The sequence below is a fragment of the Halichoeres trimaculatus genome, unplaced genomic scaffold (genome assembly GCF_033239565.1).
Source record: "Halichoeres trimaculatus isolate MK-OKI-2021-1 unplaced genomic scaffold, fHalTri1.1 fHalTri1_scaffold_8, whole genome shotgun sequence".
Lineage (NCBI taxonomy): Eukaryota > Metazoa > Chordata > Actinopteri > Labriformes > Labridae > Halichoeres > Halichoeres trimaculatus.
This window is the reverse complement of record NW_027437186.1, coordinates 20,058,655-20,347,012: the sequence shown is the minus strand read 5'-3', so window position 1 is coordinate 20,347,012 and position 288,358 is coordinate 20,058,655. Positions and strand designations below refer to the sequence as shown.

At 39.1% G+C, this 288,358-nt stretch overlaps 6 protein-coding genes across 13 annotated transcripts; 2 read left to right on the top strand and 4 right to left on the bottom strand.

The window, feature by feature from the left end:
• Positions 1 to 24,079: 24,079 nt before the first annotated feature.
• On the bottom strand, positions 24,080 to 48,519 carry bcl2l11 (BCL2 like 11). Its single transcript, XM_074675924.1, has 4 exons — positions 48,207 to 48,519; positions 45,738 to 46,159; positions 37,845 to 37,963; positions 24,080 to 25,408 (listed from the first exon to the last, which is right to left on the bottom strand). The coding sequence occupies exons 1-4, from the start codon at positions 48,221 to 48,223 to the stop codon at positions 25,244 to 25,246; spliced, it is 723 nt and encodes a 240-aa protein (XP_074532025.1). The 5' UTR covers positions 48,224 to 48,519; the 3' UTR covers positions 24,080 to 25,243.
• A 23,281-nt stretch (positions 48,520 to 71,800) lies between these two features.
• Positions 71,801 to 93,274, bottom strand: wipf1b (WAS/WASL interacting protein family, member 1b). 2 transcript variants are annotated; one of them, XM_074675067.1, is made up of 10 exons: positions 93,118 to 93,274; positions 86,191 to 86,298; positions 78,995 to 79,097; positions 78,476 to 78,605; positions 77,926 to 78,108; positions 76,926 to 77,655; positions 75,741 to 75,841; positions 75,327 to 75,551; positions 74,169 to 74,282; positions 71,801 to 73,338 (listed from the first exon to the last, which is right to left on the bottom strand). In XM_074675067.1, exons 3-10 carry the CDS (start codon positions 79,052 to 79,054, stop codon positions 73,286 to 73,288), a joined length of 1,596 nt encoding a protein of 531 aa, XP_074531168.1. In that variant the 5' UTR covers positions 79,055 to 79,097; positions 86,191 to 86,298; positions 93,118 to 93,274; the 3' UTR covers positions 71,801 to 73,285. The 2 variants fall into 2 exon arrangements, with proteins under 2 accessions (XP_074531168.1, XP_074531169.1); XM_074675068.1 differs by lacking the exon at positions 86,191 to 86,298.
• A 1,892-nt stretch (positions 93,275 to 95,166) lies between these two features.
• Positions 95,167 to 97,333, bottom strand: ciao2b (cytosolic iron-sulfur assembly component 2B). Its single transcript, XM_074676047.1, has 5 exons — positions 97,070 to 97,333; positions 96,290 to 96,359; positions 95,967 to 96,092; positions 95,791 to 95,836; positions 95,167 to 95,681 (listed from the first exon to the last, which is right to left on the bottom strand). The coding sequence occupies exons 1-5, from the start codon at positions 97,204 to 97,206 to the stop codon at positions 95,581 to 95,583; spliced, it is 480 nt and encodes a 159-aa protein (XP_074532148.1). The 5' UTR covers positions 97,207 to 97,333; the 3' UTR covers positions 95,167 to 95,580.
• Positions 97,334 to 97,410: 77 nt separating this feature from the next.
• On the top strand, positions 97,411 to 199,609 carry LOC141794999 (contactin-associated protein-like 4). Of its 3 annotated transcripts, none has more exons than XM_074675712.1 (24): positions 97,411 to 97,565; positions 157,473 to 157,583; positions 164,743 to 164,936; positions 166,304 to 166,451; positions 168,988 to 169,191; positions 174,513 to 174,688; positions 174,800 to 174,946; positions 176,650 to 176,917; positions 177,143 to 177,292; positions 177,380 to 177,551; positions 181,645 to 181,751; positions 182,520 to 182,639; positions 182,786 to 182,983; positions 184,077 to 184,239; positions 184,493 to 184,620; positions 184,734 to 184,904; positions 185,758 to 185,976; positions 188,254 to 188,493; positions 191,417 to 191,650; positions 193,391 to 193,524; positions 194,887 to 194,974; positions 196,006 to 196,221; positions 197,132 to 197,203; positions 199,051 to 199,609. In XM_074675712.1, the coding sequence occupies exons 1-24, from the start codon at positions 97,541 to 97,543 to the stop codon at positions 199,245 to 199,247; spliced, it is 3,882 nt and encodes a 1,293-aa protein (XP_074531813.1). In that variant the 5' UTR covers positions 97,411 to 97,540; the 3' UTR covers positions 199,248 to 199,609. The 3 variants fall into 3 exon arrangements, with proteins under 3 accessions (XP_074531813.1, XP_074531812.1, XP_074531814.1); XM_074675711.1 differs by lacking the exon at positions 97,411 to 97,565 and adding an exon at positions 138,945 to 139,275; XM_074675713.1 differs by lacking the exons at positions 97,411 to 97,565; positions 157,473 to 157,583 and adding an exon at positions 158,292 to 158,479.
• A 29,740-nt stretch (positions 199,610 to 229,349) lies between these two features.
• Positions 229,350 to 262,749, bottom strand: LOC141795172 (protein FAM161A). 5 transcript variants are annotated; one of them, XM_074675961.1, is made up of 8 exons: positions 262,666 to 262,742; positions 261,009 to 261,089; positions 233,429 to 233,507; positions 232,621 to 232,697; positions 232,352 to 232,538; positions 231,746 to 232,011; positions 230,893 to 231,057; positions 229,350 to 230,527 (listed from the first exon to the last, which is right to left on the bottom strand). In XM_074675961.1, the coding sequence occupies exons 5-8, from the start codon at positions 232,448 to 232,450 to the stop codon at positions 229,738 to 229,740; spliced, it is 1,320 nt and encodes a 439-aa protein (XP_074532062.1). In that variant the 5' UTR covers positions 232,451 to 232,538; positions 232,621 to 232,697; positions 233,429 to 233,507; positions 261,009 to 261,089; positions 262,666 to 262,742; the 3' UTR covers positions 229,350 to 229,737. The 5 variants fall into 5 exon arrangements, with proteins under 5 accessions (XP_074532062.1, XP_074532064.1, XP_074532065.1 ...); XM_074675963.1 differs by having other exon boundaries at positions 233,429 to 233,497; XM_074675964.1 differs by lacking the exon at positions 261,009 to 261,089 and having other exon boundaries at positions 262,666 to 262,749.
• A 40-nt stretch (positions 262,750 to 262,789) lies between these two features.
• b3gnt2b (UDP-GlcNAc:betaGal beta-1,3-N-acetylglucosaminyltransferase 2b) lies at positions 262,790 to 286,943 on the top strand. The gene is made up of 3 exons (XM_074675967.1): positions 262,790 to 263,034; positions 277,331 to 277,489; positions 283,663 to 286,943. The coding sequence occupies exon 3, from the start codon at positions 283,688 to 283,690 to the stop codon at positions 284,879 to 284,881; it is 1,194 nt and encodes a 397-aa protein (XP_074532068.1). The 5' UTR covers positions 262,790 to 263,034; positions 277,331 to 277,489; positions 283,663 to 283,687; the 3' UTR covers positions 284,882 to 286,943.
• The last annotated feature ends 1,415 nt before the right edge of the window (positions 286,944 to 288,358 follow it).

Below are 288,358 nucleotides of genomic sequence, written 5' to 3'. Positions count from 1 at the left end.
AATTGATCCAAATTGACAGTATTTGATATCGTCATTACAAAATAAAGCAAATTTAATGAGTGAAACTGATGCACTTCATGTGTAAGTGTAAAGCCATTACTAACATTGGAAAAGCATCCATGATTGGGCAGTCATATCCACCCATCCATTTTCAACCACTCATCCTGATCAGGCCACAGCTGGATGGTGCCTATCCCAGCTGTCTTTGGGCGAGAGGCAGGGTACACCCTGGACTGGTTGCCGATCAATCACAGGGCTGACACATGTACAGCCTTTCACACTCACACCTACTGCCAGTTTAGAATCACCGATTAATCCAGCAAGATTTGGACTGTGCTCCGCTTTGCCAGAACCAAGATTCAAACTGGCAAACTTTTTGCTGTGAGGTAGAAGCTCTAGTCACTGCACCACCGTGCAGCCCCAGCAGTTATATGTGCATTGTAAATACAACAATAGAAATATAACATTAAAATTCAGTATAAAATATCATCAATGTAAAAACATGCTATGATCCAAGTTCTTGTAAGTGTGCCAGAAATACCAACAACAACCAACTAGCTTTCTCTGTTTCAGAATTTTATTTTGGTGTTTTCATCATTTCTTAAAGTTAAGATTCACTTCTGCTGAAGTTAACGCAACAGACCTGAAATTAAGGATGAGACGCTGGCTGAGAGGCAGAGCTTTATAGGGAGACAAATATATCTCCACCCCTTTCCCTTTTCACAGACCACAACAGCTGATCAGCAGGTGAAAGAGCACTTTGCGGTAGCTGACAGAGCAAAATCAAACAGGCTTACTAGTGCAGAGTAAAATACAAGAAAATATTGGTTGCTTGAGCCTTTGATTATGTGACAGGCTCAGTCCTTTCTGCAGTAATCTACAGCACAGCTTGCACGATTTCTCTTCTAGGAAGTTTACCATTGACGTGTAACTATTATGACCAGGGGTCACACTACTCCAATATGAACCGAACTTAAGCAGGTATCACGTATAGAATGTAAAATTAATGGATGCCATCTTGCTCGGCTCGAATTTAGGGCACCTCAAAAACTGCTCCCCCTGGTGACAGGCTGCAGAATAGGTAAAAAAAAAAAAAAAGTGTCAGCACCCATTCTAGATGAACTGTCGTCAAACTTTAAAAAATAATACACCTTGTAGAAATGTTTCTCCCATCAGATAGCTGTGGTGATGCGAAGATATTAGGCTGGGTTGTGTTCGAAGTCCCCTTTTCTCTAAAAAAAGTTTTGTTTTCATTAGTTATTAGACTTTAAGAACAGGGTTTTGCATCACGTTTACAGCTGCCATTCGTGTGTAGTTCGTCGGAGGGCAAGAACAGATTAGACTTTTGAAAGGAAAACAAATATATATTTTTCTTACCTGGCTCTACTCATATTTTCTCTGAGTCCCTCACACTCTTAACTGCGCATACTCACTGACTTACAAAGACACACTGTCTACTCTGTATATAGTCTGTGGTACATGCACGCATGGCCTGCCTACGTCATCATAAAGCGTCTGTTGACACTAGGTGCGATCTCATCAGAGTCAGCACAATGAGACAATGAGAACACTGCTACAACTTTAGAAACATTTTGGCTCATGTTAAGTCGTTTTGGTCTGACACAGCCCTTTAACACCCCTGCTATTGTTTAAAATGATAGTTGAGTGGAGCAGTGGCAGTGATCAGACATTATGGCTCATACCTCATATCTGCACGCTTGTGCTTGTGCATAAAGTTTACCACTTCTCTGAAGCGTGCCAAAGCAGAGACGTGAATCGTGCTCAAGCATGGCACACTTGCGGTCATACTGGCCAAACTGACTAACTAACTTTAGGGTTGAAGCATGCTTAAATACTGTATGGTTTGCCAGTGTGACCGTGCCCTAAGTGCCAGCACAAGGGAGCCACAAACCTTATGTAACAATTAAAGATATGTTATCCAATTCTACTTAATCGCTGAAAGTTTATCATCTCTATAGTGTGTTATCTGTTACAAAGGAATCCATGAGGGCACTACTGCAACAACTGTTCAGACACCAGGGCAGTGAGAGATGATCGGCCCCATTTGCCCCCTTCAGAGTACACCAAGGCTGTTGGCAGTCCAACATATTCCCTTACCAAGAATGTTTGTGACAGAGCAATATGAAATAGGTTACTGCTTCACAATGTCTGACACAGTCTGGGGCACCAATTCCAAGCATTGAAAGTCACAGTATTGAAAGTGTTGGTCTTGTTGTTGTCTTGTTCCCCTTTGTAGCTCACACAAAGACATTCGCATAAACTTTAATCATTTCCTGACCACCCAAACTATCCTGAGAAGAGCCTTAAACTGTAGGTCTCTAAAATTTAAGCTAAGCATTAGACACTACTTACCTGCTTAGGGAATAAAGGCAATTCAAAATTATATGTTTTCTGTCTTCTGGACAATTTAGAAGTAAGCTAAACTAATATAGCTATGTGAAGTGAATGCAGCAGTGAATTATTGTGTAGAAATCTTTTCATTCTTACGTAAAAAGTCTGACCGAGTATATATCAAACTTATTTTATAAAGCGGATTATAGTAGAGCTTTGAGGTAACATCAGATGTGCCCACCAACATCAACAAGATGTGTTTACGGCCTTTCAGCAATTACTAATGTGTAAATACTCTCTGCTCTTTCTCTCTGTTAGTCTGTTTGTCCATCTTACTATCTAATGAGCTTAACAAAATATCCACTGACTTTATATACCTGGGTAAGAATAGCCCAGCCAATAAAATGACACTATGATGACAGGTATGCTGAATCATCTACAGTGGTGAATCGAGGAAGGGAGCTGATTGGTTGGAAGAGTTCTGAGTCACCAGGCAACAGTCCCTCATTGGTGGCAACATGTACCAATGATGAAAGAAAACCCTCCAAGATCAAAGTGGAAAGCAGAGTTAGGGAGAACAAATGAGTGATTGACTCATACTTCATGAGAGGAGAACATTTAGGGACTTATCTATTATTAGCTTGTATCCAGCAGCTGATTCCCCAGTGTATAGAGCGAGCTGCTGGTTAAACAGATTGTTTTAAAAGTTATTGTTTCACAAACTTTCATTTATATTAAAAAGTTTGGAGCTGCCACTGTATTTTACAGATGTTGATGAAAAACTGAGAACAACAATAATTTCATTTATTTATTTATTTATTTATTTACCTGGAGTAAGGCGTAAATATGCATGATTACATGAACGTGTGCTATTTGTCGTGTTCAGCAAAAAAAAAAATCCTTGTTATATTAAAGACACTTTGCATCATATGTTTGCCTTTGTTTTTAAAATAATGCATTGCAATACTTTAGTTTGGTGGGTATTAAGCAAGTCAGGTTGAAGAAAAGCTCATGCAGTGGCTTGGTTACAACAACAAGCCTGATTGACTTTTAATTAATCACAATATAAAATAAACACTTCAGTTAAACTTATCAGTACCCCTCTAATAGTGAGCTTGTGTGGTGTCCTGTGTGGAAATGGCGGTACAGATTATTTACTGGATGTGCCCAAACGGCAAGTGATATTAATGTTTTCCACGTGTTATAAGTATTAAAGGATGTTTGTGCTTGAGGGCAGAAGAACAGAAATTACTAAACCATAAAAAGAACGAAATAGAAAGGCAACATGCATGGCCATCATGCACCATTGGTGGTGAAGCGACTCCTCTAACTAACCCACAACAGCTCAACCAGTAACCCTCACATCTGTTCTCAACTTTCACTGCCCAGATTTTACCCATTAAGACCTGGATTTACAGTCATCCCATGGTCTGCCAATCACAACCCCACCTCTTTCACCACCAGGCTACCCGCCATCCCAAAAACACACATTAAGAATTCATTGGGCACTGAAGACACTGTGGGCACCTGCAGATCAAAAAGCATAGTCTTTCTTTTTGCTGCCCAGATTCCCCCCACACCAGATGAGATTATTTTTTGCATCTTTTATTTTTCTACAATAGAGGTCTTCAGTTACACGCTTAAGTTTCCATGAAACACTTTGTGGTTTTGAATAAACACTGAGCTCTCATCTCAAGAGGCAGCTAATGAGAGCCACATCCTGGCTTTCTACCCCTCTGTTTGGTTTGGGTTTTGGTGGTAAAAATGAAAGTATGCTGGGGTGCTCAATAAATATAATACAAGAAAGAATAAAGTGTTTAAATCTGACATTTTCAAGCCCAGAAAAAAGTTGTTAGTTCACAGGACTTGACAAAGTATGACAAAGCATAAAGACAAATCAATTCTGACTTCTGATTTTTTTTTTGTTGTGGAGTACAACAAGGGAACTACATGGCTGGTAGAAATACTTTAACTGTTCCTGAAGTGGCCACATGGGGCTGGCTCCAAACTCCACTAGGCCTCATGATTTAGTTACCAACTTGACAGCAGATTAAAACATGTTTGCAGCCTGGTACATAAACCTTTTTCGGTCATGCAGTTTATTTTGTGATCTAGTTACAACTTGTTGCCTGTATATAAGTTGATTTTGCCTTTGGTAGTTTTATACTATGTGGTGAAGTTAATGCTCTTACAAATGTGCACCACAAACAAGCGTGCTAACAAGCTGGGAGCTTTGTTGTCACAAGGTGTACTAGCTTAATTTAAGATAAAATATAGCAACAAATGTTTTCAGCAGAAATCATAAAGTTTGAAGAGCTAGCCTTAGACAGAGAGTGATAGGTGTGATAAAGTGTGTGTCCATCTGCAGTCATGCTTCAGCTACTCCCTCCTGTCTAAATATAATTATTACTTTTTTTTTTTTTTTTTTTACATCACTTTTTGACTGCAGAATGACAGCAGAGGAAATTGACCTGCCAGTCTGATCTTGTTTTGAACAATGTTGGCTAAGCTTATGAATGAGTGCTGTGAATTTGTAAGCCAGGAAGTGATTTGCCATTTAATGACAACCTGACTGACCAACCTGTCAATCCTGGGTTCAAAAACTTAGATGATGATGATGATGAAATCTAGATTCAAAGTTTCAGGATGTTGGCTTTATGAGTGAGCCTTTTGTGTCCACGATTATGGATTATTTAATTAACTTCACTTTCAGTCATATCCATAGACTGTATAAAACATGGACATAGCCTCCACGACGTCACCTATCTGTTTCTGATACCGTGAAACGAAGCCAATCTGCAGATGCAGCCACATTGGCTACGACGTGGTCTTTTAGCCCCTTTTTATCAGCTATAGGACACCTGTCAGTCAGGCGAGCTGAGCTATAAATACTTTTTTTTTTTTAATGCCGTAAAAGTCATGGCTTCTTTTGGCTGGGTATGAATGTGACTTCCTCTCTCTCTGCATTCAGTCTCAAGCAGATCCTGATGAACAACAACTTTAAGCACTTCCGCATAGGCTTCATTTTTTTCTGATGTTGCCCCATTGGTATATTGACTGTAAAAATGATGGATGTCCGCTTGCTCGGCTCAAAGTGAGGTCTCCACAAAAGCTGCTCCCCCTGGTGGCTGGCTGCAGTATAGGTTAAAAAATCTGACTTTCCAGTCATTCCAGATGGGCTGTGGTCAAACTTTAAAAAATTAATACTCCTTATAGAAATGTTACTCATGTCCGATTATTGTGGTGATTTGAAGGTATCATTTGGCTGCCTTGTATTCAAGTCCTCTTTTTCTGAAAAGTTTCGTTTTCATTAGTTATACGAGGTTAAAAACTAGGCTTTACGTAACGTTTCACGATGATTGACAGCTGCCGTTCTAGTGTATTTTTGGGGGGATAGTAAAATGGGAGGTAGAGTCAAGAAGTGATTAGACTCTTGAAAAGTAATTATTATTTTTGTAAGATATTCTTAGTTAAAAGTACGTGTTTAAAGTTTCCCCAACAGCAGAAGTCATATGGATCATTGCAACAAAAGCTGAAACAAAACTACAATGACTGTGCGTCTGTGGTCTATCAGTGGGGTGATATCATCAATCTGCTCTTACCAGGAAAATCCAATCCAGCTGAAAGTACTGGGCAGAACTCAGGCAGAGCCATTGCCCATAAAAGCTGCTTGATGTCTGACTGTCTACAAACTTAACAATAATAATGATCAGGCAGAGAGCTGGCTCTTCTTTTAAAGGTTGTTCACCTCAAAAATAACAATGTTTAATGCCCTTTACTGTTTGATTGAAAAAAAAAGTAAACTGTATATTTAAAACTTTATGTTACACTTTATTATTTATGATGTATACTCCGTACATTGTATGATTTACACTTTGTATAAGTTATGTATAAAATTACAGCTGAAATTTTTAGTGCAAATAGAGACAGCAAGAAAACAGCATGTTTATGCATGTTTGGAGCAGAAAGTTCATTCCAGGTATTTGAAGGAGAATCCCAGAGAGCTTTGCTGCCAGGTACTTTCAGAGGACTCAGGAAATCACCTTACGAATCACATTATGTATCATATTGAGTGTGTCATAGAGTAATTTTCGATATCCTATATTAATTTTGGGGTAGATCTTTACACTGATTTAAGAATGGATTAAAGGCTCCTTTCAAATAGAGCTGCTTGCCCATGAATTTGACTTTTTTCTGCATTCACATTGCTTTATTTCAAATGCCACCAAATGTAATAACAATACTGTTTTCCAGACACACAGCAGTGATGACAAGTTTGACCAGACTGAAAAATACCAACCTCCACAGTTTGAGAAACTGACAGGCAGACTGAATACCTCAGCGTCAATTCTTCCCTCTTGTGCTTCCTCATTCTGAGTCAGAACTGATTCATGGAGTAGTCAGGGCAGTGGTGTCTGATCGATTCGAAAACTATCATTTAGATATTTGATTCATCATTTATCTCCAAGCTGTCTGTGTGACGATTCATAGGTTTGTCAGTTAAAGCATTTTGTTTTCAACAAACTTTGTGTCTCATATGATGGACCATAACTTTCAGCTCTTTCCTGTGTATGTGTCAAATACTCACTGTAGCCATTACCTCTATAAATACACATCATATTATCTTACAAAAATTGTGCATTTTTTTTTTATCTTCTCTAGTTCTACGTCTGTTAAAAGCTACTCCTCACTCACTTCCATACTACATTTACAGAACAGCAATGGTCATTGCCCTCAGTGAATGAAAGTGAAACTGAGAAAATTACCAGAAAAGAAGAAATTCTGAGGAAAATTGGTGACACAGCTCCACGTACACCATGTGACGTCATTTATAGAAAACTTGCAGGACCCAGATGGCCCAACCCAGCCCATAAAATGCAGAATTGCTGTGTGTCAGCTTTTCTGACTCCAGTACAATTGGAGGTTTGGGGTCAGGTGTGTCTTTAGGACATTATTGGCTTCCCAGCCCTTGAATGTTAAAGATCAAAGTTGGATACTTCAAATTTAGTTTTTTCCTGGTCTGTTCTATTACAAATTGTTGGATGAGGATCACATATCTTAAAAAAAATAAATACATTGCACTCCCATCAGAGGTCATAGATTAGCTTCAGCCTGACAGATAAACTGCCTGCTGATTGGTACAAATAAAAATAAGGGGCGGGACTTATAGTATGGTGTGATTACCAGTAAATGGAGAAGGGTTCTTCTGGAAAGTACCTGAAGATTCAAGCTGGGCCAGGAATTCAAGGCAGGGTCACATGTCTGTGACTTTGTGTGTGTGTGTGTGTGTGTGTGTGTGTGTGTGTGTGTGTGTGTGTGTGTGTGTGTGTGTGTGTGTGTGTGTTCATGATTATCTGCATGTGTGTTTGCTCATGAATTCAAAAATGAGCAGGAAGACATAGGTTGTGTTTTTTTTTACCCATAATAAAATTTGCATTTTCAACATTAATGTTTTGTCTTTCTGCAGAAAATAAGTATGTCTTGTATTATCTTGTCTAGACGTCTTACTGTGAGTGTCAAATGACTCAAAAAACAGCTCAGTGACACCTATGCTGTAAACTGGCACAAGCTCATTCAGAGAGGAACAAATTTAACTGTTAAATAGAGAAAAAAGAAAAAGCTTTTTACACTTTTTAAAAAAAATATTTGTTATATTTACAGTTTTAAAATTATTAATTTATGTTAAGTTTGAGGGAGAAAATTAGTGATATTTATCAGTTTGAGATAGCAGTTTGTATTACTATGATTAAAAAAAATAATAATAAAAGTTTTTTTTGTTACAATTTTGGAAATTGCAATTTCAGTAATGTTTATTTTCTTTGTCATAGCCCTAACAAAAGCAAGCCTGAGGAGTTCACTCGTACTTGATTACTTTGCAATTCCTTGATTACAATCAACTGTGACATGACAGTTCAAGTTTAGTGCTGATATTTATGAATAAACAGCTCTTGTTCTTCTTGTTTCAAGGTCTGAGGACTACACAGACAAATTTTTTTGGCCCGACAGAAAGTTTGACCACTAAACAAAATTGTTGAAAAACAAGATCTTAACACGAGCTGAAAGTGTATGTACAGTGCAGCCAGACAAATATGCCAGTCAGATACAATCTTTATCCATCGTGCCATGAGCTAATGTAACTATCTGATTCCATGCTGCACAAAGACAAAGTGGTTTTCCTCACTGCAGAACAGAGTAGCAGAGCAGACAGTAGGTGCTTTCACTTCTAATTTACTTAGAATTGGACGTTTTCAGCATATTGTGATGCTGGTTCTTTTAACACAACAGTGGTCTTGTACTTTTTACCTTTTAACAGTAGGTACAATACTGAAAACCAACTATTGCCAAAAGACATTTTGGTATCGCTTTATAATAAGGTCCTGTAATAAGCTTTAATAAGACCTTTGTAAGTACTTATAAGATGCTTATTGGCATTATTATTTGTTTATAAGACTATATAACTGCTTAATAAGTGTTTAATAAGGTCATTGTAATAGTTACTAATAAGTGTTAGGGTTCGGCCCCACAGGTTAGGTTTAGGCATGGGGCCCTGGATGGTTAGGTTTAGAGGAAGGGCTGGAGTACGGTTCATGAGAGACAAAAGCAGAAGACAAAAAACAAAGAGGGTTAGGGTTAGGTTCCATATAGCTTTTAGATTAAGTTGTCTTGTAGTAACTACTACAAAGACCTTATTAAACACTTATTACACACTTATATAGTCTTATAAACAAATAATGCCAATAAGCATCTTATAAGTACTTACAAAGGTCTTATTAATGCTTATTACAGGACCTTAACATAAAGCGATACCAAAATGTCTTTTGGCAATAGTTGGTGTTCAATATTGTACCTACTGTTAAAAGGTAAAAAGTACAAGACCACTGTTGTGTTAAAAAAAAACAGCATCACAATATGCTGAAAACGTAATAAGCATCTCATAGGTACTTACAAAGGTCTTATTAATGCTTATTACAAGACCTTAATATAAAGCGTTACTGACATTTTTTGTTTCATTTTCACGGAATAATTTGGGTCACAGTTCAACTCTGTAAAGAATACACTGTGTCTGGCAGTAAAGATCACCTCAAGTACCTTATATAAGTTGAAGCAGTAACAGGAAATGTTTCTTTTGGAAAAGCGCGTTGTATGGTACCTTTTTCTACGCAAAGGTCTAAATGGAACCAGTATAGTTTGTCCTGAATAGCTTCCTGCATTGGGAGGATATATGACTCATACAGCAATGGCAGACTCTGCCACAGGAAAGTTTGTAGACTTATAGATGGAGTGACAACTCATTTTTAAATGCAGTAATAAGTTTCTCTATAGAGGTTTGATATAATAGAATCACAGCATGATGAAAATATTTGACATATTAAGTAGATGTTTGAAAGGCCTTTTGGTGCTACAGGGTTGTCTCAGCTGTTTCTCATGCCGGTTCATGTTTGTTTCCGGTGTGGAATCATGGTTACAGTAACTTCTTTATTTACTGTTAACAATAGGTTAGAGAAATAAACCTTGTTGACTATAAAACTGGAAACAAACTTGTCTCCTGAGCTGTGTTCAACTCTTTGTTGACCCATCTGACCACATGAACTTTCCTGCTGTGCTTTTTCTGCTTCTGTCACAGCACTGCTGGCTGTTACATATTAAGATCAGCTCTATTATGCGACAGTCAATGTATAAAGGAGCTGGTGGATGAATGAAAATGGCTGGGGTTGATCGAGACAGAATGAGACGCTCCTGTTACTCTGATTTTGATGTGAACATGACAATCATATATAAAAAATCCAAGGAGTGTTCCTTCAAGGATGTCCCCGATCATTGTCCTATGTTTTGTAATTATTGTCCCTGAGCGAATTTACCACTCAGTTTCACACATTTCTGTCACACTCCTGCACAACATAGTGCAACACAATGCAACACAAAGCAAGTGATGCGATTCAGAAACACAAAAACCAGACAACAGCACAACAAAACGCAACTCTATGCAACACGGACCCTCAAAGCATCACAGTGTGTTTTGTGTCTGAAATAAACAAAAGCTGTAAATAAAATCTAAACACAGATGTTGCACAAGCCTTTCAACTTTTCACGTAAGTCAGGTGTATTTCACATCATTTCCCCTGAGTTCAGCGAGAAAAATCCATTACATGAGCGTGAGGTTGTGTAGTTGCCCGAGGTGATGGTGCAGCTTTGATTTCTTTGTTTTTGAAGATGTGAAACCTTTTGATTCTGAAACCTGTGGTGGAGTTTCTGCAACAGCACCTGATTTTTAACTTAAGTGGGGTTTAACAGGTCTTTCACCGGCTTCACAGAGATTAGATCTATTTGTCTGTGACAGCTTTGCTATCATGCAGTGAGTCAAACGGCTGATGAAATACTGAAGAGTGGCGTGAGGAGGAACATGGCAGGAAGTCTTGTGATGGGAAACCTCAGCGATACAGCTGAAACCAGAGCATCACATGCAGAGTGAGGATGTTAATCCAACCTGTGTTTTTAGTTTTGGAAATGCTTCTGTGTTTGAACACTGTCAGAGAAATAACAGCATTGTTTTGTGCCAGTAGTCAAATTGAAAGTATCTGATTGTTGCCTGATTACAATTATTAATGAATATTTCTAGATCTAGACATTTAGTTTCTATGATATTCTGGGATTGCAATTGTGTAGCCCACAGATTTGTTGTTTCTGTGTCTTGAAATTTTTTCAATGAAATTCCATAAAGTTTAAATGTTTGTATATTACAAATGGACTGAATTCATGTTTTGCCTTCCAACCCCTCAAATCTTATCACTACATATCAAATTCAACTATTTACACCAAATTCATAATCTCATGGCAGAATCAGTGATGAAAAGTGATCATCACTGCTGGCAAGTCTCCAATCACACACAGCACAGCCACTGGAAGCAGTTTGAGGTCTCACCTAAGGATATTATGCCATGCGGACAGCAGGACCTGCGATTTGACCCCCAACCTTCTGACTGAGAGACAGACAACTCCAAGTCCTTCAGGTGACAATGCATTTACATTTTAAGGCCCAAGTGTCAGAAGTTTATTGATAAACCAATAAGTTTATCGGTCCAGCAATAGGTCCAGGGCTTGACATTAACACTGGCCAACCGGTCAAATGCCAGTGGGAGCGGCAGTGGCTGGTAACACCACCGCTCCCACTGGCCACTTTGGCGGGTTGAATTTTATCTCAAACATGGAGCAGAGAGACAAGCAAAAAGATGACTCTGATGATGAAAGCTCTGAGGAAATTTAATTTACCTCTCTTCATTGTCATTCTCATGAAAAAAGAAATGATTTTCTGATTACAATCGTTAATGAATATTTAAGCAGAGAGTGTCTCTTGCTGAGTTTTTATCAGTTCAATTAATACCCTTTACCATTTTATTAAAAGCAATAACAAACTGCTATTTTAATTACTATGTCTTAATAGACTGCATATTTTCATATGAAAGGAGCACAATGTTACTCACAACTTTATCAGAGCTGAATACCTGATTAAGAACCTGTGAATTTTAACATTGATGTAGTCTTGTTTTGAGTGTGCATAGGGGTCATTTACATTTATAGAGGCTGTAAATCTTTTTTAAGTAAACTTTAGCGTGTCATCACCTGCTTTAATCACATTGAACATAGTTATCCAACAACAAATTGTGGCCAGTGAAAATACTGAGTGGCTAATAACTAAGGGATACCACTAGCCACAGTGACTGGTGAGCAAAAAAGTTAATGTCAAACCCTGAATAGGTCGGTCAGAAAACAACAAACAGCCTGAGTTCTGTCATACTACAGGTGTAGTCCGCCCAAGTGCAACCTCATTCAATTAAACGTGGCAGTGGCTCAGAAGTCTTTTATCACAAATTTTCATTTCTTTGTCTTTTATTCACATGTTTAAAAATAAAGTTTGGCACCTTTTCTTAGAAGAATCCCGAGTCCAAACTAATCTTATTTCAACAGAAAGGGTCCATTCAGTTTGAAGCAACACTGCAGTAGTTTGTAGTGTTGGCATGTGTCCTTCACTGAATTTGTCAGATCTGACAGGTGTAACCAGATATATTCAACAGTACGCAAAAAAAAAAACAAAAAAAAAAACATCAGATGCAAAACCATCAACACAGAGCAAGAGTGTTTTCAACTAGAATATTTATTATGTTTAATATTTGAAAATATAACAGAACAATATATTCCTAACTTTGCAGCCAGTGTTGGTAAAAGTGAAATAATGCAGATCCCTCAGTTCATTGTTCATTTAAGGTATCTCCTACAAACATCACACATTCACATCAAAACACCTTAACCCACTAACTTCTGACAGTGTCTAAGAAGTCATTTAACTTTTCTTAGAAGCAAAAGAGGAATAACAGCTTCTGAATATCATGGGACAGAGTAATGCTGAATCTTGCTGTGAGTCACTGAATGACGTGTTTGCTCTGCTAACTGTCAGCGATTATATGCTGTGTGAGACAAACCTGTCATTAACCCTGAGGGTGCAGCAGCAGCAGCAGCAGAATGGGATAAGCACCAAACTTCTCCCAGTAAAGTTAAAACTCCTAATTTACAATATTTTAGCACCCTTGAGTATTTTTCTTGCGCGTGTTGTTTTCTTCGTGTACGGAAACAAAATTGCAAACTTAAAGCATTTTGTGGCAACACTTGCGGTTTCTTCATATGTGAACTGGCTAACTTCCTAAAATGTATGTGAGTTCTTTTGCCCTTTTGACTTCAGAATTGCACATTTGCCACATTTGCATGTTACGTTCAGTGAAAAAGAGGCACAGGATATGCAGAAAGAAAATGAAGATAAGATGTACTTGTGACAAGATAGAGCAAATGAAACTCGCCGTTTAAAAGTGCTGAGAAACTTCTTTTTCAAAAAATTCTTGCCTGCAAAACATGTTACTGATTAAATATCTATGCAGACTTTTCTGATGTATGGAAAAGGACAAAATTAACAAAAATTAGCCCAGGTTAGTATGAACTGAACAAACACTGTTTGCAGGGCCTCTGTTTCTCAGAGTAGCTTTTTGTCACTACACCCTGTCAGCTGGAGGTGTCAAGTGATATAAAACTTTTGCAGCACTTTTCTTTGATTTAGACTCTTTGTTTTGAAAGTTAATTCCTACGTTGCAAATTCTCCCACTAATTTTTTTTTCTGTTGCAGACAAAGAATTTTGTGTTTCAGGATCATACATCATCTACCTCCTGTGAGACAGAAGACAACAAATGTTTACACCTTCAGATTCACATGCATCTACTTTTTTTTTTTTTTTTGTCTCAGATGTGTCTTCAGATTACCAAAGATTCTGGGATCTTGGCAAACTTCACATAGAAGTCTGCCTTTCCTGAAATAGGATTCATCCTGGTGACCTTCTTACTGTGAGGCAACAGTACAAACCACTGCACCACCATGCAGTCCCCTCCCCTTTCCCTTTATAAGTACATTAAACACATTTAATTAGGCTTTTTGGGCCTTTATGTGGCAATCATGTACTCTAAGCAGTGGTATTTCATGGGTTGAAAAGATAATGTGTTCTTCAGGTGTCCACTCATGGTTACTCTCATCATCCCAAGCTTAAGTGAGCTCCTGTATAAATGTTCACTCTTCTCTCTGAGTGACATTGTGCAACTTACTAAATTTCAGGTGGCTGCAGGCTTTGGATCTTTGTGTAGCATTTCCTATTAGAGGAGCATGGGTTTGTGGGATGTAAGAGTTGTAAACAGGAAGTGAAGTTAAGCATGAGAGTCAGTGCAGGAAGTGTATCAGTCAAACACAACTTATCATTTCCAATAACTCACTACAGCGATGCCTTTTACAGTAAGATGACAAAGAGCAACACTTTTAGACTCTATGGAAATCACTATTTCTAAATGAAAAGAGACAATATCTCATACTTTGAATTTACATTTAATGTTTAATATTCTCTTTTACACTTGAATCAAAACCCAGTTGTAACTTGCCTGTTGGCCATTAAAAAACCCTGATGACTCACCAGTGCTGTCTGTCTTCCAGATGGTCTGTCCAGCCCTGCTCAGACGGATGTGGCCTCCTCCACCCAGGAAGGAAGGATCTAGTCCTGCATCCTTTTAAGAGAAGCTCTTTTCCAAATTCAGTCCAGACGTGATCATTCTTGGCTCCTTGTTCAAAAATATTTACTTCAAGAAATCCAAGCTTTCACTGTTGGTCAGTAAAGCCTTTTTGGTTTTCTGAGACTGATTTATTTGGTTGATGTGAAAGCTAATTAACTCTTTAATGGGTTTGGTTTGGATATGTTCATTTTAACAGGCGCCCAATTATATTTTTAGGTGCAAGCCTCAGTAAGTTTTGGCTGTATTAAACGTAGACCCTGTTGGACTCTTTGGTGGCTAGTTTTTGTCACCTTGTGTTTGGAGTGCTTCGGCATATTTAATCCCCAAACCATGTTGTTAGCTTGTGAGTCACATCAGTTTAGTTTAGTTTTAGTCAAATTAATTTTGTCAATCTGTTCTCCTAAATTTCACCCATCCTCTTCTTTGTGGTTTGTTTCAGTGGGTTCCATTGGCTTTACTTAGTTTCCCATGTGGTTTGTCCCCTCTTTGGTTGGGATTTGTGGGGTAAGCTACTGAGCGTCTGGCCTGATTCACCTCAATGACTGGTGGTATAAGTTGGTCTGAGCTGCCTCAGAGATGCATTATATGCTTCACTAAGGCTGATGTAACACTGAGCCAAAGAGCTGCAACCCTACTCCAGACACTGCAGTGCTGCTCACATATAGACATGCTTTGATATAAGACAAAAACAGGCTGGTATGCTGTTTGTGCATGTAGACACACACACACACACACACACATATAAATTTAATCAGAAAGCCTAGGCCTTCAGAAGAGGAACTGTCGAATTTTCCTTTTTGCAGCACTCATCAAAGGGACATCACATATCATAGGAAGTTTTCTGAATTTAATGAGAGGATGTGAAGAGAAGCATAATGAGAAGAAGATATTTTAAAGAGGAACAATAGGGTCAAATGATGTAAGCTCTCCTGTAAGGAAACATTTCATAAAGAAATTGTTGCAGAGGAAATAAAATGTCCAGCTGGGTGGGTCTGAAACAAAGAGGAATAACCCATTTCATTTAAGTGTTATCCTTATTTTTATGCTGTTCTACACTCCATTTCTTTTTAAGCAGACGCCACATACACAGATGGCCCGCATAAAATGTGACAATTCTTTTTAGCAGCATGCCTCAGATAGATTTTTAATGCATGAATGAAATAGAAAAAATACTTGAGCTTATGTGTTAGATTTCTGTTTATGAGTAATATCTCAGATGTAATATTAAACTCAGTTATAGCAGAATAATACATATTAAACAATAGTGAGTAATGGAAAAGATGTTGCTTTAGATTGTGAAATGGACAAAAAGGGAAGCGCAAACATTGTATGACAGCAGCCACTCTGATGATGCAGGGATGCAAAACCAGACACCTACATAAACATTAGCACTTCCGAGGAAGTCTTCTATAGATAACTAATGATTGTGAAAATGTTTCTTCTTTCCTGTTGTATCTGTGGTTCTTGAGCTGAAATGTCAAGTATTGAGTGACTAAAAACTGATGTTAATCTAATCAAATACATTAAAATGACCCAATCTCTACCCAGATTTCCACTTTTTGTTTCTGTTTGACAAATTGTAATAAGTTCTAACTTGTTGAGCTCCCCAATGACTAATTTAAAACTTGAGTTAGAATTTTAATGAGTTATTCTTTGAGTAAGAGTCTTGAAACTAAAACAGATTTCAGAACTCTGCTTTACGAAATATCATCCTAAAACTTAATGACAAAGAATAGCTTTAAACAGTCTTAGAGAATCAGACCATCAGTGACCATAAAAGTTTTTATTATGGATTTAGTTTACTGATCATAGAATATAACACTGTAACTTAAAAATTATCAATATCCAAAAGTATTTTTTTAACGTGAAATACATCTCAGTTACATTGAAAAAAGTATTTAAAAGTGTATTAAAGTAGGGGAGACTGGGGACAGTTGCAACACTTTTTGCATTACTCTCAGTTACTCAGAGAATATTTGGACTAGTCTCACCAAATCTTTACATATTAAACCTACATCTGTCTGCTAAATGCCCATACCATTTAAAGATGGCTACATATAACATATTAATCACAATATTCATTTGAATAGAGGAATTCAGACGTTGCAACTGACCCCAAACCTGGGGACAGTTGCAACACAGATCAGGGACGGTTGCAACATATAAAAAAAACATTAATTTTTGACTAATTATCCTCAGTGTTTTGTCTAAATAGGACAAATACTAATGTTATGACCCAGAGTGGGCTCAAATTCAATTTTTTTTCTGTCCAACTTTAAGGTATTTAAATTGTTTTGTTTTGTTTAAAACATGGGCCTACCTTGAGTCAACGTGCAGATGTTACTGAAGCTATAAGAACTCAGTATGGCATTTTGGGACAAAAAGAATGGAATAATTTTTTTTTTTTTTTTTTTTTTTTTTACAATTTCTCTATTTAGATGATTCATTCACTATATGACAAGTTTATATGACACATACAACATACAACAATAACTAATTGCTCATTTTTGCTTTACAAGTTATTTGGGAAATTGTTCTGTTTATCATTAGCGTTAGTTTCTCCATATGATTGCCTGTTCTGTTTATCATGGGCAATAAAATATATTAATTTTGCCTATTTAGAACTAAAAATCTTAAAAAATATGTTTGTGTGGTCTCTTCTAATATGACTAACCTAATAGCATGGGAACAGTTGAAACAGTTGCAACTGTCCCCATGGTACCAGTCATGACAAATCGCCATGTGCTAGCTAGCCACATTGACATTGACACATGCTCACCATGTCATTTAATAGTCAACAAACAGTGATTTTAAACTAGATAGGTTTGGATTCACTCATACATAAGGTCAGGACAGTATGACAAAAAAACAGCTCATAAAAAAAGCTACTTTCATACCTCCAAAACAACTTAACTTGATAGAAGCAGGACCAGATGCTCAATAAGGCCTCTCTCTTCTTAGTGGGTAGAGGGTCTAACTGAGCATGTGCAGTGTGAGTGTCATCACTCTAGCATGTTTCCGATTGGAGAAATAAGGCTTGTTGCAACCGTCCCTTGTTGCAACTGTCCCCAGTCTCCCCTATATAAAGTATATACAAGTATAATTTGACAATTACCACCCATGTAAGCTGATATCAAACTTTCATTAGCTGCATAGTTTCAGACTCCATTTGAAAGGTTGAGTTTTAAATGGTGTTTAAGTTTGACTAATGAAAACCAGACATCTTTTCGGCTTATGACCCCGAATCTTTTTTGCATTTCCCAACCCTTTCCCAACGTCTGCTCTGTTATTCATTTTACTGCCCCCTGATATGAAGCAGGTGTGATCTGATACCTTTGTGTTAGTTGTACCTGCTGGACCGTTTGCAGATATCATGCTAATCCCCGTCTGAGCTCACAGGGTTTGTGTACAGACACCATGTCATGCACAATCAGACGAGGATAAGATCTATTGTGTCAGGGTGGCTGTGCTGCTTGTCACAAGTCAGGCCGTATATAATGAGGCATCAGGAAGTGAGAGACAGTGTAAGTGTATCAGTTTGACAGGTCTTATTGGATGGTCTATTGTGTTTTTTAGCCTTGATTGTGTGAAATCTGTGAAGCTTCACCTCAATCAAATCCTGCTTCAAATTCAGGTGACTGTTCATCGACTGATTGTTTCTACTTGTGCTCCTTCTATATCACTGGTGACACACACACACCCTACTCACATACAGAAAGCAGTCAATAGAGGAAGAGAGTCGACTGGAGGTCTTTGACCACAGCATCCTGAATGTGTCTCCTCTTGGCCCCGGCACTGAAAACACACCAGACAGAGCTGCTGCACCCACTCACACGTATGAATGTGTGTGCAGGAGAGACAGAGAGAGTGAAGCAGAAAGCAGAGTGTGTGAACAACCGTGCTGTGTCTCAGATACTTAGTTCACATTCTTCTGCTGTTCAGTGCAAACATCATCGATAGTTTGATCCATTCCCACCCTTTCTTCTAAGTAACCAAGATAAAGACCATTTAGGGTGAGATGTGTCCAGCATTCCCAAAGTGCACTAAATTTCTCCATACTGTCAGTGTGAACACACTCAAAATAGTAAGTAATGGTATACGCAACTTAAGACAGCCCAGGTTCCTGCTGTTAACACTATGTGAATCAATATTTTGGAGGTAGCAGGTTTAAATAAGTGCCCGAGTGCTTCTTGTGTCACCATAACAAGTTTGTATGTTAGCAGCATTGATATGTGGGACAGACACAGGACTAAGACAATCAGGGCTGCTTCCACACTCAGCTTCAAGCGGTAAAGAGTCAAGTGACTGACCTTCACAACTTTAAAACTATGAAATAGATCTGCATTGATGACAGAAAGTACATGGAGAAAACATGGGGGCTTGAAGCAAAAACTAATTGGTGGTTTGAATTAAGTGGGAGGTGGCGCAACGGTTAGTGCTGCAGCCTCACAGCAAAAGGTGTCAGCTTCAGAGAGACACTTATACAAGATATCCCTCATAGACGGGGAGAAAGAACATCCTGATGGTTAAAGCTGATCAATGTTCAGGCCAGGCATCATGGTTCAGCATACTGTAACCCTCTTTGCCTTTGTGAACCCAACCTTACACTCTTAAAGCCTCCTGCACACTTGTCTATAAACACTTCTTGTTCTTGTAAAGCTTTCAACACAGAGTGCATAATGTGAAACCTGGGTCGTTAGGGTCAAAAACTGCTTCATTTATTGTTTGCAAAATTAGAAGAACTGGATATAAATGTTTAACAGATTTTTAGGAATGAAAAACATACATTACAGAATATAACTTAAAAAAACAACAAATAAACACCATAACCTGCGAACCTCAGCTTAAGGACTATGCCCCAGAAAAGGCCCACATGCAGGAAAAATAAGAAAGAGAAAGAAAAAGGAATGAATCTGTGTTAGATTTCAAGCAATAGTTGTGTTTTATAGTAAAACAAGAAGTACTTGAGTCCTCTCACCTTGTAACCACAAAGGGTTAAAACAGTTACTTCTCTTTCTCTGCAGATGGAAGAATCCACCCTGCAGGACTGCTGCTCTGACTCATACACACGTGTTTGAATGTGAATGTGTATATTCAGTGTGTGTGTGTGTGTGTGTGTGTGTGTGTGTGTGTGTGTGTGTGTGTGTGTACGTGCTTGTGTATGCGTTTGTGTATGCACCAGCAATTTAAGTGTGTAACCTTGTGAATGTGTGTTAATGAGTTGTGTGTGTATGTGTGTGTGAGGTATAATTATCTGAGCATGTGTTTGTGCCAAGCAGTGGAAGACACCGTACTTTCCGTGTCCTGCAGATGAGCATGGGTAAGTATGTGCACGTGCGCGCGCACACACACACACACACACACACACACACACACACACACACACACACACACACACACACACACACACACACACACACACACACACACACACACACTCACACATTATCTCTCTGTCTCTCAAAGAAGACAGGGGAGAGAAAAAAAGCGAGTTGGCCTCAGACAGATTTGCACCAATAAAACAAAACCTGTCTTGGTTTCATTGGAATTCATTTTAATGCTGAAGCAGTGCGATGACCTGAACTAAACCAGGTGAAGTGACAATCACATGACAGTTTCATAAAGACAAACTTTTTTTTTTGTGCTTAGAATTGAAATGATCATGTGACATTTTGGAAGACTCATCTTAAAGGCCTTTAATTCAAAGTGACTACAGATCCTCTTTTTTTATGATATTTCACATTTCGTTTTATTTTGGCTGTTGACTAGATTTATTCACATGGTGAAGTTTTAGTGAAATTAATATGCATGCGAATGCTCTGTCTTTTATTGGGATTGTATCCAGCGTTATTGTCTCCATTACTTGTTCTGCACTTTGATCAGAGCAGAACTAGGTTCAGACCTAACACTAAAAGTGAGGTCATAATAGTGGATCATCAATGTTTTTCTTGTTTTAAACATATTTATTTCCCATTAAACAGATGAGAGATTTAGCCGTTAATTGACACTGCAGATTTTACCTTTTTTCTATTTATTGTAGGGTCCTCTTCTGCTATTTATTGTCTTTTACTGTTTTTACTGTTTTTTATTCTCTTTTAACACATTTTTTATTATTATTTCTAATTTTTTTTTTTTTTTTATTTTATTTTTTAAAACTTGCTTTTATTTGATTGTGTTCTAAGACTGTGCAGCACTTTGGTCAACCTTGGTTGTTTTTAAATGTGCTATATAAATAAACATGATTGATTGATTGACTACAGGAACACTACATAACATCATAAAGACGTGATGTGGAATCAGCACATATTTCAGTCTCCTCTTCTCTTCTCTTTAATAAGGTCACTGAGGCTACCCTGCATGCTGCTGTGTTTGAGGTGCAAAGCAGATGTTCCTGAGGAGCAGTGGAAAATAAGTAGTGCTAACATGGCTTCCTTACCATGGTACAAAACAAAAACTGCACATGACACTTTCTGCAGCTGAGTACAGTATCCAAATAACATTTCAGTGTATAAAAGCTTTTATTTACAAAAAAATTTAAGCATTTCAAGAAATCAAGACAGAATAATTACAATATTTCAGTGTATAATGAAAGTATACACATAAAAGTCAAAACAATGCTACAGATGTACTGGGTCATTCAAAATCATTCAGATCAGATTGTTACTGACTCTCAACAGATGCATTTCTGTACAGCATTAAAGCATGACACCGCAGTGCCTGGGTCCCCTACACCTTATAAGTTGTATTATTTGACACTTCATTGAAAACGTAAGCTCACCAATGTTTATTTTCCTGTCTATACTGTAGATCCTGGATTTGATTATCTGAAGAAAAACAAAGAAAAGAAAAAACTGCATTATGATTGGCTAAAGCATCCTTAGCAGTACTCAGTAAAGCCCTGAATGTGATACAACCCTTTCTGTACTGTAACATCTCCATACATCCACAGGCTTTGAATCAACACAGGTTTCCATTTCAGTTTCAGGAGACAGTAATTCATCTTTCAGTTTCCACCCAGCCATACTTTCCAGCTGTAACACAGTACTTCTTAAATGAGGTTTTAGGTTTCACATGGCACAATATCAGAAATCAGCACGTTGTCACAGAGCTCTCAACATTGCAACGGAAGGAGAAAAAAAAAAAACAGAACTCAGTGAAGAGGCAGACAAGTCACTGGCTGACACATTTTCAGGAGGACTTAACGCAGCTCAAAACATTCACACAGATTGTTTTTTTTGCATAAGAGATTTTCACACTTTCAACACTCAGAAGTTTATTGATGATTTTTGTTATTAATAGTATTGATACTGATAATTAATGAAACCGCCTACTCGTCTAGTTTCTTATCTGATGACACAACTGATATTTCAGTGAGCAATGTGTAGTTTAAGTTAAGCGATTTTAACAAATGCGATGCATCTGAATCATTCATCTCCAAAGTTTGACTCAGAACTGTTGGCAAACTAGTCAGTGACAAACCCTCTTTGACTCTGCATGATTCAGTGTTTGGTTGTTTTCCAGAAATCTCTCTGAGAGAGTGTAATGACCTGGCAGGCATGACAAGCCTTGGCTGAGTTTCACACTTTATGCTAATAAATGGATAACGTGACCTTGTCAACAAACCAGAGCTTGCCAACTACATTCAGTCTGGCTGCTCAAAGTTGATCCAGTTTGAAACAAAGCACAGAGGAAGACAGTGTTTGTCAATCAGGGTTTTGAAGAGTAACAGTATTCAAGATGTGTTCGTAAGAGTAAACATTAAAGATGGATTAAAAAGAAGCAAAGGGAAATGACACAGTTTAATGAAGTTTACTGAATCTGTCATCAGATGTTTTTAACTTATTTTATTAAATTATGATTGTTTTAAACTATCCTCGTTTCTATTGCATTTTGCATTCTGGTATGGCTGATTGTTTATACATTTCTGAAAGTTTATAAAGTAAAAAAGTCAAAACAAAAAACAATGGGAATGAAAACCTACCATGTCATTTTCAAACAATCACCTTTAAGGGATCCCAGTGCAGAGTCTGTATTTGGAAAATCAAAGAGTTTAGATACAAGTTAGTAGTCAGGGGAGATGACACAAACTCTCACTGCTTAGTGAGGCTCCAGTGGAAAAACAGTACAGGGAAAGGTTAGTATCAATTACTTAACAGTCTTTGAAGTATCAATGATGAATACAATATATCTGGAAGGGTTTAGACCTTACAAGGCCAAATTGTTTGCTTTAAACAAATTGTAAAGCAGACATGAAATGAGCTGTTTTGATCTTAATTTACTGCTTTTTAAAGACCATATCCCTAAAAACAGATGTTTAAAAGACTAGCAAAACAAAATGTTTTCTGGTGTTTTCGCTGTGAAACTTGTGCATCAATTTCAAGTACCTTGGAAAGGATAATGATCCAGATTACCTAATTTTTCAGAAAACATAATGGGCTCTAATTTCGTAGACCAGGCGCAGGCGCAGGCGCAGGCGCACCTGCCCTGCGCCGGCCTTCGCTGTGCGGACAGGGCGTGACCAGCGGACTTTGCAAGTTTCCTGCAGTGCCAAGAGAGGCGCAGTCAAGGTGCAGAGTAGCACAGAGCTGCGCGTCCACGCCTCCCTCCGCGCAAATGGCAAAGAGGGAGGAGAAAAGCCGTGAGTGGGTTTAACACAGCCGAGCGCTGTTTTCACCAATCAAATGAGTGCCTCTCCTCGCCTTTAAATGCCCTGTGGCCGAGGCGCAGCGTCTGATTGGTCTGACTAATCCACAGCACCGCGGAGAGAGTGCTGGTAGTGGAGACGGTCAGAGCCGCTGTGCCTGCAGCAGGAAAATGGACAGCACATCGGGGCACATCGGAGGACACGGAGCGCGTCACCGTGTGGCCAGCTCCCGGGACAGATTTAATCTGTTCCTTTGTCATTAAAAGGAGTACAAATTTAAGAGGCAGTTACACAGCTGGATTATCCATTCAGAATACTTTTGATCCACCTGCAGTCCTGGTTTGTCATCGCCAGGCAGAGCCTTTGGTGATATACTGTATACTCTCCCAGTGTCTCCACCTCATCCTCCTTACAATAATGTACTCCATCTTTTTAGATCACGTTAAAAATAAAGACTAAAACAGAGAAATATGGGAAATCACGGGTAAATCCTGAGTGACATACATTTATTTTGTCTCTTTTTTCTTCGTCTTTTCTCTCCCTCTTTTCTTTGAATTAAATGAAATGAGAGAACCAGATATATACTCAGTATCAGATGTTAAGGCTGTTTATTGTTTAATTGTAAAATGTGCATCAAACTTCCAGCTACCGTCAGGTTAACTTTCCATTATGACAAACGGCTTTAATCTGACATCAGATGTGACGGGACAGTTAATTTAGATATAAATGTATATGCTGGTTCAGACAGTTACATTAAATAGTGATTGCTGTGATTGTTTATTGCATTAAAATGTGCCTGACACTCTGGAAACCTGCCTCTGAGGCTTTGATGACATGCGCGCACATGTGCGCCTGTCACCAAATTACAGCTGCGGAGGGTGCGCTCTGCTTTGCTCCGAGGATAGACCAGGTTGGAGCTGGCGAGCTTTCAGCGCACTTTTTTGGCACGAAATTGTCATTGCGCCAACAGGAATCTGCTGACACCTCCCCCTGGTGCGCCGTCAACTCCCCCTGGCGCGCAGTCACACCCATCTCTGCGCAGACGGTCTACCAAATTGTCAAATAGGCAGCTCACGGTGGTGCGCCGCACGTAATTAGCACTGCCCAGGCTGCGCCATGCTTGTGCCTCCTGCGCTGCGTCACAAAATTAGAGCCCAATGTGTTAGCAGGAGAGTGTTAATGGAAGCTTCAAGGTGCTCAGTGTATTATATTATGACACACGAACAAAAAAGAAAGATGATTACTGACTTAGACTAATGCTAAACTTAGACGCTTCACCGAGTTCAAGTTTAGTAAAATGACCTCTGAAAAGACTGGTCAGTCCTGACTCAGTCCTGGTGTTTATATAGATGATGTTAATGTTTGCTCCCGTTAATGACCATAGCTAATATTTTGTTGACCATCTCACCTCTCCCTAGAATATCAGTCTTGTCCCAATAAGGATTAGTTGAATTTATTAAGCGGATTAAAAAACTGGATGTTATGGCCATCTGTGTGAAGAAGATACCGATCAATACAGAATGGATCTGTGTGGTTGAAAACACAGTGCTCCCATCGTTACATTTGAACCTACATCAAAAAGTAAGCAGACACAAAATTTAACATTTGAAACAAAACATCAAATGGAATAAAATATTAGGACCATCATTGGATAAAATGGATGAAACAAAAAGGAAATGCGATGCTTTGATCCAGTTTGCAGGCTGGATCCTGATGCTGCTAAAGATTGGTGATTTGTTGGATTGGACCCTTGCATTTTTACAACCCTGGGCAGAGTTGATCACTCAAACAAACTCATCTCTGTACAACGCTTAAAAAATAGAATAAAAAAGTAAACAAGAAACTGTACAAGGCACTTTTTAGTTCCACAGGGTTAACTGACAAGTCCTGGAAGGGAGTGCAAAATCCTGGCTCTTTGGTTGAGTTGCCATGGCTCAGAGATGGTGACGGAAAAGAACACAGGTGAGTTTAGAGTTCTTCAATCAGTCATCTCCATCAGAAAATTAATCATCCTCGGAAGTCTTCATCCTCAATGGTAAAGGGTAGGAAACTAGGGAAAAACTCTTCCCCACAGGCAAAGATGAGTCTCAAGATTTAATATAGTACAAATACATTAAAGAAGAAATATGCTACGTCTGCTGGGTTTCCCAAAGGCTACACCTGAGAATGGTCCGGGCTGCTTGTATGGCCCTGTAGGTAGATAATCCGCCCAATCAGGAGGATCAGGAGGCTCACACAGAGCAGCATGGTGGGCTCCTGATGGATGTGCGGCAGGGGGTTCGGATGGATCTCAACTCGTCCATGATGGCCGACCATTCCCTGGAAAAGAAAAGATAGTTGAAGATGTATGGCTCCAATGTGTTATAAATATACAGAACGATGGCCCAAAAGTGAAGGAAACAAATCAGGAGGTTGACTTTTAAGAGTTCAGCCCTGAGGATGCTGGTGTAAACAAAGACAGATGGTTAAAGATGTATCTTTTAACTTTTGTGATGAAGATTTGATGGACCATTTGCTGATGTGCACATCAAGCTTTCCATCCCAGCTTGGCACACTGGTGGTTATAGATCCCCATTCCAAATTCTGAGAAAGGCAATACTTGATCAAAAACGAAAAAAAACATTGAAAAATTGAACTTTCGTTTTTCTATCTTCTATTGAATGACTGGTAAGACATGAAGGAAATTTGATTTTTTGTGATTCAGGCTACAAAAGCAAACAAGAGAACATATTAAAGATGTATTTTTACTTTCCACAAAGTTCTTCTGTAAATGAAAGTAAAAAATTAAGCTAAACATTTCAGTCTAAGTGTTTATAAATATCCCAGAGCTATTCAAGCCCAAATGAGTTAATTCTGTTAGATGTTATGCTTCCTTTCTCTGCTACACAAAATGTTCTGAGTTGCGTGTTACATACATCAAATGTTCCCTTAACAACCTGAGGTCTCTTGATGAATAAAATCAAAGATGGTCATGCACTCACACACACACTACCACACACACCATCATGTTTACATCCACAGGAAGCAGGTAAGTACAGTTCTCTACATCCTGCCATAACTCTCCTTCCCCTCCCTGTCTCCAGGTGTGATTTCTTCACGTCAATGTGTAAATGAATGCATATGTGGAACATGTTGTTATGTCTGATTTTTTTAATGATGGGTGTTGGATAACGTATAAAACCTATGTCAAGACTGCTACCGGTAATAAGATTGAATTAAAGGGATTCTTTCATTTAGTAATGCACAACCGTTAAACTGAGGGGATTTGAGTGAAAGATTTCAAAAAAATAAATTGGGGAGCAGAAGGTGACCTCAAATTCACTTGGATCCCCCATCACCCATAATGCCACTTTAAAATATATGGGGTCTCAATGACAAAATTATGCTGACAAGTAAAATCTCAGGCTCTACTTGTGGTGAGGCCTTGTACACAACAAGTCTTCCTTTCCGTTGCTATTTTAACACCTTTTAGCAGACATATTTGGCACACTGTTGACAGAAACAGGTGTTTCCTTTTTTGCTCTCTATCCCTGCAGTAGAAGCCCTGTGCCTTGGCATCAGTCCATCACTCCAGCAGCTGCAGCCTCTTGCTGATAAGAGACCTGCTGCGGATAAGAAGAGAAAGGACAAATCTTCTGGGAGGAAACTCACTAGGTAGCCTGGTCACAGAGGAAACACTACCAGAAACAACATGGGTCCTGAAGCTGTGTAAAGATTGAGCGGTTGGTTTGTCTCCTAACATTTATAAGAGTCCAGAAACTTTGTTTACACAAACAAACCTATAACTCAACTACCACCAGGCACTTTTGCAAAGAAAGCTTGGAAAGGATACATGCATGCACACAGAGCATTTACAAGAATAGGTAAGTGTTTACAAGAGTAGGAAGCAGTTTTTCCACTGAAAGGTGGCATAAAGCCCATAGACACGGCTGAATAGGGGGGTGAAACCAACCAGTCATTGACTTGCACAGAATAAACCTCTTTTCCTGGGGCAAGACTGTTTGCTGAAAAAAAAACCCAGATCTTTACAGGCAACAGCGGAGGAATCAAGCTGTGTGGTTTGATTTGAAAAGTGAGCCAAAACCACAGAAACCCCAAATGCCAGAGGAGGAAACAGGTGAGGGGAAGACTAGTTAACCCTTTTAGAGGAATCAGGCTGCGCCTGATTCTGCATCTGGCCCTGATCGACTCAGGCTAACTGTGTGGAAAAAGAACACAAGATACAAGAACACTGAATTGATCCTAGTTTTCTGTGAAGAACTGATTTGACAAGCCAAGTTTAATTCAGCTGTCTTACAAATGTCAATAAAAAACAAAGATGAAATCCATGAATGAAGAAATGGAAAAAAAGATTACAAACTGGAAAAGATCCCAATATAAAACAAGTGCATACTGTTTACTAGGGGGCCAATCACAGCTATTGAAGACTGGAAAGATACAAACCCAACATGGGGGAGGCGAAGCATCAACCAAAAACAAAGAACTCATTTTACATCAGTTTTCCATGTTTTTTTATTCCTCCTGAGATAAAAGCACATTAATTGTTTGCTCTGACTAATTGTCAAATCCTGCAAGAGTCAATGTCTACGTTTACATGCAGTCAATATTCGAGTTAAGGTCAACATACCGTTTTTCTGAAAACTTGTTTACATGGGTGAGCAAACAGGGATATTCCTTTTCACATGGTATCCTGATCAAAACAGCAATGTGTGGACATCTTGATGCACAGAGAATGTAATTTCTGCTTCATCTTCCTGTATCCATAGCAACAGCAGCAACAACAACAGCAGCAGCAGTATGGCGGACTTACTGTTCTCAAAAGACAAAGAGTCCTTGTGAATAGAACATACGTAGATCACGAATTAATGTTACTTTGGGTGGAGATATCCTGATAGGAGTATAAATGAGCAAATATCCAGGTTAAAAAATTAGCAACCCAGGGGGGAATCTTCAGGTTTTTAAAAACCAAAATATTCTGCTTTTTAAATAGGGTCACTGGTGTTTTCATGGCTGTGCACAACTAGGTTATTGTTAATATTCTGAATATGAAAGAGTTAATGACTGCATGTAAAAATAGCTGGACTGTTTGAAAAACAGAGTTCTTCACTGGCTGGCCAGTTCTGATGGTGAGAGTATCAGTGGCAGTAAGAGGCGCGTTGCAGGGATAAGATGGTATCACTCTGAAACATAGACAGTAAAAAAAAAAAATGGATGTCCGTTTTCTCGGCTCCAAGTGAGGTCCCCATAAAAACTGCTCCCCCTGGTGGCTGGCTGCAGTGTAGGTTAAAAAATCAGGCTTTCCAGCCATTCCAGATGGGCTGTGGTCAAACTTTAAAAAATTAATACACCTCGTAGAAATGTTTCTCACGTCCTATTGATGTGGTTATTTGAAGACATCATTTGGCTGTCTTGTATTCAGGTCCTCTTTTTTCTGAAAAGTTTTGTTCTCATTCATTATAGGCGGTTAAAAACGAGGCTCTACGTAAGGTTTAACGATGATTGACAGCTGCCGTTCTCGTGTATTTTTTCCGGGATTGTAAAATATGTCGGGAGGTAGAGTAGGGTAGGTAGGGAGGTAGGGTATTTTGGCTTCAAAACTGTACAATGATAAATGGTGGAGCCATGCTGTCCACTCTATATACAGTCTATGCTCTGAAATGAGTGAAGCCGGCAGTGCAGTGTGTTTATGTTGAAGGGGCTGTGAGGACTAAATGGAAAAGTGTGTTTTTCCTTAATAAAGACTCTGTTTCCCGTGAGCATGAGCATCCACTGTTATGAGGACACGACTCTTTCCAAAGTGTGTGTTTGTTTTCAAGCAAACAATCTTTTGAATTGGCCATGTGACATGAAGGTTGCAGTGTTTTTTTTCTCATTAACATGTTTTTTTAAGTAGTAAAATCACAGAATCATACTCAGAGATTTACTTCCTGAACTTGTGCCACTTCTTTTTTTTGGAGAAGGAAATATGTTCTCTTCTGCCAAAACTTTACAATTACTGCAACTTATGTTGTTCTGCTCACAGTAGTGATAATCGTGTTGCAAATCAGGGAATTTTCTCTTCACAAGCAGCTTTGAGAAACAGACATAGTCCTTGTGGTTTTAAAGTTGGCAGAGTTTCTCTGCTCTTTCTTCACCTCATGAACCGCTCTAATGATTTGCCACTGTCAGTACAGTCTGTAGAGTGCAGAGTGAAAAAGGGGGCAATGCCGTCATGACTTAAAGCACTGAAAGCTTGCATCAGTGCAACCGTTGATGTATTGATGACAGCCGAGTATATAACCAGGAAAGGGATCAGTCAGAAGGTTTAGTCCTTTGTAATGATTGTGCACACTGGAGGGTATTCAGAGCTCATTAACATCTACAATAAAGACAATCTGAGAAGCCCTTATGGGTATACAAGGATCACTGCTATTGATTAACTTCTAAATCATCACATATATCATTGGCCTGCACACACTGAAAATGATAATGGGAGAGAGTGAGAGCTGCTTCGATGAGTTCATTACACTGCTGTGTCTCATGTTAACTACAAACATCACATGTTTAAATAATGGAAATGAGTCAATCTGTTGCATTTCTCCTGTTTCCAGTCATAGGTTGATTAAATAGTCAACACATTGAATTAATCTGCACTTAACATTGCCTATGTTCACTTGCCAACTTGGGAAAAAAAAATGTCTGCAGACACAGCAGGCAGTCTTGCCTCATGTTGCTGCTGTCAAGATGTGTGCACTTCCTCTTGTGTCCATTTAGCATCCCACATTCTGCTATAAAGAGCCTCAGTCAGTAGTGTAACAATTGATAATGTTTCTCCCATCCTAAGTGACAGCTTAATACTGGCTGGTGTTTCATATAAAATCTGTACAAAACAACGTGGTTAAAAACAACAGTGTATCTGCGGACATGCACTTTATTTATCAGAATTAACAGTCAAAGAATATGATACCAGTCAATTACTCAACTGAGCTGTGAGATCATCTTAAACACGATGAATTGGGTTTTTTTTAGGATTTCATTAACTAACAACCATTCAGTGTTGGAGAATGATTATTCCATCTCACTGTCTGATTGCCATTGTTTACCCTGATTTGAATTTTCTGAAGTCCTCTTGACTACTTTTAACAGTTTTCTGACCTCAAGAGTTTTTTCATGGGCCTTATCTTTCCCCGATTCTGGTCTTAGCTTCAAATAAGAGATTCTTAGAAAACGACAGGGCTCTGAGAATCGAGTCAGAAAAAGCGCCACTTTGTACTCGGAGGCTTTATGAATAAATCCACAGGTCTTTCATTGGAGTGATTTGCAATACTCCACAGTCTCTACAGAGTTTAGATCTCCTGTGCAAACAGAAGCACGTGTATTTTAAGTGCAGACTCTGACACAATGCAGAACTAGAATCACTGAGCAGTTTTGATTTTCAACCTCTGATCTCAGGGCTTTGGAAAAGAAAAGAAAAAAACGCACAAGTCCACAGACAAAAACACAATCATACAATACCTTACACTCAGAACTCTTACCTCAAATAACTTATTTCGTCATCAAAGATTTGAAATTCTGCGGCTATAAATAGCTTCCTGCTATTCCTCTGAAGGCTCAAAACAAGCAGTTCAACTTGCAAACACACACACACGCAGAGTCATCACTGTGCGCTCCAAATGCATTTTTACAAACACCTGCACACAATAATGCTAGTGTGATGCAATATGAGAGCGGGCAGTCAGCCAATCAACTGACTGGATAACCAGCGGACCAGAAAATCAACCAGCGAGTATGTGAATCACTGCATGGCTTAACCAACTACTTGCACAGTCATTCAGCCAACCAGTCTAACAAGATGTTACAACTTGGGCACAATATCTGGAGATAATATTGCTGTTAGTGATCACATAACTTAGTACTTGAATGTTTATAACATATGCAATATTTTACTGCTATTCTACTAAATTGGAATGAGGCGACAAGAAAGGAACATCTGTGAATCAGAGGTGTCTTTTTGAAATATTTTGTTGTAACGCTTAATTCTTAAACTTGAACTGTTCCTTTTTGAAATTTCAGTCAGGAATAAAAGTGGCTTCTCACTAATTTTTCTTTAATCACTCAACTAAAAATGAAACAATCTGTAAAAAATCTGCAGAATCAGACAAATAAAGGACTACGCAAGAAGATGTCACTTGGATTCAATTTTTCAAATTTCTTATTAAACTAACTTATTAACAATTTAGCCATTTAACGCCATGTCATTTTTTTTTGTCTTTCCTTTTTGGATGTAAAGCTCTTCAGATTTTTAATATTGCTGTTTTTCTTTTCTCCTTTATTCTTTACAGTGGAAAACTTTAGTCAGTCCATTCCAAGAAGCTCATGTGATTTTGTTTGGTCACCACAACTTACTATGCTAGTTCTCAAAATAGCTCTTAAAACAAGGCTACACTTACAAGTACACACCAAAGTAGAACACACACACACACACACACACACACACACACACACACACACACGCACACATGCAAACTGACTCAGGCTTTGTTTTGTTCACTCTTCACCTCTCTCACTCTCTTCTTTGAAGCATGACTATGTCTCCTCGTTTCAAACGCTCTGAAAGTTGTTCAAACATGCAAACACATGCAACACATCAACACTTTCTCACAGAGGCTGCACTGGTAAAGCTGCTGTGTCATCTCTGTTCCTGTCTCGACACTCATATGTCATTCTCCATAAAAGTTACAAAAGTGTTCAAGCAAGCTCTTCTCTCCAAAATGTGGGATTCAAATGCTTTCTTGGTAAAACAAAGGTTAAAAGTGCTTTAGTGCTTCTGTTCTACCTCATTCACACATACGGCAACACACACAAACAAAAACACAAGCAGCCAGCCTGTGACACCAGACTGCTCCGCAGAGTTTCTTAAAGTTATTTCAGTCAGCAGGACAAAGGGCTTCACCTCCTACTGAAAGATGGCAGTCTGTGTGTGTTTAAAAATGTGTGTTTGACTGTCTCTAAGTGTGTGTGTGTCTTTGTGTGTTTGTGTGCGTGTGTGTGTTTTGGCAGGATAATTAGACCTTGTGCTTTGCTGCCTGAGAGTACTTTAACCACAGGGCTGAGCCGTAATGAATCCACACTGTCACGGACACTGGACTGTCACTGAACACACACACTAACACTATCATACGCACAAAATTTCTCTCACACACACCCAGCATGCTTTGTATGTTACAAACTTTTGAAAACAAACACACACATAATCACGCACACATTGTGTAAATGTTTAACTGAGAGGAAAGGAGGGGTGATAGAGGCTGGATGAAATGAGAACAAAGAAGAGAGAGCCAGCAAGAGGGAAGAATACAACTGAAAAAACAAGCAGGTACTCATTTTATTGGTTATTATACACTTGTGTGCACATTTTCCAGACAAATACCAAACCACATCAGTATCATTTGCATAAACTAAGTACTACTAAGTACAAATTGCTCCCTCAGTTTCTCTGGCAATAAAATAAACTGAACATAGAGGAGGCACCTGTGTATGATTTCTTGGATTGTGAGCCATGCATTGCCTCTGCAGCCTGGAGTGATGCAGCTCTGCCTCTTGGCTGATGCTTTTGGGAAATGAAACTAACTACAGCTCTTTTGACTGGCAGCATGCTTGATGAGTTGTGTTCAACAGTAATGGATTGATGCAGCGGTAAGACTGTGGGAACATGTCAGAGCGTTCATCCTTTCTGAACTACAGTAAAGGGCTTTGTTTCTGATACAGCGACAGTTCCCACAGCTGTTGGGTCGTGAAACGTTGCATGGCACCGTCAATCCTGTCCTGAAATAAACTACACGTGGCATGAAAGTTCTATCTATTATCTATCTATCTATTTATTAGCCATTACAGTTTATGCTCAGTGCTGAAAGGTCATGATCATCAATATTTTGTAAGTTTTGCGATAATCAGTCCAATACCAATTCAGAAATGTTTTGCTGAATCACAAATGTCAACCTGAAGGTAGCAACAAAGTAAAAGTCAGGGCATCACTCAGATCATCAGGGTTAATCCCCTGGTAACAATGAATATGCAGACTATCAAAACATAGAAGATAGCTTGCTGCCATGCTTCAAAATAAAAACTGTGTCAAGTGACAACAAAAGAAACATCAGATGATCATCACAGCCAGCCCAGGATACATCCCATAGGGACTGTTGGTTGTTTTTTCCTTTTAAATTTTCATTAATTCTTGACGTGTCTTTCCAAGAGTGAGGTTCACTCCTGGTCTTCTTGATCTGACTACGCAATAAATTTGTGAGCCACTTTCCTAATACTGGCATGAAGAAGAGACGGAGTTCAATGAAGAAGAGGAGATCCAATGGCAGCTTCAGTCCAACATTTTTATTTGAAGTTGACACAATGATTGCACACAGACAAAACCCTCCTCTCCTTCCTCTAAACCTGATGTCCTAGCCTCCTTTATACTACTGGGGCGTCCCTGAATGCACGCAAGCTACCCATGTATGGCAAACAGACTTTGTGTCTGTAGGTTGTTTTTCTGTAACATGACGTCACTGAGAAGACCTTGGTCAAGACAGCTGTGGGCACTAAATCTTTCAATCCTGGCAAAATGAAGAGTCATCTCAAGTACACGGCTAGGCTAAACTTGTCCAAGGGTCAAAGGTTAGCTCCTGCAGGCCCCTGGACCTCTGCAGGCTGCTCTGAAATTCACTCTAAATGAATCCACTTTGAATGAATCCTCAACATTCTCACCCAGTTGTTGCTAAAATATGAACTGTATGCTTGGGGAAATATTACTCTTTGATCAAATAGGTCACAACTAGACGTTTGGAGTTTATGGATTGAATTGGTTCTTCCTGGTTCAACCAAACTTGACTGGAGTACATGATAAGATTCAGGGTTTTGTTATACCATTGTGTTCAGTTTATTGGATTGTTGGTTTGAAGACTTATTGAAATGTTCTTCTGCTTAGAAGCTACCTTAGGTTTCAGTTTGATCCCTTTGTTTCCAGACTGATTTATCTCATTCACTTTAATTCCTGCACATCTTGGTAGCTTAAGGCATCTACACAGATTAGCTATCTTTTTCTTTCATCCTGGTAGTGCAACAGACTAATAATGCTGGACTTTCACCACCAGTGACACAGGCCAATAGACTGAAAAAAAAAAAAAATGAGACCCACTGATTTCCCACCAGTCAACACAGGTGTGTTCAACCACTGTGGGGATTTCCAGCCCTGATCTCTGGGGCACTGTGCCTTTTTTGTCTTTTCATGGTTAATTGAGACGACATCTATTAAAACCACCATGAGTGCATTTTACAGGACAAACTGGTGTTAAAAATCTGTGGTTTTGTTTAAGAAGCAAATCTTTTATGTTGATGAAATTTGGAAATCCTGAAGAATAAACTTTCAAAGTTATGAAACAATGTGAAATCATGCATGTGCATTAACCAGCGTAGCCAGAGAATGAGGACATACCTCCAGGACATATAAAGACATACTTTTCTTCTCTTTCTCTTTCTGTCTTTCTGCTACCCTGACTATGTGTTGAGTCACAACCTTGACTCATCACTTCTCACATATTTCCCCAATCTTCTTCTGTTTCTCTTCCTCTGCAGCTTTAGTCACAGCTGTGAATACTAACCCAGCTTTGTCTCACATGAATCCGGACATGTAACTCATGACGGCCCCTAGGAGTTTTCATACATGGAAGTACACAGAAACAGAACTTAAACTTGAGAGATGGATGAGTAAGCCAGCTGAGTTAATGATGGGTCTGAGAAGGATGTGATGACTGCTGGAGCCACAAGTGAACTCAAATCATATCCCTTTAGGCTTTTCGGGGCTTCTTGGTTAAGTATGTGTGCATGTTAGGGGTGGAAAATCCAGATTGAAGAGGGCAGAGTGGGTTAACTCTCCTGCTGTTTGGAGCTCATTTTCACCAAGAAGGTTAAACATAGAGAGAAAAGACTAATCTGCCGGCTCGGCTCGGCTGCAGCTTCATTGCTGTTGAGCTTTTGACACCATGGGAGCATTTTAAGCTCCTTGTCAGGATAAAACCATCCTGTCAAGCTCATTCTCGGCTGTATTCAAAATTCTATTCCTGTGATGAGATTAAAGCGAGCGCTGATGTTTTTCCCTCGTCTTCTTTTGCTTCCCAAAGCTGCAGTCAGCTCTTTGATAGGGGAGTTAATGAAACTCTGATGATGCAACATGCAGAAATGTTGCCAGGGAAAAAGAAGCCAAGAGGAAATGAACTCTTATTCCAGATACGCAACTTTACTACGAACTAAGCTGATCCATTTTAGTCCCTGCAATGATGTGATTATCAGTGTAGTAAGGGCAACAGTAAGATTACTCTAACTGTCATTTTGTATTCCACATCTAATTAATAATAGAATTAACTCAAAGTCATGCTCTTAGCAGATAAAAAACTCCAAAGAAAGCTGTCACTGAAAGTTAACTGACTTCTATTTCCTTAATTCCTGAAAAACAGGACTCATAATCCAATGAGTACAATTTTCTCTCTCACACACACACTCACAATAATGTGCAAAGTGGGTGGGTCATCTTATAATTAGGGTCTAACCATTGACACATGCAGATAGTTGTCTAGTGTCACCACATGACTGCAAGCCAATGACCTCACAGTGGCTATGGTGATCTGCCAATCACAGCAGAGATGCAGTGACAGGAGATGAGGAATGGAGAGGCGCGGTGATTGTCCGGTGCAAAGTACCAACAGTTGGGGGAGGTAACAGACAACTGAGGTAGATTTATGATTAGAGATGCAACAATCCAACTTTTCTGGTCCTGATACTGATAACAACACCTGAGCTTTGGGTATCAACCAATACCGATTCTGATCTGATACCAGGGTTAAACAATATTCCACATGCTCTACTGTGGGATAGGACAAGTAATGTTTTGTGTAAAAGACAAAAACCAGTACATATTGAATTAGAGAGATTAAAGAAATGACTATTTGATTGTAAATATAAAACTTTTTAGACTTAATCAAAGTTTAGCCTTAGTGTCAAGTTTGGACCGATCCTTTCCAACCGATACCTGATCCCAGTATCGATACCTAGGTGCATCCCTAGTTATAATGCTGATTTTAAGATAATGATTGTCAATACAGCATTCAAGAGTGTCTGAAAAATGCAAACGTAAGAAGGCATTCCCATTACCAGAGCTGTCATTGGAATTACATTTAAAAAATAGATCTTACTTATTGCATTTAGAGCCAAAAATGAAAAAAAGTTTCTAACTATGATTGTCTCAGAATTTAAATTGAAAATGGTTACAAAGTAAATTCTGCTCATCAGTCTTTTTCTGAAGACTGGTCTTGAAAAGAGGGGGGTCGTCTTAAGCCACGTTTCCACCAAGCAGACCGGTTTGGTTCGTCTCGGTACGGCGTGCATTTTGTGGCGTTTCCACTGACTTATCCCAGGATAGATCCCCAAATAACAGAGACTAGCCGTTCCACTTTTTGGGACCCTTTCGTATGGACACCAGACTGAACCGATCCGCTCTCGGAAGGTGGAGTTACAACACTGCAGACTGATGATTGGTCAAAAGAATCATCACATACCCCGCAACAGCAGCTGCATTTCTCATGGCAGCACACAGACTTCTCTAAAACAAAGCTTGATGCTTTGTATCAAAGAGCTACATGCCAATCACAGAGAGGACGAAATGCTGGATGTCTTTGTGTGTACTGTCTTCTTTGTATACTGTGTCGCGTTTTTCTTCTTCATTGGTTTTATTAGCGGGGTACACTGTGTCGTGCTGCTACGGCGTCATGCTATTGTTTAACAGCTGCGGCTTTCGGCACCCGGCTTACACGCCGCCTACCACGAGAGGGCACAGTTTGCTGTGGAAATGCAAACGGGATCAGACGTAACTGAACTGAACTGAACCAGACTGCTTAGTGGAAACATGGCTTCATATTCAGGGTCTTCCTATATTAGGGTCAATGCAGTACTTACAGAATAGAAACATTTCAGAAACACATCCATATGTGACATGACCCATGTCTTCATTTTCTTCAAAGCTGCTAGTTTCACCTTTAAACTGTGAACAATCAGTGAACTCTGTTTGCTCTCAGCACATAGACTCATGAGCTGTACCACTTAAGTTTTGTTTTTGGTTTCCCCCACTCCTGGAAACCAGCACACAGCCATGCAGAGAGGAACACGTCTGTTCTATTAATTTGCTGTCATATGGCTTTTTTTTTTTTTTTCCTTTTTTTCTTTTTTTTAAACGCTGTGGTGACTGTGGCATCTGGATTTTATGCCCCCCGACCCGCCAGGCTTTGTGCTGGGTTATTTTCTGATCTAAAGTCACTACGGGTTTTGTCACCCACAGTGCAGTGCAAATAACCAGCTGGTCTCAGGCTGCTTCCTCCCCCTGTTTTCCCCCTGTTTTTGTTTATAGTTGGGTTATTGGCCAACACTGACTTATTAATTGTGCAAACACTTAATTAGATCAACAACATTAGATTTTAACACAGACAAAAATTTGAATCTAGACATGACTTGACTTTTGAAACCCTTGTGGAGACGGGTTGAGAGTTTGGCTGACAGACAATCAGCTAATTCCAATCAAGTGAGAGGGCTGGGAGTTGTACTTGTGGTTGTGGGTAGTGACTCTTTTTACCCAAATCAAACCTCCCTCCCTCCCTCTCTCTCTCTCTCTCTCTCTCTCTCTCTCACACACACACACACACACACACACACAACTAAATGAGTGTCTGTGATCACTGACCCTTAACAGCAGTGTATTAAAGTCGTCTCCAATCCGTCGGAGTTCTCGTCCAATTGCCTCTGTCTGCATGTCCCCTGCTGCGTTTTGTTGCCGCGGGCTAGACAGGCTGCGAGAGCGTCCTGGAAGAGGGAAGAAAAACAGACGTTACTAACATGGTACAGTTTTGTGATGATTAAAGGTTTAAAGCCCCTCCACTGAGACGAGTGTATCACAAAATGTGGTCGACTTGAGTCTGCAGGTCCATGTGGGGTTGGGGGTTAAAAGCTAACAAGGCCATCTATCGTGGGGAATTTAAACCTTATCTTGATTTAAAATTGGTTAAACTTAAGTGATTGAGCTGACAGACAACAGAGAGATCATTGTAGACAGAGGTAGTTTCCTGTCTTCTTTGTCTCTCTTTGTCGTTACTTGATGTTTTTCAAGGCCTAAGAAACAAAAAAGAAGGCAAATGCAGCAATCAGCGTCAAGACACAGCTGCAGTTCAAACTGTTGTCACATCCCAATAATCTGTCACACAGCTTCAATAAGTCAATATGGACTTAACAGATAAACTATTTTACTTGTGATCTAAGGATGTCTCAAAAACAGCACATTAGAGACTGCTAACCCTATTAGCAGTATCATTTTGAGGAAATGAAACAATAAAACAGAAAAAACAAAATCAACTACATGAACACAGCTTAGTTTTAGGTTTGAGGTTGAGAAAATCTGACATTTCAATGATGCTTTGTTACCAGGCATTGTTCACAAATACACAGGAGATGCATTCATCCAAACAATCACTTCTCACCGATATGTGATTACCATCAATCATTTTTAGGATCTCAAAGCCAATCAGTCTCAACGACGAATGTGTAAACAGCGTGTATCGCGGAAAGTCGCAGAGGCAAAGACAAATATTGCTCTACCAGCTGTGTGGATGAGTAAGTGTGGGAGTGTATCTTTTTTTTTTCGTGGTTCATCTGTTATATTTTCAATCTGAACTACATTATGACTATGAAACACTCTGACCCTTTCACCCGTCTCCATATGACTCATGCATGTTCTGAAACCTAGACAGATTATTTCTCACATCCTCCGATATTCAAGCGACATAGTGACGAGGCTGCTTTCCAATCGCTCCGTTAGATTTCACCAACAGCATCCACATGAGCTTGTACACCATATGCTATGCTATGCTATGCTATGCTATGCTATGCTATGTTATGTTATGTTATGTTATGTTATGTTATGTTATGTTATGTTATGTTATGTTATGTTATGTTATGTACAGCTAATAATGTAGCACCATCATGCCTCCTTTGCTTTTGCTTTTGTTTGCTGTCTCAGATTACACCTCTCCTCTGGGCAGTAAAATGTTGATGCTGTTTGTTACAGAGAAAAAAGCAAGCACAACAACAGTTATTCATGTGTTTATATCTGAATAAATAAAGCTATTTTGGGATAGTCATGCTGCTTTGAAGTTACTTTGTATTATTACAGTATCAGCTGCTGTCTGGAGGCAAACTTACCCTGAGGATTTATTACATAGTCCATGAAATAGAAAATAACTTTTTTTTAGAGGACTGAAGAGCAACAGAAGAAAGCCTCTTTAAAACACTACGCTGACTTTCACAAACCAGTCCCTTTGTAAAATGTGAATGTTAAGTTTGGGGTTGACAACGTGGAATAGTGACTGGGGTACTGATGTAATTCAGATGGGAAACTTAAGCTATTTTTAAAGACTATACAGCTCAAGTTGCCACAATATCTTTTTCAACTTTTGTTTGTCTTGCAAAAAAAATTGCCTACTTGCATGTTTATAGTAGTTATTCACAACTCTGCTAAAACTGACTTGTCTTGGAAAGTTTACAAGGAAGGTTGCTGGAAAAAAAAAAAGTCCAGATAAAGTCAGGGGGGATATTTGCATTCACAGCTAACAGCTCACAGCTTGGAAATTTGGGGAAATTTTCTGATTTTTTAAGCATGTTTGAATACAACAGAGTATTAGGGTCACATTAAGAGAAAATACTTTTTGTTAAAGGTCCCATATTATGCAAAAATCACTTTATTAAGTCTTTAATGGAAATTTGTGGGTGTTGGGCTTTCCTCCCAGCCCACAAAACGTGATAATTAATAACAAAACCTGTACTTAGTAGTGCTTGTGAATGTAAAATCCTGACCAAAAATGAGATGTTTGGAATTTGCGGGATTTGCCGACGTCAGTGATTCCCTTTTATGACCAATCAGGAGCAAGTCTGACCTGATTGGTCCACTGAAGCAGATACCCCCGAACCCCCTCCAGGGGGAGGAGTGTGGCTGTTTTTGGCTGTAAACAGCCACATAGTTTGATGCACAAGCTTCCCATCTCGGAAGAAGACAAGACTAAGTGGCTGGAGTTCATTTATCAAGGTAATGTGCCAGCTGCACTCAGTAAAACTGTGCATGTGTGTGCTAGTCACTTCACGGCTGACTGCTTTTCTATCTTTGGACAGTACAACAGGGGGCTAGCAAATAGACTGGTCCTGAATCCAGGCGCATTACCAACCATCCCCAACAAACCTCAGACCCTGGAAATGTGAGTATTTTAAATGCTGTGTGCTGAGGAGCAGATGTAAGAGCTTTTCCTCAGTGTCCCCCCTGTCTCTGTGTTAGCTTCAGGATGCTAACTTTAGCTGCAGTTAGCCTGTTGTTTTAGCCTGTAATGTTACTGTAAACGAGCTTCACTGTTTTCCAAACATTATGCACTCAGAGCTTGTGGCACCGCTCTCAGTGACTAGAAAGAGCGGGGCGGTATCAGCGGTGGCTCATTTACATACAAAGGTCACGCCCACTAAATCAGAGCGTTCTGAACAGAGGGGCTATGAGAGCCTGGAAACAATGCTGCTGTGCTTGATTTATTGGCTTTTTGGACCAAAACATGTTACTACCACTTCATGAATACATCAATGATCCATATTAAACTGCAGAAAAGGAGCATAATATGGGACCTTTAAGGATTTCTGAATTAAGTTGTAAAGTTACAAGAATAAAGATGTAATAAAATTGTAGTTTTGATAGTGGCTGACCAATGTATGTAAACAGATGGTGAGGCTAAACAAAGAATGATAAGTGCTGATTATGATAAGTATCTGGATGCTCAGATTTTATAAAAAGCTTATAACATAACTTTCTTTTCATAAGGTACAGAATTTAATCTGATCTAATAGCTTTTTCTCATAAAATGAAAGCCATCTATTGACATAATGATTTTATGTAACAATATGACTTTATTCCTGCAACACATTAACTTGATTTTTATACATCAAAAAACTGCATCAAAGTCTGAAGCTTCACTCAGAAGCAACCTGAGTGAAGGTGTGATCTCCCTGCTGTAGGAGGAGGAAGTGATTTGATAGAATAGCTGTAATCAGGCTGTCAGAGAAGGACAACAACAAGATGATAAACGGATCCTCCTTAAGCTATGGCACTTTATCTCCCTCCATAACACACCATCATGCCAGGAGTCTTGATAACTGAGATGTTTCTTGTGCAGGGGATAATGAGTGATGTTTTGTAAGTCTCTGTGTGTTTATCTCCAATCTGCTCAATCTGATGGATGTAGTACACTGAATGGGAGGCAAAGGATTTCTGTCTGCAAATTACAAAAGACCTACAGGCCTATTTTGACTGCTAGACACACACACGCACACACATATACACACAGACACACACACACACACACACACACACACACACACACACAGGCCATTTTGATTGGCGTGCTTAATGAATGACACGCACACACGCACTCACTCACTGTGTTTTGACTGGCATCTTGTCTGTCTGGCTACGATGAAAAACAATTAAAGAGACAGGCAATCTGTGAAGCAAATCACTGCTATTATAAAATGAAGAGTCAAATACACAGAGGAAGTTGAGATTACTTGTTTACAACAAACCACCCTTCTCCAAAAAAAGAGAGGAATACAGGAAGATAAAGAAAATGTTTGTTCAGTTTGGGGTTTCTGCTGAGTAGACTTTGTTGGTTGTTTGTTCAAAAACAACTCATGTTTCAGTTTGTCTGTTGCTGTGCAACACGATAGACAACTTCAGGCAACAACATCACACAGTGGCACTGCAGGCGAACAGAAATAAGGACAGAAACGTTTATTTATAGACTCGAATATCGACTTCATTTAATAGAGGTTTTTTTTAATCAGCATTAAAGAACTTCTGCCCTGTCAATGCAATCTATCTTCAATGTAGGCATCTTGTTTTTCTTTTCAACCAGCAAAAACACAAGGGCAGTAAAATCATGGCCTGGCTGTGAGAAGTGATCGGTTGATGAAACACTTTGTAGATGGTATAAGATAACTATATAACTGAGCCTACTACTAGCCTCGGTAAGTGGTCCTTGTGACATGCCCTATACCATACTCTGTATATAGAGTTGACAGTGTGGCTCCGCCATTTATTATTGTACGGTTTTGACGCCAAAATGTCGCCATCTCAGGCACCACCATGGCAGCAGTTTGGAGCCAGAGTCTGCGCAGTAGAGACGATGAGGGATTCTGGGAGAATCTGAGTGGAGCTGGGTGACAAAAATATATATATTTTTTTTCTTTCAAGAGTCCAATCACTTCCTGACTCTACCTCTCGACATATTATACAATCCCCGAAAAAAATACACGAGAATGGCAGCTGTCAATCATCGTTAAACGTTACATACAGCCTCATTTTTAACCTCGTACAACTAATGAAAACTAAATTTTTCAGAAAAAAAGATGACTTGGATACAAGACAGACAAATGTTATCTTCAAATCACCACAACAATCGGACGTGAGAAACATTTCTACGAGGTGTATTAATTTTTTAAAGTTTGACCACAGCCCATCTGGAATGACTGGAAAGCCAGATTTTTTCACCTATACTGCAGCCAGCCACCAGGGGGAGCAATTTTTGTGGAGACCTCACTTCGAGCAGAGTAAGCCGACATCCATTTTTTGTTACAGTCTTTACCCTATACAGGCAGCTCAAGGCTACATTAGCTGCTAGCATAACCAACCTTGACCCCTACAAAACTTGTATGTTGCCAATTTGGTTTGTTGTCCTGTTTTGAAAATGACAAGGGCAGCACAGAACAGAGTGAATGACAACAGAGCAGGACGGTCGTCTGACTTTACCTGGACTTTGATAGCTTCAGTGTCATACAATCAAGACCTTAGTCTCATAACATAATAACTCCAACGTCCTACCATAATGACTTTAATCTCATAACGGAACAACTTCAGTCTCACAACATATCGACTTTGGTGTAGTAACATTATAATTGTCATCTCAGAACATAAATCAAATTATTGCATTTCTTTGCAACTGGTAAAAACAGAGAAGAGTGATGTGTCCCAGAATGAATAAATAATCTGTGGTTGAAGTCTCTACATACAGTTAATAGAATCATGGTTTAATCATATCATCATTAACATAAATGGAAAACTGTTGTTCTTTGCTGCGACTCAGTCCACATACCTGTGTAGAATGCTAAAGTCTGAGGTGGGGAGAGCACATCTCCCCTCTTTTCTATGTGCATGCATGAAAAGCAAAGGCAGGGAGAGCAGCGATGAAGTGTAACATTAATAGACTGTGTTGACATCTCTGATACAGCATGTTAGCATAACACAGAGTAAAGCACTGATGAAGAATTGTAATATCAATATCAGATATAAACGGGCTTAAACTCCAACTGTAAAACGTATTCAACATCACCAATTCAGTACAAATTTCCACGCATCCATTCATCTTCTTAACCCCTTATCCTGTTCAGGGTCGCGAGTGGCTGGAGCCTATCCCAGCTGTCATTGGGCAAAAGTCGGGGTACACCCTGGACTGGTAGCCAGCCAATCGCAAGGCTGACACAGAGACAGCCAACCATTCAGGCACACACTCACACCAAGGGACAATTTAGGGTGCTCAATTAACCTGGTGAGCATGTTTTTGGACTGTGGGAGGAAGCTGGAGTACCCGGAGGGAACCCACGCATGCATTGGGAGAACATGCAAACTCCACACAGAAAGACCCACCGGCCAAGCTGAGAAACGAATTGGTGATCTTCTTGCTGTGCGGCTGCAGCACCACTGTGCAGCCTAGTGTTAAACTTCTCAGTGTTTATTATATTTATTAGAATATTTCAAAATAGGCTTTATTTGTAGACATTGAAAATGTTCTTGATAAAATAATAATTCAAGCTTCATATATCTGACAAACCTAAAGCCTGATGGTATGGTTTATTTCCTGTTTGTGTTTTCAGCAAAAATTTGCATGAAGGTTCACATTAAGACCACAAAGTGCCCCAGGCAGGCCACCCCTGGCTGCGCCCTTGCCAGTGTTAAAATATAAAAAGAGTACAGTACTTCCTCTCTCCACAGATTGGCTACGGAATCATTTCTTTTACTATGATCCACACACACTCACACACACACACACACACACACACACACACACACACACAAACACACACACACACACACACACACACACTGGGGCGTGTTTGGTTCAGTAAGAAATCAAGACCCTTCTTCCTTCCTGTAAATCTGACTCAGCAGGATTCTATGAAAACTGTGAGTTTGAGGCGACAAACCAACATCAGTAGCTCTGCCAAAGGCCATAGATATGCCCCATCAAACGTAATCACAGAGAGGGAAACAGAGAAAAAAGAAGCTTTAACTACACATCATATCACATAAAGGAGTAGAGACAAGACATCAAATATATTTAACCACAAAGATGAATCATTAGAGCATAAGTGTTAAGACAACTGAATTTGATATTTGATTATGTAAATGTTGCTGTTAAGATTGTATGTTTTTTGCAAGTTTTATGCAAAGCAACACAACACAGCTAAGTCCAACCTGTTCAAATTGTTGTATTCTTATGAAAGAGATTCACTTTGGCAGTTGTTGGATCAGTGGGTTATAGATTTCCTGTGAGATTAGATGTGAGTTTGGTTTAAATGCTTTCATAGGATATGGGAGTGTTTTTCTTTGAGTCGATATTACTCACCAGGAAGAAGAGTTACACCACATAAGGTAAAATAAGTGAAGCAGCTACTGTGAGTCGCACAAATAGGATTTTGGATCTGTGTGTGTCGGCCTGAATTGGGAGGTGGAGTCATTAGCCAATAGTAGTTACTACAGTGTGAAAACAGATACGAGACTACAGCAGAGTGGGGTAAAAAGGCTTGCTCTTCCCTTATGAGTAAGATCTAGTGCGAGAGGCAGTGAACAAAAACATCCTGAGTATGTTTGCACACTTTTTTGATATCATTGTTAACTTTCAACACCACCACCCGCCCAAACCAAATCTGTGATAAAAGTAGCTTAAGAGCTGTGCAGAGCTGATATCTGGTTTCATATTTTGCTGAACACCCACACAGAAGAAGCAAGAGCTGCTAGATTTCTGGGCAAAAACAGTCAGAGCAGATTATAGAGGATGATTCAGGCCAAGAACTTTCACACACACACACACACACACACAACTTGTAAACTATCAGGATGAAGCATGTAGACTCAGATTGGGACTTATCTGCAAATGATTGTGCAAGACAAAAATTACTCGGGGAAGACTGACTCCTGAGGGGTGATTACAGCGAAGTGTAAGTCACAGGTTTCTGAAACATCATTGATTTTTAAGATGTTAAGTGCACCAAAAAAAAAAAAAAAAATACAGACACATTTCGAGTTGCAGAAGTCATTCTTTTAAAAAAAAATGTTATTTCCAAGTCAAAACGACTTACCAAATAGAATCATTGCATGCTTATCAACTCGTGTGCAATGTCACACATTACCTTTTGTGTAAGGAGTTTCAGCATGTACCGCCTGCTGTGCACAGTGAAGGCGGTTAGTCATCGGTTACGCATGCAAGGTGCCAGTGCTCACCGTACTGCTGGTGCGATCCGGGTCCTCCGCCGTGCGCCTCAGCCATGCACTGCAGGGCGTGTTGCATCACCTGACCGGTTGGACTCGGGGTCTGTGTGGCTTTGTCAGCAGTCTGTGGCCTTGGGGAGAGCGGAGAGCTCGGCAGAGAGTCACCGTCAGAAGAAAAATATCCACTGGAGGCGCGGCGAAAGGGGTGGAAGATAGACCTCTTCTGAAACACGCCGAGGCTGTCACGAGGAGAGACAGGTCTGGGTCTGCACCAGGATGGTGAGTCCGGCTCTCCTCCTCCTCCTCCTCCCGTGGATTCGGCGCGACCAAAACTTCGCAAGCCGCCGTGGTCTGAACGGGAGGTTTGAGGTGGGTCTCCCTCTGTGCCCTGTGTAGCTGTTAACGTGGGCGAGACATCGGACCGGTTCGGTGGTCTGTTGGATGAACAGAGCGGCACCGTCAACCTTGGGTTTCATCCCTCTCCCTTACAGCTTCACGTCTCTGCAGAGAGTGGAGCTACAGCTGATGTGCACCAGCGCACAGACGCGCAAGACTCGTATTCACCTATTTTCACCTCAAACAGCGGGGTTCCTGTGGCTTCAACTAGTTTATTCTGCAGAAAATGGCTACGACTGACGCACAAAAGAGCAGTTTTTCGAGGAACATGGACATGCAAAGACCAAACTGCCAAACAGGAGTGGTTTTTCAATAACTAACTGCCCTTTACAGCCGATACCCCAAGACGCCTTTGGAGTAATGAATCTACTTTTGATAGTGTGTTGTGGATATGTCCCTGGCTCTGGTTTCCTGGTCAAAATGACACCGGAGCGTCTCAGTTGTTTGGCAGAAGTTAGTCATTGCAGCAGATCTTTGTTTGACTAGTGGAGGACAAATAATCACACTCAGGAGGAAACGTCTGGAGTAACTTCAGCTGCGTCACATGAAAACAACTTGAAAGAAATGCGTCTCAAGGGACCGGGGTTGGTCTGGATAACTCGCCTTTAGACAAATTTACCGTGACGGTCATTTATTTTCTGTGACTTTTCTGCTCATTCACGACTGATGAAGAATTTCTTAATCCGTAGTAAAAACTATCTCGATTGAAAATGTCGTTTTACTAGAAAAACGAGAATAGACAGGACCCGTTCTTAAAATATGTCACATTATTAGTTTTAATAAACAACGCTCAAACTAAACTTCCTGTTTGTCCAGTGTCCTTATTAAACGACAGCTTCCTAATCCAGTGGCCCACTGTCCTACTTTCCTACTTTTACTCCTCCAATAAGAACAGACGGGTCATATGCACAATTTTCCACAGGTTCTGCTACATTTTACGCACTTTTTTAATATCCACGCTCCATTTTACGCACAAGCGAACAGAGACAGAAACCGCACCGAAACTGGACGTGACGTCTGTCCTCCAGCCACATAAATACATGAACTTGTCTTTTTGGGTTTGCTGCTCATCCAAGCGCTGTGAGCAGACTTGAAGCGTGTCTGTCTGCATGTAGAAAGAAACGTTACCAAAACGCACAGGTGGCCACAATACCGAAAGGGAAAAGTACGCGTAGAGGAGAGAAAACCACATTAAAAAGGTGATTAAGACATCTGAGAAGGTTGCACGGAGCTGAATATTTAACGGTGTGTGCCTCCTATAATTGTAAGTTTAATTCGTTTTAAAGCCAAGTAGTACGCGCGCGCCTCCCTCAGGTCAGCGAGCAAACTCTCAGATACACCGATTCCTACAGGTGTAATACTGTCAGTGTGAGCTTCTACATTCTCACATCAGCCTGTCATCACAACTGGTAATATTAGGATAACACAATTTGGCGTGTCCCTAATACGCTTTGAAACACTCGTGGAACTATTACCTAACAGAGTGGTAAACTGTACGGTTGCTGAACTCAATGACCTCGATCAAAACAAAGCAGACAGTATCTTAATCCAGAGCAAAATTTTCTCCTTGTTAGAGAAGATTTGTAATGCACACACAAGCTTGTGTTTCTGTTATTTTATAAGTGTGCAGAGAGATCTGCACGCGCTCTACACATGCACACTACCGTGTCATGAATCTGAAACACGTTAAACCAGAGCGCGCGGCGCTGCTGCCAAACTTACCGGCACGGCAAAGGATTTCAGCAAAACACACGGATGTGCTCCAAAACCTTCTCAGTGTACCAGAGGAATCCTCATTAGACAAGGAACAGTTCCTTCTATTCAACGTCTGCAGTGTCTTACTTTGATCATGTCTAAATGCAGCGTATTAAGTGCCAATAAATGCTTGAAATGTAACTTTTACGCACAATAACCATCCGTCATAACCATTAAGATATAATTTACAATACGAGAAAAACAATGTCAGTGCACATTTAAAATATTTCTGTAACACTTAATATGATGTAACTGTAGAGAGCGGCGTGACAGCCAATGTGCCGGTGGGCAACTCAGTTTCAAATTGGTTTAAAGCACAAAGCTACTCACCTGGACGGATGGTGCATGTCAATGAAGGCACATCATCGCTTCCTCCGAGAAAAACCACGGTGACAAGCTGGCTGTTATGTGGAAATTTCTAAATATTATCAACGGAATTCCTAATAGAATCCACAGGTCCAAAATTAAAACACCACAAAGTTCTTAGAGTGACGAGTAAAATAAAATAATTCCCAGCTTTTTCGCTGAAATCCTCTCGGCAGAAAAGGTTGAATAGTCCGTCTCGTCGGAGTGGAAACGGCACCAGAGGAGGTAAACAAAGTCCAGCAAGAAACTACGCTTTGTCTGCACTGAGTGGATTTCCTTCCTCTCTCCCTCTGTCTCTCTGCTACAATGCACGACCTTTATAAACTTTGAGCCCCACCCCTGAGTGGGTGGAGTTTTACTCCTGGCTCTGTTCTCTTTCCTCTGTCTCCCCCTGTCTGCTGCCCTGTCTGTTACCCGCCTTCACTGGCACAAAGTCCATAAAGTCAAAAGGAAAAGTCACAGAACAGGAGCAGTGATCCCACACTTAAGTAAATATTTATTTAGAATTTTTAAACCAGTTTCTGCAGCCCAATGTGCTTTCTTTCTAAATATTTTAGAGAATTATAGCTATGATAAATCATTTCAGCTCTAACTAAGGCTCAGATGTGAATGGACAAATGTCAGGGATGCAGGTTATCTGTACTGCAAGGACCTATTGTCCTATATCTATTCTTTTGCGACATTTTTTTTTAGCATCCTGTTGATAAGAAAGCCCCCGTACCCACAATGAAGACTTACTATGCATGCTATATTCTGTGGTCACATGAGCACCAATGCACACACTCATAGTTTAAACCCCTGCACAAAGAAATGTACATTTTTCACACCTGCAAGCCACTCTTTAAAATAACATCAGAACATAAAGTATATTTAATACAACTCTGTCTACTTTAGAAAAAAAATGTCAGAAAAAAGAGTCATCAACAGGGTTTGGTAAAGTACTTTGCCTACTTTTTATAACAAAAGTTGCATGTAGATATATTAAAGATGTTATGAGGAGGATCTGTTTTAATTGCACTCCCTCGCCATCTTGTGGCCCGGAGTCTCTGCACACTGGGGTAAATTACTTTAGCAAGGCATCTGTTTGTTTTGGAATTAAATGGAGATCAGATCAAAACAAATTTTCTTTGTTCAAGACAACATTTTGCTGGATACAACACATCAAGGTAAGGTATTTATCAATACAGTAACATAGTGATATGGTTTGAAACATGACATCAAGCAGATGTAGTAGCTGGCTATATGTAGTGCAGTCAGCAACCCAGTGCTCCAACGTATCTGTAAGCTAACATGACAACAAGTAAACACTGTCACTTTGCAAGTAGTTAAGTAATCGCTTATATTTAGCGCAGCTGGCAGCCCGGTGTTCCAAGACATGTCTGTAATGTGTAACGTTATGAATCCTGGTTAGCTATGTCCTGCCAGTCATCTACCAAGCAGAGCTAACTTAACACCACTTTTTATTTTATTGATAGACTATCAGGTTCAAACAGACTACTGCAAAATAACTGCTGACTGTGGGTTGGAATGGACGTAATCACCAACAGCTTAGCTCCTGTGTTATAGAGTGACACAGCCCAAGCTAAAGGCTAATTAGCTTTTAGCTCCGGCTGTATCAGTCTCCCATTTAGCTTTCTCCTGCTCTCCTGTCCTTTTTTTGTCTGACAGTTTGGCTCCTGTGTCCACCATCACTACAAAATTAGTCACAGAAATAGTTTTCAGCCAAGAAAAACATAGATCTCTCTTCTCACTACTCAACTTCGACAGCCAGCGTGGTGTTGTCATAGAGGCCTAAACGTGCCATAAAACGATCCAGTTCTGGTCAACCTGATCAGGAAGCTAAGAAGTAGCAATTTGAAACAAGCTGTAACCAGTAATATTGGCGCTGATAATCTCATTTAAACATGTGGATTACAATCAGGCATGTATCTAGAAGAAACTCTTTTTCTAAATCACTTTCAAACTCCTCACAGCCCCTTTAATGATGGACGTGTACACCAAATTAACTTGACATGATCAAACAAGAGTCCGCCTCTGAATAAAGCATTTTACTCATATTCAACTTCTCTCTATCTAGTGTTTCCTTTTGCAGAGAATCAGAGTGCTGAAAGTGCATTTGATGTTCAGATATGTAAAGAGAGGATGAAACTGACGCCTACACAACAGGAACGAAAGTAGAGCCCAGTACGAGGAGTCATATTCAACTTCTATCTAAAAAGAAGTTGTATTTCTGCTTTGTTTGGGGTTAATATTGTAAAACTTGATCTGATTTGAATTATGTTTTCAGAGTAATCAAACAAGTCGTATCTCGCCTGCAGCTCTGACTGTGTGATTTTGAGGAAAAGCAGGGCAGTGTGGCATCAGGTGGAGAGAATATTGATGTGAGCCTGGGAGCGCCAGAAACCTGATCAAAATGCGCGCGCACACACACACACACACACACACACACACACACACACACACACACACACACACACACACACACACACACACACACACACACACACACACTAAGGAAGAGAGACAGATGGAGAATTTTACTCTTTAGGACACAATGCATAAGTCAATACGGACTTGTGGACAAATGAATGAGACATCCATTTGAATTTACATGTGCTCAATACCAGTCAATACTTCGAGTGTGGGAAAAAGCTGTACGTTCCTGACATGCCTCTTGCTCTTTTTTTTTTTTTCTTTTTTTTTTTTTTATCGGCTGTCTAAAGCCTGTTCAGTGTGATAATGAGGATGGCTATAATACTTATGGCAGTGATGATGAAATGTCAAGAGGAATCTCTCCAAAGCAGTTTTTTTTGCTAATGGAGAGGGTTAGCTGTCACACTTTTTACTCAAGTGTGAATTGCTCATTACCATAACATCTTTTAACAGTCATTCCTACATAAATGTTAAGCTTTAGGTGTTGGCTTGAAATGTGTATCCCTCTCATTTTCCAATTAATTGTAACAAAGAGGTTATTAACTATCAAAGACACAACATTAAGACAACCAACCTAATCATGGGGATTGCTGTCAAACACTATGCAGTTGTTATACATTTGTTATTTTAATGCAGAAATCTTTGTAGAAATACAAGAAGACAGAACTACATTTGAAAGTTCAATTGCACTGACAAGTTGACAAACACATGATTAAATGCATCTTAACGTAAGATAAGCAAGGAACATGAACAGGAAACACATCTTTAGATCAGCTTTCTGTATGTAACATATACAAATATACACATATATTGTGTATAAAACCTGCACATTGTGTCTGCCACGTCACCCATCTGTTCCTGAAACAGTGAAATGAAACCCACAGACACAGCCACATTGGATACAGCATGGGCTTTGAGCTTCTTTTCTAACAGCTGTAGGGCGCCTGTCAGTCATGTGAGCTGAGCTGTGTCTCTGACTGGACAATCAGATGATCCTTATGTCTTCTAGACTGCCAAGTTAGAAAGAAATTCACCCCCTGTACAGTGTGTGCTGATTGTGAAATTAGGGTTTCAGACCCAAGTTGATTTTTGAACCAGGCTGTAAGTATGTTTTTTAATGCAATAGAAGTTGTTTTTTATGGGTGTGTACATGGTTTCAGGTTTTTCTACAGTATCAGTGTATCATTCATTCATTCCATATACGTTTTAGAATCCAAAATCAGAAAATGGATAACGACTTGTCGTTTCATTTCTCGTTTTCAAATAAAAATTTGGAAAACAAATAATGGCCTTTTTTTTTCACTGTTTTGATTTTGTTTTGAAATTAAAAATAGAGTATGAGTAAATGGAATCATCATGGAATCATCATGGGAATTTCGTTCTATTTGTTTTTGGTTTGTATCATTTCCTACGTGTTGTGACCTGGAAGTTGTTGACTTTTTTCTCAGGGAGGCCAGTCTTTAACCGCACGGATCTTGAAATCTGTTCACAGAGATAGAGGAGGCGATATACAGTGAGTGACATATAAATAGACCACTATGGCTGCAGTAGAACAATATGCTGATGTTATTAAGCAGTTGTTCGAAGCTGGTAAGACCCACTCAGACATTTTCGGAGACGTTGTAGGACATGGGTGTCCGGAGATGCTCTGCAATGAGTGTCAGACATTTCTGCATCCAACACAACCTCAGGCAAAAAGGTCATGTTACTGATGCCTCCTGAGAGTGACACGCCTCCCCTCTTTAAAAAGCACGTACACGTCCACCATCCTTGACAAAAACGTTAACTAATAATTGTAAAACGTTAGCTATCATGCTGCTCGATTCACCCATGAGTGGAATCACACGGTAGAGACTGACTGACCTTCCTGAGAAAAAAAAGTCAACAACTCCGGGGTCCAATTTTTGATTTGAAAACGAGAAATAAAATAACAAGTCGTTATCCGTTTATCCGATTTTTGGATTGCAAAACGGATATGTAATGAACAAATGATACACTGATACGACAGCCAGCCTCAAGCTGATTCTCGATGAAGACAACTTTTTGCACTCCCATATAGGCTTCATTTTTCAAAACTCGATGTTACCCTTTGCTGACAACACCGTCTGGAATTTTTTGTAAGCATCCAGGCTAACAATTGTATAGCAACTAGTTAGCTAGCTAATACCAAGCTGAACTATAGCTTTCCCTTCGCACTATTTAAAGGTAAGAATTGTTTTGTAATACACCTATAAACCCAATGTGTAAAAGCCTAGAAGAAAAATACTAAGGACCTGAATATTTATCATTTAAAGTAGAGGTGTCCCAGTCCGATATTGATATTGGATATCAGCAAAAAAAAAACAAGTATCTGTGTCGTATCGGAATGCATCTAAAATCTCCGATATAAGCAGTTTCTGTTACCCATTGGTTAATAATTAATGGGTCAGTTTTTCCTCATACCTACTGTTGCTGACTACTGTTCTTTGTTTGAATAATATCACTTAATCAAGCCTTTTCTAACATGACAGACAAACTACAAAATAAGTAATAAAAGTATGCATGTTAAATGCTGATATCGTATCGGATTAATATCGGTATCGGCCAATACTCAATGCTGCAGTATCGGTATCGTATTGGAAGTGAAAATGTAATATCGGGACATCCCTAATTTAAAGTACTCTCACCTCAAATTCAGCTGTCTTACTACTACTACTAATTCCTTGAGTTTCTACACCACAATTTATAGAGACAGCAGCCTCTGGTGGCGAGATATAATGAGTGTGACAACTAACCCTGTTCTCCCCCATTTGTTAAAAGTGTAAGTACAGTATTCAAGTAAATTCTTAGTTATCACTCCTATGACGCTTTACTGAAGAATAATTCAAAGTGAAATAAATATAATCTATAATATTTTCACTTTCTTTCTTTCTTTCTTTCTTTCTTTCTTTCTTTCTTTCTTTCTTTCTTTCTTTCTTTATTGACAGCATTATAAACAGTAGGGTTTAAAATTTTGTCGGAGGAAGTGTCACTTTTTTGAGCCCTGGTGGTCAAGTCATCACTGTGATTGTTGACCACACTCACAGAGATGACAGGACAGGCTTGAGAGGAGGATGATTTCATGAACGTGGAGTTCTCACTTCATAACAGTGTTTGCTTTCCTCTGCATAACTGCTTGAACAGTTAAGTCATTGTTGTAGCTCAACACCAGTACAACAGAAAAACCTTACAGAGTTTTATGGCACATCATTCAGCAGCCCTCAGGGAGAATTTAGGGTAATTACACATTACTCACTACAGTTGATGCTATTACACATAAAGGAACACAAAGAGCTGTAAAGTAGGCTGTATAGATACAGCCATAAAATTTGTGCGAGTGAACAAACTGATGGCTATCATGATGACTATGGATAGTCAGGCATGACTTGATGAATACTTCCTACTGTTTTCATAGTGTTTTAAAATCTATGGCCATAGAACTTTCTGATGATTATTGGTGTTATGAAAAATAAGCTTGTGTTGCAGCTGTAGTTTAAATAAACATTTACATCTGTCCCCCTGAGGAGAGGCTTCGTACGACATATGGACCCAGCTGTGAAAGTCAATGAAGCACTGAAAATGGATGAGTCAGGCTGCTCAATGCGGGGTTTATTCAGAGACTGAGGGTGAAATAACTCGTTCAGCATAGCGCACACTCTCTGTATAGGGAATAAGACTGCTGTGGAGTTAATGTAAATGCAACTATTGTGTCCTCTCTCAGATTATGCCAATTTCGTGTGGCTGATCTATTCATCACCAGAAAATTCAAAGTGAAGCTGGATCATGTCATGCTAGAAATCAAAAAACAGAAAAAAAGTGAAGAGGAAAGAACAAACTTGTTCAGTTCTGTAGACATCGTTAAGATCAGAGATTAGTGCTAACTATTGCTCAGTTAGTTCAATTTTAATTTATTCAATGAGGAGAAGTTAAACCATGTATGACCCTATAAACTAAACACATGTTTTTAATAGGGCTGGGCAACGATTAAAACTTTTAATTGTAATTAATCACATGATTTCCCTGATTAATCATAATTAATTGCATTGTGAAAGTGCCATAACATCTGTCATGCAAACACTAAATCAGTACTTGTTATACAGTAATAGTTAAATCACATATGTAGTGCAAATCAAATTTACAAAATGTAAATACAAAATTAAAGCTTATTGCCACTGTCAGGGCATTAAAGTGATACTCCAGGATGGAACAAGTTGGGTCCTATCACAAGGTTTAGGGCAGAAATTACCCCTACAGCAGTGTTTTTGTGCAGCAGAAGCCCAGGGCGCTCACACCAAACACCCCCTCCCTGCTCGTCAGACGTGTCTCTTTGTCCTGGCAGACTACCTGCATTTGTTTATATCTGGCACGCCGTGCGCGTGGACTGATACACTAAGCGGCGAGCGCCTCTAAGTTCCGTGGTTTAAGTACTGTAGGTTAGCAGGTAGACCAGCTTATCAGGCAGTTGTTGATGTGAGATAGAATCAAAGAGTATAACTAGACCTTTTTGCGGCAGCTGATAGAGAGTTTCTGATGAACCTGAAATTTGCAAGGCTGAACTTGACTTTGTCACAGACCTTTTTTATATGGTTTTTGAAGCAAAGAGTTGAGTCAATATGAAGTCCTTGATATTAATATTCTGGCACAACCTGTACATTTTGCCCAGAAGTTACAATGTTTTGGCCAGAATCCAGACAGTGACCTTTAGTAAAAACAAACAAATAAAAAAAAACAAAAAAACATGCAGACTGTTTTTGATACATTTAACTGTAACTTTAGACATTTCCTTTTGTTAATTTTAGGAAGACCTCTTTTGCAATCAGACCATCATCAGCATACATTACAATTTCACATTATTGACAGACAAGTGGTAGGTCATTGATGTACATGCTGAACATACCTAGGCCCAGCACAGAACCCTGTGGGACACCATTTAATACATCTACACTGTAAAAAGGGAATCTTCGATAAGTTGAAGTGATATAATTTTTTTAATCAATCCAACTCAATATTTAAGTTAAGGTTTCCAATGTTTTTTTGTGGATCATATCAACTTGAAATTCTATGTTGCTACAGCTAATAAAAGAAGTGGTTGGACCAACTTAAATTATTTAACATGATTTAGTTGTGATCTCTTAGGAAATTTGAGTAAAATCTACTATGTGTATTTGTGTTACAACAACTAATGTTATTAATTTGAAATAGCTTGAAGATAACATGTACATTAAGATTAAATAAATTATCTAAATCTCGACAAAGATATTGCGTGCAACTGCTAAAATTAATAAAATTGGGTTAATTCAACAAAACTTTTTTTTTCAGTGTAAGATGTGTGACTTATGGTTACCATTTTTTTTTACAAATCTTAATCTAGAGTAGAGATAGCACTTAATAAGATTTACAGACTCTTTGGAAAAATTAATACCATTAACTGTAACACTGAAATGCCAACCAAGTCTGCTGCTTCAAAAAAGAAAAAAGAGAGAAAGGATGGACTTTGACCAAACACTAGAGTCAAAAGTTGTTAATTATCCAATAAGTCAACAGAAGAGGACACAGCAAATCTCTTCAGGTTTCAGGTCCCAACTGAGGAGATCATTTTGTTGTACAAATGTAAAATATTTTTTCTTATTTGAGTAATTATGACCGTTTTTTTAATGTTTGATCACTAACTATAGTGTTACATTTTTGGTCAAATGCAGCTCAAATAAAAACGACTGATCCACGCCAAATGTTAAGCTCTCTTTCAGTTTTTTTAATCCAAACAGTAGTGTTTGTGTGTCTTTGCAGATTTGTGTGTGCGTGTGTGTGTGTGTGTGTGTGTGTGTGTGTAAATGAGTGACCTAAACTGGTACTATCAACTGGTCATCAGGTGTTAATGGAGGCAATTGGTTCCCATGCAGTGAGCCGTGATCTATGTCCCTTCGTGGTGAGTCAATACTGACCACCTGGACCGGTGTGTGTGTGTGTGTGTGTGTGTGTGTGTGTGTGTGTGTGTGTGTGTGTGTGTGTGTGTGTGTGTGTGTGTGTGTGTGTGTTTGTGTGTGTGTGTGTGTGTGTGTGTGTGTGTGTGTGTGTGTGTGTGTGTGTGTGTGTGTGTGTGTTTGTGTGTGTGTGTGTGTGTGTGTGTGTGTGCCCATAATAATATTGACTAGTTAACGTGAGAGGTCAGGACACAATAGCACTCCTCCTCTGAAGACCTTACACCATGCTGTGAAAGGTCACAGCTATGTGTCACGCTGGAATGCACCCATCTATCCACCTACACCCACATGCAAGCGTTTTTTTCTCTAAAGTCTCATTCTGATGTTTGTCTGTCATAGGATATTCAGGGTCAACAATGATTCCATTAATTTGTTATGTTTTGTGTTTGCTGGCAGGTTTTTATCACACATAAATGTTGAAGGACATCATTTGCATCTTATGAAAGTGACAGTTGTAATGATAGCTGATACCAAATAATAGGCTTGCAGTTTGACTATGCTGCAAACATTGAAGCCACATTTATTTGTTTATTGACTAGCAATAAGCCCTCTGTATAAATAAAGGATTTTTATTTGAATGAATGGTATTGTCACTGTTACTAATCCCTCTTTCTGCCTGTCTTTCATTTGCTTTGTCAATTTTTTTCCCTTGATCTTTATCATACATCTCTCTCGGTGAAACTGTTTAGTCATTTCCATATGACAGTGTTCTGTGAAACATGAGATGCTGTGTCAACTGAAACACAGCGCTGCATGCCTGTGTGTGTGTGTGTGTGTGTGTGCATGTGTGCACGTGTTTCTTTGCTTCTTTGCTCTGTGTTTGCTTGTTGACCAGTTCCTGCAGTCTGGTAGGACAGTTGTTCTCACTTTGCTGTGATCAAACAGTGGTGATGGACACACTTCTGTTCACACAAACACTAATACTCTCTTTGGCATGCAGTGTACTAATTAAACACAGTACTCTCATGCTGTCTTGTTCAGGCTTTTAGGTCATTAAAGGGACAGTTCAGTTTTTTTGAAGTAGGTTGTATGAGCTCTATGTGACCACTAAGGACATTAGATACAGTAGAAAGTTGTCTCCTCTCCCTCAGTAAGACACAGACTGTAATCGATGGTGACAAGGAAATAGGTGCTAACAGGGAAATACCGTACCAAATTCAAAGGCTATTTTCTCTGCCTACAAGAACTAAAATCAAACAGTAATACCACAGTTTGATGTCCAGTGTCCGTGGATGTTTCCTCTGTATTCCTTTCAGTCTCCATCTGTAGCAGCTCCTCTTCTGTGTACTCCGGTTCATACAGGTATCCTTTTGTTTCAAAAGTGAATGAAACTTCATTGTCGCTGTCATAGTCACTAATTTTTAATTTCCTACGCTGCCTCACAATCCTTAGAGTACAAACAAAAGAATTACGATACTTGATCAAACTTACACGAGGCTACAACCGGCGCCCGAAGCATAGCTTGTTTATATTCCCTACAGCTGAAAGGAGGAGGGGGGACGGAGCGCACTAGCGCTGCGCGGAAGGATACATGACCAGTTAGTTAGGTCCGGATAAATGTTTATATTTCCGAAGACTGAATACACTTTAAAAATATTTTATGTAGTGTACTCTTAAACTGTGGTATTACTTTTTGATTTTAGTTCTTGTAGGCAGAGAAAATAGCCTTTGAATTTGGTACGGTCTTTCCCTGTTAGCACCTATTTCCTTGTCACCATTGATTACAGTCTGTGTCTTACTGAGGGACAGGAGACAACTTTCTACTGTATCTAATGTCCTCAGTGGTCACGTAGAGCTCATAAAACCCTGCTTCAAAAAAACTGAACTATCCCTTTAAGTCCTGTTTTTCCTTCAGGTCCTGACTATAGACTGCATTTGACAACAAGGTCAGTATTTCTGGATTTGCTGCACATTTCTCTTAGTTTCAGTCATTCTGCTCTTTTAAGCCACATCTGAGGCCAAAATATTTAGAGCTCCCCCTCCTGGCTGGCTGTAGTATAGGTCATAAAACAGCGTAGCCTGTGTTTGAGTCTGTGCTCTATCACTCACTCAATAGCTTTCTTTTGCTCTTCTTTATTATTTTTTTTTCAGCTCCAGTGTCCACTATTTCTCTAAATAAATCCTAGGATTTGTTTCAGTAAAAAAAACAAACAAAAAAAAAACTCCAGATCCTGCTCCTCATTGGGTCAACTCATTTTAACTGCTTTCAGGCTGGTGAACTGTCTTTATAGAAACTTTCAGTCTACAATGCGACAAATAGATTTGGTTCCCCCTGAAAAATCCCAATTACAGATATTCAAAACTAGCTTTTAGAAATAATCAGTTTGGGCACTGATCTCATTTTAAACAGTGGATTATGTAAGACTTATTTTAAAAACACTTGTGAATTCCTCACAGGGCCTTTAAAAGGTGCATTTGATAGTTGAATGATGCTTAAGATTGGTTGACAGCTCTGCTGACAGATGTGGCTCCTGCAGCACTGTTCATGTGTTGAAAAACCTGGAAGGGGGACAGTGAGAGAACCGTGACAAACGCTAACACAAGAGGCATCGAATTTACCACAGTCACATGCTGCTCATGCCTTGGCTCTACCAGCACATTGTGTCAATACACACTGGTATTTTGACTTAACAATGGAGACAGCATGTTGTCCACTTATTATATAGTCAGAGGTCCTGGTTCATTGCAGAGACTGTCGTAACTGGCCGAAATGTAGCCCAAAAACATTTGTAAAGCTCTGCACTTGAACACACCACAGGAACCACAACTGATGGCCAGCTGGGCCATGACTTGTATGCACATTCTCCATCTGCATTAGGGGAGATCTCTTACATGTCCTACTGTTTCATGACTAAAAAACTGCATCACATCTCTTCAACTTTACTTTTCTTACAACTTATTTGGGGGGTTTTAAGCGCTCTATAAACAACTATCTTTTACTGTAAGACAAGTTTTGAAGTACATTCCTGTGCAATAAACCCTCATAACTGCAAATGCTCTAAGTTGTTTTGTTGCCGGAAAGAGCGTGAGCAAATCTTTAGAGTGACAATGGTGCAGTGAAGACATGCACTGAGAAGTGTTTTGAGTAGAAAGTAAATTTGGTGACTGGAAAATAAAGCATGTGGTTTGAAAGTTACCTCAGTGTCACAGAGTGAGCAGAGGAAATGGAAAAAATATACCTGGTTTCTCTAATAGATGGCCTCTAAGATACTTATGTGTCTGTGTGCGCCCGTGTGTGTGTAAGAGAGAGAAAGTTACAACTGCCACATGAGGTCAAAGCGCTGAGTGGAAAAACACATAGTGACATGTGCACACACCTTTGCTTTGACGTTTCCACCATAATCGATTGAAGAAAAAAATATCATGAGTCTTCATGTCTAAATGATTTTTTAAAAACATTTCTGAACTGTTTGACATTTTTTGTGTACTCTCATTTCAAAACCTGTTAGATTAAATCCGTCTTTTGCACAACTATTAAAGGTTCTCTCACAAGACTGATAATTTTGGAAAGTTTGGGTTACATAGTCATTTTATTTATGGCTTCATTCCCATGTAACTTGACAGTAAATCCTTCATTTAAATGTGTATATATGTATATAACAACTATTTATACTTATGTATTTGTTGTCATGCAAACTTTGTTAAGTCCCCATAAAAGTTTTTCTGATCACCATTTTCCCATTTCCTGTTTTTTTTTTTTTTAATTACCTGTCAGACCTAATGTACCGTTAACTTTACTCATGGCTTTGCTAGACTCAGTGCATGACAGTTAATCAGCATGCAATCCCAATACACTGAAGCAGGAAGCTAAACAGAACTGACCTGTATATTTATACCTGTTTAGGTCAAAATATTCCCCATGCTGATATCAGCCTCACTTTGAAGCATGCGAGACATTTGTCAGCCTTGTGATGAGGTGATGATCTGCAGGACAGGATCAAGTACAGCTTTTTTTTTCCATTCAAAATTAAGAAACATTGTTTTCTCTGAATCCCCATCATGCAACTGAATTACAGCATCTGTCAAACTGCTGGTGTTGGTCTAACGGCAGCAAAAATAAATTTAAAAAAAATGGTCAAAAAATAGTCTTTTGAAAAGTACTGTACATTTCCCAAACTAACCTGCTTCAACAGGAAAAAATCAGTTGTCAAATTTTCAAACAAGGTAATGTTTGTCTTTGAGCTGTGAAGTTTGCACCTTTACTCACCTGACATTTACTCATGAGGAAGACTTATGCTGCATAGTGTATGAGCTCACATGAAACTAAATAATTCTCAGTTCTTTGCACTATTTTTCTCTCTTGCATGCAGCACAAACCCCCACACAGGTACATACTTGTCGAACATATGTGAGGAAAATAAAAGCCACTACAAAGCCCCATAAAGAAAAAACTCGAATGTGATATTTTAGAGGCAGGATGCACAATTAAGATGAAAGAAGCAGAGACAGTTGAGTTTTCACGCGGTGCTTCCCCCTGGAGGGGGTCTAACGGGTCTCAAATCATTACCGCAGAAACATTAATCATAGGATGTAAATTTTGTTTGTACTTCAAAATCTCATCAAACCCGCCCCCATCTTCTATTAATTCTACTCTGCCACCACCTCCTTGCGGCATATGCTTGTCTTTCTTTTTCTTCCTTCCCACTTTATGCTGTCTGTTGTGGCCGGCAGAAAGATACACAAAAAACCAAAAGCTGCTGTGCACAAGTTTATATTTATTGCTGAAAGAGCAAAAAGACACCAAAGGCATAATAGATAGTCAGTTCAAGTTTATTGTGAGACTCAGGATGTTATCAGACATATCTACATCTGTATCCTTTGAAGGGCACATTTTGTGACCTACTATGTTGCAGTGGCTTAACAAGGCTGCCCCATCCCCAAGGCCCCTTAAAAACTAAGTGTCCTTTCCTTCCGAGGGTGCATCCTGAAAGGCCTAATCAAATCCAAAAGTCATTTTCCACCAAACCAAGTGTGATGGCAGACTCATTAGAGGTCACATTATGTACTCAAAATGTGAGTATTTAGTTTGAACTCAAATACAAATGTTTTTATAAAGAGCTTGATCTTTGCTGGGGATAGCACCAATCTTGATACGCTCTGTTTTCTACAGCGTATGATGTGTGTGTGTATTTAACACATGTATTTTAATCAGTAACGATAAATATCAGTGCATGTTTACCTCATGTTTCATCTAGTGCTATTTGCGTTTGCATGTGTGTGAAGTTTCCATAAAGAGGAGTGGGCTGCTACGAATGTCACCTCAAGGTTTCCTTTATGAGCCTGACAGACTTCAGAAGAGTGGAAAACTGGTTTCACACAAACACACAAACACACACACACACACACACACACACACACACACACACACACACACACACACACACACACACACACACACACACACACACACACACACACACACACACACACACACACAAACACACACACTAGAGAACACACTGAAAAAAACATAAGAAGCAGCACAATCAGAATCAAATAACTGCATTGTCTACTCAAATATAGAGGCACATGCACAGTGTATGTGCAATGTGAAGGGCACATAGCTTTACACCTACCTGCCTACACACTCATACACAGACACATACACACACCTTTGTTTGCAAGGAGCCGCTCAAAGGTTACTATAGAGAAATACACAGGGGGCTAGATAAACAACAGGAACACCATCAGAGGTCAAAGGTCGACCTGTGCAACTCCAGACAGGATTCACTCTGCACAGACAAATAAATGGACATTATTAAGGAACAATGGATGACTTGACAAACCAGAGTGATACAAAAATGCAAAACAACAAATATATGCATTTATATTTCTGATGTTTTTTTTCTTCTCCTCTGCAGACAGAATGACATTCTTTAAAGAATCTGTTTCAATAAATTGTACAGCAAAAGAAGCTCAGAATAGTGTCTCAGGTGCACAATAAAAGAGTAAAAACAGTACTTTGAAGGAGTGATAATTACAATCTGAATTTGGGGGTCAAAACTCTGCAGTGATCATGTGTAAAATGTTCACATTGAATCTACATCGGTGAGTGAGGGTTTCTGATACCGTCCTCTATAGCTGTAATAAAAACTCTTGTGGTGAACATAAAACAGCAGGTGAGAAAAGGCAACAGCCAGCAAGACAGAGAAATGTGCCACAACAAAGCCACACACCTCATACTTTACTTTTTGTGTTTCTTTTTCAATCTTGTTTGTGTTTGTTCTGTGCTGTTTCTTCTACTGAGAGGTTTTATATTCAAACACAAATCTGGTGTCACGCTGTGACTGTTTCAAAAAGCAGAGCTGACTCAAACCCAACTTAACTCTTTTTTTTTTTTTTTGTAGTTGTTTCACTCTTTGTTTTCATTTTAGTGACTGCAATCTGAAACCCACATTTTCACCTCCTTCCTTAAAAAAATATTATCCTCCTTAACATTTTCAACAGTTTTGTGCTTGTGCCAGTTATGTGATTAAGGGAGAAGCTTTGAGGTTACTTTATTTGTCCCCATAAGGAGATAAATGATTAAGCCTCCTTTTACACAAACACACTACACAGGAAAAGCCTGAAGAGGAAAGTGATGATAGTTTCCAGTTCTCAAATGTACATTTCAGTAAAGACAAGGTAAAATAAATACAAGATGGAGTTTTACATCATCATTACCATTACAACCAACTGGTAAGAACATGGTAAATGAAAGGAAGTGTGTATGTATGTGTGTGTTTTTGTGTGTGGGAGTGGGGGTGGGGATGAAAGGCTGGAAAGTGTTGGTCTTAAAGTGTGAAAAACCTCTGTGGTTTTCTGTAGACTAACTGGCTTTGACAAGTTGCGAGAACACATACAAAAAATTGTTGTACTGTAACCCACGTATAACCGTTCTTCTATACTTACACACTCTCAAATTTACTTCAGCTTACACACACATCACACAAAGGTAAATTTACGCACACACCTTTACTATTGCCCCCTAAATTAAACCTCCCCACACGCAGACACACTCTTAAGAAATGACATTGTTTTTATTATGTTAATAAGCGAAATCCATGAAAGCCATAAAGACTCTGCCATCAAGAGCAAACTAAGTATTAAGGTCAAATTATCTGGAGGTCAAGGTCGTTTCCTGAAAGCAGGAGTACACACCACTTTAAGATAAGACAAGATGAAATAACCCTTTATTTGTTTTTGGTATCTTGAACTAATAGTTAACACAAAGACATGTCAATATCATGACACATTGTTTTTCCTTTATTTCTCAGATCTATAATATTTTGATCACACGGGTCAACTAATTCTTTCTTGTTTAATTTTATTTCTTAATTTAAAACAACAAAGTATGTCCATATCAGTAGTGGCTGCTGGTCAGTCAAGGAAGCTCATTTTTTTCCAGCCTACATCATAAATTTGTTTATTTAATTAAATGTAAATTCTACCCTCTGTTCCTTTTCAAGAAAATGATCTGTGACCCTGTCGTACCAACCAAGTGTTTTTTCCAGGGATTTTACCAGTGTTCTCTCAATGGCCAGCAGAGCCAGACTGCTTAAACGGCCTTGGCCCATTGTGTTGCGAGCGTAAGACTTGAGCCGCTTTGAACAGGAGAAGCTCCTCTCTACACCTGCAGGCTGTAAGTGTGAGTGACAGGGGGAGAAGCTCCACAGCTGTAGCTGCTTATTGGTGAAAAGAGAGAATCTTTAAACACAACACTCATCGTTGCTAAGAAAGGTAAACTCACTGGAGATCGACAAAGCCTCTGGATCAGTCCAGAACAACTGAGAAGGACAACTGGAGAGTTATACTTCAAGATCGCTGACTGGCTCATTTCACTGTCAATCAAAAAGGGATTCGGCCTCAGACAGATCATCCAATCATCATGCAGAAGCCCAGTGTCCAGGCCAGCCCACTGCCTCATAGACCCCCAGAGACGCTGAGCGTCCGATGGGCGGGACAAAGCCCAGTGTTTATCCAATCACCGTCCAGTTCCCACAGTGGAACAACCCACTCTACGCCTCTCTGCGTAAGTCAGAAGACGCTAAGCGTCCGACTGTGTTAAATCACTGAGACACTGCGGGGAGGAGGAGGTTGAGTCGGTTACCTGTGATAGGTAGCTGATTCTGAACAAAAGATGAAGGAATTCTAGCACATATATGTTGTCAATGAAATGTACACACAGCAGTACATATCACCACTTTTTGGGGGACATTTTAGGGAAAGCTGAGCTTCCCTTGCAGCCTTAGAGCAATCACCACTGGTCCATATCTATTTTACTGGTTCACCAGGTAAAGCACATGCCTTGCTCCGCATAGTTTACTTCTTCAGCCTGGAGAGCTCGTCCATCCTTTGCTGGGTCAAAGCCCAACCTTAATTGTCAGTTCAATAGAGTTATGGTAAAAGTCCTGAAAACCATCAAAGATCCCTTTAATGTCACACAGATACAGTTTGAACAAGATGTATCTAAATGGTGCTTTCACTGGGCTTGCAATGTTGTTTTTCTGCCCCTCATGACTGTTTCTGTTATATGCCTCTATCTGAGCTGATAACAGCATCATTCCTCCAAACATGACCACAAATTCAATCCATAATGGAAAAGGGCTCAGTAAAGGATCACACTAATGCAGAATAAAGTCAATAAAGACCGATTGGTTGAGAGCATCCTCTCCAAAAGGTCCTCCGTGGGAAGAAAAAACAGAAACTTTTAACAAGTGAGTGGTCGAAGTCAGTTAAAAAGGTTTTATAAATCAGGGAAAGGGAATGTTCCAGGCAGATAGGTTTCCGCATACCAAATAAAAAAATACAGGTCAGTCCAGCCAAGCCTTTTAAATTTCATTTAAACCCTTTAAAGTAAAGTAACAACCATCAAATAAGAGTCAAAATCAAATCAACTGATTTACCAGATATATAAAGATGGGAGTAGAACCATGAAAAGGTCTAATGAACTAAAATGACCTTGACTCAACTATTTTTGCTTCTCACTTGAGAATAAGGATATTACAGGCTGAGACAGAGGGGGCATTCAGAGTTTTTTTAAGGCTCCTTTTAACATGCAACACATTTTTAATACAAAAAGATTCCACATCAAAGCGGGGAGAAAATTAAATTGACAAATTGCAAGTTTTTAAACTTCAAAGAGTTGGTCAAAAGCAAAAAAAATCTCAGGGGAAATTGTAAGTCCCTGTCCTCCTGGAAAGTTTGAAAATGTTGTGAGTTTTTTCTCTCAGAGTTTTTCTTTATGTCCACGTGTAAGCAGAGTTTTAATTCACTAAAAATTGAGATTTGAGATTTTGCAAGGTGGAGATTCTTGAAAACTTGTGGTTTTCATGTGGATCACATTGCATTTATTGTTTATATCTACTAAGCATGCTCCAAAATAGTTCAGTTTAATTGAATGTTTACAAGGATACCACCTTTTGGGTGGGGCCAAAGACTGTACAATACATGTTTCTTTGTTTCTGATACCACGTTTTGATGCCTGCTGTTGCCTGCTATAGTGAAAAGGTTGACTCAACTTTGCCTTATTCTAGTTAGGCTGAGGTGAAGAGATGGGGCTGTAGCCTCTTTGCAGACAGTGTGCTCACCTGTCAATGCCCTAATACAGGAAAAACTCACAAGTTAAATAGCTTTGAAAAAAACAAGTCAAGCATTGGCAGTGGCAACTGGTACTTCAAACTAACACAATAGAAATGGTCAAACCTGTTGCTGATAGCCTTGTTTGATCCTTTAATATGCATGGAGATATCAGTAGATAATTCTGTCTGTTTCATAACCATCTAAAAACTCCACTCTTTGAGCTTTAGACTGGAAACAACAACAAAAAAAGATTAAACATAAAGCAAACATCCATCTACTGCTTTATATAACCTATACATTAAAATCTTCCTCAAACCTGACCCCTCATTTTACTAATCCCATCAGCACACCTAAATAAATGAGAAAGTTTATAAATCTCCTACAAGTTTCTAACAGGGGAAGAAAAATTGTCTCTACCTCTTGCACATAGATCAGTAGCACACTTTGATGAAATTAAGGTTCAAAGTAATGAAAACGTGGGTTTAAAACATCTGTTTAAACACTTTCTTTAAAGTGGGGGTAGCATTCTCTCCACTGTTCTGAATATGGGAATAAAGTGACAATGCTGGACATTCATACTAAAGGTTTGCCAATTTTCAAATTGCTACATATTCATCTTTTGTTGAAATCTCAGGCTTCCAGGGTCCTGTCAGGGGTAAAAAAAAATAAATAAATAAATAAAATAAATCAATACCCTCTCTTTAAGGCTGATATTGCTTGCATTTTTTTCATTTGACAGCTGTTACAGGTAATACAAGTTTTTGCATAACTTATATCCCCATAACTAAGATTATAATGTCTGCTTCCTTTAATGATATTGTGGTAAAACATCAAATCAATAGAGGAATACTTCAAAAGTATAAGAACAGGTTGCCACAATGAGAGTTTGTGTGGTTTTGTAAAACACATCTTGGACTGTCATGGCAGTTAGGTTAACATGACAGCTGGAAGTGCAGATATAAAAAACAATCATCCACAAAAGCAAGATGAAGAATAGATGAGGGAGCTTTGACATTTACTGAATCTTTCTCTGTGAGGAAGTGTCTACATGTGTCTTCTACATCATAACTTCCTCAGGAGTATCTTGTGTTTCGAAGAGTGTTTGCCTCCCCACAGTGAAGTGTGTATCAGTGATGTGGTGACATGAACACACACAGTAGCAATGTGCACCTGGCTGCAGCATGACAAAGTTTATCAGCAAGTGGATCTAGTGTAAACCAACAACGCAGGTGTCTTGTGTTTTTGTGTGTAAGCCAGTGTATGTGTGATCACATTTCCTGGCTGACGTCAGCTGTGCTTTTCTGTAGCTCAACAGTGTCCAAATTATAGTAGCAGAAACTTTGATTGAAGACATGGAGTCACATTTATGTGCTATGTACTCTTGTTTTCTGTTTTGCTAACAGAAATGACTTAACTAAATAGGTGTGTGCCGACATAAATCCACTGTTTAAACACTGTTGATAAGTTTTGGGAAATAAAACCTGCATTGATTTCAAATCACTAAGAAATAAACAGGTAATGGATTGGTCTAAATTTCATAAAATGTATTCTTTTCTTCCTGAAAAAAAAGACAAATAACGGTGCTTCTCTGGGATGGTTACAGTGCCAGGGAGAATAAAGAATAAAACATTTAATGATACTTTTCTATCTATGCAAGTATTAATCCCTGAATGAAATTGGTAAACTCAAGCTGAACTTCAAAAATGGTGGTGCAGGACTTTTTCCTTGAGGTCAGGTAGATTTGATAATTAAAAGTGAAAAAATAAATAAATAAATAAATAAAAATAAAGTATCTTCAGCCCTTTTGGATAATGTTTTAAAGCACATGTTACACATATGGCCTTGATGGTGCTCAGTACCAGCTAAGCTTTGCCTCCCCCATGTGGATGAGTGGTCCATAACCACAGAGGGCTGGTGAATACTGGTGTATGTGAACTTACCACGCAGGTTCATATTCTATGTGGTGAAATCTTCCAGATAGCTGGAGAAAGTGGGACATGAGGGGGTGAAAGGACAATCATATAATAAAATAAGCTGTGGCTATTTTTTAGTTTGAAACAATTTGCTAAAATAGTAGTGAAAATTTTGTTTCTTTTGGGTCTTGATACATATACATCTTTAAACAACAAACATTGTTTCGTAGTTTTAAGTGTTACATTTTCCGCTTTTAAAATATTGTTATGTGTTTTAATCGAAGCATGAAGGAGTGACAGCCTGCATTTCACTTTTTAATTTATGATGTAAAATTGCAAGTAACTATCTTTGACTCAGAAAAGAAAATAATGATAAAAAAAATAATTGTGTTAATTGAGTTAATTCAGATTAGACTCTTTTGCTACTGGCAGATTTATGGACAAGTTTGAACTCATTTTTACAAGGTCAAATTTGCCGCTGTTAAATTTAAAATGTTAATATTTGTGTCAGTTGGATCCAGTGTTTCACATCAGTTGATATTGTCTGAGCATCAAGCAGAAAAAAAAAAATCAAGAAAGGCTTTGTGTGTCTGTGCGTGTCTTTGTATCGCTGCAGACGCAGGGGAAGTCCTCTGTGTTTCTGACTGTGTTCGGGGATGCCAACCTCAGAGGAAACCCCTCCTCCACCTGCCTCCCACGCAACCACCTACACAGTGGAAACTTCTGTCTGAAAAAAAAAACAAACACACATAAACACGCAGAACAAAACAGCTTTGATCATAGAGGTTGCCCGCCGAGGCCTTCAGGTGATGTAACAACACACCTTCTGGCAGTCACATTGAGAGTCACGCAATTGGGGGAAACGGTGGCATTTTGACCTACCAATTATTTCTCATCACTTCTCAAACAAGGGACTGCAATGAACGGGGTAATGAGGTTGCATGGATAACTGTGGAATTGCAACAAACTAATGGTGAAATGTGAATTTTTTACTTTGGTAGATGACTGCTTTAATCTCACTGGGTATTTTGAGATTTGGTGCAAAACAGAGATCTGATGTCCCCTTCTGGTGAAAATATTCTTGAGGAAGTTCAAGTTACATAATTTTTTATTGACACGCACACTGAATTTAAAGTCATTTATGAAATATGTATATATATTTTAAAAAAAACTCTAAGTGAAAAAAGCATCTGCAACAAACAACACTTGTTGAAGGGATAGACACACACTTCATGTTTGAGAAGACACAACAGTGTTTGTAGCAACAGAACTGAGCATGTCTCCCTGTGTGTGGGCAGATTCAGCGAGAACAAGACGTTCCCTTTGGTAGACACTCACACAAGTAGAGCAAACACACAAACACACTCTTCTGAGTGTTTCAAAACAAGGATGCACAAGAGTGAGCAGGAACATATCTGACAGTTCTACATGCAAATATGACAATGGTGCACATATAAGATGAATGGACAAACTTCTGCTTAACAGTTTCTTCAGCTGCAATTTACACTCTTGGGGACGTCACTAAAACTGGATTATGGACACTGCTTGCACCAAGATTTGTTGATCATTTGGCCCTGCTACCTGTTTCAACTTCAAATCTAATTCATCTTTATTCTATTCTTATTTAAATATATATTAATGTAATTCATCAAAGCAAACTGCATTAAAGATATTCAAGGGCAACTATCCCAAAACTTCTCTTTTTTCTAAGCTTTTAAAATGGGGTCACAAACCTTAAAGTGACTGTCAGGAAACATATCTTATGGAAGGTATCTTCTTCTTAAAACTAGAGTCACAAAGGGCTTCTCTTTATCAAGGTCACAAAACTGCTCTCAGACACAGTTGTCACAAAAATGAGATCACAAAGCACCTCTCAAAACCACAATCTATGTAACAGATCAGCTTCTCAAAAACAAAACAGTGCATTTCTTAAAACCCCAGGCTCAGGAGAAGTAACAAGGAAGGAGATTTCATCCTAATAATCAAGCATATCCAACTACAGATTTGATACACTGTACGTAACATAGCATTCATTACATTTCATGTGTTTATCTGTGTTGGCCAAGCCCCAAATTGCATGTGTGTGTGCGTGTGTGTTAGGTGGTGGGGGTGCACTTAGCTTAAAGGAGATGTTTGTGTTAGACAGATATGTGCAAAATGAATTCAGACAAGCAGAAAGTTGAGAGATTAGTGATAGCCCCTTGCAAAATGCTAATGAAAATATGGGAACACACAGGACAAACTGTGGAAGCAACAGGCTACCTATAGGCTGTAGAAAATGTTTATGCAGACAAGCTTATTAAAGAGAAAAAAAATCAATAACTGAGCCTCTCTCTGTGTTAATTCCATCATGTTTGTCCGGGCTAAAGTGGCTATCATTACAAGATTATTTGCCTTTAGCAGACTACTGGAAGCTCTGCTGTAATGAACTCTGGTGGTTCTTTCCTCCTAATAACTGGGTCTGCACTTCTGTCCAGATGCATTCACATAAATAACAGCACATCATATATTTACACTCACTGATGTTTAAAGGGTAAAATCCCTCAGAATTCAACTTAAAAAGGTGTTTATTTATTTTGGGAAATGTGTCGAATATTTCAATAGTGTATCTACTTCACAAATTGGGAATTTAGATGAATGTTTTTTTCAACATAAATGAAGTTTTGATAACCAACGTTAAAAGGTGAACACTCAAATCTCCTCAAAACCATCGTCAAAAGTCTCCCCTGGGAGTTTCCTTCGCTCTTGAAGCAGAGTGAGGGATTCTGACATGACTAAACCTACTCCCCAGGTGCACAGAGAGACAGAGGGAACAAAAGTCTGAAGGGTCAAAACTCCAACAATGCGGTGTCAGGTACGAAAAGCAACTTCAATCTTGGACCACCACGTTTTCTGCCTTTCATTAGGGTCACCCTTCAGACACCCTGAACACCTAGACACATTCACACTAACCCTCCCAATAATTGATTCTTAAAAATAAATGTGAGAAAGTGTTTCCAAGGACCGCTGTTCTCAACTAATTTCACAATTTTCATTTTCAAACTAGTTTGGCTGGTATCTATCATCTTGTGGTCAGGTGAACTAAGATTTAGGAAAACACTGCTTCTGTTGAAATCACAACAAATGCTTTCACAGGTTCATCCTTCCCAGGTCAATAAAGCTACAAGTTCTTTCCAACCACAACAGATAAAATGTAAGCTACAACCTGTTTCAAAGTGGACACCTCATGGTAAACTTTGCAGAGCAGGCTGTGACTTGATAGAGGGACCATCTACAAGTTTGAAATGAAAACAAAAATGAAAAAAATATTGGATTATTTGAACCTAAACATGTGTGGAATCAAAAAAGTTTCTTTTTGCATTAACACGTTTTTTTTGGTTAGACTTTAATATTTAGCATGGAAAGATATGTTGTGACATTACTTGGATGTAATGTCTTATCTTTTTAACTGCAATCACTCCACACACTGATTTAAAACAAGTAAAGACAGGGTCTCAAAAAGGCTGTACTTGGATTTGAGTAGAATGCATTGGTACTCTTTCCACCCTTGCCAAAAATATTTTGTCTCACTGTTTGCTCCTCTGCTCTAAAATCCTCAGGCAAACATGAAAGATTTTTGACAAGTGTAAGTTACTTCAGGCATTAAAACATGATTATTAAGAAGCCAGTTTTGTACATTTTGACACAAAGAAATTTCCATGAATTGTCCAGCTTTATTGCACAAACACTGCATATTATTAACATGAATCGGCTGCATAGTAAATCATTCCTTTGGACATTTCACTACCTCTGTTCCATAAAGTTCTTTAGATAAAAAGTCAAATTAAAGCTCTATCAGCTGCTGCAGGGTACATCTCTTAAAGCCTTTTACTTTTCAATGTAAAACGTTTTATTTGATAATGTTGTTAAGATTATATTTCCTTGACCAGTTCTTTATAATACATCAGCATACACAAAAATATTCAAAGCAGAGCTGGGTAAAGCATGGAAAAACCCATAATACTGCACAGTTCAGACACTTAACTTAAAATAACACAATCCTTAAGAATTTATCAAACAGATCAACAGGTCCTTCATAGCATGTCATGGCAGCTTTTAACAAAAAGCACAATTATCTATTCTATGTAAACCAATGCTTCCATTACACCAGACAAAGTCCTTTTAGACATCTCATTCAAAAACTTCTAATGCATAATTTACAATCTAACGAAAGTACCATTCAGTGGTTACAAAATAAATGCATAGATCTTAATATCCATACTTCAAAGGCACATGTGGCTTTGGCAAGTTTAAAACCTTCATTTTACCTGATGAAGCAGCAGAGGCAAGAAGTTTAAGATATTTTTTTCTTAGTTTGGTTTTGTATCTGTCTTTCAAAATGCTGCTGTTATCTAAGACAATTAAACAGAAGAATTATTTAACAGCATTAGCAGAAGTGATCCAATCCAGCTGAACAAACATGCAAACTTATTAAAGGCACTTAAGGAAAACCCTCACAACTCTTACCAGCAGTCCTGAAGAGAAAAGGGCAAAAGTAAAAAAAAAAGAAAGAAAGAAGCCAGCATTTTGAGCCCTGCACTGGGACTCAATGTCAACAGAAAATTGATAAAATGAATTGATAAGGCTTTCCAAAATATATGTTAGTACTTTGTAAACAGGCTGTAAAATGCTGGTGAATTTTTAAAAACGTTTTTCTAAAAGTGCAGCTGTTTGGTAAAGTAAAACTTTGCAGGCAAGGCATAAAAGCTGATTGGATAAAGTCTTTGTAGATCAAGGTTCATAAAAAATACTGTTGTTTGGAAGTGATCAGTCTCACATGGACAGTGTGGCTGCATACCTGAAAAGAACACATTCATTTTCCTCATGTAAGATGTTTTCTTTTTATCCAGACAAAGTGTACCGTAGTAATAAAAAAATGGCTTTCATCTTTGAATGCTGCTACGGAGGCACGTTAGTAGGAGTGTCCTTTTTTTGCTTGGTCAACCATCCTTCAGGTCCATTGTTAAGGTTGCAGTCCATGGATAAACCACATGCTGCAGATAAAAGCACAATAAGCGCAATACAGAAACAGGAAGAGGAAGACGTGCTGGGAACTGAGAGAAAAGTTCCAGGGGTTGCGTTCAATGCAACCTCCTCTTCACCTCGGTATTGGAGGAAGAGGAGGAGCTCCTCTCTCCTTTTTACCAGTGCCTAGAAGGAAACAGGGACAGAGAAGGGTTGTTATTTTACTGATGTTTCCAAAACATATTTCCTCCACAAGAGGGCACTGTTTGACATTCCATCTTTCTGATGTCTTTATTTCTTTATGTTATAACCCCTCTGCCTTCTTTGCTACTTTTTTATATAAACTTTAGATACGATGTGAATAATGCATCTTTAACTCGTGCAGAAATTAACCTACACATTTTATAAAAATGGACAGAAAAACATGACTGCTGAAACTGAGTGCTGCCACAGAAACAAAGTGAAGTTAAAAGAATGATGTGATAGCTGGATGGGCTAGATGTTCTTTGTAGTTAAACATTTAAAAAATTTGTTAGTTTTTAGATTAAGCAAAAGTGTATCAGATTGAATGTACTATCATATGCATGCCATTATTCCTGTTAAATGTAAAGTCCACTGGGCTCAATTAGGGCTGAACTGTACACAGATTAATATTCACATTGTATATGTTCAAAAAGTTGGCTACAATGCTCTGTTATTCTTTTCCTTTGTGGACTGAGGAAATTAGTCTGGCCAGCAAATTGAACATCAATCTTAAAAATATGCATAAAACCAAAAAACTAAAAAGTTATTAAATCAATTCTGCGAAAAAAAAGTGATATATTTTTGCCACATTGACCATCCATAATATGTAAATTTACAATTTGAAAGAACAGCAATGTTCTTTGTCTTAAATGCAAAAAAAAAAAAAGGGGAAACACAGAGAAATTGTGCTTTTTGTGTGGTGTGAGGGTGTGTGTGTGTGTGTGTGTGTGTGTGTGTGTGTGTGTGTGTGTGTGTGTGTGTGTCACACTGACCCCTGCTGTCACCCTTGGCAATCTTGCTGGGGTAGGTTTTCTGTGAGGGGACATAGGGCTCAGGTGGAGGAAGATCAGACACAGGATGAAAGTTGAAGCGACACTCCCACTCGTCTGTTAAAAGAAAGGATCAAAATAATGTATAGATGGCAATGCTTGTTTGTTTAAAATTAGTGAATTTTACCGTTTTCTTGTTATAAATGTTATAATTTAACACATTCATTCTGTAGAGAGCATTGTAAGTTGGAACTCTATTAACTAAGTAAAGCCTGACCCACTTACAAATAGCCAGGAAACTATTATTTTTTTTGGAACTGAGATTTTTATTAACCCTTTAAACAAAACACAAAAATGTTCTAAAAAGTGTTATTCTTGCTGCAACTTCTCAAAATTTAGCAATAATTTAACCTGGAAAAAAATGTGTGTGTGTCAAAATACAACTTGTGCTGCCTGTGGTGGAATGCTAATCGTAAATTTAATATGATACATTTGGCAATAAAGGGTAACTGAGTAATTGATACTTTATTATTGACAAAATCTTATCTGTTGCTAAAGAAGCGCAATATCTGACTATGTCAAAACTTCTGGCTCACTCACGTTCAACTCTATGAATTGAAACTTGAGTAAGTTTTTTCAATGTTGGATATTCAACAAGTATTTCTATTAAAATTAGTTATCACAACCAAAAAAATTTAGTGACATCAGAAAATGTAACAAAAAAATCATTTTTCCTCCACAGCAGATCATTCAGGACTGCTCATCACTTCCTGTTATCACTACTGTCAAATCAAACTTTGGTTCGGTGGATTAATATCAACACAGAAGGCAGGTCAGCAGGTTCACTGTCACAGCTCAGCAGATGTGAACTCATGTGGAAAAAACAACACTGAAGGCAGTGAAATTATCTGCCTGCAGAGTACCCACCAGCACACTTGGGTTAAAATATCAGACCCTTAATTTGCTAAATTATAGGCTTTTCACATTCCTTAAATTTGATCAGTGAACCAAAGCAACCATGACAGTTTTTCCTTGGTCTTTATTTGGGAAACTGCATTTTAATTTTGATTTTGTCACACAGTTACTTTCTACTCCATTTATCTGAAAATCAATAGATCAGTACTTAAATAAACAAGTTATCACCTTCACAGATTTACTCACCCTGTATCTGGTTGTGATGAGAGTTTTGGAAGCCATTACCCATGGGGGGAGGTGGAGGAAGGGGCCCTCCTGTCCCTGGCCTGTCTGGAGGGAGAGGAGGTCTACCGCCAGGTCCACCACGAGGGGGCTCTGGACCAGGCCGACCAAGAGGCGAAGAAGCTGGTGATGACCTTACACTACCTCCAACTGCACTACGACCTGAGGGAGGAGGGGGAGGAAGAGGCCCTGTAGAGCAAAAAAATACAACACGTCATCAGGTAGAGACAGAAACAGAAGAAACAACCTCGCTTGAATTTTTCGCAGCTAAAAGTTTGGCCACTTGGTGGATCCTATCTCAAACTTGTCTTATTTTACAAGTATGGTTATTTTAGCAGCAGCAATTCAACAATAAAAATATTTCTGGAGGATGTTTACCTGTGCGTGTTGAGGATTGATTCCTTCCCAGAGATGGTGGTCTTTCATTTGGTGGGGGAGGGAGAGGTCCTGCCCGACTATGAGGCGGAGTTGGAGCATGGCTGGGAAAGAGAAACAGAGAGTTGTAATCTACAAGAATTTATCATTTATCATTTCGAAGCCACTGCTTGGTATTCAACATTCAGTCGTCTCTCAGTAGAAAGGTTGGTGGTTTGATCAGAGCTTCAGAGCAATGGCCAATGTGTAGAAGTGTCTATAGGCAAGACTAAACCACAAACTTCTTTTGAGTGGAAAATAGTACATGTGCATTAGTTACAATCAGAAATCATGTTGTGCAGTGATTGAGGACATGAAGCTTTAAGTTGAAGGTCTCTCAGAAAGAGACAGCCAGTTTGTTGATTATTGGAAACTGTGAGTGTTTACAAAACATGTTCATAAAAAAATACTATCATTGAGCTGACAAGGAGAGGTGTTGAACAGTTGCTACCACAATCGATCCACCATATTGCTATGTAGCTAGAAATGAAAAGCCATCCCATCACTCACCGTTAGTTTATTTCTCAGTAAAATTTCACAAGAGACTTGGTGAAGTTTTCTGCTTTAAAAGTCTAGACTCCACTTTTTGGGTGGAAAGATGTTTTTGTGTGTATTTGTGTATTTATCAAATTGATGCAAACTACACACAACAAGGACATATTTGTTAAATATCTTATTGTTTGCCAGCATGTTTGGGGTCTTTTACATCTTAAAGTTAGTTAAGGTGTAAAGTCTTTTAGTGTGATCCTGGGGATAATTGATGGTCGAGAAGTTAAGCAGTTAAAGTGACAATCTGTGTGAAAAACAAACCTACTGCATCCAAATAGGAAAAAAATATTAGTATCAACAGTTTAATTTGACATGTCTCAACTCTATGTATGAAGAAATGGAGAAATGAAATGAAAAAGAAAAACCTTTGTTTTGTCTTCAACTGGGAGAAGTTTTAAAAATTAAGGTTAGCTTTTCAGCAGGGAGCTATGTAAAACCAAGTGGCCTGTTTTGAGAACCACAGCAAGACAGAAAGAGTGTTAGATTCAAATTCCTGTAAACTCTTTCTGTGCCACCTCAGCTGATCAAAGGTTGATCAAGAACACTCGTCAGTGTTTAGTTCCTGGTAGAAAAAGCATCCTGCAAACAGATTACCCTCACCTATTGAGTGAGCTGTTCCTCTGAGGCAGACGAGGTGTGCTGTGGTCATCCCCCACAGCTGGGGAGGGTGGGAGAGGAGGAGGACCTGGTCGACCAGGTGGGAGAGGAGGCGCACCTCCACCAGTTGTAGAGCGTGAGCTTGGGGAGGCAGAGATTGAGGAAGAAGGCTTTGAGTTGACAGAGGGAGGAGGAGGAGGAGGAAAGTCACGTGGCATAGATGGTCTGTGACCTCCCACAGGGGCAGGTGGAGGAGGGGGTCTGTCGTCAGGAAGTGGAGGTCGCCCTCCAGGTGCAGGTGGCAAAGAGGGTCGGCTACTATTAGAGGGTGGAGGAGGTGGAGGTGAAGAAAATCCTGGTTTTGGTCCAACTGAGGAGCCTCCTGGTGGAGGAGGCAGGGCTCCATGCCTCCCTGGTGGAAGACTAGGAGGTGGAGGTCCACTGGCTGGGGTGGGCCTGGGTCCTCCAGGGAGAGATGGGGGAGTTGGGCCTCCCCGAGACTGAAAGCTCTGAGTTGGTCGAGGTGTGTTGGGAACAGGAGGAGGTGTGCCTCCTGGAGTCTCTTGTCTAGAGGAGTAACTTGGACGGCCCTTTGGAAGATCAGGTGCATTGCTTCGGACACCGGCAGGGGCTCCTGGCAGTTTGGGTGGACCTCCACCCCCTCCACCAAAAGGGGTAGGTCCACAAGATCGGCCTCCTGGGGGGAGCATGGGTGCCCTGTTGGGGGCTGAGTCTGGAGAGGAGAAATGGAAAAGGTAAAATTAAACATGTTAAAAGTGTAGCAGGAGGAAGTACTTTCTCTTCATTTTAGTTTTATCATTATTCATCATCCTGTTCTGCTAAACATGCATCTTTCTAAGAGGGCAGGTAAGCTGCAGATAATCCCGTTGAACTAATAAATGCTCTTCAAGGCTTGCTTGTCGATTACAGGGCTGAGACACAATCCCACACAACCACTCACACACTCAGACTCAATATCAGATCAGTTTTTACGTTTTATTACCATTAGAGTCTCTGTTTGCTGCAGACCTCAGTTTTGGCATCCCACCTGCAAACAGGCCTCCTAAACCAGGAGAAGCCCCGCCACCAAAACCTCCACCTCCCCCGCCTCCTCCACCTCCACCTCCACCTCCTCCTCCTCTTCCACCGCCTCCTCCAATGCCTCCTCCACCTCCTCCTTTAGGTTCTGAAATAATAATAAAAATAAAAATGAACAAATGTAATGAATTCTTCATTTATGGGACACATTTCATAAATGCAATGCTATATTTATCTACAGGTTTGTAAAAAGTAAAAATCAGATTCTGCTATCGAGGTAAATGGGGGTCAGGAACTCCAAAGTCCAAAAAGGTCCTAAACCACTGCCAACACATTTTTTGTTTTTCTTTTTCTTTGTTTGTTTACTTCTGTGTTAGGACAGTCTGGTTGATCTTGACCTCTCACAGTGTTGAAGTGATGTACTGTAGTGCCATGCCTTTGCATTAAACATAGTTATGTGCCCAAGTCAGAATAACGAACATGATAATTATTATCCATCTTAGGTCTTCACTTACTGTCCAGTATTGGTCCACTGCGGTCATTGGTAACAGTCTTCTTTAATCTGGTTCCTTTAGTAATGTCGCCCAATAGAGCGTTCCTTCCCTGCTGCTCTGAGCGGTTCAGAGAAGGCTTCTCTGTGTTTGCCTTAAAGCACACACACACACACACACACACACACACACACACACACACACACACACACACACACACACACACACACACACACAGCAATTACTTTGGAGTGCTGAATCAAAAACAGAGCGTTTGCGTTACACTGACAGAAAGACATCAGGCAGTAAGTATGAAAAAGTCAGGATTACACAAGTTAAACAGGACAATGATGTTATGGCAGAATTCATCCACTAGATGTCTCTGCTGAGAGGGATCAGAGGGACAGAGCAGCAGATCCCATAGCTCTCTTGTGGCCCTTGCCTGTGATTGTTCCCAAATTGAACCAATTCTGAACCAGCACCTGAACCCCTTGAGTGAAAAAAGGGGTTATGGAGTAAAAACAAACAGAGATGGAGACTTACAAGAGCAAGCGTAGGAGGAGGGGGAGGCCCTGGGGGTGGTGGGGGTGGTGGGGCCGGCATCTTCCTCTCTCCACTTTACACTGTCGGCACTGGGCACGGCACCCTGTAAGACAGATAACACACAGTATTATAAAGTGTATCAGCACAGTAAGGGCTCCTCACACTGGAGATGGGGTCCTGCAAATATTTTCAAAACTCCATATACAAAACTCTTATTTGCATATTACTTAAGAGTGTGTAGCCCCTAGTAAATCATTAACTATTATAAATCATTCCAAGAGTAACAAGAGGTTAAATATCAAGAAATACCGTTAACCACCTTTGGCTTTAAACTACTTTAGTAGACACATCTCATATGTTTGGCTTACGGCACCATATAAGTCTTGTCATGTGTTTAAGGGCCATAAAAACTAGGGATGCACAATATTATCGGCACAATATCGGTATCGGCTGATAAAAGCTTAAAAACTCGTTTATCAGTATCGGCAGATATGAAAATTTCTGCTGATATGCACAGCCGATAAGGTGCTATTCAGTTAGGATTATTATTATTTTCCATCTGAAAAATAAGCTCCTTAAATAAATTGTAGTACTTCATTTATTTGCACTGCAGAGCTCTGTGTCTGTCACCAGGTTGTTACAGTAGCTCCAAAATAATCAAATGCAACTTGGTTATGTTTAAAAATGCATTGTACATTTAAAGTTCATGTGATCTAAAGAAATTGTTTTTCTGTATTTCAATACTGAATGTCTTGAGTTTGAAAAAATAATACATTTCTTATTTATGGTAAAATCAAATGTTTTTGTCTTGTTTTATGTGTTTTTCTTAAACAAATAAGACCGTCACAATAAGAGTAACATATAAATTCCAGTACAGGATAGACTTAGCTTTCTTTATAGTGAAAAAAACAAACAAACTTGTGATTATCGGTATCGATATCGGCCAAAAGGGGTTTTGATATATCGGCATATCGGATATCGGCAAAAATCCAATATCGTGCATCCCTAATAAAAACCAACAAAGCTGAATGTCAATCCACATGCTCAAGTGCATTATGCTGCCTTTACAGACAGAAACCTAATAATTGTGTAAAGGAAAACTTTGCACTGGAAATGCAACACATTAAAATTTTGGTACATCGAGCTACTTTAAAAATGCTGCACATACCACAGACTGCTTTCTGAAATAACTGTCAGCACTGCACTGTCCACTGCTTTATTTGTATTTGTTTCTATGACAAAAAGAATAAACAGCCGTTATATAAGGCTACTGTATTATAGGAATTTTTAAGTATTGACAGGTTATGTTAAAAGCTAAGTTACAAGCCAGAGCAGCACAAACAGCTTTCCAGTGGGAGCGTTCCTCTGCAGAAAATCAGCCTGTTAAATATATGGAAGGTAATTTAAAAAACTGAAGTGGGAAGAAGTTGAGCAAACAGGTGTGAAAGCAAGGCATGGTCACTTAATCACCTTCTAGTGCTCTTTCAAGAATTTTAAGCCTTGAACCATTTCTAGATAAGTACATTGTTTTTATCACTGTTATTTATTTATTTTTCTGTGTTCCTCGCCAAAGAGTACATCCACAATAACTTGTTTGCTCCTCTTCCTTTCCCTTCAATTAATGATGTCAATTCAAGGTAATGGAGCTAAATATTCCCTTTAAAACTAAGTCAAGATGTAACAGCACGTTCTATGAACCAGCTTCATCAAGCCAGGTAGAGTTGGATCAGATGAGCAGAAGAATGACTTCACACATGACGGCAGCAGACACACCAGAATTTCACCTGCTTGTAAATGCAACCTTTGTCAAAGTGAAACACTATTCTGTTTTTGAAGTGAGAAGTGTCAGTGACAGGAGTTCCTCATCTGAACTGTACTGTCTGGTAGAGACACCAATGTCTGTATTTCATGATTTCATCAGATAATTAGGTACTTCCTTGTTCCCCATATCAAAAATGGTTCATGTTGGTAGATTGAAAGCTCTATGGGCATTACACAGACACATAACAGTTCCAGGACAGGAAAAAATGGTTGAAATGTGAGTAACTAGCAGATGCATCTCGAAATCACAGATGCCATGCAAATACTGAAGTCAAATACAATGCCTTTTATAATGCAGAAATGAAATCAGAAACAGAAATGAATCCACAGCTTTTTTTAAAATAATTGCATCTTGTTTACTCTCAGCAGAAATATCACTGAAATAAGTTTCCTTGCACACAACTTGTGCTCTCACGCTCTCTCTTCAAGTCACATGTACAACCAGACCATCCTCTACGGGCCTCTTACTTCCTGTATGCTTCTGACAAACAGGAAGTCACTACACAGCTCCAGCACCGCAGCCTTCCAGTTGCCAGTTATTGATACCTCTATATCTCAGCAATGCATCATTTAAATAATCCCTCTGACTATTGTTGCTTTCAACTGCCGCAGCACTGCCCCAGTAAATGCTTTTGTTTTCTTTTTCTTACCTCTATCTCTCCTGTTTTCTGTTTGTGCTCCATCTGGATTTTCAGTTTTTTACAAATTATTGCATGGTTTGTCACCCAAAATTCTAAACCTAATTTCAGCAGCTGCCCAAATCATTCTGCAAAACAAATAAACTAAGAATATTTTCAGTTATTATCCTGGTCCTGAAGAGTAACACCTGAGGAATTGTTTCATGTACTTGGTTTACCTCTAGTGCCAGTTTAAATCTTGACACAAACTGAAAACCATTAAATGGATTGTAGAAAAAAAAAAAAGTCAATACTGGTAAATCACACTCAAGATGAACTGTAATAATACATGTGTAAGGTCGAGGGTTAAAAGGGTTCTTCTCTGCATAGCTTTGAGTATTTCTTTCAGTTTTTGACGATATCACCCTGAAACTTTTGACACTATTACATAATCTGTAATACAGCACCATCCTTATGAAAAATGTTTAATTTTAAGCACTTGGTGACACTCCCTTCAGCCTCAGCCTTTTCTTTGCTGTGAGTGCAAATAGACTAAAACAAAAAGATGATAGAAGCTAACATTTCTTCATCCCCGCCATATTTATACTGCTACTGCCAAATGGGGCTATGCTTTCACACAACATTTACATAGCTGACCTAGGGTCTTAAAAAGCAGGAAAAGGCTCTTTATTCAGAGAAATCTGGCCTGTGATTTTAATTTACCGTTCATCGTCTGTGTTTTAGGACATGTATTATTAACTCACAGTGGTGTATTTGATAAGTGGTGTCCTTTTATGATACAATGTTAGATTTGTACAATTTATTAATATCTGAAGCTAAAGTAAAAGAGGATTACTAAAATGTTCAAAATAACGAAATTCAATCATAAGTTTATCGAAATTCATGCCAAACCTTACTGTTCAGGAGTGACTACTCATAAATCTGTTCACACTTATTTTGAATATCTGCTGAAAAACAGTAACACAGCATCACACATGATGTCATTCACATGCAGTAATGCATGTAACATGTCTTAGCAGTGATACAGAAAAGATGGACAAGTCAGGAAGTGACAGCCTGACACCAAGTGTCATATCACGACATGAGTGCAATCCTCTGCCATGACATGATGTGCTCTTATCTTTAATGGGAACACTGTTATTAATTGCTTGTCATGGTTGCTGATAGTGGTCGTAACATACTTTTCCTGGCAGATCAAACCCAGAAATACAAATCATCCAGAGCGAAAAATGATGGAGTTTAAACAAAGAGGCCACATTTGTTCACTTACAAGTCAGTGACTGTTGATCACTGTCATCGTCTCACAGCACCAAAACAACTAGGGATGCATGATATTGGATTTTTGCCGATATCCGATATGCCGATATATAGAAACCCCTTTTGGCTGATACCGATACCAATAGTCACAGGTTTGTTTGTTTTTTTCACTGTAAAGAAAGCTAAGTCTATCCTGTATTGGAATTTATATGTTACTCTTATTGTGATGGTCTAATTTGTTTAAGAAACACACATAAAACAAGACAAAAAACATTTGATTTTACCATAAATAAGAAATATATTATTTTTTCAGACGCAAGACATTCAGTATTGAAATACAGAAAAATAGTTTCTGTAGATCACATGAACTTTAAATGTACAATGCATTTTTAAACATAACCAAGTTGCATTTGATCATTTTGGAGCTACTGTAACAACCTGGTGACAGACACAGAGCTCTGCAGTGCAAATAAATGAAGTGCTACATTTTATTTAAGGAGCTTATTTTTCAGATGGAAAATAATAATAATCCTAACTGAATAGCACCTTATCGGCTGTGCCTATCAGCAGAAATTTTCATATCTGCCAATACCGAAAAACGTGTTTTTAAGCTTTTATCAGCCGATACTGATATTGTGCCGATAATATCGTGCATCCCTAAAAACAACCATGTTTAGGGTCAGCTTTTGGCTAAATCAGTCTGATCAGAGAAAACACACTTTCAATTTTTTTCTACACTTGCAGATTTTAAGAATTAAAACTTAACACATGCATGTTCCTATTGCACTAAAGGCTGCAGATGTTCCTTTCAGCCTGCACCACAGCTGAACTCTCTGTGATGGTAAAACGTATTTTAATCACTTCCACCTGAGTCTACTTTCATAACTCTAAAGATGCTGAATTTACTTAAATTAAGCAGAGCATGTTTAACATAACGTGCAGACTGGTTGGGAGAAGATGGCTGCAAACGGTTGTGAAATTAGGGTATAGAAGCATTTGACTCATTTCCTGCAGCACTGGTGAAATGACACAGAGGACTGCAGATGTGAGAGAGGCAGATACAGCCAGGCAGGAAGACTGGAGTCAATAAGCCTGAGCGTCTTACGCAGAGCAGGAGGGCTGTAACGGAAAACCCCCTATTTGTTTTTGCATGGTTGGTCGTTATCACGTTAGTAACAGTATAAAACCTTAAACCTTGAACATTTATTTTTCCATACACATTAAAGAATGCACCAAAACGCACAGACTTGAACTAGGATTAAAGAGAGCATTCATGTGCTGAACGGCAGCTGCTGCAACATTTGCTGATGACACTGAAGCAGCTCTCAGTAATGGCAGAAAAAAGAATCAACTTCCGCCATCCGAAACAAGCCTGTGTGTTGAAATTTAAAATGCAAGACACAACTCACAACTTCCCCCAATCCCCCCTCCCCCAACCCTATCTTATACTCACACACGACCTAATATTAGCAAACCATTTACAATGGCTCCTTTGAAAGACAGAAAGAGCACGACAGCGAGTAGAGAGTAGAGATGGAGGGAAACAGAGAAGATACGAGGGGTTCGACTGGGGATCCTTTGAAGACGCACCGTAAAGACACGCACACACACGCGCACACAACCACCAGAAAAGCCTCACATGTGTTTCAGTTTACAAATGGCCATAAAAAGACTTCTTCATCCTGCCACAGAGCCTCCCGTGCTCCTCAACTTCATTAGTTACTGCACACAGGCACATTCACACATATGAAGTCTCAGTGTAGAGGGAATGTTTAGCATGTAAGTGCTAACTTGACAGTCGTCCAGACATCACACATAGACATAATTATAAGTCAAATACATTCTAATATTTATGACATTTAATGTGGTATCTGAACATATGGCTGGTTATCTGACATATATTTAGAGGTTGCTTTTTAAGGGACAACAGCATCACGACTGTTAGCATAACTCTTAGTCATTGTTAGCCTGCAGGCAAACTTGGTGTCAAAGGTCAGATGTCACACTGACTTTAACTGCTGCAGTACGCAACAGATAGGCAAAAATGGTAGGTGATGTATGACAACAATTGAACAAAACACAAACCAAATATATATCAAAATTAAATTATTATATTGAATAATCCTTGGTAAGAAACTAGCTCTCTTGAAATAATCTCTTTTAAAACACTGTGTAGGCCTTGACGGAAAGGGGTGGGTATATCATTAAGTGGGAACCTCCAATCACTTCAGCTCAACTCCGCCCAAGCATACAGCTTCTAAGCTAACACTGAGGCTTGAGATTGATTGATTTTTTAATATTTGAAAACATGAGCTTGCCTCTACTGAAGAAAATCAAGACCCTTGGTTAATTTTAAACATGACCTACTGCAAAAAAAAAAAAAATCATCATTTTAAAAGCAGCCAAGTACAGTCATTAAAGTGTCGGCTGTGCAAGAACAGTGCTGAGTGGCTAAGCTAACATCCTGTAGTGCTTCACAGGCTCTTACTTTAACACACACACACACTCCAACACAGCAGCTGTATCTGGTAACAGATGTGGTTTTCTTGCTGCTGTGGGGGCTTCAACTTAGCAGGTTAATTTTATCTCTGGAACGTTCTTTGAATAAAGAAATTAATGCTGAACATGCTTTGAGGCGGAAATGTTCACAGATGAGCGTCAGCTGTAGAAAGTCCCCTGTATATTCAAGCTATAAGCTGAGAGACTTCTGTTAGTGAGGACTGTGTGTGCTATTGTGCCTGTTTCCTCTCCTCACCCAAGTGCTGTGTAACCAGGCGGCACTGGAGTACATTTATAAATATTTATAAATGGACTCTGAGTTTTTAGCAGACTATAAGAGATTCTGATGCATCAATTATGCAGGTGCTTCTGAAAGTCATGAAGGTCTGTTGATAATGCCATCACATTGTGCTCTAAAGGATAAATCTTATCTCATCATTTTCTCTGCACTGTGACATCATGTGAGTCACCACAGGCTTATATTGATGTTAGCTTGCTGCTATATGTGTATGCTTTATCACTAATGGGAATACATCTCTCATTAAACACAAAGTGAAGCCATGTGAGATTTACACCTTTCTCTGCAGAGATACTGTCCACTCAGCTGACAATGACCTCAGTCCTTTAAATGGCTCTGGGGGTAAGATGATGACAGATAATATCATGTGATCATAACTTGGATCTGTATAAAAACATTAACCCCTCAGATTGCTTGAAAAGGTGCAGCAATATTACAACGTTTTACGCCTGAAGTGCTATGGGTCTAGTCAGAGTTAAAGACAGCCTCCTCCTCCTCCTCCATTTTCAAATTCAAACTTCCGTTTATTGTACGTGCTTTAGGATTTGTATTCATTGAAGGTTTCAAAGTCAAACAAGCGAAACATTTTCAACCTGTTTCAAAAAAGCTGAAAATGGGCCTTTGACCTAAAGAAAGGCTTTAATCTAACATCTTTGAATTCTTGTGAAAACCAGTCTACTCACTCAATCTGTGTCCATAGAAGAATCAGCAGTATGTTCAGAAGGCAGTAGAAGAAGCACCTCAGTTCATTCCTCATATAAAGGCAAAATGAGAACAGCAGCCACATACAGCTGTGAACGGAGAAAAGCGGAAGATTAGCAACATCTAAAAACTCTGTTAAAAAAATATTTTGCACAAAGTACAACTTCTTGATTCCTCTTCCTCTAAACTCACATCACACATTCGGAGAAGTCCTGCTTTAGCGCACACAAGCCTCAAACATACAGCACATGCAACTTCCTCTTTTTCAGTTCCGCACCTGACGGAAGGGGAGGGGGGTCAGGGTCCCCACTGGAGCTGAGATCAAAAATGAAGTCTGCAATAATGTTGTTGTAGTGATTGCAATGTGACTCAAGACCTACATGCAAGTAATGTCACGTTCTATGTTGTAATGCTCTTCTATCTGGATGTTAACTGGGACACAAGACAGATGGTTTCTCACAGAGTCGTGTGATTAGGCAGTATTTTGATCCAGAAAGTGGAAATGTATGGAAGCTTTATGCAGGATATGTCTAGTTAAACTGGTTATATCACCACCTTACTGGAGCACTGTCTAACCAAAACAGGCATGTGAACAGCTTTGCTAAGTTTTCCTAAACTGTGATTCTGAGTGTCAAACTGAGCTTTGTTTTTATTTTTGAGTATTTTCTCATCTTCAGACTAGTGGGTTACAATTTGAATTTCAAGGACTAGAAAATTAGCCACTCTAAAACATCCCTTAACGATAAAGTGAAATACAGTTAAAATGTGACAATGAAACAATTTTTTTTTTTTAGAAACTGGCCACTAAGTACCTTTCACCAGTTTTTCTACACTACGTCTGATAAACATGGGCACTTCCGGGTATCTGAGTAATATATGACTGCAATTTAAAATGTCAGTGACGTCCACGATTATGATTAATGATTGATCACACACAGTACTTCCTCTGTTTATCCCGAATGAAGGATACAAAGCGGGGCCAAAATGTTGAATGGATGAGGCACGAGCAGAGGAGTTTGGTTCACCCGATGTGCCTTACACTACACCCACACAGCATGAGAAACGGTGACAAGTTTGGTTAAAATATGACTGTGTGTGAAAACAGATGCACACTGACAACCACAAGGGAGAAGCAAAACATGGCCAGGGAGAAGTAGCACCAAATACTCAAAGCTGATTAGAGCAATTCTCTGATTTCTTTTTATCTTTCAAATTCCAAGAAAATTCAAGAAAAACGATAAAAGCACTTTTTTTCAGCTGCATTTGTATATTTTGTACTTTGTTGACTCTATTTCCAATCCTTAAATCAAAGACAAAAGGATACTCTTCTGAGACTGTTCTGGAATAAACAAAGCATGGGAACACTTAAACACGTCACTCAGATAAAGAAAAAAACAAAAGTTTAAAAGGAAGAATAGCCATCCAAATGTTTATTGTTATAAAATGAAAAGCTGTTTCTATTTAACTGCAAGTGAATTGATCCCAGCCCTTGAAGTGGCTGGACGAAAGGGCTAGCATAGCTCCACACAGCAGCCACTTCCTGTACTCTCAGTGTCACACTTCCTGCCTCGCAACACACTTAGCGGCGCTCTGCCAGCACACCATCAGCTCAACTTTAATACTCTCCCTCTTGTGTTTCTTGTCAGCCAACTTCAAAACCAGAGCTGAGTCTTGGCTTTCTCCTATAAGCTCAGCTGTTTTTCTTTACCAGGGTGCAGTCTCAACGAAAGGGAAAACATGCCTGAGCTGCTGTTTCCATTAACCACAGAAAGCCCAACAAAGGGCATTTCAGTTTCCACCAACAAATATGAAAGTGCTTTAAAATTAAATGCTTTTCTTTACAACAGGTCAAGAGGACTTAATGTTACTTCAAATGTAAAGTTACAAGAGATTTCTCAAGCATTGCATTACTGGAACTAAAACTGGTAAAATGACTGAGAATGAAACAACATCCTCAAAGTTTTTCTTGTCAGACATCTGGATTATTTTTGTCTTTTATTATTCCAAAGAAACCAGAGACGTCAAAATCTTTTGATTTATTTCACAAACAGTTAAACTTTGTTGTTTGGAGAAAGTTACAGAAACATTTTGCATGTAATTACAATTATGATACCAAGACTTAAGCAGTATTTTTGTTACATAATGCCAGTCACAGTGACTATTTTTGCTTTCACTGAAGGGCATTTCTTTTCTTGCATTGTGATCTCTGTGAGATCCATTTACCACGTTGCATCATGATGCAGTGTTTTTAGACTGCTGAGTTAGATACTCAGGCCTTAGCTGCAGCAAATGTCTCTGTCTGTCTGTCAGCTGGCTGAGGATCAAATGGCATTTATAGGGAACAAAATCAAACTTGAAGAGTCTGAAGTAAGGGAAAGACAGCTACTATAACTGCTCAAACACAATTTTCAAACACTGACTCAAAAGTGTTTTGACATGAGCAGATAAAGTGAAGTCAGGAAAACTAGTTACAGTCAGTGCACTTTGCAATTTTCGAACTATTTAATGTTTTAGAGCTTTTGCTGCTGAATGTAGCATGTTTATAATATTACACATCACCTTAACATTCCCGAGAATGACTGTTTTATCTTTTATTGTCAGGCCTGATTATCGTTCCCTTGTTCCAGTCACAACAAAACAACAGACTGGTTCAGCAACATCATCCAGTTGTGTCTCATTATTTCAAATATTTTCTCTTTCACATCAACATAAGCAGCAGCAGAACTCAGAAGAATGTAATAAGGGTCAAGTTTTTCTTGTTGTTTTCCTGTCTCACCACAGAACCTGGAATGTGTTAATCCACATTATTAACACAGATCAAGATGGCAGACAGTGATTAGTTTCATTAGCCCGTGCTTTACAATTTGGAGAGGATAAAAACAGGATGAAGACAAAGAGAATCAATGTGTCCTTCTGGCTGTCTATCACAGTCACATGAGCATTAGTGCAGCTTGCCTGCAGGCTGTCAGTCACTTAAGATGCTTTGTGATCTCATATCACACTGCATATGACTCACAAAATGTAGGTCAAGCAGATATTTCACAAACTGTCATTCAAAAACGTAAACTTTCGCAACAACTAACTCTGAAATAAAGTTCAACTTTAATGTCAAGAAGCTGAAAATGTACCACCTTCACTTGTTTAAATTTCCTCTAAGTTTACTGAACATTTGAACTGATCATTTAAATACACAAGCTTTACAAAATGAAGTTATAGAAGTGATAGGCAGCTATTTGAATGTTGCTTTTACATTTGATAAAACGCGCAGTTTACAATCATTAATGCAACTCTGTAATTTGCTTAAAATCACAGGATAATCACTTGTGTTTAATTTACTTCTCTGTTGATGACTCTGACCTATTACATTCAGAAAACATGATACATGTGGTCATGAGTTTCAGTGTCAGATGGACAGAGATATGCCAGGATCACATGCTTAACACAGGAAATGGAGCAAAGCACGAAGACAGAGCACAGTATTGCATTACGTTTCTACCACCCACACTCTTCTTTATGTACCACATGCTTGGCACTGCTGCATTTTTTTTTAACTTGCTATTAAGTCTCTTTAACTTTGACACAAGGATTGAAGAGGTGCTCACAAAATCTAATCTGACTCAAAAAGGTAGACATGCAGGATTTGAATGAATGGAGGGCAGAGACAGACAGCAGACATTCAACCAGCCTCTTCCTCCTTTTCTGACACTGAGGTATGCCAAGAACTCAGCTCTACATCCACCTAAAACTAGTTCAGAGACAAAGCACATGAACAAGAACACAACTAAAACAGCAGCATTTAAACATGGCTCCTCTCTGCTGTGTTACCTAAACACATTTTTTTATGAAACACTCATATGAAGTTGTGGGATCCAAGAATAACTGAAAAAACCTTCATTGAGCTGCTGCAGGTGACAGAACCAGTTCAGTTAAAAACATTGTTTAAAAATCTATCAAATGTTTGGACAGTTTCTGATAAATCAATTTATTATGTAGTCAAATTATTTTTGATCAGAAGTCTGAATAAAAGTTTGTCAAGGGACACAGCTGGAAAGTCATGTGTCACACATAAATAAAAGGCAAGTTGTCCCACACTGCACCCACTTCTAACCATATGTGGGTGAGGACACACATGCTTAAACACTACCCAGTGAATGAAGACAAATGAATCAAAAGATACAACTTGTTTTCTGGTTGTTTACATTTTGATGCATCCTCAGTGAGTCCTTAAATGTTTGAACTTCTACTTTAGGTATTATACTTCAAACTGGATCACTGGGATACTTGTTAATACCAGATGTAAAGGACTTGTACATCTGTGAGAGCCTCATGAGGTCTTAAACCCAAAGACTTAACTGTAGAGGTGGGAGAAAAAAAATCAATGTATTGAAGTATCTGGAATTTTTCAATTTAAGTCCTTCATTTTAGTCTTTGTTTATAAGCTGGGTTGGGAAAAAGTTGAGGTGTCAGATCCCCTGAATAAATCCTAAAAACTGACTCATATGTGATCTGCATTTTTTCAGGAAAATACTGCTCCTGATACAGTCCGTAGACGTCATCATCATCATTCAACTTTTTCACATGGTCTGGTGTCAAAAAAGTGAACCCAAACAAAACGCAAAAATTGGAAACATCAACAATCGCAATTTAAAGGGGCTGTAAGGAGTTTCTAAGTGATCTTGAAACGTATCCCTCCGAGATATATGCCTGATTATTATCCACAATTTGGAATTACATTATCAGCGCCAACATAGGTGATTTCGAAATGCTACTTAGTAGCTGCCCATTTAGGTAGAGCAGGACCAGTTTGAATTGAGTCTCTTTGACAACACCACGCCAGCTGACAATCTTTAGTACTGAGAAGAGGGATCTGTGTTTTTCTCTGCTTATAAACAGTTGTTGTCATGCTTTAACCAACAGCGCTATGTAACTGTACTGGCAAATACCTTACCTCGTTGCGTTGTATCTGGTAGAAAATTGTCTTGAACAAAGAAAATTTGTTCCAAAACAAAACCTACCCCCGGTTAAAAGTCACATCTTTATGACAGTGAATGAGACTCTGGACCAGAAGATGGCGAGGCAGCCCAATTAAAACAGATCCTCCTCATATCATCTTTAAATTGAATCAGCACTCAAAAAATCGCTAAAGAATCGAACCAGGAGAAAAGCATATTGTCCCAGCCCTACTTTACAGACAATATTTTGGCTTGCTCAAATGCAGCACCCTACACTGCTTATTTGGGGCACACAGGCACCTCACAAAGCCATGAGTGTGATTGTGTGAGGTATTGTGAAGTGCTTTCAATGGAATGCTTCAATGAGCTTATTAAGTATATCTGGCAGAGGGTCCAATAAGGCCAAGCATCACCTTTGTTCAGTTTTAGTGGATAAATTCTGTAAGCCAAGCTACTGTGTTTGACACTGACCTAGATGAATTTACCTTTTCAAATTTTCCTCTCTGGAACACAACACACAAACTGCAGGGTAGTCATACCATTTTAACACTATAATTGGCTTTTGTAGTCTACATAACAACTACAATTTACTTGCGTGAATATATGACAGCTACATCGTCAGATTTCCTTGAATAAAACTTTTGGAGACATTGGTGGACTCTTTTCTGTTCTTAAAGCTAAATAAGATTATCTCAGAGTAAATAACCAGGATGAAGTCTGAGAAATTTTTGCTTTCACAGATAAATAAATGAAAATAAAAAAAAGTCTGACTGAGATGAACAGCAAACATATATACATATATATATATGTTTATTATTATTATTATTATTATTATTATTACACAGGATTCTGCCTGTATTCCCCTTATTGTAAGCATTAAGCCCCGCCCTTATCAGGCAACTGGAGAGCACCATGCTGAATGAGAAGACCAATTCAAAACATGCCACACATACTCTTGCATGTTACCTAAAAAGACAAAGGAATCACTGGCTACAGCATGAGGCAGCAAACTCTTTCCATAACCAGTCAACCTGGGCTTAGAAAAGACAGTAACAGTATCTACACATCTGGTATGTAAGAGGGTGGGTGGACACAGAGAAGGAGAAGTGTTTCGTTGCTTTGATTTCCATCTGGTTACTCTGAATACCCCAAAAAGTACACAGCCGTCTTCTAAATGTTTACAGAAGTAAACATGAAGTTTATAGTAGCTCACGCTTGGAGTGTGCATCTATGCATGGAGTGGAAAAGCCAAATGGCATTCTGTCAAACAGGTTGCACACACACACACACACACACACACACACACACACACACACACACACACACACACACACACACACACACACACACACACAATCTGTATATAAATTCCTTTCTCTGAGCATTTCCGATTCATGACTATTAAAAGTTGTGAATGTTCTATTGAAGGTACTTCTACTTGTTTATATGTGCATATGTGTGTGTACCAAACAGTGGACCCTGCTCCTCCTAAGCTCTTTGAAACACATCCCAAATATCTGGAAACACTATTTTCCCCCTCTCATGCTCAGCTCAGCGCTGCATGTAAAACGCTACGCACTTGAGATTTGAATGGAATTTTCAAAAGAAAAACAGTCGGTACAAGTCTAACATTTGGCCATCATTTGTAGGTGAAAGAAATGAGAAATCTTGGACAGTTGCCAAGCTCCCCTACCAGAGTCTTGTACCCCTTTACAAGACGTCTGTAAGCGACTACAGGCTTATTTTTTAGAAGACGAAGTACACAGTTCATCTCAGCCCAGTCTTCTACCCTGCTGAAATCAGTCCCAGCTGCTTTCTGAAAGATGACAGCTTTTTTTTTTTAACTTATAAACCGAACTCGGGTCTTACGAGTTTCCGCTCCGATGAAACGGTTTCCTCACGCGACAACTGCGACAAAACTCACACCAAACTTAAGATTATACAAGTTTCACATACCTGTGAGTAAATGAAACGCTGTGCACGCCTAATATCCCTCCATCGACCGTCAGTATGCTGTGTGGTTGGTGTTGAGGACCACTGTGCAGCCAATCCTGAATCTCCAGAGCACTGGCAGCAGGCAGGCTAGCTAAACTGCTCTTATCCAGAGCCGTGCACTCACTGGGTTGAGTAAAGTCTCCTCCTGTCGGCAGCCATAGGCTAAATTTTGGAAACAGCTGAGCTGGTAATACCATTGACTATATAAAATCCTCAAGATAGTAAATGTCAAACAAGATGACTAAACTGTTGCAAAAAATGACTCTAATGCTAACAAATTCAAAGCTGACAGTGGATGTTAGGCTAAGCACACTAGCTATTTGATATATTTTTTAATGGGTTTAATTAATACATTTTTCAGAGTTTATCTGGTATTCATTGATCTATATATCCAATTGATATATTCAAATGTTACTGCCATTGAACATAGACATATAACTGCCATTGAGAGTCACTACTAGGAGTCAAAAGTACTGGTTAAATTAAATTGTAGTGTAATGGTTATTTTAAACTTATTCTTTAAAAAAAAAAAAAAAAAAAAAAAAAAAGGTCATACATTTTATCTTTAAATAAGTGTCAGATTTCCTGATATTCCCAGGGTGGCCCTAAATCTACTTTAACACCAACGAGTTTGGTGGACAAACACACTTCCTGTAGTTCCATTACAAATAAATGTCACTCTTTGTGTCTGTTTGCTTGTGTGCTACCCACAGGCTTGTCTATGTATCTATCTAAAGCTATGGTACATTTCAGAAATGGCCCCATGTAGCTGTCCTTAGCTGACCCAGTATGTTTCTCATCTCCAATGAACGTTTCTGTTGACCAAACTTTGGGTATGCACAGTCCTGGCTCCTGCAGCTGTGTGGACTGGGTCTGGGACTAGGTTTTAGCAGTGATGCAATGTTTCCAGATGTGGAACAGGAGGGGAAAAATTCTTATTAGTCTCGCCAGGGGAACAACTGTTACTTCCCATCAACAAATAAAAGCACAAATGTCTGTGTCTGTTGTACTTTCAATGAGGGAAATGAAGGCCAAGGTAGGTAAGGACACACCACCTCTATCACCAACACATATTCAATTATGTAATTCTTTTTTTAAACTATATAACTTGTGATAGCATGAGTTGATGAGTTTAATGTCAATACTGCATGGTATCAGAGCACTGTTGCATTTCGTCAAGTGTCACTCAATTGAAGGCTCAGTGTGGCTATAGTGTGGTTAATGTGTGGAATGAAATAAGCATCTTTTCCTATCTTATTTGTAAGTCCTACAGTAAAGGCTATGGTGGCTATGGTTCAGTTTTTTGTGAGTGCATCATACGTTGTGAAGTTTTTAAAAAGCGTACTTTGGTACAAGTGCATTTTATCTTAAAGTGAAGAAGCAGAAACCAAAAGGTCACAACTACAGAATCTCTTGAAGCAAACTGGGTTGCTGAAGGTCAACCATCTCCCAACTTTTTCATCTAGAAGAACTCACTTTTACAACTTATATTGCTGTCACACAAGCTTTCGTTTTGTAGCACTGACAAGTTTGTGACTATTTTTTTTGTTTTCAAAGATATTAGTAGGAGTTGTTTAGCTTTATGTTCAAATAGGAGTGTAGGTGGACAAGCATTTTGAACAACACTGTTCTGTGATTTGTTTTTGCCAGACTGCTTCTCCTTGACATATTTTCTTGAATCTGTAGTGAGAGGAAAAGGGCACCTCCTGCTGGATTATGGATGAAATTAAAATAAACCGGGGATAGTTCACCACCAACCTCAGTGATGTGGGAATGCAGGAATACTTGATTCTTATTTACACAGTTAATGAGCCTAGTGCAAGAGTAGTACTTAATAGTTGATGCTAAACAGCAGTTATGCATAGACTTAATCACACAAGGCCTAAAATGATGTATAATTTATAGTGTTTTACCATAGGCTTAGAGGTGGCTAAAAATGTTTGTGTGTGTTTTTGGCACAAAACACAAAAGTCTTCATCATAAAGTTTTTTATTATTTTCTATGATTTCAAAAACATCAAAAAGCACCTGTATTCTAACAAAGGCATACTCTTAGCAGATGTTGAGCTTTAAATATTTTATCTTTAATATAATTTATTCCTTATCTTGTTTAAAATACTTCACTATAGTAAAAAAAGAAGAATCTTATGGAATAACCTAGAGGGCAGAACTGTTTAACTTTTTCCACAAGAGTTCAGACAGAAGGTACTTGTGTTCTTACCCAACAATTCAGTACAAGGAGGAACACTTCATGTTGCTCTTCTAATGTGAACACTGTCAAAATGTGTGTTTCCTTGTTATTTTCTCCGGGTTACCATTCCCTTGTATATTGGTTTTGCATTAATGCCCCCAGCAGCATCTGTCAAATGAAACATTATTGGCAAGTCAGAGATTTCTGCCACAGGTGGCAAAGCTGATTGGCTGCTCAGATGCTCCTGGTGGTCAGGCACTGGTTGACCACCTCGAGCAGTGAAGAGTTCTCCAGAGCTGCTGCCACTCTCTCTTTGTCAGCCAGCTGTTTGTTCACTGCACATAAAACAACACAGGACAAAAAGTATTAATCATTATCTCTCTAAAACCTATCAAGTCAACAACCAGCAGTGAAATGCCTCCCATGTGACATGCTATTTCCTACCTGCTTCCTCTGAGGCATGAGTCCCGGGAGTGATGTGGACATCAATCTACATGGAAGCAAACCATTAAACTGGATTTAGACTTAAAGTGAAAACGCACATTGTGTTGTGCATTATTTGAGCACTCAATAAGCTTTAGTCATGATGGTAATGTGCACCACCACACCTGTGTACATACTTTGAACCTGTCTGGCAGTGAGCGTAGCAGCTTTACTTTGATTGACAGACCGATAAGTGTAGCCATACTGCAGTGGGGAATGGTAGGTGTGAATTCAATACCCACGATACTTGCTGCATCGTTTACCTGAGGAAACAATACAAGATACATACAGACTTTAATGAAAAATAATAATAACACACAATAAATGTAATCAAATTGTTCTCTATTTTAAAGTTTTAATTCAAAATGATGGTCTGTAACAACGTGCCATGCTGTACCTATAAAACTCCCCATTGTTTCCTTTAATAAAAAATATTACATACAGTTTGAAGGGCACATACCTTGACTCTGATTTGCTCCACAACATTGAGGTCCTCTAAAGAGAGAGGGTGCTCTGGGTCATTGATAGATCTGATCATATGTAACTTTTAGTTAAAGATGTAAATAACATTCATATGTTTCCTGCATTTCAACTAAAATAGAATTATATCTAAGTGTTATTTTATATATTTTTAAATTCTTCTTACAGGAGCTCTAAGTGGTGTACAGCTTATCTTTACACTTTTTGTCCCTTTGATTTGTAATTAGTGTTTTGCAGACCCTGGGGTTAAATACCAAGTCTTGAAAGATAGCACAAAGACAGAGAGCAAAAAGAAAAAATAATCCGCCCCCCCCCAAAAAAAAAAAAAATGAGTAGAGGTACTAGCCCTTCATACCAAAATGTCTTCCTTGAAAAGCTGACGCGACAAAGAATGTGAAAAGCTGCTGCTTCCTCCAAATAAACAAATAAATAAATACATAACTATCAGCATTTAGAACTGTTTGAGTCATGTTTGCATAACATATTGCTAATATCTATGTAATTTTCTGGAAATGTATGCCATAATAAGATAACCATGTCAGTAAACCGGTCCACTGACTTGTAATCGTACATCATATCTTCAAGTGTCACAGAAACAATACACAATACTGCTCCACTATTACTGCTATCTGGTAGTTAGCGTTATCGTAAGTATAATTTAAAAGCGGTAACAGTGAAATGAAATAGGAGACAGATAACTGCGTATGCGTGGTGCCGTTATCTGTCAGGTAAAAATCCAGTAAACATGGTAGAGAACCACGGAAGGATATCGAATATTTCTCGATCATCAATTGGGTCATGGATGTCTTCATCCTCTTCGGTCGCTGTTTGCAGCCTCTCCCCCGTACGCTGGAAAATCACAGGGTTTGCGTTCTCCAGATGTGTGCCTCCAGACATATTACCCAGTTAATGTAGCCCACTTTCTAGAGAAGCACACGAAGCAGCGCAACATGAAAAACTACGGCACATACGACGCAGTGAACCACAACACTTCCGGGTACAACGGAAAGCGATGGCGACCAAACATAATCAGCGTATGTTTTAAAGTGGCCGTTTACTGAACCACTCAACACGGTATTCACCGTAATCGAGGACCAACAAAGTGACTGAAAACCCTGTAGTGATGAATTTTATGTCACACATGACAACCCTATAAAAGGAAATTGGCGGAGAAGATGGTGCAGAAGCTGTATCTGTCCTTCGGCCTGCCAGTTAGGACCACTTAAACTGCATGAGGCTCCCAAAACAAGTAAAGGGTAGGTGGAGTTTGTTTGCAATTTTTTGTTGGCTCGTTATTTATTTTTATTCTTATTATTCTTTTACTTCTAAAAATTTATTTTGATGGTGGTTCTCTAACAAAAACGAGTTGAATTAGTCGAAATAGCTGATGTAATGTGACAATGTAGCACCTGTTGGACACCATCTTATTGCTCTGAATAATGGATATGTGTGGTGGACACCCACATCATCCCACTAAGTGATTGAAAAAAGGTTTGAACAACCATTGCACTTTCTTTGCATCCACAAGTTATCTTCCATCTGTGCTGCAGGGTTAGCTTTTCTTTGTCACTGTCATTGGAATATGAAATCAGGCAAACCTGATAGGGGTGTCATAAGGGGTGCTGTTTTTGTGTCTGATGTGAAAAAAGATTTTGTTTGTTTGTTTTGCATTTTTTGTTTTGTTTTGCTTTGCTTTGGCCTTCTCAATCTTGGTTTCAAAAGGAATGCATGTGCTATTTACTTGTCCCTAAACGTGATGTAGTCTTGAGTGAAATTTCTGTAGCTCCCTGTGTGTCCTGTAGATGGCAGAAACTGCTTATTTTAGCTCTCCATAGCAGGGGTTTTCAACGTTTTTCGGACCAAGGACCCCCTTACTGATAGACAGATGGAGCAGGCACCCCCTACTATGTATAAATGTTGTATATTAGATTGTGTTTTATATTAAACAGGTCTAGTGCCGTGTACAAATATACATTATAACCGTAAAGCCAATATTACACAATACTTCCAGTCAGATTAGCCAGGATCAAGCGGGACTTGGCCAGCAGATTCATCTCCACAACAGCCCCACTTAGCCTTGAGATTTAAACTTTGCTCTCAATTTCATTATAATTATTTGGAAGGCAATCCCACTGATCTCAGCCACTAGCTGTCTGAACTGGTAGATCTTGAGAGATGTGTTTGTGCCTGTTGGCCACTAGATGACACTGAGGAGAGAGACTTTACAGACAGAAAGTTTCTTGATAGTGCAATGACAGAAAAAAATGAAATGATTCACTCAGGGTTTCATTACATGCAGAGATCAAATAAATGCTCAAGGAAAAAGGAAAATTAAGCTGCTGATCTATTTGTTGCACCTTGTTATACCCACTCATATTTTCTGGCATAATTGATAGATTAAAGCAGTGAAGATTTTAAACAATAGTTGACTGCATGCATCAAACTTAATGAAGCAAATGTATGGTATGAAAAAATGTTAGAAAATGACTGCAGCTGTCAGGTAAATGTGCTGCACAAGTACAGTATTTATGTCTTAAACTGGGAGTAAAAGCATAAAACAGACTCATTTATAAAAAATTAAAAAAAGACTTATTGAAATTTTTTCTGCATTAAAGTAAATAAATAAATTTCCTATAATGAAACATATAAACAACAACAGGCCTGAGATCTGAGCGTTTTTTCTCTAACCTATTCTGTGTGGAATACCCTGCAGTGAGCAGAATCTATAGTAGTTTATTGTAATTCCTGACTCAAACTGCAAAGCTTAGTTTGATCACAGTTTTGTGGTCAAGTTTAAGGTAGGCTGGATGCTTGAAGGTCATGCATTTCCTAACACAGCTGTGTGAACTGATGCTTAAATTCACGCTGGGAAGAACTGAGGCTTAGCTGCTTTTTTTTTTTTTTTGTGAAAATTTTTCAGATGCTGGCGAGATTAATTAAGTGTCAAAGGTCAGCCTTTCCTCCTCTCTTACTTTCTTTTTGGTGTTCTATATTACCTTAGATTTGCAGCTAAAACTTTCTGCTTCAACTTGTGCTTTCTGCAGGCTGCAAAAGAAATGCATTTTGATATCTCCAATTCTTTGTGCAGTGAAATCGATAGTTTTCGGGTTGGGGGTGGGGGTTTTTTTTTGGAAGGGGGTCGTTTGACTTGTCAGAAATAGATTGAAGTTGTCAGTTGATAACCCTAATCTTGCACGTTGCTCTTTTAGGTCCCAACTTGCAACAAAAAATTGAAAAAAGTAATTAAAAAAAAATAATGTAATTTAATGCCGGTTATATAACAGAAGTGCTGAGCCTAATATGTAATTGAAAAATATAATAAAACCACAGCACAGCACAGCTTGTTACATTTTGGGTCAGTTATTACATTTTGGGTTGTTGTCACATATTGGGCTCTAATTTGCCTACTGACCAAACATTGTTCAGTGAATAGTTTCTATTAACAAGTGTGTTACAGTGAATGCATGTGTCAAACCATTCTGGGTTCATCTCTTATTCCTTTGGGATCAGGAGTACCTGGCATTGGGTTAGAGGATTCCTGTTGTACAAGCAAATTTAAATTTGACCTTTTGAGTTTCTGTTTAAAAACTCGAATGAGTACAATAATTTTTGTTTCTAGAGGCAAAAACAGTCTGTCTTTTTCTAAAAGCAGAGAAAAACAGAGCTTACTTGTAAAGGTAGGTTGTCAAGTCACCAAGCAGACATGCCAGCTTATTGAGCAGCCAACTGGTGAATGAAGGGATGGCTTTATATGAGGATCATGGGTCTCATCATCTCTTTCAAATCTAATAAGACAGACATGGTGAATACTGTCTGTGGAGAGATGAGGAAGAAGCAAAGAGAGACATTGTTAATGTGCAGAGTTCAGTGTTAAAGGATCACAGGTCAGTGATCAGCTGGGTGCACACAGTCAGCAGGAGGTAGATTTGGTAAAGAGGATTTCATACACATTCATCTTTATGTGAACATTTTTCACTGTATGTGCCAAAATGAAAATAAAATCTTGATGGGTTCACTTGAAATCAGAATTAATACTTTAGAGGTTATACCCTGAGTTAAACATCAACCTTATAACTGCTTTCAAAACTCACGGCCCAACTACCATCCCTGTTTTTATCAAATAAAAAGCTTTTTGATAAATCTCAGTCTGGACTTTTATCTCTTCATTCCACTGAAGCCACCCTGTCTCTGGTGACAAATGATCTTTTGGTTATTGATGACTCCGACCACTCTCCTGCCCTCCTGCTGCTCCATCAATACTGCAGATCACAGCTTGTTATTACACCGTCTCCAGAGACGCCCAGGCTCAGCTTCAGCAAGGTTACACTGACAGGCTGCTCTGCAAGACCAATCAGGCTGAAATATCAGAGACCAACCTGACATGAAAAATTGATAGCCATGCTGACAGGATGACATCCTCAGTACATTATATTCAGGTTTCTCAACAATCAAACTTGTGATGATACTTAGAAGATGAATTCCATGCTGGGTTTGGGTCTCAGTTCTCATAGCGCTGTTGTTTTTCTGTGAGTTCTGGTTGGAGCCTCTGTGAACTATCTTAAAAAAAATTGACTCCACCATTTGTGCTGGTCAGTCTGTACACCTTAGACAAGATTCCGAGTGGGATTTTAGAGTTACTTGACCAAAAATCTTTTCAGGAGTGTATTGTACAGACCTCGAAACACCTTGGCTGAGCTTTGTCGTGAGCGTTCCTAAAGAAAACAATGGGGAAAGGAAGGACATCCAAATATTAAAGTTACAGGAAGTAATGTTTCTGATACACTAATACACTCTAATATTTTTTTCCATCGAAAAAGGGAAAAAAAAAATGCTTCAATGAAGATCCAAGTTATAAACTGTATCAGGTCAGTATTTCCATTGTTGTGAATTCCAGATTTAGACTCATGAGCAACAGATTTCTTCCTCACACCCTAGAAACAACATTGATCTAACTCCAGACTTAAACTTCATCCCATACCTCTAATACCATTAATTTGCAGCTTTGACTCTGACAATGTAGACAAATCATTCCCATGAAAGACTTATTTATTTATTTTTTTAATTGAAAACATAATGAATCTGAAATAGAAATAGAAAATGTATCAACAAATCTCTTGCTGTTTACATAAACTGCATTAACTTGGCTATTGGATTCCCCCTCTAAGCTCCAAAAGAGAAATCATAGATATCAGAGTGTACGCCAGAGAAAATCATGTTTTAAAAATAAAATATTAATTATTCAAACATTTAGAAATAATGTTTTGACTATATGAAAAAAATATCACCCCTAAGATGTGTGGATTTTCTGTCATCCTTTCACTTTTGGTCAATGCTCACAACCTTGTGTCATGTATGATTAGTGTCAATTCCACCGTTATTCTTCTAAGCTATGTTTTTTTTTCTGTTCACCGAAAAAACATCCGTTTGTTGTTTCCAAGCAGCCAACTGAGGTACATTTCAACAAGAGAGAACAGTACTCTCTGCATAAAACATTGATGCAGCATTAGTAATGTGTGCCTGTGGGAGTGTATCTGTGTGATTTGTATGTATGTTTGCTCTGCATGTTTCTACACATGGGCTGGTGTGCCTCATGATAATTGTTACCATTAAGATAATTATTGTCTCATCATGTGATTAAATGCAACAGGGTGTCTACCCCCACACCCATGGCATGAATATTTCACTGACAGGATTTTCTCTGTTAGAAGTAATGAAGCAAGTGTACACTGGCTTTTTTAGCAAAGGCAGTAACAGCAGTGATTTTAAACAAAAAAAAAGCAATTTACTTTAAAACCGGCATTTATACTGGGAGAGTGACAAAACAAGATCAGCTTATTTGTGTTTCATGCAAACTAAAGCTATCTGGGTTTAAGTGTTGGTGTTTGCCATGGTCCAAAGTACAGTACAGAAAAGAGCTGTTCTATATCATTCCATAAGAACTCAGCCATTTAAAGCAAGACAATATAAGTAACAATTAGACAAAATGACAAGGTAGGACGAAATAGTTTACCACAGTTGAAGTTTTTGTCCATTTGTTTAAAAAAAATCCCAGAAGGGTGTAGATTCCTCATTTGCATGCAGGATTGTCACTTTTCCCTGCTGCAGCTCCTCCTGGTTTTATGGCTTAGACCCCAGCTGAGAGCCCAGATGATACCCTGCCTGGCAGTGTTGGAGCTTAGGTCATAGTCCATCACTTAGGAGGACTTGAATGGCTCATTAAACTTCCTGAACCCAGCTTGTGCAATGAAGGTGCCTGCTACGGTGCAGACCCAGAAGCAGACATCTTTGTAGCAGGACCCAAATGCAAATTGGAGAGGAGCTGTGAACTCATGCTGCATTGTTTTATGCCTAGCATTTGATGCTCGAGTTTTGTGTTTCATTTTTGTTCCTTGCAGTAAGAAGTTAAGAGCAGTTCCATCTATTAAGAGCACCTTGCAGCTCAGGTACCAGGAGTGCAGCTGTGTGTGTTTAGCTTGAACCCCTCTGTTGGTGGTGTCTCTCCTGCAGAGAGAGAACTGTGTGACGTCTTGGACCCTGCTGAAGCTTTTAGCAGCCTCTTGAACAGGGCTGCAAAGAAGGTTTCTACCTGGTGTTCTGTTTTAGTTTGGATTAAATAGATAAACATTTAAAGGCTTTCCATAATTAACAAATACCTTCACTGTTCATTACCCTGTATTTTAGTCCTACCTTTCTGCTGACATGGGCTTTTTTTTTGTCCAGCTCCTCTTGTGTGACCAAGTCAGTCAGATGAGTTTAGGTAATTGCAATTTATTTCTGCAATACAAAAGTTAAACTGCACTAAAAAGAAAATAGTGTTTTGGTGGTACAAAAAATGGTTCAAAATTGAGCCCAAAGGATATATGATAGGTGGTGCAAATCAACTGAAAAACCAAACTGGGAGTGTTACAAAATCATTGCCTTGTCACTCACTGGAAACACTTTGTGAAAAACATTAAAATAGAGTAAGGTCTAGCATTTAACGTGATTTTTGCTTTGTTTCTAGGCCAAGTTGCTATAGGGTGAACTCTGTAATAACTAATGTTTATGTTGCTCTATGAAATTCAAATGTGTTGTACTTATCAATTCAGCCACAAGGGACTCTCTTGTCTCTATCATTTCAACAAACTTTCAAAAAAAAAAAAAAAAAAGACATTTTTCTGCTTGTTTTAATATTTGAAGAAAAGTTGAACTTGGTCCTTTTTTTCATGTAGGTGTTCATCTTTACTTTACCTGCCTGTAGCCAGGCTTCTGTGCCTGTGATTCTCAGATAAGTTGGATGAATAGAAATATAAAAGAAAAAAATTAAGTCAGTATCAGACACTTTTAGCCTGTTCTTACCATTGACTATAAAACATGGATGTAGCATCCGCAATGTCACCTATCTGTTCCTGAAACTGAAATGAAGCCACATTTGATATGACGCTGGCTGTGAGTTTCTTTAGGAACCAGCCACAGCTACAGGGCAGTCACATGACCTTAGTTGTGTCTCTGATTGGACCATCAAACGATCCTAATAACTTCTGAGCTGTGAAGTTAGAAAAAATTCACTCACCTTACAGTGCGTGCCGAAAAGTAAAATCAACATTTCAGACCCAATACATTTTTTGAACAAGGCTGTAAATGTGCTCTTTTATGCCACAAAAGTCTGTTTATATTAAAGCTGGGTGTGTACGTGACTTGATGAACAGCAACTTTAGCACCTTTGCATAGGCTTTATTCTTACTAACCGGATGTTGTTGGTTCCTACAGAAGAACATCAGTTGTGTATTTGAGTCACGCAGAGTAAGGTATAACCGAGGCTCGTTTTTTCTTCTGTTCAGCACCAAACAGGTCATGAAGTGTGATTGCTCGGGGTTAAATAGCTTAACAACCGGCAGCTGTCTCTTTCAGCTTCAAGTGCTATCAGGCTGGGCCAAATTTTCCCTTCCTGTCATTAGAGCAGATTGGGGTTTTACTGACCTTTTACTGTAATTATGTTCTGCCAGGGCTGCAATTTAATTCATACTTGACTCTACAGAGGGAGCTGACAGACGGCTGAATTAAGCTCACACTGATGAATGCTTTATTTAAAAACACCAGAGCTGTGATAAATGGAAAAAGACATGGATTTAACACTTTTATTAATATTATTCAGTTTTCCAGGTCAGTGACAACTTCCAGCTGAGCTGCGACCCATTTTGCTCCGAAATGAGTCATCGTTACAGTGAAGCTTTTTTCAAAGGATAGCAGGGATGTCACTGTGTGATCTATGAGGTTTTAGGGATTAGCTCACCCGTGCTTGGAGGTGGGGGAGAGCAAAGAGAAGTAGCAGGACAGCGCTAAGGTTTTAGAGGAGAGTCACCTCTGATGTATTGCCTCATTTTTTTTATCCAACTGCTAAAATGCATCATAAATAAATAATTGATAAGATTTAAAGAATCTCTTATCAGGGGGGAAGCTGAAGTTGTAGGACAAAGCTCAAATTAGTTAAATCAGCTTTCATATTTTAGTGTTTCATAGATAAGTAGGAGTGAACTGTGTTCTTACTCTGATCATTGGGTTTTTAAAGGTATTTACTTACTGACAGCATCTAAGAGGAGAGCTCAGACAGAATATGTGATCAGTAAAGCAATACATCAATATTTCATGCAAAACACACCAAGATGTTTGAGCTCTTTTACCGGTCAAAACTCATGTACAGATATTTTTTACACCTTTGAACTACGAGTCATTGCTGTGAACATCATTTGCTTTCCAGAATCACCTTGGTGAGAGATCAGCTGTTACAACATTAACAACCAGATTGTCACTTATTTCCACTGTCCTGGACCAAGGTTATAATAGTTAACTCAAATGAAACTAAAAACAAAAACTAAAATTTAAAATACATAGCAGTTAACTCAAACTAATAAAAACTAGAAAAGAAAACAAAAACGATAAGTAAACTAAAACTGTATCTTGTGTTCACAAAACTAACTGAAACTAACTAAAATTATAGAGAAAATTCCCTTAGTTATAGTTTTTGACAATATTAATAGCCTTTAGGATTTAAATTAATCCGACACATTTTCCCAACTAATTTTAGACAGTTTTCAGCAGTTGTCAGTGCCGTACAGCACCATCATAGCAACGTATAGGGACGAGCTTGTTTACTGTACTGACTGGCTGTGCACTGTGCTGCGACGAAACGTAGTGGAGCAATGAATCAGAGCATCTGTAATAGTTTAATTGTTACAGAGTCCAAGTATTTATTTATTGAAGCTCATATTATATTGTTTTTTAATAATCAATGTTAATATTATTTTTATGTAATTTATGTCAACATTATTTTATATAATTGATGTTTATATTTTTTATACTAAGTTTATATTATTTTCTTGTGTTTAAGGCAGAAGCCAACAATTCAGTATCAGCATTGACTGAGCAGTGAGCGCTATGTTGGACTTGAAAATAAACAGTATGACAAAATATTTACTCTGACCTTTTTGAATCCTGCACCTAACACCTAACACTAAACTAAAACTAAGCCTTGTTGCAAAAATCAAAACTAAATAAAAACTTGAATGCCCGCTCTAAAACTAATTAAAACTAAACTGTAATGGAAAAAAAATGTCAAAACTAACTAAAACTAAACTATAATGACAAATCCAAAACTATTATAACCTTGTCCTGGACAGGTGTGAACAACAAACGCTTTCAAGCTAACAAGTTGGGTTGTACCAAACAAGTAGAAATCTAACAAACAAATCAAAGCACAGCCAAGAGATTAGGGTCCTAAATAGAAATAGGCTGTAGATATAAAAACTGTTTTCCAAACCAGGCTGTTTTCATGCTCGTTGTTTTATGCTGTTGTTTTTTTTTTCTGTAAAAAAAAAAAAGGCATTTTAAAGCTCCCACGAGTAACTTTTGTTTTGTTATGAATTTGGTGTCCCTTGTGGTCGAAGTAATACCTCTTATCTCTTTATTGACTGTGTATTATTCACATATAGGTTGTGTTTTCTGTCTAAATCTTTTCTCTGCTTTCTTTGAAGCATTAGACATGATAAAGAGCTGTTTTGTCAGCATGTTGTCAATGTCCAAGTCTGACACCTCAGTGTTTCCCACAGGATTTTAGGAGACTGTGGTGGGAGAGTCTCTGATCCTCGGCGGTTTTCATGTGTGTGTACGTTTATTAAGCGATGTATCGCCCTTACAGTAAGTGCAGTTTGGGACCATGGACATGAACATACGTTGATAAACAAGAACTTACAAAGGCGTATCAGAAATATTTTAAATTTGATTCAGAAACAAAACCAAAAACTCACTCACTCACAATATTTTGAACAATCTACTGAACAACATTTCAACAACAGGTTATTTACACTGTTTCCCATGATCTGTGATCCGTTATCAGGCTACTGAGACTGTAGCCTACCCTTATTCTCTCACCTGAGTTAACGAGGTGTGTGTTTGAAGCTGATGAGAGAAACAGAGAGCACGAGGATGTGAGTAGGTGAAAGGGAAGCAAAGTGTAAACCCTTTATATTGTTTTAACATCTTAAAATAAAATTTGGGGGATAAAGAGTCAGATTACGCTTCTTCTTCTCTCTGCTTTGAGAGAACTTCAGCTTCTTCCATGCTCTCTCCGTCTGTTGTGTTCACCATCCTACCATGACGTCACTCTACAAAATTCCAGAGCGCACATAGCTACTTAATATGCACTTACTGATTTGAATTGACCATATATGGTTAATCAAGGTGTGTTCACATCACCACATTCACACTTTTCTTGGCGCGGTGTGATTTATCACAGGGAATAGCGTGCAGCCGTGTGTACGCAGAGTTTTTTGCACTGACCTCAGAGTCAGACGTCCTGCTCCAGTGTCGCTGGAATCTCGTTCACGCCAAACGTATCAAGTTAAGAGCGACGTCTATGCGCGTGACCAGTGCGCGCGCACTCTTGTTCTCGCCTGTTTACGTGGGGTAGGAAAGTACAGCTGTGCAATGGTCTGACAGAGTGACAGATCGTATTTTTTTCTCCACATGAGGCTGTGGCGGGGCCAAATGATTAATGGGAAACACTGCACCTACCCACTCACAGGAGTGACTGGAATAAAATGTCACACTAGCTGTTCTTAGTGTCACTGATGATCTTGTTTGTAGGTCATATGGACACATAACTTTTAATTTCAGCCTTCTTCATGACGAGCTAAAAACCCATCGCAGGAGCTTTAACTTTGGACCTCAAGTGGAGAAACTGCTTCAGTTTTATTTCACCACCAGAGGTCTCCTACAGTGTGTTTTTCTTCCTTTCATCCTCAGTAACTTGACTTTCAAAGTGAAATGTACAATCAGCTGTTTGTGGAGAAATCTACCTCGATACATTGGATGTTAACTGCTATTCTGTCATATTGAATTGTTATTTTTGTGTCTTCTTAGCACCACATGACTTCCTCCTCACACATTACAGGTATCAACTCTGAACCATCCTTTGTTTTCTGTTAGCATTCATTCATTCAGCCAAACTGGTGACATTCAATTGACTGTTCATTGTGAGAGGAAAGATCTCTATTACGATAGGCCTGAGTGACTGCAGGCTTTAAAGTCTTTCAGACCGTAATGGGAAGCTGCCCAAAACAGGAGGCTGAAAACCCAGCTGAATGAAACCCTGGGGGGCTGTTGTGCATCACAGAATGATTGCAAAGCCATTCTGACGTCCTTGTAATGCTATGTATTGTTCAGTTTATTCTAGTTTATCAGTAATATTGTTTTCCATCTATTACTGCTAGCTTAAAAGTTGGAATGCCAGCATGTAAAAGTTGAGGTGCTGTAGGGTTTTGTTTGTGTCACATTGCTGTGACAAATTCCTTTTATCAGTCACAAGAGGTGTAGGATCTTGTAAATGACTTGGTTAAATAGCTGACCTCAGACCTGTATGACCTTGCTGCCTCCCACAGGTTCCTCATATCGAAGATAAATGTCTACCTCAGGGATATCAGGATTGTATAATGATTAAAATGAGCCTCAGTCATCCTTCTCTGCTCAGGTTCATTGAGTCAATGTAAAGAGGAGAATCTGATCCTGCATCCCATCAACATAACAATCTGTTCATACCACAGGTACGACTCAGTATTTTCTAATAGCATGAGGGAAAAAAAACAACAGAATTTTTAAAATCAGATAGAAAGGAAAAAAAACATTAAACTGGTGGATGTTGGCTGACAAGTAAGCAGCAGAGAAAAGAAGATGAGAGGAGAAAAGACACATGAGCTGAGTGTAAGACAAGACTATTTTGTATAATGACACAATTCTGTTTAATAAACTGCTACCGACTTAACATAAAAACAAGATGACAAAAACAATTGAATTAATGATGATTTTATATCCATCTGCAATGGTTTTCTCATCAGCTCACTTCCTATCTGCCTAGAATAGTACTCAACTTATAGTGGTTTGGTTGATTCACATCTATTTTATCAGCTTGCTCAATGTCTCTACACCACACAGCACAATGTGTATTTTAACACCCCACAGTAGTTTCTGCACACTTTTTCAACTATTATCAACTTTTTGCTGCAAGTGCCCAATCATCTATCTTCCCCCAACTAAATTTATGTGCTGTCTTTATAAATTGAAATTATCCTTGGATTCCAGTAATATTGAAAAATACTTTCTTGCCACATTGTCAACAGAAGGAGGTTAAAGAAGAAGCTTTGAATATAATATATATATGATAAACCGCTCCATCTGTTCAGAATTACTAGAGCAGTCTTTTTCAACCTTGGGGTCCCAACCCCATGTGGGGTTGCCTGGAATTTCCAGCAACTGATTAAAAAAAAAAATAAGATAAAAAAAATACTAATATATTTTTAATGATTGAATAGGCCTCTATATTTCATTTAAATCAAAACACCACACATTTTCCTTTATAATAATTATTATTATTATAACTAAAAAAAAAAATGCAGTATATAATATCTATGAAGTCAAAGTACCGCTCTCAACTGGATGTTAGTCGGAGATAAGATGCGCTCTCTCCACCACAGCACCTGACTTGGAAAACACAAATAAACGGACTTCCACCGAAAAAATCTGATATCAGTCTGCATTCACGCTTTATTTAGAGAATTTTCAGCGCGTTACTTTCACACAAAAACACCGCTAAATAAGGCTCTGGTTCTCAGCGTGTAGTAAAACGGCGCCACCTCCACCTTAGTGTATCAGTCCGCGCGCGGCGTGCCAGATATAAACAAACGCAGGTAGTCTGCCAGGACGAAGAGACACGATGAGAACTAGAGCCTTATTTAACGGTGTTTTGTGTGAAAGTAATGCGCTGAAAATTCTCTAAATAAAGTGTGAATGCAGACCGATATCAGATTTTTTCGGTGGGAGTCCGTTTATTTGTGTTTGTGTTTGGTGCGAGCGCCCTGGGCTTCTGCTGCACAAAAACACTGCTGTAGGGGTAATTTCTGCCCTAAACCTTGTGATAGGACCCAACTTGTTCCATCCCTGAGTATCACTTTAAATATGGTGAGTTGAGAGAGACAGTCCCTATACATAAAAGACACAAAAAACTCTGAAGCTGAAACTGAAGCACTGTGGTTTATCTTTGAAATGTTCATTGTTGCTGCTTTAAGATGCAGCAGCTCTTTCATAATTAATTGTTTGAGTTATTTGTTCAGTATTAATTTGCAGTCTTGTAAATATAAGCTCCAATAAATGTACATATCCTGACTAGGGACCTTAAAATTCTCAACCTAACTTTCCTGCCTCATCCATAATAGTATACATTATATAGCCTTAGTGTTGGTTGAAATAAAGGTTTAGAAATAATATATATATATATATATATATATATATATATATATATATATATATATATATATATATATATATATATATATATATATATATATATATATATATATATATATATATAAAATTATTACATGAACAAATGTTTGTTTTAGGTGTCTGGGGTCCCCAGAAACTTGTGATGTAAAAATGGGGTCACAGCCCAAAAAAGGTTGGGAACCACTGTACTAGAGAGTCACAGATAGTTCACATAGCAGGTTAATTAGTAAGAAAGCTGGGTTATATTAAAAAAGTTTATGTAATTATGTATTCAATTTATTTAAACACATTTACCAACTTTGACATAAAGTTGAAGTCTGTTTTGACATAGAATTGCATATCAAACAAAAGTCATTAAAACATGCAGAATTTCACAAAGCTCAGGTAAATGTGATGAGAATTTCACGTCTCAGCCATCAAAGCTGGTAAACAGGGGGTTTTCTTGGTGCTGAACAATTTAAGGGGCTTTTATGAATTCTCTCTGCACCCAGAGCAAAGGTGCCGATTTTCAGTGACATTTTGGCTTGATGAGTGACGGGGGGGAATGGCATGTTCCTGAGTTAATGAGATTTATCCAGAAAGGCCAATCTGCTGATCCAATGGCATTTCCTTCCAGCTCAGATTGGTCATTCAGCTGCCAGAACAACAGAATTTAACCACAGGCTAAACTAGAGGACAAGACTCCAACTTCACACCACTAAATTGATGACTACATCCCCTTAGGAATGACCGTTCCTCATTTCAATAGTTACAGTAAAGAGGTAGTGCCTCTGGGTGCTGCAAACATGAGAGCTATTCCCATGGAAAGACTGAAAGAGAGTCAAACAACAAAAGGTAGTTATAGGAGCAGTTTAATTCATTGTCCTAATATCTTGTCTGGAACACACTAAAACAGTCACATTTACTTGGTAGAAACCTTCAAATTAAGTAGATGGGGCTCAGAGTTTAAAAGGCTATCTGTAATTTCCCTGATTATATTCCTTTTCCTGTAAAAATGGAAGTTTAATTATGGAAGCAAACTATATGAAAAGCTGCTGAATGTAATCCATTAGAAAATACGTCTTCTAGGAGAAGTGACAGAAAACGCATTTAAAGCATATCAAGATAGATTGCTTGAAAGTGTTGTTCTGCTTTCCAGTAAATAAATTATGATTTATTGGCTCAAAACTGTTGAAGAGACTGAATTAATGCTACTAATTTCCACAGCATCTGCCATCTGTTAGCCGTCAGCTTCAACAGGCTCCACAGGAAGGAGCATACATTCTCCATAATCACCTCTCTCCCTCTGGCTCCCTGTGAGCGTATGAACCGTCTATGTACAGTTTGTTCTTGCATTTCAACATGTATGAAAACCGACTGCTCTAATGGTGATACATGGACATGAAAATGCCTCCAATTTCAAGAGCGTATGGCTGTGTCTTAAATTGTGCACTTCTGTGCCTACACTTACATTTTAAGTGCATAGGTGTGCGTTCATACTGACAGTATGACACTTTGATTTCTCAGATGGCACACTCAAAACGGTCAAAAGGATGAGTGTGGTTCGCTAGACACTCCCCACCCTCACTGGTCGCCATCTTGGCTACATAGAGGAAGGAGTGTGAATGGCTCAAACGATGGTCACAATTAATGAATGGCAGAATAACACCTGTGAACGGATGTGAAATGCAATTGTTTTTCCAGTTAGCGTGTAGCAGAGACAGCACCACCCTGTAAGATTTTGTGCCCTCTTCTTCCAAGTACAGAGTGTCCACACTGTACTTCATGTAAGTGTTGGATGAAGTGGCTAGCAAGCAGAGCAAATGTTCAGCAGCTTTTATACCAGCCATGCCTTCCTTTTGACGAGTTTTCATGTTAACTGAACAATGTTGGGTCACTTCAGCATTAATCAACTTTGCCAAACTATAAATCCAAAAATAACACATACTTTGCATCTATATGATAAAATGTTTTAACAGGAGCTGTAAACATGTACTAACATGTTGCATTGACTTTGCTTAAAACAGCAGCACAATGTTTCTGCGAAACCCTCCAAAAAAAGTGCAGAGAGAAGTTTTGTCTCACTGTGACTCATTTTTGCCTCTGTCTCTGAAAGGAAAGTATATAAATTGGAAAGCAGCATGTTTTTGTGTTATGGGAGTAAAGACATGTGTTCTTCATGCTCCCTTCACTAATCTGTTTAGATGAAGGCCCTCCCATCAACACAACAAGCTTCAACAATCCCAGCCACCTGAATAGCTCTGGGAAATCACTGAGCAGTCAATCAACTGCACCAATCACAGGCGAGGTGAGCTTAATCAGGCTGGAAAAATCTATTTGCACCATGTAAAGCATGTTAACAACTTGGAGGGTAGACACTGAAGCACTTAAGTGAAGCCATTTGGAGGAGATCAGTTTTAGGACTGATTAGCTGGTTCTGCTTTAACTCTGCTGCTGCCAAGCAAGAGGTGCCTGGCGACCACAGAGTGGTCAGCTCTCTGTTGCAACGACTCAGGGATGTCTTTTGGATAATAGATGTGTGGAAACTTTTGGTTTGTTATCATTAGGGCTGGGCAACGATTAAAACTTTTAATTGTAATTAATCGTATGATTTCCCTGATTAATCAAAATTAATCGCATTGTAAAAGTGCCATAACATCTGTCATGCAAACACTAAATCAGTACTTGTTATACAGTAATAGTTAAATCACATATTTAGTGCAAATCAAATTTACAAAATGTAAATACATAATTAAAGCTTATTGCCACTGTCAGGGCATTAAAGTGATACTCCGGGATGGAACAAGTTGGGTCCTATCACAAGGTTTAGGGCAGAAATTACCCCTACAGCAGTATTTTTGTGCAGCAGAAGCCCAGAGCGCTCGCACCAAACACCCCCTCCCTGCTCCTCTGCCGGTTTCCTCTGCACTCAGACGGGGCCAATTTTTACTTGACCAAAAACACAAATAAACGGACTCCCACTGAAAAAGTCTGATATTGCTCTGCATTCACGCTTTATTTAGAGAATTTTCAGCGCATTGCTTTCACACAAAAACACCGCTAAATAAGGATCTAGTTCTTATCGTGTCTCTTCGTCCTGGCAGACTACCTGCGTTTGTTTACATCTGGCACGCCGTGCGCGCGGACTGATACACTAAGTGGCGAGCGCCTCTAAGTTCCGTGGCGTTGCCCCTCTTCTCCATGCTTGTTTTGGTTACTCATCGTGTTTTTCCGCCAATTTCACTTCCGGTTCCACCGCGGTCAGCAACAGACATTTACAAAATAAAAGCATGTGAGCAACATGCACTAATGTGGGATAAAATATTCAACGGCGTTAATAGATTGACGGGTTAACGCGAAAATAACGCCCAGCTCTAGTTATCATTATACTTACAAATGGATGGTGTTTTCAGACTTTCAGGTAGCAATGTACATTTTCTACAAACCTCATAGGACTTCTCTTGTTGTATTTCCTCAGGGATGGGAAACATATTTGTGTGAAACTGTATTTTCAATCAGAGGCAAAAATGGCAACAAAACCACTTAATGTGTAGAGAAACAAAGTAGATGAATATACCATCACACTGATTATACAATTTAAATCAATTCAAGCCTTTCTTTACCTCTGAATAGCATATAACAGGTTATTTTGTAAAGTAACACTTAACACTGTCTGATAGTGACTGTAGAATAAGTCAGTCATTGATTCACAACACAGAAGGGCACACATTCAGAGGAAGAAGTGGCTGTTTTCCGTGTAGCTGTTTAAAACCACCGTTTTTTTAGCATCTCTTTATATGACGTAGCATGGGGGACTCATACTCTCTGACACAGCTTTGATCCAATGTGCCTATAGATGGTAATGAGTGAGATCAGCCATTCTGGTCGTGTTTCGTCCAGTGCATTTCATTTAATTTGACTATTCACTAAGATGGTTAAATATTGCAATACCAGTTTAATAGGACATCAAGTCCTCTTTTTCCCCAATAGGAAAGAAAATAGAGTTGGCTTTCGTGCTTGGGTTTATTTTGTGTAGATGAAGAGACAGGACTTGATCTCTGCAATGGTCACAAAAACTGCGGTTGTCTTTGTTGCCCATTTTCTGCAGGAAGACTATGTGCCTGGTGTTTTGACAGAGTCCAGGATGGGATACCGGAGCCAGGTCTGGGTGATACTGATGGGAGTGCTGTCCCATCAACACCTGAAGGCAACTTCAGGTTCACTGGTAGCAGCAGCCCCAAGCCGTGCTCTTTATGGCAGATGTAAACAAGGATTTGTCAAAGATTCAACCCAGCAAAAACATGAGTTGAGCACCGTAGCTAAGATTTGATTTTTGTTTTCTGACACTCGATTAGTGGACAGACCTCTGATAGATCTCTCTGACTTTCTCAATGAGCTTTATTACAATGGCTCAAAGCGTGCTGCTTTATGATCAGCGCTTACACCTACTACTTTTTTTTAAGTTATTATATCTGATGTCAAACTTTAAATATGCTGATGTGAACACAGCATTGAGCTTCATATCACTAACAGAGGTCACTCACCAGGTCACCTGCTCTGTTCTCCGCTGGTTCTGCTCACACCACAACTCAGCTGCTCACCTGTTGCCATTATTTATCCTAATCCAGCTTGTTCCCAGGCTCAAGCTTGCCCAACAGGTTCATAATTATAAGCCTGAGGAACATGTGTAAAATAATACAGATTTTCTTCCTCTTCATTGACAGGAGTGACAGTTGGATCCATGTTTATTAGTGTTAAACAGAGGCAGAATCAGTGGGACACCCTCACATTCAAATGCCAGTCTTTAATGCAGAAGTAAACTTTAAATAAAATGTCTCCAGGAGTGGTTCATGCATTTTAAGATTTCTTTCAGAACCTTATTTTTAAGTTATTTTCCTATAAAATGCTTAACTGTTGTCTTCAATCTGCCCTCTAAGCAATAACTGATAAATTGAAAACTTATATGCAGGCTTTAACCATAGAAATATGCACAGTGCACATACAATACATTGCAGGACAATGTCAAAATTGTTCTGCTTTAGCACTATTTCAGTGCTACATTTGTTTTTAAATTAAGGACATTTTTGAACAGTTTAAGGTGATGTGGCTCAGGCTAAAACCAAACAGAGAGAAAGAAGAATGATCTTTTTTCACCACTTTGCCACCAGCATGCCTCTGGAGGTCATATTTTAATAAAAGTGATGAAACTACATTGTAATGTGAATGCTTTTTAAACAGTAACGACAGAGCTTTCATCCTGACAGCTCAGGCACAGAGCAGCAGACAGAGGTGCTCTGTGCCTTTGTGGCTTCATCTGCCCAGATAAAGAATACATAATTACTGCTAAGGGTTCTGTGAAAGGTTTTCAATGACCCACAGCACAGTAACCTTTTAAATAGTTGCTGCTCTGGCTGAGGGTGAGATGATTAGATAAAACCTGGCACTTGTGCAAAATACAGGGAGCAGTAATGGAAGGCCTGTTCAAACTATAATTAGGGAAATTAATGGAAGCTAATGAAGCCACAGTGACACTTAAATGCTGAATAATTCACAAAGTGCTTTAGATATTCAGCAAACATGAACTTGAGGAGTTCCAAGTGATTAATGGGAGGATTTTTTTTTATGTCGCTTTAGCTCCTCAGAAATCAGCAGCTATACCTTTTGGGAAACTCAACTAAGTTTTAATTTATGGCTCAGTAGCAGGCCTTAAATATTCAGTTGCACATGAATTATTAGATGTTTTGATGCCCCAGCATGAACCAGATCACACTGATAGTAAGCTCTAAGAGGGCATCATCTAGAGTCTGTCTGTTTCTCATATTTTTCCATTCAGTCTTACTATTTCTTTTAAAACCTGTACAATATATATATTGATTAGTGAATATAAGAAATTATTTCATAGGACAAAGCAACAATGTTTTAGCAAATTCTTTGTCTGTAATAGTTATTTTTTTACAAAAAGGTCTGCAGATGTTTACAAGAGATATAGCATGTCGATGAAAAACAACACATTTTCTCCTTTGGTATTCAATACATACAACTTCTCTGTCTCACTTTATGTGTGTCAGATACTTTTTAATCTCTTTCCTTAAAGAAACATTGTCATCATTTTGGTTTTAATGAGAAACACGCGACAGTCTGTCACCTCCTGCATAACAGATGAAGTATCAACGTAATATAAACTATGCTCCTAATTAGTTGATAAACTTATCTACCTAAGCTGCATCTTACCCTAAGCTTTCAATTTTAATGACTGTCTGACAGCAAAGGACGCCAACATGTGCTCCAGCAGTCCCCAGCAGGCAGGATGCTGTCACGCTGGTATTTCTCTCAGCATCCAGGTCAACTTACCCTGTGTGGCCTTATCCACACATTTCAAACCTGCGGTTAGTAATGAGAAGATTTGGCAGAAGTCCACAGTGTTGGGTCTTTTTACCCAAGTCATGGCCTTATTAATGTTGTTGTCAAAACATCATCTTAATGAGGAAATACTGGGTAATTATTTCGCATTTAATTACTTCCTAAGCCTCAGACATGGAGAACCTCTGCAGAGACGAGGACAAACTCAGCAGGTTTTCATGTGGATTAGAGGGTTTCTCTTTCTCATCATGCTGAACATCAAATTATTGCTGATGTCAATAAAAGTATAATTTCTTTCATTTTTTTACCAGTATGAAGGGATGAGCTATGATTTTTGTTTGTTTGTTTGTCTGTTTTGTGTTTCCTTTGTTATTGTTTGTTTGTTGTTTTTTTGTTTTGTTGTAATGGAACAACCCCCTCTTGTTTTGTTACTGTGGTTCCAGCCTACTCACACACCAAACTAAGTAAGGCACTTTTATGTGACTTCAAAATTTGAAGTTGCATTGACACCCACAATGTTTTCTTTTTTGAGTTCATTTATGATTTTTTTTTTTAATTGAAAACAGGGTGCAGCACAGGGATGTTTAAAGAGAGGGCACTGAGCTCTCTGGTACCCCCAAAGCAGCTTTACAAGATTTACACCTCAAAAAAAAACAAAAACAAAAAACTTTTTTATGTACACTGGTGTTTATAAAGGTCTTATTTCGGCTTCTGAAGTACTACTTTTTTTCATCTGCTGTCTCTTTAAGGTTCCCCTTGCCCCAAACCCCCTCCTCTTTCATTGGACAGCCCTTTAGAGGCCTTTGGGGGAAACTATGGGCTATGGGCAGACCTTGATGTTTGAGGCCCGCACCTCTAGGTATCATAAACCACCACTGATAATGAACATGAAATTGATGTCAACAATTTTTATCTGCTTTACCCACAATCTGCCCCTACGCTGACATCTGGCTTTGTAGTTTTCCAATTAATAATCCATGTAATCAATTTAACACCATCACAACTTCAGGATGTCTTCAAAGTTTACATTTTTGGACAGTAAAATGGAATAATAAACATCAGACATAATAAATAAATTACAGGGTTAAATAATATAGCAGTCTCCATCTGGACATGTACTCCGATTGTCATGATAATACAGTACATACACACCATGGATCATCTCTTCAAACAAATAAACAACAAATACAAGGATCATGGAACTGGTGGCTGTTTTGATGAAATTTCAAGGCTGAATTTCCTGAAACTAATGCAAAAGAAAAAAGCTGTGAAGGCTATATTTCTAACAACAAAGAGACAGCCAAAGGACAGGCGCTCCTCCCAAGCAGATGGCTGCTTCTCACACACAGCCAGAACACCACACACCACCCAGCGGAGGGAGATCAGGCCCGACTTTCCAGCATCCAGGCAAACTAAGTATTATTAGAATATGGGTTGTTTAAATGTATGCTTTATGTGCGTGCAGAGGAGCTTTTAAGCCCTTGTGCTCACAGTCTGATCTGTAAACTCAGCACCTGGCTCAGAGCCACAGATGCAACACTGAACTCTTTCCCCTGCATGTTTAATTGGACACACCATAAAATATTGAATATAATGAGGCAACACTGAAAAGAGAGGCTGTCAGTTCGCAGTCCACTTAGTCCAAGGATGAAAGGTGCGAATTTCCACAAGGAAAATTCACAAATTTAATAACTTATTTTCCTGACCTGCAGGGTTTTTCTCTCATCTGGGTATTAGTTCTCTCATCTGGCTGAGGCTCAGCTGCTGGTGCTAATTTTTCCTTCTCTTCCTCTCATCAGTCCACTGGGCTGCTTCTTGCAGCAGTGTGGCAGTGAATTATCATCCAGCGTTGTAGTTTAATTCTTTATATCACACTCATTCTATGTTGATGTGGCATTTAACAAAATAACTATGATTATTGTAATAAAAGCCTTGAAGGTGATCATGAACCTTTTACTTCCCTTAGCTCAGTACTCCTAGAGTGGTGGTTACGAGAGAGGCGAAAAGGACATTAAAAAATGCTTGGACAAAAGAGAGTGGCCAAAAAAATTGCTGAAGCAGAGTATTGTAAAGTTCCTTCCCTGAAGACTGGCAACTGAATTGCTGAAATTTAAGCACCTGTGGCGTCCCCCAAGGCCTTATTTCCTATTATTTTCGTGACAAATTCTCCACCTGGCTCCATTTGAAAGACAACAACCTGTTGCTTCAGTGATATGATTGCACACAAACTCAACTGTCTTACCTTACCGTATGTGCATACTGACCAACCTTATTCACACCTTAAAGGGCCTGTGAGGACTTGACAAGTGATATTGAATAGTTTCATTTTTTATGTTTTTTGCCTGTGCAACATTTTAAAACAAGACTGTGAGCACCAAAACCAGTTATTTCTACTTTTTTTCTCAGTGTAAGTGGTTGACCTGACTGATCAATTTATCAGCAAAGTTTAGTAGTGAGAAGCAATTGCTGTCCTTTTCTCTACAAAACAATTCTTGTATTATTTTTGTTGTAGCAGTGGGCACTGGAGCTGAACTGGCAAAAAGGATGAAAGGAGAAATGAGCAGAAGAAAGCTAAAAGAGCTAAAAGTGTGAGTGATAAAGCACGGGCTAAAAGCTAGAACACAAATAATGTGGTCCGTTGAAACTTGAGAGTCTATCCAAAAAAAGAAAATTTAAGTTACGCTAGCGCCGCTAAGTGGAGTTTGTAAAAGAGCACTAGCAGGACATAACCAGGATTCACTAACATTGCATGTTTCAGAGCAGAGGGCGCTAATTGTAACCTGGTACTTAGCTATGGTACAAACTGAGTTACAAAGTTTGCTTGTTGTCACATTTCAAACAATAGTGCTACCTAAATACAAATAAATATATTGCCTCAATGCTCTGTATCCTGCAAATAGCTGTTGTGAACAGAGCAAAGTAATGCTTAAAAGAAGATCCAAACTCCATTCATTTTTATCACATCCTTACAACAGTGAGTCATAGTGGTCATGGGAAGTGGAGTCTTTATCCTGGAAAAAAAACAGTACAGGTTTTAGCTAGTGCTCACTGCACCTTTACATGATATTGAACACAGAATATTGAGGTATATGAAAACAAAACAACATAATTTTTTTAAGTACACAAAAAGTACTTTCAACTACAACAACTTTTTTTTTCTTTTTGTACTGTCATTTATCATCTGTTTAAACTTCCACATTTCATTCAGACTGAAGAGTTCATTCTTTCTTTACTGTCAGGGATGTCTTTTCACTTTGACAGGAAAGGGACATGTTTTCATGTTACATGTGAGAATAATAAAATGAACGCAATGAATGAAAATGATCATTATCACTAACTGCTACCTACGTATGCCATTAGACATAGTCTGCACCCTCCATTGTCATCACTTCCACGAGTGCACTCCTTTGTAGCACTCCAGATGTTCACGCTTATGTATTATAAAGAACACATTCAGCCTGGTGGTTGGTAATCATCCATCTCTGTGACTCAGAGATAGTATCACTGACAGTCTGTTGACTCTGGTCTAGTACAAGTGGGACTACTGCTGCTTTTAATGAGACACAATAACACAATCTTATCGCTATATCCTTGTAGCTTCTGCAAAGCTGGTAATGTGTTTTCAAGCCTCCTGCTGCTCAGTGTGTGTGTGTGTGTGTGTGTGTGTGTGTGTGTGTGTGTGTGTGTGTGTGTGTGTGTGTGTGTGTGTGTGTGTGTGTTTGGGTGACAAGGCATGGGGAACACTGAGTTATACAGTGACACAGATGGAAACAAGCGAAAGCAGGACAGAGACAGAGAGTGAGAACAGAACGACACTGAGCATATGGAGGAACAGGTGGAAGGAAACCCTGCGCCGCAGTGCTCTGCTTCCATTCCTCAGTCATATTTCATGCCTGTGCAACACTTAACGCCTCAACAGTTATCAATCCATTAATTAAGCTGGATCAGATCTCAAGGGCTTAGCTAAGAAAAACAGAAACATCAAAGTCAATAAACCTGTGGCTCCTTATCTGTTAATACCAGGTAGAAAAAATTATGCAGACAATATCATGCATGCTTTTCAATCACAAGTTGTATGTTGATGCTCTCATTTGATTTCAGTAGATGTCTTTCCACTAAACTTGTTAACTTTGTTCTATGCTTTATGGCTCATAAATCATTGAAGAATAACCGGTCCATTGATTCTTGCATGCTGGGATCACTACAGGTGTCCAGTACACTCAGAAATACCTGAGAACTAACCATTATGAATCAGGGCTCTAACTGACCAAACATCTCAGGTTGTTTTGGCTCAGCTTAAGCTCATCACTTACCTTGCTAGCAGTAAATAATCAGGACAAGTAGCTTTACTTACTGTTCTAGATAGATGTCTGTTCAAATTTGGAGTTGTCCTTTTCTTCTCCTAATTGCTTTTTTTGCCCAGTCGAGGTGTTGCACTGCTCCTGCTTGCATTACCTGCAAAATCTTAGAAAGTAAAACTTACAATTCATTGTGTCTCTACCTCTGACCAAGCAGCAACCTCTGGTCTAAGAGTATGAGACAATGCGGAAGTGCTAAAATCTGCTGTTTCTCGAGTGTTTGCTTGAGACTGGCTCCGGAGGTACCAGAAGTCACATACACACCAAGCCAAAAAAAAGGTGTTTTCAAAGCAGAACTTAACCTATTTACAGCCTGGTTCAAAAAACGTCTCCTGTCCAAGTCACTAATTTTCCTACCGGCACCCACTGAACGGGGGAGGGGGGGGGGTTCGGGTTCGAAGTTTTCGAAAAAAAATCTGATATTGGTCTGCATTCACGCTTTATTTAGAGAATTTTCAGCGCGTTACTTTCACACAAAAACACTGCTAAATAAGGCTCTAGTTCTCATCGTGTCTCTTCGTCCTGGCAGACTACCTGCATTTGTTTATATCTGGCACGCCGTGCGTGCGGACTGATACACTAAGCGGCGAGCGCCTCGTAGCCAGCTGTGGCTCTGCAGCGGAGGTAGTGCCGTTTTACGACACGATGAGAACTAGAGCCTTATTTAGCGGTGTTTTTGTGTGAATGTAACATGCTGAAGATTCTCTAAATAAAGCGTGAATGCAGACTGATATCAGACTTTGTCGGTGGGAGTCTGTTTATTTGTGTTTTTGGTCAAGTAAAAATTGGCCCTGTCTGAATGCATAGAAAACAGGCAGAGGAGCAGGGAGGGGGTGTTTGGTGCGAGTGCCCTGGGCTTCTGCTGCACAGAAACACTGCTGTAGGGGTAATTTCTGCCCTAAACCTTGTGATAGGACCCAACTTGTGCCATCCCGGAGTCTCACTTTAAAGATGATGCAGATGCTCCCGAAACAGATATTCCATGCCCTCTTCCTCTTTTCTCCCCCCAGTCCGTTGATCAAAAATATAGAGGATAATAAAAGTTCTGCGATATATTCTTGAGGAAAATACAATCATTTATTTAGCAGCAAGAAATCAAACTTTAAAGACAATTCAGCTGGAGATCTGCAGAGGACAGATGTGGTGGCATGGCTCTCTGATAGACAAAGAGCCTCCATCTGCGGGTGCTGTGGTATCTTTGAGTAGGACACTGAGTCTCTTGCAGATTAAATGGTGTCTGTTCTGCTCATGACCATGACCTGAAAAGGCTAGGGACGAGGACAAGAGCAAAGAGAATTTCCTCCTTATGATTAAAGCTACTTTATTCAACACTTTGCCTTGAACCACTGAATGCATGAATCCACTTATACTTGACCTCGGCAGCTCAAACACACTGCTGTCAGTCATCTTGACAAGCTGTACGCCTTGAACAGCATCAGGCCTGAAGTCAAGTGACACAACTCTGGAAACCTGCCAGAAGAGCTGAGGAAGTTGGGCTGTGAGAGTAAAACATTTGGTAGAGGGGATAAGATGGTAGCAGTGTTTTTTGAAGGAATGAATTATTTGTGATGGTGAGCTGGGTTTAGCTGGGAGTGAGCCCAGTTGTACGACATCGGATAGTCAGTATAAAGAGGCACAAGACATTTTACATGCATTGTTTTCTATCCTGTTTGCAGAAATGACAGCAAATAACCAAAGGGTATATTGAGCCACGTTTAATCATTCAGTGCAGCTAATTGTTCCAGCCCATAAATTAGTAGATACAGTAAATTAAATGGCCACAATATTTTTAATCTTCCATCTGGCTCTGCCGCAGCTAGAGGTATACTAATATAAAATTATATTATATTTCTCTGTCACTGTTTAAATTATGCAAAGCAGGATGTAGAGAATTATAGCAGACTCAGAGCACGTATGGGTGCACACCAGGTAAAGTTTTCACACTGTTTGGTTGGAGTAAGTAGTTTTGACAGCATTGTGATTCAGCAGGGCGTAATCAGAGTTGGCCTTTGCTGGCCATATTTCATGGTTCAAATCTGTTACCTTTCATTTCATAGTCTACTAATGAAGCAGTGCAGCAGCTGCTCCCGCGTCTGATTGGTTTGAAGTGTGTGGCTGTGTAAATGTGTGTGTCCGTCTATGCGTGAAATGGTGTGAGGAGCTAATGACAGGTAAACCTCTCAATTTGGAGTTTCTTTCAAACAAACAGAACTAAATCACGCCTCTTGCTCTAACCTGACAAAAACTGTGATTTCTGTTCGTAAAATGTAATCAAAGCTCTTCGATCTGCTTTGATTGTGCAGCAAAGCCAAAATGACTCAGTCTCTACTTCCACAGTCATAAACAGAATACTAAATGGCAGCACGGAGCAGCTGCACCCTGAAAGTCAAAAGCCTTTGAAGAGCATTTAATTTTTTTTTTCCCCTCTCTGCAAGCTTGGTAAAATCCTTTTAACATCCTTCAGATGTCTCAGACTTCTCTATCCTGACAATGCCACGAGTTTTTTTCTAACAAAAAAAGGGTGGAGGTAAATACTGATCAATATGTCACATGTTTGTTTTTTATTACTTGCATTATTCAAAAAGAGCTTGATTTGGTAAATTCTGTTCATGCCAAGTTGTGTTGTCACATTTGCCAACCGTCAGCATGGTGGCGTGACTCTGACATTTTTAGCTGATTACCTCGCTGTTTCCAGGTTCTCCTTACACACGACGCATGAGGCATCATCATAAGTGTTTTTTATTTGCTTTTGAAGACTGATTCATTTAAAACAGGTAAATAAATAAAGAAATAAATAAAGAAATATTAATAATAATAATAATAATAAATAAATAAATAAATAAATATATAAGGATAACTTCACACCTCTTTTGTGGGGACAAAATATGAGAGGGCACAACCATATAGGATGAAATTCACAGGGAGGACAGGGTTGACTAAATTGCATTCAGACAAGTGCCAGGAATGTAAAGACATGAGAAATACACAGAAACCTGATTGGACCTTCTTACATTAAGTTAAATAATATTTTTTCACGGCCCTTCGAACAAGCCAAGCTGTAAAGTGATGGAACCTCTGCTTACAGTGAATCCAAATTTATGGTTTCACAATACGAAGCAGGAGTTTTTAAAGTAGTTTTTAGACAATATCAACAAAAGAAGGAAAGAAAAATAGAAGAAGCAAAAGGAAAGGAAAAACAAAGCCATGTCCGTCCAGGAGTAGGCTTGGCTGCATGGAAAGCAGGTAGTTGTTTTGGGGCTTAATACAAAGAAAAGCCTAATACTAGCTTTGATGGATGGGAAATTTGGTATTTGGGTCATTTGTGTTAAAACTTCAAAAATGAAGAACAACAATAAGACTGGAAATAATTTATTTCAAATTGGAGGAAATCCAATGCCTCATTTTCATTTCCCCTTATCAGTGCACGCAAGCAACAAACTGAAATGCAACAAATGACAACAACATAAAGGAACAGAGATAAATTAGACAGGCTGCTCACGTATAATCCAGACTGCATGCAGTCTTTTCATGTGACCATGCTTTTCTCAGCACCTCTTGATTTTTCATTAAATGGCCATAAAGAACCCAATTATAGCTTTGTTGATAATTTGACACTTTAATGATGACACTGTCCAGAGCCAATTTCCAGACGTTTGTGTTTTTCTCCACCGAAGCATTTCAAATATGTGTTGTTGTTTTTTGTCAGAGCTGTTTAAAGAGTGAAAAAGTCCTGCTGCAGTAAACTAATTAAAGGTCTTGACTAGAAACAAATACACACACTCACACACATATATATACGCACACTCAAACTTCAGTTTAGAGGTCGACATTGGTCCTCAGCAAAAAGTGACTATCTCACTTCAGCAGAAACAAAGTTTTTGTTCTGTCGTATTGTGCAGACCTCTATGTCCCAGCAGACAGAAAGGAAAAGTTCAGTTATCTGATTTATCGTCCTCTTCCTTCAACAGACATAGAAAGATGGAGATAGAGGCAGTTGGGTAAAAACTAATTTCAGCAGATGAAAAAATGCCCCCAAGCCACAACCTTCAACCTTCAACAATACTAAGCAAAACCACAACAGACACAAAAACTACTGTTATCATAAATTCAAGCCACTCAGCAGTAATCCTGGACAGAATCATTCAGAAAGAATGAGCTGTGGAGGGATTTCAACTCTGGGGAATTATACACAAATCCACCTTTAAGTCAGGTGTTTTATTCAGTTGTTGTCTCGAAGTTTTCACACACAAACACACATTTAGGAAATGTTTGAGGGTCAAAGTTTCCCCTTTGAGGGAACAAAAGATAGAGACTTTACCTTGACATAAGGATGCTGCCCTTGTATTTCCCAAACAATATGTGTCATTTGCTTTAAAGGGATAGTTCAGTTTTTTTTAAGTGGGGTTGTATGAGCTCTATGTGACCACTAAGGACATTAGATACAGTAGAAAGTTGTCTCCTCTCCCTCAGTAAGACAAACTTTAATCGATGGTGACAAGGAAATAGGCGCTAACAGGGAGAGACCGTACCAAATTCAAAGGCTATTTTCTCTGCCTACAAGAACTAAAATCAAAAAGTAATACCACAGTTTAAGAGTACGCTGCATAGAATATTTTTTAAGTGCATTAAGTCTTCGGAAATATAAACATTTATCCGGACCTAACTAACTGGTCATGTGTCCTTCCGCGCAGCGCTAGTGCGCTCCGTCCCCCCTCCTCCTTTCAGCTGTAGGGAATGTAAACAAGCTATGCTTCAGGCGCCAGTTGTAGCCTCGTGTAAGTGTGATCAAGTATCGTAATTCTTTTGTTTGTACTCTAAGGATTGTGAGGCAGCGTAGGAAATTCAAAATGAGTGACTATGACAGCGACAATGAAGTTCCATTCACTTTGGAACCAAAAGGATACCTGTATGAACCGGAGCACACAGAACAGGAGCTGCTACAGATGGCAACTGAAAGGAATACAGAGGAAACATCCACGGACACTGGACATCAAGACAGAGTCGGAAATACTCAGTGGTGTAAATGTCTGAGCTGTAACTCAATGCCCACGGATGCTGAGTGTCACTGCTGTCACGAGTGGAACTTGGTTACAGACACTCTTCAGGATTTGTCTGAGGACACTGCTGGCTCTCAAGCTGTCTGTTTAAGTCATCACAAAGATTTCACTGCTCTTCTGAATTCTGGAGTGTCCTGTAACAGCAACAACAACAACAGTCGTGGCAGCAGTAACACGCAGCATCTTGATGTCCAGTGTCCGTGGATGTTTCCTCTGTATTCCTTTCAGTTTCCATCGGTAGCAGCTCCTCTTCTGTGTGCTCCGGTTCATACAGGTATCCTTTTGGTTCCAAAGTGAATGGAACTTCATCGTCCCTGTCATAGTCACTCATTTTGAATTTCCTACGCTGCCTCACAATCCTTGGAGTACAAACAAAAGAATTACGATACTTGATCAAACTTACACGAGGCTACAACCAGCGCCGAAGCATAGCTTGTTTACATTCCCTATAGCTAAAAGGAGGGGGGACGGAGCGCACTAGCGCTGCGCGGAAGGACACATGACCAGTTAGTTAGTTTCAAATAAATGTTAATATTTCCTAAGACTTAATGCACTTAAAAAATATTTTATGTAGCGTACTCCTAAACTGTGGTATTTCTTTTTTATTTCAGTTCTTGTAGGCAGAGAAAATAGCCTTTGAATTTGGTACAGTCTCTCCCTGTTAGCGCCTATTTCCTCATCACCATCGATTACAGTCTGTATCTTACTGAGGGAGAGGAGACAACTTTCTACTGTATCTAATGTCCTTAGTGGTCACATAGAGCTCATACAACCCCACTTCAAAAAAACTGAACTATCCCTTTAACCCAACCTTGACAACATAGATTACTGAGGCAGGAAAGTAACACAACACGACACAACAAGAAAAAGATGATGAAACCATAAAAGCTGTGAGGGGAGAGGACAGAAGGAAGACAACAAATGGAAAGTGAAATGAAAATAGATAAACAGTAATGTAGAACAATTTATTTAGTCAGACTGTAACTTAGTTCATACGTGGTTTCAGCAAAGTGCCCCCTCCTCAGCTCTTCCCTCCTCAGCTCTTCCCTCTACTCCTCGTTCTCTCTTCTCTTTGCTCTCTACAGCAAAGCACTTGCCATCATGGTTTTGGACAAGCAATACCCCATTAACCCCTTGAACCTGAAGCCGCTCATGCACAAAGAGCTCCATTACCATCCTGTACCGTTGCTATGCTCTCCATTAATTTGTCACCTCCATACTCTGCTGGTTTACCACAATAAACTGCCGTTTCAAACAGCTCAGTGATTAAATGTGCACATCTTCAGTCAGCGAGATGGATCTCTCTGCAAAGGATGTATTCAGATCAGCTGAACGTCGCGTTCAGAGGCGTGAGCTTCAAGAGGCTGTGCTGCTTTCAGAAGATCAGAATGCTAAATTAACCGCTGAGAGCTGGAAACCCGTTGACTGAGAGGAAGCAATTTGACGCGTTCAATCCAGTTCTTTTGCTTCATTTGAAAAATACAGCTGAGCTTTAAAGTTATAAAACATTTACATTTTAAATGGGAATAGCTGAAGATTTCTGAGTGACATATGCTCTTCTGCCAGAGATGTGAATACGCCTGATTGGTCCCCTGAGCGTCTCTGCAGAGTGTTTTCTTTTACTGACATGTTGGCGGCTCTATAAGTTCTCTTAACTGTGGCTCTTTAACTCGATAAGTCTAAATTTCTGCAGATGGCTAACTTTAACAAATATACACGTTTTACTACATTTAAGAGCTAAAACTGGCATTTTTAAATAATACACTAACTGAAAGTTAATCAACAACATATCTATGAAGAATAAGTGGAAACAATTTGGGAGTTTCTGATTTTATCTCTGCTCACAGAATACAAGGTCTGTTTATTTGGCCAAAACAGCCGCATTAAGATACAAAAAGATGTGAAAATGTTGATTTGTGACTGTTTCTAAACGAAACAACAGATAAACTGCTCCAAATCAGCTTATGTCAATCATCGTTAAATGTGACATAAAACCCAGTTTTTAACGTCTTATAACTACTGAAAACAATCTTTTTCAGAAATAAAAGAGAACTCGACCACAATGAAGAGCAGTAATATCTTCATATCACCACAGCAATCTGATGTGAGAAACATTTCTATGAGGTATAGTTATTTTTCAAAGTTTGACCACAGCTCATCGGGACTGGCTGGGGAGATGGATTTTTTTACCTATACTGCAGTCGGTCTCTAGGGGGAGTATTTTTTGTGGTGACCTCACTTCAAGCCCAGCAAGATGATATCCATTTTTCTATAGTCATGGTCTTAACCTTTGGGTGTGCATAAACACAACATTGTATAGAAAAGACTTGATAATCTTATTGATATTGACCACCAGGAGCAGGTTATCATGTGTGCTATCCACACTTGTCAGGCAACTACAGCTTATCATCACAAAATGAGACAGAACCCCCCAAATTAAACTCTTTCTGTTTCCTTTTTCCCTTTTTTTCCCCCTGGATTTAACAGTTTGCTCTGATTAATACGGTTGGACTCTAGTCTGCCGGATATTGGCTGTGAGGAAACCAATGCTGATAGTGGAAACAAAGAGAGGGACAAAAAGGGATTGAAGCAAACAGGGAGAGAATTGTGAGCCTGGAAATGGATGGTGAGTGGGTTGGAGAGGAGAGGTTATCTCTGTGTTGGTTATAAATTTTCGCCTGTTCCTGATCACAGCATCCTGAGCCGGGCAGCAGAGAAACGTGCTGCACAGAGAAATCTCCCGGCCGGATGTAGAGGGATCTTTACTGCCTTCATAAATTTAGAGCAGCACTCACTGAGAAATGAAATAACAGCCAGAGATGTGGGATATTTATAGATTGGCGGCATTGGACAATAATAGAGAAACGGAAGGAAATCTGTTTGCTCTGATTCATCGAATGATTACACACACAGAACGACCCCACTGCAGAGGTCAAGGGTCAGCGGTGACTGATTTGTTGACTCAATTTAAGGCTGTTAGCAGAGATATAGCTTAGACAAAGGAGATCAATCTTTAAACCAATTCCACCAAGCAGCGTGCGGTTTGCATTTGTAGAAACTGGTCACTTCTGTTTGACATGTATATTGTGAGACGTTAACAAGACGTGACACTGAGCGCTGATGGGTGGAAGGAAGGCGGGGATAAAAAGTTGTTGGTTTATACTCAGCCCAACAATGTTCTTCATAACAATTCCAACTTTTGTGATACCCATGAGCCGTCTTCAAGGTCCAAGGTGCCTGATTTGAAATTATCAAAAAGCATCTGCATTTAGGATCATCAAACATTTACAAAACCCTGGCTCTTTCATCCATTGTGTATAGTCGGGACATTAGCATCTGTAAGATGATGGTGAGTAACAAAATTCACTTTTATTTCTATATCTCTGCTAGCAATCTATTAAGGTTGGCTACTAACATCCAGATGCATTAAATACTCCAGCATCATTCCCATCTGACTTCATTTTTAGAGACATTAGGACGCTTTGTGAGTGCTTGTACAAGTTCCAGGTTTGCCCTCTGACACGCTCTCTGTTGTCAGACTGAAAGCAGAGGCTAAAATCAGCGTTTTCCTCCAGCTAAGCAGCTTCTGCCACTCACTGCCAGCAGGTCAGCGATGCACTGAGATCCTTTCGGTGTCCTGGTGCTCAAACCTGCACTTAATATCATGCTTCACAACCCCGTCAATACGCAAGCTGCACTGAAAACAGCCCAGCTCAGCCTAAACAGTCCCAGAACACCAAAGGGAATCATTCATCTACCTCACTGTTCACTGAGGTCAAAGCCACCAAAAAGGAATCGGCTGTCGTCTGTCTGCAGGGAAATGTAGGAGCAGCCAGACAGACAGCGTGTTGGCTAGTCATGCAGTCAGTTACTCAGTACTCAGGTATGAAGGATCAAGCCAGATGTTTTAACAATTTAAATGTTACATTTTATCATCTGCTTCTGCGTGTGTTTAAGTTGGTAGTACAAGTATCATCACAAAAAAACTATAACCATTTTTTGTTCTTGGCTGTCATTCTCCAATCAAGAGAAACATTACCTGAACATGTATAATTTGGGATTTATATCAAAAACCTTTCATACTTGGTGATTATACTGACAGGGTAGTCACAGCAATGTTTTGTGAAAGAGTGGGACTCTTTATTTCAGAGCTAAACAGCTTCGAATCTTGAGTTTAAATTTAAACCAGACCTGCCAACATTTATGATTTGGGTGGGAGTCACCCGCTTTTATAACCCTGTCTCCTGCTTTACTCCCAACTTGTAACTTCTCCCAATTGTCCCCCTATATTTAAGTACAGTCCTGTGGGCTCTAAAATATTTTCCAAGCCCCCCTCTTGTGTCTTACATCCAATCTAGAGCCCGACCGATATTGGGCTGATGTCGATACTGTAAGCGACATGGGTGTGTGTGAAGGAATAAATCAGTCCAACACAGATTCAGAACTTTTTCATTAACTTTTAGTGAGCTCCGACGCCAAGAACCGTCCATTCATGTCTCCCTCTCTACTTCCTCTCCCCGTCTTTTCTCATTGAGGCTGCACAAGTATCACAATCGCAATCACAATCGCAATGTCAGCACATGCAATTACGTAATCGCAAAAGAGGTTATCGCAATCGGAATGTCAGCACATACAATCCAGATTTTTCTCCATGATAACCAAGCAAGTCTGTAAACTCATCATGACACAACTTTTTTTTATTAAATCGCAAGCGCAATCTCAATCGCAATCGCAAGCGCAAGCGCAATCGCAAGCGCAACCGCAAGCGCCAAATCGTGCAGCACTATTTCTCATCAGCAGTGCCCCCTAGGCGTAATACCTCAACCAGCATATTAACATTACTGTAAACTGATATTTGTAAACAACAGTGCTGCAATAACCAGAGAACAAACTAAAATTATGTCTACATCATTAATCATTTTGAACATGTCTTTAGAACTATTTTAAGTAAACATTCTAATAAACATTTGGTTGTTATTAGCATATCCCATTTTCAGTCTTACAATACCGATACTGGGGGCAAAAAAAAAGCCAATGTCCGATATATCGGCCAATATATGATAAATCGACTGATATCCGATATATCAGCTGATATATGTAATAAATTAATTGATATACACAGGATAAATACTGTATATGAACGCAAATTATGACTACCTATTGAAGAGTTCCAACTTCCATTTAATGCATGGGACTAAACTAGATTTTAAGTAACAATGTTCCTGCTTTCAAAAAAGCAATAAATACAATTACAACAAAATACATTAAAACATTTTCAAAAAAGATTTTAACCAAAACAATTAATTGTGAATTTATAAGCCCAGGTTAATCCTGAATGGCATTATGAAGTGAGGCCCTGTGTAGTAGCCTTATATTAATTAACACACAGGAGCAGGAGCGACAGAATCTCCCCAGAGCAAAAATTTTTATGATCAGCTACATTTTGGCCGATGTTGATTAATCTGTGACAGGCTATAATCGACCCAACCGATTAATCGACCTGACAAATTAATCGACCTGACCAATCCAATCCTCAAAATTACTGCTAAAACCTAAACCACCAGTCAGTAGTTTGGGTCAATATGTAGACAGGGTTGCTGGGTAAGGGCTGATTTTCTGATGTTCTAGAAAATGCCCGTTTTTCACACTATAATGTTGCCAGGTATGCATTTGTCCTGCAGTTTTTCAGGAAGTGCAAGCAAAGCAGACAGTAAAAGCAGCAGCAAGTGTAGTGATTAGCAGTTTTATCCTCCCTTTTACAAATCACACATTTACTTCTGTCAAATAAATCACATCATCACATTTATGACAGCTGATTTCTAGTTCTGATTTCTAGTTCTGATGCTCACATTTCAGCTAACACTATCACATGGTTTAGTTTGTTACCGCATGGTTTGATTTCAAAGAAACACCTTTTGTTTTTCTTTTGTTTATCTGAGGTTCTTTTGCTGTCAGACCAAGGTGGCCTGTTGCCCTGCCCACAGGAAGTGAAAAAGACCAACAAAGGAACAGTAGAGACTTGTGTTAGGCTCTCATGCTCCTGCGACTACCATCATGCCACATAAAATGACACTCTGGAATTTAATAGTACGCTGCTGTGGGACGTATTAAGGTACAAAGGTGTGTTGGCGGCGGAGCTGTTATGGCACTGTTGCTGGATCTGAATATGAAAGAGCTTTGGAAAACCTTGTTGTTAATTTTGTTTTGATAGTACAGAAAAACATGTTTCTGGGACTTATGAGTTGGTTTGTGTTGGTATATGTCAAAGTTGTTTAGTTTGTTGCTATTTCATTTTTCCCTTTGTGTTACCAGTCCACTATTGAACATCTCTTGTGAAGTTAGGTCTGTTTGATTGGACTTTGATAAGTTGTAGATTTTTTTTTGTCCCTAGTTTTGTTCTTTGATTCTTCTCTGTTAAACTTTTTTTTTTGATCCAAATTTAATATTCCATGATAAAATATTTCAACAAGCAAGTTGTTTTAAAAGGTTTCACACAAAGACAGAAAATATCAGCAGCACCTGATTTACTGATGAAGGGTGACGCAAATGGAGTCAGTAAGTCAGTGGTATTTTCTCAGTAATTTCCTTTAATGCTTGAAAACCAATTAGGCAGAGATAAAACATCCCCAATAACTGCTGCTGAAGTTGACATCCGTGCTATAAAGCCACATTTTTAACTTCTCCAGAAATGCACCAACTTCTTCAGTTGTGATCTATAGATCAACTTCATCCATTCCTCAGTACTACTGCTGCTGTTCTCATGACCTGTAATTCTTCTAGGCTATCCCTCTGGGCAGCCTGAGGGAAAATCTTATTCATACAAAATTGATGATTGTTGGAGTAACAATACACAGAGTTTCCAGGCATGGGTTTTTCAAAGGCTGATCACTCCCTTTCATTAGTGTTTCTTAACATTATTCATGAGGAGAGAGTATCCAAGGTAGTTGTTTGGAGGTCAGCTGTGGCACAAAGAAAACAAACATTTCTCGTGGTCAATAATGGAAAACAAACTGGAATCAATAATGGAAACGAAGCTCTGTGTGTTGAGCAGAGGCGTCAGAGATGCTAAGGAACCTGAAGTCTCTACATTAGAAAGCTCTGTTGTTCGTCACAATGTTTCAGAGGTGTGTGTGTAAATTATTTTATCATAAAAGTGTTTTACCTCCTGATGCACTTTGCAGGCAGCACAATAAACAAGACATGCCCATGACACACATTGTAAATTAGTCAGTTTGCATGCAGCAGTATCGTGGTGACCAAGGAAACAGCTTTGGTACCTAGTTTGTTCGTTCGGTTTGTTAATTTTTTTTGTGGGGGAATGACAAATAACTTATGGCGAGTTAATGCATCATCATATCAAATAGTCATACAAATATATTAATCCTCTTTTTTAAAATACTTTATTTGAGTAGCTAAAAACACAAAAGAAGAGGTTTTAACTAGTTAAAAAATTGTCATGTTTTGAACAAAATTCTATATGATTAAGCTTTTTGTGAGTTAACTCACAAATCACTGCACATGTGGTGGACAGTACAGATACATGTACTCTTTTTTTTTTTTTTACTGTTCAAGGCTTGTGAGTTTGTCGGTAGATAACTTCAGTGATCATTCAGATAAAACTTGCTATGTAAGAAAACTGTGAACAACTATTCCTCCTTCACTTCTCTATAGTAGTGAAAGACTTTCACTTTGAGGAGTGAAGTTACAAAAAGCCATAGCAAAATGCCATCTGACCCCAAGATCTTTGGCATCATTCAAATAGCCAGTCTAGCCGGTCTAGACCAGCCTGCCTGTCCATAATCACATTGCTTCCTTTGCTTTTGATTTTTTTCCTTCTTTGTGAATGCATTGTTGTTGTTTTTTTCCGGTTTTTCTACTAATTTTGTTGCCAAATGTCTGTGATCCCTGCTACACCCTAATTTCCCTACTGGGACAACTAAACTAACTAACTAACTAGCATATGACTTCTAGTTATATTGCAGCCATCTCACAGGAATTTAACTTGAAATATATTACTGACATTTTTTTTTTCTTTTTTTTTTTTCCTTCTTCTTATGTTCTGGTTTAAAAAAGTGGAATAGGTGTAACTATTCCATTAACACCACAGAACCTTATCTAGAAAAAAGAATAAGATGTTGGACTCTTAACTTTGAGGATGCCCATACCAACCTTTAGCCTCCAGTGAAATCAGCTTACTCCTTCTGAAAAAAGATATAAGATTTATTTCAGCCCACAAATATTTTTGCAGGATAAAGACTCTATTTAATTCTTTCAATAAATTTGAATCATCCCCGCTTAGCCCTTAAACTCTGAGAGTCTGCTCTGTTTTGCCCCACCAGTTCACTGGCCAAAGCCAAAATCTGTACACAGCCTGTAGCAGGTGTTGTGAATATAAAGTAGAGTGGGAGTGCATCAGTCATTTGCTGGCCTCATTTGGTATGCAAAATAAAAATGAGTTAAAACAGGGCCTGGCAGGAGGCTGTGGAGGGGCTCAAATACAGCTGCAGAGCAAATCGATGAAGCAGAAACAGTGATTTACCCCCAGAATACAACATCAAACTGAAGACAGGTTGTTCTCTTTTTAAACAAGCCAAATGAGGTCATCAGCTGTCTGGAGTCTTAAATAAGAATTTTAACTGTCTTAAATAAGCTCACAAGAAAAAAAAATAAAATAAACATAATGAACTGAAGAAAGTTGTTTATTTATATGAACAAAAACTACATTTTGTAGTCTACTTTGATATAGAATGATAGATCTCCAACAAAGTCTTTTTCTACTCTGGACTGTAATGTTTTTTTTGTTTGTTTGTTTTGTTTTAGGCCCTAAAAATGACCTAATGTTGTACTTTTTAGAGGACAATTTAAAACTGTAAGTCTATGAGCGTGAGTAAACAGCTTGCACACAATCATAATTAGTATGTTAAAGCCAGTTTATACCTGTCAGTCACAACGTTATGACTACCTGACTAATATTGTGTAGAGACTCCACCAGACCTCTGAAGGAGTGCTGTAGAATCTGGCACCAAGGCATCAGCAGTAGATCCTTAATGTGGATTTAAACGTTGAAAATTTGGAGACCAAGTTCACACCTCTAACTTTTCTTGTTTTTTCAGTTCATCTTCTTCTATTGCTCTATAGTTTGTGGACTTTCAGAGATGGGTTCAGCATAGACATCCTGACCAGTCTGTGGCCCTCTGTGCAACAAAATGTGATGCACTGTCCTCACACCCCTTTAGAACCAGAATTTACCCTTTTTTAGCCCCGTTTGCCCTTCTGTTGGATTGGATCATGGACTGTATATAGAGTGGACAGCGTGGCTCCGCCATTTACCATTGTACAGTTTTGAAGCCAAAATACCCCCGTCACAGGCGCAGCCATTGGCAGCAATTGCAGCCAGAGTCTGCGCAGTAGAGACGATGAGGGGTTCTGGGAGAATCTGAGTGGAGCCGGGTGACAAAAATAATAATAATTTTTTTCTTTTGCGAGCTTAATCTCTTTTTGACTCTACCTCCCGACATATTTTACGATCCCCCCAAAAAATACACAAGAACAACAGCTGTCAATCATCGTTGAACGTTTTTATGGTTTGACCACAGCTCATCTGGAATAGCTGGAGAGATGGGTTTTTTTAACCTGTACTGCAGCTAGCCACCAGGGGGAGCAGTTTTTGTGGAGACCTCACTTTGAGCCAGGCAAGATGACTTCCAATTTTCTTTACAGTCTATGGATTGGACCACACAGGCCAACCTGCCCTCTTCATACACATTATTTTACTTTGGCTGCTCATGACCGTGGTTCATCTTTTACTTTATTGGACCATTGCTACGGTCTTTGAGACGCTCTGACCCAGTCATCTAGCCATCACATTTGGTTTGTGTTAAAGTCTCTCACTTCCTTCTTTTTTTTTTTTTTTGTATTTTATTGGTGTAACAGTGTGTGTTAAAATATGGGCTCAAAACCTTGAGATGAAAGACAAAATGAGCACAGTGTTTGTCTTTGTTTCTTTTCATTTATTTTTCTTCTTCCTCCAGGCACAGAAATGTCCAAATTGTACACTGTTCTTCCTTTGTCATAGTGGTCCTTTACTCTCTGTTGGTCAGTATCTCTCCTCCCTTTTTGCACACCAGTGCCTGCCTCATTCACATGCTGTCTGCCTCATCACCCCTGAAAAGCCTCTCAAACAAGCTGGATAGTAAGTCATCATGTCAGATAAAACAAGCGCCACTGTGCGATCCTTGGAAGGTAATACTATCTGTGATCAAACTGATAAAGACCAGCCTCTTCTTCCATACTGTAGAAATGAAGTGTTTACACAGTTTTATGTGTAAGAGGACAATCCAGGTAGTGCAGTATGAATTTCTTATAAAAGACATTTCCTTTCAATGTAACACAGATTTCCCTCATTTAATGTCATCTTGATTGACTCCTTGTTTAAGATGTCATGTTTTCCTTGTGTCACTGCCTTTGAATATTATTTCTAATCTGATTATTTTGGATGCAGAGTTGAAGTGTATGCACCAACACATTTGGCTAAATACAAAATGTCTTTTTACTTTTACACCCTGATAAAAACTTGAAATCCAGATCTGTGGCCATCATTGATGGAACTTTGAAGCCAATTTATTTCTCAAAGATACAGGGTGCTTCAAATTAGTTTTTCCTGTAAGCTAATAAAGCCTGCTGAATTTTGATTCAGATTATTATCCCAAAAAGAACAAGATGGACTGCAGATCCATTTTCGTCTCTTATGAACACTGAATCTCAGCTGTCAGGGATTTTACACCCAAAGCTTTATGGTCTATTTCTGATGATCTGTTGGTTGATCGTACTGCACCAACTTTGGCCTTTAATCTGAGAACCTGTTGAACTTGTCAACATGTGGATGTTAGTAAAAGCCTTTGAGGACAACAGATCAAAAGGTTTTCTGATCTGACATCTCTGTATTCATTTTCTGTCTTTTGAACCGTTTATGAACCTGAACTTTTCTTTTAAGTTAGCTTTAACACATTAAACTATTGGTTAGGTTAAGGAATCACTCCGTGGTCCATGGTCATGGTCTGCATCATGCTGACTCATAAACAGAGACAAGCCTGTACCTTAGTCAAAAGTTTTGTTTTGTTTCTTTGCCCCTGACTGCCAACCCTAGTGGACCATGAATTGTTTTGCATATACGACCTCACACGCTGGGTGTTAAGATCTGTCGCTCTAGGTACCTAATAACACAGCAGGTGGGTCCAAATTGGCCAACAGTTGTGTGACCCACATACAAATTACACTGATTCAGTCTACATCGGTATCTGATGATGACTGCAGTTGCTTCTTGGCTTTCTGTGTTTATGTTGATGTAATTTTAATGGAGTTGCAAAAAAGATCTAGATCTCAATAGGTTTTCTATCTGGTCAAATCAGTGTTTCTCAATTCCAATCCTGGGGCCCCCCTGCCATGCATGTTTTAGATGTTACCCGAATCCAGCACACCTGATTCAAATGTTCAGCTCGTCATCAAGCTCTGCTCGAGCCTGATAACGAGCCATTCATTTGAATCAGGTGTGCTGGAGTAGGGCAACATCTAAAACGTGCAGGGCAGGGGGGCCCCAGGACCGGAATTGAGAAACACTGGGTTAAATTAAAAAATTGTTGCTTAAGTGTTTCAATTTCTGCCACAAAAGTCATTGAAAGTTTGTAGTCTTTAAACCCTTTTGGAAAAGCATTATGCTGACAGTCCCTCACCCACTTACTAAGGGGCTGTTTACACGACAACGGTTTTAGGGTGAAACGCAAAAGTTTTGTTGCGTTTCAGCCTCGCGTTCTAACTTTTGAAAACGGCATCCAGAGTGGGATTTTTCTGAAACGCTCCCGACATTGTTGCTGTGTAAACAGTAAGCCGACGTTTTCAGTGGAAACGCTGACGTCACAATCCGCCTCGCATGTGCGCATTCAACAGGACAACAGTACCGTTGGTAGGATCGTCGCGAACTACCGGGTTGTGCTTGTGCTACGCAATCTGCTGAATCTGCTGACTGTCTTTCAACAAAATGTGCATCTGTTGCTCCACTTTTTAACTTAGTATTCCCCAATACACCAGATGACCATCTTAACTCTACTTTGGTGGAGATCTCCCAAAAGCGGCTTCTGGACAAGACAGTTATAGCACCACCTACAGGCTTGGCATGCTTACTACAGCGTTTTCATTCCATCAGCGTTTCTGTGTAAACGCAGATTTTTTTCACTGTGTTTTCACAGCGTTTTAGTGTTTTCAGACAAAACGCTGTCGTGTAAACAGGGCCTAAGTGATCTTGAAAAAGAGTCACTTTTTCATCTGAATAGAGAGTCACAAACTGGCCATCCAATGGCAAAGTAAAGTGCTGAAAATTTTTCATTGAGCATGGGTGTTGTGCTTCTTAAAATTATCTAAATGTTGTGGCAGAGTGCCTCATCTACAGAGACCTGAGTCCCAGCTCTCCACAGTGTCTCCTGCTGTGTCTGAATGAAGGGGCCATGTTGTCTCATACTGCAATTACGATTGGTGTGTAAAATTCAAAGGAGAAGGTGAAATACACTTTTGATGGAGTTTCTGTTTTCAAAGTTATGCTGATTGATTAGATATTTGAAGACTTGAGTGCTTCGTTTGTTGTCTGAATTTTCTGCTGAAGTTTCTGATGAAATAAAAAGAACATGTCCTTTAATTACATTTCAAATTGTCATTGTATTTCCTCTTTTATTCCTCTCTCAGTGGCAGGCTTTAAATTGATTTGCAGTGGGTTACTGTGCCTGGGATCCCTCTCGTGACCACTGGACCTGAACAGCTGCATGACATGAAGACAAGCAGACCGTACACAGGCAGCCTGAGTCTAACGAGACCTGTGATGGCTCTTTCTCAAACAGTCGGAGCACAATGTTGTAGCCTGCAGTGGGTTTTCTGCTGAAGAATTTTGGCAGAACATATGGTCTTCAGGTCCTTTTAAAGACTAAAGTACCTTTTATTAGAGCGGGGACAACAAAGCCCCCCTCCCTCTCTCCCTCTCCCTCTCTCTTGCTCTCTCCGCGTGTCTCTCTGCCTCCTTTTCTCTTCCCTCACTCTGTAGAGTACTGCTGAAAAGAAACCAGCCTCCTGCCTCTGGTGTCATCCCCGTGGAGCCAGGCAAATGTTGGAGAGCGGTGCAGACGCACAAGTGCAATATTCATCAGGGAGAGTGTGAGGTGTGAGAAGGAGAAGGAGGAGGAGAAGGAGGAGGACTTGAGTAAAGAGGAGAGGACAGGCAAACTGTCTCCATCCTTCACCTAGCTGCTTTTCTGCAGCGTTCTTCTAATCCATCATGGATCTCTGGAGTAAAAAAGTCAGGGGGATTATTACACAGGTTGCCCTGATACTTTTCAGCTCATTTGGTGCAACATGGGGAGGTGAGTAATGAGATTTCATTTTTTGGTTGTAGTGGAGGACAGGTGTGGGCTTTTGGATCTGCAGTTAAATGTTTATTAGTTTAGCTCAGATCTTTGGTGACACACAGATTATTCAGGTTTTTTTTCTCTTGAACATTTTTTTTCCACGTGCACATGTTGTGAATCAATGACTTGATGTAATGAGTCTTTAAAAAGACATCCAGAAATGTTGAATTCCAGAGATTTGATGCACAAATATTACACTATCACACCTCAGTGGTGCAGTCAAACAAGCAGTCGGCAAAGGAAGCATGAAAAACTTTTCTTCAAGTCAGGACATTGAAAAGTTGTCCTTCAGAAAGGTGGAAAGCCTAACTTGCTCCACTGGAGCTGCAGAGGCTGAAGTTTGACTGCATGATTATGAAGCAGCAAAGGGTTTTCAGTGCTGTTAGTTTGGGCTTTGTTTGCTGGACTGCACTGCTACTTTTCTGTGTTGCCAGCATTTCAAAGGAGATCAAATTTATGTAAAAGGAATATTTTTTTTTTTACCAAATTTACCAGATGTAAATGGCATAAAGAGTCTTGGTCTTGGTGGAAGACTTTACATTGTGATTTCCTCTCATAAGAGGAGGTCTCTGCTATACTATACTATACCTACTGGTAAGACTGTGCAAGTGCTTTTTTAATGTTTCTCACTTCTAATTTTCTCCTCAGTTTTCTTTTAATACTCCTTAAGCCCTCAGGAACTTGTTTGTTTTCATGCAATTTGCATTCATGCAGGTTTTTAAATGTAATCAGTTTCTCATTATAAGTTTCTCAGCAAACTTAAATTGGTTGTTATTTCGCACAGCATGAGACATAGAGTGTACCTGTTAAATCTATAAACAGTGGCTCATTAACAAGTTTCAATTAAAAGAAAAAAAAAAGCGTGGGCCACCAGTGTCCAAAAATGTCATTTCTTTCACGTCAGTTGAATAAATCAATCACATCTCCTGCTGACACTCTCTGTAAGAGGGATGATGTTACACTGAGCTCTTCATGTGAGCCAGTTTCACATCAGTGGCAATACTGTCAACACACACACAAATAAAGTGAGCATTAGAGGGCAAATATTTATCTGTGTTCTCAGCCAACATACCTGAACAAATATGATTAAATAATTAAACACCACAAAGGATTCACTTCTGGGTTATTCCTGCTGTTGGAGAGAAACCCATGGACATTATGGGCTATGAAAGGGTGAAACAATGAAGATCAAGATGTTTCTTTGCCTTAAGGGAAAATTATTTTGACTCAGCACAGTACTTATCAGACAACACTGCCTAAAGAAAATAAAAAAGGAGCCACCTCTTTAAAATCAATAAATGCTGTAAAAGCTTTTTTTGCCCTCTTGTAGAAAGCAAACATACAGTACATCACCCACTTAATAACCACACATGCCCAGACCTCTCCTCACTTCTTTATTTGACTTTGTGTTTGTGTGTTAGTGCTGAGCCAGAGCCACAGGCAAGGTCTGACTCCAGCTATTTGTCAGAGTGAACAAAGGAGGTAAAGCTGTCGTGAGCGGGCAGATGTTTCAGACTCTGTGGCCGGTCACAGTGACCCTGCCTCGTTCAAATACAGCGATACGCTCAGTTAGGGGCAGCAGCAGCCTGAGGGACCAATCTGTGACATGATGGTTGAGCTCTTTGATGGCTTACAGGCTTGATATGACAAAATTTGCTTTATTCATCCGGAAAATTAAAGATGAGCTTAGGCAGAAAAGGTCTAACACTGACACATATTAAGTTTTTATTGTTAAAGTATTAAGAGAGCACACATAGTACCAGAGAGTCTACATAATTGGTCAAATGTTTGGGGGGGGTTGGTTGACCATTAAATATTTGAATAATTTTGAGATGAAATCTCATAACAAATAATTTATTTCTTCACACTTGCATAACTTTCAAGAAGACAAATCATTCAATGCTTGTGATGCTTTTGATTTAACGGGGTTGATACCTTAATTGGTAATGTAATGTAAATTTACTATGACACCAACAGAAATGCAAACTACACATTTAAACAAATATCCAACATGTTGTTTTAATACATCAAAAGCACATTTTTGATACCTTCACTGTTTCAGTATCAGTTGATCATGATTGATGAGTAAATGCTATCAGAATAGCTTGTTGCTGTGGCGTCACTCTTGGTCAAACACAAATGCAGATTTTTGTGGGATGGGTTAATTACAACTTGGTTAGTTGATAATATTTCATCACTGGTTTGTTGCCCATTGGATGGAGAAGAGCTATCACTTGCAATCCATATGCTTGGTATTGTGCTGTCTTTAGAAGTAAATGCTAAATTGTTCATTCAGCTGAACAGCGCTTTGCACAAGACTCTAATTGTTTAATTTTACTGGGTGTGTCTGTGATTGCTGGTGCTTTTGCAGTCAGCCTCAAGTGAACATTTGATGAGTTGCCGTTTTCCAACACTTCAGCATTGACCTTGGGTTTTAGAACCAAGGGTTGCTGCTTGGTGGTAACATGGTGAGGTCCAGGAAGAGCTTTGATGGCTTGAGCGGGCTGAGATGGCGCTAAGCTGACAGATCGTTGTACCACCTGACACTTAAAGTAACCTTGATTTAAATTCACGTTTGTATTATTCACAAGGTGGGATCTGTAAAAATGCACATGTAGTTAAATTAAGACAATTGATAGCTAAACAACGCCCCCTCCTCTCGCTGGACAAACAATGAACATAGAGGTCATGTCCACACGTAGCCGGGTGTTTTCAAAAACGAGAATCCCCCCCTTGTTCGTTTTACAAAATGCTTTCGTCCACATGCAGCGGGTAAATCCACCAGTGAGTGTGGCTCCAAGCACGCCTAACCCATAATGGGCAGTGTTTTCGTGACATAAAACCCATGCCAGCCAATCAGAAGGAGCCCCCGTCATTCAGCTGTGACGTTTGAGAACCAAAAACTCAGATATCGGCATCCACATGAAATCATGAAATCAATGAGTGATCATGAGTTTTCCAAAATCTTCACTTTGGCTGGAGTTTTTAGAAAACATTGTTTTTAGTGACGTAAAGCTGCGGTTTCATGTGGATGACAGGGATAAAAGTATAAAAATATATGCGGTTTCCCAAATACCCGGCTACGTGTGGACATGGCCTCAGAGACAGGGGCTGTGGCAGGTGTCACAGTAGGAAACATTTTGCAGGAAGCCATTGATGATTTTTGGAGACAGACGAATCATTCAGAAGTCACCAAAAGGGTCTAAACTACGCATTGGACAGATTTATTAATCATTTTATTATTAAGGGGGTTGATATAAAGGTCCAGTTACAAGTCAAAATTTACAGGTCCCAGTGCAAATGTGATAGACCTCAAATAACATTGTTTTTACCATCTTTACCAAGAGTGTCTCTCTGTTAGTTCGGTGCTACAGCACATTGAATCATTCAGTATACCATTTGCCAACTTTTGTTACCTCTGCTATTATAGATGAGATAATGAAGCTCAGCTCCAGAAGTTAACTTTAGTTTACCCATAGCCCTTTGGACAACAGTTAATGATGTATGATCACCAAAATACAAAAACTATAACAAAATAGGCCAATGAACTCCCAACGAACAAAGAGACATAATAAACAACGCAGCTAGGAGCTAACGGTTGGCTAACTATAGCCAATGTTAGTGAAAATCCCAAACAGTCTGTGAGACTGCAGTGGCAGTTCTAGTATTAAAGATAACTTTCAATCTCTTTTCAGCAAAGTGACAATTTGTTTCCTTTAATACAATGTCATCTTACCTCAAAACATATGCAGACATCCTTATTAATTTTATTTATGTTAAGCTGATGTTATGGTCTACCACACCACTCTATCTAAATAGCACACTTTTTTTTTATTAAGATGTGGCTTAGGAAAGGGTAAAAACAATACATCCCCTCACTCAGCCTCTCAGGATACCTTGTGTTGGAGTTGCATGTACCCTATGGACACTGTTTGACCATTTTTGAACTTAAAATCTCAGCAAAATCTTATAAAGCCAAACAAAATCTGACTTTCTGCAATGTGTTTCAATGGCAGTCCAGGCAGAGAACGTCAGATTGTACAGGAATGGCTATGCGCACTGTGATTGGCTCATTGTGGTGCAGGACTTAGCCATAGGCCATTTAGTGACAGAGACAAACTTTATCTTCCTTGCCCAGCTGTAAACATGTTTTGACAGATTTGATGACATGATGACAGATTTCTTTAAAGGTCTCATCCACATTGTGGTATTCTTATTTCTATTAGATGAAAAGGAAATAAGCAGCAAAACAAGGAGCTAAGCTTCTGCCAAATCCATCCTTTTAATCCAGAATATCACCTACACCAGAGTGTATGAGCTGACATTCAACAGAAACATCCAGAAAGGAGGCAATATATCTCAGAGCAAAGTCATGTACCATTAATAATGCAGGCGAGGGGAGGGCTGGGGATTGGGAGCATCATGACATTTCAAAAGGTGAGGAACATGTGTTTCAAGACAGAACATTGAGTTTCAAGAAAGTGTTGTCACTAGGAAAAAGGGACCATAAGCAATAAATACTGATCAACAACTTTAATACACTCAGCCTTTGCAGATATTTTATATCTCTACAAAAGAAGAGACATGGAGAGCTTTAGAGACAGAAGGCTGAGAGGCTCAGAGGATGTGGATGTGATGTCTGTAATCTTTTCCTGAGGATGAGGAGGAAGAAAAGAAGAACGCAAGTGTCACAGTGAGGGAATGAATCTGTCTCATACATTGTACAGTTATGGTCAAGTAAAATATCTGTAAACACAATACATACAATCTGTAAATGCTGAGCAGTTTGTAACTTGTGGGGTTTGTGAAAGATTACCAAGCTCAGAAAAGAAATAATACAATGAGTAAAAATGTTCCTCATTAAGATTATGGTTGTGAAGAGCATAGAAAGCTGAGAAGGTTGGTTGTAAAATCCCTGCAGCACAAGTCCAGAGCAGGTGGAAGAAGATGTTTGTTCAAATAGCTGATGTCTCACCAGAAAATACATACTCATACAGAATGTAAGCATCCTATCAACAGAAGGCAGATTACACTTGTCATTTTGTCTTGTCCACTCTTAAAACCTCACCTTGTTTTGAATAAAGGGAATTTTCTCTCGGGATAGCAGCAAGTCTCTAAAGAACCCCGGCAGATCTTAAAGTATTAACCTTTTTTGTTGTTTTGTTTTGCCTCAAAAGCATGCTCATAAAAACATGCAGATGGTTGCTCTGAGCTCAACAAATGTCAGATGACGTGAGTCCTTCTGTTTAATCTACTTTTGACTTTGATATTTATTTTGTCTGCCTTTTGCAGCAATTACAGCCTCATGTGTCTCTGCCACATACTTCTTGAGAAATTCAACACTTAAGTCACTCCCTGCCTTCTACACCTCTTTGGAATGTGATACAGATCTGTTCAGTTTCTTTTCTAACTCACCCATTTTCTTACTCCTCTGGGTGGGGTTGAGGTCCAGACTTGAGAGGGCCAGTTCATTTCCAAAGATCCTTTTCTTTTTATAAGGAAAATGTCCTAAATCTCTTTATAATGGCTGTATTCTATGGTTTATAAAGTATAATGATGAATTTGTAGATTTGTAGAAATAGTATGTTATTGGCCAGTTCAACAAAAACAGCTCAAATATGCCACATGTTCAAATAATTTTGGCCACCACTGGGAATAATGACATTCACATTTCATTTGGTTTACTTTTGAACATTTTTGGGAGGAATGCACTGAGTGAGTTTTCTGCTGTCTGGAATTGGATTTTTAGTATCTGTGACTTCGAATTCATGATGCTGAACAAGAGTTAGCCATGAGAGTTGTTTCTTTTTACACAGTAACAACAAAGAGCCACATCACACTCGTGGTCTTACAGACACACTTCCTCTCACACATAAACCAAATGATATAAAATGAAAATCAATACGTTTCTATCTGTCTGTCTATCTATCTATCTATCTATCTATCTATCTATCTATCTATCTATCTATCTATCTATCTATCTATCTATCTATCTATCTATCTATCTGTCTGTCTGTCTAGATAGCTATGAGCACATGAGCAATTGAGAGGAGCACATGTAGAGAAGAGAAACCGAAACTTAAGTATCAATCTCATCACCCAATTATTGATCAATGCTGATCCCAACATTGGCATCAATATATCAATATTTTAGATTGATCAGCACACCACTACCCAGTATATATATATATATATATATATATATATATATATAGATATAATTGTTTTTTATTATTGGATCGAAGAGCTGCACACCAAAAGGTAAAGAGCCACAGGTTGGCCACCCTTGATTTAAGACATAGGACCATTGGTATTCAAGAAACTCAGTCACACATATGTCTCAATTTTTAACTTTTTTTAAACTTTCTATCTCATAAGTTCTTCAAAGTTTCTCACTCAACTTTTTTCACTGAGTAGTGTTAGCATGTCCCCCTGATCGATTAAATACCTGTCAGCTTTTCAACCGCATGTATTGCTAAGTTCATGTAATCATTATAGCTCAAATACATTGAAATAAGTTTTGATGTTAGTCTTTCTGGATTGAATTGTCCTTATCACAGAAAACTAATCACCGCTCACACAGTCTGCACACAATTGTAAATCCCACATGAGCAGTTTAATTAGCCAAAGTATAACGCCAACGTATGGGGAGATGAGCTTCACAAAAATGTGTTTATAAGATTACATTATTTCCATAGCATAAGCATTTGATACGACATAATTAAATGCAAAGTTTTCACCCTCCCATTTTTGTACCCACTCTTTGACTGTACACCATTTTCTTTTGTAATAAGTGCTAAGTTTTAAAACTTAGCAGTACAGCTATGACTACCTGGCCACTCGTCTCCTCTAATTATCTGCACAATGTCCCTTCACATGCATATGTAGTCAGCCTCTCACTGCTCACATGCACAGAGCGTCTGCAGACGAAGTGTCCTTCCAGGCAGCTGTCAGAGAAAATTCACGCACAACTTTTGACGCACAAAAGAAGCCCAAGAGACTTTTCTTTCTCCCTTTCTCATTGTGTCTCAAGCAAGGTTGCATAAGTCCTCCACAGGATTGTTATCTCCCGCTTCAGCTGATTTGGAGTCAGAGTGTGTGCTCAAATGACAGATGATACAGCTGCTCTCTGAACCTGTGTGTCCGTGCAGATGTATTTGTGTGCATGTCTGTGTGTGAGTGTGCATCTTAAGATAAGGATCGAATAACCACAAGTGAACATTTTGCAAGGGAATACTGAGCTGCACTCTGGTTGGGGAGTGTGTGTGTGTGCACAGAAAGCTTACAAATGCGGTTGCTGTGCCCGTGTGTGCACATGTTGTGTTCAGATAACGAATGACTCACCATTCACAGTCACAGATCTCAGAGGAGAGGAACTGAAGTTAAAACTAATGTGTCAGTGAGTACTGCATTCAGAGAGAGGAGACAGAAAGTGTTGTTTGTCTTCTCCCAGGTCACAGTCAGATGTTTATTCCCAACACTGTCCAAAGGTAAAGCTAGGTGCTTGCTGATGACTGACGCTTTGCCACTTTGCAGTGGATTTGCTGTTGTAGTGACTCAAGGTGGAGCTAAAAATGAGAACATTGTGTCTGAAAAAAGCACATTTTTTCCCAATAAGAACACATTTTGCTATTAGCTGAGGTGACTGTTTGGTACATAAAAAGATAATATTTACAAAGATGTCAAGATAGAGTCTCTATGTAGATCCTTGTCTCTGTGTATTATAATCTAAACACATGTCATTTCACAAGTTTTGAGTAAAGGTTCAGTTCATGTTAACAAAAGAAAAACAGTGTTTTTCTTTTTCACCCTGGTCTTCTGGAACTGAAAAATCCCAAGCAGGAAAATGATTAATAGCAAGAGCCCCTTTCATTGTTAAACTATCTATCTTTTTAGGCCTGTAATGACAGGGAGCAATGGTCCCAATTCATGCTCACATTTAATAATATCTCAGCATCATTTTGAGGTCAGCTTGAGGCCATACCAACAGAAACCACAGCAGATCTCTCATCTTATGAGTAGAAGAGACGTGAGTTGGGTATTCTTTGGAAAATCTCTGAAACCCCACTAGCTTAACAGTGCTGTCCTGCAGCTGTGTGGTCTCCACCCACTGAAAGAGTGGGTGAATCAATTGCTTATTTTACAATCACCATCATTTTATTTACATTAGCCAGAGCATGCAGAATTGTAGAAATCAGCTTGCATTAGATCTCCAGACTCTGGAAGAGTATAGGGAGTTAGTAATTATGAAGGCGTAATAAAAAAAGGCGTCATAAGTTTTCTCAATTTCAATATATTTTATTGCACATGGAAAAAGAGAGCTTGATCATCAATAAGACAATCACTGATGATGAAAAGTTCATGTTTGGTTTATCGCACAGGCAAAAGCAGATGTGGATGTGTCAGTGAATCAGCTGTGGAAGAGTTGACCTGAGAGTTCTCAGCTGAGTGATGTGACCCTCAAGTATCCAACAGTAGACATGATGAGAGTTTGTCATTACTCTCTAAAAGTTTGGGATTGTTCTTTGTTTTGAAACTAAGCCTTACATAAGTGAAACATACTTTCCATGTAAGTTAGTTTTGTGTTTTCTTTCTTTTGGTGTTCAGATAAGATTCTCATTTTGTCACTCATTCTTCCCCCTCATGGATTTATGGCTGGTTTTGAAACTGCGTACTATATTAGTACAAGGTAGAGATACTAAGTACTGATTAGGCCAAAATGCAGCTGTAGTATGTAAACAAAAGCAAGTCTGCAGTGGCCTGTTAAACTGAGCATGCAGCCTACAAGTCTCTCCTTCATGCGGTTTTTCCCACAAAGCTCTGAGCTTATGTTCTTTCTCGTCTTTTTCCCATTCCCCCTCCAACCTTGTGTCTAGTACTGATCTTTAAAAGTATTTAAACATGAACTTTGATATTTCACTTTTTTCTGCTCCAGCACTGAGGGCTTAAAGTTTTCCTTTTTAGTTACTGACAGTACTCTTTTGAGTCTGCTAATTCTTAAATAAACCAAATGTAATTAATCAATTATATAATATTCCATATAGGAACACATTTTGAAGAGAAGTGCTGTTTTCATACAAGAAAAAATCAAGGTCACAGATGTTTGGATGCTTGTCCTGCATCTATTGTGTCATTTTGTAGACTCATACTTCGAGTTAAAACTTTGACTGGGGCCTTTATTCTATTTTGTCTGAATTGCAAACTTAGTCACTTTTTCATGGAGTTTCCCAGCAAAATGCGTGAAACACCATTGCACAGAAAATAAGAAGTGCTTTTGATTGTCCAGTTTTTGATTATTCCAGTTACTTTTAGCTGTATTATAATCTTACCTTAGAATTGTATTCCCTATCCTTATCGGTTCAACACTTTCAGCACACTCAAAGGAAAGTATCGTGTCATTTGTTATGATTTTGTGCTGTTAAAATAAAAAAAAAAAATTAACATATTGGTTTCACAGATTATCATATCACTAAACATTTCTGATGTCCGTAGATACTAACAGGTGAGAATAGAATCACACTAGTATGATTGTTGTGCATCTTCCAAGTCTTTGCTGTCCTTTATGATTCATATGACACTGGAGCTTGTGATAGGGGAGACGGAGGACGTGACAGGAAACCTGACTCATATTTCTTTCTCAGTGTCATTTATGAAAACGTGTGCTCAGAAAAGGGGATCTGGTAAATTCATGGCTATATTATGGCAGCAGCAGCCATCGAGGTAAACTTGTGTCTTCCAGTCCTGAATCTCGATTTATTAACCCTATGACAAGTGGTTATGTGATAAAACTGAGACTAGCAGTCTATCCATTTGAGTTTGTGATGCATTGATATTTGCTGAAGGCCCATCCCACTGGAGCCCCCACTCTTTAAACACACACTCATTCATCACATAGGCCTGTCGTCACTCAGACAACTTGTAGTTGGTCCAAGAATCTGAGAGTGAAGAGTAGAACTGTATCTCAGCATTGTTGTACGGTGGCCCTGAGAGCTCACAGCACTGCAGCTTAAGAAAACACATGCAAAAAGACAAAACCCAGGCAAATTAGGAAACATCTTCATCAATTTGACAAGACGTGCACAGCATTTAGAAAAAGCGCTGCAAAGACCACAACTCCAGACATTAGAAAATCAAGCTGCAAATTCACCGTAACATAATGGGAATGTTTCCAGAGGGCACTTAAAAACAATGTACATGTCACGACACGCTTTTTGTTGCTGTAGATTTTCAGTCACAGCTCTATTACACATACTCTAATACAGTGTTAAATAAATAAAAAACACATACTTTTTACCTCAATTTCCAACACAACTGGCGGAAAGAAAACCATAATAAAGCTGGGACTGAAAATCTGAGTCAACAAGAAGCATGTCTGGACATGTGCATCACTTTCAGTGTCCTCCGGAAACACTTCCATTGTGTCGTAGTGTATTTGCTGCGCCTTTTTCTAATGTGCTGTGTTGTGGTCTTTGCAGCAGGTTTTTCTTAATGTGATGTGTTGTGGTCTTTGCAGCAGGTTTTTTTTAATGTGATGTGTTGTGGGCTTTGCAGCAGGTTTTTCTAATGGGATGTGTTGTGGTCTTTGCAGCAGGTTTTTCTAATATGATGTGTTGTGGTCTTTGCAGCAAGTTTTTCTAATGTGATGTGTTGAGGTCTTTGCAGCAGGTTTTTCTAATGTGATGTGTTGGGGTCTTTGTGGCATGTTGTCTTAATGCTGCGTACATGCTGTCAAACTGATGAAGATGTTTTCTCCATTTGCTTGTGTTTTCTTAAGTTGCAGTGCTGTAAGCTCTCAGAACCACCATATTATTGGACTGAGGTGATGTAAGTTCTTCAGTAATGTTTCTGGAGTTTGGACTCAAGATGTAACCTAAAAGTGGCAGGGTGGGTTTTTAATTTCTGCTTTTCAAACAGAAGGTCTGGGTCAGTACTTTGTGTCAGCCCCTTTTAAAATCTATCTGTGTGACACCGTATGTCTGCCAAGCCCAGGAGTGCTGATCAGAGGCTTACCCTGCGCAGTAATCTATACCTGTGTAAAACACTGCCTCGAAAGTCAGTGAGACAACAATGAGATGTTGATAATCAGAGCAGAACCCCTCAGCAGGTGAGTGTGTGTTTTCCTTGAAGCAGATGCAGTCACGGAGCCAGAATAAATTATAAATGCTGCGCCAGGCAGTGATGTAAGGTAGTCATATGACACAGTTGAACATGAAAGCACACACACAAACACACACACATATTTAAAAAATAGAAATCAAGCAAAATTCCTAAAACACAGTTTATTCAATCAACGTTTGAATCCAATATAAGCTCAAGTTCTTAAACTGAATACTTTATCCGATAGACACTAATCATACAGCATTGTGATTTACCTCTTTTTTTTTTTCCAACTTAAACTGCTTTGCACGTGTTAGGGGGTACTTGATAGAAAAAAAAAACATTTAATCACTGAAATCACTGGAAAATAAAATAGATGGGACTAGACAGCATGGACATAAAGGTGCTGTCTAGCTCTCTACAAAAAATTACGTAGTGTATTTTTCTGTCGATAAATTCAGTGTTGTTGAGTCCAATGTTGTTTTTTTGCAAAGGCATCTGTCTGCAGGCTGCAAGACTTAACAATTTCCATCTATCAATGCAACATTGTCCCATCACTGCTACAGATCTGGCCAGCTTACATTTTTTGTCAATTTCTTAAAAACTTTTTCCCCCACCACAAGTTACATCATCTGGATTGATAGTGTCAACCATAAAAGTCTTGTGATAAAACTTTTTGTTTTATTACAATACTGAAGATAATTGTCTACAAATAATTTTTCTCAGACATATTTTTTTTTTCATCAAATCAAAGCATGCAAATAATCCATTCAGTAGCCATGCATTGTTATAGTTGAAGAACTTTGTATAAAAGGAAACACTCTGTAAACTGTGCTGGTGCTTCTCAACCAGGACACTCCTTAAAGGGGAATTTTAATCCCAATGAGATATTTCTGGGTTAAAAGGGAAAATATAAAATAGCCTAAATAAAGATTGATCAGTGTTAACTTTTATGTAATTATATGTATTTATAAATTAAATGTTGCTTTTATCACAACAAAGCTAATCATTTTTGGTAGTAATTCCATCAAATTTATTTACAGTGAAGGGAATACTCTTTCTGCTGCCTGAAAATGATTTAATATTTTCAGACAACTCCCAGGTTCCTTAGGGTGAAAACAACTTCTCATTTAAGTATTTAGCATGATTCTATGTCATTTAGAGAGCTACATGTTTCTGCCCTATACTAAGCTCACTCTAACATGTTCTGCAGAAGGAGTTCTTGCAGCCTGCGCAGAACCTTCTGGTCCAAACGACTTCTCACTTGACACTGCACCTACATGCATTCATACCCGTAGTGGCTGGGTCTATGTCTGTTTTGTTCTTCCTGCCCTCCAACTGTCAGGGTTAGAACCTCTGTACCTCTGTTGAATGAAAGTCAAACTTGGCAAACTGAAAGTTTAAAGGATCTGAAGCAGAGCAAAGCTCATTTAAAAAGAAATCAACTCAACTAACCTGTGCTGAAGTGCTGGTTGCAGAGACCAGCAGGTATCTGACAGTGTTAATCTGAAGGTAATGTTTATAAGCATTGTGTTTTCAAAAAAGTTTTACTTGTACAACTGCTCCATGAGAGCGGACAGTGTGAAGTTTTGATAGTGAGAAAACTCTTGATGTATCGCTGCAAACTTCCTGACTTCACAGTCAGTTGTTTGAACAGGCTCCCTCACTGTGCACCCCCTGCAGTGCTCTCTACTGTATGTTTTTCAGTGCCCTTGTCCTAAATTATAGGTAGGTACGCTTAAGACATGCATCAGTGAACACAAAAACAGCCCCCACAGGAAAAACTTTCAGCTCTGCTGTCGCTGACATTCTGCATGAAGAACAGACATTTTTACAACTTAAGATTCTCCTCCATACGGAGGGTCAGGCCCTCCCACCAGGAGAGCAGACTACAAACAGATTCTGCTCGAAAGCTGAAGCCCAGCGGATCATTAATCTGTGATGGGGAGCTTGTTTTTGGACTTTTTTTTTTTTTCTCTTGTTCTTTGGTTTTCTGTGTGGTCTGTAAGCGTAAGAGTTTTTGAAGCTTGTATTTTTGTCGGTGTAATTTTGTTATAGGAAAAGAACATTTCTTGCCTCTGCATGTTAGAATTTCAAAGATATGACTGAAGCTTGTCATACATACTTTCCAGTCAGGAGTATTATCTGTCTTTAGCAGCATCCCCATGTTAATCGTTGTCACACTTTCCAAACATGATTTAGTGAGTGAGATTTTAAATCAATTTTTGAACTGCTACGACTAAATTTCCCCATGAATCTTCGATGTAGCAGGTCTGTTTACCCTGCACCTTAACACATAACCTGACACGCTCTTCCTTGATAATTTCACTTCACACCAACACAAAGTAGACTGCAAGCCTGTCCGCTGTGTGGCATCTAAGTTTCCTACATTTACAATATGTCTGGTTTCACTAGATGTTGGCGGTGCTTTCCATTTCCCCTGACGTCTCCTCTTTTTGCAATCACTGCAGTGTGATCAAGTGCTGCTCTACATTTATAAGCTCCATTTTAATACACTGGAATAAAATGCTGAGAAATGTCATAGTTTCTTGAGCACATCAGAGGATAAAGCAAGACCAGATGAGCTTGTGTTGTACAACTGTCCTTTCTAATTGTTCCCCTCTTATAACCATGGCAACATATTAAAACGAGTAAGAAAAATAAAACTTTGGGAACATTTTCTGGCTGAATGAGGTCATGAATACTACTGTAACTAAATTATTAGTGCGTCTCAGTGAAGAGCAGCTGCACCTAGTTTATCTGTTACAGTTCATTGTGCTTCAGAGTGATATTTTCATACTGGATAAGCTGAGGTCACAACAAGGACCAATATGACCAACAGACGAGGGATTGGAAACCTTGTTTTCAGCATCCAACTCAAAGATGTTTCCTTGCCCCATGCAGAAATATGTGCTGGGAGTGGGGCAGACGGGTTGTTCTAGAGAAGAAAGGCGATGCAACCATTTCCAAAAACAAACAAGTCAACTGATATCTTGAGAGTCATCAGGCAAAGTGGTGCAGAAACGTTTTCTGTAATAAGTTCTCCACATCAACTCTTTATTAATCTATTAGTTCTGTCAGAGTGGGCTGAACACATATTTGCCTTGCTAACTTTTTTTTTCTGAACTGAAGCAATAAAGTTAAACTGGAAATGAAACATCACGATGCAACATGTCGGCATTATCTCTGGATTACTAACAGTCTCAAGGAGTGGGAGGAAGTGTTTGCCTCAGGCAGTGTTTTTCTGCACACAGCTCTCATTATCTTAATTAAACTTCCTTTGTTATTATTATTATTATTATTATTATTATTATTATTATTATTACAGCACTTCTTTTTGTAGTTGACTGGAAAATTCCCCAGCTCTCTCCCCAAGCAAGGAAAAGATTCAGTGTGCACACGGGCACTGTGAGTGTCACTTAAAATACAAATTATTCAAAAGAACCAAAAATGTTAAATGTCATATAAATGTATAGTGCATGCAGTATTCACGCTGCTCTGTTGCTCTATGTTTAAATTTTAATGACGACATCAGGGAAATACATGCGCTTGGTTTCTCTGTAGGTTCCAGTGTTTAAGATGCAAAAGGTTAACACTCATAGAGGAAATTTATAATATATATGTAAAAATATTTTAATTGGAAGGAAAAGCAGGGTACCCATTCAACCTGGGGACTGAAGATGAGCGAGAAAGCAAAATGATATACAGGACTGTTGATCCTGCACTGCAAAAAATGGAATCTAAGTGTTTGTTACTTCTTTTGGTAGAAATTGCCTGTTAGACTTAAATGAGCCATATTCACCCTGTCTTATTTCAAAATATTGAAAGACAAAACTGACGCCTGAATAGGAGTTAAAAAAAAAAAAGAAGTTTCTTAAAACTAGAATGATTTCTCAGAACAAGAAATAAACACAACCATTTTCCTACCTCAGTGACAGATTTTTTCACTCTTTACAAATGATTCAGGTGTCGTTTGTGTCTGTCTCTTTACTTCAGACATTAAGAATGTGGCTCATAAAAAGTCTAATAAGACAGTTTTTACTAAAGGGTTAGGACATAAACACTTGCTGACTGCAAGGTTTTGCAGTGTGTTTGAGAGAAAAGGCGTAATCACTGTGCTCAGAGATGCATGGCTTTTTGGTAGCATCACATTAAGAGAAGCCCACTGAACAGCAGTGATCTATAACCTTAACTATCAGTGTTAAAGACCCCATGAAGAGCTCTGAACCTGTAAATCTCCTAAGTGCTTTTATTAGGCTGATGCCCATTGGCTTGATTCAATCACGACTGTATGTACAATTTCCAGAACAATATCAAGGTGATGCTTTGGAGATGGAGAGAAACACGGATGACAGGATGCAGGGTAGGATACTGTTGAAGCTCACTGGGCTGAATAAATAATGGTCACACACATGTAATGGACGTACAGTGCGCTAAGAGTCCTGAGAGGTTTTCAGTTTATGATGCACTCAAAGTCAAAGAGCTCTGAATGTGAGCGCTGACAAGGTGGAGGGACCAATAACTCACTGTATCTCTTTTTAGGCCAAGGGCAATCATGCTCCTTCAGCAGGTCTAACACCCTGTGTTTGCTGAAAAGCTTCTACATTGTTGAAAAAAAGTGTGTTAAAACTGGCAGACTGTGGACGTGAGGGTCCAGTATGTTCAGTGAGGTCAATAGCACATGAGAAAAGAAATTTAAAAAAAGAAAAAGAAGGAAAAATTAAAATACAATAAAATCGAGTGAACTGCACAATAAGTTTCAGAGTGGACTTTTTCTTTCTAATTTCTGAAGTTACAATATAAGAGCTGCAGACATGTCCAAATTTTATTTTTTTCATTTGTTAATTTTTTTCTGTTAAGTGGCATAGCTAAGGTGTGTTTATTAGTTTTTGGGTATTGTGCTACAGATATAGCACAATTTATCAGTCAGTATGTTTACATTCAAGAAGAAACTGGACTATGACATTCATCAGCACAAAATCAAACTGTCAAAATGCATGTAAACATCTTAGTCGGAATAAGAATGGACTAAGCATAGCTTGATCAACACACATAGATGATCTGATCGCTATCAGACTGCTGTCAGATTCGGAGGACTCGAGATGTCCTTGTTGTGTATGTGTGTGTGTGTGTGTGTGTGTTTGTGTGTGTATATATAAATATATATATATATATATATATATATATATATATATATATAGTGTGTGTAAGTATATATATATATATATATATATATATATATATATATATATATATATATATATATATACAATTGTATATACACATACATGTGTGTGTATGTATGTATATAAAGGTGATGGGACTTGTTTTTTACAGCACACATTTTGAATATTTCCAAACCTCTGATTGGTTTATCTTAGACTGAAGAAATAACCATTGTTACCTCAAGCACCGTTGATCTGTTTAGACTTCTGGTTCATTTGTTAATTCTGACATTTGGTGTTTCTACCACCTAACATCAACCACACGGCCTCACACCGAACTGATCCTGAGAAACACGAAGAGCTTGTGATTAACATTGTGGGTAGGCAAGATTGTTGGCACCAAAACAACGTCATCCAATTAATCAATCATTCGATCTGCATATAACACCAAAACACAACAAATGTTATGAGCTTAACATAAGTTCTGGGCTGCTAATTTTGTCTTGTTTACATGACTTCGCCATGGGTACAGCACTATACAGCGTTTAGCAAGTTACAGTGGCAGAGAAAAACTTCAATAACAAGCAGAAACTTTGACCAGAACCAGACTTGATTTGGGTTATTAAAAAAGAAGGTTCTATTGTTGGATAAAGGATTATGTTTTAAGTATGCTAGTTACATGTGAGGTATGTATCTCTGTTGGTAAAATTACATTGGGATGACATTTGTCACGTAGCACCAGAGAAGCCAACAAGCTGTAGATGCATTTCTCTAAATGAACATTCTGTTTTTTCAATTTGCTGTTTCTCTTCTGAATCATACTACAAACCATTGCTCTAGCACTCAGGACTTTGACTAAAAAAAAGCCATTCATTTTTAGTTTTTTGTGCAAGGTCCTCGTATTTATCAGATTGGAAAGTGGTCTGTTGTGTTTTCAAATGCATGTTGGTTGAAGTGCTGCCATGTTAGACATCAGTTTCTGCCAGGATGCATAAACTCAGACTCGGGTAGTGGAGCTGGAGTCTCTACACGCTTTATTTACATGTTTTATCTTATAGAGAGGAAGTGCTAATGCAACTTAACTATCACATTTATCATGCTCCACAGCACTTCTCTTTATCACTTTAATATATCTCCCGGCACTGTTACAATCCTTTTTATAAGTGAAGAGGTGAATTCAGTTTGGGCTCTGAACTTCAAGCTCCAAACATAACTTACTATCTAAGCTGAATGACTTTGGTTGAACAAGGCCAGATGTCTTCAGACTCTAAAAAGTACATCTCAAGTGTTTCCTCATCACAAGTGTAAAAAGACTTCTTCTCATCTCATACGGAAACAGAATGGTACTTTAACTTTTTAATGGTTTTTCTTTCCACTCTGGGTCAGTGTTTTCAGTTTCAAGTTCATTTCATACTTCACACGAATCATCACTCCCTGCTGATATGCTGAGGGATTTTTGGCTCCACTGCTTCCAGTCAATGACCCAAAGTGAAGCAAAGAAAATTAGTTTGCGTTTCTGTAGACCTCCGCTTTTTATTTTATTTTATTTTTTCATAAATAACAAACTTGTCAGGATCCAGTGGGCCAGGAAGAGGACAAATCATTTCTGGGTCAGGATATAATTTATGGTTGGTAGAGATATAGCAATCTTCCATTCATGTGTAATAATATTTCACTGCTCTGCTTTTTGTGTCATGTGGCTGGTTGCTATCATGGCCATGGTGAATCGATACACAGAAAAAGAAGTGTTCTCATGTGAGAAGCCTGGCTAAAAACTCTTTACTTGATCATCAAAGTGAGATATAATGCATGAAGTACAGTACTATTTCTACGTTAATATGAACCCTAACTTAACATGATTTTATTTTCCCTCTGTTCTGTGATCTACAGAAATATGCCACAGCCCACTGGTACACAATCTACCACCATCCTCCTTCAGAAGCTCCTCACAACTTTCTGGCAGCCATGGGCCAGGCTTTGCTAAACTGAACCGGAGAGAAGGTGAGAAACTTTAAACCATACACATGAACAAAGCCTGGTTTATTGTTCTTTGTTGAACCTTCTCTGTAGTGGTAGACATGATCATGAGCACAATAAACTTGCATTTCAGGCGTCACCATTGCTCTGCATTACTCAACCAAAACGCTTGATGGAGGTGTCGTATCTCCAGGCCATAGACTGTATATAGTAGGGATGCACGATAACTATCGCACCGATAGTTATCGAGCCGATAACAGGAAATTATGACGTCATTCCTATCGGTCCGATATTGCGGCGGATAACTTTTGTATCTTTGTCCCGCTCTCACTGTAAGACATGAACGGCCTGCAGTGAGTGATGCGTTCAAGAGGCGTTGGCAAAAAAGGAAATTACAACACTTCTTGACTGAGAAATTTAAAAGTTCCCCCTCATGTCGAAAAAGACTCATTAACTTGGTCATATTGTTGTAGTTACAGACTTGAATTGGCATTCACAGTATTTTTTCACATGTTACTCATAAAAAATGCAAATATAAATTTAAAAAGGCCGAAAGAAGGACGAGCAATCGTGGAAACCGTGATTTTGCGTCGCACCCTAAATGCATCACAACACAGTACAGCATGTTGACGCTTCAATACAGAAAACATGGAGTCGACTGTGTCGGACTTCTTTAAAGTTTCTGAAGAAGACATTTATTCCAGGAAAGTTCCATGAGGAGGAAAAGGGAGCAGCTGCAATCCTTTAAACCTAATCAGTCAGCTGAAACGTAACCGTCGCTTCGACGGAGTTTTGAAAGCACGAGGACACCCGGGATGCTAAAGACGCTAATAACGTAAAGCCGACCGCAACGAATCCACTGGGACTTACACACTTTTGAAAAATCCAATAAATTTGCCGGACATGACCCACAGGCTAAGGTAATTTAATTTTTAATTTGTTTAGAATACAGTGTCAGGTCAGAACATGTGCCAATTCACTGAATGAAAATCATCATCTCCAGTTCACATACTCTCACACTGAGTGAGATCTTACACACACCTCCGCCCCTCCCTCCTGCTGCTCTCTGACTCTGACCCGCTCACAGCCGTCATGATGCCTTCATACTGACGGTCAAAAACACAAACAGCTGCACTGAACACAGAACTAAGGCAAAGCTGTTACAGTATGAACGCCAGAGACCGTACGTGTAGGTGAGGGAGGTGCGTTGTTATGATAAAGTGACGTGATTTTTAAAGGTAGTATAGCATAATATAGTATGGTATAAAGGTGTTTCCATTGCATATATTGTGATAAACTTCTTTGAAAAATCACCTCATGAGAGCATTAAAACTTTTTATCCAAATTTAAGAGGTTTTGCGAAATTTTGGTGTCTCTATTATTAATTTTTTTACGACATTTAAGTTGCAGAAAAAAAATAAGTAAACCTTATTTACTGTAGTGAAAAGATATTCATTTGAATCAAACCAGAAGCCAGAGTCCTTTAAGGTAGATAGATAGATAGATAGATAGATAGATAGATAGATAGATAGATAGATAGATAGATAGATAGACAAACAGACAGGAACTTAAGTAATCCCTCAGGAAGGTTACCCAGGAAAATCAGAGTCCAGCAGCAGTTGCACCAAAGAATAGAACCAGCACATAAGTAGAAAAAAAATAAATATGGTTTCAAACTCAAGTTATATACAAGCACTATACTGTACACAGTAGCTGCAATTATAATAGTACTTTGGTTTTGTAGAATTCACGTCATGATCTTAGGTTAATATATAATTGTTTGAAAGTGTGTGTTATCGGTATCGGTATCGGCCTGTAGAAGCTGAAAGTTATCGGTTATCGGTATCGGTTCAAGAAAAAAGTTATCGTGCATCCCTAAGTATATAGAGTTGACAGTGTGTCTCCGCTATTTACCATTGAACAGTTTTGAAGCCAAAATTCCCCCGTCACAGGTGCAGCCAGAGTCTGCACAGAAGAGACTGTGATTGGAGCGGGGTGACAAAAATAACAATTTCTTTTGAGAGTCTAATCACTTCTTGACTCCTTCTCTCGACATGTTTTACAATCCCCGAAAAAATTACACGAGAACGGCAGCTGTCAATGATCGTTAAACATGACATAAAACCTTGTTTTTTCATAAAACCCTATAGCTAATGAGAACGAAACCTTTTCCGAAAAAAGAGAACTTGAATACAAGACAGCCAAATGACACCTTCAAATCACCACAACATTTTTAAAGTTTGACCACAGCCCATCTGGAATGACTGGAATGACGGGTTTTTTGACCTATAGCCAGTCAACAGGGGGAGCAGTTCATGTGGCGACATCAATTCGAGCCAAGCAGGATGACGTCCATTTTTTTTCACAGTCTATGGTCTGGGCCTGCTACATTTTCTGTTTGCTTGCCAACCTTTAAACTATGTAGTGGCAGACTGTGATACAAAATACAGTTTTGTAAAAGTATGAGAAGGGGAGGATGAGATTTGGATTTTTTGTTTTGTTGCACCTTTTTTGAGTTGGAGTTAAGCCATTAATACCAGATGCATCTCTGGTCCAGCTCCACTCCATCACTGCACCTGGTCAGATAAGTTTCTATTTAAGTCAATGTGTCCGCCACGTCCCAGCTCTGACAAGTCGCAAGACTTACACTGCAAAAACTGAAATCTTATCAAGTGTTTTTGTCTTATTTTCAGTAGAAAATTCTTTTTTAGACTCAATATGAGCCACATTCACCTGACCAGTCCAGAAAAATGTCTTGTTTAAAGTTATTTAAGGACTAAAATGAGGTCTGAATTGCTTGTAACCAGTAAAAAAAATCTGCCAATGGAACAAGAGAAAAGTTACTTGTATTAAGACATTGTTCTAGTCTCAAGGAAGTTTTCAAGCAATTTTTTCTTGTTCCATTGGCAGATTTTTTTACTGGTTACAAGCGATTCAAACCTCATTTTTGTACTCTGATAACTTGAAACAAGACATTTTTCTGGATTGATAAGTTGAAAGTGGCTCATATAGAGTATAATAAGACAAATTTTACTTTAAAAAAAAGACAAAAACACTTGATAAGATTTCAGTTTTTTGCAGTGTACACCAGCCTCCCAATTTTGCCACCAGATGCCAGAGCGGTGAAAAATCATTTCATTTTAAGCAGCTTGAGCAAGACAGGAAGTTGTGAACGGAAACCACCAGAAAACAGCCACCGACTTTCAAATTGAAAGAAAACCATTTCAAAACCAGATGATATTTAGCTTGACTACAAAAACAAACCAACATTATGAGCGGAGCTGGGTCAGGAGTCAGGTTTGAGGTTTTACAGCCCAACACAAATGAGGAGATGATTAAGATTAGGGTGGGAATTGAAGGAACTCCTCAGTCTCCTGACTCTGGCCACACTGAACACACAGCCTCTGAGAGCTGACAGATGACAGAGCTTGCAGTTAACACGCAACAGAGGAGAGTCGGACCTCAGCAGTAAACAACCTCAGCTGTACTCAGAAACCCTAAAGGGTACTGACACAAGGAACCATTTAGGAAAGTTAGAAAGAAACTAAGGGATCCTGTGGAACTTAAATCAAGGCTAGGCATTGCATCAAGGGATTATAGTATATAGTTTTTAAGAAACAGGCATTGCCTCAAGCCTTCAACATGTCATCTGTGCTATCTTATCTCTCTCAACTTGACACCCACTTACTCCTGCTTATCATTTATTAAGCAAGAGCTCACCTCTTACTTTCTGTCTCCTTTTCTTCTCACTGTCTCTGCCGCAGTGTTTTGGTTTGTTTTGCAGATATAATAGTCTGCAAAAGGAAGCTCCCCTCTGTTTCTGTTTCAATGGGCTGCCACACTCCTCACCTCACGATTCACTTCCCAGCAGGACACGCAGCACACATCATTAAGACAAGTCTCAGCTGGATCCACTCGCTGACAAACACCTCAGGGTGAATGATGGACAGACAGACAGATGAAACCAAAAAATTTGGTGGTTATTACCCCCTTTGTATGTTTTTTTTACAGATATATTTTGCACACCACACCCTTCACACACATTTTGCTTCGTACACTTCCAGGGGCTTCAAGAAAACCGCAGCACAAATTTGATATGATCCAGTATGAAGGGTTGACTAGTTCATCCTACAAGAGACACAGATCAAATGGAAGGGGTGGAATATGTTTGTTTTTAACACAACGGGAGATCGGACTGATCTGAACCACTTGGAAGTCTGCAGGAAGCACTGCCTGCAGGTTTGTGTTTCCTCAACGTGTTTGATGTCAAAAGCTGTGAGCAAACACACCCACTGTGAGCCTTAACTTCATCCAACCTGCTCTGTATGTTTACAGATCTGAGCTCCATCTGCTTTGAGGGGGATTAAATACTGATGAGGGAAAAAAATGCAGGTCAACATGACAAATATATTGTTTGTCTGTGAATTTAATTAATCGATTAATCTGATTCTTGTACATCTGTTACAAAGGATCCAAAATGTAACAAAATACATCAGAATAAAAATGCTGCTCTCTCTGCTGTTCTCTGAAGAAATCACTGAATAAATTATAAACTACATTTTTATCTCCTCCAGCGGCGAACACTCCTCACCTTCAAAAGTTATCCTCTGAGAAGTTGCTTCATTCAGAGTTAATTTACCAGTGAAATGAGAAGAGACTCTTGTAGACAATCCAGATTTGCTTCAAGGAACAAGGAAACACTTTTTCTTCCTCCAAACACACTACACCTTGCAAACTAATTTACTTATTGAAAACTTGACAGAGGAAGAATACAAATTTAACTTATCTGTTTTTAATTACAGTTACATTTTTTAACCAGTCTTAAGTTTTATACCTGATTGATCATCGTTTTAACTGGTCCTTTGAGTCATCACAAGTTTGCGCCCCTTGTATGTTGCAACGTTTGGCCTACATTATTATTCACTATTGTGTGAGGGATTTTATCAGGTTTGTCTGAATTCTTGTAGACTCCTTGGTGCTTTCTCGATAACAGAAAAAGGAATATTGAAGATTTGTGTTAAACTTTTAGTGTCAGATTATAACAACCAAAGCCAGAGAAGAGGCAATGAACCAGCTGCAGTGTTTCCACCTCATATTTTTAGTATAGTATAGAAAAGTTGTAAAGTATAGTTTTAGTGTTTGTTTGAATTTACAACAGAGGAGAATTTTCAAGAACAAAAACATGCAAAAAGGCATTAAGCCAAACATCTCATAGTAATTCTTTAAGTTGTTCGGAACCTTAAACTTGTCGTAGTTACGCCATACTTGCCAACCTTGAGACCTCAGAATTCGGGAGATTTTCAGGGGGGGGGTCTACAAAATGTGCACGTAGCATATCCTGTCCCCTTCGCGTTGTCCCGGATAAACGGGAATTCTCTTTTCCGCTCATTCTGGAATTTACAAGAGTACTTTCTCTTCTTACTCATTCCTTTTTCTTCTGTTCTGTTCGCCATGCTTGACTTCGAGCCGAGGTGAAACTGTTATTACAATGGTGTGGCAATATTGTTGTCCGGGTGGAAATCGGGAGAAATTTGTGAGAATTGTGGGCCCGGGAGATTTTCGGGAGGGGCACTGAAATTCGGGAGTCTCCCGAGAAAATCGGGAGGGTTGGCATGTATGAGTTATGCTGAAATCAGCCATGAGCCTGTTGGTAACTTTTGTCTAATCTTCCAGTTTGGAAAACATTTGCCTGTAAGTATTTTAACTTTTGAAGTTTTCAGTATTGTTTACACAAAGTAATTGTGATATGTTTCCGTGATCATGGTTGACATTCTGTTTTTAAACCAAAGCTATATCGATGCATGCTAATCCCTAGCATATCGATGCAGTTTTTTATATACCTTAGCATCAAGCTTGCGCTAGGTTTTCTATATTGTTTTTGGTACATCAAGAACATGTGTAACATGTTGAACTTGCTTCCCCCGTGAGAGAGAAATGAACACTTATTTGTGTGTTTAGTTTCACAGACAGGGAGTAGCTTAAGCTAGGTTAGCACAACTTTAGCATTGCTACATAAACAAAAAGCATGACTGACACGATAGCACTCATCACTCATCATGAAAAAAAGGCAAAGAGAGTTCAATCAACATGGGAGATGTTATCTGTCCACTCATGGTGAAATTTTTTTCTGTACCTAAAAATGACTTAAAGACATCGCAACCTCAGGCTGCTGTTGGTTCAAACGTTTATAGGGGGGGCATTTCGTCTCATCAGACTCCAATCTGGGCAGGCTGAGCCTCAAGTGAGGCTTTGACATTCAGTTCAAACCAAAATGATAATCTCTCAGAGTTTTGTTGTAAATCACCTAAGCTTGAGACCAAAAATACTACAGTCTGTCTAAGTAGGACAGAGAAGTTTCCATTAACCTTGCAAGAAATGAATAACTGATTATTTCTTTGTCTTTGAGACAATGAGACTGAACATTTCAAAACATTTTAATTGAGAAGAATCTTTATCTGCCAACTACAAAAGAAACTGTTGAAGCAAAATGATGTCCCATTCTGTGGTTTATCATTATTAATGACAGATTTGCCTCCATTGTCATCCACAGATGAGCTTCATCTTTTTCAAAACACAGGAAGGTTTCAGTGCACCCCTGATGAGGTGGATCAAACAGTATCAATTAGTCACATAAAGCAGTTAACGAAGATGACTCAAAGTGCTGGTAAAGATCAGGGTTGGTTTTGTGGCTGCAGTATGGACTGAATCATAAAAATTGGAATGGATGCTTTGGCAAAACGAGGCTGTGCAGTGTGGCTTTGTGTCAGCAAGATGTCACTTTAGTTTAGCTCAGCACTCACGAACTGTCTGGTAATATAATTATTTAATGGGTTATTGTTTGGTCCCCTGCCTTGGTGCACCAACTGTATGAAGCTCGTAGCTTGTAGAATAAACACAAGAGCCATTTAAACTTGGAATTAAATCTTTTACCCGGATTAAACATCAAAGGAATATGTTGTTTAAATTAAAATAAGACTTAACTGAACACTGTATGGATGTGCACCTACTGGGATGTTTGATCCAAGCATGCTATAATGATGAGTTATCAGCTCAGGAGAGTAGATTTGTTTTAATCTAAAAGCCCGTCTAAAACAAATCTTGTTAAAAAAGCACTACAATATGCTTTTTTTATGATGTGAATAAACACCTTGGGTAATAAAAGTGTATTTCTCTCCCCCTAAAGGAGCTGGAGGTTGGTCTCCTCTGAGTTTGGACAAATACCAGTGGTTGGAGGTTGATCTCGGTGAGCGGACACAAATTACGGCTGTGGCTACACAGGGTCGCTATGGCAGCTCTGATTGGCTGACGGCCTACCTGCTGATGTTCAGCGACACAGGGCACAACTGGAGACAGTATCGACAGGAGGACAGTATAGGGGTGAGTGAACTGGAATAAACCTGTATCAGCAGCTGTGTTAGTGTTAGCAGACACATTAGTTTGAAACATTATAGTCAGAACATTTTGTGACAACAGTTCCTAAAGAAGTGGTAATACAAGTCTAAGCAGCTGGATGGGCAAAGTTTAGAGCTGTTATTTATTATTGTCCTTTATCAGATGGTGTAACTGCATCCAGTATGCACTGAAACTGTTTTGGCAGAGAGCTTTAGGACAGCTGCACAATCATTTTAAATCATCTTTAACACACAACCCTCCAGACAAGCTCCTCCACTGTGCAGGATGCTCAGCCTTAAGTTTGAAACGTTTCTCGAGAAATCCATGCAATTCATCAAACGTAAAGGAATTAGCATCCCATAAATTCATACAGTTACTTTTCTTCATCTAATTTTTCATCTGGAGGCGCTCACACTCACTTTGTTAACCACGTACTTGTGTTGTTGTCAGGAGTAGTAAAGCCTCCCATCGCAGCTCCTGCAAGAGACTCACAATTCTTCCTCTATTATGGTGACGCTGTGACAAATAGCTTCAATTTACAGTAGATGAGAGCTAAGACTCTCACAGTGGGAGTGAAACTAATGTCAGACTGAGACACCTTCACATCAGGAGAGCGGAGAAGAAGAAGAAAAAGAAGAAGGGGTTTAAGAGCTTGTTGGTTTTACACTCAGCATAAATCAGGATAAATCCACACTGTGCCTCACAAGTCCTTCCAAAGCCCCACACATTAGTCAGTCTGTTTTATTATAGCTTTTGAGGAACAGTTTCCACTGCTGAGCTGCTCTATCAGTCACAATTCCTTCAGGACCTTGCTGTCTTTTGAGCTTAAAAGGCCAGAGTTTGCAGGCTGAGTAACACTCTCTTCTTTAATTTCCCCCTCTTTGCTCATCTACTCTCCTCTCCCTTTGTCTCTCTTAACTTTATCCACAAAGCATATGAGCCATCATTGTCAGGTTATAACATGTTAAAGGAAGCAGAAGCATATCATAGATTTCTCTACAGGGCAGACAAGGATGCAGGTATTGTTGCTGAGCGTCATCTCAAGATGCAGATATGAACTCTTCTGTGCCACAAGAGCCACAGAAACATTAGGTGAGAACTGTGAGTGAGGGTGTAGGACTAATGTTGGAGACATTTGCCTGTAATGATTTAGTGGCAACACAAACTGATAGTGTGATAAATCTGTGAACAGTTTCTGCCTCTGTTTTGTATGACAGAAATGAAGTATGAATCCTCTTTGCTTTAAAAGGTTTTATCCTTGTTGTGTGTCACAAGCCAAAAATCAAAGCAGATAAAAAAAGTGTACAAAGTGGAAACCTGCTGACTTGCAGCTGTTTATGCTTATTTTTCAGGCATTTCCTGGTAACACTAACGCAGACAGTGTGGTCCAACACAAGCTCCAGCATCATGTGATCACTCGCTATATCCGGCTCATCCCCCTGGACTGGAATCCCAACGGTCGGATTGGACTGAGACTGGAGACTTACGGATGTCTTCACGGTCAGTTCGAGGAACTTTAACACATAACTTAAAGGTGAAGCTAAAAATAAATGACAGATGAAAACTATAACTGCGACAAATTCCAATCACGCATGGTTGAATGATCTGGTAATGAAAAAAAAGAACATGTAATTATAAAAAGTCTTTAATAACTTGACTTCTTGTTTTGCCTGGAATAGATTTAACAAGCAGTTTTGATTGTTTCTAAAGAAGCGATGTGTTTCATGTTTTCTATTTAAGGAAACAAGTTTAGACTCACTTGTTATGCAATTAATCATGCACTGAAAATATGATTCAATGTGGCACTATTACAACTCAAGATGTCATTTATGCTTTTTTATTACAAAGAATTTGTCTCTTCTCATTCATCCAAATCATTTGGCATTTTTAATCAGCTGCTACGCCTGACACATAGGAGCTGAGGCTTACACACAGCATGTAACTGGAAGAAATATTTCCTTGTCCTTTTGAAAAATTAACAAAAATGTTAATATGTTATTTAAGAAGCAGCTTAACCATTAAAGGTCCCATATTATGCAAAAATCACTTTATTAAGTCTTTTAGTGAAATTTGTGGGTCTTTAGCTTTCCTCCCAGTCCACAAAATGTGATATTTAATGACAAAACCTGTACTTAGTAGTGCTTGTGAATGTATAATCCTGACCTAAAACGAGCTGTTTGGATTTTGGGGATTTGCTGACGTCAGCGATTCCATTTTTTGACCAATCAGGAGCAAGTCTGACCTGACTGGTCTACTGGAGCAGATACCCCCGAACCCCTTCACCGCCCTTCCCCTCCTCCAGCAGCAGGGAGGAGAATGCCGAATTTGAAGAGCCATCACTGCTTTGTTTTTGGCTGTAAACAGCTACATAGTTCCATGCACAAGCTTCCCATCTTGGAATAAGACAAGACTAAGTGGCTAGAGTTCATTTATCAAGGAAATGTGCCAGCTACACTCAGTAAAACTGTGCATGTGTGTGCTAGCCACTTCACGGCGACTGCTTTTCCAACTTTACAACAGAGGGCCAGTGAATAGACTGGTCCTGAATCCAGGTGCATTACCAACCATCCGCCAACAAACCTTAGACCCTGGAAGTGTGAGTATTTTAAATGCTGTGTGCTGTGGATCAGATGTAAGAGCTTTTCCCTACTGTCCCCCCTGTCTCTGTGTTAGCTTCAGGATGCTAACTTTAGCTGCAGTTAGCCTGTTGTTTTATCCTGTAATGTTACGGTAAACGGGCTTTGCTGTTTTCTAAACATTGTGCACTCAGAGCTTGTGGCACTGCTCTCAGTGACGCTGAAGAGTGGGGCGGTATCAGCGATGGCTCATTTACATATGAAGGTCACGCCCACTAAATCAGAGCGTTCTGAACAGAGGGGCTATGAGAGCCTGGAAACAATGCTGCTGTGCTTGATTTATTGGCTTTTTGGACCAAAACATGCTACTACTATTTCATGAGGACATCAATGATCCATATTAAACTGCAGAAAAGGAGCAGAATATGGGACCTTTAATACACTCACACACAGAAACTCCAATCTCACCTGAGCATTAAAAAACAAAAAAAAAGTTTATACTTGTTTCTTTCGAACCCGCGTGTCGCATTTCATCTTTTCATGTGCCAATCAAAATGTTCATTTAAGAGGAATGAAATATATCTTTTACACACACACAGCATTAGCTGGAGGTGTACAGCAGATGGGGGGAAAGGAAGGCTTGGTTTTATTAGGAAGAAGCAGCAGGGGTGACAAACAGCAGGAGGCCACCTGGCACCTTCTGGACAGGTGAGGGATGAGCACATAAAAATCAGGAACAGCATGTGAAGGGGAGAAGTAAGGCCAGTGAGGGGATGGAGGACACTCAACAGCTGTGGCAATGATGGTAATAAAAGGCCACTTTCTCTGTCTGCTGCTTAGTAATGAAAGTTTTACTGTGTTTTATGAACCTGGGAAAAACTTTTTGTGAGAAGAAAAAACTCAAAGGATGTTTTAAAGATGGAATATATTTGAGAAAATGTTGCACATGATAGTCATGAGTGGGTTTGATTATTTCTTTGAGATAAAAAAAATGAGCTCTCAGCAACAAGAAATGGGATGAAAAATCATTTATTTGATGTTAGTAACATGTTTATTTTATTGTCAAGAAAAACTGAGTTTTTTTGTCGTTTTTCTTGGAGCACAGCTGTCAGCAGCAAATCTATTCGATATAATTGATGCATCTGAGCTGACGTGTCTAATTTGGTACTTGAGTAAAGACAGTGGAGACGTGAGATTTTGTACAGAGTAGCACTCGGCAGCATGAGCGGCAACGCTGATGTATCATTTTATTCAGTGACATGAAAAATGCTTTTTCAACAGCAGAGACACAAACCTACGGTGTGTGTTATAAAAGGTAAAGACACAAAAACCTTGTAATTGTTCTGCACTTGCGTGAAAGTATAAGACGCTTGTTTTTATGTTGAAAGATTGACATCAAGATAGCATAAGACAAACCCAAGAAATGCTCATCTGTTGTAAAAAAGTCTGTTCCTCTCCAGATTCTGATGTGGTGAGCTTTGATGGCCGCAGCAGCCTTCTCTTCAGGCTGAGTCCTAGGCCGAGGCAGACGACAAGAGAGAGCATCTCTGTGACTTTCAAAACCCTGAGGAACTCTGGGATACTGCTTCACGCCAAAGGACAGAACGAGCACAGCCTCACGCTGGAGTTAGAGAAAGGAAAGCTTCTCCTGCTCCTCAGAAAAGGTACAACACTGAATTCACACAGCATCATGGTTGCTCTAAGTCATGGTGGTGCTTTTAAATAATGAAACAGGTACTTGAAACTACTAAGATTTTTATGAATGAGCCTCCACTGAGATGCGGGAGATAATGCTGCAGAGCGAGACATGCACTGCTCGTGAGGAAGTGCTTTTGAGAGGTGTTTTTTTTGCTCTGATTTTCTCTGATGTGGTCATACACTTAGTAACATCAGTTGGCTGTGAAGTTACCAAACTTTGATGAAGGTATAATTGCTCTCCCTCAGATTCATTCATGAACAAAGGTAATCTCCAGCTTCAGTGCAGTCTACTGTTGAGCATGCTTTTACTTACAACTAGAAAAGCACTTAGAGAGCACAGACCTCCCTCAAGCATATTGTGATTGTCACGCAACACTTTAGTCCTACTTTAATGTTAAACTCCCTTTCAGCAGACTGTCTGCTACAATTTGGTGTTAGTTGCAGGTTTGTATGATGATTTGTTACATGACAGTGTTGAAAATTATGTTGACCCAGAACATATTTTATATTATGGATCTTAGTATCCAGAATGTTGCCAGGATCTGGATCGTACTTTTACATCTGTCAGAAACTATGGTGACCTTGTCTTGTATTGGTTTTGCAAAGCAATCTGACCATTTATCATGGAGTTATAAACACATATGGTGAAAACAGCCCTATCTCACAATGATAAAGAATTCTTATATTCTGGATCCAGACAGTGATCCAGATCACCTCCATGATTTAATCACTTTTTCCTTATCCCATTTTGAACATTTCCTGAAAATTTCATCAAGATGTGTTAGTTACTTTTTGAGTTATGTTGTTCACAGACACAGACAAACTCTCTCAAAAACATAAGCTCCTTGGCAGAGGTAGTAAATCAAGGCTTAGTGTACACTCATTTCCAATTTATAGGCAAACAATTTGTAAACACCCTGAAATAATAAAGCATAGTTTCAAATAATTCACAAACAAATAGTTTTGTAATGCTGTGATTTTTAGTTATCTTTCTATTTCGAGAACCCTTTTTGAAGGCTGCTTTTTTTCTGTTATGATCATCTTGGTCAGAGACTATTTTCTCTTCTATCATCATTATCGTCTTGTTTTTCAAACTTTAAAATGTTTGCTTCTCCAAAGTTTGACTTCAGAAAGCTGTCATGCGATCCTCTTCAGGCCACAGCTCCAACACCTCATTATGAGAGTTTTTTTTGTCTGTATGCCCCGAGCAGCTTTCAGCAGCACCTAACAGATGACACTTAGTTCCTCTCTGTTTGCCTCAATATGAGCAAACTGTTAGAATTATCATAGTAGCTTCAAATATATGTATTCTCTCAGAAAGAATCCTTTTTCTCTGCTGCTGTACAAACACCAATATATGGTCTAAATTTCTGAAACTCCTGTCTCATAATTAACACAGTTCCTTTCTGCCACAGGATTTTTTTTTAAATCTTAGAATAAACAACCAGCTACTGATGTTTTGCCTTCTACCTGAGCTTGGGAGGAGGTTGGAGTCGCTGTCTTCAGAAACAAACATAAATCCTTTTTCACAGTAGTTTGCATGAACTGAAATGTTACACTCTGTTTTAACCCTGTTTAAAGATCCAAGATTGATGGCTATAAATCGGAAATGAGTGTACACTAAGACTCGATTTATTAGCTCTGCCAAGGAGGTGATGATTTGGAGAGAGTTTGTCTATTTGTTTGTTTGTGAGCATCATAACTCAAGAATTAATGAACAGATCTTGATGAAATTTTCAGGAAATGTTCAAAATAGGATAAGAAAGAATTGATTAAATTTTGGAGCTGATCCAGATCACCGTCTGGATCCAGGTCTTTTTCAAAGGATTCTTTATCGTTGTGAGATAGGGCCATTTTCGCCATATGTGTATATAACTCCATGACAAATGGTCAGATTGCTTTGCAAATCAATACAAGACAAGGTCGCGATAATTTCTGGCAGATGTAAAAGTACGATCCAGATCCTGGGAATATTATGGATACTAAGAGCCGGTATATGAAATATGTTCTGGGTCATCATAATAAGTCTGCTGAAAGGGAGTATAACATAAAAGTAGGACTAAAGTGTTGCGTGACAATCACCATATGCTTGGTGGAGGCCTGTGCTCTCTGAGTGCTTTTCTAGTTTACTATATGTTACCTTGTTCAAGACAGACACGTAAAAACAACAGGAAGATCAACATGGGACTAATCAAGTCAGCTGATTTTGTTGGAATGCATCATTATTCAGATGCTTTTAGCAGTTTTTGTGCTTTGTTAAATTTAAACTGTGTAAGCTGTCAGCCATATTCCTGTTACACTGATCTCGTCCCTGCTGACAGTGGATTAAAGAAGCAGATGCTGGGTAGATGACTCACTGTCGGTAAATGCTGAGTTGCGTGTCATGTTCATGCCGAATTAGAGAAGGGTGTCAATGTTAGGTTTTGTCTTACAGTGTTGTAGGAAATAAACGGATTAACTTACTGATGCAATTCAAGACGCTCATGTTGAGCGAGCCAGTCTTGCTTGATTTTACAGCCAACAGCCAGCTGACTCACTCATGGTGGACTCACAGTGAGTAGCTGTGCAGTCTTTGAGGCACTAAGGGTCCAACATTGACTCCCTTGTTCGATGCCTGAAACACATCCAAAAACATGGCTCTGCCTCCTAATAGGATTCAAATTTCTGTTGGCACTAAAAGTTTTCCTGAAAATGAAAAGCAGAAAAGCAAGCAGTCTGATTTAACATGGCAGGGTTGTTGTTGTTTTTTAATAATTTGACATATTTTATGCTCGATTGAATTTGCTTTCTTCATTTAAATTTTAAAGAAGTGGTACACATGATTTGACTTTCAAAACATGAATATTAATTTCTTTCCCCACTGGCCAGCCTTCTCTAAAGTCTACAAAAGCTTGTGATTTTTTTTTTTTCCAGGGCTGCTTCTTGCTTTTGTTGAAAGATTTCTGTGTATACTCTTTGAAGTCGCTGTCAAAGGCTTGGTTACCAGTGATCTTGGTTACAGTAGGGCTCCAGAAGGAAGCTCATAGTATGTGCCGTGCAAGCTGAATTTCTCTGTTGCAAACCATCAAGCAAAGTCTGCCTTTGAGAGAGCCAAGCTTCCTTTGCATCAGCTATGTGCTCAGCCAGCAAGTAATGTTTTAAACTCATGATCTGTCATCTGAAAAAAAAAAGAAAAAACTCTTCCTGTCTTTTACTAATATTAGATTTAGAGTTGTAGCGAAGATCCATAATGCAGAAAGAGGCGGAGGGTTAGGAGACATTGTCATGTTATGCTGAAAAGACACAAAAATGGGGTTTTCAGAGCTTTTAGCCTTTATAAATTAATGGGACAAAGGGAGTCCATGCTACCATGTAAACCCCTTGATGAAGTCTATTGAAATCCCAGGGACACCTATTTAAGAAAAAATAAAGGCCTCAGTGAATCATCACAGATTCCCAAATCAAAACAGGAAAACTTGATCCTGAAGACCAGACAAGCATGTGATCTCAGAGAGATTCATGGAGTCCTCATTTTGTTCAGTTATTTTAAGTTGCACTGGCCCTGCTCAGACTATTCACAACCATTTACATAATCCCTGAGGGATGAAACACTGTGTGACAAGTAGCAAACAACACAGATGGCTGCCACTGATGTGAAGCACTCTAAATCCAGAGATGTTATAAAATCTTTCTCACCTCTTATTCAGACTACAGAGGTTTTGAATGTTTTCAAGATTTGATTTGTCGCTGGTCAATCGGCCTGTTAGCTATGGCTGCCTTTTGCAGCAGCTCTCTTTTCTTTATCCGTTTCTTGCAATTTTTTTCGTCTCTTTTTCATAATCTTCATATTTGGAGTGGATCATTACTTTGTATGGCTCATTTGTTGGTCATGGACACCAAACTTTTTGTGGCTTCAGTGATATTTTTACTATTTTTTTCTCCTGTGTTTGTCTGGAGATCCTACATGTAACCATAGCTGCATTGTTTACATGTGAACTCAGCTGTTAGCAGCCTGTAGCATGTCAATGCTAACTGGTGCAAGGCCTGGTGTCTTCAAACAAGGTGAAGAGAAGGAATTGAGGACGACGTGCTGGTTCTCAGGTATGAGCTAAGAAGTGACGACATGGACCTGTCCTTCCATCCATCGTTATTGGGAACATAAGATCTATCTCCAATATGATGGACGAGCTAGCCATGCTAACCCAGCAACAGAGGGAATACCATAGGGCAGAGTAGCATCATGCTATTCACAAACATGGCTAACGGAGTTAACATCAGACACCAATGCCACATTGGCAGAGCTTCACCTGCTGTGAGCAGACAGGATCCAGGAGACAGAGATGGAGCATGACTGAAGAAGCTCAGTCCTGGACCCTGTGGAGGTGGAGGCTGGCTGAACTGGAGAATGATGGACAAGCTGTCATCATCTATTTTCTTATGGACCTTTTTGCACTTTCTATGCATTTTCTTACTTTTGTTTTCTTGATTGCTGCTGTGACTTCAATTTCCTTGGACTTGTTACAATGACAATAAAGTTCTATTCTATTCTATTCTATTATATTCTATTCTATTCTGTGAAAGTTCTTATCCATGTAGGTCATGGTTGGTTTGATTGAAATGATTTAGATAAACAGGTTTGTTAGCTCTGGATCTAAATTAAAATTTCAGGTCTACCCAGTGGCAGAGACATGCATGGTGTCTGTGTATTTAAGTGTTATTTGTTGGACACAAGTTTATAAGCAATCAAAATCAGTGTCTCTGCAATGATTGAAATTCATTTTACTTTGCCCATCCTTTTAAATCTCCCTCACTGCTATCCCAATCGAAACTGTGCTCCTTTTTTATCCAGCAAAGATTCAACTGATGCCTCACTGCTTCTTGTCCCAATGTTTTCCTAAATTCCTCCTGTTTTTCACCAGTAACATATTTTTTTTCTCCCCTTTAATCATTCACTATTTTGGGGATGAGCAAAACACTGACACTACTTTCTTTGTCATTTGTATTTACATTTTTGGGATTGTGTCTCTGGTTTCTCTTTGCTCGCATGGTGCTTTACCTGTTTTCTCTTTCTTTCTCAGTTGAAGCTGCTGCTTGTCTTTGAGAAGTGATTTCCAATATAACACTTCAACAGCACTGTATTAGTCAGTAGCTCAGTAATGAGCTGCCAAAGCCTGTTTGTGAAGATAAACTGGAATAGGGAGGAGATAGGAGAGAATGCAAATGCATCTTTGTGTCAAACCAAAATGAGAAAGGAAATTCTTCAGTCTCAAATAAAATAAAATCCCTCTTTCTTCTCCTTGTTCTCCAGGCAGGAGTTCATCTCCAGACAGTCAACATCTGGTTTCTCTGGGCAGCCTATTAGATGACCAGCACTGGCATCACGTCTCAGTGGAGCACCACAGCACTCACCTGAACCTCACTGTGGATAAAAGCACACTGTGGGTGCAGATTGCTCAAAAGTTCACCCACTGGGACCATGACCAGGTGTGTTTTTCTCTGTGAAGGCCTCAGAGCCCCAGGTTTCCAAACTATGAATTTAATATGTCATATTTAACATTTCATGTCCTCACATCTGTGTTTGTTTTCACTGCTTAGATGAGTGTGGGAGCAGAGCCAGGCCTTGGCTCTCGGAGGTTAGCGGGGTCACACAGAAACTTTCATGGCTGTTTGGAAAACCTTGTTTACAACAGTGTGAACCTGATAGACCTTGCCAAACAGAGAGATCAGCGGGTCATTGTGAAGGTAAGCCAGCTCCTGGTGTGATGATGAAAATCTTGTTTTACCAAACGTACTGCAAACACCTGAGACTTCATAAGCACTCTGCTGAGTGGTGTAGCTGAGGGCATTTATAAAGGTTTATGAAGATATTTTAGGTCAAAGATTAAACAGCATTGTAGTAAAAGCCTTTAAGACATAAAAAGTCTTTTTTAACTGAAGTTTTTTTAAATGTTTGAGGATCATGTGTCCTCATTGAAATACAGTTATAACTGTTTTTCATCAGTATATTACTTGAAAAGAGCCCAAACAACACATTTTCACACAGTAAAAAAAAATATTCTTTTATGTTTTAGAATTACAATCACATAGTTGTTGCCAGATATCCTTCACATCTGGATCAAACAGGTCTACTTTTGGAATTCGGCCGTGTCCATCTTCTTTGGCGCTCATGCACAATGAATCTTGGGATATGTGAGGCTTTGAAGGATTCACTGAATCCGTCCTTCGCGGCCCCCGAAACGGAGGACGGTTTTGTTGGCGCATTTGGAGGAGCCTCCGTATTGGGACAGCCTCCAATGCACCGCTGTGACATAATAGGTCTTCAAATCCAGCCTCCATAGGCTGCAGCCCATGAATTGGGACACGGCTTATGTGTGTCAGCCCTGTGATTGACTGGCGGTGTACCCCGCCTCTCGCCCTAAGCAGCTGGGGTAGCTTCCAGCCCTGCACAGGATAATCAGTATGGAAAATGAATTAATTAAGTCGTTAGTTGCGCTTTCATCTGTCATAGAAGTTGCACACTGTAGTTAAGGCTCCACAAGTTGTGGAATAGAAGAACATCAGTGTAAACTGTCATTTATCAGAAAAAGTAAAATAATTTAATCGCAGTGAGCACAATTTGAGTTGGTGAACTTTTTTACGTTTAACGCTTGGCATTGGTCTGTTCAAATATTACAGACTGAACTTTGAATGAAAATTTGGCCTAACATTTCTCTTTGTGGTGAGTTAAGTTTTTTAACTTTTAAAGAAAAAAAAATCAAAGAATAAAAAGGCAAGACATGCAAAGGTCTCATCTGAACTTTTATTTCCGTAAAACATTGAAATACTCTCCCAAAGGACTCCTGATTATTTTTATTTTCTTTCACTAATGTCCTCAAACTCTTGACGAGGAGTCATGCTTTAGTATCCCTGGCTGTGTGTTTGTGTTTCTTATTCTGCTGAATCTCTACATTTCTACATAACACTTTAACTACCCCACAAAGAGCTTTTACTTGTGATGAAAGGTCTGTGTGTTGTATGCTTTTCTGGAAACAGAAACCCTTTGGGGACTGTAAAACATATCTCTGCTGCCTTCCTCAGCAAAGGACACACTGCAATTATCTTCCTTCAATACTTCATGTACATGTCCAGGGGCGTGCTCTGCTCCTGGCCCCTTAATCTATGTTTTATTTCTCATTCTATTTTCTTCTTCTCTTTCTCTCTGTCACCATTTCGTCCTTTAACGTTAGACCTCAGAAACCTGTTATATATTATGCTGCTGTGTATTTTAAATCTGGTTATTGACTCAGAGGTTGTACATTAATGCCTTTCATGGGGCCTTGTGGATAAGTACCTCTGCATCCACACAGTCTCATAAATGATCTTAAATGTTGGCACCCTCCGCTGTCTCCCTCTGCTGTCTCCCTCTGCTGTCTCCCTCCGCTGTCTCCCTCCTCCATGCATTTCAGGGTAATGTGACCTTTTCTTGCACTGAGCCTGTTTCGGTTGCCATGACGTTCACCAGCCCTCAGAGCTTCCTCTGGCTGACAGAAGTGTCGGAGCCATTGTCCACGGGTGTATCTGTGGGGTTTCAGTTCAGGACGTGGAACAAGGCAGGGATGTTGCTGACCTTTGACCTCCCAAAGCAAGGTGGTGCGGTGTGGTTGTACCTGAGCAAAGCTAGGCTCCATCTGCTGATCCACAAAGCTGGCAGGGCGCCGCTGGAGCTAGAAGTAGGTCAGTGCAAACCTAAACCTTCAACTTCAGATCTTCCCACTGCTTGTTCCTCTGACCTCTAGCCTCCCTTTAACACAGAGCAATAACAGAACATATCCATGCAGAGGTCAATAAGTGAAGCCTCTTTGCTAATCTTAGGGCTTGAATTTGATTTCATCTAAGCTAGAAATTAACCACTCAACACGGGTGTATCTCTTTCTCTTTGACGTATCTGCGTCTCTCCAGGCTCAGCTCTGAGTGACGGTCAGTGGCACTCTGTGGAGCTGCTCTCCAGACGAGGACATTTGACCATCGCTGTGGACGAAGACGAGGGAGCCACAGCTCACGCCAGTCCCTCATTTCTTATAACCACAGGAGAACAGCTCTTCTTTGGTGGTGAGACAAACAAAATGCACATGACAGGTGCTCATGGTTGCCTCTGCATTGCCAGACTGGCTGACTGATGTTTTCCTTTCTCTTCAGGTTGTCCCACTGAAGGGAGCAGCCATCCGTGTGTTAACCCCTTTGAGTATTTCCAGGGCTGCATGCGTCTGCTAAGTGTGGACAACAAACCAGTGGACTTAATCATGGTGCAGCAGAGGCTGATGGGAAACCACAGCCACCTGCAGATCGACATGTGTGGCATCATTGACAGGTCAGCCCTAAAGATTGATATATGTAAATAAATGGGAGATTAATCAAAACAGATTTTCCTATAAACCGAAATTTACTTGGAATGTGTTTTTTTTTGGCATATAATCTATGTAATAGTTATTTTCTAGTGTTAGAGGGTACTGTGAGAGAAGATGAAACAATTTTGCCAAAATGCTGTTGCTGTTCCTTTTTTTGAGCTTGTATATCGTCCTCCACAATCAATCACTCAATTATCAGTCAACATGTATTCATACAGCATCTTTCAATTGGAAGAGACTAATGAATACCCATTAAAATGATAATTGTAACAGCTAAAAATATAAAATAAAAATGAAATAGATCACTTTAATAGCAATACGTTTATAAATAGCTGAAATGAAATTAATAGAAAGGTAACTGTTAAAGTTGAAAATTAGTTAAAGCCTTCAAAATACCATAAATAATAAAAAGAGAGTTAAAAAATAAATGAATCAATAAAATATTAAAATAAAAGAACACTTAGGTTATAAATATACTGGTCTTCAGTTTGTGTCTACAGGCTCTGTGGCTGGTGTCCTCCTGCAGTCACTTGGATGAAATGAGATTTAGAGCAGCAGAGTTTTTGAGTCACTGTTTCCTAAAATGTTTTTTTGATTAAGGTAACAATCCAGAAATCGGTTGGTTTCTATCAGCATTATACGAGTGCACCTTTCACTCGTCCAGCTTTCCTTGCAGCATTAAAAGAATATGTATGCTATAGCTTTGGTTTTGTACAGTATGGATTATTAATTGTGCAAAGCACTTTGACACGTCTGTCTCAGTTGTGTCTTAATTGGAGGGTTGGAGATTCAAACCTGTCTTTTTACACTCACATGCGGTAGTATCCTTAGGCGAGTCACTGAATCCTGAACCATCATGTGTATGAATCATAGACTGTATAAAACATGGACGTAGTCTCGCCAACGTGACCCGTCTGTTTCTGAAACTGGAAAATGAAGCAGCCATATTGGTAGTGGCAAGGGCTTTGCCTACAGCCATAGGGCGCCTGTCGGTCACATGACCCTCAGCTGTGCCTCTGATTGGGGGAGCTTGCGATATTCATATCCTCCGAACAGCTGAGTTTGAGAAAAATTCACCCCCTGTACAGTGGGTGTCGATAGTAAAATTAGCGACTCAGACTGGAGACGTTTTTTGAACCAGGCTGTAAAGAGGTTAATTTCTGCTTTGAAAATGGCTTTTTTTGGTTTGGTGTTTATGTGACTTCTGCTACTTCTGGAGCCAGCCGGAGCGAACACTCGAGAAACAGCAGATTTTAGCACTTCTGCATTGTCTCATATTCTTAGACAGGAGGTTGCCGCTTGGTATGAATAGAAACACCAAACCCTGATGGACTATTGCCACTTTCAGAATTACTGTTTTGTTTTGTTTGTTTTGTTTTTTGGTCTCTTGAAGCAACACAGTAGCCTGTCAGTGCACTGCAGGCGGAAGAACATGTCTGTGTTATGTTTACTCTTAGTTTAAAAACAAACCAGCTTTCCGATCGCAAAGTAAAGTCTAACCTAAGCCAAGATGACTGCTTGGGGCTGAGTCTCTCAGAATATGCTATCTTATATGGCTGACTCAGCTCTGTCTGTTGATTAGTCTAGCTTGAGCGCTGTTTCTCTTGTAGTTTCTTATTGAAGTGGCCCAGTTGACTGGCATTCATTACGACCAGAGCAACTACAATGGACATGTGACCCATACAACCCCTTTGGAAAAATATTAAAACATCCCTTTAATGTAAAGTTTTTGGTGCATATTGTAATTGAAGGTTTTTCTACTTTAAACTTAATTGTCTTTGTCTGAGAAGTAGATGTGCCAAGATTTTTACTGTTCCTGGTGCGTAGTGTAAGAAACCCCTTTCCCCCAGAAAATGACATTGTACATTTTTTAGAACAATTACAGCTCACCTGTATCTCACATTTGTAATGTCTTCTGAGCAGGCTTTGTTTTAATAAAATGTCAACTTGAAAAATTGATTTGCACTCCTCTGTCCTGCCCGAAGTGTTCATCACTGATATGAGCCTGAAGCTTGGCTGCTCACATAAACATTTATTTATCATCTCAGTAAAAAGGCACACATTTTGAAAGTTATTGATTTGCATATTTACAGGAAAGCTAGGGAACAGTAAACTGCCAACATTTGAGATGTGTCAAACAGCACAAAGGGAATGTAAATAAAAAAGGTGCTGCACCTGCTTCCATCCCAACCTGCTTTTGAAATGGGGGAGGATAGAAATTGTTGCTAAAAAGCACCTCCATCTGAGCAGCCTGCTGAGTAAGGCTTTTCTGGCAGTAAATCTCACTAACTTGAAAATTAAAAATACATGCTGCTCTCCTGCCCTCTTTCTCCTTCAGTTTCTCTGCAGTCACAATTTGCTGACCTCATTTTCCCTCCAAATATGTTTACCCAGCTCCTGCTGGGCCCTATTCATCCCAGACTTCATCCTCTTTGTTGTTCTCCCCCTCCCTGCTTTCTCTTCTTCAAACTGTTTCCTAATCTTGATTCCCTCTCCTGGATTTCTCTCTGTCTTTTTCCCAGCAATATCTTCAAAAAGTGACTCTCCTCTCACTGCTTCCTTTAACAAATGCAGTTTCTCCTCTCCCTCCTCATTGCTTTCTTATTTTTCTTGCCAGTGTAGTTCAGTCCAAGTGTCCAAGTCCAATCCAACAGCAGTATTTTTTGTTTGAGTATGTTGCATTTATTTTTGATACCAACATGAAATCCATGGTTAAAACAAGACCAGTGGTCCAAACTTGCCTGAAAGATGCTTTTCTAAGCTCATATCCACAAACAAAGACAGTTAAAGATACTCATCCTGAATGTGAAGGAGAGTCTGTTTGATGTGTGAACAGAGCCTTGTTTCCTCCACTGATCTCAGAGTGAGACTGTAGATGACAGAGACACTTTGAGTGCCTTGATTTCAGCATTTTGTGATGTTGGCATGTGTATCCAAGCACTTTTATTTCCAAAAACGTGTAGTTATACACGTTCACTCATGTGGAAAGGAAGAAAAGGAAAGAAGGGAGGAACAAGGAAGGAAGAAAGTATATTTACTCCTCATGTCTTTCTTTTACTACAGTTATTTACAGGCACTTAAATGAGCCATGAATGTGTAAGTCATTATTTCCGTAACTACTTGGGACAAATAAAAGAGAGAAACATTTTATGATGCTATATTTGCCAGCAATCAATCGGATTCTATTTAACAGCTCAGAAGTCGATACATGCTGAACAAAGAAGTCCTTTGGAAGCTGTTAGTGTTAAGATGTTGCCAAAGTGTCACTGTCTGCTCTAAACTTTGTGGATTTTCTATTCTCACCAGACAAAAGTAGAAATGCACAAACCGGTCAGTCAGCTTATCTCTATGGACTGTATGAAAAAAAATATTTAGTCCCAACCTCTGAAAACAACAACAGGCCATAAGAAGAGCCAGTTTCCCTGGCCTCCATCCAGACTTTGTTTCTTATTCTGCAGGGACAATAATGGCAGCACAGCGTAGACCAGCTAAGGGGTAGAGAAGTCTGAGGTTACTTAAGTTCCTTTCTTATTCCCACTAGGTTCATTTCCACCGTTAAAAAAAGAAAATCAAAGGAAGTTTCTCTTTGAGAGTGAAACCCTTAATTTTTTTATTTGATTGTAACTTCCTTGAACAAGAGTTTTTGCTCTTTTGCAAACATTTGGTTGAGAAGACTCTTGATTCCTCATTTATATTCATAATTCAATCAAATGTGTCTTGTTGCCAAAGGTCACAGCATATATTTAAGGGGGTTCAATTTAATAACAAATATTCCATATCCCTTCAACAACTTTTTTCAAAGAGGTAAGCAAAGTTTAACCAAAGTTTCATAATTATAGTTATAAAACTTATCATGCAGAGTAGTCAGTTTTAGTTCCAAATGCATTACTTTACTGGGGTTTAATCACTGAATCATTTTGTTTGCATCAGTTTTGTTTTGCTGCTGGAAAAGGTGTAACTAATTTAGATTAATTACATACTGCACTAAAGCGTGAGAATTTAAAACAAATGTAAATAAAGATGATTTATAAACCTGTGCTTGTTTTTGTCTCTCAGGTGTTCTCCAAGTCACTGTGAACACGGAGGCAGCTGCAGCCAATCATGGAGCACCTTCCACTGTAACTGCTCCAGCACCGGCTACAGTGGAGCCACCTGCCACAGCTGTAAGGGCGTCAAGCTTTGTTGTTGTTGTTGTTTAAAGGTTACTCACTCACACCCACACACACACTTATACACTCACAGTGTGGACTGTGTGTTTGTGTACATGTGAATTTCACTTTTCTGTAATGAGACAACCTGCTGCTTTCACCTTGAAGGCTGTGCAGACGTTGCTGTTGCACGATGTGAGAATCAACCTGCTTTCTTTTTTTTTCCTTTTTTTTCTTTTTTTTTCTTTTTTTCTTTTTTTTCTTTTTTTCCTTTTTTGTCCTTTTTTTCCTTTTTTGTCTTTTTTTCCCTTTTTTTTTCTTTTTTTCTTTTTTTCTTTTTTCCTTTTTTTCCCTTTTTTCCTTTATTTCCTTTTTTCCCTTTTTTTCCTTTTTTTCCTTTTTTCCTTTTTTTCCCTTTTTTTTCTTTTCTTTTTTTTTTCTTTCTTTTATCTTTTTTTTTTTCCTTTTTTCAAAAAGAAAAGTGTCAAAACTAAAAAAAAAAAAAGAGGAAGAATCAAGCTGCTTTCAATCATAGCAACAACTTTAAGCAGAATGAATTGGAACGCAAGATGAAGAGAGATCATATCAAGAGTCAAGAAAATATTGATTTTGGACACCATGTAGTCAAAAAACACCTTCACTGGGTCTTAAATGTTTTTGAGTGTTTCATACATGTCATGGCATACCACAGACCACTGCAGGCTATAGTCATCATAATTGATTATGGTATTGATAAAGCTGTTGATAATGAATGCCCCCTCCCTCCTCTCTCTGTCATCTCAGCGATATATGAGCAGTCCTGTGAGGCATACAAACACAAAGGCAACACGTCGGGGTATTATTACATCGATGTGGACGGCAGCGGACCCATCAGACCACAACTGATATACTGCAACATGACAGGTAGCTGACACACATCAAAACACACACACGCCAAAACATAGCAAACAGGGCCCGTAGTGTCCCTCATCTTCTTTCATTCTGACAGCATTTCTGTCCTACTGGACACACGCAGACATGACCACGTCTTATGTTTCTTTCCCCACCAGAAGACAAAACCTGGATTGTAATCCAGCACGATAACTCAGAGCTGACCAGAGTCCGTCCAACACTGGGGAAGACTCAGCACTCGGCTCACTTTGAGTACACAACTGGAGAGGAGCAGCTGGCAGCTATCATTAGCCAATCAGAGCACTGCGAACAGGAACTGACCTATCACTGCAGGAAGTCACGCCTCAACACACCAGGTAAGACTCACTGGTTTTCTGTAAAATATCAAGCTGAGAGCTCAACTCAGACACTGATACTGTAACACACTTGTAGAATAGAATAGAATAGAATAGAATAGAATAGAATAGAATAGAATAGAATAGAACTTTATTGTCATTGTAACAAGTACAACTAAATTGAAGTTACAGCAGCAATCAGGAAAACAAAAGAAAGTGCAAAAAAGTCCATAAGAAAATAGATGATGACAGCTTGTCCATCATTGTCCAGTTCAGCCAGCCTCCACCTCCACAGGGTCCAGGACTGAGCTTCTTCAGTCATGCTCCATCTCTGTCTCCTGGATCCTGTCTGCTCACAGCTGGTGAAGCTCTTCCAATGTGGCGTTGGTGTCTGGTGTTAGCTCCGTTAGCCATGTCTGTGAATAGCATGAAGCTACTCTGCCCTCTGGTATTCCCTCGGTAGCTGGGTTAGCATGGCTAGCTCATCCATCTTATTGGAGATAGATCTTACGTTCCCAGCAACGATGGATGGAAGGACAGGTCCATGTTGTCACTTCTTAGCTCACACCTGAGAACCAGCACGTTGTCCTCACCTCCTTCTCCTCATCTTGTGGGAAGACATCAGGTCTTACACTAGTTAGCATTGACATGCTACAGGCAGCTAACAGCTGAGTTCTCATGTAAACAATGCAGCCATGGTTACATGTAGGATCTCCAGACAAACACAGGAGAAAAAGTAATAAAAATATCGCTGAAGCCACAAAAAGTTTGGTGTCCATGACCAACAGATGAGCCATACAAAGTAATGATCCACTCCAAATACGAAGAGTACAGAAAAACACCCACTTACCTCACCTGTCCTTTGCTGTATTTTTGTGTAATAACTCACTTGATTTGACCAATCAATCCATACTTAAAGAAAAATATGGTCATGGCTCTAGAATTTATTTGTTTTTTATTATTCAATAGCTTTGAATGAAGTAATTGAGGTTCACAGAAACAAGAAAAGATCAGATCAGGCCTGTTATTGTCAAAGAAAACCTCAAAAGTAAACCACAGCTGGCTTCTAAAATCTGAATAACAGTGTGTGTATTTGTTTGTTTGTGTGTTGCAGATGGCTCTTCACTCAGCTGGTGGGTTGGAGGTCCAGGTGCAGGACAGGTGCAGACTTATTGGGGCGGAGCTGCACCAAACAGCCAGCAGTGTGCATGTGGTCTGCAGGGGGAGTGTGTGGACCCCAAACAGCAGTGCAACTGTGATGCTGACCGCACTGAATGGTGCTGAATATTTCCAGATGATAACATTGTGAATTTTGTTTTTTTTTGCTTTTACTCATCTCATCTGTTCGATAACAGATGGACTGGTTTGTAACCAATGTTTCCCCATGGTGCACTGTTTTTGGTGGAAAAAGTTATGATTCATCCCCTTCATTGCATCCTAATCCATGACTTGGTTGATTCTTATACCCCACCTGTTTTTCTTTTCTTTTCTTTTCTTTTCTTTTCTTTTCTTCTGCTTCATCGTCTTCAGGAGTAATGACTCAGGCCTGCTGACCCATAAGGAGACCCTCCCTGTTAGATCTTTGGTGTTGGGTGATGTCCAGAGGCCGGGCTCTGAAAGCGCCTACAGAGTAGGGCATCTGCATTGTCATGGGGACAGTAAGTCCAGTCCAGAGCCTAAGTCTTATCAGAACAGAAATAAATAACAAACCCCTCTTCTCAACAAAGGTGAATCCAAAGACTATGATTCATAGTGCTTTATCTCTTTGCAGAGAACGTCTGGAACGCTGCGTTTTTTGATAAAGAGACGTCGTATCTGCACTTTCCCACATTCCATGGAGAGCTGAGTGCTGACATCTCCTTCCTCTTTAAAACTACTTCTTCCTCTGGTGTGTTCCTGGAAAATCTGGGCATCAAAGACTTTATTCGGATCGAACTGAGCTGTGAGTAAAACCATTCAGGTTAGGTGTCTAATCCTGGCTTTTCTCAGATGTGAGTAAAACCTGAGCAAGAGGGATAAACCTTAGAGATAAGGTTTCAGCAGGAGAGAACTCAGAAGGAAGGGACGGTTCTGCCTGGAAAACCATCTCAGGCTAACTTTAACTGGACACCCCTTTTTCTGATGTAGGAAACCACAGGGGTTTCACATTTTTCTGAGCTACTTTCTGGTTTTTGTTACAAAAGCTGTAACTTTAGAAGCTTCCTTTTGTGAAAACAGCTTATTTATATACTACTTGATGATTTATCAATTTTAGAAACAAGGTTATGCATGAAAAATCCTATTTCTGGTGTCAGCATAAAATCAGATTTTCCTCTGAACCATTAGCAGCATGTTTATAACAAGAAATTGTTTTTTGACTGAGGATGACCTATGGTGACCTACGGCAGGTATTAGCTTAAGAACCAGTAAGTTTTGAGGGATAATTTTTTAGTGTTTGAGAAATCAGATGCTTTTTTTCCTCACAGGTTCAGTGCATTTCAGACAAGGAAACATGCTCTGATGCACAGATACAAACAGAGAAGTGAAAAATCTTCAGTTTCCTATTGATTCACATGAATAATGTAGATAAAGAAGATCATAATCCAGGGCACACAAAGGAAAGGAAAACAGCTGCAACAATTGAATCATATCCTCTGCAAAATGTGACAGGAGCTTGTGCACGCTGTTTCTGCCTGAGCACACCTTTGAGTGTTTGCATCAGCCAACAGGTGGAACAAGTGAAGCATGGGCTGCAGGGAGAAGCAGAGGACAGAAAGAAGGTGTGTGACTCTCTCTTTCTTCCTTCAACGATGCAGCTTCCACCGAGGTGCTCTTCTCCTTTGACGTGGGTAACGGTCCGCTGGAGGTTCGTGTGACTGCTGGTTTCCCACTGGACGACAACAGGTGGCACCACATACATGCTGAGCGTAATGTTAAAGAGGCATCGCTACGCCTGGATGAGCTCCCTGCTGCCACGCAGGAGGCTCCTGCTGACGGGCACATCCACCTGCAGCTGAACAGCCAGTTATTCATAGGTGAGGGTGTATCTCTGTGTCTGTGTTTGTCGGACAGGGTTGCTGCACAAATTGTATGCAAATTTAGAGCTTGCAGTTTTGCTTACATTACCCGATCAACTTTTTTTTTTCATGTTCTCATACAACGACCCATTAACGCAGGGCTGGCAAACTGTATTATCCACTTTACTGTCTATATATTTCTACATGCTCATCATTCACAGGGTGGATGGAGGTTTGAGGGTGGTGATATGGTGTCATATCTTTGTCACTTCTGCTTAGAGGGGAACTCCCAGTTTAAGCTCCACCTCCCATCTTAATTCATCCCGTACAGTAGCGATATTGCAGTGCAGCCTCAAGTATTGATCCACTCTGAAATTGATAGATTAAAGGAGGTCGATCAGCGTAATCCTTGCGTTTAATATACCGAGAGAAAATCCTTCCAAATTGATAAAAACATCCTCAGTGTAGTGAAAGTTGTATTTGTATTGTTGTGGTCAGTATCTCCACGTTAACCTTGGCACAGTTTTGAACCCAGTCTGTAAGTGAAATAACTCCTTCCCCAACAGATCTGAAAAAACTCCAGACCCTGACGTTGAACCTCATTATGTCTGTCGGGGTGAAAGGCTGTTTCTCTCATCAGATCAGGCTTGAGGAGTGTGTGTAGTTGCCAGCTTGGCACTTTGAGACAGTTATAATGTTGCAGGGTCTGAACTATGGGGACGGTTAGAGGTTGCTTCTCAAGAAGCTGAAAAAGAATAACTTTCTGGGTTTAAATCCTAGAAAGGAGAAAATGTTTTCCTGTCACAGTCAGCTGGTCAGGATGGACAAGCAGACTGTCAGATTGACTGACAGCATGCTAACCTTCATGGGGCTTGTCTGGCAAGCAGACAGCCTGTAGAAAAGTGTGCATCTGCCAGTTTGTGGTTCAGACAGCAACAGCTCAACATCTAAAATTCATATTGACAGCACTGTGCAGCTCTTTTATTGATCTTTCTCAGACATTTGACACATTGAACCATGCACTAGCAGTTGGGTTTGATTCCTCACAGCAGGACTCAGTTCATGCCTCAGGGGTCAGAGTCAGGACCACTGTTTTTTATCAGACGATCTCAAATGCAAATGATCACTTAACTGCTGATGGTAATTTAATGTATCATCCAGAATCCACTCCAGACCAAGTTCTCTCTCAGTTACAGCTACTGCTTTGACTCTGTTTCACAAATGTGTGTGACTTAAAACTAGTTTTAAACATATAAAGTGAGTATAGTTCATAAATTCTGCTTAATACTGTTCACTGAGTGCAATTTATGTTAAAAATAGTCCATCTTGCCTTGTATTATCTATCGTATTTTATGATTAGATTAGATTAGATTAGATTAGATTAGATTAGATTAAATTAGATTAGATTAGATTAGATTAGATTAGATTAGATTAGATTAGATTAGATTAGATTAGATTAGATTAGATTAGATTAGATTAGATTAGATTAGATAGGAACTTTATTAATCCTTTGGGAGGGTTCCCTCAGGAAATTCAGATTCCAGCAGCAAGTAACACCATAGTACAAAAAAGATGTGCAGAATAGATATGAGTAGAAAGAAGATAAATAAAAACACAGGTTCTATACAGAAAAATACAAAAAAATACAAACAATAGCAATAATAATAATAATAATAAAAATGACAATAATAATAATAATAATAATGACAATAATAATAATAATAATAATAATAATAATAATAATAATAATATCAATAATAATAATAATAATTATTATTATTATTATTATTATTATTATTATTATTATTATTATTATTATTATTATATCAATAATAATAATAATAATAATAATAATAATAATAATAATAATAATAATAATAATAATAATAATAGTTATAATAATAACTATAGCTGCAGCAATGGGGATTTCCAGCATAAACCACAAGTAGAAGTTAAAATGTTGGTAAAAAAAAAATAAAAATGAGATAATTAACATAAGCACTAACCAGGTGGAATAATTGCTATAAATAAACTACAATACCATTAGATAAACATGTCATCATATTTTCCAACTGCTGTACTATGTGAAGAGCAATGGTAACACCAAATTTTCCCCTTGTATTAATAAAGGATTTCTGATCTGATCCAGTAAAAATCTACCTTCATTTTCCACTTTACAGAGCACACAAGTTGAGTTTGTACCTCAGTCCAGATACAGTAAAATCTTTTCTTTTGTGCCTCGTATTTAGAAGCTGTGTTAAGTCTAAAACTGAAACTGTTTTTTTTTTTTTTCAGGAGGCACAGCATCAAGGCAGAAGGGCTTTCGTGGTTGTATCCGTTCCCTCCAGATGAATGGCATGACCCTGGACCTGGAGGAGAGAGCAAAGATGACCCCCGGGGTTCAGGCGGGATGTCCAGGCCACTGCAGAAGCTACGGCTCACTCTGCCAGAACAAGGGTCACTGCGTGGAGAGACCCAACAGCTTTTCCTGTGACTGTGGCCGGTCTGCTTACACTGGAGTTTTCTGTGAGAGAGGTACGGGCTGCTCACAAACACTAACTGCTGCACCTGCTGACATCACTGAGACACATTTACTAACTGAGTGCTAAAATGATTTCATGATGAAGAGCTAAACTGAAAGAGGGGGTTCAACCTATTTTCATAAGCCAGCAATTACTGAAATGAACTTAAATAGACATTAGTAGCGTTTTAAAGTGACCACATGGTAGGAAATGCGGAAGACAATCAGAAGAAAGAAGGAGAGAAAAAGATAAAGTGTTATGTGGCAAAGACTTGAGGTAATCCTAAATTTGAGTGGCTAAGTTGAATGTCCCTGTGCCTTTTCCTCAAACACTCTCACATTGGATGAGTCAAATGTTCCCAGACTTAAAACACTTTATATGCTGATGATGTATTTTGCTATGTTTGCTATGTTTGCTTTATGTATTACTTCCCAGTTGCTGTGTGGCTTTCAGCAAAGATAAAGAAGATGCAGGATGTCTCTCACTTCAGCAATTTAACTCCAGAAAACGATCCCACGTCAACGGTGATAAAACATGCATAATGACGTCACCGATGACTCACTGACTTTTTAATACATTGGCGACCTATTTTGTCATTGATTTTTGTCCACTACATCGATGAATCATCACACCCTTAACGGCTTTTCTCAGTTCATCTTCAAAATATCTCTGATCACTGTAACTGATCAAAGAAAGTGTGATGGTTCATGGCTGTCTCAAGAAGAAAAGAAGTCACTGAGAAAGAGAACACGTCTCATCCTCGTTTTACACGGCTGACGACCATATTGATTCAGGAACCTTTAACTCAAGTCTGTGGTTAGTTCATAAATTGTTTTATTTAAAATCTTTCTGTTTATATTTACAGTTGGATTAAAAAAAACCCTGTCATATATTGATCTATCGACTTTGGCCTACAGTGCCATCTAGTGGTTTTAGTTGTCAGCTGGTTGACTTCTGAATTAGTAGGAACTATGGACAATTCTTGCTACTACTAGACATTATTGCACTACTGCTGGATACTGTCACCGTCATTCTGTAAATATTCATTGCTATGACACACACCTTGTTATTTTTATCCTTGCAGTATTAATACACCACTGCCGCACATTCATTTATTTATCATTGAACATTCCACTACTTTTGCACTTTTTATTCCCAGTCAACGTTTATTTATTTAGTTCATCTTTCATAGCTTATGTATACTCTCTGCAACTTTACAACTGACCACTGCTACTTTTTCCTCTGGCTGTCCACCATGGTTATAATAGTTAACTAAAATGAAACTAAAAACTAAAACTAAAATTTAAAATACATTGCAGTTTACTCAAACTAATAAAAACTAGAAAAGAAAACAAAAACGTTAAGTAAACTAGAAATGTATCTTGTGTTCACAAAACTAACTGAAACAAACCAAAATTAAAGACAAAATGTCCTTCATTATTGTTTCTGACAATGTTAATAGCCTTCAGGATTTAAATTAATCCGACACATTTTCCCAACCAATTTTACAACAGTTTTCGGCAGTTGTCAGTGTCGTACGGCACCATCATAGTGATGTACTGGGACATGCTTGTTTACTGCGCTGACTGGCTGTGCTCTGTGCTGCGACGAAACGTAGTGGAGCAATGAATCAGAGCATCTGTAATAGTTTAATTTCATGTGAGTCTGACTTTATCGTTTTAGAGACCAAGTTTCTAATTATTTAAGCTCATATTGTTTTATATAATTTATATCATTTTTATTTAATTTATGCTAGCATTATTTTTATATAATTTATGTTTATATTTTTTATGTTAAGTTTATATTATTTTCTTGTGTTTAAGGCAGCAGCCAACAGTTCAGTATCAGCATTGACTGAGCAGTGAGCATTATGTTGGACTTGAAAATAAACAGTATGACAAAATATTTACTCTGACCTTTTGAATCCTGCGCCTGGTTAATAAGGTATGAAAATCTAAAACTAAACTGAAAGTTAACTAAACTAAAACTAAAACTAAGCCTCGTTGCAAAAATCAAAACTAAATAAAAACTTGAATGCCCGCTCTAAAACTAATTAAAACTAAACTGTAATGACAAATCCAAAACTATTATAACCTTGCTGTCCACCACAACTGCACAACTGCCACTACTGCTATGTTTTTCTTTTGGCTGCACCTTACCACTCCCTACTCTTTACTGCACCTTTGCACCCCATTATTTTTGCACCTTGATACTTCTTTTTGCACTTTATCTGTGTACTGAAAAACTGTGGCCTATGCAAATAAAATCTCATTCTGTACTTACCTGCTATATACAGAATGACGATAAAGTCTATGTGTAAAATAGATAGAAGGGTCAGTGCCTACGATTTTTCTCTCATCACTTCAGGAATGCAGTGTTCACACTTTCAAAACCAAAGATGTCATAAAAACAGCCCAATCTCAAAGCCTCATTTGTATTCAGGCGCCGACAAGCCCAGCTGTGTCATCTTTCAGGCTCCAGAGCTATAACAGGAATCAAAACCCTCATAAACAAATGTGTGATAATTTGCAGTGACATTACGCATTGTTCTTTCACCTGTCAGCTGGTTTTCTGCTGCAGTTTTTTCCCCCTCAAGCTCACTAATTAGGTTTTGTCTGCTGAGGTGATTTTCGAACACGACATGATGCACTGATAGAGTCCCCCTGTGAGATTAGCCGTTACTGATATTCAGTGTGAAGACAAACAGTATTTGGAAATTCAAATTTAAATGCAAATTATATCTCGGGGAAACAATGTTGATGTTGCAGAGTAAGTTGTGACACGCAGGATAATCTATTTTGCCTAATTACCAAACAAAATAAAGTTGTGGTTAAAGTTTCTACTTTGGTCTGGCTCTTTCATCAACCAGATTAAATAGATTACATCACACATGTTCAAAATAACTGCTCACCATACGAGGACTTTATTTTCCACAGAAGTGTCAGCCAGCTTCAAGTCAGGAACATCCATCAGCTACACCTTCGGGGAGCAGGTGCTGAGTGATTTGAACAAGAGCAGCAGCAGCACTCTGCCCTCCTCCATCTACTCTGACACCACCCTGAGAGCAGAAAACATCTCCCTGAGCTTCAGGACCAGCCAGAGTCCTGCTCTGCTCCTCTTTGTCAGCTCACACCACAGAGAGTATCTGGCTCTGCTGCTCAACAAACATGGTGAGCCTTTCATATTATTGTGTTGTGTAAAATGAGTTCATGATTCCTCTCTGCAGATAGAAACCAAACTTTTAGCATTTTATCTATTCCTTACATACCTCTGTGGATTTCACCACGTCTTCTCTCCTCTGCTCCATCTCTCCATAATGTTCTCTGTCTGCTCTCCTTTTTCGTCCTCTCCTCTGCTGCCATTCACTTCAGTGTTTAATTAATCAAGTTGTCCTGAGTTCAGCTAGAGGAGCAGCATGAAGGGATTTGAATTGAAAAGGACAAAGAAGTCTGATAAACCTTTTAAAAGTAGGATTCAGCTTAGATTAGCTGGAAATAGACTGTGAATAGGCTGCAGAAATGACCCAGACTGCAGGAAGCAGATGGTCTAAAGGTCATTAGTAATAATGTGATAATCAGGGCAGGGACAGGTCGCTGCCTTAAAGCTGAAGTTTCTCACTGAATCTCAGTCACAGTTTGTCCAACTAAAGGTAGAAAACTTGGCTACTGGGGTGTTGGCTGTCTACGGAGTCTGCTGAGTCAAGTTTTCTTGTTGTAAACAGTCGACAGATTAATTCATCAAGCCTTTTTCTATCCCTTTGTTTCATACATCCGTAGTTTCTGGAAGTATTAAAAACACTTGAAGGATTTATTAAACTACATAGAGGGGAACCTCGAAGGTTTTAGGAAACCTTTGTTTCAGCCTCTGTCTAAAACATTTCTTTTAGATGCTTCCTGCTCCACATACACCCTTTCCCTCTGATTTGTCAGACTTTTGGGGCAGAGCTATTGGCAGACCTTGGTGTTTAAGGCCCACCCATCAAAACTGTCATAAACCACTTAGAAGATCTTTATGTGATGATCTGATCATTTCAGCAAGTCTGGTGAAGATCTCATGCTCATTTTAAGCAGTTTTCAGATAGATTTGTGGATTTTTACGACAAATAAATATATATATATATATATATATATATATATATATATATATATATATATATATATATATATATATATATATATATTTACCCACACTAAAATGATCTTACAAACTACCAACCATTCCTATATAAATAATACTTAATAACAGTTTTGTAAATGTCATGATGATAAATTTGTAACTGCTGTTTTTATTATTTATAAAGTATGAAAATATAAACATTAGGCAAGTTATAGATGAGGTCATTAAAGTAGGGTGAACCATTTATAGCCATGTTTATAAACTAAATACCAATGAGTAATAATGTAGAAAACAATGCTTAATAAATGATGAATTCAGGACTTAAAAATCCTTTTCTAATATGCTTCTTGATGATGAGTAAAACATTTGTAATTGTAATTATAAACTACTTATTAATAGTTGTCCATGTCAGACAAATGCTTTATAAATTATGACTTCAATAATTATAAATGCCTTGCTAATGCTTAATAGTGTGTAGTTATTATAAAGTGTTACCCCTATGTTTAAACATCTACATCTCAGTTGATGGAGTTCGTACCACAGAAAAACTTTTAAAACCTATAGAAATGAGAAGTTGATGATAGCTGAAATGCTACTAAACTTTAGACTCTACACAAAGATCTTTATTGTTGCCAACAGTTGTTTAAACTTGAAAAGTTCAGTCATCACAGCTTTTCTCCTCCTACAAGCGGATTATTTTTGTTGTTGTTGTTGCTGTTGTTTTGTTTTTATTTATGACAAGTCACTTAAGAAAGAGTGTATCAGCATGTTTTTTTGCTTGTTTGTGTTTTCAGACAGGCTGGAGGTCAGATACAGGCTGGACGGCAGTAAAGGTGCAGAGATCCTGAGGAGTAAAGAGAGGAACCTTGCTAATGGGCAGCTACACGCTGTGACCATCAGCAGACTTGCAGATGCTGTCTCTCTGCAGGTAACACACGTACAAACACAGCAGGCTTTATATATTTTCCTAGTAACAGCTAAACACAGAGTCTAAATGGGTTTCTTCAGACTTCCACAACCAGTAGGGAAGGTTGCAAGAAAGGGAACAGTGATTAAGAAAGGCTGAGCAGCAGTGAGCAACATTTTTGGTATTATGAAACCTTAATTTAACCACATAGACCTGGCCAAGAGGTCAGCAGCATGCGTCATAATAAATATAGATCACAGGGATAGATTACAAGAATAGAAAATATGTTCGCATTTTCACAATGAATAGAATAGAATAGAATAGAATAGAATAGAATAGAATAGAATAGAATAGAATAGAATATTCCTTGTTGAGCCCCCATGGGTGATTTTTTTTTTTTGCCACAGCAGCTCACAGAAAAAGTGCAATAATGCAATTTAATAAAAAATAGGATAATAATAAGAATAATATGAAATTAGAAATTTAAACAAAATATAGAAAAGTAGAAAAATATTACTATTTACATATTTACATGGGAACTAGATATGTACCAAGATCAGCACTTGACAATGAAGAGTGAGTCTTATTGCGGATGGGAGGAATGACCTGTGGTAGCGCTCCCTCTTGCAGGGTGGGAGTCTGAGTCTGCTGCTAAAGGAGCTACATTAGTCCCACACAGCCTCATATAGTGGGTGAGAGTCCATAATGGATGCAAGCTTTGCCAGCATCCTCCTCTCACCCACCTCCTCCAGGAAGACTAAGGAGCAGCCCAGGACAGAACTGGCCCTCCTGACTAGTCTGTTTAGTCTCTTTCTGTCCCCCTCAGTGCTCCCCGCTCCCCAGCAGACCCCTGCCCAGAAATATCAGATTCTTCAGGTTAAAATGATTTGAAATGCTTTAAAAGTTCTATGATTGCATTTATTCTGATACAAGGACATCTTTTAAACAAGTAAAGCTATGCCTTACAGTAATGCTGCACTTTTACGCTGACGACTCAAGGCTGCGTTTCCACAGTAAACAGACTGCCTGATCTTCCCGAGTGTCATTACAGTTTAAATTTTTGTTTTAAATGTTGCTGTGATTTTGGTAACATTGGAAATAAGGGAAACGTTAATGTCCTTGCTGCCTTCTTAGATCTGTGTTTAAATCAATCAGCTGTAAGGTTTGGCTTCATTGGAACATATAATGTGTGCTACTGTTTGAAGTTACCCATGATGCTCCTCTTCTTGACACTACTCCTTTTTTTTATAAACCAGCAAATACAGAGTTAATTTTCACCTGCAGAAGTAGATGTGCAAAGTTCTTTGTCAAGTAACATTTCAAGTTTTCTTATTAGTTTGTTTCAAAGTATTTGCCTTCCATTAATGTGAAGGTTTCTTTCAGATTGACAGAAACCCCAAAGAGGACTTCAACCTCTCATCTGATGTAGAGTTTAATGCTATCAAGTCGCTTGTTGTCGGCAGAGTGCAAGGTAAGTGAGACAGCTACAGAGCCAGACAAGGCCTTCTGGGACACCGGGCACTCAGACAGACTCATTTCAGAGGCGTCCTGTCTTATCAGACAACAAGAGTTTCACCATGATGCTTAGATCTGTTTAAAGCCCTTCGTCTTGAGGATGTATCAGAGAAAGAACAAAGGAAAACAGTTTTGATGGGGACTCTTTCCGATTGTTACAGGTTGAAGCAAAGAGGCAATCGAAACAAAAAATTAAAGATGAACTCAAAATAGTTACAAACACAATAAGAGAGTGAACCAGAACAAGGGATTTAAAACACTTTACTTGTTTTTCTGTAAGTCATTAATTATCTGCCTCTTAACCCCTTAATTTAGCTTTGAAAAGTTTCTGGTTTGAGCTAGCTTCTTTTTTTTTTTTTTTTTTTTTCCCGATGTGCCCATTAGGTATATCCAAAAACAGGCAACACTAATGGAATGTATTTTGTCTTGACATTTTTTTTATTTCTTTCTTGTTTTTTCTTTCTTGCTCATTTCTTTTTCTTGCTCTTTAAGCCACTCTGCTTTTCTTTGTTTCTTTCTTTGTATTTTTCTCTTTCTGTCTGTCTTTCTTCCTTTCTTTCTTCTTTTTCTTATCTTTTTCTTATGTTCCAATAACAGTATTTTCAAAGGAAGCTTGGTGCATAAATCAGTACCTAACATAAAGGTAACATAAAGTCAGGAAAGTGTAAAAGAAAAAAAAAAGAAAAAAACCCATTTCAGATTAAACAGAATCAAGGAACAGCTCCTCAAAAGGTATGTTCGGAAGTGGCCCCTAATTTAGAGTCTCTGGGTCCAAAAAAAGAATTTTATTTTTGAATTCTTTATGAACTGTGCCTCAGTGACAGGAAATAGTGAAACAGGTCTATTCCTGTGAAACAGTAATAGGTTGTTGACTGTAGGACTTCTCCGACCCAGATGTATCTTTATAAAAGTCTGTGTCTTGCCAGTAATAAACTGGAATGTTTTTAAAACACTGTGAAACTGTAATCTCTGTCTCTTTCTCTGCAGACTCGAGTCACTTGGACCCGGAACTGTCCCGCGTTGCCTCTCTTGGTTTCACAGGCTGTCTGTCTGCTGTCCTCTTTAACTCCATCAGTCCTCTGAAGGCTGCTCTGCTGAACTCACAAACCAGCCCTGTCACTGTGAGCGGCCAACTGGTCCAGTCTGTGTGCGGGTCTTCTTCAGCCAACCCTTATGCAGCAGAAAACACACACCACCTATCAGGTCAGAGACACATTTACATGTTTCTTCATTTACATTTTTTCCTCCTCACTCTCCATTTACAGTATTCATGCATAGGAAAAAAAACAAGATTTAACTACAAAAACACCCAGAGGACAATGACTTATACAGTGTTTATCACGACTCTAAGTGGAATGTATTTTCCAAATGTTGAATTAAGATGTTTAAGACTTTAAATTCAACCAAGAGAATATATTAAATGCCAACTTTGTTTGTTCGAAAACATCCATTATCCTGTACAGTGTAGTAAGCAGGACAAAGATGAGAGCGAGTCGTAGACTCAGAGACTTAATGTTTCTTCAGGAGCCTGTGGATGGACCCTTCAGCCCCATACAATTATCACACCCACTTTCTCAAGGGTCTTAAATGGTTTAAAATGATCCTACTAATCGTAGGCAGTAGTATCCATCTCTTTGTGTGGGCACTGCCTCTAATACTTTACGATGGCACCCTTGGGTTTCTAAAAATGTAAGGACTCTGGGATAATGGACACTACATGAAGCAGTTAATTCAGTTCAGGGAAGAGTTTTCTTTTTGCAGATCTGTCTCATGAGGTTACTCATAAAGAGAATAACATGGAGATGTGTAGTGTAATCCCATAAGCATCACCTGCACTGATGGTGGGCTGGTATAAGATGCAGGTTTGCCTCTTCATTGCTCCTTTGAGCATCTATCAACAGAACTTTTCTCTATTTTCAGTCTCCTGGTCACAGAGGACCTCTGTGCACCGCCACTCCATCTTATAATCTCATTTATTTATCCTCATTTCTTCTTTTTCTTCCTCATCTCTTTTTTTTTAATCCCCCTGTGAATCTTTCTCTGCTTCATTTGCCCTCCATCGACTTCACTTCAGTTCTTGACTTTCTGTTTCCCCTTTCTCTGCGCGTTGCAGGTCAGTCTGGATCAGCAGGACGAGGTCAGCCTTTAGTGAATGCCATCAGAAGTGACTCAGCAATGATTGGAGGTAAAGCATCAGCAACAATTCACACAAATTTCACTGCGTATTCAAATTTGTAACTTTTTCTAAAAATTGATTTTTACAGATTGTTTATTTTCCTGAAGTAGCCTCTCCTACTACTTTAGCATTGCTGTGGCAACTGTAGCGTTTAATTTGCCTTTAATGCTCACATAATCAACATGACTGCATGTGCACACACACACATGCACACAGACACAAAAAACAACTAATTAGAATGCAAATGACTTTATACTCCAGGTAATACAACTGTACACTTTTTACTGCTAATGCTGGCACAGGGAGCTCCTAATAACCAGAAGTGCTCAGGGAGCCTGTAGAAATTGAGCTCACTGCTCCTCTAATGATTCAGAGAGAGGCAATCTGATGCTGTCTCCCTGTCTGTAGATTAAATGACCAGCTGCCCTGAAGAAGGAGCTTAATTTTATTCTTGTAATGTCTCACTTCTAAATTGTTTCTAATTTGTCCCACCTGAAATGTGAACAAAGTCAACAGATATACACTGATAAGCAACTATGTAAGAGCAATCCTTTAACTTGAGAAAGGTCAACTTTCAGTCACCATCTTTTGAGTTTCCTGAATGTGACAGTGGAGAGAAATGCACTGGACCGAGTATTTATTTACCTGCTGACGAAACTGCAAACAGGACCTAAAAGTTAGATCTGAGATATCTGATGTGAAATGAGAGTATGACGAAAGCCTTAAAATTCAGACTTCAAGTATTTTTATCCATTGCACACTACAAAGGCATCTCATGGGCCCATGTTTTCATCTTGTACACAAGGAAGAGTTATCTTACATGTGCCAGAAACTTTCTTGTTTTCTCATGTGATTAAGTTGTTTGCACAAAGTAATAACCTTGTGTGCACAGGATAAGAACAAGTGCTCAAGCTGATTTTATTATCCCTGCAGAAAATTAACCCTTTGTCTCATGTACGAGTTTTAATTTTCAACTGAGAATATTTTTTCTTCTTTTTGTTTATCATCAATAAAACTTAACAGAAACTTGTTATACTAGTCTCTGCATGTCAGGGTTTGAATTACACAGTGGCCTTTGGGGGAGCCGACTTTTTAACTCACATGTATGCCCATATTTTATTACCCATATGTGACCAATAGCAGGTTTACAGAAAAAAAAAATCCACTGTAACTACAGCAATTGCCCAATACTGTATTAAAAAATGTCATCTATGCACCATAACAGCAAAAAGTGTCAGAGATTTTTTCTGTTGAATTCACAAGATGCTAAAATTCATTGTAACTACAAATCACAGTGTGATGAATCAAATCCTTCAACAACGTGCAGCATGGAAAGAAGATCTCTGCAAAGTGCCCTCTGCAGGTGGAAAAGTTGTTTTGGTTTAAGTACTGTCAGATTTAAAGCCATAAAAATACCACAGGACATCCCTCTGCAGCTCATTGAACCGTATCATGTCAACTATTCAGATCAATGTGGCAGTGGCAGCTTTCTTGGCCCAAATCTCTAAATCCCCCCTCACTTAAGTTTTACAGAATTAAAGCAGCAGGAAAGACTTAAACAGCTGGTCAAATCCCCCACAAAGGTATATCCATGGTACTGGAACATGCTCAAATATCAAGTGGGGCTCATCAAAAATCAATTCCATCTCTGCCCCAAAACAGGCACATTAGAAATCCAAAAATTTTCAAAGCTTCCCCTGAATGTGCCAGGGGAGCAGAGTTCCCCTTGGCTCCCCCATAATTCAAACCCTGCTGCATGTAGAAGATGAACAATATGAGTAGGGAACATCCCAAAATCCATGGCTGAGCAGCTGACACTTTTTCTCTGTCTTCTCTTTTTTTTTCCTGCCTGGAAGGTGTGATTGCAGTGGTGGTATTTGTCACTGTGTCTGCTTTAGCCGTAATGGCCCGAGTCCTCTACAGAAGGACAGGCACGTGTCAGAACCAGGAGACCGAAACAGTAAAACCTGAAGACCACCCGGAGCTGGCGTTCAGCAGCCAGACCAGCACACAGAACGGTCTGAGTGAGCACCAGAAAGAGTATTTCATTTAGGTGGGGGTCTGACCTGCTGCTGACCTGACGGAGAGATGGAGGAAGAGAGGGACAGAGGTGCCTTGTCAAGCCTCAGTGCTCTTCATCACAAACTGAGCCAGAGCAGCAGCTCAACAGGGCAGGACGACACACTGAACTGAGCACTTCTGTTCTGTCTTCTTTTATTCCTCTTGCTAGTGGCCTCTGGGGTTTTATTTTTGTAAAAAAAAAAAAAAATGTATATACATATACATATGTACAAAGTGTTGCATTCACATGAAAATAAGGGGGTCAAACAATGTAAATACTGTATTTAATTATGTAAATCTTGCAGCAATGAGGAGTCCTTCCTCTATATTATTGAAATATTACGAATGAATCGAAGAGGAATTTTAATTTTCATTAAGTTGTTGGGATTTGAGTGAAAATAAATTTACCAGTCACGGTGAATTAAATGCATTTTTCAACCTCAACTATGTCTCTAATTCTTATTTTGAATGAGTGGTCAGTTTGCAGATTTCATATCACTGCGTCACCTGTGCAATATCTAGATTAATCCATATCCAAATCCCTTCTTTGTTCCTTATTCCATGACTTTTCAGTTCTTTGGTTTTAAGTTTGCATCATATCTGGTTATAGAAGTAGTGTGGTGTAGTTGTGTAAAGTGAAGGCACTGAGACAGACAGCAGGACTGTGGAATATTACTGTAGAAATGCAGCCCCACCCAACGTTTCATGTCCTGAACACAATAATCAAACTGTTTATCAAATTAATGTTGTATCAGATGAGAATCAGTGACCCATAACAAAGACTTTATTTTAGAAAGTTCACTGCATCTTGTGGAAAAGGCTAACACCATGGTTGGAACCCCTTTGAGTCTTTTATACCAAAGAAGTAAAGCTGAACGCAGAGTTAACACATTTTGAAATACAAGCCAAAACAAGAAAGGAACTTCTTCTTTCAAATGTAAAACGTCCCTAGCTTCGACTTGTCTTTTATTGACTGATGTGATTCTAAAAGATTCTTTTAAAAAAAATCCAGATTTCAAATCACTGAAGGTGCCATAGGCAGGATTTAGCTGGTCAATGCTATTTATTTTGTGTTTTCTTTGAATTAAATTAGAGTATCCATTGATAACCCTTTATGATTGTAGTATAATTGCACGACTACAAGGTCGCAGCATTTCCATCTGTCTCTGTTATGAGCTGACAAGGATTCTTGACCGCTCCAGGTATCTTTGACCAATCACAAGAGCCCCTGAGGCCCTATCCTGATTGGTTCAGGGGCGGCGCTTCGTCCTTCATCACGATTGGTTGTAAAGCTCTTTGTTCTCGTGCACGCGCACAAGGAAGTCCTGGCTTGCAATTTAACCTGCCTTGTTGGACTTCCAACCCCCATAACACCAAGGAGTTAAACGAGGACAGCACGAAGAAGAAGAGGGAGAAGAAGAAGAAGAAGAGCAAAAAGAAGAGCCATAAACTCGTGTGTAAATTTCTTGGGAGGGGCCAGACTTGCGTAAGGGCGTGATGTCAGAGAACACAGGACGGGAGGGGCTGTGCTGGTCTTCAAATCGCCATCTTACATGGGTCAAATCGCCATCTTACCTGGGTAATCCTGCCTACGGCACCTTTAATACTAAGCATGTCAAAATGATCAGGGTCATAAACATGGGTCTGTAAACATCCTACATTATCATATAATCCAAAATTTCAACATTTTCATCGCTAAGCTAGATTCGGTCCACCAGAGAGGGTCGTTTAAGTAAGGTCCAGGTAAATCTCGAAAAGCACCACTAATGCCACTTGTTCCTGAAATTTCAAAGAAAAAACTTGAAGGTGTTTTAAATAACCTTAAAAATGCAGTTTGAACTTAGCTTTTGTGTGGTTTTATAAAAGGGCTCCAACTTTCAACCAGTCCAGCGTGCAGACATTCACTGAACACTAAAATCAACAACATGCTCAGTTCCAGCCTGGTGTTGCAGCGTGCTTTGACAAAGCCCTGTCATTTGACAAACTAACACAGCCTGAGGAGAATGGTGTAAGTTCAGACAATGGTTACTGAATGTCACCCTAAATTGTTTCTGATTCAGGTGTCAGAGGTTGTGCATCACTTTAAAACTCAAACAAAATATTCAAAGCAGTGGCTTATATGACTGGTGTAAAATGACCAAACATCACATTTTCCCCTAACCTTTTCTAATTCAGCTTTATAACAATCCTTCACTCATTCTACTCTACTGCTCTAATATTTACCAGATTGATTCATTTTATGATTGAATGAGAATCCAATGGCACAAAAGTCTGAATCAATGAACATGAAACAGCTTCAGGGGGCTGCAAAAAGCAGTGTAAGTCCAGAAACCTGAGGGTCTGGATGAATGATTTGTCTGTTAAATAAAGCTGAAACACAAGTTCAATTACCAGACTTATGCATTTGAGCAACCTTAAAAATAGCTGCTTGAAGGGGTCTTTAGTGTGTCATCATAACTGATGTATGTTCATTTGCCTGTGCCTGCAATAGGGGTAACTCCTCTGTCTGCTGCTTTGTGAAGCATTCAGGTGTTGCACATGTCAGGTTAAGTCTTGATTCAGACACACTGCAGTAGATGTTTACACAGAGGATTCAGATAATCAAGGAGGGGTGGCCAACCTGTGGCTCACGAGCCACATCTAGCTCCTTGCTGTTCGGTGTGCGGCTCTTCGATCCATTCATAAAAATATATATAAATATCAGGGATGCACGATATTATCGGCATAATATCGGTATTGGCTGATAAAAGCTTAAAAACACGTTTATCAGTATCGGCAGATATGAAAATTTCTGCCGATATGCACAGCCGATAAGATGCTATTCAGTTAGGATTATTATTATTTTCCATCTGAAAAATAAGCTCCTTAAATAAAATGTAGCACTTCATTTATTTGCACTGCAGAGCTCTGTGTCTGTCACCAGGTTGTTACAGTAGCTCTAAAATAATCAAATGCAACTTGGTTATGTTTAAAAATGCATTGTACATTTAAAGTTCATGTGATCTAAAGAAATTATTTTTCTGTATTTCATGGTGAATGTCTTGAGTTTGAAAAAATAATACATTTCTTATTTATGGTAAAATCAAATATTTTTTGTCTTGTTTTATGTGTGTTTCTTAAACAAATAAGACCGTCACAATAAGAGTAACATATAAATTCCAGTACAGGATAGACTTAGCTTTCTTTACAGTGAAAAAAAACAAACAAACTTGTGATTATCGGTATCAGTATCGGCCAAAAGGGGTTTCGATATATCGGCATATCGGATATTGGCAAAAATCCAATATCGTGCATCCCTAATTAATATAGTTATAAGTAGTGGTGTGCCGATCAATCTAAAATATTGATTTACTGATGCCAACGTTGGGATCAGTGTTGATCAATGTTTGGGTGTACAGATTGATACTTAAGTTTCAGTTTCTTTTCTCTAGTACAAATTTAAACGCACTAACAGACACAATAAACCTAGCCATGAAAATTGAAAATGTTTTAATTTTCATTTTATGTCATTTTGTTTATGTGTGAGAGGAAGTGTGTTTGTAAGACCACGTGTGTGACGTGGCTCTCTGTAGTACCACGGTCATTTTTGTGGCTCTTGGTCTGTGACTGGTTGGCCACCCCTGAGCTAGAACCACACCTTTTATTGCACACGTGACTCATTTAAGAACATGAGGGTTTGTCCATCCCACAAAGACGCTACGATCTGGATAATCAACAGCAGCCTACCTTCTGAGTAGAGCTCACAGGTCTGCAACAGCACAGACAGAAACAGTCTAGAGCCCTGTCTGTGCTTCAACTGTTCATCCGTCATCACCATGCAGAGAAATGTGCCCAGAATATGAATTTGTCTTTTACTGACGTTAAGAGTCTTGCTGCTGCTGGCTGTGTCACAAGTAAGACCGTGCTGTCCCTCGTGTCAGCCACCATGTGCAGTTAAAAAGCTTCGCTGACAGCATGTGCACCGCCTCTGTGTGCACACTGACAGTGCAGCCGTTCAGGGTCAGCAGCACACAGGCCGCAGGTCGGACTGCTCATGCAAAACTCCCACTGACTCACATACAGCTCATGACAACTTTTTCTCCCTGCTTTTGCAGCAGATGTCGTTTTGGGGGGGAACAACGAGGCAGAGAGACTCCTCACAGGACAGCAGAGTCACAGGATCAGGCTTTTCACAGTTAGCTTTTTACTGGGAGCAAGAGAAAACACTGATGGTTTCTCCACATTAAAAACCACTGTATGACTGTCATCCCACTCCTCTCCCACAATCCATGACCTTTTGTCACACACTGCAAAATTATTAACAATACACAGAGTTGGCAGAGTGTGGCAAGCTGGTAAACATTTTAAGAAACCCAAAGACTTTCTGGTTTTGGTTGGAGTTATGTCTTTGTTGCCTTTTATCTGAACATTTTTCTGGGATATCAGCATCGAGGCATCACTTGTAGTGGTGGTTGAGCTGCACATCCCATGTAGAGAGGCCAACACAAACTAAACTAACCTATTAGTTTAGACTAAAACTTTACACATTTCATTTTTCTCACAGACATCCACATGCTATGTGAAAACCTAACAAGTTAATCTTGCAAGTTTGATTTGTATTGTACTAAGCTTGTAAACAATCACTGAAGCAGCTTTAAAAAGGTAAAAGAGCAATTTAAGGACTAACTAACCTTAAAAGTTGTAAAGTAAAACTTCCTTTTGTGTTTTTCTCACCAAACTTTTCAGCTGAACTAAACAGAAATGCAGATACTGTATTTTTTGTATGTGCATGCACTTTGCTTCTTCCCTCTCACAAATTAAGTTTCTCTGGTCACGATGCTTACAAAATCTGAGCTTTTAAAAGAGGTTAATTTAACTGCCCCTTCTGGATGAAGTGACTATCTTCTGTCCATTTAAAGGTCTTTGGAAATGGTCTGTTGGAAATATTCACAACATGAATTAAGTTTCTCTTGCAGTGTTTGTGTTTTGATGGGCAGCAACTAGTCTGTCAGAGGATGATATATAAAGTGTTTATTTTTGCTGCCCTGCCCTGATGAACAACTGACTACTCAGCAAAAAAAATATGCATCCAGTGAGCAGTGAGACAAATACTTTGAGTAAAAATTGAAAGATAGATAAGATAGAAAAGATAGATGCAGTTACAGCCCGCTATAAGCCAGTCAGTCTCAGTGTCAGAGGTTTTCTAACCTCTCTGTGTTATCCCTCAGCCACAGTTACTGAATAACAACACAGAACAGCAGTGCCTTTTATGGCTCAAGGTCAGAGCCAAGTGTCCAGAGCTCCGAGGCAGTGATGGATTACTATTTCCCAGAGTCTTGAACTCTGCAGGACAGTGACAAATTTCTTCAAATCAAGAAAAGACTTCTTATAGACATTTCAGGCCTAAAGCTTTTCTCTGATGTGATGGTATAATGCTGATGCGAAACATTCAGCTGTATCAAAGGAAAATATCCTCCTTGAGGAAACTGTAATACATTGTGTTGAATGGAAAACTTTGCCCTCCTCCTCACAATCATCTGCCCTCATTTCCTGCTTCATCTAATGTGTTGTACTTTTGGCAATCACATCTACTTATGCCCAGCCTGTTTTTTTGTACGGTAGCTGAGAAGTGCAAACCAAAATTACAAAGTTTGAAACACTTTTACAATATCTAAACAAATTTACAAAACACTTTTTTGATTAAAACAACTAAATTTAATTAGGGAAGCACTTTTACAAAGGTTGAAACAAATTTGCAAGATGGAAAATACTTTCAAAAGCATTGAGACATTTCACATTCAGGACACCTTAACAAATCCTGAAACAAATTTACAAAGTCAGAGTTTTTAAAGAAGGGGGATGCTGAAGTGATCCGGAAGTGGTTCTATGAAGAGTCAATCAGTTAGCGATTATTCTTTTTGTGTGGATGGTCTCCGGGAATTTTAATGACATGCAGGAAAGAGGGGCTGGATATGATGGATTGTTGTGCAAAATGTTGTGCATTTTCAGAATGTTATAATGTACCAATGAGAAATGTAATGTGAAAAGCAAAGTCGCACAGACAAAACATTAGTCACGCATATAAACTTTTGGTAAACTCTGATAAACTTCATAAATCTCACGCCCCTGTGTCTTTCCTCAACACCTTCACTCAACACAAACTTGGCATTTTGTGTATTCTCTTTCCGTCAAAATTCTGCCTTTTGTAAATTTGTCTCAGTGCTTGTAAAAGTGTGTTAGGCCTACATCTTGTGAATCTGTTTTGTTCTTTGTAAAAGTGTTCGCTAATTAAATTTAGGGCTTTTTTTATTTAAAAATGCTTTGTAAAATATAAATTTGTTTAAAGTTTATAAAAGTATTTTAAACTTTTTTTGTTTTGGTTCAAACTTCTTGGCCACTGCACTTTCCCTACGCTTTTTGTGTTGACTAGTGCTATACTGAGTCGCTACCAGTTGATGGTGGCATGAAGTTGTTTGGATGTGTACTTCAGCGCAACATTTATTTTCTAAATTATTTGTTCATTTTTTATTTTATTTATTTATTTATTTATTTTTATTTTTTAATTTTTAATTTTTATTTATTTTTTTGTATTCCTTTTACAACACAAAAAAGAGAGCTCAATCAAAAACTGTCTGGCTCCTTTCACTTCAGATGCTTGCACATGTGACACAAACTTGTAACACCTGTAGCCACCTTCAGCCTCCACCATATGATACTTTACTGACCTCTGGTGGCCCAGAAGAAAAACTACCTTTTTAAAAAAAGTGAATACTCTTACACATTAATTTCTCAGGCATCAGCGTAGAAAAGGTAAACTCATTTCAGACTTTGATGAGCCCATAGCACCTTAATTATTTTTAGTTAGTTTGAACCTTCTCCCTCTGTAGACCTTGCAGTTCCACGCCATGAACTACCAGTCAGCTGCCTCGAGCCTGCCGCTGACAGATACAGACAACAACTGAAACACTCTGCCCTCAGGCACTCAGTAACTCAGTGATTTGTTATGAGAAGGTGTTGTGGGGAAACAATACAGGTAAAGTTTTTTTTATTTTTTTATTTTTTTTATTTTTTTTAAGTGCCCATAAGTCTTTAAATTTCCAGCAACAATTCTCAAAAATTTCATGAATAATTCTAAAAAGTTACCTCTTAGTAAAAATAAAATCTCATAATAAAAGCATTTTGTGAATTTTTCCTTTTTAAATTTTTGAAGATCTTATTGGGGCAAAAAATCTCAAATTATTAATTACATTTCAACCGCTCATCCTGTTCAGGGTCCAGGGCCTATCCCTAATGTCTATATGTCTTCGAGCAGAAGGCGGGGTACACCCTAGACTGGTCTCCAGTCAGTCACAGGGCTGACACATGGAAACAACCTTTCATACACACACTCACATGGTCGATTTAGAATCACCAGTTAACCTGATGAGCATGTTTTTGGACTGTGGGAACCCTCAGGGAGAATATGCTAACTCAACACAGACTGATGACTTTACTGTCACACAAAAAAATGTTGTGAAGGTAAAAACTGTGTAAAAACATGTGAAGTAAATCTTTGCTTTTATGTGGATCAAATATGACTTCAGGAAATCCACAAAGCATATGATGCTGCTAAGAGCCACAGTTTGTGTTTTGTCATCATCTCTCAAAAACTGTTACATGCACAATTAGCAGGTGAGTTTCATTATTAGGGCTTTCGTTCCGCCCTAACATGTGTCCTCAAGCTGTGGGCATAGCGACTGTTGTTTTGATGCTCAGACTACAAATGAATCCAAGAGGCCTGGCATGAATTAGTTCAGGGATTTCAAGCAGTTACACTGACAGTGTGGCAGTGTTTAACATAACTGACATCCAAAGTCAATAACAACCAGAGTTTGAAAACCCACAGGAAATCTAACTGGAGAGCCACTGTGAAAGTGTTTGATAGCAGTGCCAAAATTTAGAGTTTAACATGCAGAGAGTTGAGCTTCACAACAGGAAACACTCAGAGGGATCCTCAAAAGGTTTGTTCATAGAGAGGATGTAAAGCCTGTGCTTCCAACTCTCAGTGGTGATTCGTTCAGATCCAGGAGCTGAGACGGTTCATAAAAATCATACGGTTTGAGCTGACTGCAGGAGATCCTTACACCTTTTATCCTCTCCACATGCTTCGCCTTCCTCTGAGAGAGCAGGGATCAGACACATTAAGCATTCTTGATGCATGATGTGGAGCTCAAATCCAAGCATGCACACACACACACACACATTGGTATACACTCAGAGTTAGTTAGTTACACTAAGACAGACGTGTCTGTGGAAAGGGTGGGGGTGTCGTCACTGTTCTGCTGGCTTTGGGTGGATTGTTGCGGAAGTTGGGGGTGAGAGGAGAGGTGCTGTGGAGGCAGGCACTAAAGGTGCAGCAGCTGGGTTGTCAAACCTGTTAAAAAACAGGTCGAGCTAGTTTGCCCTCACAGGGTCTTTGTCTTCTGAGTTCTTCTCTTTGAGTGCACAGAATAAAACTGAAACGTTAAAGAGACTGTGAGCAGATTCTGTTTCAATGGATCACAGCGCCACCTTTTGGCCTGAAGCCCACATCTGTCAGGAAGATGTGACTTTTAACAAGGCCTGTGTTTGTACTGGAAATGAATGGCGATCGGATATTTTTTTAACACTTACTTTTCTTTGTTCAAGACAACTTTTTTACTGAATACAACGTGACAAGGTAAGAAATTTATCAACAGTAATGTAGCACTGATGTTTTAAATGTGACAACAAGCAAATGTATCATAGTTCAGTAGCTATATGTAATGCTACTAGCAACCTGGTGCTCTGAGACTTATCCATGGGCTAACATGACAGCAAACAAACAACGCCAGTTTAGTAGCCGGCTATATTTGGTGCTAATGATAGCCCAGTGCTCATAATGTGTAATGTTAGTGAATTCTCCTGCCAGAGTTTATCTACCAAGCAGAGCTAATGTAACCTCACTCTTCATTTTATTGATAGACTCTCAAGTTTGAACAGACCACTGGAGAATAACTTCTGCATGTGGGTTGGAATGATCATAATCACAGTTTAGTTCATGTTTTAGCCTTTGTGCCATGTTTTAATCTTTTTACTGTGCTAAACCACTCTCCTTTTTAGCTTTCTTCTGCTCCTCTGTCCTTTTTCTGTCCGACAATTAGGCTCCTGTGTCCACCATCACTACAAAAATAATCACAGAAATCATTTTCAGCACAGAAAAACACAGATCTCTCTCCTCTCATTACCAAAGTTTCTCAGCCAGTGAGGTGGAATAGAGACTCCAATGTGCTGTAAATCAATTTGGTCCTGCCCTACCAGGCTGGGAAGCTCAGAAGCATTTAAGAATAACCTATACTGGCGCTGATAATCTCATTCTGAAGTGTGGATTATGATCAGATATATATCTAGAAGGGAGACTTTTACCAGATCACTTGGAAACCCCCCACAGTCCTTTTAATGAAAGCTGTAGTGATAAATGACATAACATTTTTGTGTTTTGGGTCTCAAAGAGTAAGCTGCTACCAAAGGGGCAGTATTTTTGTAATCTGATTTGACATCTATGCGGTTGCGGTTGTAGCAGGATAAGTTAACTTACTTCTGCTTCCCTGCACCTGCTTGTTAGCCCTCAGTGCAGGAGGCCACTCTGTATAAGCAGGGACTGGCCCTCTGTCGCCCTCTCTCTATCTCTGGGGCCCTCCCATTCTCTGGCTGCCTCACTCGACGCTCACTTCCGCTCCAAGCAGCACCTCTGAAGCTCTGTATGTCTGCTGCAGTGGCTCGCAGGGATTTCCCACTCTGATTTTCACTGCTGTTGTGAGCCGTGGTGTGCTGCCAAGTCAGACGAACTGAGAGGTCATTTCTCCTCCTCTCTCTCTGTAATCATTATTTGGGGCTATACTTATGTTAAAACTGTTCATTATTTGAAACCCAATATAATTACTGGTTTAGGTAAATTTCATTTGTTGTTTTGTTTTTTCTTTATTGTTTTCCTTTTGTTCGTGTTTGCACCACCAGCTCTCAACCAGCCACAGTTTAAATTCTTTTCTTGGATTAAACTTAAGAATTTGTGCGTTATTCAATTCTGGTAAATTGTTTTTCGAGCAATTGTTTTTTTGCTAGCTGAATTTGGGTGATCTGTTTCCTTCAGCAACTCTTATTTTGTGATCTAAATTTTCCTAAATTGTTTTCTCCGAGTACCAAAAGTTTAACTTGGGTAATCATTTCTTTGATTGTTTGGTTTGTTTGTTTTTTCCTGCAGTTTGTTTAAGTATTTCTAGTTTTGGTTTTGATGTGTGTCCAACCTCACTAATTTCCCTCTCCTTGCAGGACTGAGGTAGTGGTCCTGTCGTCCTAGTGGTGGTGTCCCTTTCCTGTGTGCTGTGGATTCTGTGGCTTTGATTGTTTTCCTTCCTTCCTTTTTCTCTTTACTATTGTGTGTGTGTGTGTGTGTGTGTGTGTGTGTGTGTGTGTGTGTGTGTGTGTGTGTGTGTGTGTGTGTGTGTGTGTGTGTGTGTGTGTGTGTGTGTGTGTGCGAGGTGTTCTTTTCTGGGGGTTCCCTCCCCCTTATGGTCCCCAGTCCTCCCACAGGTAAGCTCCAGCCCTGCTTGCTTTTATCCCATTTCCCTGAATGAGTGAGGTTTTAAAAGAAATCATTTTTATCAATCCTTGAAATAAAGTATTTGTATCTTTATATTAGAACCATGCCTCTCGTCTCCTTTGTAGAACAAACCAAATGTAAGACTTAAAATGGGATATGCTAATAATAACCAAATGTTTATTGGAATGTTTACTTAAAACAGTTCTAAAGACATGTTTATAATGATTTATGATGTAGACATAATTTTAGTTTGTTCTCTGGTTATTGCAGCACTGTTGTTTACAAATATCATTTTACAGTAAAGAAAGAAAGAAGAAGAGGGAGAGAAGGAGAAGAAGAAATGGTGTTTTCTTTTTCATTATTTCAAAATTCAGGGAGCTGTAATGAGGGGGACAGAGACAGGTAGCAAAGGTAAAAGAACAACGTTAATTTGTTCTTCCTTGTGTTTGTCACCCTGACAACTCTGATCTCTCTCTCTCTCTCTCTCTCTCTCTCTCTCTCTCTCTCTCTCTCTCTCTCTCTCTCTCTCTCTCTCTCTCTCTCTCTCTCTCTCTCTCTCTCTCTCTGTATTTACTGCTGCTGATGAACAGAGAGGGATTCCCTGGTATGACTTCGGCTGAACTGTGAGGGAATTCCCTTGCTGCCTCACCCTCTTCATGCTCTTTGGATTACCTACGTTCAGTTTCACGGCTGTAAAACATGCCACAGATTCCTGTAGAGTATTTCTTTATTTTGACAAGCTGCCCTTATAATAATCGACTACGTCGACGAAAAAAAAAAATCTCCACTCCCAGAGAGCGCTGTGTGCTGACGGAGGCTCTGACGGAGCCTGACAGCTCCCGGAGTTTAGCGTCTGCAAACGTGATTTAGAGAGACTCCTTCACTCTCTGTTACCGACAGTTTTTCAGGATCTGAGTCACAAACTAGTGTCAAAACTGCCCTAGCTTTTGAAAAGAGAGGATATTTATCACTCTCAAGCTCACACTGCAGTAACACTCAGCAGGGAGGAGGAGGGGCGGAGTGCGCATGAGCGAAGTGGAAGTAGCGCATGTAGAGAAACAAAACTGAACGTGTTTTTATGGAGAGCTGGGAGAGAGTCAGACGGGATCATACAGAGAGTAAAGCCCCAATCAGCAAATAAACATTAGAAAACAAGCCCAAAGTCACTAATAAGCGGTCTGCCCAGCACTGCGTACAACAACTTAATTTTCCTGTTACCTGCTTCATTCATTTAGAGATTTAGCCTATTTATTTTTTTGCATAGCCTAGTACTTATATTTTTTAATGTCATCATGAATGAAATAAAGACAAACAAACAAACAAACATGACACAGGGCTGACCAATCAGAGGAGAGAACCTAACTGAGTAAATGCAGTGAAAATGCAACACACAGGTTGAATTATAAAGGTCTGCACATTTTAAAGGCCAAATTAGGTTGAAACACAAAATAATAAACTTTGTGCTCCAGAGTTGATACAACAGGCTAAGAGTACAGAACAAATCAGACAGTGGGAGTAGAGTCAGTGCCAAAGATTGTAGAGAGGGAACAGCTGTTCTCTGAAAAGGTTTCATGTAGGCTACCTTTAGAGCCACAAACAGCAAAAACCAAATGGTGAGTCAAAATTGCTGCAAAAACTTCTGGCACCGTTTTGAAAAGAAAGAAAGAAAGAAAGAAAGAAAGAAAGAAAGAAAGAAAGAAAGAAAGAAAGAAAGAAAGAAAGAAAATTATTAAAAGAACAAACGTTAATTTGTTCTTCCTTGTGTTTGTCACCCTGACAACTCTGATCTCTCTCTGTATTTACTGCTGCTGATGAACAGAGAGGGATTCCCTGGTATGGCTTCGGCTGAACTGTGGGGGAATTCCCTTGCTGCTTCACCCTTTTAGTGCTCTTTGGATTACCTGCTTTCAGTTTCACAGCTGTAAAACATGCCACAGATTCCTGTCTATCCTTATTTTGACAAGCTGCCCTTTCTTGACTTTCCTACCAATCACATCTTTCCTTGGCCTTTAACACAGATTCAGTCTATAACCCCACACAGTTTTATTGAATCTCTTTTCAGGCTCAAGTTGCTCCACTTAAAAAAATCAGTTTGAGTGCAAATGTTTACAAACCTTGATGTAATGCAGTATTTCATGGAAGTCACCACTCTAATTATACATAATATCCATGAGACTTTTCTTAATATGAGTCAAAATACATGAGAAACACTCCTTTTTTTTTTACGTGTTTTCAATAAAGAAACCAACAAATTAGATGTCTCACCATAAACAATGTCTTTTTTGTTTGTTAGTTTTTTTGCAGATTAAAGTAGGTTTTATTTCCAACAAATTGTTCCAAGGTGTATTTTTTTTCTTTTTCTTTTACAGTGGGCCTCCTTCTTTCATCATGACAGTGAAGGCTGTGTGGTCTGTTGGAGACTCTAAGGTCTATCCTCTTTTCTCTGTTGGGTAAACACTTCCTATCATCTGACTCATCATGCAGGTTGCTATGCTCTGTTTGGTGAGTTTTCATGGTCTGTTAGAGTTAAAGACTTTGTCTTTTCACCACAGGTTCAACCACTGTTGGTCACTTTGGCACTCTGATACAAAGGCGCACACTTTCAGATTTAATCTTGTTTCTAATCTGTCTTTGAGTATCATAATGGCATGATATTTGATAAATCAACTGAACTCTCACTTCCTCACCAAACTCTAACCATAAACACTCTCCTCCCACCTACCCACCACCACCACTACCTTGGAGTTGTGTCTCTGTCTCTGTAAAGCTGCTGCAGACAGACAGTCATACTGAAAGAAACTCAGACAAAGAGAGAGAAAAAGACAAAGTTAACATGCCACTGATCAAAACTCCAGCTTATCCTTGTGAATTTGAAAAGTTCCCACAGCACTGTAGATACGAACTTTCTTTTAACAAAAGGTGGAGTGGGTGCTATAATAATAAAAATTTAAACACAGCAGAAATGCTCCTAAGTCAAAGAGCATCTTGGCCTTGATCCAGTGGAAATAATCACAGGTGACATTCTTGCTCTGTCAATAAAAGGGTTAATACGAGTGACTCATGAGGAAACATGAAACACATCTGACAAAGGAATACTGATGCATCATCCGAGTAGCCCCCCCCCCCCCCCCCCCCCCCCCAAAAAAGGCCGTTATAATTCAGTTCCATAAAATGGATTCAGTAAATCAAAAAAGAAAAAAAGATTCACTAAAGATTAACGAGGTGATAGCACTAATTTAACCCCTTCATGAACAGTGAGGCAACAAAAGCAAACTGTGCCTCAGAGATTCCCCTAATCTGAGCTGAAGCATCATGAGTCAACAGAGGAAGAATTTTAGTTGCTGTGCTTAGAGATTCAGGGAGCGGCTCCTGGTGTGGCTCACTAATTTGTTTTGTCCCCCAAGGCGAGGCGGTGTGTAATCTGGTCAAACAGTTGGGTCTGTGAACTTGAGCTGCAGGATGTTGAAAGGAAACAAATCAAGGAGTTTGCATAATAGAGTCTATCCACTAGAAATGTAAGTTCTAGCTTGATCTGTTAAAAATTGGTGAGTGAAATGTGACTGCCATGCTGTCATGTGCTGCAGGTTTCTGGTCCTTGAACACACTTCTTCCTCTGTGGTGTATTGTGAATCCAGGCTGCAGCTTGTCTCTCTCTCTGTGAGGCTCGGCATGAAATCAGAGCAAGTCTGAATGGAAAACAAGGGACTTTCTGATAAAACAACATTTCACCCCCACTGTAAAGAAAATCATGGTATGACATCAGTTCAACATTTACTTAACATGTGTAACAGTCCCAACAGACAAGATGAGTAGTATACGTGTGCAGGTACAACCTCATGAAACTCATGATGATTCAGCATCTTTCTCACTCTTTCTCTTTCTTTCTCTTTCTCTCATGTGCGCCAACTGTGTCACAGGATCATGTGTAGAGAAACGGAATTGTTGTGGGTTTGCTGACCCCCTCTGGTAGCTGAATGTAGGGATCCTTCCTGCTTGTTTCCCGCCTGCCTTTGTCCAGAATTGGAGCCACATAACTGAATCTGTTTGATGGAAAAATACAAGAGTAGAATATGAGACACAGAGGTTATCTCTAAATCCATAATCATGAGTTGTAAGGCTTAGGCTATAAGCAGGGCTTGACATTAACACAAGCCAACTGGCCAAATGCGGGTGGATTTCGGCAGTGGCTGGTAACACCGCCGCTCCCACTGGCCACTTTGGCTGGTTGAATTTTATGTCCATGTTTAATTGTAGTTTTCTCAAACGGCATCTGAAAGAATAAACCAACTGCAATATAAGACCACGACACTACAACTCCCATGAGTACTGCCTGCATAAAGCGTTTGCTCATCATTGGTCCATTCGTGGAAGCCTTTGCAACGTCACTGCTGACAGGGGTCAGGTCAGACTCAGGTGAAAAGATTTGGCCACGACACCCCGACAGTGTCTCTTGCTGAGTTTTTATCCGTTAAATTAATCCCCTTTACCATTTTATTATAAGCAATAAAAAACTACTATTTTAATTACTATGTCTTAATAGACTGCACATTTTCATATGAAAGGAGCATAATGTTACACACAACTTTATCAGAGCTGAATACCTGATTAAGGACCTGCGGATTTTAACATTGATGTAGTCTTGTTTTGAGTGTGCATAGGGGTCATTTACATTTAAAGAGGTTGTAAATCTTTTTTAAGTAAACTTTAGCATGTCATCATCGGCTTTAATCATATTGAACATAATTATCCAATTTGGCCAGTGAAAATACTGAGTGGCTAGTAACTCTGGGATACCACTAGCCACAGTGGCTGGTGAGCAAAAAAGTGAATGTCAAGCCCTCATTATAAGAAATACATGTATATGTACTTTTCTCCTGCTGCAGCTGCCATTATAAGAATTATAATGTGCATGTTGCGTCAGTGAAGATGTCAAGCAGGTCCTGCAGATTTACTGTAATGTCATATTGTGAGAGCAAATCTGAGATAAAGGACTCAAGTTGTGACTAATAAAGGGTTTCATCATTAATCATCTGTGACTGTGATTTCTTCTGAGACAACTAACACCTATTTTATATGCTGGTACACTGATTAAGTAAAAAAACAAAGTGGTACAGCACAGCAATTCAAACATCAAAGACACACCTCTATTAGATGCAGGGTATTATAAATGTTTTGGAATGTTTAAAAGAAAATAATCAAACAGGCTTTATTCCCCTTGATAAGCTGGTGTGTGATACATGTGAAAGATCAAAGTAGAGTTTCCTAGACTCAATAAAAGGATTTTCAGTTTTAGTTTTTACTGTGAACTCTTTCTTTAGGGGGCAGCTGTGCTGTACACATCTTTCCCACTGCGCGATACAAGTCTGCCACACCCTCCAGCTCCTGCTCTCCTGCTCTGAGTTTTTCTCACCTATCAAACGATCAGTGCAGCGTGAGAAAATCCACGTCCTCTTTGGAAAGGAGGATTCTTAACCTGCCACTTAAAAGTAAAGTACATGACATTTTTAAACTGTCCAAATACATTATTGATGTAAGACAGCAAACAAAGATATAGCATTGTAATTTGACAAGTTGAGAAAAACTAAGAATGTTTAAAAATGCTACAAAACAAACAGGATGATAGTTGAGATAGAACATGAAAAACTGTAACTGAAAAGGGGAGAGAAGGGGGGAGATAATGGGTGGTAGATTTCCAACTAACTGAGTGGGAGAAAGGAGACAGTGACAAACAGTAACCAACTCATGTAATTATCACATACAGTAAATAAGTCTACATCTGGTGGGCAGATACAGTCAGATATGCTCCTGTGAGTCATCAGGGGTCAGGAACAAATGGCTTATGTGGCAGAGGACTTTTCTCACACCTGATGGGCAGAGGAAAACAGGGGAAAATAGCTAAGTAGGGGAGACTGGGGACAGTTGCAACACTTTTTACATCACCCTCAGTTACTCAGAGAATATTTGGACTAGTCTCACCAAATCTTTACATATTAAACCTACATCTGTCTGCTAAATGCCCATACCATTTAAAGATGGCTACATGTAACATATTAGTCACAATATTGATTTGAATAGAGGAATTCAGATGTTGCAACTGACCCCAAACCTGGGGACAGTTGCAACACATATCAGGGACGGTTGCAACATATAAAAAAACATGAATTTTTCACTAATTATCCTCAGTGTTTTGTCTAAATAGGACAAATACTAATGTTATGACCCAGAGTGGGCTCAATTTCAATTTTCTTTTCTGTACAGCTTTAAGGTATTTAAATAGTTTTGTTTTGTTTAAAACACGGGCCTACCTTGAGTCAACATGCAGATGTTACTGAAGCTATAAAAACTCAGTATGGCATTTTGGGACAAAAAGAATGGAATAATTTCTTTTTTTACAATTTCTCTATTTAGATGATTCATTCACTATATGACAAATATATGTGACACATACAACATACAACAATAACTAATTGCTCATTTTTGCTTAACAAGTTATTTGGGAAATTATTCTATTTATCATTAGCGTTAGTTTCTCCATATGATTGCCTGTTCTGTTCATCATGAGCAATAAAATATATTAATTTTGCCTATTTTGAACTAAAATCTTAAAAATTATGGTTGTGTGGTGTCTTCTAATATGACTAACCTAATAGCACAGGGACAGTTGAAACAGTTGCAACTGTCCCCATGGTACCAGTCATGGCAAATCGCCATGTGCTAGCTAGCCACATTGACATTGACACATGCTCACCATGTCATTTAATAGTCAACAAACAGTGATTCAAACTAGATAGGTTTGGATTCACTCATAAATAAGGTCAGGACAGTATGACAAAAAAACAGCTCATGAAAAAAGCTACTTTCATACCTCCAAAACAACTTTACTTGATAGAAGCAGGACCAGATGCTCAATATGGCCTCTCTCTTCTTGGTGGGTAGAGGGTCTAACTGAGCATGTGCAGTGTGAGTGTCATCACTCTAGCATGTTTCCGATTGGAGAAATAAGGCTTGTTGCAACCGTCCCTTGTTGCACCTGTCCTCAGTCTCCCCTACTTTTGAAAAATGAAAAAAAAAAAAAAAAAAAAAAAAAAAAAGCCAATGTATTTAATAGATAGATAACAGAAAACAGGGGAGTAGGATTCTGTGTGCATAAAGCTGGCTGTAAGTAATCCAAGAGTCTTAAGACAGTTAAACAATGAGATCAGTTTGTGAGCTGACTCCTGTGGCTGATTAGTGACAGGCTGTGAAAATAATTAAAACTAGATAAAAGTCTGAATGGCATTCTTTGGTGTATTATTTTAATGCTTTAAGGAAAAAATGGTGAGTACCATGTTACACTTTTTCTTATCTGACTGCTCTTTATGTGTGTGATTAAAGAGACGACTCACACTCGCAGGCCTGATCACTCACTGTCAGTATCATGGGGGCTTACACTCATCAGCTGCACACATACCTGTTCAACCACATGTTTTGTTGTTGGCGTGCATGGAGGTTACCATACCTTCACACCGCCGTTACTTTGATGACATATTTATGAGCAAAACAAACTTGCTTACTCACTGCAGACAGAGGACTATTGTTGCATTTTCCCCTGTTACATTTATCACAGTATTTAACTCTTATTTCATTCTCGTTTTTTCTTTCAAGTTCTCCATGTGTTTCTTTTGAAAGTTTTTAAAATCTTTTTTGTGAGACAGCACAGCTTATTTTGAACATTTAAAAGATACTTTTAGAAATAAGATTCTCACTCTCAGCAATTCAAAAAATATTTTGTTTGAAAATATTTTTGAAAATGCACGAGTCAGACCTGCAGTTGTGAGGTCATGAATACTCTTTTTTTCCTCTCTTCAGAGTACTAAATGACTAAAGAAGTGTTACTCATCTTGAGTCAGTCCATGACTCTGGGTAATATTATGGAACTTTTTTACTGTGACTCATAGAGGTCTCAAGTTTGACAGTGCATTTTCAGTTGTTTGATGTTTTACTAAGATGATGCTTTTCCAAGAAATGGCAAAATATACATGTTTATATTTATTTTTATTTGTTGAAGGTTTATAGGAGATGACTTCCTAATAAGTCAATAAATAGACTGCTTTGTTGCACAATTTCTTCTCATATGTATCTCAAACATAAAACATCAGTAACTCATAACATAAATAATAGGGATCTGGATACAGTATTTATTTTAGAGTATCAGGAGAACCTGATAACTGAGTCTTTCCCACTGCCCACATCTCTGTGATAAACATATGACACAAACATAGATTTGCAGAAGGACAAAACAATGATGCTGATTCATCACGTCATTTAATTCCCCGAAAACCTGGTCCTTCCTGTAAACCCGGACTATGCTGCAACTATTTCCTTGTTGCACCCCTAGTCCTTGTGTTCTACATTTTGAGGCTTGCAGTTGGAGGATCACACAACCAAATGCTGACTCATGTTTTGTGAATTTAATCATCTATCGTAAGACATTCCCTGCAGCTGTTTATGTCACGCCTGAAAGACTCTCAGGCTTACTGTTCGTCTTTGTGTTCAAGCTTACGTCAGAGCTTCTGTCTGTACCACAGTAGACTGTTCTGCTTTAGGTAAAAACCTTTGGAAAGCCCAGCTCAGGGATGAAAGGGTCATTTTTAATACAGATAATATGTCAAAAAGTCACTCTTTTAGCTTTTCTGAGCTGAATTTGTAACAACTGTGTGTACACAGAAGAGCAGATTTATCTGCTTGTTTAGTCATCTTTCTGAGTGACTGATAACACAACTAGTTATCTTGAGTATTTCCTCACAGAGTTTTGTTTTATTTTTTTCTGCACTAAAAGCTCTTAGCCTTTCAAGGAAAAGCTACAAAAAATGTTCTGTGGACTTCCTCTGCACCTTGTGTTGCACTGACCATTACAAGAAATTAGCTGAACATTTACCGGCTAAGGCACCACATATTTTCTGGAAGGAATGTGGTCTCACTGTTTGTGCAATCAAAAATGAAGAAGTAAAGTAGCTTAACGAAATTCAAAGATCTTTTGGTTGAATTTCATAAAGCAACTGTGCATCAAGGGATAAAACACTCATCTTCTCTGGTCCTCTTTGCCATGAATATAGATCATATCAGTGAAAGCACTCAGTGCAGCTGGCTCCAAAACAGTGCGTGTGCCCTTCACTTGTAATCTTGTAGGGAGTATCCGTAAAGGTGGTTTTACTGCTCCATATGCTGGGTTTCATTTTTAAAAGTGCAAAAGTTATAACAATATCAAAAACAGAGAAATTTCACGAGAAGTATTGAGGTGCAGACAATGGAAAAAGTCTGACTTAGTACAGGTAATTTGATAACGGTTGTTTCCTCCTGCTGTTTGACAAGCTGTCCCGCCTGCTATTTACCTGTAGCCATTAAAAAAGCAAACCGCACCCTGGGCCCTCAGGCTGCAGGTGTTGAATCTTTCCTTGTGTGTCTTATAACATAAGGGGCACTGTTAAGAGACTTGGACGTCATTAAAAAGAATAAAAAATCTTACTTTGGAAAATAAATGTGCTAATATCTCAAATCTCCATCAACCATAGGCATCCAATTGTTTCTGCCTTTTTCTGAAAAAGTGATTCTTCAATAAATATAATAAATCTGCAATTAATGTTAAGTTTCAAATCTTTAATTTCTGAAGTTAGAAATCTACATAAGCAAGATAACAGACAAATGGACTTGACCACTGAAAATAATCGTTGCCACGGCACCAAAGCATATTCCTGCAACTTTGCTTCTTGGTGTGTCTACATGTTTCAGCAATTACTTTGTGTTTGTTTTTCTTTCCATTTAAATCACATCCAATCGACTCAGAGGAGTCTGCAGGCAGTTGCTTTGTTGGCCTGTGTGATTCAGAGGTAACAGATGATTAATCAAGAGTAGCATGCATCTGGGAGAGGCCAAGTAATAGACAAAGTTCAGAGTCTTGACATAGCAGAAACATCACTTGACTGTTTTTCTGAGAAGTTTCACAAGGTTGATGTGGTGTAATAAAAAAATAATTTGAAGGATGGCTGATCAGCTTCTTCTTACTGGATGCAGCTAATGTAGACAGAAGCTTATGCATCATCACCAAATTGTCAGAAACCAAAGAGCACAGTCAGCACCTTGACCTCTACAATGCTTACCAAATATGTTCAGACATGGTGGTATATAAACAACTCCATCCAGTATTATGAAACAGCAGACACACCCACGGCCTGATTCACAAAGGATTGCACCCTAAATGAACTGCTTAATGTACAGAGATAACGTAGCATCGTCAGGATGACTGACTATAGCGCAGCTTGTTGACACATAATATGGAGGCATGGCAGATCACCTCAGTCATGATCCAATGCGAAACTGGAGCAAACTTTTACAAAGCAACAGAACTTTGAAAGTGTTTCACTTGAACAGCATTTGAGCAATTTGCTTTGTGAATCTGACCTTGAGACTGAGCAGATAGCAGGGACAGCTCTTGGTGCTTTTAAACCCAATCCAGTCTCAGTGCATTTCTCCCTCAGCAACCTTAAATAACCCTGAAGTTTAGTTTATTTAAACATATGATATACCAGAACAGAAACTACATTTTCCTCATAATAAGAAAACAGTTGTGGATTATAATGAAGATAAAACAACTGATTTTAAACAATATATCGCAACAGGTGTCCAACAGTCAGGTAAAGTTGTGTTCTGAACCAGCAATGTCATCCATTATGAGAAAACAAACACGTTTTCCTGAAAAGGACTCAGAGGGTAACGGCTGCAGCAAACATCAGAGACTTGTCACTTGCATAATGACTGTGTGAAAACTACTGCATGATCTTGCAGCTTATGCCAGTTAAACAAACTCAGAGATAATATGATGCACAAAGAAGAGGCATGTGCTGACATTGTTCCCAGGATGCAGAGAGCTTATTAAACTTCTCCTTTATCTCAGGGTCACAAAAACCCAGGCACATGACGCCTGGCTCTGACATCCTTGTTTTCAGTAATTGTCTTGTTGCCATGGAAATACACTCAGGCCAGCTGCCTGGTGTTTCTTTTCTGTCCTCATGACTCCAGAGTGTTATTCAGTCTGCCAGTAGCATGTCAGCGATGTCAGCATTGATTTCCAGTGAAATATGAGCAGACAATCATGAGATCAGTTGATCCTCTCCTTTTTTTGTGAACATTTTGGTGTTTATTAAAATACTTTGACAACATTTGCAAATTGTTTTGAAATTTGGTACAGATCTGGTCCCCAAAAGCAGGAGTCTTTAAAACTTCTGTGATCTCCTCATATCAGCTATTGATGCGTGAACATGTTTGAACATGTTTTCTACCTGTTTGAGCATCTAACTGCATAGTTCATAGCTTAAAGACACAGATCTGTGAGTGACTTGGGTGACCCTGACTCTAATGTTGGTGTTTGTGAATGTGAAACCCTCCCCTGTAAATTTCATACATAATTGTTGAAAAGTTAGATGATGGATTTTCTGCTGCCACTGGCGTCATCTAAATGTGTCCTTTAAATCCAATGTGAGGAGTTGTCCTCTAGTTATGACAAAGACTGAACTTATAGACACCTCTGTAAGATCAGCAAAATCAAGAGACTTAATCAACAAGATTTTCTGTTTCTATGCTCTAAATTTTAATGTTCACAGTGTTCTGTTCTGTTCACAGTGTGTTGAAAATATTCAGGAAGCAATGCTGAACCTCATAAACACAAACCAGGATGAGGTTGAGGTTTCAATTTCATTGGTGACATAAAGCCTAGAAGTGCATCTTGACTTTACTCTGACTGATGAGTTGAAATTATAACCGTAGAGAGAAAGACAACTAAAGCAAAAGCATCCACAAATCACATTGTAGGTTTTTTATATATTAAATAAGCCTTCAAGTTCAAAAACCTGTCGGTCAAATGGATCATCCTTCACTTCTCATCAGCATGCGAGCTTCACACCCACACTTTAGCAGTCTTGTTACAGGAATAGCTGCTCTCAGTTTCAGAACCCAGTTACTCCAGTTAATGTAACATTTGAAACAGTCCAAGTTTACCAAACCCCTCTGAAAACATGCAGCTATGAGCTGTTCATGGTCTAGACAGCTTTATTATGGTTTCAAACAGCAAAGTTGACATCACTTGATTGTTTTCAATCCTATCTGTTTTCCTGGCCCTGCACTATATTTGGACACACGCTTCTACGGGTTGTTACACAAGCTGACACAGCCTTCTCTTTGTCTTATGGTCATGACCAAGTTTATAAGAAATAATGTGGGCCCAGTTCCTGAGAAAACCAGCCTCCTAGTTACCCGACATATGTCACTTCTCTTTTTTTTTTTAAGTATTTCATCTAAAACGATCAGACTCAGACAAGTGAGCCTGATCATTGTTAGGGTCACATGCTGACATAAGTCCCTGAACTGCACATACACATTGGTGCCAAAGACCAGGAAGTACTGAGCTTTGTTACCAGCTTGTGACTTATATCCTTTACTTCTCATGACTCATTACTCATAACTGCCTGTCAACACAGGCTTGGAGAATTCACTAGTTTAAAAAAGCACAACTCTTCTTATGCAAAAGAACAGACAACAGAAAACATTTGTTTTTAAAAACCAGAGATTTAATGTCTTACACAGAAAAATACGCATAGAAAGATATTTAATAGTTCTGTTACACAAAACCTTAAGTGTTTAGCTATATAAATATAAACTTTATGAGATTGTATATATATATAAAAGTTAAAGAGTTGCATGAGTCAAAAAAGATGACTTTCAATAGTCCCATATTTGCAATGCATTAAATGGAATACATCACAACCACAACCCTCTTCTGACTACATTGCTACTGGGCCCTGCAGAAGTGCTTTAACAAAATGACAGTGATTGGATACTTCACTACGCAAATATAACCAGGGCTGGGGCTAAACACAGTTTCTGTTTTTTTTCTCCAAGTCTTTCTGCTGGCTTCCAAAAGTGCTACTGTGTCAAATATAATGAGGAATTAGACAGACGGAAGAAAAATGTTTCTTTAGTAACAGAGGAAGGAACAGGAATTATTTCCATGTTGTTTTATTTGGGTGATGAGCTGCTATGTTCTAAGCTAAGTTCTTATGCAGGACCCAGTCTACATTCAAACCTAGACAGTCTGATGCGCCTGAAACTGTCCTTTGTCAACTTTCAACCACTTCCTTCCCTTAGACTGAGGCAAAAAATTATACACCGGGGGAAAAGACCTGTAGGTTGCAGCTTACTTCTCAAACTTATACATGTTAATGAAAACAATCAAGAGCAGAAACTGGCTGAAAACTTTACAACTCCAACTCTACATGATTAAACATTAGAATATGCACAGTTAAAGTTGTGCTAGGTTTTCTGTCACCCAACTTAAATGGAAGAATAAAAAATAAAGTTTACAGTACAAATATCCTTAATAATCCATAACTTTGTCTTATGGTAGTAATTACCCAAACTGAATATTTCAGTAGACAACACATGTAAAGCAGAGGCAAAAAGCAGAGTATATTCCTCCATAAACTTTAATTAAAACATGGGTGGAACCAAGCGGCAACCTCCAGTCTAAGTATATGAGACAGTGCTGAAGTGCTAAAATCTGCTGTTTCTCGTGTGTCCACTTGAGGCTGGCTCCAGAAGTAGCAGAAGTCACATACACACCAAGCCAAAAAAAGCCATTTTCAGAAAGAAGAAATTAACCTATTTACAGCCTGGTTCAAAAAAGTCTCCTGTCTGAGTCGCTAATTTTACTACCGGCACCCGCTGTACGGGGGGCGAATTTTTTTTTTAACTCGGCCAATCGGAGGATATTAATATTGCAAGCTCCCCCAATAAGAAGCACAGCTGAGGGTCACGTGACTGACAGCGCCCTATGGCCGTAGGCTAAGCCCTTGTCCCTACCAATGTGGCCGCTATAGCCGATGTGCTTCATTTTCCGTTTCAGAAACAGACGGGTGACGTCGGCGAGACTACGTCCATGTTTTATACAGTCTATGGGTTGAACACTTGCAGCATATGTTGGTAAACTACTCTACGCTGTTACAATAACGTCTAGTTAATATTTTTTTTTTAAAAAAATATATATATATATGAAATAACATATTAAACACTCAGTGATTAATATAAGAGTGTTTCCCATTGTACAATAAAAAAGCATAGAAAATACTTTTGCATTAAAAATGGTTTTAAACAGTGTTTTGAAAGATATTTTAAAGTCTTTTCAGTGGTTTTCAAAGTGGGGGCTGGGACAGAAAATTGGAGGGGGGAGAAAAAAAAAAGAATCATTTTTTTAATATCAATTTTTCCTGAAATCTAGCCCATAAAGTGCCATAACCGAATTCGAGTCAAATTCTCAAGTTTCCAATTGTACCTAAGTGCACCTTGTGTAACAGCTGCAACTTTGATATGACGATGTCATAAACACTGTCGACCTGGTGGTGTGAACCTGTTAATAAGCTATCTAAAAAACTGATCACAACTTTGAGGCTCTTTCCCTGTCTCCTGACTATATATAAGAAAGGAGTATCCCACCTTGGCTGACAGAGCCCTGAAATGCCCTCTACCTTTGCAACAACCTACTTGTGTGAGTCTGGCCTTTGTTTGTTCATAATTTCCTATTTTTAAAAAGTGTAATGACTATTAAAAAGGGATTAACGTTAGAAAAAAACATTCCTGAAGTTGTCATTTCTTTACACATTTTGATGCATAGTCTGTTGGTTTTCAAAGGGGGCCTTGGCATAATAAAGTTTGGGGACCCCCGGTTTATCTTACTTGATTATTAGCTAGCACAGTGTAGTTATTCAATTCAGATCTTTATAACTTTACAGATAAGCATTAAAACTCCATGCTGACCTGCCTGTGCTATCTTTGAACTCACTAAACCAATCTGATGAGTTCCAATGAGTAAGAGTATATACAGGTCTACTTTTGCACCTAACCAAGTTGGAGTTTGAATTTGATCCACTTCTCACGCCTTAGAAAGGTATTCCTTCCTCCATACTCTGCCTTCTGTTTTGAATGGTCGGCCCCTTCAGAGCAGAGTGGAAACAATCTCCTCTACAGGAAAACACAAACAGAAAATTAAAGCATGCAACAGGTCTGGGTATTGAGTGTAACTCTTAAGACCTTGTTTAAAAATACCTGCAAATACCGGCTCTGAACATGAAGCAAAGGACACCTCCTACCAGGAGCACCAGTATTACAGAAATCACTACAGCAATGAGACGCCAGTTGGTTTGTCGATTGGCTGTGAAGAGAAGAAAGTTATACAAGTGTTATTGCAAGTCATTGCCATGGATCTGTGATGTTAGTGTCAACTCAACTTTCAAAAACAGGCAGTTTGAGCTTGAAATCCATACCACATAGTTTTTTACATTAACACAACATACCATGTCACAAATTTATTTTACCTCAAAGCAACAAAACAGTATCAGGCTTTCTTTAATCATCATACGACATTGCTATTTTTAGTTTTATCTCGTTAGTGCCAAAGGTTATAAAAAAAAAAAATCCCCGAACCCATTTCAGGTCAAACGTGTTCTCCCTGTTTTCTGTTATGACTAATGAGCAGATATTTCAGTTAAGGTCAAAATGTGAGAATAGTTGTGTTCCTGTTTTTTTTTTGTTTTGACTGCTGCCACGTCATTGCTGATAAATGAGCTCTGCCCTGAATTGGACTTTTCAGCTGAAACTGCAAATGGAAGACTTAACCATATGGCTCAGTGGATCATGAAAGCCTGGCAGCATGAATATTTTTATCAGTGTAATTCAACAACACTTTGTTTTTTTCCCATTATGAGAAACAGAAGAAATTTACAGATTTTTCACATTTTTTGTAGAACATGTACAACAAAATCCACACTAGCATTTCTAACGGTCTGCACAAGTGGTAACTTTTCTGACACCTGCTTAAAACCCAAAAAGTCAGAAGGATCATAAGCTTTTACGGTCCATATTCACACTGAAAATCAAGATCAAGTGAGCTTTTGCCTCCGTGCTGGACTATGTTATCATCCACACTGAATATACTATAATTCCAGTGTCTGGAACATATTTCTTTTCTTCCAATCTTTAATTGTCATTTATATCTTAATAACTTATTTCAGCTTAAGGTAAGGTTGTTAAGCTTCACGATTTAAGCTGAGTATTCCTTGGTCAAGGTGCAGGAATGGAACTGTACACTCACAAGTATTAACCACAGCAACCATGTGAGGAATTTGTGGTTGTGTGTGTTTGGGCACAGTTCAGCCTCTTACTGTTCTCAGCTCTCAGATGCATTTTTCCTTCTTTGTCCTCCAGGTGTTAACTCCCCTGTGCATGTCCATGTACGCCTGCAGAACAGTTTTCCCAAGACTTACCCTAGCTCGTCTTCACCTATATTCACACACCCTGAAGTCATTTGGCTGCTCAAAGAGTCTATTCATGACTGTTTTATGTACCGCACCTAAGACATGCTTCCTGCTTTGTCTAAACACAGTCAAAAGTAAGAATATTTAAAGCAGAAGCTCTTGATAAAGAACCACGACAGGCAGGTTAGGTTGCCTTGTGGTGACAGTATGTCAAATTTGTTGACAAATATTCCTGGCAGACTGGCCTGATTCTCACACCCTCTGTGTTCTCTTGACTGAAGCTAGCATGAGAAAGCTCATTCACCCATACCCATTCCCAGGGGTGTAGCTCTGGGTTTTTTTAAAGGGTGGATTCCATTTTTATGGGGACCTTCAAACAATTGATCCTATAACTTAAAGAAGGCCCATGTTTAAATAATCATTAATACACTGGTACTTAATTTCTATACATCTTATTTGCTTCTTTATTATAAGCCCTTATGTCTTTTTTAGGGAAGACTGACAATAAGTAGCAATACATAACATCATTGCTCTTGTCTTTCTAAAATGTAGGCTAGGGGATGTTTATTTTTCACAGCTCAGTGCTGTTCTTTCCATACGGGTACTATTCCTTGTAAGCCTGAGGTTTAAAAACAGGTACTTTACCATCAGCTACTCTCCACTGTTTATAAACAAAGCACAATCCGTTTATATTCATAGCTAACTTGTAAGTTTTTTTTTAAGAAATACTGTCAGTAACTCATGGCAATCGAGCATTTATGACTGAAATATTTCCATTCAAAACAGTTGACAGGGTCACGTGAGGACATCTGTCAGCAGGCACATGTTGGATCCTGATTCCCACAGAGAACTTCCCACTGAACAGAGACTGGTTACTAACATTTCAAGTATTCTCTCAGTTAAAATGCACTTAAAGAGAGCTGTCTGTAGCTCCTCCAGGACTTAACACATATGATACAAATATGAATAACAATACAATGTGTCATGCTGTGTCCCTACCTAGTGGAACCAGATCAGCACTTTCAACGCAAGAGGCTGCAAAAAGAAGACATTCAGAGGTCACATCACTGGATACATTTGTTCTAATGTCACTGATAATACATTTGATGAGAAATAGCACTCGTGCAAAAGGCAAAGTCTAACAGGTTCTTGTACGCACCATGACACGTGGCTCTGAAAGGTCCTTTCTATAAATGGACAAAAAAAGAGGCAAAGATAGATTTTTAGTCTCAAATGGTTTGTTCCACACAAGTCAAAGTACCATTTTTGTATCTATGCATAGAATATTTTCTGTAATGTTGCATTGAGTGCTGTTGGGGTGTCATACTTCAGAGAGACAGTTCCTACGGTAGTAGACGAGGCGTTCACACTTCTTGAGAAGCAGGGTATGATTAGTCTGCATCACCACCAGCTCCTTATCCTGCTGCAGGTGGTTTGCCAAAGTGATGTCCTTTATTTGACAAATGAAAGAGGGAAAAATCATTAGATCTGGAACAATATCCACATCTGAATAGAATATAATGTAACCCTTAAAGTGGCAGTATGTCTTGACAAGTACTTGATACTGTGCACTGCCAACAACTGTGATCTAACGGCCCTTAAAAACCCTTGTTTTACAGGAACAGCAATTTCTCTTTGCTGCTCCTAAACAGTGGCCTGGACAGTAAGGCACCTTCAGTAGTAATAAATACATAAAGAGCACATTAATGTATCCACACAATGGCCTCTACATACAGTTCCATACATGGCAAGATGCCTATAATGCACAGGCCCGCGGGCATACAACAACAAAACACTCCCTACAGCCTAAGCCTCAGCCCCAGAGGGTTGGGTGGCAGCAGGAGTGTGGCACATAAGAAATAGACTGAAATCAGCCTAACGGCATATTTAGATATCTTTTCACATGCAAGATTTAATCTTTTTACACTGCTCTTCAGATGCCTGTCTCCACCAACTCCTTCTTCACAACAATGCTGTGTCACATTTTTTTTCATACTTGTCAACACATGTAGATCACACATCTTTAAAGGCTGTAGTGTATTCAGGTGTGTCTATGGACCTTTTTTTAAGACACAAAGTTTGACCTGTTTGACTTACGTTTTCATCCGCCCAGGAGTGCCAGCATTCCTCTGCCCTGAACTGTTGGACACTGTACAGTACACCTCGAGCATCCGCAGACACAGTGCAGGTAAGTTCATATCCATCACAGAGCTTCAGAAAGCACACTGGGGAGAATAAGAGAAAAATGTTGGCTTTCGTCTAAATACTCTCCCACAATATACACTTCGACCTCATAAAGCTGTCGGGTGTTCACAAGAACAATAGATATAAAACTAGTTTTACAGGGGTGTGAAGCCATTATTTTCTATGTACAGGCGATAAGGAAAACGCCAGGTGCAAACGCCACGGTAGGTAAACTTGAGGCTTAAGAGGTTGTTTGCATAGCAGGTGTGCCTGTTGTTTTGATAGAGACTGTGAACACAGTGTCACAGCTACAATACTCTTAAGGTCAAACCTAACGGAAACTTCCATGACCCCTACACGCGCGCAGCGGTTACTCTGAAAACGAAAGCTCGACATCTCTAACTGTTAAATCGATAACAGCCAATGCTGAGCTACAACAAATAACACAAATTCAAGTTTCAGCTGATATATTTTATGATAATTTACAGCTGTAGTACTCACGGGCGAGGATCCACAGATGAGTCGTACGCATGTTCGCTCTCGATGGGAGCACACCATGCACCCTGAAGCCGTCGGCGCGATGAGCTCTCTTTTATTCGCCAGGCACCTTAGCCTAGCCCTTTTCGGCATGTTGAGCATGGGGACTTCCACTCGGACGGTCGAACTTGGATTCCCCTTCCCTCCTTCTTCTCATTTCAATGAGGAAATGCCTTTAGGTGCACTTAATTCGTTTCATCGAGTGTCTGGCTCCCTCATGTGGTCAAATTACGCCAAAACTTTCATAATCCATAAACACTCAGAAATACAGGCTTTAGATATGCACTTGCACAGTTTGTTATTAAGTTAAAATTAGATCACTAGTAATTAAAAATTAAAACTTTCTTGTAAGTCATTCACAAGTTTCATGATGAAGGAAAAGTACAACATTGTATACCAAATAATTACTGTTTTTATTTTAAATATTCAAACATATTTTTACAAATATTTGGTGCTAGTGGTTTGATTTGAAGCTGCTGGTGGTGGTAAAGCATGGTGACTTGATACCGTGTGTTTGTGTATGTGTTTGTGTGTGAGTAAATGAATAAAAGTCAAACTGCAGAGAACTTCAAAGAAAAGAGTTTTATAAATTCTGAATTCAAGGAGCTTAAAAAAATCCATAAACTACACTGAACTGGCAACAGGACATACAACACTTATTCCATCTGTTCTAAACCATTGGCTACAGTAATTAAGAATAACCATCTTATAAATGACTATTCATCAGCACTCTACCTTACAATGAAGAGGTTACATGTAGTTATTTGTCTTAATTTTAGGACATCTCTCCTTTCTTGAACACTGTCTTTCCAACATGGGGCTTCAGGTGGTGCCTTGAGTGGGTTGATTTAAGACCACTGCCTTTCCTTCACCATTTCAATGGAGAGCTCTATTTGCTTCTTCCCCTGCTTGGAGTGCAGACACCTCTGAATCTTGTGGGTGTCAGGGATGGTACTGGACTTGGACCAGAGCACATCTGCTTCCATGTCAGAGTTTGGATCACTTTCTGAAGCCTCTCTATCCAGTGTCCAGGTTGGAGACTGGGGCTGGCGGCTTGTTGTCCTGGCGTCCTCTCTGTGTCTTGTACCATACACCGAACTGGGCATAGGCCGAGCCTTGAATGCTTGTCGTCCTCCTTTTGGTCCGTGCTTTCCCAGCTCTGCCACAATCTTCGCCTCCTTCTTCCTCCTCTCTCTCTCCATAAAATGGAATGGCTGTGTTGAAGCAGCTTTAGAAACCTTGTTGTTTTTGTTGATACTGTTGTTATTGTTCTCACTTCGGCCCTGGTTAGCTCGTTGACCAGAGCGGCGGTTGATCATTTCGTAGAGAGGTAAATATATATGTCCAGGTGCAGGCGACGCCCTGAACTGTTTCTGGCACTCTCTGAGTTCTTCCAACTCTTGTCTCAGCAGAGAATTTTCCAGTTCAATCTCTGAACGTGTTCGCACTCTGTGCCTCTTTCTCTCTTCCTCTCTGAGCATCATCTGAAAGGGTTTGGGCACGGTGACCTTAGAGTTTGGCCGGACCCTGACCCTGCTTTGACGGGACACTTTTCCCTGTGAGTTAGGAAAGGAGGACTTGGGTTGGAACCGAAACTGCTTCTGGGTGGTCATTTCTTCAGGGCTCAACAGGAGTTCCCTGAAAGACAATAGAAAAGAAGAAGCGTGATAAAAAAAAAATAAAATCAAAAAAAGTATTGCTAATTTACATTATTTACAAAAGTGGCAAGACAGCTTTAAGAAACTGGCACTGACACATAAATAATGACCCTGTGTCTTCCTAGATTGTAGCTACCATGTGTCTTTTCAACTGTGGGTCAATCTTAAGCTGTCAGTTGATTAAAAACTTGACAGTTTAAGATTTTTATACTCTTAACAACCTTAAAACCAGCAGACATTATATTAGCAGCTCAGCTTCCAACCCTGAAAATAACCTCTGATCAAAATGGCTGTTATGTGGATACAATCATAAACATATTAATGAGGTTATCTAACTTTACTGACCTCCCAAAGGTTCGGTCCAGGCTGTGAGTCCTTCTTGGGATCTCCAGCTCTAGTTCCCCTGTGCTGTCTGCTCCGCAGAGTTCTGATTGGTCAGAGCCGCTTGACGTCTCATGGAAGTCCAACTCCTCCTGGGAATTGATCCTCTGGAGTTTTCTCAAAGGGCCACTACAACAGGATGATGTATCAGAGAAGAAGAGACAATCAATTTGGCAAAGCAATACAATACATGATTAGACCTTTGAAGTGTTTTTACATATAATTATACCTATCAACCACATTTCATAAATTAAGTTTGGATACATTTTACTTCATTTTGGATAAATTATTTATTTCACTGTGTTAGGGATAAACATATTGGAACCACTTGATAACGTTTCATGTGGAGTATCAGTGTAGTTTTCTTTTAATGCTGACTTCCGTGCTGGCTTTTGACCTCTAAAACTTTGTAAAAAAATATAAAAAGTACTCTGCACCTGTATGGAACCTTGCCCATCACCTCATCTCCTCATATGTGTTTTCCTGTTTGCAGATCACATACTTGTTTTAGGACACTACGAGCATGATTAAACCTATCAAGATTAAATCTATCAAGCTATAACCTGAAGGATGAAAAATATTTGATCAAAAGCAGGTAAAGTTTTGTTTGTAACAGATCCCAGGACTGTAAACCAGTGTGAATCACATCCCCTGAAAAATGTCAGTATCATTTCCCTCAGAGTCATCCTTAAATTAATCTATTTACCTGTGGATATGTTGAAAAATGTCTTTTTCTGAAACTTTAAGCTTCACACTGTTTGAATTTACATTGGTTTTCCTACACAGCAGCTTCTGGAAACTGTATGATGTTATTAACCTGATTGACAGCCTGGCTTCTCTATTTTCTCGTTCCCCAACGCTCTCGTTGTCCTCTCTGCTTCCCTTGCTGATGTACATCTTCTCCAGGTCAGCCATGTTCCTCAGGTGAGTGCTTTTCAGCTCTTCCAGTCTTCGGTAGTACTCTTGGTTGGAGAAATTAATATGCTGCTCTCTCTGAAGTCCATAGATTTCCAAGGACAGAGACCTGCGGACCTTCCTGCACGTTTTCGTCTGCTCGTTGCACTCTGGATTCAGATCATAGTCCTAAAAAGAGGTAGTTTGACACACATCATTTTCTGGATGTAGTAAAAAAAATTCCATGACAATGGATATTAATTCTGCATATCAACCATTGCTCACAATGTAGCAGAAATGGTCTGACAGCACCTGGCAGACAACATGGAGAACATTTACTTCAAACTACAAGTATTTGATGTCAACGTATTTCACTGAAACTACATGCAACAGAACAGTTGCTAGAATTAACAGCTGCAGGCGTTAACAGTCATCTAAAATATGTACAAATCTCCACCCAGAAACTTTGAAATTGAGTTCATCATTTTTAAAGCTCGACTTCAGGAATCATGCATCTTTAAAGCCTCACCTCTTGGCAACAGTCCTCATCCCTGACAAAAAAGCGCTCTCTTTCCCCTCCATACAGAGCCATTAGTTCCTTGTTTTCCAGAGAAGGTGATCGATACATCACTGCAGTCTTCCTTCTTATTTCTCTCAGACAAAACTCTTCACATCAAGTCCGATGCAGAGCCGATCCTTGCAGTCTGCACACTGACCTAGTGAACAGACAGCAGAACAGCAGCAGAGATTAGCAACTGACACACGCACACACACGGGCTGAAGGTTTTATCTTCTTACCATAAGGAGGGGACGTGGTTTTACTGTCTTCAGGGGAGTTATTAGACAGATGGCCCATATGGTCTAGTAGCTTTTCACTGAGGACAACATTCAAAGTCAGAGAGATGTTTGCGTGGATGCTCCCAATCTGATTTACAGATTAACTTTCATGATTAAGTGCTTATATACACTATCCTGCGCCTGTTGCAATTTAAAAATGGTCAACAGGAGAAAAGTTAAAGTGGTGAAAAGACACCTTGGGGCTGACTTTTAGCACACAGAAAATTACTATTACAATCTTTGAGCAACATAAAGGGTCTTTTCTGGAGGAACAAGAACAAAAAAAAATGTTGAGTTGAGTTTTTATTCTTTTGCAGCAAAAGCCTAACTTTCTGATAACCTCCCTTACAGGTTATGCTTGATGTATACAACTGTACATTGTGTTCATTTCTAACTTGTGTTGTTTTTTAGTCATGTATGGTGTGCTAGGTTGTTGTATCCAAGGGTGTCACACATTCTCATCAGACCCCTACCTGGATTTAGGACCATTCACTATTCTTTGTGAGTCCCTCCATAATGAGGGTGCTGCAACCATCCTTCCTAGTCTGATGACCCTGTGATTATCAATAAATGAGCTCTGATGACGTCTCTGCTCTACTGACCTACGTGGAAGGCTCCCAGTCCTCTACACTCTGGCCCTGTTGAGCATAACCTGGCCTTCGTTCAGCTGCAGGATTTTGGGGGGATTTGGTGACATCCCAGAGCCAACTGTGCTAATCTGTTTACTTAAGTTTCTCATCACTGTCACTACGAGACTTCAAGTCCTCACCTCACGCTACAGCAGCTCTCTCCATCTGTCTCCTGTCCCCTCCTATATCGTCTCTACCCATGGCAGAGCCTGTCAGGGCCTGAGGCAGAAGAAAACAACAAAAAAACTTACAGAAGGTAAGACAAAAAAATAGATATTCTGTAAAAGGAAGCAAAAAGGCAAGTGGCATGAAACAAGCAAAGGAATTTAAAAAGAAGGTTATACAGCCAGCAGCAAGCAAACTCAAATAAAAACACAACATTTCATCTGAGCATTAGTAATCTAAGACACCTGAGGAAGGATTTTAAAAAGCTGTTTGTCCTGCATCCTCTGACAAAGGGTGCTTAAATGTCTCTGACAGAGGGTGGCGGGGGTCTGCAAGGACTGATTCAGCCATCTTTAAAATCCTCCACTTGTGGTACTCAGAAAGTTCAGTCAAGGTTGTGCCAGAAGTTTCAGCATGACTTCACCTCTGTATACCTTTTCGTTCTTGTGGAAAGTAGACCATATCAACAAACAAAGGTAAAAAGCAAGGGCTGATTCCACAAATAGCAACGAAACATTTCCTTAAATCTTATCAACTTTAAAAGAGCAACGCTTTCGTTAAAATACAAAATCCAAGCACGGGACGATGTGTTCACAAGGAACATCAACACGACCCTCAAAGGTCTGTTTGTCACCAACAACTGACCAGCTATTTCTACCTTTGTTAACACCACTGTCTGACTGTAAAAAGTTAGACAGTGGCAGCCAACAAATCAGACCAGGATTTATATTACATGTGCTCTTTTTATATTTAATTTTCTGAAAGGCGGAATGCAATCAAAAGCAGAGACAAAAAATACAACATCCTATAAACCAACCATAAAGGGATCTTTCAAAGTCAAACTGTCAGGGGCGTATTAAGTCGTTTGGGGGCCCAAGGCAAACCCAGTCATTGGGGCCCTCCATGTCCTTGTAACTCATCTTCCTCAGAGCTAGACTGGCCTTCCCTGGGTCCACTGTCTCTTTCCAAGAACCAAGGCATGAGACAGTGCTAATCTTGTACATGGTAACTTAACGCAACTAAATGCATTTCCTCAAGTGCTGTACTTAAGTTAGATTTTGTAAAAAAAGTGAATACATAATTTAGTCCACTTGTCCTGGATTTGAAATCTTTTATGGTCAATTGACAACTTATTTGTCCCACAGTGGGGAATTTACAGAGTAACAGTAACAAAAAAGAAAGTATGAAGTGAAAAACATTACAATTGGTAAATATTGAAAAAAATAATCTAGTAAAGAAAAAATATGTAAATATCAAGCACAACATAAAACTAGAAAAAAAATCTACTGAAAGAGGTGATTTTTACAGTTACCATACTTTTTGGTACTATTATTTCGACCATCTGTCCAGTTAGTTATGTATCCAAAAAAGAGATTTTGTACAATAATGTTTATCACCAACTCAAAAAGTTTGATTTTGAGAAAATTATCCTGTTTCCTGGGGGGGAAAAGGTGTCTTTTAACCACTTTCTTCCTAAATCAAATTTTCAGATGTGTTGTAACATGGAATAGCCCATTGAATAAGAAGGGAGGGGGAGTACCCAAAACCATCATTAAAGATTAAGCCTTTTGATGTATTTTGAAGCATGTGAAGTAAGATTTGGAAAAAGAAATGATTTCAATTAAAGAGAACTTCAAAAATGAGTTTTTAAGAGATGCTTTGGGGGCCCCTGGGAATCTTGGGGCCCCAGGCAACTGCCTGTGTTTGCCTAATTGTAGCTACGCTCCTGCAAACTGTTTGACTGGAGGAATTGTAGAGAGGTGTACACGTGACATTGGAGAGACGAACTTTGATGGTAACATTATTAAATATAACAATTTGATGTGGCTGTAGAGTTATAAAGAGATGTTTAAGGCCTGAAGATTTTGCAGTAAAAAGAAGGAAAAATCTGCATTTAGCAACTCGTTTGACTTGGCTGTGGAAATGATACTGTCTCATTCACTCAGTTTTCTGTTTGTTTATTTCTCAGAGACATTCTTCGACAGCATCTCATAAAAACATGTTTCCTCCTGCTTTTACCTCAGCATTAAAAACCTAAAACTTACAATTTTATTGTTTATTTCTGGACATATTGACATTATTAAGTATGGACCTCGTGGTAAGTTACAGCAGAACTATCACAAGACAAGGAAAAGGCAGTTCATGCATTATAATGTTTGACCACACGATGGAGTTGTTGCACTTTTAGTGACATCACAATCTTTCTGCTGTTTTATTTCATAGCATGAAGCGATCTTTACACTAATATGTAGTATTCAGGTAATATTAATTTACCTGCCTCTCAAACAACATGAGAATATGCATGTGTGTTATGAAATATTGTTCTTTGAAACAAATTTGGACGTTCTAAACAGTGATCCCACAAAGTAATCAACCTTATCATAAACATTAGGTCTTAAAAAGCAATTTTAAAGACAGTATGTTTTTCTCTTTCTTTTTTCTTGCAGCCTTACGTGTTTTCTGGTGTTAATGCTCTCACCACAGTTCCTGGAACACTTTGCTCTCAAAGTTCAACAAGTTTTTTTTCACATCCGCCCAGGTACAGACTCCCTTTTGTGTTTGTGCTACTGTGGTGTGTGTGTGTGTGTGCGTGTGTTAGAGAGAGAAGGAGAGAGAAAGAGAGACAGAGGAAGGAGACTTAAGACGTACACCCATCCTGGAAAAATGGCACCTGTTAAGAGTACAGTACTTTGTGGCTGTATTAATTAATTTCCAGTATGTTTACATGGTACTTCCTACCCACTGAGAAACGTCACCCAAACACTGGCTCCTGAACAGTAAACATCACAGATTTCTGGAGTTGATGGAGATTAAATATTTCTGTATGTCGTCGATATGTGTGTGTACGGTTTTCCACTGGTCTTCTCAGTGTGTTGGCGTGGGATGAATAGTGGCAGTGTTCAGTCAGAGTAAACAGTCATCACAAGCTTGGCCGTCCTCCGCCTCACAGAGCGGTGCGGCTGCACAAAGCCACAGTTCAGCTCAGCTTTTTGTGGGACAAACACAGTCTACTAAACCACAAAAAAGCTGAGAGCTCTTTCATTTAATCATCAATCACCCCTGATATCAGGCAACACTTAACTGATCCTTTCGAGTGGATTCATTCCTTATCTGATGGAGTATTAGAGGAAATAAACGCCAGTCTCCAGAAACTATCAGCTTCTGCTCAGTGAGTGTGAGGAAGTCTCCAAATACTAACTTATTTACAGAATCTCTCCATGTGCACTTTAACACTGTGGTCATTATCAGGCCATGATGAGCACCTTACAAGGCAGAGCTAATCCAGTGGTGGGCCGTAGGTCAGTTCAGACCTTTTTTTTATGTAGAATAATGTCATAACCAACACATATGTAAAGATGTATATCTAAGGAATATTTTCAAATTTAAGCTCAAGCTGCCAAAGCAAAGGGGATTTCACAGAGTCCAAACAATATGTGAAATAAAACACAGACATTAGCTGTGACTACAGCTGTAAATGTAATGTAATGCATGAACTCATTTGTGAGGCAGCTGAGAAGGTCTTGGAATAGTTTTGGAAATATAATGAAATGTCACTCTTCTTGATGGTCTTATAATAATAAAACTTATCATGTAGCAAATTTCTCCACTTCTGAATCTTTCGATGCACTCTTATCTAGAGTTGGTCACACTCACTCCTGTCTGTATTAACCCCTAACTGCCTGAATCAATTAACAATCATTTTAAAAAAATATCCTTATGTGTTTTTACATTGTTACAGATGTTAAATTGAGTGGAGATTGTACATTTGAGTATCTGACACACAATAGTTATAACTAAGTTGCATTATTACTATTTCCTGTGTATGTCTGGAGATCCTAAAAGTAACCATGGCTGCATTGTTTACATGCGAAATCAGCTGTTAGTAGCCTGTAGCAAGTCAATGCTAACTGGTGCAAGGCCTGTTGTTTCCCCACAAGCTGAGGAGAAGGAGGTGAGGACGACGTGCTGGTTTTCTAGGTGTGAGCTAAGAAGTGACGACATGGTCCTGTCCTTCCATCCTTCGTTATTGGGAACATAAGATCCATTTCCAATAAGATGGACAAGCTGGCCGTGCTAACCCAGGAACAGAGGGGTCAGAGACGGCAGAGTAGCAGCATGCTATAATACCAGACACCAAACCACATTTGAAGAGCTTCACCTGCTGTGAGCAGACAGGATACAGGAGACAGAGACTGAACAGACTGCCGAAGAAGCTCAGTCCTGGACCCTGTGGAGGTGGAGACTGGCTGAACTGGACAATGATGGACAAGCTGTCATCATCTATTTTCTTATGGACCTTTTAGCTCTTTCTATACACTTTCTTACTTTTGTTTTCTTGATTGCTGCTGTGACTTCAATTTTGTTGTACTTGTTACAATGACAATAAAGTTCTATTCTATTCTATTCTATTCTATTCTATTCTATTCTATTCTATTCTATTCTATTCTATTCTATATCTGTTCATCCAGATCCATTAAACTGTCCTCTAACTTGACCTTTAACTCATCTGGTCTGCACTGGGGTGCCCCTCTGACAAGTTAGACATGTCAGTCACTGACACAATCTACTGTACTCTTCTATTAGTTTTGCTTCAGCGCCACAACTTTATACTCTATAAATATTCAGCATTTTCTTCATTTAAGAAAAAGAATCAACCTGAAACGTTACTCTTAATGAGGCAGGCAAAAGGCAGTAGCAAATTAGCTGTAGCTGTAAAATAAGAGTCTGTTTCTGTTCTTCTCTTGTGTTCTTTTTTTATTACTTTTCTCATTAGCTATAAAAGGTTCATTCCAAGTAATCTCAAAAACTGTGAACGATTACGTAAGTTCCCTCAGTTACCTTAGCTACTGTTTTCTTTGCTTTGAGGAGGGTCAACTCTTTGTGATCTTTGATGGATAATGAACTCTTCTTATTGTGAGTGATTTTAGGTCCTCTTATTATTCACCCTTATTGAAAATCTTACATACTGAACCTTAGGAGGTGCACAGAAGTCACTTCCTCAGTAAGATCCTTACAGTCACATCAACTTACAGAGAAACACAACCACACACTTTCCTGTAAAACGCCCATGTTTCAGAGGAAATGCCCCCACCCCACCCCCCCAAAAAAAAGAAAAACCACAGGCTACTTAACAATCACTCACAAGCATACGTAGGAGCACCGAGCACACACTGACTCATGAAGTACTTGCATTCAAAACCCACGTGGGTGCAGGCACAGGTTCAATTCCCCACAGGAGCAAACACCGCTGACAACATGTAGACCTTCAGGAGTGAAGTGGCTCCGTCCTCTGCTGACCGCCCACCTCACAGCAGTTCTTTGCAACCTGTTCATTTTTAAGAGGGATACTCCACCCTCCCGTCAACAAGCCCCACTCATTAAAGTCCTCAAACCACTTCTGTTACACACACACACAGGTCTTTCACTGAGAGGCTGATTGCAGCTTAAATATGAGACAGAAAAACATGGCTGCCGCCCTGACGACAGATGTAATTAGATCCAATGATTGGAGAAAGGTAAATAAAAGCTCTGTGTCCTGCTTTCTTGTTTTTAACATTATATTTTGCAGGCACCAGTAAATGATAAATGCTTCAGTGAGGAAATTTAGTGAGGAGTTCACTTATTCAGATGTTTCAAAGTCCCATAGTGAAGTACAGAGGAAGAAAACAACAAAATGCATTCAGTGTTTTTTTTTTAACCATGCAGATTGTTTTTTAATTATTAACATGTTGTTCAGGTTAATCTTGTATAACTTTTTACAGTCTTTACACACTACCGTTAACAATTTCTTACACCATCTTTCCATTTGTTAAGATCATTATAATTATAATATTGTGTAAAACCCACCCACACCATTTGAGAATCCTTTTGTGGCACATCTAAAAAGATTTTAAAAATCGTGAATTATTAAAATTATGATACAAATTAGAGTTGACAGCCCTTCCAAAAACTGAAAGTTTCCAGTGAGGAGACATAATCATTCATAAGCCCATGTGACTAATTGTAGCTGTAATTCAAGCCCTGTGAGGGATGCTAAACTTGTAAGCCCTTAAAAACTGTAAAAACAGCCAACAGGTGAGACTGACCAAACACTGCCATTAGAAATGTGCTCATACTTGACTTTAACAGGATGTTTTGGAATCTGAAACATAGACTTCTGATTATTTTAAGGTGTTTGAAAAGAGCTGATAACATCACACAATTGTTTTCTAGTCTTGTTCTTATCCATCATGGTCAACACATTCCAGGGATTCTTCTTGGGATGAAGTGTTCGCAGTTTACAGTTTATCTACTTATCTCTGCTGCCATGGCTTTCTTGCCCCCATTTCCCAGAATGCCTTGCAAAGGCCCTCAGTGAGCAAATATGACTGCTGTGAGTGAGTGATAAAGAAGAAAGCCTGATCACGCACACATAAACAAATATTTTCACTTAAATGCACACACTGGTAAAATCTTTTCTAGTTATTTAAATCCAGAAGTATATATTTTTGTTCCTTTTTTTAATCAATAAATTGTTGGAGTGCTACCGCTGAAGGTCAGGAAACAGGTTCATGCCTATTTTCCTTACAACTCCCAAGTTACACATCATGTGAATAGTTTAAGCTTTGTCTTATTGAAAGCTGCTTCTGAGAAAGTGCTTGGTGTGTACTTCATAACTGAAGGAGAATGGCAGGATGTAGGCAGGGTTTTTTATACAGGTTTAAAAACAATAAAGCACTTTTGCTTTTCATGTTGAAACAGTTACACTTCATCTATCTGTAACAACATTTTCATCAGAGCATACAAGCTAAAGTAGCAAAAGTCTCTGCACAATTTTTTTTTTGTCTTTCCTGTGTGCGGTTAAGGTGATCTTTCCCCTTCATCTTAAGTTTCACTCAAACTTCAACGTGTGAATAAAAATGCAAGACGCTCCTAGATTCAGTCAAATAGAAGTAGACAGCATCACTTGAAGTTTGAAACTGTGTAAAAATCTAAGACTTTCAAATGAGGCAGCTTCCTTACTACTTAGCGGTTGTGGTGACTTTTATGATGTGTGTAACAATTTACTCAGTGAAGTTCAAAAGAGAACTTTGTTCAACACAATCACAAACAGAGACAGAGAAATGGGAAACATTTTTTGCAGGGCCATAACTTATGTGTTGAAGATAGCAGATCTTTGATTTGAAAGTCTTACATGTCAGTAGGGGTATCGATAAGATTTTATGCTATTACTGATTCCCTTATCAATTCCGCTTGTGATTTCTCTGTGCACAGAAAGTAGGCTTTTCTGTGTCAGTAATATTTCATTGGCTTTATAGGTAAATAAGTATGACATGACACTCTTGATACACACCACCAAGGTGGTGTTGCCACCCTTGCTTGATATTACAGCACTGCACAAATTACACTTTGTGTTGTCAGCGTTCTTTTCAGTAAAGTGAAGCCAAACTTCAATTGCTTCAATTTCTCTACCACTGCCTTCAAATTTTGTTGCTGACCTACAAGTGTGAATGACATGTGGTACGTCATGTGACCAGCGTCATGTAAAGAACTGACAAGAGAATCATTATGCATAAAGGTAAATAATGTTGATAGATCAAACCATTTATAATCAATTCTTCTACAGTTCTAGTTTCATTTAGCAGAGGCTTCTGTCAAAAGCAACATACAACACAAGAAAGAATTTAGACAGAAGGAAAAACCTAGTTAGTGCGACAAAGTGCTACAAGTTATTTGGCTGCAAGTGCTGCCATTAAATGTTGAATCTTTTTCCTTTCTTTTCTTTCTTTTGAAAAATGTGGAATAATCTAGCCAACTAACCAAAATCAATTTCTGCAACAATATACTTTAACCTTCAACAACATTCAGTAAATAGTGCTGAAAATTCACTGAGAGCTGGGTCTGAGACCTACTGACTCATTCTACCCCCGAGGACAAAGAGAAGGGCAAGCTTAAGTGCTTAAGTGTTCCCCCATTAGATGAGTTTTAAGACATCTCTTAAAAGCAGAAAGGGACTCTGCGGATTGTACAGAGTTAGGTAATTCATTCCACCACGCACAACAGAGGAGAAGAGTCTGGCTAGTGATTTAGAGCTGCACTGGGCCAGAAGCACCAGGCGTGTTTCACAAGCAGAGCATAGTGGGAGAGAAGGAGTGCAGACCTGGAAGAGGGACCCCAGATAGGAAGGAGAGGATTCTTAACAGAAACCGGTCATCGATACCCATCCTTATGTGGATGATATAGATTCAAAACATAAACTCATATCTTTTATTGAGGTTTGTGTGACCCGCTGTGGCCCCCAAAACTGTAATAAAGCACACACTTCTCTTCCCTTTTCATTTGTATCTGTTAAGAAAACTGTTTTTCTTTCTCCAACAGTTTTATTAGGAGTAGATCTGCCTTCAGTTTGTACCACTGTACCAGCATTGATTTTGAGATTACTGGTACCTACATTCAAAAGTGACATAGGTCATACAATTAATTTAAAGTGACCATGCCTTTCTGCAAGCTTCAAACCTTTATCTATTATTTATTATTTGTCTCAAATAGATAAACAAGACAAAAGGCTTCTGTGGATGATGTGGTTGGTGGGCATAAGTAGAGAGAGAGTAAAAGAGAGCAGTCCTCCTCTGACTGTGCTCAGCCTTTCCAGAGAAGTATGATTCCTTTTCCCTTTTAAAGGCATTGAAGTAGCTCATTCCAGTAAGTGGGGTCAGATATAAATGAATCAGGAAGCGGCAGGCTATCAACTCTCCATATTTCTTAACAATGTTTTCTCTGTTCTGCTTTTGTTAATGTGTCTTTTAATTTTCCACTCTCCTTCAATGACCTCTCTAAAGCAACATCAGCAGACGGCAGCAAAAGTTCAGAGGGTAACTATTCTCTCCCCCGACTCCAAACCAAACCACGCGAAAGCAGTGTCTCCCAAAAATGTGGTGATATGTACTGCTGTGTGTACATTTCATTGACAAAATATGCGCTAGAATTCCTTCATCTTTTGTTCAGAATCAGCTACCTATCACAGGTAACTGGCTCGACCTCCTTCTCATTCATCCCGGCAGTGTCTCAGCGCTTTAACACAGTCGGACGCTGAGCGTCTTCTGACTTCAGCGGGGAAGCGTAGAGTGGGTTGTTCCACTGTGGAAACTGGACAGTCATTGGATAAACTCTGGGTTTTGTCACACCCATCGGACGCTCAGCGTCTCTGGGGGTCTATGAGGCAGTGGGCTGGCCTGGACGCCAGGCTTCTGCATGATGATTGGATGATCTGTCTGAGGCTGAATCCCTTTTTGATTGACAGTGAAATGAGCCAGTCAGCGATCTTGAAGTATAACTCTCCACCGGGGTATCTTCTCAGTTGTTCTGGACTGATCCGGAGGCTTTATCGATCCCCACCAAGTTTACCTTTCTCAAAAATAATGAGCATCGAGAGAACACTGGTAAAATCCCTGGAAAAAACACCTGGTTGGTATGACTGGGTCACAGATCATTTCTTGAAAAGGAACGGAGGGTAGAATTTATGCTTAAATTAATAAACAAATTTATGATGTAGGCTGGAAAAAAATCACTTCCTCTCCTTGACTGACCAGCAGCCGCCACTGCGTGAAAGTTATGATTGTTACAGTCACAGAGCTTAGCAAGAGAAATGTATCCCTTTGTTTAGTTGAACACCAGTTAAGTGTAATGATGCAGTTTGTTTAACTTATGGTCAACCAAGATACAACAAGTGAGAGCAAACTGGTAACAAATCATGGAAGTGTTGAGTACTTATAGCTGCTGACTGGGTTAAAAGCTGTTCATGTAAAATTAACTTAAAGGGAATAGCTCTCATTTACTCTTTCACAGTTAAAAAAAAGACTTAACTGGCAGGGCTCTCAGCTAGCTGCAGCTTACAGATAGGGTTTAAACGCCATGTGTGTATTTCTCACAGCCAAAATTAGGGCTGGCACGATGTACTTTTCTCCCAGTTTGATTCTTTTACAAGTTTTGGGATGCTTGTCTTGTCTTTTTTAATAAACAGAGGTCTAATTAATACTGCTACACTGCATATAGCAATCAACACACTTTTTTAGCTTAAAACAGATTGTTAGCTGCAGGCTTAGATAAAAATAAACCACAATGAGTCAGGGGACTTGATTTTCTCCCACAAACTTTTTTCCACTCAAGTCTGCTGATATGTTGTTTGTCAATTCTACTCAGACTACAACAAGGACACGTCCTATGCTGAAAGCCCAAACCTCCCAGTACAGATTCTACATTTCTATGTTTGCTTTTAACTCAGCAGGGCTTGTTCTGTTTCAGTTATCAGTATCGTACAGATACTAACAGAATATCATTCATTATCGTAAATAACCAAATGCTATTATCCCTTAATATCATGTGTGATGTCTTTTGCGCTCTGACAGTTTGAACACAAAGTTACCCACTGTATCTATCTGTATCCTGTGATGTCCCTTGAGAGACACACACTCTCTTTGGACACACCCATAAACTGTTGATAATAATAGTCTGAGAGTGTGTCTTTGGTTTTAGTGCACAGGAAGTGGCCCATTACATGCCAAGCTTTGATTTCAAACTGTTTGTGCACAAATGTTTGAATGTGTGTTCCTGGTGTGTATCTACATGAAGGATGTTAACGTGTTTCCTCTGTGTGTGTGTGTGTGTGTGTGTGTGTGTGTGTGTGTGTGTGTGTGTGTGTGTGTGTGTGTGTGTGTGTGTGTGTGTGTGTGTGTGTGTGTGTGTGTGTGTGTGTGTGCTTGCACGTGAACTCGGTGTGTTGTGTTGGGTTTGTGGCTCTTGACAAAGGGACCTTGATGCTGTTCCAGCAGTGTTTCACGCTGGGGTCCAGTTGGGCTGCTCCTCTCATCTCTTCTCCTAATCTTTAAAACACAATCTGACCACTCTGTTCCTGCTCTGATCAGACCGCCTGGCTCCTTACTGTGTGTTGCTGGCAGAGACACAAAGTCTGGACCCTACTGGAGGCTTATTAATCTCTTTCATAGGCCATCTCATATTGTGTGTCTGTGGTGCCTGGCTTGTGTCATTTTGTTGTTTACAGACCAGCAGGAAGAATATTGTAAGCTGAATCTGTTCTGTTGTTGCTCTGACTTTAGTCTACTTGCTTATGAATGTATTCTGAATAGATTTAGCCCTAACTGTGTTGGCAGGGGTGTGTCCACACTTTTTAAATGGGGTGGCCAGCATCCGATCAACACATGATTTCAACCTCAGTTCGTGAAGGATTAAAACCATTTGTTTAAAGCCAAATTCACTACGCTCATATAAGAAAAGTGGAACAGCTCAATAAAAAAGAAAGCTGTAAGGTTGAACGAAATTGTAGCAGTGACTTTTAATTGTGGTTAGCTATGGCTAAATCATCTTACATGAAGATAAACATTTTAAAAAATGGCACTTCTTCTTGCACTAGATGGCAGCACCTGCAGCCAAATAACATGAAACGTATTGACGCACTAGTGGAGGTTTTTCCCTTCTGTCTAAATTCTTGCTTGTGTTGTAAGTCGCTAGGATTTAGAATTGTGGCGACAGCCAGTCTACTATTACATCCCTAATGGTCGACTTTAAGCCCCACCCCTGACACGGCAACCAACAAATCATTGCTAAGGATTTTGGAGATTTTTGGGGCATAGGTAGCCAGTCATATTTCAAAAATGGTGAATGCCATCCCTTTGGACATGTTTGTCACAGTACAGGGTCAATTTATTTGAATAATTAAAAATGTATCAATATTTTATCAAAATGCGAACCACAACTACAAACCTAAAAGATGTGGAGCTCCCCCTATTGACGAACATCAATAAAGGTCATGGGTCTTAGTAGATCTACTAACAAGAGACTGACAAGAGCAGCATGTGCGTGATCTAACAAAACCTCAGAAATGGATAAATAAACTGTACACAGTGAAATAATTGTCAAAAAAAAAAAAAACTATCGACATTTTGGGGCACAGTTTTGATTCATAGTGTCAAATTCCAGCCCTGGGCTGCTAAGTTGCAAAATAAAAATCTGAAGTGAATTAAAGAAAATATATTTTAAAAATCAAAATATGGAGAAATTAGGAAAGGTAGATGGTGAAGGAAAAGCATGAAAGGTTTGTGAAAGATACAAATAGTGAACATGTTTTTTCATTTATCAGGGGGTTCATTTTCAGTGATCCACTTTGGTGAGAGGTCTAAACCCAGGTGTATGTAGAAGAAGTTTTTTTTTTCCTTGACGTCTCTTCCTGTGATGAATCATCAGTAAGCTGATGGCAGTTAAGGGCACAAGCATTTAGTCCATATTAATGGAGCTCTTATTTTCTCAAGCAGATTTTGTCCAACATTGAACAGTAGAGAGGACATTAAAGGCAAAGACATAGTACGTCACTTAAAGGTGATGAGTCAAATCCAGAAACCAACCATGGATGAAATGACGTCTGTACTTTGAACTGTGGAGGCCAGAAAAGTTTGACAGCAGATCACCTTCTATGGTATTATCCAAAGCTCTCACAACATAAAGCAAGGTTAGTGAGTGTAGGTGTTACAAAAGCCTGAACAGGATTTTTTTTTATATAAAGATTTTACTACATGTAACCATGGCTGCATTGTTGACATGTGAACTCAGCTGTTAGCAGCCTGTAGCATGTCAATGCTAACTGGTGTAAGGCCTGATGTCTTCCCACAAGGTGAGGAGAAGGAGGTGAGGACGACCTGCTGGTTCTCAGGTGTGAGCTAAGAAGTGACGACATGGACCTGTCCTTCCATCCATCGTTATTGGGAACGTAAGATCTATCTCCAATAAGATGGACGAGCTAACGGAGCTAACATCAGACACCAACACCATGTTGGAAGAACTTCACCTGCTGTGAGCAGACAGGATCCAGGAGACAGAGACTGAACAGACTGCTGAAGAAGCTCAGTCCTGGACCCTGTGGAGGTGGAGGCTGGCTGAACTGGAGAATGATGGACAAGCTGTCATCATCTATTTTCTTATGGACCATTTTGCACTTTCTATACACTTTCTTACTTTTGTTTTCTTGATTGCTGCTGTGACTTCAATTTTGTTGTACTTGTTACAATGACAATAAAGTTCTATTCTATTTGAGTAAAAGTTAAAAAAAAAATGTGTCTGCAGTTGTGTAACTCCTTTAGCACCATCTGTTTTCACAGTTTTGTAGTCTGTAATCTTACTCACTAATTGTGAGCTCAGCCAACAGTAACTTTGATATCTGAGAGGTAGAGACCACAAATAATTTGCCTGGAGCTGTGCCACCCACCTGTGTTGGCCACTTCTCATAAACTTAGGAAATGTTTCAGTTATTTATGTTGTCCCTGTCAGCATACCTGAGGATGGATGGATTACAGTCAAGGGCAGGCAGCATTTCACCAGCAGTATGCATTAGCATTTGAGTGTGTTTTACTACGCAGCATTACAGAAAGTGATTTAGAAGCTCCTCTCTAGCATTACCCATGTTCCCCCACAGTCAGCATTTTTCTGAAACACATGCAGTGCCTTTCTGTACTGTAATGCTCTGGGTGGTTTCACATTTCTAATTTCTTGTCAGGTAGATAAAGTTGCAAAGGTCATATAGAGGCAGTGTGGGACAGGTGATGACTTCATGTAGCTTCACCTTTGAGTTTCTTTTGTATTATTATTTTAGAAAGTTCCCATTTGCTCCTATTGGTTAGCTATGTCTGCTTGTTTTAAATAACACATTCCTGTCTGGTAACCCAACCTCAGCTGCTTGACTGTTTTTTTTTTCTGCTGCTCTTTCCATCAGAGTCTCTGCCTGGCATCTCATCCCCACAAAGCGTTTAGTATCGTGACTTCTGTTTTCCGTTTCCGTGGTTTATATGACCCATTTGGAGCATATCAGAACTAAGACTCTTGCTCAAAGTACGTGTACAGCCTGAGAATCTGTTTTCCAATTCCATTTGTTGCCAGGAAATACTTGTGGCTGTAATAGATGACTTTTTATGATGCATAAGTACAGACGACTACAAAACAGAGTGGCTTGATGGCAGAGTTTGATTGGGTCTGCTGCAGATTATGGCTCAATTCAAGAGGTGGATTTACTCTTTGTTTATGTCCCAGTATGAGTTTTCTTTTCAAACAGCTTGTCCAGCAACAGATTAAACTCCCTCTGTAAATAATGACAGCGTTTTTGACCACACCTGTATACGTCTTTCTCCCCAATAATGATCCACTATTTGCATAAAGGTACCTTAGTTCTGCTGTTTGACTTAAAGGAGGAAGGATCATTACCAAAAATAACATGAGCAGTTTGCAAATAGTGATCTAACACTAATAACTGTGTCACAGATCAAACCAAGCGGCACCAAGCACATATTAGCTGAGACCTCTCTTATAACTGTTCCTCTAATATTTACATTACTTCCTTCTCCTATAGCCTGCACCAGACCTTTCTTAAATAATACATACAACTTAACAAAACCTAACTAAAGTCTGTCCCACAATGTTTGGGTATGAGGATACATGCAGCCTGCAAAGACAAACACAAAAGTGGAGTGGCACATCGTAAACAGGTTTGTTAAGTTCTCTGGTACCAACACCTGAAAACATATGTAACTAGATTTAATAATGGAGCTGGTGAACCTGTCTGCTTGACAGCTCAGATTTTTGTGATGTAATTTGATTGTTGTGTTATGTGTGAGCTGTTGCACAACATTAACTTCACTGCTTGAAGCTGTCAGGCAAAGAGAAGTAATGCCACTTTACAGCGGCTGTAATGGTGAATATCTTTTTTATGGCATTTTCTGCCACAAAAAAAAAACTGTTCTTGTGTTTGTTTTTGTTTTCTGAGGAGGTGAAAGAAATGAGGAAAAGTAAAACTGGTTGGGTTTTACTCTGAGCCAACACATTTTTTTCTCCCTCAGGAAAAAAATGAAGGTGTGTCTCTGCATGTTTGCGTTCTTGTATCAACTGTGTGCTGCAAGTGCTTTGCTAGGCCTATGTAATGTGTTCTCACACTGGGCAAACAGATTAAACTTTTTGGGTTATTTCAGAAAACGATAGAAGCAGAATATCTTCAACAGATGTGTATTTCATATAAATATTAATGTTTTTAGATTTTTTTTAGGCTTGATTGAAGGTTTCTGTGCATGTGAGAGAATGATCTGGAAACCTTGCGTGGGGTGAATATTACTGCAGTAACTTGAGAGTCAGATACTCAACACAATACCTTTTCATTGTTTCTAGCATCAATCCAAACAGTAATGATAATGTCTTGGTAATCTCTCATTGTTCATACTGCTGATCCCTTTAGTGATGAACCAGGTGAGGAAAAGGTAAGCAGACACACACAGTCACAGGGGACACAGAGTGCTTGTTGTGGATTGGGAATGCAGAGTCTCTGGTAGCTGCACCTGAGCTCAGGTGTCTCTGGGGCGCCGAGCTGAGCTGATTTTCTTTATTCCCATGACAGCGTGTTTCAAAGACAACAGCAGGAACAAAACACACATGGGCACACTCTGCAGCATGCAGTAGCGTCGTGTTCGCCTCAAAGGGTTTGTGTTTTATCAACTGAAGATCATCTTAGTAACAAAGTACAAACTGAAAGAACATCTCTTGGCTGGTACGGCATTAAAATTTTTCTTAAAAAGGTTATAATTATAGCCTAAAGGGACATTTTGATTGTGATTATATAATCCTGACTCTCACATTGTATTACTTTGAAAACATTTAACTCAGTGGTTCCCAACTTTTTTTGGGCTGTGACCCCATTTTTACATCACAAGTTTCTGGCGACCCCAGACACCTAAAACAAATGTTTTTTTTGCTAAATTTTTTTTTTGTTCATGTAATAGTTTTTTATATATATATATATATATATATATATATATATATATATATATATATATATATATATATATATATAACCAAAACACAAATAACCAAAAAAGACCAAAAACACAAATAAATGGACTCCCACCAAAAAAAATCTGATATCGGTCTGCATTCACACTTTATTTAGAGAATTTTCAGCGCATTAATTTCACACAAAAACAACGCTAAATTAGGCTCTAGTTCTCATCGTGTCTCTTCGTCCTGGCAGACTACCTGCGTTTGTTTATATCTGGCACGCTGTGCGCGCGGACTGATACACTAAGCGGCGAGAGCCTAGTAGCCAGCTGTGGCTCTGCAGCGGAGGTAGCGTCATTTTACGACGCGATGAGAACTAGAGCCTTATTTAACGGTGATTTTGTGTGAAAGTAACGCGCTGAAAATTCTCTAAATAAAGCGTGAATGCAGAGCAATATCAGAGTTTTTCGGTGCGAGTCCGTTTATTTGTGTTTTGGGGTTTTCAAAGTCAGGTGCTGTGGTAGAAAAAGCGCATCTCATTTCCGACGTAACATCCACTCGAGTGGGTTAAACTTGTGTTTTTATTATTATTATTAACATAATAATTATTGTTATAAAGGAAAATGTGTGGTGTTTTAATTTAAATGAAATATATGGGCCTATTCAATCATTAAAAATGTATTGGTATTTTTTTAATCTTTTTTTTTTTTTTTTATATTAATTGCTGGAAATTCCAGGAGACCCCATTTGAATTCCACGCGACCCCACTTGGGGTCCCGACCACAAGGTTGAAAAAGACTGATTTAACTGAAAATTATTAAACTTACTATTTTGACGAAAAAAAATTAACTCAAAAGAAGAAGTTACTATTGTTATTATCATTACAAGTCTGTATTTTAGGATGCATTTTTCTCCATTGACATTTAGGGGCACACTTTCACATTGCATTATGAACCTCTGTATTAGATTATAAAATCATGGCAGGGCTATCTGGCCAGCTTGACCATGATTGTAAGGAGCCATCAGTATCTACAAGCCTGTTCTCTGGTTGTTTTAAAGATCCCCAAAACAGAAAAAAGGAGAAGGAATCATCACGTGTCCACACTAACACCCGTGCCAAAGCCCTGGCATGTGAGTCTCCACTTCTTCAAGCCTGCAGGCACTCATTATGTTGCAGCATTGGTTCCTCTTCAGCCCAGTTGTGCTCCTCACAACATGGTTAATTCAGCTGCCACTCCCAGCTACTTCATATTAAAGTGAGTTGAACTTAAAATGGTTGAGGAATGAGCAGAACGCCCTTAACTAGAGATGTGACTTATAAGAAAAACAACAAGTCTCTCCATTCCTCCCTCTCTGACTCCAAATGACATTCTTGAAACACACATGTGATAACGATGATGGAGGCCCATCATGGATAATTGCATAGCTCTGAGGAGAGTGGGGAGACCACAGATGCAGACAGTGTGATGCAGCCTGGGGGTTACAGTTGGAGGTTACAGTAGGTGGTGTCTGAGGCATTTCCTCCTAGAGGAGGTAATTTAATGACAGAAAAGGTTCAACTTTAAGTGTTTTTATACTCTTTTTTTCTTTAAAAAATGTTGTTAGGAACAGCTTGAATTCTTCTAAACCCACCTACCGGAGATGTGATCCACTGTGGAGAAGAAGACAAATAGTTGCACCTACATCATGATATTCTAGTTGAACAAACTTATTATTATGTTTTGTTTTCTTTTTTTAATTGTGCATTTTAACATGTAAAACACTGACTAAATCAAAAGCTATCATGACAAGATCTGTCTAACCGGTTTTGCTGCACTGATGAAGTCTTTCAGTGATTTATGTCAAACTGTTTGGAGCCAGTTTGTCATGTCACATACTCGGCTCTCTTTTAACCTAACTAGATCCTTTGGTTCTGCAAAGCTTACAATGCCAGGGACAGATTGTAATCAGTGTAAGCTTTTGTTCTGAAAATATTGTGTCCTGGATGATTTTTTGGAGTTGACAACCTCTAAAGCAGGGGTCCCCAAACTTTTTCCCGCCAGGGCCAAACAACTTTCCCTTCTCTGATGGGGGCCAAGGTCAGTTTGTAAAAAAAAAAAGTGTGATGATCACAGAGGTGTCCAAACGTAAATAGTTATTGTTTCCCAGAAAGCCACACATAACCAAATATTAATAACCATTTCTGGGATCTTGACAGGAAAAAAATCAGTAAATAAATAACAACACTATTAATGCAATATATGACACTATTTATAAAACAAATAATAACTATATAACCCCTTTCAGGTTTTTCACAGAAAAAAGACCATCAAATGTTAACTTTCTTGTAGACACCACTGTTTGCAGCTCTCTCTCATTGACTTTACTGTGAAAACCAGAAAGCAAGCAGGCTCAGAAACTGAACTAAGTGATACAACACCTACCAGCACAATACATTTCATTACCAGTATGGTTGTAAAACAGGATTATTTTTTTTTAAGGGAGGGGTTTCAGATAGGGCACAAACTGCAGAAGGGTGGAATAGAAAATTATGTTCTATGCATGTGTAAGTCTCGATCACGTGGCCAGACTGAAAAAAAAAAAAAAAAATCATAATGTACCTCTGGTTTTGTTCAGGGGGCCTGGCAAAACAAGGAGGCAGGCCGCATCCAGCCCCCGGGCCATAGTTTGGGGACCACTGCTCTAAAGAAACAGTTTGTTTTTTGTTTTGTTTTTTCAAATAGGGACATCAAAAGCCCTCTCAAAAAGTTATCTTGGGTGTATTAAGTTTTGGGGGATCAACATGAAATACTTCTTTCTTGTAGTAATTACTGAAATATCAGGTCCAAAGAAATCCAAGTGAACATCTGTGGTAAAATAAATAAATAAATAAATATTAAACTAAAGTTTTCTTCACAGGTTTCTGAATAGCATGATGTCTAGAAAGCCATTTTCTGAAACACTATGACCTCAGTGAGATGATGACCTGTCGTCATGAGGTTAAATATGTCATGTCACCTATCACATTTCTGTAAATCTTTGAGATACTGTCATAGTTTGCTGACAAAATTTTGAGTAATAGCTAAAGATGTTAATAAAGTGTGACTAATTTCTGTCAAATTTTCACCTGACACTGAAACAATGACCCTCCTCCAACCCTGTTAAATGAATAAATCTCTATGGAAAATGTTTCCTCTCTGCTGTCAGTTTAAAAACAGAAAGCAGCGTAAACATCCAAACCCGCACATTTCCTATCCAAATCAGCAACAATTAAGGGATCTAAATCAGCACACATGACTGGGAGGAAAAGAAAAAGCTTGAGGTGATTTGCATCTCAAATGCCTCATAATGATGTCCACTACAACACAAACCTGCTATAAATAGCCTCTGCAAATAAACTACACTGTTTGTTAAACTATGAGCTGACTTCCCTGATGTACCAGATAAGTTTTTCTGCATGCAAGTTATCTCATGAATGCATCAAAGAAGTCGTTGGTAGAATGAAACACATTTTATTCAACTGTTAACATCGAGGTGGTGAAGTGTAGATTTTATTTCTGCAGTTTGCCATAAGGAAAACAACTCTTGCATGGAGTCTGACAACCCCAGCTAAAACAAACTTTGACAATATGAGTCACTGCTGATCACCGGGGCATGATGCATCTTGTTAGCTCCTCTAATCTCTCCATTCCTCTCAACCATACTCAACAGACTTCAGGTTTTTTGAGATCACATTTCTATGCCCCGCCTCCAGCTGCCAGGACTGAACAGGATCTTAACGGATGAGTCATTTCAGCTGGTAAGAGAAAGCAGTGTTTTTGGCTCAATAATGTAGAATTTGTGCATTTGTGCAGTTTAATTAAACATTGTGATCACAGTTAAGTATGAAATCTGAGAACACAGCCAGGAAAGAGATGTCTGAGTTTTGCACAATAAATGAATCTCTCTTTCACATTTTTTTTTACCAATCTTGGCTTAGTCCATTGGCCATATTTTGGAAAAGAGAAAAATGCATGGAACAACCAAGCAGCGACCTCTGAGTGTAAACAGCAGTCTATCAGGCGTCTACTTAATGCTGGTTCCAAAAACCACAAAGTTACCATTATGCCTCATGAAAAGCCAGACTTTACAGCAAAATAAACATGTTTACAGTCAGAGACTTAAAGGCTTTTGGCACTGATTGCACATTTTTCTGTCAAAAACAACTGCACATGGGTGATATTCCATCGCCAGTTTTAAGACTATTAACCCTTAAATTTAAAAGGCATGGTCTTTTTTAGTGACAGACGAATACTGCTGGCTGTCTGCTTAACATCAACACAGTTAATTCACTCACTCAACTTCTTTGCTGTATTTATATAGGTTGCATTATTGTGTGTGGTTCAGGCATTAACCTCCCAACCTAAAAGTCTGTGTTTCTTCATGAGTGATACTTAGGCTCCGTTTACACAGCAACGTTTCATCTGAAAGCGCTGAAAAGCAGTGGAAAAAAAATCTGCATTTACACAGAAACACCAAGGGACTGAAAACACTGTAGTAAGCGTACCAGGCCTGTAGTCGGTGCTATAACTGTCTTGTACAGAAGCCGCTTTTGGGAGGTCTTAACCGAAGAAGAGTTGGACCAATCATGTGGCGTATTGGGGAACACTCAGTGCAAAAGTAGAGCAACAGATGCACATTTTATATGAAGACAGTCAGCAGATACAGTAGACTGAGCAGCACAAGCACAACACGGTAGTTCGCGACGATCATAACAACTGTACTGTTGTTCTGTTGTATGCGTTTGTGAGGAGTGGAGTGTGACGTCAGTGTTTCCACTGAAAACGCTGGCTTACCGTTTACATGTCAACGGTGTCGGCAAGGTTTCAGAAAAATCCCACTCTGGAGGCTGTTTTCAAAAGTTTGCGTTTTAGGTCGGCTGAAACGCTGTTTCTGTGTAAATGCGAAGCTGAAACGCAACAAAACTGTTGCGTTTCACCCTAAAACCGTTGTCGTGTAAACAGCCCCTTGATGCAATGCTGAAAGGATAGGTTCAGTTTATACAGCTTTTACATTGTTTATAGAATGAAGTAGAACAAAATACTCACCCAGAAGGTTTTCCAGATCCAAGCAGTGCTTCTGGAGATATCAAGATCCAAAATCGTGCAGCGGACGTCCGTATAATGGGATCCATCTGGGCATAGACAGCGCCGCTCCTAAAACTGCATTAGTCGTCCAAAAACGCATGTTTTTCACCAATATTCCATCATGGTCCGCTCCAAGATAGTCCTCTGCTGCAGTCTGTGTCACTCCAGACAGCGCTGTGCGGCTGTACTGACCTCTGAACTGACAAAGACTTTGTTTACGCTTGCCCCTCAAAGAAAGAAGTCAGCGCTCCAGAAAGTACTGCGCATGCGCAGTCGGCTCTCCAGAGAGTACTGAGCATGCTATCTCGGAGCGGACCATGATGGAATATTGGTGAAAAATACGAGTTTTTGGACTATTAATGCAGTTTTAGGAGCGGCGCTGTCTATGCCCCAATGGATCCCATTATACGGATGTCCGCTGCACGATTTTGGATCTAAATATCTCCCGAAACACTGCTTGGATCAGAAAAGACTTCTGGGTGAGTATTTTGTTCTACTTCATTCTATAAACAATGTAAAAGCTGAATAAACCGAACTTATCCTTTAAGAGTCAAGATTGTCATTGGCTTTCCACCCCGAGAAAGGACAGACCAGGATAAGTATGGGGTGGCCGGTGATTTGAGGTGACTATGTCAATTATTTGTAAGCAGCGAATGTCCTTCATTCCACAAGGTCTCTTAGCTTTATTATCAAAGCTCTGGTCAGCCAACACCACCAGCTGAAACTCACTTCATGGGAAACATGAAGGTAGTTATTCACTTTGTAATGATTAAGCTACAGGTCTTGACTGATAGCTTTGAAACTGTGTATTTGTTTAACCTTCACTTTTCTCAAGCACCACCCTTAATTCCAAACTTGGTAACTTCCAGTGGCCAGTACTCAAGGCTTTTCGTAGTACAGAAACCAACAGGTGTTGTACACATTTATCTTCAAACCACTTGAGGCGGAGCAGAAATCTGTTCACTGTGAGGTGTAGTAGGACAAGACTGACTTAGCTTTCACTTCTGGTTCTTAGCGCCCCTCTGTGCCTGACCACATTGTGTATGTTTCCACACACATTTGCAGCACTTCAAAAGCAGAGTTGTGAAAAGTTCCACACGTCACATACACATCTGATTTGTGTCCCATGACCAAGTGAGAGATAAAGTCAGACTTTCCCCTTGTTTGCATAACCCTGATCCTTTTGCAATCAGCTGCAAGTGACATCTTAGACATAAAGAAGCAGTGAAAGTCACAATGAGACGTTAGGATGAGTTTCACTATTAATCAAGATACAGATGTGATAGCTGCTCCCACTGAGTAAGCGCCAAAGAAGAACATCCTGTGCAGTTCTGCAGAGCTGTGACTATCTACAGTAGCTGCTGTCATAGCTAATGATTAACAATTTAACACATTCCGGCCTTGGGTAATAACATTGTCACTGTCATGCATTCACAGCCCAGCTGAGCAGCATGTTCTTTCACTCAACAGCTTATCGGCTGATAGATAATGGTGTCTCTCAAAACCAACATGATTAAACTGCAATGCAAGTTGAACATTGTTATGACTTATGCAGGCTGTTTTTATTTATCAAAAGTTGTTTCAACCCTATGTTTTAAAGTTGTTGTTTTAGTTTTTTCATCTTATACCTTCTGCCTTTTTTCCCCACAGTAGTGTAGAAATCCTTTCAATCTGATTGTTCAATCTAACATTTCTTGATATGATGTCCCATTGTCTATGATGAGAAAACCACAAGAAGAAAACACCTGAGAATGATGGCGGACCAGTAAATAGAAAAGAAAACATCACAGACGCTGACAGTGACGAGGTAGAGAAACTGAGTTGTGCTATCTTGATCACAATACATTATTCCTTTCATGATCATAACTTAAATATTTACCTACCAGTGTATTCATTTGATCAGTGATAGCTTTCATTAGCTATTTATAGCTTTACAACCCTTCTGATCAACCTGCACCAGCCAGAGGAAAAGAGAGCTTGGATTGTGTGAGAGGAACCAAGAGACAGACGCCGGGACCCAAAGTCACAGGACCCAAGGACATCGCTGCCAGGATTTGTACATGAACTACAAAGCTGCTATTGTTGCTCCAAGAGGAACCTCCAGTAGACAAATGACAAAGAATTTCAACCAGCCCTCCCCTTAAATAAAACACGAGTTACTGTAGGGGAAGAGGAACCCAGCTTCTCAGAATTGAGCATGTTTGACACAAACTACAATAGCTGCATACTGTAATCCATGGTTTCCTTACAAATAATAGTTTTACAGTGCAATAACATCATAATTTTAATGTACTTTAAAGTCATCTGTGTTTATAAACCTCCCATCCAAACCAAATCATAACCAGATACCTGAAATTGTGTCTACATATTTGTCTCTCTCTTCGGATTTTCTCCAAAAATTTTATTAAAGTATAGCACTTTTTATGCAATAAAGATATAATTGTAGTGATGTAGATGTTGCCAAATTAATACGTTTTTAATCGGTTTTAACACCCTTTTCATTTAGCTTATAGTATACATAGAGGAAATGACCTTAGTGCCCTTTGATAACTAATGACCTACATTTTAATAGGCTTTTCTGCTAAAACACTGCCTCAAAGCATTAGCTCTTAATGCCCAATATTTCATGGCAGCTGGCATGACATCACCAATGTAAAGGTAGTTTGTGCTATTTGTTGCGCAACTGTATCTCAAGCATTTTCCCATGACTTTGACCTGACACACATACAACAGAGCAACTGCTCCTTTCAGACATCCATTGTTCTTCGAGTGGTTCACATGAGGGTAGGAGGATGTGTATTTATTATCTGGGTTTAAGTGTGTCTGTCGCCTCTGAGAGAGCCCATCATAAACTTGGACGAGCCTCCGCCTGCTGTTTTACAGCAGTTTGTTGTGAGTTTGATTACCTCATTGACTATGGAAATTTTATTAACTTTTTTCGGGAGGGCATATTAAAGAGATACTCCGGGATGGAACAAGTTGGGTCCTATCACAAGGTTTAGGGCAGAAATTACCCCTATAGCAGTGATTTTGTGCAGCAGAAGCCCAGAGCGCTCGCACCAAAGACCCCTTCCCTGCTCCTCTGCCGGTTTCCTCTGCACTCAGACGGGGCCATATTTTACTTGACCAAAAACACAAATAAACGGACTCCCACCAAAAAAATCTGTTATCGGTCTGCATTCAGGCTTTATTTGGAGATCTTTCAGAACATTACTTTCACACAAAAACATCGCTAAATAAGGCTCTAGTTCTCATTGTGTCTCTTCGTCCTGGCAGACTACCTGCGTTTGTTTATATCTGGCACGCCGCGTGCGTGGACTTATTTGTGTTTTTGGTCAAGTAAAAATTAGCCCCGTCTGAGTGCAGAGGAAACCAGCAGAGGAGCAGGGAGGGGGTGTTTGGTGCGTGCGCCCTGGGCTTCTGCTGCACAAAAACACTGCTGTAGGCCCTAAACCTTGTGATAGGATCCAACTTGTTCCATCCCGGAGTATCACTTTAAGGTTTTCTTCCAAAGATCATTGAAACAAATATAGCCAGGCACAATGGACAACCAAAATACTGAAGCAGAAACATTTCTTTTCCCTGTGCTATATGAAGTGACTTTTAGCTTTATATCTTAACTCCTCTGCTGGTAAATAAGCAACTCTACACAGAAAAAAATCACTCATAGGTTTGAAAGAGATTCCATCATGTTTCTTTTAAGAATGAGGAGCCATAATAAAGTATTTTGCAATGCTGAAGAGATTTTACATAATATATCAATAAAACCTTTTGGAGGAAAAGCTTGTTTTTTGTTTGTGATTGAACGCTCATCAATCCAGAACTTCAACATAAGTTACTCAATTTATTTCAGGTCTACAAATAGAGCATAAAACAGCATCCTGCAAGTCTCAAAGTTTCTTTTCACAAGCACATTTTAATGACGTCAGCCTTTATTCTCAGTGTTGGGTTGCAGACACAAGCCAGGAAATGATTATTTGAGTGTCATTTGTACCTGCATGTTTAGTGTTGTCACTGAAACAGTTCACTGCTCCAAGGTTTCACATTTTATATTGTTGCATGTTGTCACAATACTCACTATGTTTTGTAAACAAAGGGTTTCTCTGACTACCTTTATATATGAGAAGAGTCAAACTCGCCCACACGCGTATTTACCCAGAGTTCAGCATAAATGAGTCATTTCTGTGTCAGTAATCTATGTTAACTTTACTTTATTGCTTTTATCTCACTTTTAAAGATAAGATAATGTTGACTGATGGTTGTAATATAAAGCCAAATGAATATTTGCACACTCCACAGAACAAAGACTTTATAGCCAGGAAATAAAACTGATGCACAGTCCCGTTTGACAAACATCATCTGCTGCTAAATTCATTTTAATGATCTCTGATTTCAGATGGTGAGCCGTGTTTCCCCTGATAACGATGGATTTCCTACTCCATAAAAGACTGATACAGTGCAGGTGCATATGTCATAAAAAAAGATTAGGTAAACTCTGTTTTCGTAGCATGATTCAGTTCCTCCTGGATTCACTGGTTAACACGGTAGAAGCAAAGATTGTCATCTTCTATATATTGTGCAAATTTTTGCACTCTAGATGTCAACAAAGAAGTTTGTTTATTTTTTATGAAGATAGATAGTTTGTGTATGTTGTTGTGGCAGTTAGCTGAACTGGGAAAATATGCATTGTGCTGAGTCTTGGCTCAGTAACTCTGAAAGCCGTAATCACCTTTGTCATCTGGAACAGAGTGGCACCTAGCTCACATTACACATACGGGCAAAAGGCATGAGAAATTCTGAACCACAGTGATTGTTGAGTGCTCTAATGGAGTGTAAGTCTGCAAGAAAATATATTTTTGATGCACAAAAAAAAGAGTTAAGTACCATAATTTGGACCAGAGCAGATAGCTGTGCACAGGAAATTCTGGTTAAGGTTTCTGCCAGTTAAGTGATAACTCTGGTTTACAGCAACAAAGTGCTTGCTTAAGATAGACTAATGTTAGGTTTCTGTAAACAACATCAAGGATACACTTAACTGATAATCAACTTTGTGACAGTGAACACAAGGCACACAACAGCTGTGTGGCTAAAGCATCCTCTTCATTGTTGTTAATACATAGAAGACCAGACCTAACCATTAATACAAATTATCTGTCCCGCTCACACCATTTGTTCCATGTCGTATCCAGGCATCCTAAGAGTCAATACTAATTCCAGGAAACCTTGCAACAGTAGAACCTGATACACCCTCCAAGAAGAAAACAGTTCCATTTAACAAAGCATTCCTTGTTTAGATCAATTGTTTTATCAAAGGTTTTTGTGTGCAGCAACATCTTTGTTCCCCCCACTCTTTTCCTATACCTCATTATTCACGACACACGCAAGCCCCACTTTGACTTAACCTGATACCACGAGCAGCTGGGTGGCAGCAGTGACGGAAGTACCACTGTGTGCTTAACAGACACCCTTGGGTGATCACGTACACTGCAAACAACGCCTCATTGACCACCTGAGACTCTAGTAGCGATGCAAGAGACACCTGAGTCCTGGCTGTCTTTGGGCCTCTTCACACCCTGCTGCTCCGTCATCCTATCCTGTCTGGTTAACATCATTAGAAGGGAACATCAGCCTGAGCTCTGCTCACAGTGATTGAGGGTGCAAATGCTCAACTAAATTAATGTTAAATCAAACCTGTCCCACAGCAGGGTGTGGACCATATGTGCAATCATGTATTCACATTTATGACTCTAATCTGTGAGAAAAATGAGGCAATTACAAAGCTAAAGTGATTACATGCAGGATAGTTAGATCAATATCTGTAACTGGAGCCATTTTCTTTTGGAACAGTGTTGTTTGATGGGCTGGGGTTCCATCTTATTCTTTTCATTGCTGTTTATGTTATTTAATTCAGCCAAAAGAAACCCACGCAGCAGGAAATACAGGAAATTTTATCAAGCAGTGTAAATACATACTACTGTAGGGACTGTTGTAATGAAGAACCAGTTCACTTGGCAAATGGGTATGGCTCATTTCTCTGTACTGAGAAGCTTTTAATAATAAAGGAGTTCCACAGTACAAGGAAATAAGTATAGTCAACCTTTTTAAAGATGTGTGTTGTGATGTTCTGTTCAGGACAATGAATGGTTGATTTTCTTGTTTTAATTTGGAAGGGGTCTATTTAGACTGAAATACATAAAATATAACATATAAAATCTAAGTCGTGCTAGCATAAAGACACAGTCTGTTTTGAGTGTTTTATGCATGATGTCAGCCACCTGTGCCGTAGTTGAGCTCAGTCTACAGTAGCTCTAATAGCTGTAAGTCCAGAAGAATCCACTGCATGAGTACTGTATGTAAACTTTTCAATATGTGACAGAAGTTAAATACTTGATAGGTAGTTTCAGAACTTGCATGCACTGTATAATCTTACATGAACCTCAGGGTTATTATTTATGAGTACAGGCTGGGCATCCATTGTTTCCACAGGGTGACCAGCTGTGCGTCTGTTACACAGGAGGACTTAGAGCCCCCAGTACTCCACACAGCAGACCCTCTTTGTTGTGGTCAGGGTCATTAAAAGAGGACAGCCTGGGGACTGGCCCCCTACTGTTCTGAGACCCCCACACCCATGGCACATACACACAACACATACCTCCAGCTTCCAAACTGCCATCTGTGTGCCTCTTGTTTGGTCCCATTCAGCAATGTTTAGCATCCTTTACCACAGAGGTCTCTAGACCAAAAAAAAGTGATTGAGACACCTGTGACGCCACGATTTTAATGAAAAGTAAGTTAAATTAAATAACAAGTGTAAGGAAAAGTTATGTCCAATAAAAATGATTGGCAAGATGGCTTCAGTAACTTTATAATTTAATAAACTAGCGAGATACGACTTTTTCAGTTGAGGAGTGTTACTTTCATATTCAGTTGAAACAAGCGTAACCGGTCTATATTACTTCAAAGACTGTTGACATTTACAATGTTTGCTCGTAACTCAGCAAAAACAGAGACAATGTGCAAGTTGGCCTTACCCATTCACAGTATGTGACACCTGAAGGGACACTCCAGTAGCATCAATGCACAGACAGAAAATGATACTTTGATTTTTCATTGTAAAATTGTCCTTACAGACTATACAGCAAAGAGCATACAGCTAATGCTTAACTAAAGACCAGCTTGACTTTAGTGAGTTTCAGGTAATTGTGAAATGATAAAGTAGTGCTGGGCCACATCTATTACTTATGGGACTTCAGCTAGCATGCACCATTTTTGGTTTAGTTTTCATCATTTTATAACCAGGTAAAGTTTCACATGATAAGAAATAGACCCATTTACTCTAGTGTCTGGAGGTTGCCCAAAGGATTAATACCACTCCCAATAGTTAGCTGACTTACCTGCATTGTGAGTGCACCAGACCTCACAAAAACAGACAATAATACTTTAAATTCTCAAGTTACCATTTTCATATTTCATGCTAGTGGATAAAAACGTTAAGTAATTTAGCATTAGCTGTTGTGTTAAGGAGACAGGTTAGAAATGTTTTGACTTTGAGTACAGCTTGATTTTCATTGTCAAAAGTCTCAAGGGTTTTTTGTGTTGACAACTGTTTAGCTCCCCACCTGTGTAACGTGTGGGGAAGATCCCTTTTGGAACAGTGCATTAAGTCATTTTAGGTTTTTCTCCACTACATGTTTCTACTGTGAAGTTTATCATGTCTTTTTTTTCATAATAAGGGTTTTCCCAGGAATAATGAACAAATCTACTTGTTTTTTGGAGCAGAATTTTGCAGCCATTTTCCTCTAAAATCAGGCTGGGAAGCTTGTGAATGCTCAACCATTCAGGCTGTAAATTGTACCTAACATTTGACATACAAAGTTTGAACATATTTCCTTCACAGAGCTCAAAAATTGATAAACTCAGCCATACTTACATTTTGAAGAGGAAATTTGGCTATTGCTGAGTCACAAAAAGAGAACTTGGTTTAACTCATTCCCTAATTTTACTGCTAGCTAGAATACCGTGGCTTACTTACATTAATTTGGCATTCCTGTTAGCCTATATTATGCCACACTATTAAACTGAACAGTAAACAACAGAAAGTAATGTGTCATTTTGAGCCCAAATTATAGCTAAATATTAGATTTGCCGTGTAGCAAGAACTTGTGGGCCCTTAAGACAATGAGCACGACTCATTTAAAAGCATCATGGGCAACAGGAATAGGAGCTTGGTTTCTAGAGAACTACTTAAAAAGTCTGTGGAAAATTTGGTCCTGTAAAGGTGGGGTATCATCAACTTCCTCACCACTCACCTGTTGAAAATAAAGCAGCGCAAGTGTCTCTTGCTCCCTTAGTAGTTAGTGTCGACGGTATCTGAGGGGTTCCAGCCGTTAAAGCCCACAAATCATTAGCGTGTACCGGGGTGGGGATGTCTGTGGGTCGTGGAGACAGCCTTGCTCCGCCCAGACCAGTAGCAGCGTCATTACAGTGCGAACCGTTGAAAGGGCTCTGAGCAGACAGTCCTTTTAAACAAGCCGTGTTCATTCTTCAGCGGAGGCAAAAACAGACACGACCCACGGTAAAAGGACGACGTTTTGGCGCCGACAAAGATACATGGAGTTAATAAGTTTTCCGCGGATCACTGGGTGACTTTGAGGCTGAAGAGGACGGTGAAATAACAAGTGAGTACAACGAGCACCGGGGGACTTTTTCCAGGCTGGATTTCAGGGGTGGCAGGCTAACTTTAACGTTAGATATATCTGGCAACCATCAAACCGCCCACTGGAGCTAACACACACCGTGAGTTAGCGCTGCAGTCTTACTCCTTGAAAGTGTATGATTTAATAAAGACTGCTAATGTGTATACATATAAAGGGGTGTGTTATCGGCTGTCGTAACACACTTGTTAAGATTATTAAACTCCTTATACGGGAAAATAAAACTTCAGAAAAAGTGAGGACAAAGCATATGGTTTACACGCAATGTAGAGGAGGTTTAACATAAAAGTTTCTGTTTAAACATTTATATAACGAGGTTCACAGCTGAAACCGGGTCTAATTGATTAGTTTATCGTTAGTCAGAAACAGTAACTCCGAAGGTCGCTTTAAGAAGTTTTTATTTAGTGTATCTCAGCAGTGAATTTGGGCTGCGGATAGGTTTGTTCTATCAAAGACAAGAAAATTGAAGTTTGTATTATCTCTGGAGAAGCAGGAAGTCGGAAATCATTAAGTTAATTTTCGTTGCTTACCTGACTGGTTTTATGTTTCTCCAAATGTGCTCAGAGAAATTAATCAGTTATGAAAATAACGAAATATCCGTTCCCTGGTCTGTTAAATGATAAACTCTACCAAACTTCACGCTGTGAAGCCAATGAAGTACGAGCTTTTTGGAACAGAAAACAGGTTAACAACAATGTACCATATGGAAAAATTTTGCTTGTTTTTCAACTAAACCTCATAACTTAACCAAAGTATTTTTTTTTTTTTTTTACATCACCTCTTTAAACTGCATCTTCCCCCTCTGTCCCTCTCTTTGGCCAAATGTGCTCTCAAAGATAAAAGTTCTTCAATCACATGAGCAACATTTTCCAAAGTTCTTCGCACAGATGTGTCAGCTCTGCTATGTTTAGACTAAAAAGTCCAAACCACACTCTAGATGCCTTGCTACAGCCAGGCTAGGGGAAGTGTCTGCCTGGCTGGTGATCAGAAAACAGGGCGATTTTACGAGCGAGCATTAAACACAGTTGTTGAGTAGTTGAAATTAACATATTTTACTTTCTCAAAGCAGCCACATAGCTGGGCTTCATTTTTAGTTTTTCTGTAACAAATAATCACAGCTAAAAATGCTTGCTTTCCCTCTTCATGCCAGGACGTAGCCATGATAACTCCATTATTTTCCCTTGAGTCTTGAAAGCCTCGTATTTGTTCACTCTGCATCCATGTACTGCTCCTTATAGTTGTAATACAAGTGCTTTAATGTAAGGCTGTGTATAAAATGGGTTAAGTAAGTTTGACACGTTTGTGTGAGGCTGTAGGGTTCTGAAAGTGAGTGCAGGTCGATGAGGAATCTTCAGTATCAGGTTGCTGTGTGAGGGTTTGAGATGTGGGAGTTTTATTTTGTTTTCCGTTTCACTTTTGCGGCATGTCTTGATATTTTCCCCTCCGGTTTAAAAGCATAAAAGTCCATTTGCGAAGGCTTAATTGCTTTCAAGAGTCTCTTTGGTCATCTTCAATCCACTTTGCCATTTACACGCAGGCAGCATTGACATAAATTGCCAATAATTTTTTCATTACCTTTGTGTGGTGTTTGTTATTGATGCCTGTTGCTTTCGTCTCTTACTCAGCAGCACTCAGGGAGCAGGACAAGCTACAGTTTCCTTCTCAAGAACTCTTTGAATGTCACTGAATGGGAATTCACCTGTTTAGACCAAACCTGTGACTTTATGACATTTAGCACATTCTCTCTCCCCACTCTTCAGTGTTGACTTTATGCTGCTGGATGGAATACTGAAAACTACTGTTGCAGACCTCCTGATAATGGCTGACTAATGCTTTTGGGATGTAAAGAGAAGCAAGGAGGAGTTATTGGAAAAGGCAGCATTTCTTCCTAGAGCTGTAATCTCAGCAGCACATTTTTCAGTCTGTCTTTTTTTAGTTTATCATAATAAACAGGCCAGTCACAGACAGTTTTCACTTTCCAATTATGTCATAGCTATACTGTTAAATCACAAGCGCAGGTTTTACTTGTAAGATAAGTGAAATTTTAAAAAGCAATAAATCATAAACAGCAGTGATTCACTTTGGTTTCGAGGTCTGGCCCTCCATCATTCCTCCCTTCTCTCGTCCTTCCTTCCTTTTAAGGTCAGTAAATTTAGCACATCACATATGGGAGACCCGGAAATACCCACAGATGCTGCTAATTATGGGGACATCCCATTAGGTCTGTACTATAACCATTTTGCCGTCATCCATGTTGACACAGAAATCTGCTTTAAACTGTTCAGATTGAGTCTCAGTCACAGAAGTAAATCAGGTCATTTTCTCTGCTGAGCCTTCACTGTACTTTGTAGCGTTTTGTGAGTAGTTAACCAGAGTTTAATTAAGTTTATTTTTCACAGTGTAGCTTACTGATAAAATGATAATCCTAGTCATGTTTGGAATAGAATGGAATAGAATAGAATATTCCTTTATTGATCCCCCATGTGGGAAATTCTTTGCCACAGCAGCTCACAAAAAAGTACAGTAAAAGCAGTAACAATAAAAATAGAATAGTAGTAGAATAAGAATATGAAATTAGAAATGTAAAGAAATATATAAAAAATAAAACTATTAACATATTTACATGAAAACAAATGAGTACAGTTCAAGGTCCGCATTTGACCATAACAGTGAGTACTGGGATGATGTGCAAAAAAAAAAAGCCAGTATTTATATATTTTTTAATGCTCGCTGGCATAAGGTGAGAGTGTAGTTCTTTATGATGTGTTATAGAGTCTGGTCAGTTTGGAGGAATGACCTGTGGTAGCACTCCGCCTTGCAGGGTGGGAGTCTGAGTCTGTTTTGCGCAATGTTAATTTTTTTTATGAGTAACATTGGTTACACCAAGTGACACTTATCATTTTCAGTAAGTGACGTCGTCTTTCACCCAATAATTTCTTTGCAACATTAGTTTAATGCGGTGTTTCTCAATTCCGGTCCTGGGGCCCCCCTGCCCTGCATGTTTTAGATGTTACCCTACTCCAGCACACCTGATTCAAATGAATGGCTCGTTATCAGGCTCGAGCAGACCTTGATGACGAGCAGGGCAGGGGGACCCAGGACCGGAATTGAGAAACACTGGTTTAATGTCACAGTAGTTTAAGTGACACACTTGACACACTTTATGTTTTCAAGTTAAGTGTATACGAAACTCTGCGTCTGACTTTCATTATTTTTCAACACAATAAAACAGAATATTGCGATTCATCACAATATTGTGATATCACGATATTATCATATCATGACCCAAGTATGGTGATGTGTATCATATCGTGAGGTTCTTGCCAATACTCACCCCTAATGTTTATGATACAAAAGTAAAGAGTGATGTCAGTTGAGCAAATGCAACAGAATCAGGGATGTCCCGATCCGATCATGTGATCGGAATCAGGGCATTTTTTAATGATCGGAGATCGGGGAAGACGAAATCGGAAAAGGCCTGGGGCCTTAGTTCATGTTTTTAATTAAAATGTGTATAATAGCACATCATCATTCATTTTAGAATAGAGTTTTATTTGTCATTATAACAAGTACAACGATATTGCAAATAAGAAATTGCAACCTTATTGTCACGCACATACAAGGTTATCCTGTGGTGCACCACTGAGAAGCTTTATTTTTATTTTGTTGATCCAATGCTGCACTAAGTGGAGAAAAAAAAGCTATATCCATGTTGGCTAGAATGATACCTTCATTTAAATAAAATAAAAAAAACTCAAAGGACAACTTGTAGGAGTTTTTTTCTTTTCTTTTTTCCCTGATGCATTGCTGAAAGATCGGATCGGGAAATATCGGGATCGGCAGATACTCAAAATAAAAAAATCGGAATCGGATCGGCAGCAAAAAAAAGGTGATCGGGACATCCCTAAACAGAATGGACTTCACTTTTTATCAGACTTGTTAACTTCTGAAGATATTTTTTGACATTTTGGTAGAAATAAAACTTAACTGGTGATTCAAGTTTCTGTACTTTTAAAAAAGTGAATGGCTTTCAGTGACAAAATGCATCATGGCATGCTCTCTAATTTGACTGTAAGCTTGATGAATGATTATTTTGTTAGCATAGCTTATATTAACGCTACTGCTGTTTTTTGGTGTCTTCTAGCATAAAAGTTGCAGTCAAGCATTAGTTTGTTGACCTCCTTCTCTCTGCTGATTATGTGGATTTTCCTCCTTAAATAAATAAATAGATTGATGAGTTTCATTTCTGGCTGAGCTAATCCAGAGTTTGGAGAATGCCTGCTTTGCACGCACAATTGACAGACCAACACATTGTTTTAGAAAGCTTTTTTTTCTGATAGACATCCCAGGTGAATAACCACTCAGGACACATGACGGTAAAACTGCTATAAAGTCATGGGAGGTCTGTAGCAGTGCTATAGGAAGTACCATTTCCCAACTTGTTATCCGTGTCACCATAACACAGGACATTTTTCATCCTACTTATGTCTTGTTTTCCCTCTTGACTAAGTTTCATAAGTTTTTCATAAACAGAGGGATAAAGAAAAACTGTTATTAAATGTCCCTTTGGCCAGTTTGATCTCCAGAGGCACTAAATGTTCTCTGATGACACATCACAGGAGCCAAGTAGACGTCAGAATATCGAAATCAAAGGAGTTCTTTTGTGATTTGTCCCTCCAGATTTCATCAGATGAAAGAGAGCTGGGATTAAAATGCCAAGTTTTGCTCTGTTGTTTAATCACCAAAAATGTCTTTAAGGAGTCCAAGCCAGAGAGGCTGAATATGTATTTTCCAAAGCCAGAAGCAGCTGCTGCTTTCGAGCACTTGGCTGCCACAGTTTTCTGAGAACCATTAAAAAGGGCTTACAGGGATACACTGCTGCATGGACATAATGGATGCTTAATGTTACAGTCATTTTGTTGATTGGAGTTGCTGCTGAGTGGAACTAATGCATCAGAGGCTTTGGACTCCTTTACAGTCAGTAATGACGATGAAATACAAACACAGACACTTTTTAGGGAAGCAGTACCTGCAGCATTATGAGCAAAAAAAAGATCTCAAGCAGAACTGTTGGATAAAGATTCAAAATTAAACACTGTCCGTGGGTGGATGTCCACAAGGGGAACCTGGTGTTTTTTCACCTTCTGATTCAGTCACTCTCCGGTAAACACCAGAATGAGAGGAAATGAAATGTACCTGGGCAGCAGATTAGCTGGGGGAGTGGGAACATTTGATGAGGGAGAACAAACTGTGGAGGAGTAAGACTAATGTGACAAGCATCAGACAGCCTCTGATTGTTAAACGTCATATTCGTCAGTGCTGTATATGATACAATTTGTGTCAGTGGCTTTTTGACTGCTGGCCCTCCCTGAACTATCTGACTGACATCACCGACCTTGAGTCAGTTTCTTATGCGAGTTTGCAGAAGTAGTCACAACCAGTTTTAACCACTCAAAGAACCCTAAAACATGCAAACAAACATGTAGACATGTGCCGCATAGCATGTGTCATCAGTTCTGCTTTCTGTCATTTGGGGACATCTTCCTTGATTAACCAGCTCTGAATGAGCCATAGTAAGAAATTTAGGAGTGACAAATCATCCGTTTAATTTGCCAACTATCAAAATGTATAATCAGTGACACAGCATGTGTCTAGAAGAGCTCTGAGATTAACGCTCCAACATACAGCCAATATTTCACGCACAACTTCTGTTTTTCACTCACTTAATGAAGTTGGACTTAGGCGTATGCTCGCCAAAATATGTCATCCTTCCCAATGACTGCAGATGTGACGAGGTTAGGTGGATGAGACAGCTTTTGGGGATTGTGTAACAGGATGTGACTGCTTGAAGTTTGGTGACATGTGAGCAGCATGTGCTACACGCACACATGCACGCAAACAAGGATATGAAACAGACAGAGGAACTAGATTGACTCCAGAAGCACGAGGATCCATAAAAATGTGCTCTGAAGCAAAACCATGCAGTGAAATGGTTAGTACAACCTAGAACATTCTGTATAAATCAACGTTTAAAGGAGTTTTCATCTTCTCTGCCTGAAATTTATTTTGAATCATTGTTTGCTCTTCCTCTGTCTCTTTCTTATACCCTCTTCCTTCCCGCCTCAATCTCTGAGGATGTTTAGCTTATCTGTTTATACTTCACAGCCCAGATCTGATGCCTGATATAACAGTTCTCTGATGTCTCTACAGAAACCAGTCAGAACTCCTGAACTTGTTCCCAAATGCCCCCTCATTAAAAGTATTTGCAGGCTGAATTGTTGAGATAAAGCTCGGGGGCCGTAAGGTTATCTCAGGGTACAGCTTCATCACCAGTGAGTGATGGCCTCTCTCTCTGCTTTACTTGATTACACACACACACACACACACACACTTTTAGCGCATGGAAAAAATGATAATCCAATTCTTTTAATGTGATTCTGATCTTGTTTGAGATGGAAAACAGTCGCAGAAGAACTAGTGACTTCTTCATAACAGTATGGAAAGCGAAAGAGACGGATTGTCGACTGTTTTGAAAACTATCTTTCAAAGTGTGAGCGGTGTTCTTTAGAGCTAAGACCAAAACTCAACCAGAAGTTCACTTCTACAAACCCATACTGACTTTCAGACTAGATCATTGCAAAGTCAGCTTGTTGTTCTGTCTTTGTCTGCTTCAGTAATTGTTTTATTTGTGATTATGTTGTTTATCTGGGGACTTGCAGAGACAGCTAAATGAGGCTGTTGCTTCCTGTCTGCATTAACTGAATCAGCAACAGTTACATGTAGGGATGCATCGATGCACTCTACTCAAGATTTGATAGGATTTCTGATACTAGGTTAGTGATGCAGTTTTCTCTGGATTTTTTTAACAGAATAAACTTTCAGACAAAATACGACTAGAGAAGCTTTTTTAAAATTATTTCTGCAACTGCAAAACACAAACCATGCAGTGACTGCAAAATTTAAACACACACACTCTCTCTCTCTCTCTCTCTCTCTCTCTCTCTCTCTCTCTCTCTCTCTCTCTCTCTATCACACACACACTCATTTGAACACATATACACACACACATATTTAAATGTATAAAAACTACATAATATATTTTCTTATTTTTGACAAATTCCGTGAACCATGGAAAAAAAACCACAACTTCAAACTTTCCTCTCAAAGCCCTAGGAGGAGTAGCAAGCCAAAATTTGACCAGAAGATGAAGAAAAAAGCAGTAAACAGAAGAATATTAGGGGCTTGTTCAAAGCCTGAGCCCCTAATTATTTAACACAAGCATAATTTAACCTTATCTAATGCCACTGTTAATCTGTGCTTAATAATGACTTTACATTTATTAGACTTGCTGATGCCCATTTATGTAAAATACATTTCTATATTAAAATCATTCACTGGATATAATACTTATACATCCTAGCTACTCATATTTTTGAAAATAAAGAGTGAATAAAAAGGTTAAATGGTAATTATATGTTGTACATGTGTAGGGATGGGTACCTTTCACATTTGAAACAATATAGTAACGATGCCCGGTACCTGGCAATCGCTATGGATACTCAACGGTTCCAATTTTCAGTACTCTTGCGTGTTTATGTGGTGATAAGTATTAATTTATGTAATTATAAAATCTCAAAGTTTTTCAATTTAACATATTTTTTTCTTTAATATATAAACTTGTAATGCTGTGTCTTTGTCCACCATGGTAAATCATCTACTCTTCCATTCCCTCACAGTCACAAGAATGGGTTAAGGTACCTGAACACAGCACCGTTTGATTTTAGGTAAATTGGTACTACCAATTCAGTACCCATCCCTATACATGTGCACACCCCTACCTATGTCACTGCCCTCATTGTGCCACCCCAGTCTGAGGTTTAGTCACATCCCTGCTAAAAGGCACAACACCACAGTATGAAAGCTAACAGGCTAAAAGCCTGAGCTGGTGGAAAACTCCTCTTTTGATTTCTAAAGAATGACAGACAAATTACAACGCCTGTCGCAAAGGGACGGCAGAAAAGTGATTTCTGAACTAGCAACTGGAGGATTAACAATCTGCTCCAGCACAGCTCCGATCATCATTGCAGTCTTCACAAACTGATCAGGATGAAGTTAAAAGTAAGCTTAGAATTAGAATCCTTACATGTGTGTACGAGATCCCTATACAACATAATTTGCGTGTAAAACATCTGAACAAAGAAGATCATAATTCTGAAGGCCTGGCAGCTTTCTTTTTTTGGGCGTAACTATACGCCACAATCATTAACACGCAGCAAAAACCCTGAAATAACTAAATTATAAATGCAGATAAACAATCTCTTCAAATATACAGTCTCAGGTTGCATGAGTTCCTAGCTCAGGATTCACATGTTTTTTTTTGTTTTGTTTTTTTTTAAGGGAAAACTGTCTTCTGCTGTTTAAATAGGGCATGGGGGAAGAGTAGTTTTCAGAATTAAAGCTTACTTTTCTCTGTATTTGCAACCCCCACAGGGCTGTTCAGACCCAAAGGCCCTGTGAGGAGTTGAGAAGTGTTTTTGAAAAAGTCTCACTAAGAGTCCATTTATGGCAATAAGACCAAAGTCCTTAAGATGATGCTATGCTGGCTGGCAAAGCTTACATTTATCAGCTCCACTTTAGCACAATACATCCAGAGTTGTTGCCGTTTACTGTGGATTAGCAAACAGCAGCGAGACCGCACACTGACCACATTGAGGCTGAACATTGCAGAGCAGTGCAGTCTCACCGACACACAATCAACTCCATCAGCCACTACATGAGGAGTCATCTCACAAGTACAAACCAGGCTTAACAGCTGCTCTAGAAATAAATGGAGCAGGTATTACAGGCTACATGCAATGTTGGTTGGTATGCTTGTGGTGTAGATGTGTAAAAATAAAAGTTTGAGCATGTCTTACTAAAGCATGACATGCTGGGCCTATGATCCTCACAGAAAACAGAGGAAGATTAGTGCAAAAAGAAAGATACCTCCATCATAAAAAAAAAGATCCATCCATCATTGCAGAGCTGACTTGAGGTTTTTCTTCTTGAATATACACTTTTACTGTAATCACACTGCAGTCATGGATGAACCACTCTGTTTTATACCGATGTTAACTTTAAACCTGACAGCAATCTATCACTGCTCATTAAATAGGAATCACAATCATGGCAGAACAAATCGTGCCTGGTTCATTTTGTATTCTGAAGTATGTACACAATGTCTCTGCTCATCAGCTCACACTGTCAGGATTCGACATGGCATGTTGATGTAATGCATTGACTTTTGTCTCACACACACTCACACACATACACACTAGCACACGTATCTTTATGTTTAGATTACGTTGAGTGTGAGTGGATGAGTCACGCCAAAGAGAGAGGTGACCTTTGGCGTGCAGAGTTGGACTGACAAGTATTTGTTGATAATTAGAAATTCCATTCTATTTTAAGTTGCGTGTGCGGCAGAGTTATTATAGGTTGCTTGGACTTTCTCTTCCATACATAGGTTGTTTTGGCTTGTCACATACACCATTTGTTTTGGAAGTTGTCACTTTGACAGATTTTACTGAGGGATCATGGGTTGTTTTCTTCATGGTTCTTCAGCCAGATGGGCTTCGTTCAGGACATGGGGTGGTTATCTGTGTTCTACTGCCAAAAGCTGTTGAGTCAAACACCGTCAGCTGTAGGCCCACTTAGCCTTTCCTCACCTCCACAATCATTTAAAGCAGCTGACCATCATTTAAACAACCAGACAAAAAGATTTTTCTACATTTAGGCAGCCGCGATGAAGCTATTTGGTAAACAGACTCTTTGCGTGTTTCAAATTGAGTTCAGCTCTGTTTTGTGTGAGCCGTGTAACCATTAACCCACAAGAACCACTTTAAAGAGCCAAATAAATGATCAGTCAAGCCCACACATATGTGACTATCTGTGTTCCCCACGGTGGGACCTTTAGCCTTTGAATACTTGTGTTGACTTTCGATATTTGGTGGGCAGACTCCAGCTCAGACAGCACCCCTCTATGCTGAAGTCTTCAGGCTATTTATGGTGCTCTCTCTTTGCACGAAGTTACTATCAGTCCCCCATTCCCTCATGCCAAAAAGCCCTCATATATTCCCCCAACCAAGGTTAATATTGTCAACGAAACCTTGGGGAAAAATGAGACATGGAAAAACATTTCTATTAAGTGAAATCAAAATAAAATTAAATTAAATTGCGAGGTGAGTTTACAAAAATAGCTAAGATAAACAAAAATTAAAGCAAAAGTGTCTTAAGTTTTTATCTTTGTCTGTTTGTACTTTTTTCACTATTTTTTTGTTTTGTTTTGTTGTTGTTGTTTTGTTTTTTTTACCATCGCCTGGTAGTCAGACCAAGTAACATGCAAGGACATGTTTTATTCTTAACTGGTTGTTTTTTTATATTATGGAAAAATGGTATGACACGCAGATTTTTGATAACACAATACTTCTTCTGACATTTTTGAAACGTGCCCCTGACATCTACCCCAATATTACAACATTAGACTAAACTGATAAACAAAACGAAAACTAAGCTTTTTAAAAAAAAACATGGATAAACTTATCTAGAAAGATGGCTTCAAAAACACTTTTAATGAAACTAAAGTACAAAAAAAGTGACTGAACAAAATTTCAAAGAATAAAGAAAAATGCAAACTGGAATGAATACTATTTATTGTCTGGGATTTTTGTCATATAAGAGGAATACTTTTTTCCTAACAGTGGAGATCTTGAGTACACAGGTCATGTTTAGCTTTAAGTTATCCAGCGCATTGAGGAACAATCCAGACATTCCATTGTTGATTAACTTACACTTACCTCTAGCAGTTTTTCTGCTCAGTAATCTTTAAGGGAATTTTTCAGGCAGTTTCCATATTGACACAGCGTAGTGAGAGGTGATAAAGTGACCCCTCTTACCCAAACATTGCTTAATTATTAACTGAACCCAGTCATGTGTAGAAAAGAAGCTTTCATCAGTATCCTGAGGAAAGCTAACGGTTATAGATTTTTATTTAGAGCATAAAACCCCATGGAGTTAACAAGCAAAGACAAATAGTGCTCTCTTGTGTGAAGAAGCATCACTGAATTACAGCTTGTTGACAGCATGACAAGTGTGCTAAAGGGATCTGTATACATGGTTTGCATTCAGGCTCAAATACATGTTTTAGATGGGACTTTGCCAGAATGGTGTGTGTCCTGCTATTGTTTTCCCTCTCTATTTGTTTGGGCTCTGAATTTAAGTGCATCTTGTTTTTTTTTGTTTTTTTTTGTTTTTTTAATTTAATCACAAGTGGCTCAGCCCAGAAAAAAAACAGATCAGGTTACCAAAGTGAAAAGTGTCTTTAATCATGTCTTGTTTCTTATGTCCAAAGTGTAATGTTTAAATTGAGATTAAGAATTTCTTTGAATTGCTTATGAATTAAATATAAAAAACATGAATCAGGACACAATCAGGATGTATTTGACAAAAGATGCCTCTACTTTCTTTTTCTCCTCATTCCTATGTCAGAAAGAAACAAAGAGCAGTGTGAGAATGGTGTCGCCTGAATGTTAAGATGATCAACTTCCTGATCCGTCTGAGCAGACGTGTATGCTGCAGCATGTGTGCAAGAGCCAGAAACTCTCTAACAAAATCCAAACAGGGGGACCAAAGTGTCATGGGCAAAACAAACATCTGTGAACAAAACAAAGTCTCCAAAACAACTGTTAGAGAGGCTGCTGTCTGTGTTCACCATGACATCTGCAGTTTTGTATGCATCACCAGATAAACGCAGCATTTTTTTCTCTTTTCCCACCAGTCAACAATGACGCATGTGTTATACATGTTACGTAAGGTCATTTCTGTTATATGTGTAATTTTAGACTTGCACAAAACCTGATATCTTGTTTTTCCTGAAGCTGTGCCTCTCTTGGATTTCTTTTGTATTGAAAAATGAGGAATTGGGTTTCTGCAGCTAGAAAGAGAAAGTCAATTTTACTTACCAGAAACTAGAAAAAATGGAAATGTTGCATTAATCCATCTTTGTATAACAAAGTATAGGCTTTTATTTGATCTAGATCAGGGGTGGGCAAACTTTGGTAACTATCAGGGTATCATTTGTTCATTCCATATCCGTTTTAGAATCCAAACTCGGAAAACAGATAACAACTTGTTATTAAATTTTTCATTTTCAAATCAAAAATCAGAAAACACGTAACGGTCTATTTTTCGCTGTTTTGATTTTGTTTTGAAATTAAAATTAAAATATGTGAGAATGGAATTAAAATGGGATTTTTAATCCGTGTATGGTTCGTTCTTTTGTGATTCTGTTTCAAAACAAACTCTTAAAAAAACAAAAAAAATGTTTTTTTGTTTTTCTGTTTTAAAACCAAAAAGGAAAAACGGAATTACAGAAAAACAGAAAAACACGGTTTTTCTGTCCTGGGCCCTGTTCTACGAAGCAAGTTTGGTCTAGTGAAATAGCCTTGGAGCTACCTCGCTGAACTGAGTGTGGTAGCCGGCGGTCTCGCTACACGGTTTTACGACGCTGGTTATCAACCTCATAAGTGGATCCAGCTAGGCAATGAGCGCGTGCACACATATAAGGCGGAGCCCGCTGCATCTGACCAATCGGGAACATGAAGCAGTCTGGAGCGTCAGAGCAGGCGGAGAGAGAAGGACCGCATACTTCATTCAGGAGGAGCAGGAGGTGATCATGAGGAAGTATGACGAGGTGAAACATGTAATTAACGTTAAAAGCAGCACTGTCGCCGCTGCTACAGCACGGAAGGAGTGCTGGCAGAAAATTGCTGACAGTCTAAATGTGTAAGTGTAGTGGTGTAGTGCAAAAAAAATCTTTTGTGCCATTATCATCCTGAAATAGCACTGTTCAACATGCACTTTTACTTTAACATGCAACATACCTAATTTATTTCTTAGATTAATTTATTCATTTGTTCATTCTTATCGTGTTTACATTTTTGTGTGATATGTAGCCATATGTAGACATGAGCCCTACATGAATTCCTGTCACAATTTTAATACGGGAAATAAAATATTGTCATGGAACAGAAGTGTTGAAGATCTTATTACGGCAATGAGAGTTCTTCATTCCCTTTAACTACCTGTAGAAAGTGTCATATACTACCAACCCCTCCCTTGAAAACCGGTAACTCCCATAAAGGTGGTCATCCGAAAAGAGAGTGGGTCGGGCTCGGATGTCCACGGGATCCTCTAGGAACGGACGAGCCATTTTTTCGTGAGGGCTCATTGGTCAGTGGGCGGGGTTTTAATAGTCCGCGAGTTCAATCTGGAACCTAACCTGCCCTGGAGCAGGTTAGCCGTTCAGCGTACGTTGCCATGGAGACTCGCCTCGCTGAGGAGTGATCCCGTGTCGTAGAACAGGGAATCCGGAACCTATCCTCAAAGCTACCTCGCTGGGCAGTAATCCTGCTTCGTAGAACAGGGCCCTGGTTTTAAAAATGAAAAAACAAAAAATAATAACAGATTGTGTCAAAATTGTTTGTGTGATACTTTGATATTAAATGTGAACTCTCTATGTAGAAAACATCAGAATTGCAGGGAAAATAAAACATTAACAAGGTTTATTTATTCAATTTTTTCAAGTTCGGCGGGCCAGATTAAAACGTTTAACGGGCCACATGTGGCCCCCGGGCCGTAGTTTGCCCATGCCTGATCTAGATGCATGTTTTACTTTATTCTTCTTTAAGCTCCTATGAGGAACTTTCTCTTTTTATTAGTTTTGACACTACCTATGTCAAAGCTGCTTCTGTTGTGCGCCTGCCTGACTTTGTCCCACTCATGTGCGAGTTGATGAGAAATCTGAGTCCTCCTTTCAGTGGTCTTACGCATCCCTTAATGTGAATATGTGAAGTTTTTCACTGACACAGCAGCAGTGGTTGTGAGCTTTAAAAACGCCATTACAAAAATGAAAAAAAAATGGCTGCAGATTTTTTTTTTTTTTAATGTTGTGCATGTGTTTTTTACATTCAGAGCTACATAGCTACCTCCTCACCTTTTGTTAGAACAATAATGTAGTAGTGCTAAATAATCTGTCTCACCTCTTCTTTGTTTCTTATCAGTTTATTTGCGTTTTCTCTTAGTATTGTAAGACTTTCATTTATCATACTTCAGACTTCAGTTGTGTGAAGTGACGGTTAGTTTTAGAGCTCCTCTGTGGCTGATGCGTCTGTGTTTTTGCTTTGTGCAGCTGTTGACTCACAAGTTGTTTTGATGTTTTCAGGTTCAGTCTACACTCCCCTCCCCCTCATCGTCCTCCCCTTCCTGGATCCTTTTCCCCGTTGGTTTCTGTTCCTCAGAGGGAGGTGCTAAGTATGGGGTAAGAGAGCCAAGAGGAGGCATTAAGACAACTCAAGCTGAGGAGGCCTTCTAACCTGCACAGGTGAGAGTGTACAGAATGTACTTACAGCCTCAAAAGCAATGTTATGAATGCAGTGTATGATAAGGTGACACGACAAGAGTGAATACACACGCTTTAAAGACATATACTTCAAAACATTTTAAATCTGCCAGGTCTGATGGATTGCATTTTCCCCAGTCAACCAAGCATTAGTTACAAAAAATGAATTGGGAATCTGTTCACTTTCCAGTTCTTCCATCAGGCAGGTTTCCAAGCTATAATTCAATGAGGTCTGTTTTGAAGTACCAGCACCCGTCTTCATGGAGACGTTTAACAGAAGCTTGGAACGCTTTAGATCCGCTTCAGCTCCCAAACACAAACAAACCGTTTTACTGACTCTTGCCATTGTTTGCGGCTGTCGCACACCCTCCCCCCACACAGGTGAGATACCACACCCCACTGAACCCTTTATCAGGTGGAAACCACATTTGATCAAACACAGCTGGGCATTGTCCAGAAGATTAGTGGCAGATGTAATCAGTGAGTCACAGGTTTGCTTACTGCATTGATCAGTGGAATGGGAAAAATACAGAAGTCCAGCTGGTTGTTGGCAGGATCAAATGCAGTGTTCATAGAATGAAAAAAATATGTTTATTTTTAAGCACAAAATACTGCCTTTTGAAAGGAGTTTGTATTTTATGTTAAAATTATTTTTACATCTAACAGAAGATTGATCCAACCCTAAACCTTACTTAAAACCCAAAACCTAATTAACTTTTAATGAATTTTAAACATCACAGCTGCCATTTACACAAAGACCAGACCAAATGACTAGGGATGCATATTATTATGGATTTTTGCCGATATATCGAAAACCCCTTTTGGCTGATACCGATAATCACAAGTTTGTTGTTTTTTTTCACTGTAAAGAAAGCCAAGTCTTTCCTGTACTGAAATTTATATGTTACTCTTATTGTGACGGTCTAATTTGTTTAAGAAACACACATAAAACAAGACAAAAAAACATTTGATTTTACCATTAACAAGAAATGTATTATTTTTTCAAACTCAAGACATTCAGTATTGAAATACAGAAAAATCATTTCTTTAGATCACATGAACTTTAAATGTACAATGCATTTTTAATCATAACCAAGTTGCATTTGATTATTTTAGAGCTACTGTAACAACCTGGTGACAGACACAGAGCTCTGCAGTGCAAATAAATGAAGTGCTACATTTTATTTGAGGAGCATATTTTTCAGATGGTAAATAATAATAATAATAATAATATCGGCTGTGCCTATCGGCAGAAATGTTCATATCTGCCGATACCGATAAACGTGTTTTTAAGCTTTTATCAGCTGATACCGATATTGTGCCGATAATATCGTGCATCCCTATAAACAACAGAAAATGAGTATTCATTTTGAAAACTACAAAAATAGAACTTATACCTAAATCTACAGGTGCTTTTTAGACTGCACCCATATAAATTACTGGCATATGACTGAAATGAGCTTCATGAATAACATGATTAAAAATTAATATTTCTGCTAAGCCACCTCTAAACAGAGGATGTTTATCCCTGGTCGTGCGCATCATTGTTTTATTTCTGAATTGTGCAGCTTATTAAAATGTGTGTTTGAAAGCTTTTTTACGATCTTGTTTTGTTACTGAACTGAGAGGTGTGGGAATCTAAAGGGAAAGGACTCATATTACACAGAGCTGGATGTAGATCAGCCTCAGAGTAAGCAGATTTGCTTTCTGCTGTACGGATGTACATTTATGCCACAGGAAATGACAGCCCACATTAAGCTGCACATAAAAATGCTGATGGTTCCTCAGTGATGCTAAACTCAATAACGGCACAACAGCAACTTATGGTTACAGTCAAAGTCAAAGACGCCACTCTGATTTGTGTTATGGATTGCCATTATAATGCATTACTGCCCATGAATCAAACAATTAGACCAGGGAAACAGTAAAAAGTCAGCTAAAAAGATCAAGATGTTCCCTTGAGCAGATGCACCACTCTCCCTCCTTCCTGTGTTTGTCTTGTATGAGCTCTTTGTATTATTGTATGTTGCAGAACTTTTCTTGCAGACACTTTTCAACCCCTGTCTTTTTTGTGGGTAGTGTGTGTGTATTTCTGTATGAAGACCATCTTAGCTCAGCATGTACAGTTCTGCAAAATTTGCACTAAGTCAGCCACAGCACACAACCACAGTTGCTGTACTCAACAGGTCTGGGTCTGCTTGTGCATATTGGAGGCTACTGCTTCCAGGTGAGAATAACCAAGCCTCACTTTGGGCTCATTAGACATCCGGAAGTTGTGGCCTAGACAACATGTTGTTTGGCTTCCTTCTTTACATCCCCCCCACCCCTCCTACGTGTTTCCCAGAAGTCTCCCTCACTGTACAGAGATGCAAGGGAAGAGGAAAGAGTAATCACCCCTGAGAGACACAGAGACTACATGTTATATCTTGTATGTGTTCTTGTTTTCATGTAAATACAGACAAAATTGAAGTGGAATGGGAAAACACAGAGGAAAATAAGAGCAGAAGGCGGAGGAGGTGATGGAAAGAGATGGGGTAAATGAGGGACTGGGAGCAGGAAGGAGCGCAAACAGGGGCACAGCAGAGCAGAGTGGTTGCTAGGAGGCAGAGAAAGCAACATGATACAGAGGCAGAAAGATTACAAGCGGAGGTGCAGAGGAAGATAAACCTTTCAGAGGTGTGTTTCTGTTATTCATCTTCACGAACTGTTTTGAGTTTTTAACTAATACACAAAATGTTTGCTCTAAAAACCATTGCGCTTTTTGAATACATAATATGAAATTAACATAGTTAGGGTTTTGGACAGCTAAAGAAATTACAATTAATGGGACCTCATTTGACTTCTTTTCGATGTGTTGTAAATTAAATGCGTGTTTAGTAAAGAAAATACTGTTTGGTGTGGGATGAAGAAAAGACATTTTACTGGACCACGCTGTTGTGGTTAACATCAGTGTATGAAGGTAAAAAGTGTGAACAGTGAACCTGATAAGTGTTAGTAGATTTGCACAAACATGCTCCAGGAACTCTGGTAAAACAAACCCAGGAATAAATGGACCCTGTGGCCTTTTGTTTATCCGCATTGTTACCACAGGCCGAGGACCAGGGTAGTTAATGTAAATCAGGCCAGTGACATATGGAGAGAAAAATAAAGGTAAATGCAAAACACTACCAGACCAGTAGAGGGCAGTTAGACAATTGCAAAGGCCATTCAGCAAAATAAAACCATGGAAAGCGAAAACAAACTGGCCTCGCTATATGCTGCACCACAGTAAGCCTGTTGGCATGGAGGATGAACAGTCTGTGATGGTTTTGATGGGGCTTTTATGTATTGTGGGTGGATTTGTTCCTGGTTGAAACAAAGCTGTTTCAAAAAGCCCTAAACAACTTCAACTGGTGAAACATTGTACTGCTACCTTGTAAAAAAAAAAAAAAAAAAAAAAACTAGGATGCATTCCTGAGGACATTTTGTGTTGTAAGTCACTGTGGACAAAGCTTCTGCTAAATGAAAATGTAGGATTCTAGTAGGGATGCACGATATTGGACTTTTGCCGATATCCGAAATGCCGATATATCAAAACTCCTTTTGGCCGATACCGATAATCACAAGTTTGTTTGTTTTGTTCACTGTAAAGAAAGCTAAGTCTATCCTGTACTGGAATTTATATGTTACTCTTATTGTGACGTCTTATTTGTTTAAGAAACACACATAAAACAAAACAAAAACATTTGATTTTACCATAAATAAGAAATGTATTATTTTTTCAAACTCAAGACATTCAGTATTGAAATACAAAAAAATCATTTCTTTAGATCACATGAACTTTAAATGTACAATGCATTTTTAAACATAACCAAGTTGCATTTGATTATTTTAGAGCTACTGTAACAACCTGGTGACAGACACAGAGCTCTGCAGTGCAAATAAATGAAGTGCTACATTTTATTTAAGGAGCTTATTTTTCAGATGGAAAATAATAATGTGTTTTTAAGCTTTTATCAGCTGATACCGATAATGTGCCGATAATATCGTGCATCCCTAGATTCTAGAAATTAGATTGTAGACGTCTGTGTTTGAAAAGCTGTTATCAACTGGATATCTACTGACTTGTTCAGCTAGTCTGCAGTTTACAGAGTCACTCTTTACACTGTAACACCAACAGCTGACACTGACACATTTACACTATCAGGATAAAAGAAGATGATTGTCTAAAAGTTTTTAAACTGTGTGATATACAGCTGTGTGTGATGCTGTTGTGGACGGAGACTGGACCTAAAACTCAAGAGCTCTTGAGAAAGAAAAAGAAAACACAAGGTCAAGGTTTAATTCATCAATCGCAGTGTAGTTCCCATTAAAGATGAAATATCAGATAATTTTAATTTTTATATAAATTTAATATTTTATATGGTGTTAAATGTGTTTTTTGTGAGATGCTTTTTATACAAAATGTGTGTCAAGAATGACAAGTACTGAGGTCAAGTTGGGCTTCTTAGATGGATAACTGCTCTCTGTTATTGAGAAATTTCAATTAGGTAACCATCAGCTCTAGATACAATCCTCAGCAAACAAAGACATAATGTCAGACCGTGGTCGGAGGGCAAGCTAACATAATGGCTGTGACTCATGGCTAGCTAACAACAGTATTCTTTGTTGTAGGATAACCATGAAGGGTGACCTCAGGTGAACCTTTTTTATTGATGGATAATTGTCTAAAGGATTTATCGCATTTGGGTTGGAGTGTGTGTGTGTGTGTGTGTGTGTGTGTGTGTGTGTGTGTGTGTGTGTGTGTGTGTGCGTGTGTGCGTGTGTGCGTGTGTGCGTGTGTGCGCGTGTGTGCGTGTGTGTGTGTGTGTGTGTGTGCAGCTGGATGATGGTGATTATCCTAACTGGTATGCATGAACACACACATATTGCTGATTTACCTGAATGGCATCCTCTGGTTGTATATTTGCGGAGCTTTCAGAATAATTCTTTTATTAAATGTTAACTTGCTGGTGAAGCTGTACAGGATCGAATTAATGATTTCAAAGTGTGGTTAACCCATTTAAACCTTTTTGTAAATGCTGTTCTTCAATGTACGCAAGAGACGAGGAATGAGTGTGAGTGAGTGCCAAATGAAAGAGCACATGGATGAAGGCAAACACCAGAGTGGGACTTATCCATCAAAGTTAAAGTAAAGCTCCAGGATGATGCATTCATCTCTGTGTGTCAAGTCAGCGTCCCTTGTTTTTAAATCATTACCTTTAAGTCAATTCCTGTTGCATGGAAACACTTTGTCAGCTGAGACTGACCTTTGACCTGTTGTGAGATAAGAAACACAATTCGATCCTCAACAAGATCAATGACTTTTAAATGCCAGGCACATCTCAACTTTCTGTCTGTAAATCAGGTGAATCCTGTGTGTGTGATTTGTGATAAGGATCTTTTTTTTTCTTGTCTGAAGTTTCCAGACTGACCTCACTAGACATATTCACCTCTCGCATAATTCTCTCTCTTTTCCCCTAAAACGAAACTCCTGCACATCTTCAAATAACTTCATGTCACAGAAGTCTTGTGGTAGAAACATTTTTCCTCCTCTTCTCATCAAAGAGAGATGTGGCCAAACTACACTCCCCCCATTGTTCCACGCATAACTGGTCGTAACCGCCGCAGTGATGATCTTGTTTTCCCTGTAATGGAAAGCGCATGATCACTTCCCTGAAAAATCAATTTCTTTTTCCATCCAGACTTGTCTTTAAGACTGACCAAGCTTTTAAAGGCTAAGAAGAATCAAGGCTGCATTAGAGGCGGGCTCATGGTGACAACCTCACATTTGCTTTTTTTTCATGTTGGGTTGGGTTTTGGGCTTGCGCCGGTTTCTCCAACAGTTTAACTCAGTTCTTGCTCTGGAAAGAATTAAATTCCCTTTTTAGCTTAGTCACCTTCTACAGACTCTGTTTGAAGCTGCAGCTTACAACCTGGAAAAGGATGTACTTCTTTAACACCAGCTGATACAGCACACATACAGAGAGAAAGGAAACAAAGCTCTGGACTCTTCATACAATTCCTATGTATTGTGTCCAATAACTTGGCAGTAACTCTTCAGGTTATCACTCTTCTAGTCTACATCTGTTTTCCTCTTGCTAACATCTTATTCTCTTCTCTCTGTGTCTGCTCAGGTGGTGCCAGGTGCAGGACACTGTCATGGCGCTTCTGCGGAGGAGGCTGAAGCTTGTGGTGACAGTGATGATGGTTAACCTCTTCATCTTCATCCTCATCTCTCGAAACAGCGGCCAAGACAAAAACGGACATCAAAAGGTCAATATCCCCTCCAAACCCTTCTGGTCCAAAGTGGCCCCCAGCACTGCTTACTGGAACCGCCAGCAGCAGGTTCTGGACTTTCAGAACAACCCCGTCCTGATGGCCAACTTAAGCAGCTCAGAGCTGCCTGATTGGCTCAATAACACCAGTGTGACCTCTGACCTCTGCAAGCCCAACTTCAGGGTTGCTACTCAGGTGAAAGACTACAACTCCCTGCCAGACCGCTTCAAGGACTTCCTGCTTTACATGCAGTGCCGCTCCTATCCGCTGATGGTGGATCAGCCTGATATCTGTAAGGAGCCACCCTTCCTGCTCCTTGCTGTCAAATCCTTGGTACCACATTTTGACCGTCGCCAGGCAATTCGGGAGTCATGGGGACGAGCGGGCGTCATAGCCAATAGGACAGTAGTGACTATTTTCCTTCTTGGCAATGCCACAGCTGGGGACCATCACCCAGATCTCTCCGGGATGCTGCAATACGAGAGCGCTCACTACAAAGACCTCATCCAGTGGGGTTACAGGGACTCGTTCTTCAACTTGACTGTCAAAGAAGTCTTGTTCCTGGACTGGATTCAGACTCGGTGTTCCGGTGCTCAGTTCATTTTCAAAGGCGACGATGACGTCTTTGTCAACACCTACCGCATCTTGGACTTCCTAAAGGGCCTCTCAGGGCCTAAAGCCAGGGACCTGTTTGTGGGTGACGTGATCACCAACGCAGGTCCTCACCGTGACAAAAAGGTGAAATATTTCATCCCAGAGAGCATGTACGTGGGGACGTACCCTCCGTATGCAGGAGGAGGCGGATACCTTTACTCCGGAGACATCGCCGCTCGTCTGCATAACGTGTCGCAACATGTCGCACTCTACCCCATAGATGACGTCTACACGGGGATGTGTCTCAGGAAGCTCGGGTTGGCCCCTGAGAAGCACAAAGGTTTCAGGACCTTTAACATAGAGGAGAAATACAGATCGAACCCCTGCGCATACAAGAGTTTGATGCTGGTTCACCCAAGGACCCCGCAGGAAATGAACCAGATTTGGAGCTGGCTCAGAAGTCCAGACTTAAATTGCCAGTGATGCTCTGAGGCAGGAACCCTTTGAGGTTGTTCCTGGAGGCCAAAGACAAAAAATATATTTGAACAGGGTCATGATGTAACAGTCGGCAGCTTTAAGTTAAGATATTTCTGTCACGGTCACATGGAGCCTCAGTGTAAACAGCTGTTGCATCGTGCCTCTGAAAATGAGGAGGGATGTGTCCATCACTCCATTTTTTTTAAATGGCCACCGTAGTATTTTGACTCAACACCAGACGAGCTAACCGTTGTCACAGTGAGCGAGTCTGTCTTTGTGTGCACATATTTATGTCTAACTATTTATAAGGCCTTTAATGCTTTAACACTGTGTGTGAATGAGCTCTGTGATGGAGCGTCTCACAATGCTGTATTATAGAAACAAGGAGAGCTTCCACCTCGGGCTGTTTGTTGAATGGCAAAGGGAAACTGTGTCAGGATTTTGACACTGAAGAAAACGGAAACGTTTTCAGCACTATCGAGAATTGAGATATTTCAGACGTAAATAAAAGAGAGAAGCTCTTAAACTTTAAATGGGCCGTTCTGTATGCAGAACTTCATTGCTGCTTGCTTTGACAGAGCTTCCTGGTGAACACTTCTGCTAACGTTATTGCTGGTGGCTTAGTTTGTGCTGCTATTTCCATTCGCACTCCCTAAAGTATTCACATGACTCGCTTCAACTCAAAGTCAAGTTTCTACTTCTAGAAACTTACGTTAGTCCATTTATAAACCGATTGCTCCATGTTTTAATCATACAGTCCTCTCTTTCTTCTGATTAGTGGGAGAGTCACATTTGTTGAACTTGCTGATCTGACTCAAAAACACTTCAAAACTTTGAGTTTAAGCTTCTTTGGTGGAGTGAATCTTCACTTTGTTTTAAGGATACAGGAAGAGCCAGAGCTCAGCTCTGTGCAGCGCTGCAGGTCTGAACTTGGTTCTGACAAGAATGAAAAAAATTCCAAATGCTGTCTAATATCGCTTCAGGATCTCACATTACAAAGGAGGAAAACGTGCTCATGTAAAAGCGGAGTTTTGGAGACATCTTAAGCTTTAATGTGCCTCATGAGTGTCTGAAGCTGCTGTGTTAGAAGTGTTGAATACTCTTCATGTTGTTCTGTTGTGTTGGTGAATAAGAGTTCAAGTGCTTTACACACAGGTGGAACATGGCAGGCCTTTGTGTCTGAGACATGTAGGCTTTCATTACTTGACAAAGTGTTCTCCAGTCTGTACAGGTGTCATTTAAATGTTACATATCCAATTTTAGGAGGAAATTATGTCACTTGGTCAAGCTTTTTGTTCATATGTTTTTGTTGTTTCAAACGCCAGGTAAAACACTTTGGAATGGTTTCAAACAGATTGCTTTGCTCACTACTGTATGGCTTTAAAGCACATATGCTGTTCTCATTATTTGAAAGCGGTGCTGCTCATATTGCACCCATGTTACATGACGTTCCTATGTCAGCTGTATGTGAGGCGGTCACACTGCAGGGATCTCAGATGTTCTTGTCTCAGGAGGGTTTAATGAGGTTTTTTTTTTCTCTCTTATAGGACAGGATAAGAAAAGTATGTGTATGTTTATTTTGTAAGTTTAGGATCAATCATCTGATTGGATCCTTCATTCAGTATTTATGTCCAAAGTCTGCTCCGTGAGGTCAACACTGAAATAAAAGTTGTGTAAAAGTTGACTGTTTCAGACATTTCAATCCTAAACCTGAGAGAATGCAGCTTGTGTGTTTGCTTCTGTTGGAGCTCCCCCTGCTGGTCAGGATGGTGAGCTGTAGCTCGAATAATACTGCCTACTCCATGACCCGAAAGTAACTGTAATTCAAACCAAACTTTCTTTTTTTTTTGTCATTTTCTCTTAAGGTACTCCAAATCTTAACTTCTGATTACTTCTCTAACTTTTTTCTGTTCATCACCTCCAACAGTGTCACGTTTTGGTGACAATCTCAGTGAAATTCTTCATTCAGAGGTTACTTTTGTGCATTTTTGTTTTGTTTGGTTTTGGGTATTTTGTTTTTGTTTTTTGTTTTTTTCTGGTATAATACTGACTTGTTTAGCAGAAATAACATACAGATTTTTTTTAAAAAAGAGTTTAATCATCTTTCTGAAATAGTCAAGTCCAGGTGTCACTTTTTTACTGTGGATTCCTCTCTCTCACATCCCAACAACACGTTACATTCTGTCATTGCTGCACACTTTGAGGCTACTTGAAATGTTTACATGCTTTAAAGTGCACCATCCCTTATTTTTATCACTGGTTTGTTTGTCTAGTGACAGAATTATGTCCCGCTTTTAAATTACTGTCCTTTTGCCATTTATGTGCTTCATTTTGTAATCATGCCTCACTTTCTCCTTAAAAGGACCTACTCTTGTTTTATTTTAGACCTGCAACTCAGCTGTGTGTTTCCCCAAGTCAGTGTTCCTCTGGGCTCAGTAGCAGGGTGAGATTCTCTATGAGCTGGTGCTGTTTTCAAGGCAAAAGGGATGGTCAGTTATTGAATCATGTCTTGATACTGCTGATTAATTTGGCCTGTGCAACATAACTTTGTTGAAGAAATGCAGAAAGTCGTGTTTTGCAAGGTTTAAACATCCCTCATGGTGATTGACAGAAAGAGTATTAAAGTATCATGATGATGAGTTTTTATCTAACAGTGATGTTGATCAGGATCACACATATGTTTTCTTCCTCTGAAGGAACACTTTAAACAAATTCAAAGCTATTTTAATCTCTTGTTGCCCCCAAACATTCAGATTTTTTTTAATGCTCACACTAAAGCTCTGTTCACATAAATATCAGAAATTGTCTTCACTGTTACACAACACCTGCACTAGTCAGAGCTGATCACCAAATCTGTGCCTCATGTTTGTATGTCCAGCGTGATTGCTTTTTTTTTAATACAGAATGTTTGATTATTTCAATAAAGTTATATTTTGCTGTTTATATGTTTTATGCATTATTTTGTAAGAAAATAAATAAATTATGTTAAAAAAAGACCAGAGTGAAGGAGTATATTTTTGTCTCACAAGAAGCTCGACATGGAAACATTGATGAAGAGTTTGTGAACGGAAAAGAAAAATTTTGTTCTTCTTTTACAAAGTGTGGTCAGCGAATTTTCCAATCACTCCCGGTGCTCTGTGTACTTTAGGAGTTCACATGGGTCAAATGGCAGTTTTTGAAATGGTAACAAGAAATGAAGCTGACGCAGAGGTGCTCAAAACTGCAGTTCCTTAAGTCACCACCTTGGGATGGCTCCGGAAGTACCAAAAGTCAGTCTGAATACCTCATTTTCTGACCACACACACTGAAAAAAAGTCTGTTCATTTTAAGTAAAAAAATATGTTCGTCATAATTGTGATTACCCCAAATGATATGCATTCAAATGTTTCTTTAACGTTAGGTATATATATTGACTGTATGTTAAACCCACATAACTATATTGTGTAAATTCAAAGCATTTTATTAATTCATTGTTTATAATTA

What these genes read in the sequence shown, in the direction of transcription:
- bcl2l11 (XM_074675924.1), bottom strand. An exon ending in CGGATCGCACCAGCAGTACG is followed by an intron (nt 37,964 to 45,737) that starts GTGAGCACTGGC and finishes TCCCTCTTCCAG; the next exon opens with GACGCTCTCGCAGCCTGTCT. An exon ending in TTAATACACTGCTGTTAAGG is followed by an intron (nt 25,409 to 37,844) that starts GTCAGTGATCAC and finishes TTTCTTTTCCAG; the next exon opens with GGAATGGTCGGCCATCATGG.
- wipf1b (XM_074675067.1), bottom strand. Translation starts at nt 79,054, where the DNA reads ATGCCGGCCCCACCACCCCCACCACCCCCAGGGCCTCCCCCTCCTCCT. An exon ending in CTCCTCCTACGCTTGCTCTT is followed by an intron (nt 78,606 to 78,994) that starts GTAAGTCTCCAT and finishes GTGTGCTTTAAG; the next exon opens with GCAAACACAGAGAAGCCTTC. An exon ending in CAGTGGACCAATACTGGACA is followed by an intron (nt 78,109 to 78,475) that starts GTAAGTGAAGAC and finishes TTATTATTTCAG; the next exon opens with AACCTAAAGGAGGAGGTGGA.
- ciao2b (XM_074676047.1), bottom strand. Translation starts at nt 97,206, where the DNA reads ATGTCTGGAGGCACACATCTGGAGAACGCAAACCCTGTGATTTTCCAG. An exon ending in GAAATATTCGATATCCTTCC is followed by an intron (nt 96,360 to 97,069) that starts GTGGTTCTCTAC and finishes ACATATGATCAG; the next exon opens with ATCTATCAATGACCCAGAGC. An exon ending in CACTGCCAGACAGGTTCAAA is followed by an intron (nt 95,837 to 95,966) that starts GTATGTACACAG and finishes GCTTCCATGTAG; the next exon opens with ATTGATGTCCACATCACTCC.
- LOC141794999 (XM_074675711.1), top strand. Translation starts at nt 139,191, where the DNA reads ATGGATCTCTGGAGTAAAAAAGTCAGGGGGATTATTACACAGGTTGCC. An exon ending in ATCAGCGGGTCATTGTGAAG is followed by an intron (nt 174,947 to 176,649) that starts GTAAGCCAGCTC and finishes CATGCATTTCAG; the next exon opens with GGTAATGTGACCTTTTCTTG. An exon ending in GATATACTGCAACATGACAG is followed by an intron (nt 182,640 to 182,785) that starts GTAGCTGACACA and finishes TTTCCCCACCAG; the next exon opens with AAGACAAAACCTGGATTGTA.
- LOC141795172 (XM_074675964.1), bottom strand. Translation starts at nt 232,450, where the DNA reads ATGTATCGATCACCTTCTCTGGAAAACAAGGAACTAATGGCTCTGTAT. An exon ending in GAAGCCAGGCTGTCAATCAG is followed by an intron (nt 231,058 to 231,745) that starts GTTAATAACATC and finishes ATCCTGTTGTAG; the next exon opens with TGGCCCTTTGAGAAAACTCC. An exon ending in CTGGACCGAACCTTTGGGAG is followed by an intron (nt 230,528 to 230,892) that starts GTCAGTAAAGTT and finishes ATTGTCTTTCAG; the next exon opens with GGAACTCCTGTTGAGCCCTG.
- b3gnt2b (XM_074675967.1), top strand. Translation starts at nt 283,688, where the DNA reads ATGGCGCTTCTGCGGAGGAGGCTGAAGCTTGTGGTGACAGTGATGATG.